This window comes from Mus caroli, unplaced genomic scaffold (assembly GCF_978045245.1).
Source record: "Mus caroli unplaced genomic scaffold, Mus_caroli_1 scaffold_1, whole genome shotgun sequence".
Taxonomy (NCBI): domain Eukaryota; kingdom Metazoa; phylum Chordata; class Mammalia; order Rodentia; family Muridae; genus Mus; species Mus caroli.
In genome coordinates, this window is record NW_028227256.1 from 148,973,808 (window position 1) to 149,225,480 (window position 251,673).

The 251,673-nt window shown below is 43.3% G+C and overlaps 1 protein-coding gene across 1 annotated transcript; it reads left to right on the forward strand.

Annotated features, from left to right (window-relative positions):
- The first annotated feature begins 64,494 nt into the window (after nucleotides 1-64,494).
- Niban1 (niban apoptosis regulator 1) lies at nucleotides 64,495-223,485 on the forward strand. The gene is made up of 14 exons (XM_021168396.3): nucleotides 64,495-64,677; nucleotides 129,723-129,853; nucleotides 134,728-134,859; nucleotides 144,218-144,332; nucleotides 149,118-149,282; nucleotides 191,157-191,272; nucleotides 197,329-197,433; nucleotides 197,768-197,930; nucleotides 201,817-202,004; nucleotides 205,361-205,522; nucleotides 207,735-207,845; nucleotides 210,812-210,919; nucleotides 217,204-217,315; nucleotides 218,769-223,485. The coding sequence occupies exons 1-14, from the start codon at nucleotides 64,623-64,625 to the stop codon at nucleotides 219,899-219,901; spliced, it is 2,796 nt and encodes a 931-aa protein (XP_021024055.1). The 5' UTR covers nucleotides 64,495-64,622; the 3' UTR covers nucleotides 219,902-223,485.
- Nucleotides 223,486-251,673: the final 28,188 nt, after the last annotated feature.

Consider the following 251,673-nt stretch of genomic DNA (forward strand, 5'->3'; position numbering starts at 1 on the left):
GCAACAATGCTCTTTACCTGTCATTGGAAGACAGACAGCAGTGGTCTGGTCCCTGTCTTAGGTTGGTAACAAGTCCAGGGATTCTTACCCGTCATTGACTACTTCTCTAGCATGCCAAGCCACACTTGAGGAGATTGTCACATCTCCACAGCTGCAAAGGCTTGTATCAACAGAGCTTGAGCCCTGCGATGGTGATGTTGCATGTGGCAGATGCACCAAAAGGCCAGGACACTTATGAGCACACAGCACAGTGGCAATCCACCAATACCGGCCCATTCCTTCAGGTGTGACATAGCAGTGGCAATCTAATTTGCAAGTCCTTCAGCCATGGATACCTCCACCCGAGTGGAATTGATATGGACTATCCCAAAATCTCTATTGGGTCTAAACAAGGTCATAACCGAAGGGGCCTGTATGGGCCATGGTAACAATCTAGGCATTCTGATCACAATAGCTAAAGAAAACATAGAAGCATTCCAACCAACACATACTATAAAAACAACTATCCTCCTTACATTCTACAACATCATCAAAATAACTACCATTATAAACTAAAAATACAAAAGGAGGCCAAATACAGACTCAAATTATACAGATCCATTCCAATAAAAGCTAGCATTTCCCCACGCCCCCCCCCATCAACATACATCTGTACAACTCCCAATTTATCCCACACAACAGCCAAACATTAAAGGGATTGCTTGCCCCTCTCTGGGCTGGATTTTGATACATCCAATTAAACCCTAAAAACATTTGACTATGACTGGTACTAATATAAGGGGAAAAGGTAAAATATTTTTTCATGGCACACACAGCTTTCCTAGACTGGCAGCCGGTCCATGGGGGCAGCGAATCTCGAATACCCCTACAAAAGGGGGCCCATCGTAGATCTCCAGTCATCACTGCAGGCAGCATCATCACCCCCAGAAGGAGCTTCATCAGGGAAACTCTGTCCATCTTGAACTACCCTCGTCAATCACTCCAGAACCCACAGCGGCTGGCGATGATCCTGTGGAAACACACAAACAGACCCTCTCACTCAGACCAACACAGGATCGGGCCCACGCCATTGTCGACTCAGAACATCCTTTCACATGACTGTGCCTTTGTAGGATGCCTTGGGATTGGCAAACCGTTCTGCAGCAGTCAAATCATTTTTATCTTTATTCAAAAAATTCAAGGTAAAGAGAGCAATGACTAATTTCTCCCTAGGAGTAGCGCCAGAGGCTACTCCCCCTTTCTGTTTTATTAGACACTCTTTCAGAGTGGGATGGGCTCTTTCAATGATGCCCTGGCCCTGAGGATTGTAGGGTATACCGTGCACCAAGCGGACACCCATCATTTTACAAAGGGAAACAAAAGAAGCTGAAGTATAAGTAGGTCCATTATCAGTCTTAAGCTCTCTGGGCTGACCCCATGCACCCTATGCCTCAAAGCAATGGTCAATGACATGGCATGCCTTATCACCAGTATGCAGGGAGGCAAACAACACCCCAGAGGCTGTATCTACAGAAACATGAACAAATTGCAGTTTACCAAATTCTGAAAAATGAATCACATCCATTTGCCAAATGTGGAGAGGAAGCAGGCCGCAAGGGTTTACTCCCACACTTGCCTGAGGCAATAGGGGGCACAGGCTTTGCAAGCCGTAACAATATCTCTTGCCTCTGCTCTAGTAATATGAAATCAAGAAGAAAGTGTTTTGGAATTCACATGAAACTGTGAATGAAATTCACAAGCCAGTTCTACAGGTGTTTGAATCAAAAAGGCAGAAGCAGCTCTAGCAGCTTTATCAACCAAATCATTGCCCTCTGCTAAAGAGCCAGGCAAACCTGTATGAGCTCGAATGTGTTGGACAAAAATGGAGAACTTCTATTTAAAATTAAGTATTGCAATTTAACAAATCCCCTATAGTGGATCGAAAATTCACCTTCCCCACCACTTCCAGCACTGCTAACGAATTAACCACATACTGACTATCTGAAATTAAATTAAAAGATTCAGAATACAATTCAAAAACTTTTATAACAATCTGCAACTCAATAACTTGGGGAGAAGCAGGGGGAAACTGTAAAATTACTAGCGTGGAGCCATGGACCAAATATGCTCCACAGCCTGTTTTAGATCCATCTGTAAAAATTAAAGGGGCATCAGGCACTGGCACTCGAGAAGTAATTCATGGAAAAACAACTGGATGAGCTGTAATCAGCTGCAAAATGGGATCCTTAGGGAAATGATTATCCATCTTCCCCACAAAGCTACATCCCAAAATTGCCAAATCATCAACTGATAATACTGATAATACTTCTATTTGCTTCATATTATATGGAACAATCAATTCCTGAGGGGGATTGCCAAAATATTGAATATATTGTTGTAGGCCAATCAAGGCCAATTGTGCTACTGAGGCAGGGTAATAAGACAAGATTTTTGTGGGTGAAATCTTGGGATGTATCCATAGCAAAGGGGCGCCCTGCCAGAGGACTCCAGTAGGCTGGGTCTCTGAGGGCAGGATGCACAAAATAATAGGACTGAACAGATCTCTTTTTTTGTTAAATAATTTTCTTTATTATGTATTTTCCTCATTTACATTTCCAATGCTATCCCAAAAGTCCCCCATACCCTCCCCCGACTCCCCTACACCCCCACTCCCACTTCTTGGCCCTGGGGTTCCCCTGTACTGAGGCATATAAAGTTTGCACGACCAATGGGCCTCTCTTTCCACTGATGGCCAGCTAGGCCATCTTCTGATACATATGCAGCTAGAGACACGAGCTCCAGGGGATACTGGTTAGTTCATATTGTTGTTCCACCTATAGGGCTGCAAATCCCTATAGCTCCTTGGATACTTTCTCTAGCTCCTCCATTGGGGGCCCTGTGATCCATCCAATAGCTGACTGTGAGCATCCACTTCTGTGTTTGCTAGGCCCCGGCATAGTCTCACACGAGACAGCTATATCAGGGTCCTTTCAGCAAAATCTTGAAGTGTATGCAATGGTGTCTGCGTTTGGCGGCTGATTATAGGCTGGATCCCCGGATATGGTAGTCTTTAGATGGTCCATCCTTTTGTCTCAGCTCCAAACTTTGTCTCTGTAACTCCCTCCATGGGTGTTCTGTTCCCAATTCTAAGAAAGGGCAAAGTGTCCAGACTTTGGTCTTCAAACTTCTTGAGTTTCATGTGCTTTGTATCTTGTATCTTGGGTATTCTAAGTTTCTGGGCTAATATCCACTTATCAGTGAGTACATATCATGTGAGTTCTTTTGTGATTGGGTTACCTCAACAGGATGATGCCATTCAGGTCCAACCATTTGCCTAGGAATTTCATAAATTCATTCTTTTTAATAGCTGAGTAGTACTCCATTGTGTAAATGTACCACATTTTCTGTATCCACTCCTCTGTTGAGGGACATCTGGGTTGTTTCCAGCTTCTGGCTATTATAAATAAGGCTGCTATGAACATAGTGGAGCATGTGTGCCTTCTTACCGGTTGGGACATCTTCTGGATATATGCCCAGGAGAGGTATTGCAGGAACTTCCTGTAGTACTATGTACAATTTTCTGAGGAACCGCCAGACTGATTTCCAGAGTGGTTGTACAAGCTTGCAATCCCACCAAAAATGGAAGTGTTCCTTTTTCTCCACATCCTCACCAGCATCTGCTGTCAGCTGAATTTTGATCTTAGCCATTCTGACTGGCGTGAGATGGAATCTCAGGGCTGTTTTGATTTGAATTTCCCTGATGATTAAGGATGCTGAACATTTTTTCAGGTGCTTCTCAGCTATTCAGTATTCCTCGGATGAGAATTCTTTGTTTAGTTCTGAGCCCCATTTTTAACGGGGTTATCTGATTTTCTGGAGTCCACCTTCTTCAGTTCTTTATATATATTAGATATTAGTCCCCTATCTGATTTAGGATAGGTAAAAATCCTTTCCCAGTCTGTTGGTGGCCCTTTTGTCTTATTGACGGTGTCCTTTGCCTTACAGAAGCTTTGCAATTTTATGAGGTCCCATTTGTCAATTCTCGATCTTACAGCATAAGCCATTGCTGTTCTATTCAGGAAATTTTTTCCCCTGTGCCCATATCTTCGAGGCTTTTCCCCACTTTCTCCTCTATAAGTTTCACTGTCTCTGGTTTTATGTGGAGTTCCTTGATCCACTTAGATTTAACCTTAGTACAAGGAAATAGGAATGGATCAATTCGCATTCTTCTACATGTTAACCGCCAGTTGTGCCAGCACCATTTGTTGAAAATGCTGTCTTTTTACCACTGGGTGGTTTTAGCTCCCTTGTCAACGATCAAGTGACCATAGGTGTGTGGGATCATTTCTGGGTCTTCAATTCTATTCCATTGATCAACTTGTCTGTCACTATACCAGTACCATGCAGTTTTTATCACAATTGCTCTGTAGTACAGCTTTAGGACAGGCATGGTGATTCCACCAGAGGTTTTTTTATCATTGAGAAGAGTTTTGCTATCCTAGGTTTTTGGTTATTCCAGATGAATTTGCAAATTGCACTTTCTAATTCATTGAAGAATTGAGTTGGAATTTTGATGGGGATTGCATTGAATCTGTAGATTGCTTTTGGCGAGATAGCCATTTTTACTACATTGATCCTGCCAATCCATGAGCATGGGAGATCTTTCCATCTTCTGAGATCTTCTTTAATTTCTTTTTTCAGAGACTTGAAGTTCTTTTCATACAGATCTTTCACTTCCTTAGTTAGTCATGCCAAGGTACTTTATATTATTTGTGACTATTGTGAAGGGTGTTGTTTCCCTAATTTCTTTCTCAGCCTGTTTATTCTTTGTGTAGAGAAAGGTCATTGACTTGTTTGAGTTAATTTTATATCCAGCCACTTCAGCGAAGCTGTTTATCGGGTTTAGGAGTTCTCTGGTGGAATCTTTAGGGTCACACATATATACTATCATATCATCTGCAAAAAGTGATATTTTGACTTCTTCCTTTCCAATTTGTATCCCCTTGATCTCCTTTTGTTGTCGAATTGCTCTGGCTAGGACTTCAAGTACAATGTTGAATAGGTAGGGAGAAAGTGGGAAGCCTTGTCTAGTCCCTGATTTTAGTGGGATTGCTTCCAGCTTCTCACCATTTACTTTGATGTTGGCTACTGGTTTGCTGTAGATTGCTTTTATCATGTTTAGGTATGGGCCTTGAATTCCTGATCTTTCCAAGACTTTTATCATGAATGGGTTTTGGATTTTGTCAAATGCTTTCTCTGAATCTAACGAGATGATCATGTGGTTTTTGTCTTTGAGTTTGTTTATATATTGGATTATGTTGATGGATTTACATATATTAAACCATCCCTGCATCCCTGGAATAAAACCTACTTGGTCAGGATGGATGATTGTTTTGATGTGTTCTTGGATTCGGTTAGCAAGAACTTTATTGAGGATTTTTGCATAGATATTCATAAGGGAAAATGGTCTGAAGTTCTCTATCTTTGTTGGATATTTCTGTGGTTTAGCATTCGGTTAGCAAGAACTTTATTGAGGATTTTTGCATAGATATTCATAAGGGAAATTGGTCTGAAGTTCTCTATCTTTGTTGGATATTTCTGTGGTTTAGGTATCAGAGTAATTGTGACTTCATAGAATAAATTGGGTAGAGTACCTTCTGCTTCTATTTTGTGGAATACTTTGTGCAGAACTGGAATTAGATCTTCTTTGAAGGTCTGATAGAACTCTGCACTAAACCCATCTGGTTCTGGGCTTTTTTTTGGTTGGGAGACTATTAATGACTGCTTCTATTTCTTTAGAGGATATAGGACTGTTTAGATCATTAACTTGATCCTGATTTAACTTTGGTACCTGGTATCTGTCTAGAAATTGGTCCATTTCATCCAGGTTTTCCAGTTTTGTTGAGTATAGGCTTTTGTAGAAGGATCTGATGTTGTTTTGGATTTCTTCAGGATCTGTTGTTATGTCTCCCTTTTCATTTCTGATTTTGTTAATTAGGATGCTGTCCCTGTGCCCTCTAGTGAGTCTGGCTAAGGGTTTATATACCTTGTTGATTTTCTCAAAGAACCAGCTCCTCATTTGGTTGATTCTTTGAATAGTTCTTCTTGTTTCCACTTGGTTGATTTTGCCCCTGAGTTTGATTATTTCCTGCCTTCTACTCCTCTTGGGTGAATTTGCTTCCTTTTGTTCTAGAGAGAGCTTTTTGGTGTGTTGTCAAGCTGCTAGTGTGTGCTCTCTCTAATTTCTTTTTGGAGTCCCTCAGACCTATGAGTTTTCCTCTTAGAAATGCTTTCATAGTGTCCCATAAGTTTGGATATGTTGTGGCTTCATTTTCATTAAACTCTAAAAAGTCTTTAATTTCTTTCTTTATTCCTTCCTTGCCTGAGGTATCATTGAAAAAAGTGTTGTTCAGTTTCCATGTGAATGTTGGCTTTCTATTATCTATGTTGTTATTGAAGATCAGCCTTAGTCCATGGTGATCTGATAGGATGCATGGGATGATTTCAATATTTTTGTATCTGTTGAGGCCTGTTTTGTGACCAATTATATTGTCAGTTTTGGAGAAGGTACCATGAGGTGCTGAGAAGAAGATATATCCTTTTGTTTTAGGATAAAATGTTCTGTAGATATCTCTTAAATCCATTTTTTTTGTTTCATAACTTCTGTTAGTTTCACTGTGACCCTGTTTAGTTTCTGTTTCCACGATTTGTCCATTGATGAAAGTGGTGTGTTGAAATTTCCCACTATTATTGTGTGAGGTGCAATGTGTGCTTTGAGCTTTACTAAAGTTTCATTAATGAATGTGGCTGCCCTTGCATTTGGAGAATAGATATTCATAATTGAGAGCTCCTCTTGGAGGATTTTACCTTTGATGAGTATGAAGTGTCCCTCCTTGTCTTTTTTGATAACTTTGGGTTGGAAGTCGATTTTATTCGATCTTAGAATGGCTACTCCAGCTTGTTTCTTCAGACCATTTGCTTGGAAAATTGTTTTTCAGCCTTTCACTCTGAGGTAGTATCTGTCTTTTTCCCTGAGATGGGTTTCCTGTAAGCAGCAAAATGTTGGGTTCCATTTGTGTAGCCACTCTGTTAGTCTATGTCTTTTTATTGGGGAATTGAGTATATTGATATTAAGAGATATTAAGGAAAAGTGATTGTTGCTTCCTATTATTTGTGTTGTTAGAGTTGGCATTCTGTTCTTGTGGCTGTCTTCTTTTAGGTTTGTTGAAGGATTACTTTCTCTTTTTTTCTAGGACGTGGTTTCTGTCCTTGAATTGTTTTTTTTTTTTCTGTTATTATCCTTTGAAGGGCTGGATTCGTGGAATGATAATGTGTGAATTTGGTTTTGTCGTGGAATACTTTGGTTTCTCCTTCTATAGTAATTGAAAGTTTGGCTGGGTATAGTAGCCTGAGCTGGCATTTGTGTTCTCTTAGTGTCTGTATAACATCTGTCCAGGATCTTTTGGCTTTCATAGTCTCTGGTGAAAAGTCTGGTGTAATTCTGATAGGCCTGCCTTTATATGTTACTTGACCTTTTTCCCTTACTGCTTTTAGTATTCTATCTTTATTTAGTCCATTTGTTTTTCTGCTTATTATGTGTCAGGAGGAATTTCTTTTCTGGTCCAGGCTATTTGGAGTTCTGTAGGCTTCTTGAATGTTCATGGGCATCTCTTTCTTTAGGTTTGGGAAGTTTTCTTCTATTATTTTGTTGAACTTATTTGCTGGCCCTTTAAATTGAAAAATCTTCATTCTCATCTACTCCTATTATCCGTAGGTTTTTTCTTCTCATTGTGTCCTGGCTTTCCTGGATGTTTTGAGTTAGGATCTTTTTGCATTTTGCATTTTCTTTGATTGTTGTGTGGAGTTCTCTATGGAATCTTCTGCCCCTGAGATTCTCTCTTCCATCTCTTGTATTCTGTTGCTGATGCTCGCATCTATGGTTCCAGATTTCTTTCCTAGGTTTTCTATCTCTAGCATTGCCTCATTTTGGGTTTTCTTTATTGTGTCTACTTTGCTTTTTAGGTCTAGTATGGTTTTGTTCATTTTCATCACCTGTTTGGATGTGTTTTCCTGTTTTTCTTTAAGGACTTCTACCTGTTTGGTTGTGTTTTCCTGTTTTTCTTTAAGGACTTATAACTCTTTAGCAGTGTTCTCCTGTATTTCTTTAAGTGAGTTATTAAAGTCCTTCTTCGTGTTCTTTGCCATCATCATGAGATATGTTTTTAAATCCGGGTCTAGCTTTTTGGGTGTGTTGGGGTGCCCAGAACTGGGTGAGGTGGGAGTGCTGCGTTCTGATGATGGTGAGTCGTCTTGGCTTCTGTTAGTAAGATTCTTATGTTTGCCTCTCACCATCTGGTAATCTCTGGAGTCAGTTGTTATAGTTGTCTCTGGTTAGAGCTTGTTCCTCTTGTGATTCTGTTAGTCTCTACCAGCAGACCTGGGAGACTAGCTCTCTGATGAGTTTCAGTGGTCAGAGCACTCTCTGCCTGCAAGCTCTCCTCTTGCAGGGAAGGTACCCAGATATCTGGCGTTCGAACCTGCCTCCTGGCAGAAGTTGTGTTCCACTCACCAGAGGTCCTAAGATCCCGTGGAGTGTGCTCTGGGGACCTTGGGGGTGTCCTCAGACTCCACACCCAAGGTAACCCGGTGGACCGGAAGGGCAGATCTCTTCCCTTTAATGCTGCTGTTTGAATACCCTTTTCGAACAAACTTAATGCTACGTGGGCAGAATCAGTAAGCTGCCAGGAAGAATTTAATTCTATATCTCCCGGTAAAATATCATATAATGTTTGTAATTGTTTGTTGGTTAGGCCTAAATAGGGACGTACCCACTGTATATCCCCCAATAGCTTTTGAAAATCATTCCATGTCAGAATCTGAATTTTCTGGTAAATAATTCACCACTTTTCCTTTCTGAACCTTTTCCGCGGCTACAACCAATTGATTTTCTTTTAATTTTTGGATCACTACACTATATGTGTGCTCCAACATCTCCTCTGTGGGTGCAGCAAGAAGTATATCATCCATATAGTGATAACACTTCAACCTAGGAAATTGATCTCTTACCCCTTTAAGAGCAGAATCTACATAAAGTTGACACATGGTAGGGCTATTAGCCATGCCTTGAGGCAAAACAACCCTTTCAAATCTCTTATCAGGCTCAACATGATTAATAGAGGGCACTGTAAAAGCAAATCTGACTGCATCCTGGGGATGCAATGGAATAGAAAAAATAACAATCCTTAATATCTAAAATAATTAAAGGCCAATTTCTAGGTAAGGCAGAAGGAAGGGGTAATCCCCTCTGTACAGGTCCCATAATTACCATTTGTTTATTAATTTCTCTCAAATCATGTAATAACCTCCATTTTCCCGACCTTTTCTTGATAATAAAAATCAGGGTATTCCAGGGGGAAGTAGAGGGTCTGATATGGCCTAGGTTCAACTGTTCCCTAACCAGCTCTTGTGCTGCTGTTAATTTCTCTGAGGGTAGTGGCCACTGAGGAACCCACACTGGTTCCTCAGTCTTCCAAGTAATGGGTAGAGTTCCCTCAGTGGCCCCTAGGAAAAACCCAAACCGGCTCAGTCATTCTTCCTCTCAACTGGTATCGGGGATAGTCTACTTTGTAAATAGCGACCCAAACCTTTACCAGGCTTATATCCTGAATGCAACATCATTCACTGGGCTTGGGTGCTATATGATCCTTCATTGGTCAGTTTAAAACCCATCCTTTTCATCAAATCATGCCCCCATAATTAAATAGGGATGGGCAGCACATAGGGCTGGAAATGCCCTGAATGCCCTTCCTCGTCACGCCAACTTAGATGGTGAGAACTCATTTCTGGCATCTGAGCATATCCAAGTCCTCTCAAGGTTTGCTCTGATCGCTGACGTGGCCAACCAGAGGGCCAATTGTTGATGCTGATGATGCTGTGATCTGTGCCAGTGTCCAACAGCCCAGAAATAGATTTTCCCTCTATTATAAGCTGCAATAAATGTCTTTCATCTAAATCTAGGGAGCAAAAAATGGCAGAAGTGCCAGTAGAGCCAAATCCCTTGTCCCCTCTTTCTTCCTCCTTATCTGGGAACTGAGAATGACAACTAGGTAATAAAAGCAACTGAGCTATGCGATCTCCGGGGGAGATGGCTACTATGCCCCTAGGTGAAGAGACCATGATCTTGACTTGTCCTGTATAATCTGAATCTATGACTCCAGGATGGACTATCAGGCCCTGCATTGTTACAGAGCTCCTTCCTAAGATCAACCCTACTGTATCTGCTGGTAGAGCGCCTTTGAAATCTGAATCCACCAGCTGGACCCCTATATATGGGGTTAATACGAGTCGGGTGGCACATCTAGGTACCCTTCAAGCAGTATTAATTGGATGTGCTAAATATGAACCAGTAAGATTCCTTAATGCCACAGTGTAGAATAATAGCTGTGCTGCTGGTAGGAACAAATTCTCTGTGTGGTAGCCATACATAAAGCTCAGACTTTGGCTTATAGGAAAAGCCAGGAAGTGTCACCCAACTATTGAACTAGAGAATTTCCACTTGAGAAATATCTGTTATCTTGTTATGAGCCATTAAGGAAAGATACCCCTCTGAATGAAAGAAATAAAATAATCTTATACATTGAAGTGCCTGTACTATCTTGGGTGATGTCAGAGAGTTAGTCTAATGGGGAAGTCGGGACCCAGAAGAGTTCCATAATAGGATGAAATGGCTCACACAAGAATGTGCTCCTTGGGCTGGAGAGATGGCTCAGTGGTTAAGAACACTGGCTCTTCTTCCAGAGGTCCTGAGTTCAATTCCCAGCAACCACATTGTGGCTCATAACCATCTGTAATGGGATCCAGTGCCCTCTTCTTGTGTGTGTAAAGACAGTGACAGTGTACTCACATACATGAAATAAATAAATCTTAAAGCAAACAAACAAAAAAACACCCTGTAAGAAAGTGTTCCTTGAGGAAAGCAAAGAGACCCATAAATATGGAGATTCTTTTCTCCTCATACTGACTTTGGATCTGTATGGGGACCTGAGAGATTCTACAAATAACTCAACTGATGACGCAAAGCCCCTGGGTTTGTGATTGGTGATTATATACAATATGGAGTAACTTAGAATAGGGCATAGCCTGACTCCAACAACTGGGTGTGAGAAATAAGGTGTTCAAATAGTTTACTAGACCTTAATCTTCATTCCTCAAAACATTCTTAGCCCTATTTAATGAGAATTTAGGCTAAATAGGGACCAATGAATAATTATAGATTCTTCAAGTTACAGTCCTTCCAAAAGAGTTATAAGGCTTGTATGATTTTATTTTGGTGGTGGGGGATGGAATCTGACTCCCCTCTTACTAATTTATATCCTATAATCTGGTGGGAAATGTAAGGTTCTGTTTGCTAATTCATCTCCTTAGATTCCCTTCAAAGGATCCCACTGATTAGCACATGACTACAACAGTAGGTGGAATCTAATTTCCCAACGTTCACACTTCCCTTTGATGGAATTTTTATTTAGTAGACGCTGGAGGATTGACTTGACCTCTAATTCAGAATGCAGGAGGAAGGAGGTGGGGGCAAGGGCCACAGCAGAGCAATGACCCTGTTGTTGACCTGTCACAGAACAGGATCATGAAAAATGGAGGGATTGATTGGTGACACACCAATCCCAGGCAAGATGTCCAGGAAAGCAGGGCTCAGTGTGAGTTTAAGGAAGTGTTGCTTGATGATTAAATCAAGGTATCTGAAGCTAGACCCAGCTTTCTGCCCTCCTCCAAGGAAGATGGAGCTTAAGAAGAAGGCTTAGTTTGTCTGGTATGAGCTAAGAATGGCAAAGGGACAGCTTCAATCTAGACTCTGGGTCCTAAAGTTACATAGGCAGAACTGAGATGACTTCACATCCTGGTGGTGGCAGCACATGCCTTTAGTCCCAGAACTTGGGAGGCAGAAATGGGTGGATCTTTGAATTGGAGTACAGCCTGGTCTACAGAGCAAGTTCCAGGACAGCCAGGGTTACACAGAGAAACCCTGTCTTGGAGGGACAAAAAAGATGATTTTCACAAGAATCCAGCTCCACAAAATGTTCAATTTTCCAAAGCACACGAGTTATGTGCAGTTCTGCTTCCAAAAACAAACACAAAGCCTGTCGGTGGTGCCTGTCAGTGGTGCATGCCTTTATAATCAGGAGGCAGAGACAGGTGGATCTCTGAGTTGGAGTCCACCCTGGTCTACAGAGTCCCAAAACAAGCAGAGATTCACAGGAAAATTCTGCTTCAAAAAAACAAAACAAACAAGCAAACAAACCCAAATAGAAACAAAAAAAAACCCCTCAGGTATAAAATAATGTATTCAGTGTGTCTGGATGCAATTTAAGTTATACATTATGCCCTTGCCAAGAAATCTACAAATGTGGGGCTGGAAAGATAGCTCAGAGGTGAGGAGCGCTTGCAGCTTTTCGAGGGGACCTGAGTTTCATTTCTAGTACCCAAGTCAGGTGGCTCACAACTGCCTGTACTGCTAACTCCAAGGGGATCTAGTCTTCTGAATTCTGCAGGTATCCACACAATATGTGAACTTTCTCTCTCTCTCTCTCTCTCTCTCTCTCTCTCTCTCTCTCTCTCTCTCTCTCTCACACACACACACACACACACACACACACACACACACACACACACACACTCACACATGTACACATACACACACATTCACATACATGCACATTCACACACTCACAAGTAAAAAATAAAAGTCTATAAATAGGCTTGGGCTACAGCTCAGTGGGTAAAATACTTGCTGCCTAAGCCTCATGAACTGAGTTCAGTCCTCAGCATCCATATGGTGGAAGCAGAGAAGTGACTCTCATAAGATGTCCTCTGACCTACACACATGCACACATGCACACACACAAACACACTAAATAAATATATAGATAATATCTTATTAAAAATGGTCTATGAATAACTCAGTAACTCAAAAAAAGATTTAAGATAGAAGATAGATGTGATCCTCAAAAATTTCAGCATGTTCACGGGAATCCAGCCCTAGACCAAATGTGATGAGGCTGGTAAGAATGAAGCCGCAGGAATAACTGTCCTTGCATTGTTACTGGCTGCACGCTGTGGGACAGGGTCTCTCACAGAGCTCCAGTCATGCAATAATAGCTATAATCCTGGAAACTAGGGGAGTTGTACGTAAATTCACAACTGTGCTTAGAGCCAACAGCTTTATAAAGTGTGTTCTTATAAAGTGTGTACTTATAGTGTGTACTTATAAAGTGTGTTCTTATAATGTGTGTACTTGCAACTGTGTACTTATGAAGTGTGTAGTTATAAAGTATGTACTTATAAAGTGTGTGTTTTTTTAAAGATTTATTTATTTATTATATGCAAGCATACTGTAGCTGTCTTCAGACACCCCAGAAGAGGGCATCAGATCTCATTATGGATGGTTGTGAGCCACCATGTGGTTGCTGGGATTTGAACTCAGGACCTTCGGAAGAGCAGTCGGTGCTCTTAACCGCTCAGTCATACATATCTCATGCCCATTCTTTTTTTTTTTTTTTAATAGCTATCATAGATGGCAACTTTTAATTTGTGTGTGTGTGTGTGTCGAGACAGGGTTTCTCTGTGTAGCCCTGACTGGCCTGGAACTTACTTTATAGACCAGGCTGGCCTCGAACTCAGAAATCCGCCTGCCTCTGCTTCCCGAGTGCTGGGATTAAAGGTGTGCGCCACCATGCCTGGCTAACTTTTAATTTTTTAAGGTAGACTTGATTGTTTTAAAAAATGTCACTGGTAATTTCCTTTTCCTTTTTTTTTTTTTTTAAGATTTTTGTTTTGTTTTGTTTTGTATGTGAATACATTGTGGTTCTCCTGGGACACACCAGAGGAGAGCGTCAGATCCTAATACAGATGATTGTGAGCCACCATGTGATTGCTGGGAATTGAACTCAGGACCTCTGGAAGAAGAGCCAGTGCTCTTAACTGCTGAACCATCTCTCCAGCCCATTAAGCATGTTTTTTATAAATTGTGTCCTTATAAAGTATGTACTTATAAAGTGTGTTCTTATAAAGTGTGTAGTGGATAATCTGTGTAGTTGCAAACTGTGTACTTATAAAGTGTGTTCTTAGCAGGGCATGGTGGTGCACGCCTTTAATCCCAGCACTCGGGAGGCAGAGGCAGGCGGATTTCTGAGTTCGAGGCCAGCCTGGTCTACAAAGTGAGTTCCAGGACGGCCAGGGCTACACAGAGAAACCCTGTCTCGAAAAACCAAAATAAATAAATAAATAAATAAATAAATAAATAAATAAATAAATAAATAAAGTGTGTTCTTATAAAGTGTGTACATGAAGTGCCATGCTGAGTGTGCGGAGCCATTTCACTTTCTCTCAGAAATAATCCTCTGAGGAAATTACCACCATTATCTCCATCCTATAAAGAGGAAAAGAGAGGCTTGATGCATTTCAGAACTCTCCTGAGTCCTCTCACAACCGCAAGCGGGGAAAATCCACAGCCTTCATTACCACATTTGAGTCGGCGTCTTACAGTTGATACTTGATATCTTGAATATAACATTTGTATTTAAGTAAAAGAGGAAAGGCCGGAGTAAGCCGAATGGTGAACGTGCCCATTGTACTGGGTAAGAATCTTCGGTTACTCAGCATGCTTGGATAAAGGCCTGGTGGTCATCGTGGTGCACTCGGGAGGCAGAGACTGGTGGATCTCTGAGTTTGAGTACAGCCTGGTCTACAGATCGAGTCCTAGGACAGTCGGGGCTAGAGAAGAAACTCTGTCTTGGAGGAATAAAAGTTAACTTCACAAGAATCCAGCCCCACAAAATGTTCAGTTATGCAAAGCTCATATGGACACAAAACAGGATAACAGTGATTGACACTATCGACAGATGCCTGGGGTGCCCAAGACTGGTTTTAATCCCCAACAACACAAAAGCAACCACAAAAAAAGCAAAGCACACTGCGTTTCGGATTGTTTCTTTTGAAAGATTAGTTCCTATTTGTGTACATGTGTGCTTGTGGATTCGGACTGTGCACAGGTATTCTCGCGGAAGCCAGGAAAGGGCATCCGATTATGTGGAGCTCTAGTGACAGGCATTGTGAACTGCCTGCCAGGGGTGCGGGGAACTGAACTCCAGTATTCTACAGGGTCAGCAAGTCCTCCTAACTGCTGAGCCATCTCTCCAGCCTCGTGGACCATCTACTACTGTAACAGTAATAAACACAACCAGAAGACTTCATACTTGCAAAGGCTGAGACTAGAAAACAAACCCTATAGGCATGGACTCTTCCAATTTCACTATGTGCTATGCACTGATTTATCACATATGGCTGAACCTTAAAAAAGATGTGCTCTAGTTTCTTCTGTGGTGGCCAGGGCACAGAAAAGTGTCCTTCGCTTGAAAGTACAGGAGCCTCACCAGCAGGGAAACTCCAGTAGATCCCTTTAAAGCTAAGTTTCTTTAAAGTTTTCCAAACATCTTTTTTTTTTTTTTTTTTTTTTTTTCGAGACAGGGTTTCTCTGTGTAGCCCTGGCTGTCCTGGAACTCACTTTGTAGACCAGGCTGGCTCAAACTCAGAAATCTGCCTGCCTCTGCCTCCAAAGTGCTGGGATTAAAGGTGTGCGCCACCACCACCCGACTAAAGTTTTGTTTATTTATTTATTTATCTATCTATTTATTTATTTATTATATAAGTACACTGTGGCTGTCTTCCGACACACCAGAAGAGGGCATCAGATCTCATTACAGATGATTGTGAGCAACCATGTGGTTGCTGGGATTTGAACTCAGGACCTTCGGAAGAGCCGTCAGTACTCTTAACCGCTGAGCCATCTCTCCAGCCCCTCCAAACATCTTTTAAATTAACTGGAACTCTGCTTCTTAATCTATAAGTTTTTTGTTTTTTGTTTTTTTTTTTTAAATTCCTGGCTTTTGAAATGCAATTCTTTTTTTTTTTTTTCCTGAGTAATTTTTACTTAAGCTAAAGTGAAATATTCCCGGAAACCCAGTTCTGGTATGTAAATATTAACATTTACACAATTCCCATTTGCTCAGTCTCATCTGGAATTCAGAGAGCACACAGAATTCAGCAGCACATTTGGGTCTGCCATCTGCTTCCTCTTATATGAAACTTTAACAACTTACTCTTTCAGGGCTTCACATGCTTAGCATACATGGAGCTTAGCATTCATCCCCAGTGCAACACAAAGCCAGGAGTGGTGGTGCAAGCCTGTGCTGATCAGCTTTTGTCAGCCTGACACAAGCTAGACTCATCTCGAGGGCCTGACTCCATTAGATTGGCTTGTGGGCACATCTGTAGTGTGGGAGGGGATGGGAGTAGGGGGGTCAATTGCTAACTGATGCAGGAGGAGAACTCAGCTCACTATGGACGGTGCCACCCATGCTTAGGTGGTCTTGGGTTGTATAAAAGGACAGGCTGAGCAAACTATGAAGAGCAAGTGAGTAGACAGCATCCATCTATGGTTTCTGCTTCAGTTCCTGCCTCCCTGTTCCTGTGTTGAGTTCCTCCCTTAATTTCCCTCGATGATGGAGCAAGCCAAGCAAAGCCTTTCCCTCCCCCACGTTGCTTTTGGTCAGTTTCTAATCACAGCAAAAGGGGAGCAAACTCGAGCCATCATCTCAGCACTAGAAAAGCAGAAGAAGCAGGGGCCTTCAAGATCATCCAGGGACACAGAATGGGTTTGAGACTGTCTCAAAACAAACAACACAAAACACAACCCATCAAAACCTCAAATTATTCTTTAAATCACATTTAGATATTAAAAGTAATTTCAGTTTAATGATGCACACCTAAGGACAATTTTCCATGTTAGTGTTATATGAACTACACTCATTTTCAACTACATTTATGTATTTAAAAAAAAACTAAAAAAATTATCATCATTAATACTAATCTCTCTCTTGCTCTCTCATCTCTCTTTCTCTCTCACTCTCTCTTGTCTCTCTCATTTCTCTCTCTCACTCTTATCTCTCTCTCACTCTCATCTCTCTCTTGCTCTCTCTCTCTCATCTCTCCCTCTCTTTTTTGTTTTCTCTCTCATCTCCCTCTCTCTCTTGCTCTCTCATCTTTCCCTCTCTTTCTTGCGCTCTCTCTCTCTCTCTCTCTCTCTCTCTCTCTCTCTCTCTCTCTCTCTCTCTCAGAGGACATGAAACCATGGAAGAATGCTCTTCCCGTTTTGCTGTACCCTCCTCCCACCATGCCACAGACTTGCAGGGATGGTGGACTTGAGCCACTGCCCAGGCTTACAGGGATCCTAGGGCTCAACCCCAGGCCATCCTAGAGTGGCAAACATTTTACCTGCTAACCCACTCCTGTCTCTATAAGAAATTATCTGTAGGAAATGATCAAGTGGCACCAAATAATGTGGTTTCCTAAATGCTCTATATGCCTGTAAGGTACTCCAAGAGTTACTTCATCTGTTTAACTTTCTGTGAATACTCTTTGAGAGTTTCACTGCATTCTGAACACTCATCTAGGTGCTGGAGAGAAAACCAGTAAGATGAATACATGAAGTCCTCCTTTGCCAAGGACAGCCTTGGTTTGCAGAGGGTTCCTGAGAAGTCAAACTGAGGGTCCAAGCTGGAGGCCTTTGTTCTGCTGAGATGACTTTCCCAGACTGTGTTCTCTCCTCTCTCCTCTCTTCTCTTCTCTTCTCTTCTCTTCTCTTCTCTTCTCTTCTCTTCTCTTCTCTTCTCTTCTCTTCTCTTCTCTTCTCTTCTCTTCTCTTTTCCCTCCCCTCCCCTCCCCTCCCTCTCCTCCCCTCCCCTCCCCTCCCCTCCCCTCCCCTCCCCTCCCCTCCCCTCCCCTCCCCTCCCCTCCCTCCCCCCTCCCCTCCCCTCCCCCCTCCCCTCCCCTCCCCTCCCCCCTCCCCTCCCCTCCCCTCCCCTCCCCTCCCCTCCCCTCCCCTCCCCTCCCCTCCCCTCCCCTCCCCTCCCCTCCCCTCCCCTCCCCTCCCCTCCCCTCCCCTCCCCTCCCCTCCCCTCCCCTCCCCTCCCCTCCCCTCCCCTCCCCTCCCCTCCCCTCCCCTTCCCTCCCCTCCCCTTCCCTTCCCTTCCCTTCCCTTCCCTTCCCTTCCCTTCTCTCTCTCTCTCTCTCTCTCTCTCTCTCTCTCTCTCTCTCTCTCTGAGTGTGTGTGTGTGTGTGTGTTCTGCTCTGCTCTAGACAGCTTTGCTTGGGACAGTTTTCTCTGCTTGTAAAAATTGTAAAAGCTCACCAGGCAGTGGTGGTGCACGACTTTGATCCCAGCACTTGGGAGGCAGAGGCAGGCAGATTTCTGAGTTCGAGGCCAGCATGGTCTACAGAGTGAGTTCCAGGACAGCCAGGGCTACACATAGAAACCCTGTCTCAAACAAACAAACAAACAAACAGCAGAAAAAAATTTAAAAGCTCTCTGAGTAGCTCATGGGTTTTCTGACCAAAGTCAGAAAAACTACTATAAAAAATTCTTGGATCTTCTGACCAAGTCAAAAATCCTGTTAGAAAAATTCTAAAAGTAATCATTGGGTTTTCCAATCAAAATCAGAAAAAATTCTGAAAGAGCCGTGTTCACTCTTCAGACAGCCTTCTCTGGATAGCTGCTAGAGAACATTCTAGAAGAGCCATGTCAGCTCTCTAAGGAATTCTTGGGAAAAATTCTAAAAGAGCTATGAAAAAAATCTAAAAGAGCTGTCTTCACTCTCCAGAGCTGTTTTTACTCTCCAAATATCTCCAGACAGCTCAGCTCTTGCTAGAGAAAAATTCTATCACTTTCTGCTAGCTCATTTCATGCAGACCAAAAGTCCTGTTTTCTATTTACATATCAATTCCAGGTTCTTTTTTGATTATCCTATGATTCAGCATCCTGTGACACCAGCCCCTTGATCTTAGGAGACAACAAGCACACATTTTCTTTCTCTTCTCTTCTCTTCTCTTCTCTTCTCTTCTCTTCTCTTCTCTTCTCTTCTCTTCTCTTCTCTTCTCTTCTTTTCTTTTTTCTTATTTTTGTTGTTTAGATATATGAGTACACTGTCACTGTCTTCAAACACACCAGAAGAGGGCATCAGAGCCCATTACAGATGGTTGTGAGCCACCATATGGTTGCTGGGAATTGAACTCAGGACCTCTGGAACAACAGTCAGTGCTCTTAGCCACTGAGCCATCTCTCCAGCACTGCTATCTCTCCAGCCCATACATTTTCTTTTAATGTTGCAAAAGAATTTAGAGATCTGTCTACCTCTGGTAAAAATAAAGGTTAAACTAGCTGTCCTGAAATTACTATTTCTACCACACCTGGGCCTAACCTTGCTCTGCCTTAGGCTGAGCTGTCCCAGATCAGGAATCTATCTGCCTTTGTAAGCATAAACAAAAAATTTGGTTGGCTGGGGTCTCCTGTGATCACCACTTCCTTAGTATCTTTCTGCCAAGTTGGCCCACAACACAGCTGCTTTTGATTTGTGAAGAAGCCCCTTATAGAATTCATATTGCATCCTTATTTTTTTTGAAAAAGTATATATTTTTGAACCCATGATTTTAAGAGTTCTTTCCCACAGCCTTAAGGGCTGTCTTGGTCTCAGCATTTACCATTTTGCTGAACATCAGCTACACCTCCAGGACTCCTGCTGTTGTCTCTGATTATCATGGAGTCATTAACATTAGCAGGGAGGACATTCCTCAAAGAAATGTGAAATTATGTACATTATTATACAAACAAGTCTTAGACCCACAGCAGCCATTGACACGCATGGAGGCCCATGCCTGCTGGCCCTGTCCTAGGAACAGGAACTATGCCATTCTGTCTACACCAAAGCCATGCTGGACTCCCCACTCCTTCAGGTTCTCCAGTTGGTGGACCTATTGTGGAACCTTTAAGGGGTGGGACATAACTATAGGAAGCAGGCTCCTAAGGAGGTGGGCTTTGAGAGTTATAGGCTGGCTCCTATTCCAGCCTGGGCTTTCTGATTTGTTGTCTACCAAGATGTAATAAACTTCAGTGAAAGTTCCCATTGTCAGGACCGCAGCCCCAGCCTCCTGCCCTCTTTACTGTGATGTTCTCTACCCTCTCAAACCGACCCAATATACATCTTTCATCTCTTAAATGGCCTCTTAGGCATTTTGTCATAGCAATGAGAAAGGGTAAATCCGTGCTCATAGCTCATATTTCCTTGCTGAAGGGTGTGGTCATGTGGTGGTTTGAATGAAAATGGCCCCCAGAGGCTCATAAGGAGTGGCATTACTTGAAAGGATTATGACCAGTGATGATGGAATAAGCGAGTCACTGAAGGGGGTGAGGTGGGGGGTTGGGGGGATGGGGAGGTGGGGGTGGGGTGGGGTAAGCTTTCACATGCTCACTCTTCCTGCTGCTGTTGATATAGATGTAGAACTCTTGGCTCCTGCTGCACCATGTCTGCCTGCTGTCATGCTTCCCACCATGATGATAATCGACTAAACCTTTGAACTTGTAAGCCAGCTCCAATTAAATGTTTTCTTTATGAGAGTTGCCATGGTCAAGATGTCTCTTCACAACATTCGAAACCCTAAGTTGCCGGGCAGTGGTGGCGCATGCCTTTGATCCCAGCACTTGGGAGGCAGAGGCAGGTGGATTTCTGAGTTTGAGGCCAGCCTGGTCTACAGAGTGAGTTCCAGGACAGCCAGGGCTATATAGAAAAATCCTGTCTCAAATCACCACCACCACCACCACCACCACCCCCCCCCACACACAAAAGAAACCCTAAGTCAAGAGGACAAATGTATAAATAATAAAATACAGATATTATGAATACAATTGGATTTTTAAAACAACTTTACACACCAATGTAAACAACACCCTAATATATGCAAAGGAAATTCCCCAGCCAATGAATACTGAAAAATGTTCATCATCCTTGGCCATTAAGGTAATGCAAATCAAAGCTACACTGAGTGAGGGTCTTGGGAAGACAGCTCGGTGATAAAAAGCCTGCCTGGCATGTACAAAGCCCTGTGTTCGAACCCAGCACCGTTAATTAGCAATTTAAAAACCTACATTGAGATTTCACGCCATTCCAGTCCTAACAGCAATCATTATGAAAACAAACAACATATGTTAGTAAGGGTATGTGGGAGAATGAGCTCTGATAGCAATAGGGTTACTGTACACACTGGTTTTATGTGTCAACTTAACACAAGCAGGAGTCAGAGAAGGGGTCTCCCTTGAGGAAATGCCTCCACAAGATTCAGCTGTAAGGCTTTTTCTCAATTAGTGATCAATAGAGGAGGGTCCAGCCCACTGTGGGTGGTGTCATCCCTGCACTGGTGGTCCTGGGTTCCATAAGAAAGCAGAGTAAGGCCGGGCGTGGTGGCGCACACCTTTAATCACAGCACTTGGGAGGCAGAGGCAGGTGAATTTCTGAGTTCGAGGCCAGCCTGGTCTACAAAGTGAGTTCCAGAGAAACCCTGTCTTGAAAAACCAAAAAAAAAAAAAAAGGAAAGCAGGTAATCAAGCCACAAGAAGCAAGCCAGTAAGCAGCATCCCTCCATGGTCTCTGCATCAGCTTCTGCCTCTAGCTTCCAGCCCTGCCTGGGTTTCTGTCTTGTCTTGTCTTTTTGTTTTGTTTTGTTTTACAAGACAGGGTTTCTCTATTATAGCCCTGGCTGTCCTGGAACTCACTTTGTAGACCAGGCTGGCCTCAAACTCAGAAATCCGCCTGCCTCTGCCTCCCGAGTGCCTGAGTTCCTGTCTTGACTTCCTTCAATGATGGATTATTATCTGGAAGTATAAGCCAAATAAACCCTTTCCTCCCCAACTTGATTTTTGGTTATGGTATTTTGTCACAGCAATAGAAACCCTAACTAAGACACTTGCCATAGGCTCCTGCTATGTCACACCCAAAGGAATAAAAGTTAGCATACAATAGAGATATCTGCACACTAGAGTTTATTACAATGCTAGGCATGATAAACAAGTTATAACGTTAACCTATATGCCCAATGGGTAAATGGATAAAGTAATATGGTATTATTCTTATAATACCAGTGCTTGGGTGGCTAAGGCAGAAGTTTCCATAAGTTTGAGGTCAGTCTGGGTTCCATAGTTCTAGGCTAGTTTGGCTAGAGAGTGAGACTTTGTCTTAAACATACAAGATAAAGCAATAACAATAATCATTTGAGTTATAGTTTTTATTGCTGTGATAATACACCATGACAACAAGCAACTTGGGGAGGAAAGGGTTTATTGCATCTTATGTTTGTAGGCAATCATCCAGGGGAGTCAGGGCAGGAACCTGAAGGCAGGAACTGATTCAGATACTATGGAGTGCCCCTACTCACTTGTTTCTCATAGGTTGTTCTTTCTTTTTCTTTCCTTCTTATTTTTGGTTGGTTGGTTGTTTTTCTTTTTGTTTGATTGTTTGTTTGTTTGTTTTGTTTTTGAGTAAGGGTTTCTCTGTGTAGTCCTGGATGTCCTGAAACTTACTCTGTAGACCAAGCTGGCCTCAAACTCAAAGATCTGCCTGGCTCTGCCTCCCTAGTGCTGGGATTAAAGGAGTGTGCTTCCACCTCTGCCACTACCCCTGCCGCCACCACCATCACCCAGCATCATCCAGCTTTCTTAGACACCCCAGGGTCCCTTGCATGAGATGGCACTGCTTAAAAAAAAAAGAGAGAGAGAGATGGCACTGCTTACAGTGGGCAGAGCTCTCCACATCAATTACTAACCAAGACAATACCCCACAGACTCCCTTCAGGCCAATCCTGTGGAAGCGTTTTCTCAGTTAAGATCCCCTTTTCCCTAAACCGGGCATAGTGGTGCATGCCTTTAATCCCAGCACTAGGGAGACAGTGGCAGGAGGATTTCTGAGTTCAAGGCCAGCCTGCTCTACAGAGTTCCAGAACAGCCAGAGCTACACAAAGAAACCCAGTCTCGAAAAACCAAAAATTCCCTTTTCCCAGATATATCTAGGTTTGTGTCAAGTAGACAAAAACCAAATAGTATAACAACAACGAAAAAGGGGGGATTAGGAGGAGGAGAAAAGAAAAAAAATTTAAGAGAAGAGAAAGAAAGAAGGAAAAATGTGGCATATTTATGCAATGTGATATTATTCAGCCATAAAAAAGAAAAAAATATGTCTCATCATATGGAACAAAAGATGTCAGATTCACAATAGCAGTTACCACATTTTCTTTTATATAAGGAATCTAGGTTTTAAAAACAAATAGGAAAGGGGGGGGTCTACCTGCGTGGAGAAGTCCCAAGAAAGAAGAAGGGTTAAGAAAGGGTGACAAAAGCCAGGCGTGGTGGTGCACACCTTTAGTCCCAGCACTCGGGAGGCAGGGGCAGGCAGATTTCTTAGTTCGAGGCCAGCCTGGTCTACAGAGTGAGTTCCAGGACAGCCAGGGCTATACAGAGAAACCCTGTCTCGAAAAACCAAAAAAAAAAAAAAAAAAAGGGCGACAAGGGTGAGTGTAACCAAAGTGCACTGTACACATAACTATGATGGAAACTTTTGTTTTGCACAAATAATACATGCAAAAAAAAAAAAAAACCCAAAAGAAAGGATCTTTACCTATCCTAAATCAGATAGGGGACTAATATCCAATATATATAAAGAACTCAAGAAGGTAGACTCCAGAAAATCAAATAACCCCATTAAAAAATGGGGCTCAGAACTGAACAAAGAATTCTCACCTGAGGAATACCAAATGGCAGAGAAGCACCTGAAAAAATGTTCAACATCCTTAATCATCAGGGAAATGCAACTCAAAACAACCCTGAGATTCCACCTCACACCAGTCAGAATGGCTAAGATCAAAAATTCAGGTGACAGCAGATGCTGGCAAGGATGTGGAGAAGGAGGAACACTCCTTCATTGTTGGTGGGATTGCAAGCTTGTACAACCACTCTGGAAATCAGTTTGGCAGTTCCTCAGAAAATTGGACATAATACTACCAGAGGATCCAGCAATACCTCTCCTGGGCATATATCCAGAAGTTGTTCCAACCAGTAAGAAGGACACATGCTCCACTATGTTCATAGCAGCCTTGTTTATAATAGCCAGAAGCTGGAAAGAACCCAGATGCCCCTCAACAGAGGAATGGATACAGACAATGTGGTGCATTTACACAATGGAGTACTACTCAGCTATTAAAAGGAATGAATTTATGAAATTCCTAGGCAAATGGATAGACCTGGAGGGCATCATCCTGAGTGAGGTAACACAATCACAAAGGAACTCACACAATATGTACTCACTGAGAAGTGGATATTAGCCCCAAAACTTAGGATACCCAAGATATAAGATACAATTTGTTAAACGCATGAAACTCAAGAAGAGCGAAGACCAAAGTGTGGACACTGTGCCCCTTCTTAGAATTGGGAACAAAACACCCATGGAAAGAGTTACAGAGATAAAGTTTGGAGCAGTGACGAAAGGATGGACCATCTAAAGACTGCCATATCCAGAGATCCATCCCATAATCACCTTCTAAACGCTGATACCATTGCATACACTAGCAAGATTTTGCTGAAAGGACCCAGATATAGCTGTCTCTTGTGAGACAAGGCCGGGGCCTAGCAAACACATAAGTGGATGCTCACAGTCAGCTATTGGATGGATCACAGGACCCCCAATGGAGGAGCTAGAGAAAGTACCCAAGGAGCTAAAGGGATCTGCAACCCTATAGGTGGAACAACATTATGAACTAACCAGTACCCCAGAGCTTTTGTCTCTAGCTGCATATGTATCAAAAGATGGCCTAGTCGGCCATCACTGGAAAGAGAGGCCCATTGGACTTGCAAACTTTATATGCCCCAGTACAGGGGAACGCCAGGGCCAAAAAGTGGGAGTGGGTGGGTAGGGGAGTGGGGGGGGGTGTACTGGGGACTTTTTGGATAGTATTGGAAATGTAAATGAGGAAAATACCTAATTAAATATATATATATATATATATATATATATATATATATATATATACACCCCAAAAAACAAAAAACAAAAAGAAAAAGAAAAACCCAGAGGACATTTTCATCATGCCCCAAAGGTCCTGGGAGGGAGTTTTCATTCCTGTGACAAAAACAAAACTAAACTAAACAGAGAAAACAATGTAGGGATGTGTCTTAGTTAGGTTATCACTGCTGTGATGAACCCCAGGACCAAAGAGTTATATTTCACTCACAGTTCCATTGAACCGTCCAGCATCAAAAGCCATGGGGGCAGGAACTCAAGCAGGACGGGAACCTGGAGGCAGGAGCTGATGCAGAGGCCATGGTGGGGTGCTGTCTACTGGCTTGCTTCTCATGGCTTGCTTGGCCTGCTTTCTTATAGAACCCAGGACCAACCATGCCAGGATAGGCACCACCCATCATGGGCTGGGTCCTCCCCTATTGAGGAGCTTGCCTACATGCATGCTTACAGCCATACCTTATGGAGGCATTTTTCTCAACTGAGACTCCCTCCTCTGATGACTCTTGCTGTCGTCAAGCTGATGTAAAACTAGCCAGTACAGGAGGATAGATTTACTTTGGGTCATAGTTTGAGAGGTTTCAGTGCATGGCTACTTGGCCCAATTATTGTGACCCCGAGATAAAGCAGAGTGTTATAATGAAACGGGGGGGAGGGGAGGAAGAGAGAGAGAGAGAGAGAGAGAGAGAGAGAGAGAGAGAGAGAGAGAGAGAGAGAGAGAGAGAGAGAGAGAGAGGAACGGGCGAAGAAGAAGATGCGTTTCTCTTCCCTAGAACTGCTTTTTCCAGACACTGTATTAGCAACGAAAAGTTTGTATAACGTGAGAATTGGTACCAGAGGCATAAAATAGTTGTGTTGAAGTTCTGAACATGTGGTCCAGAGGAACTGGTTTGGAGACATTTGGAGGTATGAGAGAGAAGCCCTAATATTGTGTTTGTTGAGTTTCGTGGGCAGTTAGTTCCATTGGGGATGCAGATAGGAACACAGAAAGAAAAGTATATTCATGAGATTTCAGGGCTTTGACTAGAAAGGTTCTTGTTGTGTTTCTGCAAAGAGCTTCTCTATACTTTGTCCACACCCTAAGACTTTCCACCAGGCTGTTTGAAAGAGGTGAACTAGACCTTGGCTGTTCAGCATTTAGGCAGTGTGTTGAAAGTTGTAAGCAGGGATTGTGTGGTTGTTAAAGAGATTAGCACCCTTAACTATTTTGCATCGGCACAATTGAAAGGTGGTTTGAGGTCAACCCAGGAATCAGCCAGACCCTGCCCTTCACAGCAGCAAGAGCTAACTCCTTTCAAAGAGACCCCCACCCCCACACTCCACCCCAACTTCACAACCCCAAGAAAAGTGTGCCTCTGGGACAATCTGTTCATTCAGGGCAGGCTCTCCAGTACCAGTCCAGGTACTCAGAGGCTGTGGCCAAGGTCCAAATAAATCCTGGTACTACTCAGGCTGAAGGCAGGTTTTGGTGTTGTCCACGTGATGCTGGCAATGCAAGAGGTAAAAGATCATGGGGGGTGAGAGCCATTTTGGTTCCCGGATCCCTCCGAGACTAGTCTGCACAGGTGAGAGTGTGGACTACAGAAGCTAACAGCTTCTGGGACAGGCCCTGTTTCAGGCCTTCATCTTCTGCCGGGAGGCAGGTCTGAATGCCAGATAGCAGTGCACCTTCCCTGCAAGAGGAGAGCTTGCCTGCAGAGAGTGCTCTGACCACTGAAACTCAGGAGAAAGCTAGTCTCTCAGGACTGCTGATAGAGGCTAACAGAATCATGAGAGAAACAAGCTAAACCAAAGACAACTATAACAACTAACTCCAGAGATTACCAGATGGCAAAAGGCAAATGTAAGAATCTTACTAACAGAAACCAAGACCACTTGCCATCATCAGAACCCAGCACTCCCACCTCAGCCAGTCCTGGGCATCCCAACACACCCAAAAAGCTAGACCCAGATTTAAAAGCATATCTTATGATGATGGTAGAGGACATCAACTTTAATAACTCACTTAAAGAAATACAGGAGAACACTTCTAAAGAGTTACAAGTCCTTAAAGAAAAACACAAAAACACAACCAAACAGGGAGATGTCCTTAAAGAAAAACAGGAAAACACATCCAAACAGGTGATGGAAATGAACAAAACCAATACTAGACCTAAAAAGCAAAGTAGACACAATAAAGAAAACCCAAAGTGAGGCAATGCTAGAGATAGAAAGAAATCTGGAACCATAGATGCAAGCATCAGCAACAGAATACAAGAGATGGAAGAGAGAATCTCAGGGGCAGAAGATTCCATAGAGAACATCGACACAACAATCAAAGAAAATGCAAAATGTAAAAAAAGATCCTAACTCAAAACATCCAGGAAAGCCAGGATACAATGAGAAGACCAAACCTACGGATAATAGGAGTAGATGAGAATGAAGATTTTCAACTTAAAGGGCCAGCAAATATCTTCAACAAAATAATGGAAGAAAACTTCCCAAACCTAAAGAAAGAGATGCCCATGAACATACAAGAAACCTACAGAACTCCAAATAGGCTGGACCAGAAAAGAAATTCCTCCAGACACATAATAATCAGAACCACAAATGCACTAAATAAAGATAGAATATTAAAAGCAGTAAGGGAAAAAGGTCAAGTAACATAAAAGGCAGGCCTATCAGAATTACACCAGACTTTTCACTAGAGACTATGAAAGCCAGAAGTCCCTAGACAGATGTTATACAGACACTAAGAGAACACAAATGCCAGCTCAGGCTACTATACCCAGCCAAACTCTCGATTACTATAGAAGAAGAAACCAAAGTATTCCATGACAAAACCAAATTCACACATTATCATTCCACGAATCCAGCCTTTTGAAGGATAAAAACAGAAAAAAAACAATACAAGGACAGAAACAACGCCCTAGAAAAAGCAAGAAAGTAATCCTCAACAAACCTAAAAGAAGACAGCCACAAGAACAGAATGCCAACTCTAACAACAAACATAATAGGAAGCAACAATTACTTTTCCTTAATATCTCTTAATATCAATGGACTCAATTCCCCAATAAAAAGACATAGACTAACAGACTGGCTACACAAATGGGATCCAACAATTTGCTGCTTACAGGAAACCCATCTCAGGGAAAAAGATAGACACTACCTCAGAATGAAAGGCTGGAAAAAAATTTTCCAAGCAAATGGTCTGAAGAAACAAGCTGGAGTAGCCATTCTAATATCGAATAAAATTGACTTCCAAACCAAAGTTATCAAAAAAGACAAAGAGGGGCACTTCATTCTCATGAAAGGTAAAATCTTCCAAGAGGTACTCTCAATTCTGAATATCTGTGCTACAAATACAAGGGCAGCCACATTCATTAAGGAAACTTTAGTAAAGCGCAAAGCACACATTGCACCTCACACAATAATAGTGGGAGATTTCAACACCCCATTTTCATCAATGGACAGATCGTGGAAACAGAAACTAAACAGGGACACAGTGAAACTAACAGAAGTTATGAAACAAATGGATATAACAGATATCTACAGAACATTTTATCTTAAACAAAAGGATATACCTTCTTCTCAGCACCTCATGGTACCTTCTCCAAAACTGATCATATAATTGGTCACAAAACAGGCCTCAACAGATACAAAAATATTGAAATTGTCCCATGCATCCTCTCAGATCACCATGGACTAAGGCTGATCTTCAATAACAACATAGATAATAGAAAGCCAACATTCACGTGGAAACTGAACAACACTTTTCTGAATGATACCTCGGACAAAGAAGGAATAAAGAAAGAAATTAAAGACTTTTTAGAGTTTAATGAAAATGAAGCCACAACATACACAAACTTATGGGACACTAGGAAAGCATTTCTAAGAGGAAAACTCATAGCTCTGAGTGCCTCAAAAAAAAAAAAAAAAAAAAAAACTAGAGAGAGCACACACTAGCAGCTTGACAACACACCTAAAAGCTCTAGAAAAAAGGAAGCAAATTCATTCAAGAGGAGTAGACGGCAGGAAATAATCAAACTCAGGGGAAAATCAACCAAGTAGAAACAAGAAGAACTATTCAAAGAATCAACCAAACGAGGAGCTGGTTCTTTGAGAAAATCAACCAGATAGATAAACCCCTTAGCCAGACTCACTAGAGGGCACAGGGACAGCATCCTAATTAACAAAATCAGAAATGAAAAGGGAGACATAACAACAGATCCTGAAGAAATCCAAAACAACATCAGATCCTTCTACAAAAGCCTATACTCAACAAAACTGGAAAACCTGGATTAAATGGACAAATTTCTAGACAGATACCAGGTACCAAAGTTAAATCAGGATCAATTTAATGATCTAAACAGTCCTATATCCCCTAAAGAAATAGAAGCAGTCATTAATAGTCTCCCAACCAAAGAAAGCCCAGGACCTGATGGGTTTAGTGCAGAGTTCTATCAGACCTTCAAAGAAGATCTAATTCCAGTTCTTCTCAAACTATTCCACAAAATAGAAACAGAAGGTACTCTACCCAATTCATTCTATGAAGCCACAATTACTCTGATACCTAAACCACAGAAAGACCCAACAAAGATAGAGAACTTCAGACCAATTTCCCTTATGAATATTGATGCAAAAATACTGAATAAAATTCTCGCTAACCAAATCCAAGAACACATCAAAACAATTATCCATCCTGACCAAGTAGGTTTCATTCCAGGGATGCAGGGATGGTTTAATATACAGAAATCCATCAACATAATCCACTATATAAACAAACTCAAAGACAAAAACCACATGATCATCTCATTAGATTCAGAGAAAGCATTTGACAAAATCCAGCACTGAATCATGATAAAAGTCTTGGAAATATCAGGAATTCAAGGCCCATACCTAAACATGATAAAAGCAATCTACAGCAAACCAGTAGTCAACATCAAAGTAAATGGTGAGAAGCTGGAAGCAATCCCACTAAAATCAGGGACTAGACAAGGCTGCCCACTTTCTCCCTACCTATTCAACATAGTACTTGAAGTTCTAGCCAGAGCAATTCGACAACAAAAGGAGATCAAGGGGATACAAATTGGAAAAGATGAAGTCAACATATCACTTTTTGCAGATGATATGATAGTATATATAAGTGACCCTAAAAATTCCACCAGAGAACTCCTAAGCCTGATAAACAGCTTCGGTGAAGTAGCTGGATATAAAATTAACTCAAACAAATCAATGGCCTTTCTCTACACAAAGGATAAACAGGCTGAGAAAGAAATTAGGGAAACAACACCCTTCACAATAGTCACAAATAATATAAAATACCTTGGCGTCACTCTAACTAAAGAAGTGAAAGATCTGTATGATAAGAACTTCAAGTCTCTGAAAAAAGCCATTAAAGAAGATCTCAGAAGATGGAAAGATCTCCCATGCTCATGGATTGGCAGGATGAACAATGTAAAAATGGCTATCTTGCCAAAAGCAATTTACAGATTCAATGCAATCCCCATCAAAATTCCAACTCATTTCTTCAATGAATTAGAAAGGGCGATTTGCAAATTCATCTTGAATAACCAAAAACCTAGGATAGCAAAACTCTTCTCAATGATAAAAGAACCTCTGGTGGAATTACCATGCCTGCCCTAAAGCTGTACTACAGAGCAATTGTGATAAAAACTGCATGGTACTGGTATAGCGACAGACAAGTTGATCAATGGAATAGAATTGAAGACCCAGAATTGAACCCACACACCTATAGTCACTTGATCATTGACAAGGGAGCTAAAACCATCCAGTGGAAAAAAGACAGCATTTTTAACAAATGGTGCTGGCACAACTGGTGGTTAACATGTAGAATAATGCGAATTGATCCATTCCTATATCCTTGTACTAAGGTCAAATCTAAGTGGATCAAGGAACTCCACATAAAACCAGAGACAGTGAAACTTATAGAGGAGAAAGTGGGGAAAAGCCTCGAAGATATGGGCACAGGGGAAAAATTCCTGAATAGAACAGCAATGGCTTGTGCTGTAAGATCGAGAATCGACAAATTGGACCTCAAAAAATTGCAAACCTTCTGTAAGGCAAAGGACACCATCAATAAGACTAAAAGGCCACCAACAGATTGGGAAAAGCTCTTTACCTATCCTAAATCAGATAGGGGACTAATATCCAATATATATAAAGAACTCAAGAAGGTGGACTCCAGAAAATCAAATAACCCCATTAAAAATGGTGATCAGAGCTAAACAAAGAATTCTCTCCTGAGGAATATCGAATGGCTGAGAAGCACCTGAAAAAATGTTCAGCATCCTTAATCATCAGGGAAATGCAAATCAAAACAACCCTGAGATTCTAGCTCACACCAGTCAGAATGGCTAAGATAAAAAATTCAGGTGACAGCAGATGCTGGCAAGGATGTGGAGAAAGAGGAACACTACTCCATTGTTGGTGGGATTGCAAGCTTGTACAACCACTCTGGAAATCAGTCTGGCGGTTCCTCAGAAAATTGGACATAGTACTACTGGAGGATCCAGCAATACCTCTCCTGTGCATATATCCAGAAGATGTTCCAACTGGTAAGAAGGACACATGCTCCACTATGTTCATAGCAGCCTTATTTATAATAGCCAGAAGCTGGAAAGAACCCAGATGCCCCTCAACAGAGGAATGGATACAGACAATGTGGTGCATTTACACAATGGAGTACCACTCAGCTATTAAAAAGAATGAATTTATGAAATTCCTAGGCAAATGGATAGACCTGGAGGGCATCATCCTGGGTGAGGTAACCCAATCACAAAAGAACTCACATGATATGTACTCACTGATAAGTGGATATTAGCCCAGAAACTTAGGATACCCAAGATACAATATACAATTTGTTAAACGCATGAAACTCAAGAAGAACGAAGACCAAAGTGTGGACACTGTGCCCCTTCTTAGAATTGGGAACAAAACACCCATGGAAAGAGTTACAGAGATAAAGTTTGGAGCAGTGACGAAAGGATGGACCATCTAAAGACTGCCATATCCAGAGATCCATCCCATAATCACCTTCTAAACGCTGATACCATTGCATACACTAGCAAGATTTTGCTGAAAGGACCCAGATATAGCTGTCTCTTGTGAGACAAGGCCGGGGCCTAGCAAACACATAAGTGGATGCTCACAGTCAGCTATTGGATGGATTACAGGACCCCCAATGGAGGAGCTAGAGAAAGTACCCAAGGAGCTAAAGGGATCTGCAACCCTATAGGTGGAACAACATTATGAACTAACCTCGGAGCTCGTGTCTCTAGCTGCATATGAATCAGAAAATGGCCTAGTCGGCTATCATTGGAAAGAGAGGCCCATTGGTCTTGCAAACTTTATATGCCTCAGTACAGGGGAACGCCAGGGCCAAGAAGTGGGGGTGGGTGGGTAGGGGTGTGTGTGTGTTGGGGGGTCAGGGTATGGGGGACTTTTGGGATAGCATTGGAAATGAAAATATCACAGTAAAAAAAATAAGATCATGGGGGGAGGGCGGGGGTGGGGTGGGCTTCTATACAAACTAAATGCAAATCTTTGCAGTCCAAGAGGACCTTGGCCTTCCTGGCTCCTGGGATGGAATGCTACAGTTTGATTCCGAAACATGTTCCTAAATGCTCCATGTGGGCTTTGGGGAAGTGAATGGATCTTAAAGGCCTAATCAATAGATTATTGACCCTTTGATAGATGCATAGTTTGATGGCGTTATTGGAAGGTGGGGCCCAGTTGCAGGGAGTAGTTCACTAGTGTGTGGGCATGGGAAGACACACCAGCTCTTTCGGCTCTTTGTATAGCTCTTTTTGCTTCTTGTCAGCTCTTTCGGCTCTTTATATAGCTCTTTTTGCTTCTTGTCTGCCGGGTGGTGGGCAGCTGTGCAGTACCACACCCACCTCTCTGTGTGAGGTTCTTCCTTACCACAAGCCCACAAACAACTCTGACAAACTACCAGTACTAAAAGATACAAATCATCATAATTCTTTCCTCCTTTAAATTACTTCTCTTTGGTATCTGTTGTCCCACAGCTCCTGTACACTGTCCTCTGATCCCTTCCTTCAGAGGCATTCTCAGATTTCAGCCACCACAGAATAAATCATCTAGAAAGTCACAGAAATGGCCTTGAACAATATGTATTCTCAGTTTCTCTTTTGGTTGCAACCAGTATAGAGATTCATGGGATTGCACTATATAATTAATTACATTTTTTTTTACTGTGCAATATTTCTTTGTATAAATATATCACAGTTACTTTTAATGCATAATCCCATTGATGGATATTTGAATTTGCCTCTGGTTGTTAATACTTATTTATTTATTTGTTTGTTTGTTTAAAGACTAATTAATTAATTTATATGTATATGAGTACACTGTAGCTGTACAGATGGTTGTGAGCCTTCATGTGGTTGTTGGGAATTGAATTTTTAGGACCTCTGCTCCCTCAGGTCAACTCTGCTCGCTCAGTCCCTGCTCGCTCCGGCCCAAAGATGTATTTATTACTATACATAAGTACATTGTAGCTGTCTTCAGACATGCCAGAAGAGGGCATCAGATCTCATTATGGGTGGTTGTGAGCCACCATGTGGTAGCTGGAATTTGAACTCAGGACCTTCGGAAGAGTAGTCAGTGCTCTTACCCGCTGAGTCATCTCGGCAGCCCCATGTATTTGTTTTTAAGAAGTATAGCTGTATTGCATACACTACAATAGGGCTTTAGACTGGCTTGCAACTGGGTTCCAATTGCTGTTTCTAGCTGTGATGATCAGAAATAAAGTTGTCATTGACATCTTCTCAAGTCTTTTTGTGGATATGTGTCTTCATTTCTCTGGGTAAATACTTTAGTTAATTAAAAAAAAAACATTGCTTGCTATTATTGTGCGTATATAATGTGTTATCGTGTATATATAATGTGCTGTGTGTGAGTGCAGTATGTCATGGCTCAGCAGACTTGGGTCCCAAGGCTTGGGGGCAAGTGCTTTTACCCACTGAGCCATCTTCCTAGGCTGGGAAAATGGTTAGGAAGAAAACTGCTGGCCATGGGGTGGATTTATAATGTGGTTTCATTACTTTAGATAATACCAACAGCTTGTAAGGATTCCACTCACACCACGCCCTTGTTAGTATTTGTTGTTATTATTTTCTGTTTTAACCATTTTAGTAGGTGTGAAGTGGAACTTCACTGTGGCTTTAATTAGTGTTTCCCTAATGACTCAGAAAGCTGAACAACTTTATATATACTATTGGACATGTCTATCTTCTTTTCCAAAAATGCCTGTTCAAAATGTGCAGTGAGAGACCTTGGAGCCCTCAGCCCAGGATGGAATGAATATAACAAGCCCCTCCCCTCATGGCTCAGGGCTCTGTGTGGGAGAGGAGGGGGAAGGAGATTGGATCAATACACACTGGGAGAGGGAAAAAACTGTTTTCTTCATCAGAGTGGCACTGGGCATATCAACTATAGTTCAGGACAAGCCAGGCTCAGAAGAAGTTAACCAACAGAAAACAGGTTCATTGGGATGTGTGTGTGCGCATGCATGCATGCGTGTGTGTGTGTGTGTGTGTGTGTGTGTGTGTGTGTGTGTGTGGTATGATTTGGTGTTTTTAAAAAATTTTTTAATTTTAATTATTTTTTCTATTTTGTTTTGAGAAAACATGAATTTGAGTGAGGAGGAAGTTGGGGAGAATCTGGAAGGACCTGGGAGAGAGGAAAGATGGTAATTAAAACTTATTGTATGAAAAGTTAAGAATACTAAACTTAAATAAAGCCTTTAAAATATGTTTGAGGTTTTTTTCTGCATACTTTTTATTTATTGTCTCTATATTTCTTCTTTTTTTCTTTCTTTCTTTCTTGTGTGTTTTGTTTTATGATAGTGTTTCTCTGTGCAGCCCTGGCTATCCTGGAACTTGCTCTGTAGACCAGAATGGCCTCAAACTCATAGAGATCCATCTGCCTCTGCCTCCAGAGAGCTGGAATTAAACGTACTATCACTGCCCCTGAAAGAAAATAAAACTTGAGACCTGTGATTCATGTAATTTATGTCAAATAGCCCAAAGAGTTGTTTGTGAGCTTTGAAACCTGGGGTTGAGAACATAGCAGAACAGGCCAGGACATGCCCAGGCAGGCCCGTCATTAAGACATTCCTGAGGCTGCTTGGCCATAAAGATAAAGAGAATGACTAGCCTGTCGCCTCCCTATCTCCTGCCCTTCTGACCTAAGTTAAATGTTATCTGCATGTACAGGCTGCTGAGGTTTAAATGAACCAATCATGTGAAACCGTGCCAATTCCTCCCCCAGCCCCACCCCTTTTCTATAAAAACCCCTAGCTTCCAAGCCTCGTGGTCGAATCCACTGTCTCCTGCATGAGATACGTTTCACCCGGAGCTCCGCCATTAAACTACCTCGTGTTTTTACATCAAGACGGTCTGTTCGTGATTCTTTGGGTGGAGTTGAGTGGGGTTTCCCCACTAGGTTCTTTCACCCCGTGTCCTCATATTTCTTAAGCATTGTTTTCTTAGTTTAAGTTGTGTGCATGCGCCTCTGTGCGTGCACCTGAGTGCTGATGACTTTTCAGAGGCGTCCCCTGGGGCTGCAGTTACAGGTGGAGGGAGCCACCCAGCCACTGTGGGTTCTAGGGATTGAATCAGGGTTCTCTGCAAGGCTAGTACGTGCTCTTAATTGTTGAGAGGTATTTTTGACTTATAAGAGGCACACACACACAAATTCTTGAGCTTTTTTTTTTTTTAATCTTTTCTTTTCCTTTCTGTCTTTTTTTTTTTTTTTTTTTTTTTTTTTTTGAGCCAGAATAGCCCTGGCTGGCCTGGAACTTCCTAAGCCTGTAATCATAAAAAAAAAAAAAAAAAAAAATCCTACCTGCCTCTGCCTACTAAGATGTTGGGATTATATGGGATTATAAGTAGGTACCACCATGCCTGTCTATGAAAAGGTCAGCTCGTGAGACCTTTGCACCTCTGGAAGGGAGAGGCTAATTAACATTTCTCCAACCATAGGGTGGGAACCGACCTGCGGGTTGGGACACATTCCGCAGGACTGACTGCTGCCCACCTTCAAACAAAAGAAGTAAGGAAGTCCTTGTCACCTCATTCCCTAGAGACCGATCAGTTTAAAGGGTGCACTGTTCTGTCAATCATATCGTGCCTAGTTGCTGATGCTCTGTTCTGCCCCTGGAAACCACATAAAAACTCGTCGAATGGGTGCTGGGGGTTGCCACCTCTCCTTTGGGTCTGGGACAATCTCAGTGCACTGGAACAATAAGTTCCTCTTGCTTTTTGCATCGATCCCAGCTCCACATGGTTCACTCAGGGAGTCCCCGGTAAGCTAAGGCTCCCCGGAGTGGAGTCTTATGTCCGTCTAGCCCTTGATTAAAGCAGTCTTTATTTATTTACTTATTTTTTGTTTGTTTATTTGTTTATCTTTTTTTTGTTTTTTTTTCAAGACAGGGTTTCTCTATATAGCTCTGGCTGTCCTGGAACTCACTCTGTAGACCAGGCTGGCCTCGAACTCAGAAATCCGCCTGCCTCTGCCTCCCGAGTGCTAGGATTAAAGGCGTGTGCCACCACGCCCAGCCTTGTTTATCTATTTTTAGGAACAGTTTTAGGTTCACAACAAAATGAAGCTAAGGATGCTGGTCACCAGTACGGGCTCCACCTCATAAAAGCTCAGTCCTCACCACTTTCAACATCAGACACCAGAGAGACACACCCGAGTCTATGCTGCGATCTATAACTGAAAAGCAGAGCTCACTGGGCTTCAGTCTTCCCTTAGCCGGCTATCTGGGCTTAGAGAGAAGCACAATGGCAGTTATATATCTTTCTTGGGCAGGGTTCCCTAGAGGAATAGAACTGGCAGAATGCTAAATAGATGTCTAGGTATTATGGCTATATAATAGAATGGCAGATGTACAGCTATCCTAAAAGGAGATTTACTAGAATAGCTCATAGAACAGACACTCCGTATAACAATGGCTTCCTGTGCATTGGAGAAGCCGAGAACCCATTGACCACACAGTTTAGATGCCTCAGCAGCCCCAAGTTGACACTGAGGGCTTGGAAGATGCTGGAGAGCCATTTTTCTTCCTTCCATCTCTGAAGGTGAGGGACTAGACCAACTCCATCTTGAGCTCAGGCTCCATCTTAGAGAAGCTGACCTAAGGTTGAATCACCAGGCCTACACCTAACACTCGCCTCCAGGTTACTCCCTAACAAGCACCAACCAGGAGGAAAGCAGAAGTTACAGTTGTACCTAAAGATATTTGCCTATGATGGTTAATGTTTTTGCTCCAGCACCAACCAGTCATATTAAAGGGCAGCACACTCCAATCAAATGCGTGCCAAGCTGGATACCCTTGCTTGTTTGCTTGACTCTATAACTGCTTGCTTGAAACTGGGCTTAGGGTTTCACCCTCCCATCCTGATGCGTCAGTGACGAGGGTATGGCCTGAACTCGAGCTTGAGTAAAGGCCCTTGTGCGATTGCATTGGAATTGGCTCCGTGGTGGTCTTTGGGGGCTCTCGAAAGGGGCATGACAAAGGTAGATGCTGGAGTACGATGTTGGCAGAGCATGGCAGCAGAGCTCCAGGAAGAAAGAACGGATGGACTCACCAGCAAGAGGCAGAACCAGGCCAGCGAGCAACAGTGCTACACTTTCCTGGGACTTCTTTATATGTGTGCCACCTGACACCCTCTGAAAGTGCCGCACATTCTATGGGAGTGTCTCCTAGCCTCTGTTAATCCTTCCTGGGAGTGTCTTCACACCCCACCCAAAGGCTTGTCTCTCATTGGTTTTCAGATGCATCAAGTGGACACTCAGGATTAACTGACACAATTCCTTCATGATATCAAAGCGCTTTCATGTCCTAGGCATCCTTCATGCCGTTTCTTAATCTGAGTTTCCTCTTGAATTCCTGGAAGCCAGATTCTTGCAGTCTCCATGCTTTTGCCTTTCCAGAACCATATAGCAAGTAGCCTTTAGAATGGTTTATTCCAGTGGGTACACCTTCTATGTGCACACATGTGAGTATGGGGGAAGCACGTGCATGTGTGTAGGTCAGGGGACAATCTCTTGGCTGTCTGCCCTTCTATCTTCCACCTTCCACCATCCTCCTTGCTTGAGACAAGCTAGGCTTCTGTTCACTTTCTGCTGGATAAGGCAGGCTAGCTGGACCACAGGCTACCAGGAATTCTGTCTCCCTGTCCCATTTCACTGTAAGAGCTCTGGGGTTGTGGATGAGTGCCCTAAAACACACCCAGCTTTACAGGGCTCCTGGGGTTCCTGAGCTATGTCTTCATCCTTGTGTGGCAAACACTTTACCAGCAGAGCCACAGAATGCAACTTTATTTATTTATTTATTTATTATTTATTATTTATTTAATGTGAGTACACTGTCACTATCTTCAGACACACCAGAAGAGGGCATCTGATCCCATTACAGATGGCTGTGAGGCACCATGTGGGTTCTGGGAATTAAACTCAGGACCTCTAGAAGAGCAGTCAGTGCTCTTAACTGCTGAGCCATCTCGCCAACCCAGCTTTTGTTGTTTTTTTTTTTTTAATCAGGGTTCCAGGGATGAAAACAGTTATAAGGTTTGCACTATGGACAGTTTTACCTGCTGAGCCCCTGCATCTTCTTGTGACTTGACAGCTCTTTTTTTTTTTTTTTTTTAGTCTTGAACAATCTTCTATCTGGATATTCTATGGTTGACTCATCCTTTTAACTATTGAAGGTAACTTTGGGTCTTTATTCATTTTGGAAATTGCCCAGTGTGGTGGGTGCATGTCTTTAATCCCAGCACTCTGGAAGGCAGAGGCAGGAGGATCTTTGTGAGTTGGAGACGTCTGGTCTACTTCAGCTATGGACAGCTAGGACTACATAAAGAGACTCTGTCTCAAAACAAGAGTAAGTTGTGGTAATTGCTAACAAAGTTGTTGTAAATGGTTGTGGGCAGGTTTTTCTGTGAATGTATATTTTCTTTTCTGAAGTAGAAATTTAGAGTTTTCTTTCTTTCTTTCTTTCTTTCTTTCTTTCTTTCTTTCTTTCTTTCTTTCTTTCTTCCTTCCTTCCTTCCTTCCTTCCTTCCTTCCTTCCTTCCTTCCTTCCCTTCCTTCCTTCCTTCCTTCCTTCCTTCCTTCCTTCCTTCCTTCCTTCCTTCTTTCTTTCTTTCTTTCTTTCTTTCTTTCTTTCTTTCTTTCTTTTTTAGAAAGTCAGTTGTGTTAAGATTGACTTGTGAAGGAATGTTTTAGTGAAATAGACATAGGTGAACAGCTGTTTTGTTAAAGTAAACATGTGAAAGGACACGTGATGAAGGATTTTTTTTTGTTAATGACATATATGTATTGGTCTGTCTTATATTGTATAGTTGGGTTTTATAAGTCAGAGCTCTATAGAGATAAACGTGTCAAAAAAATTGGTGGTGTGTTTGTGGCTTTTTGTCATTTTGATGGAATTAAGTTGACTGACAGAGTGATGTTAACTGAGACAGACATATGTGTTTAGGCAAGACATGTGTTGAGTCAAGACCTGTGGAGAAGAACATGTGATGTTTGGAGGGACTATAAATAGAACTCTACTGGCAATGGAGGAGACTGAGTTAGGCTTGTTGGTAGGGTAAGTTTATAATGTTTGTTGGTCTTTTGTCTTTGTTAATCTGTACAGTTGAGAACTTTTTCTTGACATTATTGTTGGCCTTGGTCTCTTTTGTTGACCTGAGCTGAGGCTGAGGGCTGGCTGTCTCTGTTAGGTATTGTCACCATTGCTGACTTATGTTTGTTATTTTGACTTTATTGACAAGGTCAGTTCAGAACCTTTGGAAAATTCCACCAGACCCCTCCCCTCCTAGAAAAGAAAGGTCCAGAGAAGGTTGCACTTAGGCAACCCTCCCCTCCAGAAGGGAGAGGCTAATTACATTCCTCAGACCAAGTTGTTACACTTGGTAGCAAGCATGTTTACCCCTAAACTTTCTCACTGGCCCCATTGATGTATTTTTATTGAGGTAGCTTAATAATAATCTTGAAGTTGGATAACATCAGTCCGAGAACGTACTCTCTCTCAATCAATACTCTGTCAGTTGTTTTGTGTTTTGTACCTCTGCATGCATAAGCTTTAGGACTTGTTTTTTATTGACCACAAAGCCAACTATTGGAAGTGCATTAAATCTTTAGACTATGTTAGCAGGTTACCAGCAGAGTGTTTTTCTGTCCGTCATTTTATCCTTGAGCCTTCAGTGCAGTCTTGTTGACTCCTGTCAGAAACTGTGACTGCATCTTTCATCATCCACACGCTGTTATCCTAGCCCCAGAGGACATTAAGAAGTGATGCTTTCATTAGGCAATTACATTATAAGAACTAGAGGCTTATGAATTGGATTAGTGCCCTTAATAAAAGGCACCCCAGAAAGCTTTCTTGTCTACTTTTTGCCATGTAGTGATACAAGAAGTTAGGAGCCTGAAACCAAGTAGAGTCCCTTCCAAACATGAGAAATAAACTTCTGCTATTATCTATCTAGTTGTTGGCATTTAGGGATTTCATTTGTTTATGTGTCCATGTATCAGTATTATTTAAACAGGGTTGCATCATTTGGACTTGGCTGACCTGGTACTATGTAGATCAGGATGGTATTGAACTTGTGGCGACCCTTCCTAGTCTTAAACATTGAGATTATAGCCTGGCAGTGGTGGTGCACGCCTTTAATCCCAGCACTTGGGAGGCAGAGGCAGGCGGATTTCTGAGTTCGAGGAAAGCCTGGTCTACAGAGTGAGTTCCAGGACAGTCAGGGCTATACAGAGAAACCCTGTCTCAAAAAACCAAAAATTAAAAATTAAAAAATTTTAAAAAATTGGGATTACAGGCATGTACCACCACACCCCTTCTCAGGCTATATAGATTTATTTCATCAGCACATATCACTAATCACTAGGAGAAGTACTAGATTTCACTTAATAGCTCTATAAGACTCAAAGAAAATATCTTTATCATCCAGGGTGCTTGGCTATCAGCTGGCTTGGGGTGACCGTGGAAAGCAGTTTTATTGTAAAGAATAAGAGGTGACTCGTGGGCTGATGAGATGGCTCAGTGGGTAAGAGCACCCGACTGCTCTTCCGAAGGTCTGAAGTTCAAATCCCAGCAACCATGTGGTGGCTTACAACCATCCGTAATGAGATCTGACTCCTTCTTCTGGAGTGTCTGAAGACAGCTACAGTGTACTTATATATAATAAAAATAAATAAACCTTTAAAAAAAAAAAAAAAAAGAGGTGACTCGTGCGCTGGTAAGAAGGCTTCGAACACAGCTTTCAGGAAGAAAGGGCCAAACCATGTTTCTCAAGCAGATTTCAAGTGGAAAGTGCTGCGGGGATAATGTACCAAAAGTTAGTCTTATGCCAGGAATGAAGTTGCACTGTAACTATTAATCACTCATCAGCCCCCAGGCAAGATTGAGATCATGATTTCAAACTTGAGTCTTTGAGGACTAGTGTAGCGAACAGAATGCTTTGTTAACAATTAACATAAGAACACTCTGCCGACTTTAAGGCCAAATAGAATGTCTGCAAGAGGAAAAGGAGAATAAAGAATTTTCAGATCTTTAAATGTTTCTTTCCTTAAAAGCAAATCTAGTGTATGTGGTATGTGCCCTCTCAGAGACCACAGTTTTCCGGCAGAGATGAACACACAATGATCACTCCTCTGCACCACGCAAGCAAAATGTTGTGCTTTCTGAGAGGAGGAGACGGTTCAAGTAAGGAGATTCGAGTCTCAGTCCTTGAAGGCAAAGCAGAGAATGGAACATTCCAGGTGGGAGCCAAAGGGGCAAAGGAGCAGAGTCTGACTGCAGCGGGGGTTACTTGGGGAGTTGTCAGTGGTCTGAGATGGCTAATGAACAAGCTGTGATAAAAAAACAAATGAGACAAGAAGGTTGTTCTCACTGTCCCTTGTGTGTCTTATCAGACACAAAGCGGGGGTGGGAGTGGTGGCTTTTACATTGTGAAGCCCATCAGGTTTCGAAGAAAGGATACTCTGTCTCTTTGTTTGCGAAGACTGCTGAGTCTGGGATTGTGCTTCAGAAAGGAAGCCAGCAGTCACATGCACTGTCAACCTCTGTCCAAAAGGCACTATCTTGCTTCCCTAATTAGCTTCAAGTGTATCTCTCCTTTGGCCTCCATACCGGTTTTGGGTGAAAATGATCTCGATCAAGTCATCACACCAGTTCTTGACACTGAATCGGATTTTGCTGTTCAAGGTGACTCGTCAGTTAAACCATAAATTCTTGGTAGACAGAGTAGTGGTGATGTACCAGAGGCTTTCTATTCACCGATGATGTCATAACCCCTTCTTTCCTGAGCCTCCTTTTGGGTGGGGGAAGCCAGTGATCTATAATAGAAGCTATGTGTGCCTGTTAAAGTCCAGGAAGTTAAAAAGCTGGTGTGCCTCTCTCAGCTCCTCTTTCTCCGCCTAAATTCTGGATTGGAAGCCATTATCCCCAACAGGAAGGAAGTCTGTCTGATCTACATCAACATCTACAAGAGTAAGAAATACAATTTCAGCTAGGTAGCAGCAGCAAATGCCTTTATCCCAGCACTTGGGAGGCAGAGACAGGTGGATTTCTGAGTCCAAGGTCAGCCTGGTCTACAAAGTGAGTTCCAGGACAGTCAGGGCTACACAGAGAAGCCCTGTCTCAAAAAAACAAAAGGGGGAAAACAATTTCACAGATTCACTAGGATTTTATAACATTTCTGTTACGTAGGTATAGGTATGGACAGCTACAACCATAGGCATTCAAATCAGTTGGTAGTCTTGAAAAACACCTCACAAACTTATCTAAACTTTAGAACTAAGGAAACTAAAGTTCAGAGTGTAGTAACAGGCCTGCCCAAGAACACACCCCATCGAGAGTAGATCTAGTAGGGTTGTGCCAGACTCAAAACCCCGTTGTCTACAGCAAATTTTGCTTCCTATTTGATGACTAACACCTTCATCACCTCAACAACTAATCAAAAGTCAGACAATAACAGAACTATCTAAACAGCTTGTTTATTTAAATACTGGGTCATGGCTCAATAGCAAGCACTTATCGTCATCTGATGTTTGAACCAATTCTTGCCTCCACATGGGATGACAGGATTCTAGCTGGCCCTTCCTTTTAAAATTTCTTTCCACATCATTCACCAGCAGCCCTGCAACTGTTATTTAAGCTGATACATCCAACTTTATGATGTAACATATATTAAAAAGGCAAGAGAAAATTAAATTAGATGAAGTGCTTGGCTTCCTCTGCTCCTGCTGTTCATTCTTCATTTAAATTCATAAGTCTCTTTTCTCCATGACAGGATAATCATCTCCGCAGCAACTAACTATTATATCACAAAGGACGCTGCCTAGGAGTGAGCACCCGTCAGCAGGAGCTGAGCAACACTTAAGCAACAGAGACCCTATTTTCACACAAATATCTCTAATTATGATAAGCTAAGGAAGAAATACATCATTCCTTCTCCGGTGACCCCACCCCCATCACGCAGGCAAGAACTCTTTCTACACAGTGTTTCACCAAAAAAAAAACCCTGTGCTTTCAGCTGCAAGCCTGTCTAGGAAAAGCATGTTCCTAGGTAGAGACGATGTCACCTGTCGTTCTGAGGCAAATGTGTGTCTAGACTGAAAAGCAGGCACTAAATTAAACTCACACGTGTACTGCAGGATGGAGACTCGAAGGCAAGCAGGATCTGTGGGCTACTGGTTGCTAGTAACCTCTCCCAAAGCAAACAACCAACAGAGACCTCATTGAAAGTGAAAGGAAGGTATAGAAACCATCAATGGACCAAAACAAAAGAACTACCGCCATCCTAACGTCAAAGGGGGAGCTTTGAACTGGGCAGCCAGGAGCTTGCCAGAGCTCCCTGATCTCAAGGGAGGATGTGCTCCATTGGAAATGAGTTTATTGGGTTTCAGCCTTTGCCAGCACACTCTCAAGTTAGCACCAGGCTGGCCTTAAACACATAATCCACCTGCCTTAGCCTTCCAAGTATTGGGATTACAGGCCTGGGATGCAACATCCAGCGCAGGGTAGTTGTTTCCCTAGCCATGGGAATTCTTTCTCTAGAGAATTCACAACAGTGCATGTTAATGACAGAGTCCAACAGAGCAGTGGGTGGCTACCAGAAGTTGCCAAAGAATTGCTGTTTTTACATTGGTTTCATGGAAGTTAAGGTCAAATAACATTTATCATCTACAGCACACGTCTTTCTTTTCAGTGCTGGAGCTTTAGCCCGGGGTCTTGTACTTTCTGGGCAGGCAGAGAGAGAGAGAGACAGAGAGAGAGAGAGAGAGAGAGAGAGAGAGAGAGAGAGAGAGAGAGATTGAGAAAGAATATAAGTCAAAGTCAGTATGATGGTTTGTATATGCTTGGCCCTTATTAGAAGGTGTGGCCTTGTTGGAGTAAGTGTGTCACTGTGGGGATGGGTTTAAGACTCTCATCCAAGCTGCTTGGAAGTCAGTACTCTGCTGGCAGCCTTCAGATGAAAATGTAGAACTCTCAGCAACTCCTGTACCATGCCTACCTAGATGCTACTATGTTCTTGCCTTGATGATAATGGGCTGAACCTCTGATCCTGTAAGCTAGCTCAATTAAATGTCCTTTATAAGACTAGCCTTGGTCATGGTATCTGTTCACAGCAGTAAAACTCTAAGACAGTACTATAACATTATTATTATTCTCAATCTCATGGCAAAACTGTGGAAAGCCCAACAATTGACCGGATCAGTGGTATCCTAGCAGCCTTTGCTTGTCTCACTTGGTGCTAGAGTCTATTTCAATAAGGGATATTATATTAATTCATTGCAATTCATTTACATATTTCATTTTAACCGCAGATTCAAATCTACACTAAAAGTATTAACCAAAGTCAGTGAAGTGACACATATCTATGACCACAATACTCAGGAGGCAGAGACAGGAAGATCACCCGTGAGTTCCAGACGGCCTAGTCTGCATATTGAGATCTCAGCCATCAGTGCTACGTAGCAACACAGGGTCTTGAAAATTAAACATTAATTTAATTAATTAAACAGGCTGTAGTGGCTCACACCTTTGATCCCAGCACTCAGGACCCAGAGGCAGGCAGATCTCTGAGTTCTAGGCCAGCCTGGTCTACAGAGTGAGTTCCAGGACAGCCAAGGCTACACAGAGAAACCCTGTCTCGAAAAATAACAACAACAACAAAGAAAGAAAGAAAGAAAGAAAGAAAGAAAGAAAGAAAGAAAGAGGAGAAAGGAAGGAAGGAAGGAAGGAAGGAAGGAAGGAGGGAGGGAGGGAGGGAGGGAGGGAGGGAGGGAGGGAAGGAAGGAAGGAAGAAAGAAAGAAAGAAAGAAAGAAAGAAAGAAAGAAAGAAAGAAAGAAAGAAAGAAAGAAAGAAAGAAAGAAAGAAAGGGAAGGAAGGAAGGAATCATAGAGGGATGGAGGGAAGGAGGGAGGGAGAAAGGAAAACAATCAACAGCAATAACAACGTTAAGCCAGCTGGGCATGATGGGACAGGATAGGAATGGAACACTCGGACATCTGAGGCCTGCCTGGACCTCACAGGGACTTTGTCTGAAAATCAAAAAGCTATTCAGTCTCTGGGATTTATTTAGTACAGGTTGGTAGCACTACTCTGCTAAAGACTATGGCTGTATCTATTTGGAGATTTTTTTTTTTTTTTAAAGTCAAGCAGTCAAGCATTAACATTTTTTATTGCAGTTGTGTGTGTGTGTGTGTGTGTGTGTGTATACACTTGCACGGGCCATGGCGCACAGCTGGAACTCACAGAACAACTTGGAGAAACCAGAACTTCCCTTCCCTGCGGATTCTGAAGATCAAACTTAGGTCTTAGGCTTGGCCAGCAAGCATCTTTTCCTACTGATCCATTGTACTACCCCTGTTTGGAGATTTTGTTTTTAATTTTTATTTATTTGTTTATTTATTTATTTATTTTGGTTTTTAGAGACAGGGTTTCTCTGTGTAGCCCCGGCTGTCCTGGAACTCACTCTGTAGACCAGGCTGGCCTCGAACTCAGAAATCCACCTGCCCCTGCCTCCCAAGTGCTGGGATTAAAGGTATGCACCACCACTGCCCAGCGAGTTCTGTCATTTCTTATTTATTTATTTATTTATTTATTTATTTATTTTGAGACAAGGTCACATTATGTAACCCAGGCAGACCTTGATCTTTAAGCAGTTTTTTTTTTAAATTAACATTCATTTATTCATTGGTGAGGGACAGATGTTGACATGATGTGGGTTTGGTTGTCAGAGGACAGCTTGTCTGAGTGAGTTGGTTCCCTCCATCTACCATGTGGATCCTAGGGATTGAACACAGGTTATCAGGCCTAGCATAAAGACGACTGAGCCTTCCTGCCAGCCCCCCACCTCTATCTTGTAAGTAGCTCAGGCTAGCCTCCAATCACAATGGTCCTTCCTCAGTATCCCACACGCTGGAGTTACAGGTGAGTACCACTCTGCCTGGCTTTCTAGTGCTTAATTTGGGGTAGAGACCATTATTAACTTCTTTTAGCCTAATGTCCCAAACAGGAAAATAAAGATGTTTAGACTCCCCTTGTGGCCTGGCTGTAAGCGTTAAGGGAGAACACCTGTCTGGAATTATAAGGCATCATGGATGCTAAAGTGTGTTACTTATCTCATTATTAAGTGTATTCTTGACAGACAGGCTGGTGACCCATATCTGCTAATTAGCTAGCTAGCATGGCCTTATCATAAGCTGACCTTCCCATAATTTAATTTGTCGAGTGGTTACAAGCTGTCGTTCTCGTTGGGGGCACCATGAGGTGTGAAATAAACAATCTGAGGCTTGTTATTTCCTGCTAATGCCGATCCAAGCCAGTCTCCAGAAGATACGAAACAAAACAAAACCAAACCAAAGTCAAAAAGGTCAAAAGGCCACTGGAATATGGAGTAACTTTTCGAGGCTTTAGAGAGAATAAATTGTTTCAAGACTGACACCGATTTGAAAGTGAGAAACTGTATTTGATATAACCAGAGAATCTTGTACTGTGAATACACATCATGGGGTTCTCAGGACCTAAAAGCCCATTTGCTGCAACCAGACCTTGGACCCATGAGCCCTTGGGGGATATCTCTGATTCAAATCTCAATAGACCTTTTAATAAGTGTAGCGACAAACAGGTTGATGGTGGCCTGAGGTTAGATAAATACAAGGTTATGGGATGTGGGAAGGTGAAGACATTATCCTTACATGTGGTAGCAGAATTGATTTTAAGGGCAAAATTATCTTTAGGAAAATAGTTTGGAGCACTAATTGAGATTCTCAGTAGAGCTGAAGGGAGACTCAAGAATAACAGATATTGCACAGGGAGGATGCTGGTGTAGAGTGAGTGAGCATTACAGATAAGCTCCAGGAATGCTAGTCACACAGGGGCAGGGTTGTCTCTTCAAGGAAGGAAATGACTACCTGTTTCCTACCCAGGAGGCCAGGAGTGGACGTTGTTAATAACCAGGTGACCTTTGTTATCCTCCCCCCCCCCCACTTCCCTTCTCCCTCCTGCTCTGGCCCCGTCACTCTGGCCCATAGGTTTTTTATTATTTGTTTCCTCACTGAGGATGGTTGTGAGTCACCATATGGTTGCTGGGATTTGAACTCATGACCTCCAGAAGAGCAGTCGGTGCTCTTAACCGCTGAGCCATCTCGATAGCCTGACCTTTGCTATCTTTAGGACCATGCCTTGCTCAAATCCCCTAAAATGGTCATCCCAGATGTCCCCACCCTAGACCTTTATCCTTGGCTTAATTTCTGGTCAATAGAATTTAGCCTTAGGGAGGAGGTCACACGTACTTTATAGCTCTCTATACTACCCACACCAGGTCCTAGGCCCTTAAGCTATGGAACCCATCTTCTTGATGGAGGTCACATGTATTTTGCAAAAGAATTTTGATGTAGTCGAGTTTTAAGCTTTATTCCACAGGACTAGGATAATTGTCACCAGGAAACTCTTTTTCCCAAAACTGTAACGGACTTAAACATGTCTAAAATAGCCTGGTCTGATGTCAGACTCCAGATGTTTGAACCAGCACTGGCTGACTAAGTCATGCTGAATGAGTTTCCTTCTTTCTCACAAGGACCATCCCTCTGCCAATCATAATGCTTGCAAGGATTGCCACCCTCCCCACCCCCACCCCCAATTCTAGGAATATCGCAGAGTAGAGGTGTCAGAAATCTACTACCTAAGTAGACAAAAAGTATACTGGAAAACTCTGTTTCACGTGACTAGATTGGAAACCCAGAATCTGTAGAAGAATTGTGAGTCCTAGGGAAAGGCTTAGATGAAGAACAATGATTCACATCAGGCAGTTTCAGCTCTTAGAACACCAGCACTTGCAAACTGCACATGCCCCTGATGAAGCTCACACGTGACTTCTCAAGACGCCCAAATGGCTCTGATCTCTACTTATCAAATACTTTCCACATTGACCGTTGTTTCTGATCACAGCCTATGAAAAGGTAACAGTTGGTAATTTGCAGGGCCCCTCCCCATCTGACTGAATTGGCTTTCAGAAGATTAAAGGGATAACACCTTCCCCTCAGCCCTTCATTATTTTATTTCTCCCTCTGGTAGCCAGGCCTTGAAGACCATACTGTTCAAAAGCAATAACAAATGAAGGAGAAAGTAGACCAGGGACCAAGCTCAGAAAAGGCCCAAAAAACATTAAGTGTCCACCTCAGGCTGATTCTTGATAGCAGCATAGGCTACAACAATCAAAACAGAAACAACAACAACAACAAAAAATAAACTTTTTAAGGCTGGATTTCACTTTGTACCCTAGCCCAGCTTGGAACTCCCTATCTATGTAGCTCAGGTTGGCTTATTTAGTTATCTTCAGATAGGTTCTCATCATGTAGCCTAGGCTGGCCTCCCAGAACAACCACCTGCTTCAGTCTTCCGAGTCCTGGAGTTACAAGAGTCAACAACATAGATGTTTAGAGAAGAAGACTTTGCTGTTTATGGACGCATGGAGAAGCAGAATGTTAGAGTGCAGAGGCTGCTCGATCACCAGGCATGTGAAGGAATGGAGGGGCGGGGGGTGGGGGGAGAGCTGGAGTTACAAGAGTCAACAACATAGATGTTTAGAGAAGAAGACTTTGCTGTTTATGGACGCATGGAGAAGCAGAATGTTAGAGTGCAGAGGCTGCTCGATCACCAGGCATGTGAAGGAATGGAGGGGCGGGGGGTGGGGGGAGAGAGAGAGAGAGAGAGAGAGAGAGAGAGAGAGAGAGAAGCATCTCACTACTAGCTGGTTTCTTTCTCCCTTTTTTTCTCTCTATCCTTTCTTGACCTGTTTGGATGGTGATACACATATTCAGGGCCACCCTTCCCCAGGAGCTAATTCTCTTTGGGAACACTCTCATATATGTACCTGGAAGCTTGCTTCACTAATCCACTAATGACTTATGCATTCATTGGTCAACCTAAACAAATAGACGAACGGCTGAGATCAACAACCGTAGACAAGTACAGAGCACTCTACCCACATTACAGCTATTCATTATCCTCAGAGCATGAGAGTTTCCAGGAGAGCCCACACATTGGACCTCAAGTTAAGTCTCAATATATTTGTAATATATATTTTATCATGCAAAATTATGTCTATAACTGTGGATCTCAACCTTCCTAACATTGCAACCCTTTAATACAATTTCTCATGTTGTGGTGACCCCAACCATAAAATTATTTTTGTTGCTACTTTATAAATGTAATCTGTAATTTTGCTGTGTTATGAACTACAGTGTAAATACCTGATAAGTAGAATATCTGTAGTGGGTAAGCCTGATGCTGCTTGTATTCTGATGCTAAACTGGTTGCCCCAGAGATGAGAGAGTTTGCAGATAGAAGCTAGCTAAGTGACTCTGTCCCCAGATTTTTTGTGATTGGTAAACAAATATGCCAACAGCCAGTTAGCTGGGCAGAAGAGACATAGGTGAGGTTTAGGTTTCATAGGCTTGAGACCACAAGGAGGAAGACTGTGCAGGAGAGAAGAAAGGAGAAACCACTATGAATTAGCTGAGCCATAAAAACATGGCCCCAAGGGCTGCCCAACTGGAGTTAAGAGCCCAAATGGAACATAGAAAATAGTAAGTTAATGTCTTAGTCGGGGTTTCTATTCCTGCACAAACATCATGACCAAGAAGCAAGTTGGGGAGGAAAGGGTGTATTCAGCTTACACTTCCATACTGCTGTTCATCACTAAAGGAAGTCAGGACTGGAACTCAAGCAGGTCAAAAAGCAGGAGCTGATGCAGAGGCCATGGAGGGATGTTCTTTACTGGTTTGCTTCCCCTGGCTTGCTCAGCCTGCTCTCTTATAGAACCCAAGACTGCCAGCCCAGAGATGGTCCCACCCACAAGGGGCCTTTCCCCCTTGATCACTAATTGAGAAAATGCCTTACAGGTGGATCACATGGAGGCATTTCCTCAACTGAAGCTCCTTTCTCTGTGATAACTACAGCTGTGTCAAGTTGACACCAAACTAGCCAGTACAGTTAATAACTGGGAGTTATCAATAGGAAGTGAGACTCTAACAGCATGGAGGGTAGGCAGCTTCCCAGCTCTTGTGCTGCTTAAGGCTTATTGTAAATATAAAGGTTGTGAGAGTGTCTTTCATCTGGGAACTCAATAACCAAAGGCGGGGTAGAAACCCTGGGGCTGAGATTTTAAATATTTTTTACTAAAGTTATCTGAGATCTCTACCAGATGTGCGGCGGGGGGGGGGGGGGGGGGGCAACCCACAGGTTCAGAAATGCTGTTCTAAGGCTGGGCAGTAGTGGTGCACGCCTTTAATCCCAGCACTCGGGAGGCAGAGGCAGGCAGATTTCTGAGTTCGAGGCCAGCCTGGTCTACAGAGTGAGTTCCAGGACAGCCAGGGCTACATAGAGAAACCCTGTCTTGGGAGGGGGCGGGGGGGGGAAAGAAATGCTGTTCTATAACTTTTTATATTTTTGGCTTTAACAAAAAATTAGATTAGTGGGGTTATGCAATCATGTACACTTAGACGTCAGACAAGAACTTTCAGGAGTCAAGTCTCTCCTTCCACTATGCATCTCAGGAATGAGACAAATGTTTCCATGCTTGGTGGTAAGTGCCTATATCTGCTGAGCCATCTTGCCAGTCCTGGATGTTTTCATCTAAAGAAGTAATCTAGGGGTTTAGGAGCTTAGAAGCTGTGTTTACTACAAGGCCAAATGATTGTAGGCAGATACTGTTTAGTGAGAAGCTTAGCTTCTTGCTTAATAACAATCATTTGGGTGGATAGACAGTGTTCACCTGTAGGAACTGAAAGCATTCAAATTGTCTTGTTTTGTTTTGAGATGGGCTCTTGCTATGTAATACAGGGTAGCCTTGAGCCCATGTCTCCTACCCGAATGCTTTTTTATTTTGAGTGGAGGGTGCACTGATGTCTTTTGAGGTTTCAGAATCACAAACAGCATAGGAGCAGTCGGAAATGTTAGATAAGTGACTCATCTGTCATAAAGCTTTGGGGGCCTTGGTCTTACGTGTACAGTATATTGGTTACTTTAGTTCCAATTGCTTACTTCTCTTGAATTCATCTGTATGGTTCTCTAGTCTCAGCATCTCTAAATGAAGATGCCTTTCTCAACAATGCTTACTGAATCTAGCTTTTGACATAATCTGGGATTTCTCTCCTTCCATCATCTGCATCTTCCTCTGTCATGTAGACTGCTCCTGCCTCTCAGCTTCTCCATCTTCCTTTGCTGGAGGACCTATTCTTGATGTGTTTCTCTAGCCTCTCCTATCCATCCTTCTCTAGACAGTAAAGAAACAAGAGACCATTTACAGAGGTGTTATCTATCTATCTATCTATCTATCTATCTATCAAAAACCTATGTTGGGGTCCAGGAGTCACCTCACAAACCACATGAACACTGATCTCAGTCAGACAAGGATAGTTAATTGAGCATGCTCCCCAGGACTGAGATCAGGGCCACAATTTAGGCTTGGAAGCTGAACCATAACATTGAGTTAAGATCTTAAAGGGATTTAAAGCCTGAAATATACACAAATCTGTGCCAAGTTCTTACACCAATCAGGATTGAGAAATAGGAGATGTCATGTCTTTGTTGTTCCCATTGGTTGGAATAGTCAACTGCGGCAGAGGACTTGCCATGCCTAATGTGCATATTTGAACTTGCCAACCATGATGGGACTGGTAACATTCATGTCTTAACTTGCCAACCAAGATGTCAGTTGTCCACATACATGTCTCTTTCTGCCAAGTAAGATGTCAGTTCCCAAGGAGGTCTTGAGAACTTAAATTTTGCTTGACAACTACTCAAAATGGAACTTTTATCCAAATAGTTCCTTACATTGGTACAGCATCTCTCTTATGTTGGGGTCCATCCCAGGGGCAGCTTATAAAAGCAACAGTCATAAAATCCTATACACAGGTGCAGGAAGAGCTGCTGGGTGGTTGGTGCAGGTCCAAGCTTATTGTGGCTACCTATACAAAGCAGTTCTAAGTCACTTCTGTTGTGATTGGTTTCCAAGAACATCAAAGCTCAGAACATCCTAGTAACAGCACAAAATGGCCAGCTACCCAGGTAATAGTTACCTAGGTCTTAACATTTTACCTAGGTTTTGAAACCCTGCATCTCCCTGAACTGTTCAGGCACAGCTGATGCCCATCAGACCTTCTGAGCAGTGTGAACGAAGCTTTCTGCTTCTCAGATTGATATTTGTCTGGCAATTTCCAACTCCAAGACGCCTGACGGCTCTTTTAAATCTCTGCTCCTGCTCTCAGCTGACAGATGCAACCTCCCAGTTCATTTGTCACCTTCCTTTCCTTCCTTCCTTCCTTCCTTCCTTCCTTCCTTCCTTCCTTCTGTTCTTCCTCCCCCATCAAACCCTGTGGTTGGAACCTTGGATTTAGTCCACACCTGGACAGGTCACGAATGGTACAATGTAGCCCGGATGTAGTTTAGTTGGTAAAGTTCCTTTCTAGTGTGGATGAAGTCCTGGTTTCAGTCCCTAGCACCACATTAAAAAAAAAAATAATCAGAGCCGGGCATGGTGGCACACGCCTTTAATCCCAGCACTTAGGAGGCAGAGGCAGGCAGATTTCTGAGTTCGAGGCCAGCCTGGTCTACAGAGTGAGTTCCAGGACAGCCAGGGCTACACAGAGAAACCCTGCCTCGAAAAACAAAAAACAAAACAAAACAAAACAAAACAAAACAAAATCAGATGTGGGGGAATAGACCTATAAAAAGATAGCACTCAGGAGATGGAGGCAGGAGGATTGTAAGTCCAAAGTCATTCTCATAATGAGTTTGAGGCCAGCCTGGGCTACATGAGACCCTGTCTTAAAGCAAAACAAAATCTCACAATGTATAACAAGGAATGACATTCTGACACATGCTACATAGGACACTTGAAGACATTATGATCCGTGAAATAAAATGATAGAGAAGGTGGCTCAGTGCTTCAGAACATGTCTCGTTCTTGCAGATGATCTGAGTTCTGTTCCCAGCACCCACATCAGGGAGCTTACAACCACTGAGGTTCCAGGGGATCAGACACCCTCCTCTGGCCTTACACAGATCTACACATATACACATAATTAAAAATTGACTAGAGGCCCGGCTTGGTGGCGCACACCTTTAATCCCAGCACTCGGGAGGCAGAGGCAGGCAGATTTTCGAGGCCAGCCTGGTCTACAGAGTGAGTTCCAGGACAGCCAGGACTATACAGAGAAACCCTGTCTTGAAAACAAACAAACAAACAAACAAAACCCAAAAAACAAAAAATAAATTGATTAGAGAAGAAATAAGATTGAAACGAAAAGGAGAAATATTCAAATTGTGCTCTGAGGAGCTCAGACCAGGCATCTTCACAGTGACAGAGAGAGTTGACTCCCGGTCAGCAGTGGTTGTGGAGAGGAGGGTGGATCGGCAGGCCACTGCTTAGAGATTACAAGATTTCTGTGTCAATGAGGAACACAAGAATAGTGCTGATGGGTATACAATGCACACTTGCACACTTAACGATGCTTAAAACAGTTCTGCGTAAGGTCTGCTTTACCTCAGTCGTCCCTCCTCGACCTTTAACCCACTTCCTCGTAGCAGAGCCAAGCAGCATTTAGCCCTCAGCTCCATCTCATCCCATCCTGCCATCCCTCTGTGTGGTGCTCATCAGTTCGATTGCTCTCCCCTAGAAGCCAGAGAGTCCGGTTGTCGGTGATTATCTGGCCTCTGTGCAGGATGCTGAGCTGGTTCAACAGTTGCAGTTTCCTGTCTCTTCCTCCCAAAGCTGTTTTCCCTTCTGTGAGTCTCCTGCAGTTTGTTCTCCACCAACCACATCTCCCCGCCCCCCCCCCGCCCCCCCACCGGAAGATCCCTTCATTCCTGGTCCATTCTCTAGTCCGTAGTCACTATTCAGTAGTCAGAGTGATTTTTCTAAACTGACAAGGAGGTGGTCAGAGGTGTAGCTCAATAGTAAATACATTTGCTTAGCACCTCCGAGGCCTTGGCTTTGCTCTCCATCACAGCAACAACAATAAAATACAATGGAAATCAGATTATATGGTGTATTGGTCTAAGCTTTTCATGGTCACTATGCCTCAAGTTCTCCGTGTCAGGATCCAAGTCAGAAGCCTGTGTCTCAAGATCAGGATCACAGGCAGACACTCTATTTCTGGATTGTAGTTCATTCCAGATGTAGTCAGGTCGACAACCAGGAATTACCATCACGTATAGTTCCTCTTCTCAAAATCGTTTTAATTAACTAATTTATTTTTAGATAGTCTTATATATCCCGGCATGGCCAGGAGCTTTTAATAGCCGAGGATCACCTTGAACTTCCTGTCTTCCTGCCTCCCCGTCCACCTTCCGAGTGCTGGCCTTATAGGCGTGAACTACCATGTGCGTTTATGTGGTTCTGGGGACTGATCAGGTCCAGGGCCGGATACATGCCAAGCCAGCATTCTGCTGGCGGAGCCACATCTCCAACTCAAAGTCTCAAAGTCTCTCAGTACATCCTGTAATAAACGCCAGCTCCTTTTCCAGCTCACAGAGCATAACAGGTTACGGTCTTGTCTGTTTCTCCTCTTCAGTGCAGCGGAAGCACTTTGGCTGTTTTTCTTTTTATTAAACAAGTCAAACTTGTCCCCGTCTCACTCTGCACTTATCATCATCACCACCACCATTATCACCATCATCTTTTTCCTTTTGGTGTGTGTATGTGTGTGATGTGAGTGCATGTTCAAATGTATATTTTGCATATATGTAGATGGAGGTAAGTACAGGTGTGTGCATGCATGCAGAGGCCTGAAGTTGATTTCTGTGTGTGTGTGTACATGTGTGCACACTAAATATCCTTTAGCTGATTTGTTAGCTCTAGCTCTGTTTTGTACAGTTACTTAACTTTTTCTTCATCTTAATTTCTTCAATATTAAGATAACACAGTTTTGGAAAGAAGTGACCTGATATTCCTTCCAGCTTAGAATCTGGAGCAACTGCAGAAAAATAAAGTGTTGTACCAGTCTACTATGGTGTAAAATATTCACTCACCATATTTTATACTCTGTATATTCAATATATTTATCATATATATATTATCTCTCTATTTATATATTCTATATAGTGATGTGTTCTATATCACTATATTCTATACTCGCTCACTATAGTCTAGGGTAAAACATTCACTCACTCCACAAACCTTTGCTGAGTGACAAACACAAGCCTGGTGTGGTTAATAATCACTAGGATAAGGGTGCGTGTGTTTCGACAGAGCGCACAAGCCAACAGAAACACCAGCAGCGGCAGCAGCGAGGGCACACAGGCGCCTGGGAGACAGCTGCTGTTTTGGTTTTTAACAGTGCTTTTACTAGTACTTATGGAACTTCGCATATTTTTTTCCACATAGGCGCCCTCTGAATTGAAGTTATTATAGCTCTTGTAGTAGCAATTTCCAACAATTCCAGGAGTAAGTTCTATAACTTATATTGCTCTACCTTCAGTAATACCAGGAAAAGCACAGCCATGCAGGTCTCAGAGTTTCTGCCAATCTGAGTTAGTTCAAACTCAAAAATTACAATTTTTTTTTTTCGAGACAGGGTTTCTCTGTGTAGCCCTGGCTGTCCTGGAACTCACTTTGTAGACCAGGCTGGCCTCGAACTCAGAAATCCACCTGCCTCTGCCTCTGCCTCGCAAGTGCTGGGATTAAAGGGTGTGCCACCACTACCCAGCCAATTTCTAAATCTAATTTAAAAAGGAGTTAGAAGGCTGGGTGGTGGTGGCGCACGCCTTTAATCCCAGCACTTAGGAGGCAGAGGCAGGTGGATTTCTGAGTTCGAGGCCAGTCTGGTCTACAAAGTGAGTTCCAGGACAGCCAGGGCTACACAGAGAAACCCTGTCTCAAAAAACCAAAAAAAAATTTAAAAAAAAATTTTAAAAAGGAGTTAGAGAGTAAGGTGTGTGTGTGTGTGTGTGTGTGTGTGTGTGCTTGTGCACAGGTCATGATTTGTAGAAGGACTTTCATTCTCTTGCCCAAATTTGAGCCAGCTACCTTTAACTCCAAACTGGTATTGGTGTATAATGTGGTTGATAATCAATCAAATGTCTTGGATGAAGGAAAATCACTTTCCAAGTAGACTATAAAAAATGACAAATCACTAAGAAGAATAAATGGCCATACACCGTGAGAACTGACCCTTGTGACACACTGCCAGTCAGGCATAGAGAATGATGACCACGTTTATCTGTTTTAACTAACCATATATAAGGACATAATATCTTTGTAGAATGATTTTATCTCGCAAATAAACATTACTTAAGTCCCACATTTATCAAAATGCTGGAGGATGGGAGGAAGGACAGAAATCCACTTCCAACTTGCTTAGTCCAAGTAAAGAAACAAAAACAAAAGTAACAAAAACTCGGGCAGATTTATTATTTTGTAGAACTGGATAAGCTGGACTGAAACTAATGAGATGTCACCAGGACAGTCTTTTCTTTCAACCAGGGGCTCTCCCTCTGGTTGACAAATACCCATTTGGCACCTCAAGATTCATCTCCTACCCACTTAGCAACCTCCGGGGTGGGGGTGGGGGGTGGGGAATGCCAGTCTTCCTTAACGTCCATAATCTCAGGCAAGACTGTGATTGGTCTGAGTTAGGAATAAATTACCATAATTATCATATGTAAATACTCGGGGTTCCTCACTCATTCCTCCCCTTCAAATGCTATTCTGGCAAGGGAGCTGATTTTAACTAAATTTTAAGTGCAAAGCAATCTGATTAAACAGAATCCTATTTGATACGATAGTGTTATGTGTAGCCAAGGGAAATAAGTGATATACTATCAAAACAGGGGAAAGAATTTAACGAAGTGTGGACAAAGACAGTTTTGATTAAGTATACTTAGTCATGCCAACCAGGCTGGGTATTTTCTTTTTATGCAGACATTATAAATATCTGGACATTTCTTCCCCACTCCACACACCATTTGTGAGTGCAATTATTCACAAGTCTACTGGGAGAAATGCTGGGTTGATGTGGTCTGCAATGATAAAACCCACTCTGTATTTAAAATCACCATATGGAGAAATTTTATACAGCGCCAGTGCTGCGCGATCCCTCTTCACCTCGATGTACCATTGCTCTGATTTTGAGTGTCCTGGTTCCCCAAACAGTGCTTCTTCCCAGGTCTCCACAATTAGACTCTAAGTCAGACAACTGGCAAGCCACTTTCCAGCAACGACTGACACCTGACTAGAAGAATTAATGGATAGGCGATTTGTACTATAAAGAGCACAGAAATCTGTTCTTTATAAAATGAATTAAAATTAATATTAAAGTGAATGTCACACAGAGTGAGTACAAGTTTGCACTATTAAATAATAGATTGAAACTCCGGGAGACATCCTTCTAAGATAGTAATTAATTTGTGATCTGAGAAAAGGAAACGTTTGTAAGAAGTCCGTGATTTGGTGCCAAATGACTGTTAAACAGCTTTAGCTTGTTGCAGGCTTGGTGAAACCCACAGGACTGGCGCTTTCCTCTCTCGCCTGGCGGTCCCGCCTAGGCACGGAGCACCTTTGGCATCCCGGCAGGTGGCGCTCTCCCCATTCCCCCGGCCCACTCCAAGATGGGTTAGTGCTTGGCCTTCTGCAGAATCTGGCTACCTTGGCAGCTATATGGCTATTGCTTTCTCAGAGGGATCTGTGCTATTCTGGTCTTTGTCTGGCTTGAGAAAGTATTAGGCAACTTTGAATGTCTCTGATTCTAGAGACATTTGCTACGATTCACATTTGAAAAGCACATTGAACAAATAGTTCTTAACTGAAAAAAGAATGTCCTTTCTCTCTCTCTCTCTCTCTCTCTCTCTCTCTCTCTCTTTCTTTCTTTCTTTCTTTCTTTCTTTCTTTCTTTCTTCCTTCTACTTCCTTCCTTCCTCCCTTCCTTCCTTCCTTTTTTCTGTTCTGTTGTTCTTCCTCTCCCTCCTCTCCTCTTCTTCCCCTCCTCTGCCCTGTCCTCCTTCTTTTTCTGAGACAAGATCTCACTCTGTAACCCTAGCTGGCTTGGACCTCACTTTGTAGACCAGGTTGGCTTTGAACTCACAGAAATCCACCTGCCTCTGCCTCCTGAGTGAAGGATTAAAAGTGTATGCCACCACTCACCCACAAAAAAACAAAAACAAAGGAAAAAGGAAAATCCAAATTGATATCTTTCTAAAAATCAGACTTCACTTGTGCTGGGAGCTCCAGCTGAGTCCCATCTGTAGAAGCATCCACGAGAGGTTGGTCCCCTTCTGCCTGTACCCCCTGGAAACTATTTTAGCAAGCTTAGCTTTCTACATTGTATTGTGAAAACAGCTGTTATGTAAATTCTTATATATATTATATACATACATAAAATTTTGAATATAAGATTAAAATATAGGGCTAGGTGAGATGGATTAATGGGTAAAGACCTGATGCAAGCCTGGAGACCTGAGATCAACCCTCGGGGTCCACATGAAGATGGAGGGAGAGAAGATATTACACTAAGTTGTCTCCTGACCTCCAAGTAAGTGCTGTGATCCTAGTGCATGCACACACACATGCACTCTAGTATGCATGCACATACATGTACACACAATGATAATAAGCAATTTAAAAAAACCAGACATATTTTTTTTCCTACTAATTCTACTAATACTCCCTCTAGTCTTAGATGGTGGCCACACAAGTATTGTAATAAACACATGAAGAGAAAGAACTAAGATTGATTTAAAAAAAAAAAAAGCAGCCAGAATACCTTTTCATGAATGTTATCATACTAACTTCAATCAGAGAATATATGCTAACATGATATGTAAAATGCATTATATATGATTTTTAATTTTCAAATACCATCAGCTTAAAGGCTAAAATACAAATCTTAGAAAACTGGAGTAATGTTGGGCATACTTTTTTTAATTGAAAACAATTTTTTATGATATGTTTTGATCGGTTTCCCCTCCCTCATCTCCTCCCAGCTCCTCCCCACCCCATGTTCTTCCAACTCTACAACTTGTTTCTCTCTTTAGAAACAAGCAAGTCAAACAAAGAAAACAGCAATAATAACAAAACAAAGAAAAGCATGAGAAGCACACACACACACACACACACACACACACACACACACTCAGACATAAAACCCATAAAAACACAGAATCAGAACCACAGTTGTCTGGCTCACCTGCTTACAGTGAGCCCAATGTTCAAAGGAGAAATCTCAACCAAACAGCACAGGGAAATATGTTTTGATAAACAAGAATGTGCTTCTTAATTGGAAGTATATGTTACAGCAAGAGGAGTAGCAGCAGCCTCTGCTACTTCCAAATTCCAAAGAAGGCACGGCACATGGGTGGCTAGAAAAGTCACCTCTTCCTCCTGAGTTTCAAATTTGGACAACAGAATATCATCCATGTTCAAATTGACAAAAGTTGAAATATCAGACTAATGCCTGATAGAATAACAATAAATACCATGAAAATCTGTAATGTGATCTCAGGAGAAGGGGAACAGGCATGCATGCATGCATACGTTGCTGGCGACTGAATTAAACTCCACTTATATACAGTGAAGCATCACTCATTTGGAGCTAGGTACTGGTTTCAGTAGAAATATTCAGGGTAAAATTATGACACCTTCCAGAATATATTAAAACACCATTTCACTTGGATAAATAACTATTGTAAATTTATATGTGATTATAAATCATAGCTGTACATGTAATCATAATCCATAAATCTGTAAGAATTTATATCTAGCTGCTAATTGGGTTTATGTAAAATACTGCTACTGGCTGGTGGGTGTGTGATCTCTAACTTTTATTTCAATTTCTCTATGTCATTTAATGACAGTAAGAAGTTTAAGGAGTGTGTCTAAGGATATCTGTGTTCCAGGTTACCTTAAGTCACAGTTCATCTTTTTAACCCCTGCACTGATTCTTTTGCCCAGAATCATGAGTTTGTTTGTTTTATAAGTAGCCTCGTTTACTTTGTATGTATGGTTGTTAGCCTCATCTGCGAAAATAACTAGAGCACTTCCTTCCGGGGCTTTGTGAAGATTAACTTGGATCACGGATGTAACACCTCAGGTACTTAGATCATCATTGTGCAACTAGAATTTCAGCTCCAATTTCGTCCAGCAGAGCAAGGTGCTTAGAGAAACACAAAGGAGCCTATAATTGCCCTTGCTGTGCAAGCATTTAAAAGAGAGAGAGAGAGAGAGAGGAGAGAGAGAGAGAGAGAGAGAGAGAGAGAGAGAGAGAGAGAGAGAGAGAGAGAGAGAGAGAGAGAGAACTCTTTGTGGGAACCCAGAAAAGAAGGAACTCATCCTTCTATGACATGCAAGGAAGGCCCCAAGCACACAAGCTTCAAGAGCATTAAATATAGGCTGGGTGATGGTTGCTCATGCCTTTAATCCCAGCACTTTAATCAGGAGGCAGAGGCAGGAGGATCTGCGAGTTCAAGGCCAACCTGGTCTACAAAGTGAGTTTAAGGTCAGCCAAAACTACAAAGAAAAACACTGTCTCAGAAAATAAAAGAGGGAAAAATAGGTTATTTCAAAGCAAAATATGCTGATGCAGGCAGAAACCAATGTTTCACAGGAGATTTCTAAACTAGCTGGTTTGAGTTGTATGAACTGGGTTCATATAGTTATTGAATTGGAGACTTGGGATTTGCAAATATTAAATAGTGTGGCTGAAATAAAAAAAAAAAAAAAAAGATTTCCGGGGCCAGCTACATGGTTCAGTGGGTAAGGGCACCAAGCCTGAGGGCCTGAGTTCAATTCCTGGGATCACACAGTAGATCAGGAGACAACTAACCCTGGCAAATTGTCCTCAGTGCTCCACATGGTCCTGTGTTGTTTATACACCCACCTGTAATGCGTGTAAAAGAGATTAAAATATGAATTTATCATTCTTTCCTATAAACTATTAAAAGAGAATATATCTTTGTTTTGGGGCAGGATTGGGGAAAACACCTGCTTCTTTATTGATATAGCATGAATGATTTGAAGGGTCAATTCAAATTCTAGAAACTTCCTTCATTTCCAATCTTTCTCCTGCTAATAATAACCCAGTGTCTACCCACTGCCCCCTTATGTGCTCCTTTGTAAGTGCTTCAAGACCTGAGGAAACTTGATTTTGACAACAGTCCATCAAGCACCTATAACTTTCTCCACAAAACCGATGAAGAAACCCTCTTATGGTTTTCCTGCTGTGACCAGACACCATTACTAAGGCAACTCTTATAACGACAACATTTAATTGGAGCTGGCTTACAGGTTCAGGGGTCTGTCCATTATCATCAAGGCAGGAGCATGGCAGCATCCTGGCAGGCATGGTTCAGGAGGACCTGAGAGTTCTGCATCTTCATCTGAAGGCTGCTTGCAAAATACTGGCTTCCAGGCAGCTAGGACTAGGATATTAAAGCCCAAGCCCACAATGACACACCTCCTCCACCAAGGCCACACCTCTTCCAGCAAGGCCACACCTCCTCCGACAAGGCCACACCTCTTAATAGTGTCACTCCCTAGGCCAAGCATATACAAACCATCACAAGCCCACATAGGGATGTCCCCCAAATGTCCGTGTACTGAAACCTTTAGCCCTCAGCCTGTAGAGCTAGAGAAGGGCGGTCGAACCTTTAGGAGTGGAGTCTGGTGAGGGGAAGTTAGGTCGTTGGAAATGAGTTCTTGGAGATACTAGGATTTCTTCCTCCTCCGCCTCCCTACCCCCCCTGATTCCTAGCTGTGAGGTGACCGGTAACCCTACTACATTCTCCTATCATGATGTGTTGAGCAACATGCAACGGGCATGTATAGCACTAGGAAGCAGGGCAGGAGGGTTGTAGGTTCTAGGTTAGCCTGTGTTACATAGCAAAGCCTTGTCTCACAGAACCAAGGCGTGGGGTGGGCTGGGAAAACCCAAATAAGTAAATAAAAGCAAAAACCAAAACCATCTCATGATAGATCGCCAGACACAGGCTGGAAGGCAGTGTGCCCACCAGGCCTTGTCTGAGCCTTTGAACTGTGGGCCAAAGTAACACTAATTCTTGTAAGCAGATTAGCCTCAGTAAGGAAATTGAGGAAAGCCAGCTAACACAAGAGGGCTTGAGTTAGGTAACCTGACCGGGTCACATGACAGCCAGTGATTTGGAGCTGAATTTGTCAGGTAATAAGTGTGTTAATTCTACTCCACACAAATCTTTCCACCTGTGACTGCACAAAAGAGAGAAGAGGGATAAATCAGACTAGTCACGTTTCTAAACTCAAATTTAGATTTGAACACTGAGCGGTTTAAATCATTGAGTGGTTACCCAGAAGCACTCTGTAGTCACTGAGACCCCAGCTTTTACCGAGTGCAGGCCCTTAAACTTTTTGTTTGGTTGGTTTTTTGTTTGTTTGTTTGTATATTTGTTGTTGTTTTGAGACAGGGTTTCTCTGTGTAGCCCTGGCTGTCCTGGAACCTGTTCTGTAGACCAGGCTGGCCTTGAAATCAGAGATTCGCCTGCCTCTGCCTGTCCCTCCTGAGTCCTGGGAGTAAAGGCTCACACCACCATGGCTGGTGTTTAGGGAGGGTTCAGAAGTCTCTCGGTGTTGTTAGCTTTTCTTCTCTTTTCTTTTTTCTTTCCTTTTATTCTCCTTATTTCCTTCCTCCTTTCTTGCTTTTTTTTCTCTCTCTTTTTTTTTTTTTTTTGATACTGCTTTTCACGTAGCTCAAGCTGGCCTCCGACTCTCCATATAGGCCACTCCTCCAGCGTTCGCCTCCCAGAGTGCAGGAATTGCAGATACATACTGACACACCTTGTTTGTGAGATGCCTAGGCGAGGCACAAACCCAGAGCTCCAGGTATGCTCCTAGCAGCACTCTGTTTGTGAGCCTGAAGATGTTAGCCCGTGAGAGTTGAATGAATGAGGCGCCCAGAGAGGAAAACTGAGCAAGAGGTTCTCCTTGTCATAGGGGAGCGAGCACCGCAGGGGCTGTAACCTGGAGAGCAGAGACAGAAAGGCTGGTAACTGAGAGGGGAAACCCCCCACCCCTCAGGCTATAATAGACCCTTGGCTTTTCCTTTGAAGCCAGGATCCCCGTTAGGCTGTTGTGAGGCTCAATGTGAGAAACAAGGGCAGTGGAGACAGTAAGAATTCCCTGGACATTGGACATATTTTGAAATTAGACTCGACAGGATTTTACTGATGATCTAGTGTACAGGGTGCAAGAGACTCAGTGTGTGAGCTGTGAGAAATATTTGTCTTAACGTTCTGGTGAATTTACTTTAGAGGCAGCTGTGGAGAAGCCTTAACGTCCTCTTTAGGCCTGGTTAAGTTGATAGGAATTGTAAAACTCCTGGCCACTAAGAACAGAAAGAAATCAGAATGACCCCTCTGCCCAGGGTGTTCTTGCCTGAGGCGTCCAAGATGAAGAGATAGTGGCCTTGCATACCAGAAACCATGTGGTAAGAAGACTTGAAGGTTAAGGTGTCAGGACACACTCCCTGGAGTCGCAGGTTCAGGGCTTACTTAGAGTGTGTGGGACCGGCCTTGGCTTCTCCCATTTCTCTTCTCTGCTTCCCCTTCAGTTCCCATCTCTCAAATCCAACTTCTTGGTTACAAAGAAGCTTTGACTCTCCAAGGTTCCCATACTTCCATGCAAGGGAATTCCGGAGGTGGGGATGCGGGTGGGAGTGGGGGATCTGTGGACAGGTGGCTGGAGAACAGGAAGGGGAAGGGCTCCTGACTTCCACCTGGTGGGACTGTAAATCTCCATCTGGGAGAAGTTACAGTCACATGGAAGAAGTCCACTCTCTCCTCTCCCTCCACGATGGGTCTGGGCTGTCCCCAAACTGGTGAAAAGTCAGTCTCTGAGAAGGAGGGAAGTCTTTTTACTATGGTTACTCCCTGGAGTTCCTAGGGCAGCCCCCAGGGTTCCAGCGCAGCGAGGGCGGGAAGACAGCCCCCGGGCCAGCCCACACATCTTCTGAGGGCGCGGGCCTGGAGGAGGCGCCCGGGCCGGCAACGCCTCTCAAGGAAGTTGGCCCTTTAATTACAGAGCCAGTTCCCTGTCACATCCACCTTTAGCGGCAAGCAGCAGGCGCAGTTGGTGTCAGTCCTCTGCCTCCGGTGCAGCACCGCGGCCATGGGCGGTTCAGCTTCCAGCCAGCTGGACGAGGGCAAGTGCGCCTACATCCGAGGTACGGCGGCCAGGGCGGCAGGGTGGCGCAGAGCCAGGGCTAGCCTGGTCACCTGCACACTGATCTTCCGAGGGAGCACTGGCTAGCTGGTGCTACCGGCGGGCGTTGGGCTCCTAGACTTGGCGCTCGCCTCCGGGAGCGGAGCCGGTGTCCTGTTTCAAGCACCGGCGTGACTCAGGTGGGGTAGAGAGTAGGGACTGGATGATGCAGGACCCGTCAGGACACACGTGAGAGGCAGTAAGGTACTCCCAGGGTGGCTGGAGAGAACTTTGTTGGTGCCCCCTCGCACTCCACCCCTCCTGCCCCCGCCCTGTGCCCCTCCAGCCTCAGAATCTGTTCCTTCCCTGCTGGGGAGACATCTTTCTTGTTTGTACTTGGCTCTGAGTAATTTCCAAAGGTTAGAGGTTTACTGGGGTTATCCCCTCGAGTTTTAAGATTTCCTTAGTGGTAGTGGTGGGGAGTTCCTGGGCTATCAGAATTTCCCTCCGGGTCATATTGGCCTGGTTTTGTAAAGTGCAGCGCAGGCCACACCTTCTCCTGAACTTCACACCAATTGCAGGGCAATTTCATCAGAAGCAGAAAGGATGAAATCTTTACCTTTTCAGGTTGGATGGTTCCCTTCCTTCCCCTGAGAGGGAGGAAAACAAAAGGGGAAGCTCAGAGTGTTTTTGCAACAGTTGTTAAAGCTATAGATGGGGAGAAACATCTTTTTAGGAGATCTTGACCTACGGAGTGATTCAGTAAAGAGAGACAGGCAGAAGAAACCAAAACTCGGTGGCACAGAAACTGCAGGAAATCCAGAGTTCTTATCTTTCGTTGTGTTTGGTTCTTACCCCACCCACCCTAACCTTGCCCTCAGCCACAGACATTCATCTAGCTATGAATTTAGTGCCCCACTCCTGGCGTCCCAAGTACTTTGAAAAGTATGTATTAAAGGAGGGCTACTGATTTCTTTGAGTTAATTTTGTATGCAGCCACTTTGCAGAATTTATCAGCTGTAGGAGTTCTCTAGTAGATTTTTGGGGTCATTTATGTATACTATCATATCATCCAAAAATAGCGATACTTTGACTTCTTCCTTTCCGATTTGTATCCGCTTGATATTTTTTAGCTGTCTTATTGCTCTGGCTAGAACTTGAAGTACTATACTGAATAGATAGGGAGAGAGAGTCAGCAGCCTTTACTTTGTTATGCTTGCAGATTGGAGTCTAGCATGATTGTCCTCTTAGAGGCTCCAACCAGCAGCTGACTCACACAGATGTAGACACCCACAGCCAAACAGTGGATGTGGCTTGGGGACTCCCTTTAGAAGTATAGGAGGAAGGATTGCTGCCCTGAAGGGGATAGGAACTCCACAGGAAGACCAACAGAGTCAATTGGACTCTTAGGGTTCTCAGAGACTGAACCACCAGCCAAAGAATATACACAGGCTGGACCTAGGCTGCACATATATAGCAGATGTGTAGTTTGGTCTCCACATGGTTCCCAAACTGGAAGGGGGTTATCCCAAAAGCTGCCATGGGATATGTTCTTCTAGCAGGGCTGCCTTCAGTGGGAAAGGATGTGCCTGGCCTCGAAGAGATTTTATGTGCCAGGGTAGGGGTGTACCCAGGGGGCCTCCACCCACTCAGAGGAGAAGGGGAGGGGTGCGGGGGAAAGGATTGTGGGAGAGGGCGACTGGGATGGGGCCAGTGAATAAGATGTAAAGTGAATTAAAAGAAAAAGTATGTATTAAGCTCCAAGTTTTACTTTGACTTTTTAGAAGAAACAGTGAACTTTTTCCTGATGCCCCTTTCTGGCTCTTAAGATTATATCTAAAAGAAATACATTTATTCATTTATTAATTCTGTATTTGTTGTCAGTCATAGTGTTTCAAAACCTTTTTAAAGGATGCCATATGAAGGCAGATTCAAGGCAGGGGCTATAATTGATTTTCCAGATTCTTGCTTCTGCTCACTTCAGGACAGGCAGTCATCAGTGTGAGGGGAAAAGCTCAGTCACTTGTCCCTCAGTGGTGGTCTTGGCCCTCTGCACAGGGAGAAAAGATGGAGATTTTATTTAAGACTAAGCCTGCTAATTTTACTCTTTGCTGTTCACACCCCTCCACCCCCACCCCCACCCCGTGCTGGGCTCAGAGATGACACAGAACACTAACAAGGGGCTTGCATTAGCCCGTGAGCAAAATTGTGTTTGTGGCGTTTATAAGATGTTTCACTGCATAGTGAGAAGCACTTGAAGTTGATGCATAGCCAGTTACAAGTATCAGGATCCCTGGCAAGGTTGGTGATGAGCTGCCTTGCAGGCATGGTTCACATACCTCAAGGTCATGACCTTTGTTGTGATTTGATGCAAGTATTGTACTCAAATAAGGAAAAGTGTTAGCCTCTTTATTCTAAAACAACATTGATAGACACACAAAAATCACTATGTAAGGAAGATGCAATAATCGTATTTAAGTTAGTAAAACTATAGTTATTGCATCCCTTAGTCTTGGATTGTTTTCTCTCTTTCTATATTTAGGAGGGGGCTTGCATGGTATGTAAGCTGGGGAGGGAAGAAAGGAGTTAAAATACCTCCAGAGAAAATGAGCCTCTGCTTCACGTGACTGACAGCCCTGAGCACGCCAGAAGGGAAAAGAGCCTTGGAAAAATGCATGGAGCTTGGAATTATTCCTGCATGAGCAAACAGAGATCACGGGGTTCTGATTTCCCCAGCAGTTTTGAAGCTTCAGGTCCCTAAATAAAACCGTAACCCTGCATTTATCCCTCCGCCCATCGTTCAGCCCATAAATATCCTCAAGCTTTGAGTTAATTGTAAGTAAAACAATTGAAGGTTTGAAGGTCGAGTTTAAATACGGTTTTACGATCTGCTCCCCATAAAGTAGCCACAGTGAAGCATACATTTGAAAGCTGCTGCCGAAGCAATAACTTTCTTTGGTCCTTGATATACTTTGCCAGGATACTAGTCCATAATTTTTTTATTTTATTTTTTTATTTTATTTTTTTTTGGTTTTTTGAGACAGGGTTTCTCTGTATAGCCCTGGCTGTCCTGGAACTCACTCTGTAGACCAGGCTGGCCTCGAACTCAGAAATCTGCCTGCCTCTGCCTCCCAAGTGCTGGGATTAAAGGCAAGCGCCACCACGCCCGGCTAGTCCATACATTTTAAGCCATGCTGACTTTGTATCTGTTTGAAGCGCTGTACTTCTAGAATGGTAACACTCTAACCATGCTTACTTTCAGGCTGATCCTTTAATAAGGACCATTTGATTTGTGTGCCTCAAAACTTGGCATGGATGTTTTGACAGGACTTTTGTTTCTTAGAATTCAGTCAATCTTCAGGTAAAGCAAGGCCAGGTGTGTTATAGAATTGCTTCATTCCGAGTGTGGCAGTTTTAAATATCACCCAATACCCTCATGGCCCCTAAAAGGGATTAATTTTCGGATGGCTTAGAGGGCTTCTAGTAACTTCCCATGATGAGGCATATTTATTAATAAGCAGGGCGGAGGCTGACTTCTCCTCATGATGCCCTCTGGTAGCCTTTAGTCATTACTTCACTATTCTGTGTAAAGGAATTATATTTTCCTTTAATCAGGGATGAAGCTCATTTAGCCAGTGGTCAGCTTAAGATGTTCTTCTCTTTTTATAGCGTTAAAACTTTTTATTATTATTTTGCCTGCGATGTGTGAGGATGGGTGTGTCCTTGCACGCATGCTGAGGTCACAAGGCGTAGAGCTGGCCCTTTCTTTTTACCTTAACATGGGCTGCAGAGGTTGAACTCAGGTCTCCAGGCTTACGTGACAACTGCTTTACCCCTGAGACATCTTTCTGGCCCTTTTTGTGTCATTTATAAAAAAACAAGACTGCCTAAAACTGGCATTGTTAAAACTTTAGATCAGTAGTTCTCAACCCGTGGGTCTCGAACCCTTTGGGGGTTGCACATCAGATGTCCTGCACATCAGATATATTTACCCTGTGACTTATCACGGTAACAAAATTACAGTTATGAAGTTGCAATGAAATAATTGCATCGTTGGGGTCACCACAATGTGAGGAACTGTGTTAAATGGTTGCAGTAGAAGGAAGGCTGAGAACCACTGCCTTAGATGAAGCAGAAAAACAACCATTATCTATAATTTTTTTTTCTTGTTGAAACAATAACTTTATTTCTTTTTAGAATGAAGGGTTGAGGGTTGGTGACACAGCTCACTGGGAAAGGCCCTCCCTGAGGCCCTCATTCCGATTCTTAGAGTCCACCTGATGAAGGAGAGAACTGACTCTCACAAGTTATCCCTGACTTCCACACGGTACAATGCTCCCCCCACAAACCAACCAACCAACCAACCAACCAACCAACCAACCAACCAACCAACGTAATACAAGATTTAAAAGAAGGCCTAGGGAAATGGCCCAGCAGGTAACCATGCTGTTGCTAAGCCTGGTGACATGAGTTCAAGTCCCAGGATTCACATGGTGGAAGAAGAGAGCTAGCTCCCACACACTTCACACTTGTGCCATGACACTACATCCCCACCTCTACAGAAAATAAATAAGTATAGAAAATTAAAACTACTATTGAATTGTTGTTTGTTGTTTTTGTGAGATAGGGTTTCTCTGTGTAGCCCTGGCTGTCCTGGAACTTGCTCTATAAACCAGGCTGGCTTCGAACTCACAGATATTCACCAGCCTCTGCCTCTGGAGTGCTGGGATTAAAAGTGTGCACCACCACGCCTAGTTTAAATTCAGCAAGCAAGAACTGGGGTTACACAGCGCCAGTATGGGTTTGGTGGGCGCATGTGACAGGAAGTAGTTAAGGAAACTGTTCCTGGACTTCCCAGGGCCTACAAGACAGCGCCTAGGAGGCTAGGTGAAGGCAGGAGAGTCATGACATCAACGCCAGTTCAGGCAGTAAGAGGAGAGGGCTGGAAGGAAAAGGCTGGAGGAGGCAGGGGGAAAGAGAACGATCATTCCCTGAACTCACTGTTACAGTCAACGGACAGCCTGAGAAAGGCTCAATGACTTCCTTTGCAATGTTCATCGACGAGCCGATGCCTTTAATGAATTTCAGGTTCATTTTAAAAATTTATGTGTAGGTCTGTATGCCTTTGTGGGTTTCCGTGTATCAGGTATGTGTGGGTGCCCCTGGAGGCCAGAAGAGAGCAGTCAGTCCCATTACAACTGAACTTACAAGAACTGAGAACCACCTGATGTGGGTGCTGGGAACTGAGCTTGGGTCCTCTGCATGGGTAACGTGCTCTTTTTAATTAAATTAATGAATGAATGAATTAAGTGTGACAGTGTGTGTGTCGGGGGTACATGAAACACGGCATGGTGCAGATGTAGAGGTCAAAGGACAATGTTGGATTAATCTTTCCTGCAAGCAGTATTCTCTTAACTACTGAGCTACCTCCCAAACTCTGGGCTTTAATTTAAAACAGTTTTTTTCCTTAGGACAATTGCTCTCATATTTTTGTGATGAGTTAACTTGGGTGACAAAGTCGGAAATTTAAGCTGGAGTGATGTTCCCTTGGGCAGAGGAGAGGTGAGCTGCTCCCATTAGAGGTCTGCCTGAGTTGCGTGTTCAGGATGAGTATTCATTCATTATCAGTTGTTGCCGAGAGATGGGCATCTGAACAGATCCGATTTATCTGGATAATAGGTGGGTGTGGGCTCAGAGTCCAGTTTCCTGATTAGTAATGGTAACATCATCTTCAATGAGACAATTAGGATACAGAACGGGGCAGCCACTGTCAGAAGCCAACCTGACATCCCTCCCCAGAGAGGGAAGTAATGACAGACCAAATATGGATCCCACCAAAGTCCAACTTGATCAATCACAAGTTTTATTGGCATTACTTATAGGAATATAGGTGAGGGGTTGCTTACAGGAGCAGAAAGGACTCAAAGCTACATCACCAAAGCCCACCCCAGCATGGGTGACAGGAGACAGAGCTAGGAGCCTGGAACACACCACACAGCCTACAGGCAGCTCAGCAGGCTGGAAAGTGTCCTTGGCAGGTGACTGAGTTGGTCTGAGTCTGTTCTAGCCAGCTCAGCTCGCTGGTCTTTGTTTCTTCTGGGCAGGGGTGTTTGGTGCTTCTTCCAGACTCGTCTAGCAAAGTCTCCTTTGCAGCTTGTCTTGTCTGAGACAGACTTTCAGCAGTGTTTACTGCTTCTAGACTCTTGGTGAGGGAGGGGCCCAGTGAATCCAGTCAGATTCAGGGATTTCCTGAAGACTTGGGTTGTTTACATCCATAAAGGATGGCGGGTTTTCTCAACCTTTCACAGGAGCCACCAGAAAACACAGATATTTACATTAGGACTCATAACAGTAGCAAAATTACAGTTATGAGGTAGCAATGAAAATAATTTTATGGTTGGGGGTCAGCACAACATGAGGAGCTGTATTAAAGGGTCGCAGCATTGGCAAAGCTGAGGACCACTGCCCTAGATCATCCTGCTAGTTTACTGCCTTGTAAAAATTCAGTCCTAAAATATCCTTTTGTTTCACTCTTCCTTTATATCCCATATCTTAAGAAGTTTCCCTTCAAGATGGAAGGGTTTAGCTTTGAGGAAATTACTGCTCGACTATAAGATCTGGTCTCAAAACACCAACCATAAAGTGAGAAAGATTGGTAGTGACCTCCTAACAGCTTTTCCCTTCTGTCTTCATTAGTGGAGCATGCAGTTTTTAATCTAATAAAGATACTCCCAGGCTCCTTTGCATCAAGATGGGGACATACAAGTGGCTTTTGGTCAATGGGAATGTAAGTAAAAGAAAGATATTGGTCTGCAGGTGTAAGTGGATAGGAATGATGTTTTTTTATCCTGTCCTTGATGCTGGCTGGATGTGAACTTGTCGGGACCGGCCATTTTGGACAATGACATATCTTTTTAAGGAGCTTATACAGAGCAGAGCTGAGGGATGAAAGCATCGTAGGCTCCTGTGGAATTCACATAAGTAGAACCTTCAGATGAAGCCTGGGGCTGCTTTCCTTTGGATCTTAATAAGAGAGAAATCAACTTATGTCTTATATAAGCCATTGTTATTTATAGAATTGCTACTGTACACAGAGAAGCCTATCCTAACTAATATAGTTGTCTTCTGTTATCTGTGGCCCACAGTATCCCAGCCGACCCACAAAATGCTACCATGTTGGGTCTCCTTTAAGAAAAATTGATCCAAAGACAGTAGGAAATGGTAATCAGTGTACTGTTAGTCTTAGCTTTAGGTCTGCCTGCCTCTGCCTCTCAAGTGCTAGGCACACCATTCATAGTTAGCCATGGCAGAGCCCTCTCTGTCCCCAGCCTGAAACAGCCTCTTTCTAAGAAGTGAGAAACTGTTGCTCAGGAAAGAATAGAGAGATGTTAAAGAAAGGAGATGGCACAGTATAAGTTTATTGTGGTCTAATATATACCTTAAATCTGCTGGGCACTGGTGGCGCACACCTTTAATCCCCTCACTTGGGAGGCAGAGGCAGGCAGATCTCTTGAGTTTGAGGTCAGCCTGGTCTACCGAACAAGTTCCAGGACTACACAAAGAGATTCTATTTTGAAAAGAAACAAAACTCAAAACCAAACCAAACCGACTCCCCCCCCCCCCCCAGTCTTAAATCTTCCCGAAGTATTGAATATAGCGAATAGAGATTTGAAGTAAGGAACATTAATTACAGAAGACTGGGAATTTCTATCATCTTTTACCCATCTTTATGAATGAGAACCAAGGCACTGTGAATGAGAAGATAATCTTTAAGAAAACCCAAATCTAATGTTTAGAATTAGAGACAGTTCTGGACTTGAAAGGGTTAATTTTGTTTTATTTATAATTTAATTAAAATACACGTACTGCAGAAGCCTTATAACATAAGCAGTGATAGTTTGGTCTCCTAAACAGAAACTTGGAGAACTTTTTTGTTAGTAAAGAAGTATGGGGCAGATGACAACCATTTGCATGGGAATGGGAAGTAAAGTCAGAGTAGAAGGGAGTGGAGGGGAGGAAAGGAGAGAAGAGTCGAGGGGAGGGGAGGGGAGGGGAAGAGAGGGGAAGGGAGGGGAGGGGAGGGGAAGAGAGGGGAAGGGAGGGGAGGAGAGGGGAGGAGGAGAGGGGAGGGGAGAAGAGGAGAGGGGAGAAGAGGGGAAGGGAAGGGAAGTGAAGGGGAGAAGAGGGGAGGGGCGGGGAGGAGAGTGGAAGGAAGTGGAGGGGAGGAGAGGACAACTGAGTTTTAAAAAGACAAGCGTAAAACACAACTCATCCTTTAAGGGCCATTTAAGGCATTTTTAGAAAATATAGGGCATGCAAGCTAAGATGGTAAGAGTTTTAAACTAAGAAGCAGCACACACACACACACACACACACAATGCAATACAGATTTTGTTCTCAGAAACTGGGAAATGCATTTAGAAGAGAGTAGCAAATTGCTGCCAATAGGAAAAATGCAAGCCAGCAAGCCAGCAAGCCAGCAAGCCAGCAAGCCAGCTTTTAAACGTGTCCTCCTCTTTGGTACTGCATGGTTTTTCTCACAGGAAAAAATAAAAGGTTTAGAGAGATGAAAGTAATTAATTCTGTCTTGCAAATTGCCAGGACTAGGACCCAGAGAAGCTTGTACGTCTGTGCTTGATGTTGTGTGGAACAAGTCTATGAGGTCAGAAATAAAGTGTAGTTTTTGCTATGATCCCAGAAATGGTGTTTAAAAGGCTTGAGGGAATTTTGGAAGAAAGGCCTAATTCTCTTTGCCAAGCCACGTGAACATTTATTTCCCTTTCCTTCTTAAACACTATTTTTATTTTAAAATAAAACACAGATGCAGAAGACCACACGGAGCAGATGCATAGCTCAGCGAGTCACTATAAGTCAACAGCATCCATGCAACCCATCACCCAGTCGGAGGGAAGGCCCTCCCTGGCAGAAGCCTCCACGTGCCCTTGTCTCTCCAAAACAGCCACTGTCTTCAGCTAGCTATTAACAACCAACAAACTACCTTAAAGAGACTGGCACTTTTATTTATTTGCTTCTAATTCTTCTATTTCAACTGGCTCCAGCCGGGTGGTTCTCTCTGTCTCCCCTGGTGGGTATTCTGTGGCTTCATTTAGCTGGCTTGTCAGCTGGAGAGTCAACTCACCCAAGGAATTCTTTCTTTCCAGGTGAGAGAAATCGAGCTCTTTCGATGTGGTCTCTTCAGCGTAGTACAGACTTTTAAAATAGTGAGCCAGGGTTTGCTAGAATGCCATGCATTCCCGCTACTCATAGCTAGAACCTTCTGCTCTGATGTACTTATACCTCCAATTGTGAGGCAAAGAAGACCTTCTCCCCGTCAGTTGATTGTCAGGTATTTTGTTATGACAGCAAGCAAAGTAATTAATGTGGGTGCCTCGGAGATGCAGGGTGCTTTTCTGCTGTATTATGATTAGGGAAAGTCTCCATCATCCTAGATTTGAGGAGGGACTACACACAGAGTATTCAGGACTGCCCAATCATAGTCTACCAGGCCAATAATCTCAGATTTTGCAGTGACTTCTTAATACTTCCTTATAGTATCACTATTGTCTTATATACTTAAACACACATCTTCTTTCAAGTCTCCTCTAAGCTAAAGTGTTTCTCACGCGTCTTTCTTTTGCTTGCCAATTGTCTGGTTAACAGATGGACTTTTCCGTCGTCTGGAGTTTGCCTGTGGTGCAGTTCCACACATTCTTCTGTGTTTTCAACCAGACAGAGAGGAGCAAGCTCTAGATCAGTCTGAGAGTCAGTCCCCTAGTCAGTACAGACAGCACGGGGTTCTTCATCAGAAGTCTAGTGGCCTTCATGCATAGTTACTTGGTTCTTCTTATCTAATGCAGGAGGCCACGGCTGCTCATCACCAGGACTCATAATTCACTGTCTTCCCACTTGTTTTGTAGAAGACGTCTCTGACAGCCTCACTGGTCAGAGGCAAGTCACACCTTCCTTAGTCATCACTGACATCTTAGTTAGGGCTTTCCTGCGGTGAAGAGACACCATGATCACAGCTATTCTTATAAAGGACATTTAATTGGGGCAGGCTTACAGTTTCAGAGGTTTAGTCCATCATCATGGTGGGGAGCATGGCAGCATGCAGGCGTCTAGACATGGTGCTGGAGAAGGAGCTGAGAGTTCTATAACCTCAACTGTAGGAAGCAGAAGGAGACTGTGAGCCACACTGGGCGTGGCTTGGACATAGGAGACCTCAAAGTCTGCCCCCACAGTGACACACCTCCTTCAACAAGGCCACTCTCTATAGTGTCACTCTCTATGGGTTAAGCATAACATCGTGTGTGTGTGTGTGTGTGTGTGTGTTGGGGTGGGGGGTGGGGGGGTCGGCATTCAAACCACCATAACTGGTAAGAGTGTGAAATTAGCATGGCTGGCTAGCCCAGTGAAGATTACTCCTGGGCTGGGTGCCTCACTGAAGAACATGGTGAGGAATACAATCATGGTATTCCTGAACAAAATCAGGTGGAGGGACAAGAAGGACATGGCAGCTGGGGAGGTAAATAACATTGAGGTCACACATTTGCTGTAAGGGCCATGAAGGGAGTAAAAGGGGCTTATGACAGGATCCATGATGGCGCTAAGGCAGGAGATGAAGTGTATGTTAGATGTGGTATTTAAGATCATAGTTGCTGTGTACATGAAAACCAGGGCAAGAGCCTGTTGGGTTCTCATAGGAGCGGAAGAAGGCAAGGAGTTGAAGAGGCTGAGGAAGGGTTGGGTGTGGTGTGTTTGAGAGACTGAGATGTGGGAGAGACTTGGGGGACGGGTTTCCTGGTCCTAGTCTATTTCTCCCTTAGCCCCAGGGTCTTGACTTGGCTTCACTTTGACGTCTGCAGCCAGTTTTGCAGCAGAGAAGTTTTGGATTTTTTTTTAAAACAAGCTTAGGATGAGACCAAGTAACAATGATAATAGAATAAGAAAGAGCTTTTGGGGCAGTGAGGTACAGCTTTGCTGCCTGGCCCAAATTCCATCTGCAGAACCCATGGATAGAGGGAAGGAGAGAGCCAACTCTACAAAGCTGTCCTTGGAACTCTACCCACACATCACCACAGCCAGGCATGTGTGTGACTGTGAGCCCTGGACCCCCCAACATCATGTACATATGAAATAAAAAACTTTTTAAAAAGAAAGAACTCAGGAATTAAAAAAAAAACCTGTGATCAAAAATTAATGTTATTGTTTCTTGGGTAACAAAGTTAAAATATTTCAGAAAACAGCACAGACATCTGAAGATGGAAAAATAAAGAAGACAACGTTAAGAGTCAATAAAAATTTTAGCATCTGACTAGAGAATAAAGAAAATGAAGGACTAAAACTACTAAAGAAATAATAGAAAGCTGTCTTCTATAACAGATCATGTGCCTATGGATTTATAGGGCCAGGCAATTTCAGGACCCCAGGGTGGGTCATGGCTCCCATCTTGCAAAGGGAGAATGCCCTTGCCATGCACAAGACTGAGCAGAGTCCTCGGTGAGCAGAAATGAGCTCTGAACCACAGGCCACTCTGGACCTTAGGACCTGACTCATGCAAAGTCAAAACAAGCGAAAGAATCAAGCTCACCTTGAAGTAATTAGGAACATGTTCCATACAGCAGAGGAACACACGTGCCATGAAACGCGAGAACTAGAAAAAAAAACATACTCTCGGTTGTCAGTATTTTGGGAGACGACATGACTTCTGTGTTTCTGTTCCCTCTTGGAACCTCTGGGGGAAAAGAAGCTGTACCCACCTGCTGGCAATCTCTGTCCCTCTGTGGGTGACATTGGGGGACCTGTAGAGACCCCAGGGCTGGTCTTGGCCTGGCCAGAAGAGCAGGGTAGGTTCAGAGATGAAGGCAAAGCATGGCTTCTCTTTTGGAAGGATCTCATTTGTAGTGGTCAGGTCCCCTCGACTTTGGGGCTCACACAAAGCAAGCAACAGTTTCTGTGTTTTGCTCAAAAGAATCCAGAGCATTTTCCAAATTTGGATTGAATGTGCTTGTTTAAAAATGTATTTCCTATGCAAGTCAGGCTCAAAGTGTGAGATGATACGTCTGAGTAATTGCCCAAGCAAAGAGACACAGGCTCAGCATTAGAATAATGATAGATTTTATTAGCAACAATGGCAAATGTGTAATATCTGGAGTATAAATATTTAAAATGGCTGTGTTGGAGAGAATGATTAAATGGGTAACAAGAGTTGAAATGTCCTGTTTAAATGTAAAGTAAATAAGAATTTTGGAGCATGACTAAGGCCTGTGTAAACCAACTGAGATGTCAGATCTTAATTAAGAATAGCTGAATAGCTCTCTACGTGAGACATGATAATGGCAATAGTAAAAGTTGACATTTATTAAGTGCCCACTGTGTACCCAGCAAGCAAATGACTCAGATGATGAAGTGTGATAGCTAATGTTCTTTTAGATTGCTGAGACTGTCTTCTATAAATTCATTCCTGTAACTTACCCCAGAGTAGAAATTAAAACATTTACTGAGTGTTTTTGTTTTCTATCTCAGATCTAGATGATCTGCTTTTTTATTTAAACAAATTTTAGTTGTATATGTAAATGTGTGTGTATGAGTGTACTGTATGTGTGTATGTGTACATGGTTGGGAGTAAGGCTATGGGAATGTCCTATCTTTGCTTTTTGTTGTTGTAATATCATGAGCAAAAGCAGCTTGGGGAAGAAAGGATATATTTGGCTTGTGTATTTCAATCTATTTCAATCACAGTTTATCACTAAGGGAAGTCAGGGCAGGAAGTCAAGGCAGGAACCTGGAGGTGGGCGCTGAAGCAGAAACCATGGAAGAATGCCGTTTATTGTGTTGCTTTCCAATTGCTTGCTCTGTTTGCTTTCTTACACAACTTAGGACCACTGCCTGGGGATGGCACAGCCCACAATGGGCTGAGTTCTTCTATATCTGTTAACAATTAAGAAGATATCCTACAGACGTGCTGTGCTCCCAAGACAATCTGATGGAATAATTCCTCAATTGAGGACCTCTCTTCTTAGGTGACTCTAGTTTATGTAAAACCTAGCCAGCACAAGGGACATTGGGCGTCTTCCCCCATCACTTCCCACTCCATTCCTTAGTGGCAGACTCCCTCCCTGAACCTGTTAACACGTTTTAGTTAGACTGACAACCAGTGACCCAGTGATCCTCTTGTCTCTGCACCCTGCCCTGCCTCTGCCCTGGGGTTCAGGCATACACGCCCATCGGCCCGTCCTGTCGTGTGTACTTGTATGCTGGGATTCAGACTCAAGTCCTCACTTTAGCTCAGCAAGAATTCTTAAACACCAAGTCATTTCTCCAGCCCCTGATCTGCTATTTTTTTTTTCGAGATGAATTTTTTAATGGATGGGATGGTAGATCATAAATAGCTTAATCTAGAATCTAAAATATATCCAAACGCTACTAAAACATTGTGAGACTTACAAACAGGTTAAAAAATCATTTCAGCACCCCCTCCCCCTTTATTCTTCAAAGAAAATGATGACTTTAGGCAACTTCTTCACTAGAAAGGAAAATATTTATGTTGAGGCGCAAGGTCTAAGTGGCTTACTATGGAGTTGTTGAATGTGAAGACCACGTAAGATGATCTCCTGAGGACTTGCTGACTCTGAAGCTGAGTTAATTCTTTGTAACTTTTTGATCTGTGGATTGAATGCCTTCAGTCTCTCCTATGTAAAAAGGGGACAGGTGAACTAGAAAGATGTGTCAGACGAGTGAGAGGGAAAAGTGGGCTCAAGGACGAAGGGAGGCAGAGAGGCAAGAAGGATAAAGAGAAGCCACTCTTACCATGGCTGTTTCAGTCACAATATGATTTCACGGCTCCCGAGATCGGAAGGGGAAGTCCAAAGCCACTTCTGGCCACCTGGAGTACTCCTGCTGTGACTTGGCAGTTCCTACAAAGGTCTCTTCCTAATGCCCTTCCTGGCTTTAGGGCCTTGGTTGGTGTTCAATCTTGAGAACAGTTACTTAGAAGGAACGGTTTCTGTTTAACTATTGTGTCTGACTCTTTCATAATGAACAAGGAAAGCAGAATACCTTACATGCAGTAATTTGTAAATTCAACAAGCTGTTGAAAAGAATCTAATTAGTGCTAATTACAATGCTAGAGTGTCCCAACACATTATAATGCCATTGCTTCTGTAAAGGCATTGTGTTTAAACACTCAAACATTAATTAGTCTACAGAACAAATGTGCGAGGTAGGTATTATATGGCAAAATGTGAAAACCAATTATTTATTCTGCAAAGGCTCAATGCCATTGCCGATAGGAAAATAAATTGATTAGCATAATGGTAGGGATGGGAGATCTGAGGACCACAGTACATTGATTACATTATATTATTCATTTCTATGCACCTTTTTTTTATACAGAATTTCATGTAGTGCTAAGAGATGACAGACGTGCACTGCATACAATGCTAATTCTCTTCTTTTTAGTGCACATGCACTTGAAGTAAGAACCACTGGGCAGTGGCTTGAAGCTGTATTTCATGTGTACATTAATGAGAATGGGCTCAGAGCTGAAGGAAGTACCCTCAGATCTCAGTGATCCAATGTGACTTGGTGAATGGAAGTTACCATTGTTTGGAGACAAACATTTTTTCATTAGTACAAATGCAACATGAACTCCTTTAGACCTCTTCTTAGAATGACATTTTATTTGTTTATTTATTTACTTGCCTATCACCATGACATTTTTTTAAATAAAAAAGAAACTAACATTATCACAGGATTAAAAAAACAAATTTTGCTATAGTTGTTTTAATCAAAATATTTAAAAATTCCTGTGCTATAGTGAGATACATGCTTCTTTATTCATTTATTCAATGACAAAGGTCTTGTGGTAGGCTAATTAACTCCTGTCACTGTGAACAAGTGCTATTCTAGGATACGTGGGAATTGAACTGTGCTGTGAAAACGTGTGTGAGCTCTGTGGATGACAGGGTCTGGGAATCCTACAATGCGGCGCTGCCTTTATTCACAACTGAGCAGGATGCAGATTTGCAGTTGTGGATTCATAGAAATAAAGATGCTAGTCTTCCCTCTTCAGCTCCTGGTGCTCCTGAACCCTCTCCACAGACTCTGTGCTGCTCCTCAGAGCCACATTTAAGAGCCCCACCCTCCTGGCCCCATTATTCTAAATGCCACAAAAACCTCCAAATTAACCTTGTGTATAGGTTTGCAGCTTAGGGAAGAGGGAGATGTGAGCCAGGCTTGAGCATGCCATATCATTTCTATTTAACCAGAGAGAGAAAGGGAGACAGACAGACAGACAGACAGACAGACAGAGACAGACAGAGAAAGAAGCAGACATAGACAGAGAGAGAGACAGAGAGAGATGGAGAGAGAGAGAGAGAGAGAGAGAGAGAGAGAGAGAGAGAGAGAGAGAGAGAGAGAGAGAGAGAGAGAGAGAGAGAGAGAGAGAGGCAGAGAGGTTGCCACTGGATGTTTTCCTCATTTGACCGTTACCTTACTCTTTTTGAGGCAGAGTTTCTAATTGACCCTGGAGCTCACTCAGTTGTTACACTGGCAAGCCAGCCATCCTCAGGCATCTTCCTCTGCAGCAAAGGGACAGAAGTGTGTGCCACTGTGCCGGGCTTTTATGTGGGTGCTGAGGATCAAGCGCAGGACTTCCTGCTTGTACAGAAAGCACTTTGTCCTCAAGGCACCGCCCCAGCTCTGACAACCACACAGCATCCCTTTGTACCTTCTGTTGGAAATTTTCCCTTCATAGATGGGTTCCACTGAACATGTGGACCCCGACCTTCAATGAAGAGTCTTAGTGCTGCTTTTAAATCAATTCCTACGAGGAAGATAGGCTAAAGGTTTGCTGTGTCTTTTGGCAAGTTAGACTCCTCTAAACCTCTACTGTCTAAGCATATGTACATAGCTTAAATTAAAACACAATGTCAATTTGATAATTTACTGTGAATTTTGGAGATGCAAATTCAAACTATACCAATTTTTTAAGTGATTTGAATTACATCACCAATAGCCATTTTGTACAATGTTGTCACTATTGGATCAAGTTAAAATGAAATAATCAAGTTTAAATGCTTTTAAATGCTGCTATTAGAAATCTTAAAATTACATTTAAGGGGCTGGAGAATTGTCTTACTGGATAAAAGCACTTGTTGCTCTTGCAGAGGATCCAGGTTTGGTTCCCAGCACCCACACAGCGTGGCTCACAACCATCCATAACTCTAGTTCCAGAGATCTGACACCCTCTTCTGACTTATGCAAACACAAGGCACTCACATGGAACACACACATACATATAAGGAAAACCATTCATACATCAAATAAATTAAAATCTAAAAAAAAATTAAATTAAAAAATTAAGCTTGGCTCACACTTATTGTTCACGTGTCATTTCTTTTAAACGGTTGTACTTGACTCAAGATTCACAGCAATTCCACAGTGATGGCAAGAGTCTGGGGGTGGGAGGGAAGGCAAGCATCGGTCCTCGCTGTGAGCCAACGGGATGTATGAACTCACCTGCACTGCTCAGAACGGCAGATGCAGGACCAGAATTCAGGCGGTCATGTTTCTGGTTCTCAGCTGTCTTTCCTAACCTGTGGTGTCCAACCAAATCAATCCAAGCCAAACCAAACCCCAAGTGGAAGCTTCCGGTCCAGATCAGAGTGATACTCTAATTCAGAGCTATAAACAGGAACCTTAAAATGACAAGCCTTTCCTTCTTTCCCCTATCTGACATAGTCATCAGTCCTAGATTATAACTCCTTGCTATCCAAGGCACAGGCACCAGGTAGGCTGGTGAGAACAAGTCTCCTGTCAGCCCTGATAAAAGAGACCTGAGGTCAGTCTCTAAGATTTATTTAACTTTTATTTATATGAATATACTGCAGCTATCTTCAGATACACATTAAAAGAGTCCATCGAATCCCATTATAGATGGTTGTGAGCCACCAAGTGTTTTCTGGGAATCAAACTCAGGACCTCTGACAGAGCAGTCAGTGCGCTTAACCACTGAGCCGTCTCTCCAGTCCCCGAGGTCAGCCTCTAAAGTAGGGGCTGGAGAAATGGTTCAGTGGTTATAAGCACTTGCTGCTCTTCCAGAAGACTTGACTTCAGCTCCTAGCATCCACATTGGTAACTTACAGCCACCTCTAACTCTGGCTCCAGGGAGTTCGACATTCTCTTCTAGTTTCCTTGTACACACACACTCGAACTCACATATGCATGTACAGCCTTGAAACATGTTGATAATTTCAAACTCATAAATTCTTCTTAGAGTTTTAAAAAATTATTTACATTTAAAAATAGAAGGATAAATATATACATGTGCCATATTTTACAAATTTTATTAAGATTTGTACTAAGAATCTTCAAAATAGTATTTACAGCATGAATCTATCTCATTTTCAGGAAAGTACACAAAATGCAACAGTCCTACAGAGTAGGCAAATCCCTATAGAGCATTTATCCTCCTGGTTCACTGTAGAGCTTACTCCACAGACAGACCTCCCATGGTCAGTCCCTGGCTACAGGTGTAGCCTTTTTGCCTTTGCGAAGTGGAGTAATAATGTCTTAGAAGGAGTTTGTAGAGATCCTTGATGCCAGTCCTTGTAAGTTTTGTTTGTTTTAACTGTTTTCTTTTTTTTAAAAATGTCTTTATTTTATATATATATGATGAGTACACTGTAGCTATCTTCAGCCACACCAGAAGAGGGCATCTGATCCCATTACAGATGGTTGTGAGCCACCATGTGGTTGCTAGGAATTGAACTCAGGACCTCTGGAAGAAGAGTCAGTGCTCTTAACCACTGAACCATCTCTCCATCTCTTCGGTATGTTTTGTTTTAAAGGCAGGGTTTCTCTGTGGGTTGTCTGAACTCCTTTTGTAGACCAGGCTGGCCTCAAATTCAGATTGCCAGCCTCAGCCTTGAGTTCTAGGGTTAAAGGCATGTGCCACCACGCCCAAGTCCTTGGGAGGTTCTTAATTGTGAGTGGGCCATAAACTTTTAGTAGTTAGTTGCTATTCTATCATTTGTATTAGCATACCATATCAATTTAGCCACAATCAAAGATTTTATTATTTTATTTCTGTGTGTGTATGCTTGGGTGCCAGCTACCCTTCCTCCTTCCTTCCTTCCCTCCTTTTTTTCTTTTTCTTTTTTTATAGATAGGGTTTCTTGCTATCTGGTGCTCACCATGAGGCTAGGCTGTCTCTGACACACAGGTGTTGGGATGACTAGCCTGCACCACCATGCCCAGCTTTTGACGTTGGTTTTTCAGATCATGTTAATGTTCTCATGCTATGTAGCAAGCATCTTACCCACTGAATTATCTCCCCAACCTCAGGTTCAAAGATTGCAAATAATTTTACACTATATAAAATATCTTCCTTAAAAAATCCTTAACCAGCCATTTGCAAACAGAAATCAATTTTTATTCATTTTTATTCCTTATTTCCCACATTGAGGCATCCACTACCAGTTGTTCACTGTGGTCACAGCTTAGCATATGTTCTCTGATTTATTAAATGTGGTAGACAAAAAGGCTAAATCTTTGCCTTTGAGGGACGCTCATCAGGAAGGCGGTGGTAGGGGAAAATTAAGAAGTAACAAGACGGCCGGGCGTGGTGGCGCACGCCTTTAATCCCAGCACTCGGGAGGCTGAGGCAGGCGGATTTCTGAGTTCAAGGCCAGCCTGGTCTACAAAGTGAGTTCCAGGACAGCCAGGGCTATACAGAGAAACCCTGTCTCGAAAAACCAAAAAAAAAAAAAAAAAAAAAAAAAAGAAGTAACAAGACGGCACGTGATAATAAACATGAAACACAGGCAGTGCGGATACAGAAGGATGAATGAGCATTGAGTGCCAGGACATCTCGAGAGAAGTCAGAGCGCCTTCGGATTCCCAGGCTTCCAGGGGCACTGGGGTCATCGCTCTGCTTGGCGGGACAAATCACAGGGAGTTCGGAATGTCTGTTGCAGAATGATACTGTTGAAACTGTTGAGTGGAGAACAGATTTTGATTGGGATAGTTAGGAGACCGTCTAAGTGCTATCTGGCACTCAGGGGAGGTGGTGGTTTGGTCTGTGTGGGAGCTGTATGCAGTTAAAACAAGTGGTGTCATCGTGTGTGGGGGAGGTAGAGTCTGCAGGATTCACTCAAGAACGATTCAGGATGTTACAGCTTTCAGTCTAGTATTTTCGGGACTTCTGAGTGTGCGCGAGCGGTCTCTAATTCTTGTGCTTTCTTTTGGGCTCTTTTTCTTCTGTTGGCTTGCCTGTCCAACTTTGATGAGATGATTTTTGTTTTATCTTACTGTATTTTGTTATATTGTTATCTCTTAGACGCTTGTCCTTTTCTAACTAGAGACAGAAAAGTGAGTGGATCCAGGTGGGAGGAGCTAAGATGAGTAGCGGGAGGAGAACAGTAGTCAAGATGCACTGTATGAGAAAAGAACCTGATTTCAATAAAAGGGGAAAAAAGGAATAATTCCGACGTTTCTGATCTGAGCAGTTTATTGAAATGGGGACAATGGGGGGGGGGTCACACTGGAGTCTGCAAATGACAAGTTCTTTTTCAAATACACTGTTTAGAGGTTCAAGTAAATGGCAGTCGGATGTCTCATCTGATACATGGCACCCCATTTAAATTCTCTCCACAACCCTCTGAGATAGGTGCTGCTATGGTTATTTTTTTGCAGAGGGCATCCCAAACCCCAGGGAAGCTGTGGTAAAGAGCACATGTCTAATGTGTAATCTGCAAAGGTCCCCTAGAAGACAAAGCCCGAGCTTTTATTTACAGTGCTCTTTGCTTTATCGCTCTGAGATGAAGGAGGCTGGGCCGCAGGGTGCCTGAGCTCAGGCCCCGTTTCCACAGGGAGTTTGTTCCCTTGGTTTTATACCAGTGGCCTCATCTTTCTTTGTGAGCTCTTATGGATCCCTTGAAAGGGATTGCACCTTGGGTCAGAAATACCATTTACTGTTTAAGAGCAGAAAGATTCTGTTGACATAGATTTACAATGTATTTTACGTCCGAGGATTACAAAGAATTTTCAGCACCCGGTAGTATCATTCGTGAGAGCAAACAAGAGCTGTCATCTCTTGGAGTTGTTGTTTCCAAAGGAAATGAGCCTGGGCCCTGATCTACGTCCATCAGTGTCTCCTTTTATAGCTGAATCAGGCGTCTGGGCATGAATTTTCATGTCTAGCATATCCTAATCTGAAACCAGTTTCCTTTTGTGCAGCGCTCCAGTTCTCCCATCTATATTTCATGATAGGCTTCCACGAACAAGTGCACACAGGATGGCGATGCTCTCATTTGCATAAGCATCTCCCTGACAGGTCATCGGATATTTTTATTGTTCTTGAGTACATTTCCTGGACTGCTGGAGGCATGCATAATCATCTCTAGCAATTCATCTTTTTACCTAGCTTAATGGCCCCTGCTATACTGAAGGAGAATGATGGAGAGAAAAGACCGTGTGGTGAGGGCCTGTCTGCCCGAAAATGGAAGTAAATTACTCTGGTGGAAGAAATTATATTAACTCTTTCTCATCATTCAGTTTCCTTTGTAAATTTCATCTTGGTGGGCTAAACAATCCTGGATGCCTGCAGGGAAAGTCACCTTCCCACCAGCCTCCTCTGATCCCTTGTCAGAGCCACGGTAATATATTGGGACCAATTTCACTTCTGTCTGGAGACCTGCCTAGGAGTTAACAAAGACATGGCACGAGTAGACAGGACCAATGCATTCCTTTAGTGTGGGACTGAGAGGGGTTCTTATTCACTATAAGGTGGGGCTCTGGGGGAAAGGAGAGGAGGGGGCAGGTTGGCCTGGATCTCACTATGTATAGTCCAGGCTGGCCTGGAACTTGGAACTCTTCTGTGATAACCTCTTGAGTGTGCTGGAGTTATAGGCATGATAGAGCCATTTTAAATAAGCATTGGATTGAAGTAGATTTTTGACTTTGTTGATCTCGACTTAGCAGTCAATGATGTTGGTGATGATGATGCGTATGTGGACCACCTGGTGACTGTGATCACTGGCCAATAGCTACCCTATGGCACAGCAGAGACCCAGTCTCATTCTGTGTAATTTTCTGTGGATATTGTCATACTCAATTTCCAAATTAAGATCTGACTTAAATTCTAGATTTTTTTTTTCTTTTTTCATTTGAACATGTGTAATACATTGATTGTCCCAGTTCAGTTTTGGTAGATTCAAGAGGGGACTTTGACATAATCTTATCCTAAGAAAGAAGTGAATGTCCCAAGCTATCCCTTGTCTTTGAACTTTGAGTACATTGGACACTCACAAAGGAGATCTGGGTGATCATGTGACTGGTTGGAAAGAAAGTCACAAGGGCTCAAAGCAGCCCATAGTTGGGTTTTATTCAGAAAACCTTGCACAAACTGTCTATTGGGCCTCAAGTCTTCAATATGTAAAATGGAAAGTAACAACCCACTTGGCTTTGGTGTGAGGGTCAGTCCATGCCTGTACCGCGTTCTTCACAGCATAGTTGCTATAAGTCTATTCTTTGAGCAACAATCCAACTTCAATACGAGATGTAAGGCCACTTTCTCATTAAATATCAGGTCTCTAATACACAGAAAACTTTAGAACAAAATTAGGAAAAGGACTAAAAGCCATCACTTTTATTTCAAATCTTTTAAAATAATTCTCAGTATAAATCACCCCATGGAGCAGGAAGAAAAATACAAAAGGAAAAAGTGAATTACCCAAGAGTGATTGCCAGCTGCCATTTGATAATACTGTTCAGTAATTTCTTTTCCTCCTTCCTCTTTATACCTTCCCCTCTCTTCTTCTGTTTCATATGCATTTCCTTATTCCCACACTATAAAATAAAATTTTGGATCATAGTTTATATTCAGATCTATATAGACCATAGTTATATGACATATGAGTTCCTTACTGATGACTCAACTTCTAATGCTTGTCTGAGACCAGGTTTCTCTGTGGAGCCCTGGCTGTCCTGGAACTCTCTGTAGATCAGGCTGGCCTCCAGCTCAGCGATCTGCCTGCCTCTGCCTCCTGAGCGCTGATATTAAAAGGGCTGCACCACCACTGCCTATATATATATATATATATATATATATATATATATATATATATATATATATAAAGGTGGGGTCTCTCTATAGCCATGGCTGTTATTTTAAGTTATGCATATGCGTGTGTGTCTGAGTGTGGGTTTCTGCCTTTAAGTGTACAGTGCTGTAGATGTTAGATCCCCAAGGAACCAGAGCTGCAGGCAGTTGTGAGTGACTTCAACCCAGTGTTTGGACCTGAACTCTGGCTCTCTTCAAGAGCAGTGATAGATAGCTTTTAACTGCTGAAGCACCAATCTCTTCAGCCCCAGAATGCCTAAGCATTACTGGCCAAGGAGAAAGCTAGTGTGCATATATCCTATAATTTGGTTAACCATTGTTCTCTTGCTGGACATTCAGAACATTTTCAATATTGTAAACAGTTTTATTTTAGTTTTGAGAGATAGAGTCTCTCACTCTTGGTTCAAGCTGACCCAGAGCTCACTGTGTAGCCCAGGCTGATCTTGGACTCCCGGCTGTTTTCCCTGACTCGAACTCTGAGTGCCAGAGTTACAGGCCTGGTCATGTACCGTGAGAGGCCAGAGGACTACCTTAAACAGAGTTCCTCAGATTCTGTCCACCATTTTTCTGTGTTTGGCAAGGTTTCTCACTGGTCTGCAGCTGGGGTAGGTGCTTGATGACCAATGAGCCCCAGGGACCTGCCCTCCCCTCCCCCAGGCTGGGATTATGGGATTGTGCCCTATGTTTTGTTGGTTTGTTGTTGTTTTTTTGTCTGTCTATTTTACATGGGATCTGGGGAATCCACCTCAGCTCCTTCTGTTTCCAGAGCAAGCACTTTGCTGACTGAGCCATCTCCCCAGGACATTTGTGAAAATGGCCTATGGTCCTAAGAGATCATGGTAGAGGAGTAAGCATCACCTGCTTGCCCTTTTGGGAAGGAACTTAAAGGTCATTAAAAGTTGCTCCATTCGTGAATGCTCTTAGCAAAGGCATGAGCAGTTTCCCATGTCCCCAGTAGTAGGAACACACATCTCCTAAAGCCAGTCAATCCATATTTAGGAAGTTATTTTGTCAGTGAGTTATGCCAGGGCTGAATTCTTCTTAGTTCCCACTCTTGTCGCTTGTCTCAGACTTGACTCCTGTGCCAAGTCTTCTGAAACCCTGTTTTGCCCAGGCTCGACTGCTCTTGTCATTAGCCCCTAATCAGTACCAAGGGCCTGGTCTATAAGTAAGAAGATAGCCTAAATGGCCACAATCTGTAATTTAAATTTAAGTCTACATGGTTTCTGGTAAAAAGCAGGCCTTTTTGTTTTATTACTGTGATAAAACATACACGACTCAGTATTTTTTATATTAATGATCTGTATGTGTACAATTCAGTGGTATTCATGAATTCATAACATTGTAAAACGATTTATAGTGTCTACACCCACCTTTTCATCAGGCTTGTTTTTGCTCGTTTTCTGTTGCTATAACAAAATACTCGAGGCCACACAGTGTATAAAGAAAAGAGATTTAATGGAGCTCACAGTGTTGGAAAGTCCAAATTTAGGGAGCCACATCTGTTTGGCCTTTGGTAAGGGCCTCAAGCTGGATGGCACCACAGTAGCCAGAGCACATGCAGACCGAGCAACCTATTTAGCTGAATAGGAAGCCAGAGAGCCTGGGAGGGGGGGCAGGGTTCTTCTTTTATAAGAACCCTCTCTACTGGAACTCATTGCAATTCCTTAAATGCCCCATTAATCCTTTCTGAGGCTGGTAACCCTAGTCACCTAATTACCTCATGTTAGACTCCTCCTTCTGAAGGTTTCACTTCCTCTGACACTGCCACAGTGGGGACCAAATTCTTAACCTATGAGCCTTTGGAGACACATTCAAATCATAGCAATCCATAAATCCAAACTCTAGAGTTAGTAAATCATAACTTCCCAGCCTCTAGTAGCCTAGTAGTCTCTCTTACAAATTTCATGGGAGTTTGCCTGTTCGTAGTGGAAGACATTGGTGCTTTTCCTATCGTGTCCAAAGGCAGACCTCTGTATCCTTCAATGAGCTTTGCCCTCTGTCACTATGTGCTTTGTCTATCTAACCCTCCTAAACAAGCTGGGCTCTAAAGGTTGCCACACTTTAACGGAGATTTCAGGGGTTTTGATTGTTTAGTCACGAATCCAGCAGACAGGGCGAGACAATGTATCCATCTTTTCCACTCTCTATTCCTTTTAGGCAATTTCTTCTTCTGTTCCTCCCCCCAGATTCCTTTAAAAGAAGACCGAAGAGTAGAGAATCTGCTCCTCCCCTCCTAGTAGCAGGCACTCTGGTCCCCATGCTGTTTGTAAGCTACATGTCTCTATTATTTCTCTAATAAATTTGATAGCAACTGTTAGCTTAGAAAGAATGATCTATTTCTTTAAATTCTGAAATTTCAAACCACGTATTAGCACCGATTCCTTAATCTTTCCGGGCATTAAAAATAAGCTCAAGGTTTAAGTACATTACGTGTAGCTCTCCATTTGCCCTTTTTCATCTGTTGGGGAATCAGATTTGAACTCGATCATTCGACTTTCCCAGTGTGTCTTTTGGTTAACAGCAGCTTAGCAATCTTACCAGTAAATTTCCTAGCACACTAGCCTGTAATCGTTTTTCCCAGTGTAGTTTTTATTTATTTTTATTATCACATAGTAACTGGATGAGTTCATGGGATTTGGAGTGGTATTCCCACGTGTGCATACAGCGTGCCTTGGCTGTAGCTCCCACCACTCACCCCTGCATCCACACTCTCTGTCCCTTCCACCCACTTCCTAATCACTCGTAACTGCTATTCGCTCTCCTCATTAGGTTTACTGGTTTCAGCTTCCATCAGTGGCAGAATGAGCAGTCCTGTCCTTCCAGCCCCACTGTGTCACCTCCCCGATGGTCCTTCTCTGTGTGTGTTCTCTAAAGATTTATTTACTTTTATTCTGTATGTATAGGTATTCTGCTGCATGTACTTTCTGCACACAGAAAGGCAGCCAGGGGACCGAGTGCGTTACTTGCTTCTGTTTTTACTTAACCTTTTGCAGCCTGCTTTCCGGAAGCCACAGCTTACTGTTGCATTGGCAACTCTGACCTCCCTGGGTATCAAGAATATTAGCATAGAAGCTTTTTATGTTGCTGTTGCTGGAACAGAGTTATAAGTTTTGAAATGTTATCTTCAATCTATATTTTTAATATATTTTAAATTCAATTTTTGGGAATCTTATACCTGCAAACAACATTTTTGATTATATTCAATCCCAGTCCTTTAGCGCCTTATAGATAAAATATTCCTTTTCTCTTCTCTTCTCTTCTCTTCTCTTCTCTTCTCTTCTCTTCTCTTCTCTTCTCTTCTCTTCTCTTCTCTTCTCTTCTCTTCTCTTCTTCTTCTTCTTCTTCTTCTTTTTGCCATTCTTCTTTTCCCCCTTGAAAAATAATCTACTAAGTTCAATTAGTGCTGCCCATACATGAGTGTGTACAGCCACTGGAACATAGTCAACTTTTGATCTACACTTTTTTTTTTTTGAAGTTTGACAAGACTTCATAAAGAAATGAGGCAACAGACCCCACCAGCATCTGTATTCTTTGCAGATTTTAAGTTTTCAAACAACCTAACCAGTTGGATAGGTTGTTTTGCCTACGCACAGTTTAATAGCAGGGTCGTGTCTCCCCCCCCCCCCCCCCCCATGTAGCCATCAGACCGTGAAATGTTTAATTCATAAGGGCTTTTTTTCTCTTTTTGCACTAATATTTACTCAGTTTGAAATATTTAGTGTAAACAATGTATCTGCTGTGTCCAGGACTGGCATAGGTTGGAAGGAAACACTGCTGGGGGTTGATAAACACGTTACCTGGCAAATGGAGTGGAGATCTTGGAGAATAGTGGGTTGAACTGCCCCTCTGGTCTCTGGGCATTAGCGGATGCGGTTTGCAGAGGTAGTGAGCATTGTTGTGGGGAAGCTCTGCCCAGGCTATGCTGTCATGGATTTCATCCAAGGGTCCAGAGCTGGTTTTTTCTTTTTTTTCTCCCAAGTTGCAGTTCCCTTGGTTACTTCCTCTCTGAAGAAACAAAGTTGCCATCCAGCTGAAGCATTAGCTTTGCCAGACTTTCTGTCTTTGGTTTGGAGTTTGCAATCAGATGGAACTGAGGTTTCTCGTCACACCGCTTCCTGCTTCTGTACCAGCACTGTATACTTAGTAACGCATCACCCACTTCTTCCACTTGGCCATAGGTCAGTTCCTATCTATTTCATCAATAGTAAGTTTTCTGGGTTTGCTCACATAATCCTTATCTGAATGCCTGCCTCTTCATCATCCTTCCCACCAAAGTGCATGGGCCTTCGCCAGGTGATTTACTCTCCTGCTTAGGCATGATATTTTGTAATATAACCAAATCCCAGCACTCATTAGGAGGTTGTATTTTTGATCTATCTCTCAAGGTTTTGTGCTTTGTACTGCTTTCATTTAACTGCTAAGACCCCCTGTCATACTTAGGTTCTAGTGCTGTGAAGAGACGCCGTGACCAAGGCAACTCTTATAAAGGCAACCATTTAATTGCAGCTGGCTTACAGGTTCAGAGGTTTAGTCCATTATCAACATGGCAGAAAGCATGGCGGTGTGTAGGCATTCATGAAGTGGGAGGAGCTGAGAGTTCTACATCTTGATCCCCAGCAGAAGGGGTCTATCTTCTGCAGGCAGCCATGAGCAGACTCTGATTCCACCCTGGGCAGAGATTAGGCTTAGGAGACCTCCAAGTCTACCCCACAGTGACACACTTTCTCCAACAAGGCCACACATCCTAATGGTGCCATTCCCTGGGGGCCAAACCTATTTAAACCACTACAACCCCCAACCCCAGAGAATCATTTTGGAATCTTTCCCTTATAGTGATCTCAGGGCTTCACCTATACCATTTTTTCCCCCAAGACATGACTGTAAACTTTTATAGTAACTGGCCTTATGAGTGTATACGATCATTGCTATTTTGAAATTCAACTTAAAAATCAAGCTAATATTCTTGAAGCTCTCTCACTGCCCTTGTGGGACATACTTCCCTGTCTAAAGTTCACCATTGAATTGCCCAATAGAATCAAGCAGGAAATGACATCCTAGTTACCATTTACCTCTTTGCAGCAACCCCTGTGAAAGGGTTGTTCGAACTCCAAAGGGGTGGCGACATGCAGGTTGAGAGCTACTACAGTAGACCATCAGGTGGGGTATCAAGCCTCCAGTGTGAGTTTTTGGGAGTTTGGTGGATATTTGAAATCCAAATTATAACAACAGGCTTCCAGTGAGAGACTCATCCTCATCTAGTTTGTAGCTGAGAACACCAGTCAGTCTTGTTAGCTTTCGAAGGATTCATCATAGTCCTCTAAATCAGAGTGTCTTGGAGATTTGATGGAGCAGGTTTTATGGCTGTAATGCATAACTCCCCCTGCCTGGAATCCAATACTTTCATTGGCTAATAAAGTAGCTCACAAGCGAAAACTCATAACCCATTTTCTTAGATTATGATAAATCACTTTCCAAAATAAGCAAAACACTTGGCTTATATGCTTGGCGATATTCTGTTTTCACGAATAAGATTTTCTTGTTCATGTTGAAGATTTTTTGGAAATAACATTGATTTTTTAAGTCTCATGGAGGGTGCCCTTTTCATACCCAGCGGGACTAAGGATAGACGTGAGTGCACAGAGTTAGGGTCAAGGTGAGGGTTAACTCTCACCAGACATTATCCCTGTGTTGAACGTAAGCTGCCCATCAGGCACATCAACAGACAGCCGATAGAGAAACCAATTTCCTCTGAAAATGGCTATTGGTATATATCTGAGATTCAGGTTTTTCATTAAATATACTTATAAAGATCGTCTGCAAACAGATGATGAAATTCAAGGCTCCTGTTAATTTCACAATAATTCCCTGTTATGATAGAGGTTTGCTCTAAAGCTATTTTTTTTTTGTATTTTATAATTTACCACACACATCTCTTCTTTTAAGATGGAAACATGTGGAAAGGACTTTAAAAATCACTTTTGTGCATCTTAGCCATTTTGACTGGTGTGAGGTGGAATCTCAGGGTTGTTTTGATTTTCATTTCCCTCATGACTAAGGGTGTTGAACATTTCTTTAGGTGCTTCTTGGCCATTGGAGATTCCTCAGTTGAGAATTCTTTGTTTAGCTCTATACCCCATTTTTGAATAGAGTTATTTGGTTTTCTGGAGTCTAACTTCTTGAGTTCTTTGTATTTATTGGCTATTAGCCCTCTATCAGATTTAGGATTGGTAAAGATCTTTTCCCAATCTGTTGGTTGCCTTTTTGTCTTCTTGAGAGTGTCCTTTGCCTTACAGAAGCTTTGCAATTTTGTGAGGTCCCATTTGTTAATTCTTGATCTTACAGTACAAGCCATTGGTGTTCTGTTCAGAAATTTTTCTCCTGTGCCCATATGTTCGAGGCTCTTCTCCACTTTATCTTCTATAAGTTTCAGTATCTCTGGTTTTATGTGGAGCTCCCTGATCCACTTAGACTTGAGCTTTGTACAGGAGATAAGAATGGATCAATTCATATTTTTCTACATGCTAACCGCCAGTTGAGACAGCATCATTTGTTGAAAATGCTGTCTTTTTTTCCTTCCACTGGATGGTTTTAACTCCCTTGTCAAAGATCAAGTGACCATAGGTGTGTGAGTTCATGTCTGGGCCTTCAATTCTATTCTATTGATGTACCTGTCAGTGTACCAGTACCATGCAGTTTTTATCACAATTGCTCTGTAGTACAGCTTGAGGTCAGGGATGGTGATTCCACCAGAGGTTCTTTAATTGTTGAAAATAGTTTTTGCTATCCTAGGTTTTTTGTTAATCCAGATGAATTTGCAAATTGCCCTTTCTAACTCTGTGAAGAATTAAGTTGAAAAAATTTTTAAAGATTTCTTTATTTATTCATTTATTTTATGTATATGAGTACACTGTCGCTGTCTTCAGACACATTGGAAGAGGGCATCGGATCCCATTACAGATGGTTGTGAACCACCATGTGGTTGCTGGGAATTGAACTCAGAACCTCTGGAAGAGCAGTCAGTGATCTTAACCACTGAGCCATTTCTCCAGCCCCCAAAGTTGAAATTTTGATGGGGATTGCATTGAATCTGTAGATTGCTTTTGGCAAGATAGCCATTTTTACTATATTAATCCTGCTAATTTGTGAGCGCTCAACCCACTTGTAGCCATATCCCTGGTTATACTTAAGGAGCATGCGCAACAGGCTCCATCTGTAACATCATTTAGCATAATTTTTAGCAACCAGAGTAAAGCAGCTAGTAGAGAAGGGATGTGTCATATTCCTGTGTAACCCTCCTTCCGGGACCTGAATCCACAAGATCCATGCACTCTATCCCAGATTCTTTAAGTGAAAGTGTTAACATTTCAGATGTGGTTTCCTGATTTAGAACAAGACTTGTTGGAGCTGGGAAGGGAGAAATAGCAAGCACCTTCCAGTGGATTTCGTTTGTTTGTTTTTCTCCTTTTTAAAAGCCCTGCCCTCTCCCTTTCCCTTTCCTCCTTCATTGTACTGAATCCCTGAGTGGTTTGCGTATCATCAAGTGATGTCATGTTGATAAACTCTGTATTGGAGTTTTCCATAACGAGAACCAGAAAACAACTAAGACGGAAGAAAGGCTCGTCTGAAGGGTGTTTGGATGTCTTTTCTGCTGTGTCTGCACTTACATGGCTCTTCAGCCTGCTGAGGGAGGCAGGAAATCCCCTCAGTCCATCTCACTCAGAATGAGCAGCAGAATGGTGGAGATTTCAGTGTTCCCTCTTTATACATGTAGGAAGAGCCTGTCACATTTTTACAAAGATTATTTTGTCCAGTAACTGCACATGTGAGTATACCTGAGTGTTTTTCCTCATAGAATGAGAAACATTCAATTACTCTATAAACTGTGTTTAACTTGTCTATTAACGACCTGCCTTATAAGTGAATAAGAAATTACATTACTGTCACAGAATTTTAAAGACAATAGGGAGTCCTCTCTCTTGGACCCTACTTAATCAAATGAGGCTATGCTAATTTATGCTAACTACAACAGCATAAACTAATCGCTGTGCTTTCAACAGAAAAACATTCTAAAATAACCAATCAAAAATTGCTTTCTTTCCTGCCACGGACCACCCCAGTCGGGTATGGGGTTCCCTGGAATGAGGGTCCTTGAAGATAGGTGGGTAAGTGAGAAACAGAAACAAACACAGAGGCAGTTTGAATCTGAGTGTATTCTGCAGCTCTTAAGCAGGGGATTTTATACATTAAAACATTACAAACATTACATCTCTTAGAAACTATATCCAGTAAAACAATCACAGATACCAACAAAAATCATTTGGCACAGTAAAGCACAAAAATCATCCAAGCATTACAACTCTGAAACTATGTAGTCAGTGAATCACAAACAGAACAGGTAAAATCATTATAAATCGTCAAAATATAAAAATTCTAAAAGGATCTATTCAGTGGGGGCTGTCATCCAAGGCTAGTGGCATATTTCCAGGAGCAGGCTAATAAATTTTTAATGGGCAGTGCTCTTAACCACTGAACTAACTTTCCAGCCCCATGGTCAATTATTATTTAACATCTAGTGCCTGATTTTTTTATATTCTTCAATGTATAAATTTAAACTATTTTAATTCTTTCTAATTAAAGCTTTCTTTACCATATACCAAAATTCACCTCCGATGACACATGTGTAGCCATATAAAATTTTATTGTTGGGAAAGTTTTTATCTACCATAATAGTTTTGTAAATGATTTAGAAAGTAAAGCATTGGTTTCCCTGGGGATAAGGTCATGTTAGTGGCCCCATCTCTAGGGATGATTTCTTACCCATTATTCTTGCTTAAAATCTTGGCCTAGGCTACCAGGAACATGTAAATAAGAAAAGGAATAAGAGAAAACAAAACAGATAGATAGATTGCCATGAGAACTACGGCTCAATATTTTTTCTCCAGCGAAGAGTCCCACAACCGGTTCCAGGAGGCCTCCCCCTTTTGAGGTCAATTGCCTTAGTCTGTGGAACTTGTCACACAGATCCTACTGGAGTTGGTGTGACACTTTCCTATATTTTAAAGCTGTATTGCTGAGTGATGTGAGAGGAGTTTGTGGTTTTACACAATGTGAAGAAATTAAAGAGCTCTGAGTGGTGGCTAAGTCTGCTAAAGTAATTTAAGGAAATTTGTTCTCTAAAATATATCTTTTTATATGATCACTCATTTCTTCAAAAACCAGGCTGTCGATGGGAGACTCTTGGCCAGCCTTGGGGTCCAGCCACACTTCTGGGGTCTTGGCTGCCCAGGGTCTCTTGCTAGCACTGGCCGTAAATAGCCGGTTTCTCATGCTGCCGCATAATGCTAATTAGCATGACTCCTCATCATTTCCTGTCTTCTGCATCTAGAGATCCTGCTGCATCATTTTCTCCTTATGGAAAGGAACTGCATCCCTCACATCTCTGTATGTCTTCATCTCAGTCTCTGCCCCACTGCCAGAGACCCCCCCCCCTCTTGCTCCTCTGAGTCATTGCCTTCTCCAGGGCCACCCAGGACTTCCATAATCCTCCATCGCCAACGTTTATGTTTTCTCCAGATGAGAGTTTTATATTGTTTATTTTCATTGGTCTGCCCACCACCCTGTACCTGGCTCTGTTTTTGGTTATCATATTACTAATGGCTTCTGTTTGTGAAATCTCTTTTCTCCGACTTCTTCCTCGTGGTGCTGGAGAAGACAAGCCATCACCTCACTTACTGTAGCACTTGGTTTTCCTTCATCTTCTCTCCCCAGTTTTCCTTCTCCAGATTGGGAAGTGTGAGGCCATTGTTGGTCCCTTCACTCCCTTCCTGTCTGTCTGTCTGTCTGTCCTTTTAGTGTCACTCCTGAGATCCCACTGTGCACTCAACTCTCACAACATACTCTTGCACAGTTTTCTTCTGAACCTAACTTAAAAAAAAAAAAAAAACCAAACCATTCACCTATTGGACATTTTCTCCTAATATTTCACCTTCTAAAATTGATTCAGCGTCTTCCAAGTGCTATGCCGAGCCTAGAAATAGAAAGATCAGTAACTTTTATCAGTCATTCTGTGTTAAATATATTTTATCTTATATTTCGAGACAGAGATTCATGTAGCCTAAGCTGGCTGTAAACTTCCCATGCTTCCTGAGTGTTGGGATTATGGGAATGCACTAATAAACTTGGATTTATTTTGTGCTAGAGAACTAGCCCATGGCTTTGTGCATACATCACCAGCACAACAGATTTATTTTAAAATATACCCCCAGGGGCTTTGCAAATTCTCCAAAAGGAAACTTTAAATTCTATGTAAAAAGGATGGAGCAAGCTTATGGGCAGTAAGCTTTGAGTGGAAACCCCTCGGGGAGAAGAAGCTAGGAGAACCTGAAAGGAGGTGACATATTTTAGGGATAGGAACCTGGGTGAGAGGCTCACGCTCTTCTGGGAGCAGACAGGAAAGGGAGCAGTCTTGACTCTGCCACCTCTCTGTTTTGTTCCATCAGTTCCATCTGCCTAAGATTTTATTTTTCTCCGTGTTTGCCTTCTGTTACCCCCTGGGACTGCAACTCTCCTCTGAACTCTGAGCCCTTTTTTTTAATAGCACTTACATGGTGTTCAGTTTATTCTGCCCTGGACAAACTTCACCTTTGTACCAAACTCTTCTTTAGAATTCTGTAGCATCTAGTTCTACTGCATATAATGAGAGCTTAACACTTGCCCTGAACGTTGAACGATGTTAGTCTGCAGGAGACAGGCAAACTTCTCATGAAGTCCAAACAATGCATACTCCTTCCTGGGGAAACTGGCAATCGATTTGCTACAGAAGCAGATTAGTCAATGGTTGTTCAGTGGTGTAACGGACCCAAGTCGTGCTATAACAGCTTCAACCGGCTCTTTAAGATGCTGTTTAGCAACTGATCTTGGGATGCTGTTCATGATTACTGGGTAGAACCTAAGGCTCGGTGTATAAAGTTGTGTGTGTATTGACAACTAAGTCCTGTTGATATTCTATAATTTCTTTTTTTTAATATTTTTTATTATGTATTTTCCTCAATTGCATTTCCAATGCTATCCCAAAAGTTCCCCATACCCTGCCGCCCCCCACTCCCCTACCCACCCATTCCCACTTTTTGGCCCTGGCGTTCCCCTGTACTGGGGCATATAAAGTTTGCAAGTCCAATGGGCCTCTCTTTCCAGTGATGGCCGACTAGGCCATCTTTTGATACATATGCAGCTAGAGTCAAGAGCTCCGGGGTACTGATTAGTTCATAATGTTGTTCCACCTATAGGGTTGCAGATCCCTTTAGCTCCTTGGGTATTTTCTCTAGCTCCTCCATTGGGGGCCCTGTGAGCTCCCACTTATGTGTTTGCTTATAATTTCTTATTGACAAGAAGTATGCCTTAACTTGAGAAGTCCATCATAGTTGCTACATTTTTTAATGTAAAAGGCTAGCAGAATTTAAATACAGTGGCTTCGTGATGTCCAAATAACCCCTGGAAAGCTGAAAAATGTGTCCGATGGGCATTGCTATTTGTGTCTCAGCTTGGCCTTCTTTTTACATTTACAAGAAAAAAAAATGGTTTTGATTAGAAAGAAAGAAAAGCCATAAAGACAAATAAGAGAAAGAGAGGGGAGGGGGAGAGGGAGGGGGAGGAGGGGGACTGATTATCTTAGCTGCTTTTGATCAGCTATAACATGAGACATTTTAGGCCATCCTGTCTCCTCCCTCTGCTCCAGACAGCCCACCACTACATATAAATTCTAATGTCAGAAATTCTCTTGAATTATCTTTTATCTGTTTTTATGTCATTGCCCAACTTTGTGCTAAATAATACCCTTTTAGTAGGGTTACTGCACCATTGGCTTCCCTAACACTTGTGTGTGTGTTCCCCAAACTACCCTTGATATGCCTGTAAAATATGAGCTTGTGACTTCCCCACTAGAAATCAACCTTATTCCTGCCTACCTCTGTAGCCTCATCTTTCTACTCTCCTCCTGATTACACCGTTCCAGACTGCTCCCAAGCATGCATATACTTGAAGCATTTGAGTTCCTGCTCTTTTTCTCCATCACGCTGCCTCGGGCCCTCCTGCAGAGTTAGATGCTCCTGGTATTTGCAATGTTCATCTCCATTTACTTAGTATATGCATCCTATTGCTTAGTTCTTGTGGTAGTTGTTTAGAGTGAGCAGTCTTTGGCTCCACTTTACAGATAAGAGAAAAATGAAGCTCAAAGAACTTAAGCAATATTCCAAAGGTCACACAGTAAGAAATGGTAAGCTGGGACTGGGACCACATTCTTCACCATTCACAAGCCGTGCTCACACTTATCACCTTGCTCAGTTGTGTCAACTCCCACAACACCATGTTTCCTTCACCATGGTGCGCCATTGCTTGCCTGTTCTTCATTTACACTATTCTCACAGACCCACCTTTCATCTTGACATCATCATCCATTAGCATGGTGTCTAATCCCCAACCCTAAGAGGGACTTTCTTAAGTAGAAATGAGACAATGAGTGTTGTGTGACCTCCATAGGTCTGAGAACCTTGGTTTCTTTATTTGAGAATATTTTTAATATTCACAGTGGGCATAAGTGTTGTTGTTGTTGTGATCTAAAGGCTGAAGAATATCCCTCAAAATGGTTCCCAGATTTTTCCAGCATTACCTTATTTGGAAAAAAATTCTATTTTCCAGATTCAAGATCTTGAGATCAAAGTTTGGGTGTAATAATTAGCATGGTCACGTATTAAGAAGTAGAAGCAGGAGGATCAGAAGTTTAGGTCATTCTTAGCTACGTAAGGAGTTCCAGGCCAGCCTGGGTTACATGCAATCAAGGCTCCCAAAGCCAAAACAAACTAAGCCAAGCCTTGAGATGAGATGATTTACATAACCACATGAATCCCGAGAAGAGAAAGGTGGAGGAAGGTGGACAGACCCACACCCATGTGCTATGCACACAGAGGTAACATGAAGACTGAGGCAAAACGGAGTAAGACACAAGTCAGAGTGACAGCTGTCACCAAATATGGGAAATGTGAAGGGCAGGTTACCCCTTGCATTAAATATGCCATTGCCTTGATTTTTACCCCAGTGATTCTGGCTTAGATGGCTGACTTCCAGAGCAAAGGAAGAATAGGTTTCTGTCATTTGAAACAGCTAAGTGTGCTTCATCGCATCCGCCACAGGGAACAGGCAGCAAGACGCAATAGTATGGGAGACCAGGCTGAGAGTCACTTACTTTCTCTTGGAAAGTTCTCAGCTTCCACTTTTCAGTGTATCAAAGAAGAAGAGGATCTTCCCCTGGACTGTTGGAATTTATGAGCCCTCGTGTCTTTCTTCCTCAGACGCCAGGCAGAGCATACTTGCATTTCATAAGCATATACACTACACTGCCTTTCACTATCTGGTGATGGAATCTGGGAACGCACTTGTATTTGGATAGGATTGGAGGACAAGTTCATGTGGTTTAATCAATTTATCAGAAGTGCAAACCTTTAAGTAGACTAAGCTTTCCTATTTGTGTGTCAGTCACAGGTGTAGGTGGGAGTCCATGGTAGCTGAGTGTGCTTGTTACTGTCTGTTCTTGTGATGAGACCCCACAACCAAAGCAATTTCAAGAGAGAAAGGTTTTATTTGGCTACAAGTCCAGGTCATAGTTATCATTGCAACAAAGTCAAGGCAGGGACCTGAGGCAGCTAATCACATCCACAGTCAAGAGCAGAGAGAAAATAAACACATGGATGGTTACTTGTGCCCCGCCCCCTCTACATTTGCATAGTCCTGGATACAAGCCTAGGGAATGGCACTGCCCACCTTCAGTGTGGACGTCTCCTCCTGCGTTAATCTAATTAAGAAAAATCCCTCACAGCCATGCCCACAGGCCAACTTATCTAGATGTTGTTCCCTTTTGAGGCTCTTCTCAGGTGATTCTAGATTATGGCAAGTTTACAATCAAAACTAACCATCACACCAGTTTCTCTCAAATCAGAAGCTCTGCCACCTCTGTCCTTGGTTGCTTTCAAAGAGGCATTTGTGGGCTAAGCAGAATTAAGAGGCCATCGAAAGTTTTTCAGGATGCTTTTGTAGGGTACTTCCAAATCCATCCTAAAACTCTGTGTTGATGGATGTTCCCGTTCCCTTGCATCTGAGTAGCAGCCCACACGATCACCATAGCCCCCCACCCTTCCTTCTCTGCTCTCAGGCGTGACTTGGGGAAGCCCTGCTGCTCTGATTCACTTAACCTGGAGTCTTCTGAGGATCACAGCTCAGCAGCAACAGCAGGCTGCAGACTGAGGTCTGCAACAAGGCAGGGGCACCGTCGAGAATGTCAGCAGGCAGCAGAGCAGACCGTCACTAGAGACATTGGGTCTGTGAAGTTGAAGTAATATTTATCCAAAACAGCTGACCTCCTTCTTCTCATAAAAGTTCAAATTATACTTTGGGCTACAAGGAAGTTCTCTCTGAGCTCACTGGTCAGCCACATCCGTGGAAACCCTCACAAGCTCACTGGCCTTGGCCTTTCTCCAGGGCTCCATTATGGCAGGGTGTGACACTCTAGCTGGACTGAACAGGAATGCTCTGAGGCTGGAAAGGACAAGTGGGCTGGGTCCCTGGTTCCCTGGGCTCCTGGGAAAGTAGCTGCTAGGCTCAGTACAGGTGAAGGGCTCCCATCTGCTGCAATGTGAAGTCAAGAGTCACAGTTCTCCTCGTGTGTCCTGCTGCAGAGACTGGATTGAATTTGAGCTTGAGTATGAATGGATTTGAGAAGATGCAAATATTATGTTCAAAAGCCAGAGAGACACAACATTCCAGTGGTCCTAAGGCTGACTTCTTGACAGTGTATGAAGTGACCATGTACAAAACTCTAACTAGAAACCAGGATGAGAGCGAGAACAAGAAGGGCAAAATACTTCACAACGTGGGTGGACTATTATGGGTTAAACAAACAAACAAACAAATAAGCAACTGGTGGGTAAATTCCAAGACCCAAATGTAGGCACACCAATTGAATCATTGAATCTAGGGTCTTCAAAATGTTAACCTAAGATCTAGAGCAAAACATGTCTCCTTCTCCAGGAACTGTTAAGTGTCAACAGCTCAACTTGAGCCTACTGGCACTATGTTTAGTAAAAATTCCATTCCAAGAATGGCTCATAATGATGCATTTGAATGAATTTCTTTCTAAATAAAACCAGTGTTTGGGGGCAGAAACAGGTAGATTGCAGGGGTTCACTGGCCAACAAAGCTGAAAACGAAAGTCCCGGGTTTAGTGAGATCCTCTGTCTTTAAAAATAAGATGGGGAGTGGTTGAGGACAACACCCAAGGTGACCTCTGACCTTCCTATGTGCATGAACATACATGTGCACTCACATGCACATACAACACACACAATAATAATAAAATTATTTTCATTTACATTATATTCATTACCTAAAGTGTTTTGATTTTCTTTCTAGTTTCATAATCTACACAAATACAGATACATATGTATATTTAATTTTAATATAGATTTGGCATATGGGAGAAGAGTTTCAGTGTTTGCCTTTCTCTGTCTGGCTCTTACTTAATAATGATTTCTACTTCTATCTATTTTCCTGAAAATGTCATGGTTGTTTTCGTCACCATGGAATAAAGTTACATGAATATATACTACATTTCCTTTACCAGTTTGTTTGCTAATGTAAGCTGGTTCCATTTCCTGGCTATTTTGAATAGTGCACCAATAAACACAGATGTGTTAAGTATCTCTATTACCGTATGTTGACTTAGAGTCCTTTGGATGTATACCTGAGTGACATATGTGGGCCATATTTAAACCAGACATTTCTGTGTTCAAACTATACATAAAGTAAGATTCAAGTCCTGTCCTGATGTAATAGAGATATAAATAATAATAACATTAAATAGGTGCTGCTGAAATATTGATGGAAATAGCCCCAGATGCAAAAGTCAATAAATCTAGGTCGTGGTCTTGAGCGGACCTCTTGCCACAAATGTGAATTTATGAGCACTAGTTTTTTCATACGCCCAGGGGCCCTATGGAGACTCTTGTTTGAAACTGTGAGCATGAAATTATATAACTATATGGAATGTGACCAACATTACCTCCTACTTATAGTCAGAGAAGGGAATGGAAGGCATGGAGAGGTCAAGAGAGGTCATGTGGGTCCGTCCCAAAGGGCTCGTGGAAGATGCAGCGTTTGGGAGAGGCCTGAACAGTGGATCCTCTGGGCAGCAAAAGGACAGTGATTACCATCTTCTGACTGAATAGACTTTGAAGGATGGGCTGGACTCCCACAGGGGTGCTGCCTGGACCTGGGGACACATGGGTCTTGCTGGCAGAATAGTTTGACGGGGGATTAGGGAATTGCGTGGTACAGGTGAACTGGCTCTCAAGTACTGACTTTCCCTGGTAGACTAGGGAGTTTGTGCTCAATGGGGTCAAGCCACTCTTTCATGTCTCTGTCTCCATTCATGTTTTCTGGACTATTGAGAGTTTATGACTCTACTTTCCACCACCTTTGCTTGGAAAGGGCTTTAGGCAGTCCTGGGCAGAGATAAAGAAGTCTTTTATTATATAGTAGCAGACAATCAGCATCTCTCTCAGCTACTTTCCTGGAAAAAAAAACCCCAGCTATAAGGACTGTGCTGTGCAGTTTTATATGTAGAGGTGCAATTAAGAGACTGCCTTCCTAAGACTGAGCTGCAGGCAAGCCTGTAGGGCATTTTCTTAATTAGTGATTCATGGGGGGAAGCCCAGCCCATTGTGGGTGGGGTCATCCCCTAGGCATGTGGTTCTGGGTTCTCTAAGAAAGCAGCCTGAGCAGGTCAAAAGCAGCACCCTTCCATGGCCTCTGCATCAGCTCTGGCTTGAGTTCCTGTCTTGCTTCCTTTGATGAAGAACTGTGATGTGGAAGCCTCAGCCGAGTAAACCCTTTCCCCTCAGTTGCTTTGATCACAGTGCTTTGTCCTTGCCACAGCACCAGTAACTCTGACTGGGACACTGACCCTGGAAGGAAGAGAAGTAGACTAGCTTTTCCTCCATATCCAAATCCAAAAAGTCAAATATGCAAAAAGGGTAAAAAATCACAAAATTTAGATGAATTGAATTGACACATTGTATCCACCGATGTCCATGTCTTCAACCCATGGCTTTCTGTGCTTTTTATTTTAGATTGTCTCAAGAAATAAGTTAATTAATTAATTAATAATTAATTGTTGTTTTGTTTTTTTGAGACAAGGTTTCTCTGTATAGCTCTGGCTGTCCTGGAACTCACTTTGTAGACCAGGCTGTCCTCAAACTCAGAGATCCACCTGCCTCTGCTTCCCAAATGCTAGGATTAAAGGCATGTGCCACCACTACAGAGGTAGTCAAACTTATTTTTAAAAAAAATGGATAATAAGAAAGAAGATAAAGCTCAGCGGATCAAAGCACTGGCCACTCAGGCGGGCAGCCTGAGTTTGATCTCTGGGACCCACATAGTGGAAGGGGAGAACTGACTTCCACAAGTACCCTGACTTCTACATTCATGTACACTAACACATACTACACACACACACACTTTCACACTCACTCACACACACTCACACACACAGTTAAAAAACACATTCTTATACTTTAAACTAACTTAGTTCATGCCTTATTTTATAACCAGCGGTTCCATTTTAACCATCACACACTCCAGAGAGAGAGAGAGAGAGACAGAGAGAGAGAGCGCCTATTCAGGAATAGCTGGGGTGTTGTCATTTCTGTATGGAGAGGGCACTAAAGAAAGAACTAACCATGGGGTTCCGTGGAACTTACTGTGTGTGACCTCAGTGGCACGTGCTCCAGTGATCCACATGCCCTTATGAAAACAGTCTGCTGGCTGTGCTCCATACTCACCCTGTCTTATATCCGGGTGCTCACCTGACTTCTCTCGGCTTTGACAAGTCTTGATTTTCTTCTGGGATTTGGCACCTTTGAAGGCGTTCCTGTGTTGCTTGGCACGAGACAGGAAACATTCTACTACAGAGACATTTGTTCTCTCTAGTAGATGGCAACTCAACTTCCTTTACCCATTGTTTAGGTAGGTTAAAAACAATTGGGGCATACAAAGTTTGCAATACCAAGGGGCCTCTCTTCCCAATGATGGTTGACTAGGCCATCTTCTGCTACATATGCAGCTAGAGACACAAGCTCTGGGGGGTACTGGTTAGTTCATATTCTTGTTCCACCTATAGGGTTGCAGACCCCTTCAGCTCCTTGGGTGCTTTCTCTAGCTTCTCCATTGGGGGCCCTGTGTTCCATCCTATAAATGACTGTGAGCATCCACTTCTGTATTTGCCAGGCACTGGCATAGGCTCATATGAGACAGCTATATCAAGGTCCTTTCAGCAAGAAGTGGGAGTGGGTGGGTAGGGGAGCAGGGTGAGGGGAGGGTATAGGGAACTTTTGGGATAGCATTTGAAATGTAAATAAAGAAAATAACTAATAAAAAAACAATTGGAGGTGGCTGTAGACAATCAAATCAGGGTTTTGGACACCCTTCCAAGCTTGGTCCACTAATATTGAAGTTATTCAGCAACTCCATCTTCATACCTTTCTACTCATACTATGGTTTTCCACTTCAGTTTGGAAGACTGTGAAGTGTCCATTGAGACTAACCATAAACAAAGCTTAAAGTGACAGAATGAAGAACAGCTATGACTAGGTTTATGTGTGCACGACCACATTCTGATGGCAATTGGGAGATGGATTCATTGTTTACAAGACAGGCTCTGGAACTAGGGGTTGTAGCTCAGCTGGTAGCATGCTTGCCTACACCTGCCTGAAGCCCTGCGTAGGCTTGATCCCCAACACTGCTTAAAACTGGTCATGGTGGCACAAGTGGGAGACAGAGGAAGGAGGCAGAGAGTCAGAAGTCCAAGATTGCCTAGTGTGTTCCAGGCCAGCATGGGGTACAAGAGACCCCTCCTTTTAAAAGCACATTCCAAATTTATAGATGCCCAAATTAGAAGAAAAGTGAATCTAAGAAACAATGGAATATATTAGCTAAAATATGGCCATGGGCCAGCCAAGCTTTTGCTAAAGTACTCCTCTCTCTCTCTCTCTCTCTCTCTCTCTCTCTCTCTCTCTCTCTCTCTCTCTCTCTGTGTGTGTGTGTGTCTCTCCACTGTATTGTATTCACATGTTGCATGCATCCATGTTAAGTGTGTCTCTCTTTGATCACTGTTTACCTTAATTAAAATTTTAAAAGATTAATTTTATGTGTACGTGTGAGTCCTTGCATGTGTATATGTACCACATACATGCTTGTTGCCTGTGAAGGCAGGAAGTGGGTGTCAGACCTCCTGGAACTGCAGTTACAGAGAGGTGTGAGCTGCCACGTAGGTGCTAGAAACCAATGTCAGCTCTTTTGCAAAAGCAGCAAGTGCTCCCTGACTGTTGAGTCATCTCTCCAGCTCCCGCTGTCCCCACCCACTCCGAGTTTTTGAGACAAGGTTTCTCACTAAACCTGGATTTCATTAATTCAGTTAACCTTGACATCCACCTGTCTCTGCATGCCTCCTGCCTCTCCAAACGCTTGAGTTATATAGATGTGTTCTGCTGGACCCAGCTTTTATATGACACCTGTGCTAAAGTCTTCATGCTTGTACTCCAGGTCCTTCACAAACTGAGCCATCTTCCCAGAACCACAGTCCCTCATTTATTAGAGAGAGAGTTTCATGTAGCTCAGGTTGGCCTTAAATTTGCTATATAGCCAAGGATAGCCTGGAACTCTTTTTTTTTTTTTTTCCCCAAAACAGGGTTTCTCTGTGTAGCCCTGGCTGTCCTGGAAATCACTTTGTAGACCAAGCTGGCCTTGAACTCAGAAATTCGCCTGCCTCTGCCTCCCAAGTGCTGGGATTAAAGGCGTGGGCCACCACTGCCCAGCAGCCTGGAACTCTTAATCTTTCTGCTTCATCTCCCAGGTGCTAAGATTTCTTGTATGCGCTATGCCTAGCTCTTTTATTTTTAAAAGACCAAGCTGCTTGAATTGGCATTGCATCCCTTTGTGGCTCTGGTTACTTGATGCCTGTGAGCGTGTGTCTTACCACTACAATGTACATACATTGACCACATTCACCTTAGCAAAGGGCTCTGCCAGGTGGGAGGTAGATAGATATACCGACGGTCTATGCACTTGAACGTTGTTTCTCCAAATTAGTACATGAAGAAGCAAAGACCTGACTATGGACCAGTTAACAGTCTATTTAATGAGTTATTTGTGATGTTTTTGTCTGGTTTGCTTCCCGATGTCCCATGTCTCATAATTAATATACATATATTGTTTTGTATTGAAATTGCTTAACTTATCCTCTGTGAATTAGTTTCATTCATCTCAGTTTGAGCTTGCTCATCTCAGGAATTCCCACACTACAGAGTGTGCCCTACAAATAGAGATGTGGGAAACCAGCCAAAGGAAATTAAACTGTCGTTCTTCTCATCTTCCCGGCTGAAAATGTCTACATTTTATCTATGTTTTGGCAGCCATCACTCCGAACTGAGCAGACTTCATACTGTCTGCTCAGCGGAGTGCCTGAGTCTAATCTCTGCAGACTTTTCTTCATTGTTCATTATTTGTGACATCGGTAGGTGTGAGTTTTACCACGTTCCCTTTATTCCAGTTGCTGACTAGAAAAAAAAAAAAAAAACAGAGTGAAATTGGGAACAAAGGTTAAAAGGAGCTCAGCAAACTCTATGTAGTCCCCAAGAGGCTGTGCAGGACTGTGGCACCAGGGTCACTGGCAGGAGAGGAAGGCAGGTTTCACTCTGGATTGGAGTAGAATAGCTTTTGGTTTTGTTTGCTTGTTTTTGTTTTGGTTTGTTTTGGTTTTTCAAGACAAGGTTTCTCTGTGTAGTCCTGCCTATCCTGGAACTTGATTTGTAGACCAGGTTAGCCTCCAACTCAAAGATGGTAGAATAGCTCTTAATTCCTGTTTTTAATTCCCTCTGATTCCTGTTTCCAGGGCAGAGTTCCAGTCTGCTGGGTGCATTCTTAGGAGCCGGGTAGATGCTAAGATGACAGAAGTTAAAGCCCAAGCACAGTGCTCAGCAGCAGACATCGACCTCGTAGCATTTGGAGAGAACTTACCAATTAGGTTTCATCTTTAACATGATGACTAAGCAGTGACCAAACTAACCCAGTTAGCCGTGGTTAATGTGCTTTGTTGTTAAGGGAAAAATGCAATTCTGATGGATTTAAAAAATAAGACCTACTTTAAATGGAAAGTATCATACAAATAAGTTTCGTTTATTAAAAACAGAGTGCAGAGTGGGGGGGGGGAGAAAGGAAATCAAAGATTTGTTGTTTTCAAAAAACAAGTTTGGCATATACCTACCAGCATTTAGGAAACCAGATTTACTATTTATCATTTGGGAAGTAGAACATTATGAATTTAGGGTACTTAAGTATTCAAGTGAGAAGAGAAGTAATTGTTAGACATTCTAAGTTGCTTCTTGCAAAGTGGGTGTTTGCTATGACAAAAACAGTTTCTGTCACGATCACATGGTTTCAAGCAACCATTTTATTTGAGCAAATATTGTGTGTTTTGTAAGCAGATTATTATATTTTGGTACTATTTTTCGATAAGAACCTTTCTTATTATAAAATGATGTATGTCTATGATGCATACAGTTCTGTCTGAAAATAGGAGGAACAGGCTCCTCTGGGTTCTGGCATAGCTGCTCCCAGGCAAGTTCTCTAATCTGTAGCTTTTTAAAAAAAATTCTCTAGAGTCAGTCTATAAGAGGAAGTTTATGTTCATAATGTTTTTATTTTCATTACCGATACATTTTTTTTAACATATCGATCCTCTTTTATGAGTTCTTTCCCATAAGTTACTCTCAATTTAACAGCACATCTTTTACTACGCATGATTAAATCAAGAGATAAGTGTTTGATATGATAAACTTTTTATTTGCTTCTATTTTTATATGACATCATAGGAGCAGATAAATTACCCAGTTTTATAGCTAAGATATTTAAGATTGGGTGGGTGAGATGAGTCACAGGGTAAAGGTGCCAGATGTCAAATCTTACCACCTAAATGTCACATCATGACCCACATGATTGAAGAAGAAAATAGAAGACTACAAATTGTTCTCTAATCTCTACATGAACACACACACACACACACACACACACACATACACACACACTGTGATGTAAATTTAAAAAAAATTGATGTACTAAATTTTGAGTGGTCTCAGATGGTTGTGTATGCAAAATCATTGCTGTTGTCTTTCCATATTTAAAATGTTTCCCATAGATTATTATCTGACAATTTGCATTCGTTTGATGGTAAATGTAAAGGGATTTTCAATATAATTCTGTTGCTTAAAATTTTCACAAATCCTACTTTTAAATAAGAATTCTTAAATGCTTTAACCTCCCTTTAGCCCACCACCCACGAGAGGTAGTGAGAAAGTAAGGTTGTTAAGATACAGGGGCAGTGGACCTGTTTAGAAATGGTTCTTATGCTTGTCAGGGAATCAGCAGTTCAGTTCACAGGATTTAGCAGCGGCAGCTTGATCCACCCTCAAACACTTCACGAACACACCAGCAGTCCAATTTAGTAGTGCCGGGTAGCAAACACGAATCAGCAGCGATGGCATGACTCAGCAGAAAATTAGGATGAGTCAGCAGAAGCGACCAGTGCTAGCAGGGACACCAGAAGTTCTCTGTGGTGCCTCTCTCAACAATGTGAGGAGACCAAGAAGGTCCAAGAAGCGTTGCAAAGCTAGCCATGCAAGCCCCCAGTCAATGTCCATTGAATTCTATTTATACTCAAACATCATGTATAGTCAAACAATCATGAATCCTCCCATGGGTCTTTCCTCAACAAAACTCCAGGTGAGTCTGTATCATCTGACATCATTCTGCCATTTGGCCGAGTCCTAGGAGCAACACCAGTTTTTTGGTGCATTTCTCTCTATGGAGTCATGACAAATGACCAATAATCAATGGTAAGGCATACCACTACCACCCAGTGTCATCCTCTGTCTATTGGGTCCTTCTTAACACCATGCGTCCTTTCACATGTTTGCCTTAGCAAAACATCCTTTTACCTGTGTCTCCTTCAGTGAAACGTTCTTTGACATAACTGACTTTCCAAAGACACCAGAATTGCCCACTTCATAATTCTTTCTCTTTTCCTGATCTTTCTTGGTCACTTTCTTTTGGACTTTTTATAGGGCCACAAAAGGCTAACTGGGACGCACTTAATGTCGCTGTGATCAGCCACTCACAGGCTCTGAGTTTTGTTTTTAAGACAATACCTTTGGTCCTTCATGTTGCACATTGCAGTGTCCTAGTCCTGATGCCCCATGGGTGAAAACTCAAACCCACTTCCTTTTTATCATTTGCCTCATTCCCTTCCCACTCATTTCCCTTACTTTGGTCAGCATGTCTTACTTAACATTTTTTTCTTTTATTGATTATTAATTATTTTATCTATTTGCATCCCAAATGTTGCTGCCCTTCTTGGTCCTATCTTCCGGAGTTCTTTCCCTCACCCCCCTTCACCCCTGAAAAGTTGCCCCTCCCCCATGCCCCCCTCCTCTGGGGCATCAAGTCTCTATAGGATTAGGCAATTCTATCCCACTGAGGCCAGAAAAGGTAGCCCTCTGTTACACATGTCCTGGGACTTTGGACCATCTCATGTATGCTCCTTGGTTGGTGGCTTAGTTTCTGTTTCTGGAAGCTTCCAGGGGTCCAGGTTAGTTGACTTCCTATGTTGTTGACTTCCAAACTGTTGATCTTCCTATGGGGACGCTGCCAGCCACTACAGTTCCTTCAGTCCTTTCCCTAACTCTTTCATAGGGGTCACCGATCTCTGTCCAATGGTTGGCTGTAAGCATCTGCATCTGTCTCAGGCAGCTGCTGGTAGAGCCTCTCAGAGTATAGCCATGCTAGGCTCCTGTCTGCAAGCACAACATAGCATCAGTAGTAAATAGTGTTAGGGTTTGGTGCCCACCCATGAGATATATCCCAAGGTGAGGTGGTCACTAGTCGACCATTCCTTCAGTCTGCTCCATTTTTGTCCTTGAATTTCCTTTAGACAGGAATAATTTTGGGTAAAAAAATTTGAAGGTGGGTAAAATCTTAGCATCAAAGCTATATATTTTTTCTTTCTGTGCCTAGATGCCTGAATGAGAAAAGGCTTTTTCACCATTTTTTCCTTGTAAGGACATTTCCTTCAATCTACCAGTTGTTTTTGAGTATGTGGGATGAACCTTTATTCGGGTTATTATTCGTGGTTTGTACATTAGTTACTTATATGGAAATGGTTGAAGAACGGGTGACTCAGAAGGAATTACCCAGTTCTGAGGATGTTTACAGAACCTGCTTCCCAGGGAGGTGATGGGCAAACAGCCTTTCTTCACCTGATCCCCTTACCCAGACAAGTACCACAGAGGTCCCCCATGAAAACCAGCCAAGGCCAGTATGTGACAGCCACTCTCTTCTTCTCAAGGGATTCTCTCTCTCTCTCTCTCTCTCTCTCTCTCTCTGTTTCTCTCTGTTTCTGTCTGTCTCTCTCTCTCTCTAAATTATTTCCAAAGTAAATTTGAGTCTTATCTTTCTTTCCAGTAAGTACCTAACTTCTGGTATCCAGACTGCTTACAGTTGCCTTTTTCTGCTTCACACTGAGCTGGATTAAATCAACTCGGTCTTTTTGTGCCGCGTGAGCCTGGTCCTATGGACGATTCCCCTTGAAACCCCACTTTGTAAAAGTGTCCTTTGGATGCTTCCTGTGCTACTCCCAGAGGAAGTGTGAGCTTTAGCAGGGATTGAGCAAAAAGGAAGAGAATTGTTCACCTCACCTCACCTCTCCTTAGCCCCGGGTGCTGCCAGCAGCTTAGCCTGATTCACACACACCTCAGGCCCATCCTTTTTGTCCAGGATTTTAAAACACTCATGTTATGGGTCACCTTTCCCCAGTTTATCTCATGCTATGTGACCGCATAATTAAACACATTTCCTTAGGTCAGGCCTTTTGACAAATTACTATATATTTGAAAACTCTGGCTCCCCAATGAAGGGAGAATAAGTGCCCAGCGCATTAAACTCAGAACAGCTTTCAAATGGGGTCTCCTAGGGAATGTCAGAGGTGTGCGTTCTAAGTTAGTGACAGTTGTGTTCTGTTTGTGTGGAAAATTAGCTCTTTATTTGCTTTCTCTGGAGTCCTTTGGAGGGACTCCAAAGTCTGGGACGGTGTGCAGGGAGAGAGTGTAGGTGACGTACAGCTAATGTCTAACTGGCAAACCAGCAAATATTTATGAAGTCTTATTTATGTGCCCTGTGCTGACCTCTTGTTCCTAGGAACCAACAAGAGGAAGGCATTTTCAGTGAGCTACTGTACTAGAGAGAGAGGGCACCTAAGCATGACATCAGCTGCACTGTAGAAACAGATCCACTGGGGATTTAGGCGAAGGGCTGTGTGAATACAGACGTATAGGACTGGGAGCCTTTTACGTCAATTCAAGTGACGGGTGACGGGGAGTCACTCAGCAGAGCCTTCTAGGCAGATTTCCAATTTGATTTTTAAGATAAACTGAGGGTTGTCTGCATCAGTGAGTTCCAGGAAAGCAGACAGTATCAGCAGTTCAGTCTCATCGTGCTTAAAAGCCATGATCAAGGTGATGTTGCCAGAATATCCAAGGAAGATGACATCACCGGTATTCAGGTGCTCTGTGCATAGAGGAGGAGCTAGAGAGAAGAGCTGAGGCCGAATGAAAGGCCCTGGAAGAGTTCAAGGTGATATTGACCAGAAGAGGGACATGACAATATCCACTGTATGGCATGTCGCCTCTGCTGGTGGATGAAGGTCAGATTTAGTTAGTTCGGTTGTTTGAGTCAGGTATCTCTCTGAAGAGCAGACTGGCCTGGAACTCATATACAACCCAAGATGACCTTAAGTCTATGTGGCAATCCTCTTGCCTCCACCTTTGCAGGAAGCCCTGTGCCCAGCTTGAAGATCAGATTTGAAGGGGCATGCATAGAGGCAGGTGGGGGGCAGGAGCTCACTGATGTAGCTTCTCTTGGAATAGATGAGGGTCTGTTCTGAATACTTGTTACCAAGGCTGCATTTCAGAGACATAGCTGAGGTCACATGCTGAATACAGCCCCTGGAAGGAAGGTGGAGAATAAAGGAAAATAATTTAGGTTCCCACTGCACACACTCAGGCGATGATGAATCTTTTCACTGAGTTGGAGAACAGTTTTTGAAGTTTCTCAAGGACTGGCTTCGTGTGGAATTACTTAGGCAAGAGGCAGACACACACAGGAGGGTTTTAGAGAGCGTGGAGCAGCAGTCAATGTAAGGTCCATTTTGGTTGTGCAACCTGCTCAATGACCCCTGTGTTTCTCAGGGCAAGAGTGGTTGATAGAGAAGTAGGAGTTAGAAGTGGTGGATGTGGGAAGGGTGTTTTGGAAGTACTGTATCAAGAGGTTGACTTAGGAAAGAAGAAAAGGGCCATGACTGACTGGGAGGGAAGACTGAATTTTGTTTTGCTCTATTTTCCTTCAGGACTTGAGGAAAATAGTTTGAGAATGATGATCCAAGACAGAGATGATCAATATAGGGTGCTTCCTTTGTAGTCAAACAAGAAGGAAGAAAGTAGAGCGTGGACTGTGAGATGAACTTGGAGCCGGATAGGAGAGAAACGAAACCTTGATTTCCTTAAAAAATGGGGAAGTTTTCTGAGAGAAGAGAGACTCCTTATGGGGCTGAGGACACTTGTGAAGATGATGTGATGCCTCCCTGAAAAGTGGAAGTGGCACTGGGGACAGAAAAGGTTTCATAGGTAGTGACTGTCCAGCCAAGGCTGAGATCATTCTTTGGCCACAGTTTCCTGCGTAGCTGGGAAGTTCACCAGAAGTTGTGAGGAAAACAGGCAGATAGTTGATGCAGGGCTACCGACTGGGAACGATTGCAACAAATGTAATTAGCTTAGGTAAGAAGGCTGGAGTTAATTTTTGACCAAGATACTAAAAGATAAGCCAGTGGATGTGTGTGGGGTGGGGATGTGAGAGGGATCGTGGCTGTAATCGAACACACTCAGGAGACTGAGGCAGAAGGATCACTGTGTGTGCAAGGCCAGTGTGGACCGTGTAGTAAGAAACTGTTTCAGAAACAAAACCCTAATCGAATCCAGCTAGTAACCAACAAACTCTGAAAGAGAAAGAGCTGCTATCACTTTCTGTGATATCTATAAATATAAAATGCATATTTTCTGTTGGGTTAAATGTCAGCCTTCAACCTTATCCTGATAGTTGCATAGTTTGCTTTTTTTAAAAAAAATAAGACCTTCAATACACACACACACACACACACACACACACACACACACATACACACACACGGAGTTTAATGTGCCATTTTATATTTTGCATGTACTTATCTTGTTCTCCATTTATTATAGAGGCAAGCCAGAATCAAACATTTATAGTTAGACCAATAGTATTGTGTAAATGCTACAATTAAATAAATTAAAATTTTTAAATGCAAAGCTTGAATGATGTTCCTAGCCCACTTTATTTATTTATTTATTTATTTATTTATTTATTTATTTATTTATTTATTTATTATATTTGCATGTAAATAATTTGCTGCAACTTTCTGTTTGGTATCTGCTATAAGCAGGCCCGGAAGTATTGACTTATATTGTCGGATCAGCTCTCCGGATGCGAAGGACCACGGAAACATTCATTAACACGGAACGTTTCTGCAGTGGTTGCTTTTCTTGCCTTGTCTGCATCCTATGCCGGGGAGTTTCATGAACTCCGAGAGAGTCCAATTATAATCCCTTAAGGAAGCCATCTGTGAAGCATGGATGCCCACGGACTTCTGAAGCCTTGGCATTCTCATGCATGGTGTGCAATAGACCCCGAAGCAATAGCAGGCTCAGGAACAGACTAGAATGGAGGCCATGTGTCCCAAACCACCCTTTAACCCTGTTGACGTTTCCCTCTATTTTATAATGCTAACTACCGGCTGTAAAGGGCTTGGCTCTTCTCCCAACAGCTATCTGTCTTTTACATCTCTATGGCATAGCTACACATTTGCAATTTTTCTCTTACCTCCCACCCCTAGTTTAACTCATTTGATTTAAAAAATAATTCGCAGGGCAAAGATAGGTGGCCCAGTGGACGAACATGCTTGCCTCTAGGCCTGACAAACTGAATTCAAAACCCAGGTGATGGAAGGAGAGAACTAACTTCCTTAAGTTGTCCTCTGATCTCCAAAGGTGTGCTATAGCACATGCATGCACACACACAAATCAAAGGTGTGCTATAGCACATGCATGCACACACACAAATCAAAGGTGTGCTATAGCACATGCATGTACACACACAAATCAAAGGTGTGCTATAGCACATGCATGTACACACACAAATCAAAGGTGTGCTATAGCACATGCATGTACACACACAAATCAAAGGTGTGCTATAGCACATGCATGCACACACACAAATCAAAGGTGTGCTATAGCACATGCATGCACACACACAAATCAAAGGTGTGCTATAGCACATGCATGCACACACACAAATCAAAGGTGTGCTATAGCACATGCATGTACACACACAAATCAAAGGTGTGCTATAGCACATGCATGCACACACACAAATCAAAGGTGTGCTATAGCACATGCATGCACACACACACAAATCAAAGGTGTGCTATAGCACATGCATGCACACACACAAATCAAAGGTGTGCTATAGCACATGCATGCACACACACAAATCAAAGGTGTGCTATAGCACATGCATGCACACACACACAAATCAAAGGTGTGCTATAGCACATGCATGCGCACACACAAATCAAAGGTGTGCTATAGCACATGCATGCACACACACAAATCAAAGGGGCCTAGTTGGAGCATGGGACATGACCTCACCCCATGCCAACACACACAGAGACACAGACACACTCCCTGGAGTACCAGAGTGCTTCTCTTTCTTTAAACTTTTGAAGGGGATAGTGGACGTTAGCGAGCTGATGTGTTAGGTCAGAGGCCTGACCTTCTCCCTCCCTCCCTGGTATGTATATATTCAGGCATCTTACTGATGCTTACAAATGTTCATTTCTGTGATTCACTATAGTGCTATTGACGACACCACACTGGCTGTATTTTCAGAGTCTCCCTGGACTCATCTTAAGATGAAAACATGAAGGTTTTTCCAAAGACTGTTAAGATGAAAGTTAATTAAAACTAAGTTAGAGTATCAATCTCAGACAAGTAGCCGATGAGATGAAAGATATGTTAACCTGCTTCACAGACAATAGCGCTATTAGGCAGCACATTTATAACCCGGACAGTTCTTCATCTGTAAGTAATTGCCTTTCTTGTAATGTTTGTGTCCTTTATCTGGAGACCTTCATGTGTTCTGAAAGGATGCCATTATATTCCCTTTAGCAAAGCAGATGAGCAGATGGCTTCCACATCTGCAAAAATGTGTTCTAGAGATAAAATAGCTTGCTTAAGGTCGTATTACCAATCAGTGGTGGAACCAAATTAATGGTGTTTGGACCTGCAGCTTTCTCAAGTAGATTCTGGTGACACTGTAAGCCCAGTTCTGTCAGCAGGAATGGAATCTGCTCCGAGGGAAGGCTGAGGCTCTGCCCTGTGATAAGAAGAAACCAGCCCTTTTCTGTTGCATTTGAAACCTTCAGGAGCCTCTCATTTTGGGTCTCAGAGCCCAAGCTCCGAGGGCTCACAGAGACAGACTTGGTGAAGCATCTAGGGGAACTCAGAGGAAGGCAAACAGATGACAGCCAGAATTCTGGTGCATAGAAAGTCACGTTTCACAAAAAGAATACACCCTTCTTCTGCATCCAACCATAAAGCCTCACCTACTCCCAAAGGTGATTTACTTGTTTGTTTTTGCTTTTTGGGACAGGGTTTCTCTGTGCAGCCCTGGCTGTCCTGGAACTCTCTGTAGACCACTCTGGTCTCGAACTCATATAGATCTGCCTGCCTCTGGCTCTTGGGTGCTGAGATCAAAGTTGTGTGCCACCACCGCCCAGTAAGGGTGACTATTTTTAAATGTTACTCTTTGCCATGTAGAAATAACAATTCCTTTTTCCATATCCAGATAGCCCTTCTTGTACTCCAAACTTTCAATACATACAAGTGTATTTATTTATGTACTAATTTAGTGTGTGTGTCCATACAACCTCGTGCCTTTATGCCTGTGGAGGTCAGAGGACAACTGGTGGCTCTTTTCTGGTCCTGCCATGTGGTTCTCTGAGATACATCTCAAGTAGTCAGTCTTGGAAGCAAGTGCCTTTACCAATGAGCTATCTCATCAGCCCAAGAAACAATATTTCAAGTGATGATCTGAACTGGGTGTAGTGACATGTGCCTAGAAGGAGGATTGTCAATTTGAGGCCAACCTGGGCTATACAATGAACTCTAGGTCAGCCTAGAATACAAAATGAAGCTTGTCTTTAAAAATAAAATTGTCTAGGCTGGCTTGCAAAAATCTGCAATGTGTGAAAGGATTAGTATACTTGAGTGAATAATATGTAATCATGCATACAATACTAGTTATATGTAATAGCCATTTACAGCTCTTCTGTGATTGATTTATAAAAATGCATGCTATAAATACACCTTCCAAGTCACTATGCTGGAAAGATTTTCAGTCTGCCACCATTAATGGCGGGCAGGATCTCAGGTAGTTGCGGTGATAGCTTTGATTTGTCATTAACTCTATAGCTATGCAACAGACATCTCTTGTTGAAAAGTTATGGGCAGGAATTTGAGAACCTGCGAGTGATGCATCTGTAGGCAAATGACAATGTCATATGATTCAGTGGCAGTGAAAGATGGTGTAATTCCTATGAGGTTAATGTGTCCATGTCAATTAAAATGACATGTAATTGCCCCGTAGATTATCATTCCATTCTGCAAATTTATCCGTTGCCTTTTGTATACCTGTGCATAGGAACAAAGGGTCCCTGTAATCTGCATTCCTTATAACAGACAGCAAACTGCAGTCATCAGCAGCAGGTGGCTGATTAAACTTGTATTTCTACCTTATACTGTATCATTGTAGCCTGGAGGACCTGACTGCATTTTCCATTTAGTAGCTCTAGGGCTCAAGGGCAAGCAGAGCTAAAGCTCAGCCCGTGCTGTGTTCTCCACTCACGTGGGGCTGGGCCACTCTTTGCTACCTTGCACTGAATCACAAAACTGTTCGTCTCATAATCATCACAAATTAATTGATGTTCTGATGAAAATGCCTACCATGATTTTCCATTGGGCTTGACATAGTTTGCCATGAAGTCATTGGGGAAAATTTGGAGAACAAAAATATGGGAAGATATCTTTCTCCAGAAATATAAATTAGTCTAATATTATAATACTTGAGATATGTTGTTGATAGTTCCAAAGTCAACATTTGGCAGAAAGCTCCAAGCCAAATGCTCAAGTATGAAAAGTGTGTGTGTGCTAATCAAAGAGCACACATGGGCTGGCCTGTGGCTCCTGCTACATATGTGGCAGAGGACTGACTGCCTTATCTGGCCTCAGTGGGAGGGGATGTGCTTGGCCTTGTGGAGGTTTGAGGCCTCAGAGAAAGGGGATGCTAGAGGGGTGAGGTAGGATAGGTGGGTAGGTAGGGGAGCACCCTCTTAGAGGCAAAGGTTTGGAGGAGGGGGTAGGAGGTTCATGGAGGGGGAACCAGAAAGGGGGCCAACATTTGAAATGTAAATAAATAAAATAATTAATAAAAAAAGAAATAGAAAAGTATGTGTGTGTTTTATAAGAAAACTATGGAGTCCCAAACCATACATAAAATAAGTTTCATGTTGTGAAAGACCTTTATGCCAAAGCACTTTTAAATGAAAACACAGGAGACTAGCCTTGTGAGCAAAAGAGGAAGGAGGGATTTCCTAATGTAGGCATGGCTTAAGTCTTACTTCATCAAACTCTACAACTTTTGCTCAACGGAACACCATAATTGAAAACACAAGCCACAGATTGGGAAATGATACTTTCAGTGTTTGTGTCTGAGAAGGACTCTCTTAAAATTTATAAACAATGCTCATCTGTCAGTCGGAAGACATATGGCGAGAGGATACACATTCACGGAAAAGAAAACGCAGTGGCCAAGGCACATCTGAAGAGATGCTCAACTTCACTAACAAGAATAATCATTTACCAGTTTTAATAGATGCTATTTTCTGAAAATTTGGGATATAAGTTGCTGTCCCCTTGGTGGGAAGCTTGGCCACCTTAAGGGCCAGTGAGAGCCTCACACTTTGCCCTAGTATTCTAGATGAACATTTAGAGGAACTCACATACAAAAAGCACTCGAAGATTCATGCACTAATGTTTACATCAGCATTGATTGTGAGGGCAAAAAAGGAAATAAGTAAGAGGAAAAAGGAACTAAACTAAACTGTTAGAGATTCCAGTTAAAATGAATATGCTAAATCACAGTCTATATGTATATGCGTGTGTAAGTGTGTGTGTGTGTGTGTGTGTGTAGCATGTTCTGATGCATATCTAATTTCCATTTTTGAGTCAGTTGTTTTGAATTTTCTGTTGTATCCTAGTAGTCTGATGCCCACCCTGGCACTAGTAGTATAATGCTACCTCAATGGTGACAATGGTAGAGTAATTTATATTATAATATTATATATAACTGTATGTATATACACATAACACAATGGGTCAGAAATCAGGCATCCTTGACAGGAGTTAAGCCTGTGAATATGCACAACAGTGCTATTGGTTATGTATAGGCACCACATAAGTTGTAGTAGTCTCAAACAGTTTATAGGAATAAACACTAACTCTAACATCACCGTGCCAAGTGAGGCTGCAGAGCATGATGAAACCCACAGATGGAGTCGCAACATTTTGTTTAAAAAGATTATTAGCTTCGCTCTGGTTTAGTATTAGCATTTTATTTATCCAGGCAGACTCAACATATATATTACCCAACATACTATTCTGTATGTCGGAAATATCTCATAATTAAAGAAAACTCAGGAATCCGCACACACTGTGTCAGTGGCCTGTTCAATGTATCTTACATCTTTGCTCGTATAAGGCGGGATGCAGAGAGGCAAAGGAAACTGCTAAAACCTATTTCCGACCTGCAGAAGGCACAGTTGGTCCACGCTAATACCTCTTAACCTTGATTTGTGCAAAACAAGTTTGTAATCACTAGATAAGAAAACTGACTTAATTAGTGCCTTTCCCAGGGGACTTTCTAGTACCAGTCAGCAACTGCAGCTTTAATTGAGATGGTGATGCCACTTAATTGGAACACCTGAATAGGATTAAAGGGTGCTCAGATAAGGGGAGTTGGTTTCCCTGGTACCCAGAACTTTGTTGGCTTTCTGCCCCTTCTATGCCAAACTCTGCCAACTGGGATGAAACGGAGCCAAGTGCTTTAATTATTTCTCACAGATGACTTGATGGAGTGTTTTAAGTATAGATCCCATGTTTTTCAGAGGCTTTTTCCCCCCTGATGATGTTTAGAACTTACTACAGGGAGGCACTTGACATTTACAGTGCTTTTAACTTGTTATTAATCTAAGAACATGATGTCTATTAAATGAAATCAGCGGATGGGTGTGCTGGGATTCAATCATGTGTTTCAATCGGTTGTATCTGATTGAATATATATGTAGTATAAAGAGTTGTCTCATGGCATTGTGGAGGATGACAAGTTTCAAAATCTCTGGTTGGCAAGCTGGAGACCCAGGAGAGCTAATAAGGTACTGTCAGTCCAAATGCTGAAAGGTTGCAGATCCTGGAAGAGTCCAAAGGCTGGAAAGGATTAATGTCCAAGCTCAGAACAGTCAGGCAGGAGAAACTTGACTTAGCACTTGAGAGAACAACTCACCCTTACAGGCACATTCAGGAGAGCAGTGTCCACGTCAGGCTAACGCAACAGTAATCACACCTCTTCACACTGCTCCTTGAGTGCGTTCTTTTTATTACCAAGGACTGTTTACATTCCTTTATAATAAAACAGAAATGTTTGAATTCCTCCATAAACATCAATGTAGTATTAACAGAGGAAAATGCTCTTAACATCTTGGCACTGATTTTTTTTTTTTTTACAAAGTTCACAAATGCTCTATTACCAAGTAGTGTTGTGACCTCAGGACAGGTAAGCTCTTTACTGGAAAAAAAAAAAAAAAAAAAAGAGGGAGGTGGGGTGGGGATTTGAGACTACTGTCATCATCCATTGAGTTCTGGAGTCTGTAAATTTCACCTGTGAGGCCTGGGGTCCACGCAGGGCTGATGGCATGTCTACCATGAGAAAATCATTTTCAATTTCCATAGAAAGGGGAGGGTGATTGTGGATAGTCTTGTGCCGTCTAAATAGCTAACACTCTGGGGATTTGGGTGCTTTAAGCAATCTCTCTGAATTTTTCGGGCATTGCGGGTGATCCTTTGATGTGGGGTTTCAGTTGTGTATGTCTCGGGGAATCTTAAGTTTAGTGATCAGCTCCTGTGCTAAGCTGTGTCCTAAACTCTCATCAGTCAGGTTCCATTTTGGGTGATGTTTAGGTTAGTATCAGGAAAGCTGACTACAGAAATTTGGCACCTGCTAAATTCAAGCAGCTGTGGGCCTGAATCATTTTGGCAGGTCTTAGATTTTATAAATTAAGGCATGTGAAAATAATTTTTTTAAATGAGTGCCCTACCAGCCTCGTGAATAGTTTCCAAGTTTCAGCTCGTTCACAGAAATGTTAGATGTTCTTCCGAGTTTTTCATGAAGTTTGTAACTGGCACCTCCTTGTTGACACCTTACTTCTAGATAAGAAAATATAAGCATACCTGGTCCCCAAACACTTACCAATAAATATTTTTTTACATCAAAGGCATGAATTCTATAAATGAATGAATGAATGGATGAACGAATGACTGGACTTTCTGTGTTGGGGGTTCTGCATCTGCCATGGTGTCAGAGGACAATTTTGTGGACTCAATTCTCTCCTTCCACCTGTACATGGGGTCTGGGGTGTTGAACTCAGGACCCTAGCCTTTCAGGGCAAATGTCTTTTACTAGTAAAGGCATCTTGCCAGCCCAGCATAGACTCTTGAGAGACAAGAGACAGAAACTGCAAAACATATACTTCTATGTGGAGACAAGAAAAGTGAAGCAAGACAAAGACAGACATAGTTAACAAAGAAAAGCAAAGACAAAGTGTGTGAGCCACCTAGGAGAGGTGCAGAGAACTTCCTGCATTAGAAGGGGAATCCAGGAGAACCACGAGGCTCTGTTTCTGGTTTGTTTTGAGCCAGGCCTGACTTCTTTAATACGCATGCTATGTTCAGTTACAAGGAATGTTGGAACGATTTTGGAATACTTTGAAAGCCTCTGATAAATGCCATGCAGAAAAAGACTTAATAATTATGATTAGACCCCCAAACAGCCTAGAAACTCTTGTCCCCCTGTTCCTGACTCAGTAATGTATTGGTTGTCTTAGTCCAGGCGAGGTTGACACACATTCTTCTTGATGTGTCTGGAAAGCCAGCTGTCAGAGCAGCTTAAATTCTTTTTCACTCCTTGGAGGACATTAGGCAACTTAGAGAAATGGCCAAGTAAATAAGACTGCTTCTCATCAGGTGGGTGTGTCGTGCGACAACTGGAAGCATGCCGCCAGGGGTGGCAAAGCAGTCTTGAAAATCTCCAAGCACTTTATCCAAGTGAAGAGGGGGAAACAAGCCAAACAAATACAAAACAGGGGCCACTTTGTCATTTCTACCCAACTGTGGCTAAGGAAAGATGTGTGTGTGTGTGTGTGTGTGTGTGTGTGTGTGTGTGTGTGTGTGTGTACAGGTGTGGATGTGAATGGGTGTGTACAGGTATGCGTGTGTATGTATTGTGTAAGGGTGTGTGTATGTGAGTGTGACTGTGTGTATGGTATGTGTGTGTATATGTGCTTGTGTATGTGAGTGTGTGTGTGTGTACTGGTGCATGCCTGTTTCTAACAATAGTACAAGACAAACAACCACAAAACGAGAACTCAGACCAGACTTCAGGTCTAGTCTTATATGTCTGTCCCAGATTCTCTTTTAACTTGAGAACGTTGGCTAAAGTGTAGGACGTTTTCTTTTCTGTAGAGCGGGGTAGTAATTGAAACTCATTAGATGGTAGGGTTCCTCTCTATTATTGTCTTCTCCTGCTTCATTCATTTGCAGTCACTCATGAACTATTGTTTTGCAGATATATAGTGCAGATGCAACCTTCATTTATCTCAGTGACCATGGTCCTTTGCAGAAAACACTGTTTTTGCCTCTGTCTGTTCACTGTTGTTGGCTCCTGCCCCTTAGTATGGGCATGGCTTTAGAGGACTGAGCTTGGTTGTCCCATTACAAGCTGTTGGGCTTTGCAATGTGGACTGTGATTATGAAACATCAGGGTCTCTAATAGTCTGAGGGCAAGTTCACTGCAGACTCTCCATTTCGGACCTCTGAGCATGATTTTGGAAATCCAAGAAACTGGGTTGTGTTGTTTATTCCTGATAGGCCAGCTTTTTCCAGATGTGTGCCGAGTGACTTTAGTGTAAGCTCCTGGAAGCGTCCGTCTTTGTCTATTTCTCTGTGGATTACCACTGCAAGTGAATCACAGAGAAGGTAAGTTGGTTTATACACCTCTCACCTTTTAACTCGTGCTGGAGGTTTCACAGGGAGCCTGCGGGATCTGCAGAGTCAAGGCTGCCTATGAATCATCCTGCCATTTCCTAGTGGAATCTGTTAAAAGCCTGTCACCCGAGCTCCAGTAATAAATGTGTTCTCATTCTCTCCCAACCCCCCCCTCTCTCTCCCTGCCCCCTACTTCCCTGCCTCCCTCCCTTCCTCTCTCCCTCCCTCCCTCCCACCCTCCCTGTCTTTAGTTCAATTATGGAGAATCCAATTTACTCTCATTCTCTAAGGCATTTACTTGAAGAAAGAGAGTCCTTGGGCATCATTGTATGTAATTAGATTTTTGCACCTCTGTATTGTGAATTGGGATTTCCAATTTTCCACCCTAAGGTGGGAAGTGATGGTGCTTAGCAACCCAAGATCATAGCTGATGCTATAATCACGAGGACTTATAAATCTCTACAACCTCAGACACCCAGGAGAAATACACATTGGCATATATTACACCTTAAAATTATTGAAAATTTTGGAGGCATTTTTCTTGTTTACCAATATTAATCTTCACCTGCACCCTCAGCCGGTTTTAAGAAACTGTACCAAAAGCCAGCTCAGTTTCTTTCAGTATGGAATTCATCTCAGTGCCAGCGAAATAGCCATGTTGTTTTGTTTTTTTTTTTTTGATAATTACCTTTCATAATGGAAATTCAATGTCTTAAAAACAATTTTTGTTTGTTTGTTTTGCATAGGAAAAGCCACAGATCAAGGGCTAATTAAATAACACTGGATAAAAGCTATAACATAATTTTCAAAGGTTAGGAAAGAGCACAATGTTTGAATTGTTTTGTATCTCATGACACAAAGCAGTGTTTCCATTGTTTTCTTATGAACTAATCTCCTAAAAGGTGTTGAAATCGAGGAACCTTCCCCTTTTGAAAAGATTTTAGACTTTAGAGCCGTGGTTCTCAGCCTTCCCAGTGCTGTGACCCTTTAATACTGTTGTGTTGTGGTGACCCCCAACCATAAAGTAATTTTCATTGCTACTTCATACCTGTAATTTTGCTGCTTTCATGAATAGAAATGTGAATATCTGATATTTCTGATGGTCTTAGATGACCCCTGTGAAAGAGTCATTTAGCCCCCGCAGAGGGGTTGAGACCCACAGATCGGGAACAGCTGTTCTAGAGCATTTATAGTCACTGAAGTAACCCTGGGAATCATAGGGAGTGAAGCAGTATGATAGAGGAGAAACCAAATAACTGATAAATAGATTTGAGTGAACCACTGCCGCTGTGGATAGTGTCATTCAAAGAACCTTCTAGAATGAAAAAACCTACAAATTTTACAGACTTTATATACACTCCAGCCAGACTGTCACTTTTCTCACCTTTATAAACTGATCAAATCAAACAAACCAGGATGTGATGTTAGTAATTCCAGACATTTTCATGGGGCAAACTTATTTAAAAGCTTAAGAGGAATTAGCCTGTAAGATTCTGATTTCTGTAAACAAATACGCATTGGGCTTCATGGTGCATACCTTCCTAAGAAGTAGTGAGGCCTTCCTTCCTGGGATGACGTCATGGGTTTCATTATTATTATGCATTGTGATGTCCTTGGGTCTTGAGTATTTACTCAGCTGTTCTCCCAATCACTTGCCAAATATTTGCTGAGTATACAAATTCTGTATACCCTTGGAGGAGAGATAAGCCGTATTTAAACAGTTGTAGCAAAAGTGGAGCACAGTTTGGGAGAATGAGAATGGTGGTGAGATTGTTTCCAGCCGGCCAGATCTGAGAAATGATTCTTTTGGGCTGGCTTTGGCCTCTGGCCTTGAAGAGTGTGAAAATGGCCAACAGAATACTTACAGGAGACAGGAATAGATTAGGTCTGGATATGCGCCAGCTATATTGAGCGGTGTGATATATGACGGGTAGGGTGGGGTTCCTTCAGTGGCAGGCTGAAGAGTTACAGGCAGGGGGATCTACTGAGGGAAAAAAAGTGGCATGGTCTGATGGCTCCACGTCCCTAGAACTTGGCAAGCCAGGACCCAGAGACCTGTGACTTCTGTCACTAATGAGGTCTGCCCCTTACAGCATTCAGAAGAGTGTCCCTATAGTCTCAGTACCAGGGCTCTGCTCTGCAGGGCAGACACTCATTTTAGCATCTGGTCTTTTACAGCTTGTGACAGCTTCATCTTGGATAGGTCCCAGTGGACAAACTGTTTTTTGCCTCTCCTAAGCTGTCCCCTTATCCTAGACTCTGCCCAGCCCTTCTTAGAATCCGTTGCTACTCCATGAAAGAAATGTTGGCTTTGTTTCTACAGTCCTTAGGGATCTGTGTCTCAGTCATAGCATTTCCCTCTTCTGCCCTGCACATTTTTGTTCATGTTTTAGAGCAGAGACTAAGTGATTTTGCCTTGCTGTGCTGCCTACACAGAGAAAACTTAGAGATTCCTACAATGTTGAGAGTTAATCAAGTCTCAGTAGAGGATACAGTGGTTGAGGTGGTAAAGGGGGATGGATTTAAGAAATGGTGTAAAGGGACTGGAGGGATGGCACAGCAGTTAAGAACACTCCCTGCTGTTTGGCAGAAGGACCCGAGCTCAATTTCCAGCACCCATACCATTTAACTGTCTGAACAGTCGCTCTAGGGCATCTGATGCCCTCTACTGGTCTCAGTGGGTACCTGCACACACGTGGCATATACTCACACCAACATAAATAAAAAGTAAAAATAAAACTTGAAATAGTGTAGAAATAAAAGTAACAGTTTAGTTTAGATTTGCTTGAATCTAGGAGAGAAGGGCCGGGGGAGGGGGCTTGAATAGGCAATGAGTTTTTGAGTTCACGTGTGTGTGAAAGCATTTGGTTTTAGAAGGGCCTACAACTACCTTTTCTGTAGAAAGCTAAGCTTCATGTCTCGAGCTGTGGAAGAGGCTTTTGGTTTTCATGAGGATTGCCAAGGGAGTAAATTGTTGCATTATGGTGCCCAGTACAGGCTGGAGCCACCAAGTACGATTCACAGAATTGTACCTGTGTTGACAGTGCTCTGTTCCTAATGGAGAAGAAGCCCTTCCCCCGATGCCAGCCGTTCTGTGAGCCATTGGCCTCCTTGTGCTGGAAGTTCTGGCAATGTGGCTTTCATAGCACGCCAATATAGGGGCTCCTCATCATCTGTATCTTACAGGTATGAGGACCGAGTTCAGTGGAGCACAGAGGCTAACTGTGCCTTTGCCTTCAGTTGGTCAATGCTAAGGTTTTATGTAGTTGAGGTTTTTCAGTTTAGTTTGGCTTTTTGAGACAGGGGTTCACTGTTTAGCCCATACTGGCATTGAACTGCCAAGCACTGGAGTTACAGGCACAAGCCACTCTGTCTGGCATTATGGAGTTGATTTTTAACTCAGGGATACACAGAGGGCAACCTAAGCTAAACACATCTATGGAAATGCAGGTGATATTTGTTTCAGGCCCTCAGTGCATGGGACAGCTAGTAGCTTTCTGTTCTGCAAATCAAGATGAGTCCAACTCAAGAGTACAGTAAACAGGCTGCTTTCTTATTTTTTATTTTCTTAGTTCATTAGTTCAAACTTCTGGTACTTGGCTAGGGGGCTTCCAGTATCCCCAACCTTCTAGCCACTTTCAGTTACTGTGTGCCAGCCACGGCACCAAGAACTTTTAACAAGGTATTTCGTGTGATTGCTACAATAATTCTGTGAAGCTACTCCATATAGCCAGCAAATGGCAGAAATTCTTCCGCCATCTTTCCTGAGTCCAGAGTCCACCTTCCTACCACAGTGGTGTTGTTGACCCAACCCCAGGTTTTGCCTTTATCCTCAAAGTCTTCAAAGTGGGTGTTCCCTTATGTAGGTCCAGGCAGGTTCAATCTAATGTCTAGATGCATTTTAGATCAACTTTGGGTTTTTTCCTTCATCTTTTGATGCTATTAGCTGTTTTATTTTACATTTGAACCAGTCATTAAGTAAATACAAGAAATCTGCCATTTTCTTTGTAAGAGTGACTTGGTGCTGTGTTGAGGGTGTCACATGCAGATATTCAGATCCCAGAAACATTTTTCACATACAGTGGGAGGCTAGCGTTAAGGCACCTTGGTAGAAGCAGGGCATACCAGTAGGAGACTTGGGCAGGTAGTAGAAAATTGGCTTTAATAGCCCCACAGAATTCATCATAATAGGATGGCCCCCTTCTTTCCTTTCATTGTGGTGCTTGTAAGAGAGCAAACATTAGCATCCACAATTAGCATGGTACTCCTCACACAGACCAAACAGTGCTTACCTGGAACTAAAGGGCAAATTTTGCTCATCATTTATACTCTCATTGTGGGAATTCTCAAAGATTTCCCACTCCTGTGTAAGAAAATTATAGACAAGGATATAGGATTACTATTTATGCGTTGTAATAAAAGCTAATAAAATAATAACCAATTAGATGCTTATAAAGCCTGAGTATATTAAAGTATTATGCAAATCCTGATTAATTGTAATACCATAAACTCAGGGAGCAAGCAAAAGCATGCTTGACTCAAATTATAGGGGCTTTTATTTGCATTTCTACAGAATCTATTATTAGTGGGTCTCAAAGGACCTTACAAGTAATAATTACTAAAGCCCATAAATATAACCCATAAATGTCATTTTATTAAGGGAATACAAAAGAGCTCCCCTTCCTCATACACATTATAAGACTGAAAAATGCCCAAGCAGAAGTAGGCGTGTCTGCCTTGTAGAGGGTCTCAGTATGCATGGGTGTTTGGCTGTGACTTCATAGGCACACACAGTCGCTGTGGGAGTTGAGGTCCTCCTACTGAGCGTCTCCAAATACCTGGCTCAGATCCTTCATTTCCTTCTGATTTTTACACGCATAATAGCTCCGTGTAACTCTTTCCAGTAAGGTATATTTTAACATTCCTGTGTCAACTAAAACATCTGATTTGAAAAACAAAAGTTAAGCTAAGCCTCCCACAAAGTATTTATATTTAGAAGTATTTTAGAATGCTATCCCTGCTTTATTTGCCTCAAGTTCCTACCCTACCTATTGCAAGCTGGAAGTGTTTGTCAGAAAGGATGGCGAAGCTGACATTTATCTCTATCCTCGGAAACAAGTATCAAAGTGCCAAGAGCCTTTCCAGTCTGGCTCAGAACTCTCCCATTGCCTGTACTAAGCAGGGCTTGGAAAGGCAACTGGATCTTTCTCCTTCCTCTGACACCAGGTTCTAGGTGACTGAGAGCAAAATTTATCCCTGGGGTCAAGACACCAAAATGTCACTGCTGGTCAGTGTAGGGATATAGTTGTGCCTTTATGATCATGCTTCCGTGTCACCTAGGCTCAGAGAATATGGACCCACGTCTACCTACCCTAATCACAGCTGGGGACAGCAGGCCTGGAGAGCAGAGGTCAAGCTTAGATGGGTGGTTTCTGTCTCACAGTTAGGGTGGGGTCCACCGTCCAGGTCTCTAGACTTTCAAGTCAGCCCCTCTATCTTACGTCGACCATATGACACTTTATATTACAAAAATCTCCTAAACTAGGAGCATAGGAGCACAAGTCTCTCCCTCTCCCTTGTCCCCCAACTGTGTGTGCATGTATGTGTGTACATGTATGTGTGTGTTCACATTACAGTATGTGTTTGTGTATGGAGGCCAAGTGAGTTTCTGAGTCACTCTCCACTGTTTTTGAGACAGGATCTCTCACTGAACCTGAATCTCGCTACTTTAGCTGAACTCCTAGCCTGCAAGTTCCAGAATCCTCCTGTCTTCATCCCCCCCCACCCGGGTGCCAGGATTTTTACATGGATGTTGGGGGGGGGTCTCAAATCAGGTCTTTGTACTTGCCTAACCAATACTTTACCAACTGAGCCATCTTCCCATTGCAGTATTGTATTTACTGAGGGAAATTGAGAGATGTGTACACAGAGAGTGGAAGGGTAGACTCTGAGATTACTGTCGTGTAGGAGATAAAACATAAACTAGAGCATATAGGAGGTAAGGCAGAATACTCTTATGGGCACAGTACTGAGTAAAATGTACGCCGAGAAAGACTCCTCTGACTACTGACTGGTCCTTGGGGACTGTTGAGCTCTTTAGCATGATGTTAGGTGAAGGAGGGTTCGAAGCAGGAGTAGCAGGAGCAGCGCGCCCAGCTAACACAGGCTGCTATCAACCCCTGGTGGTTTTTGGGAGATGGGAAGAATAGTCAAAGTAACCTGATAGCTATTCTGGGAGGCATGCTACATTGCAGAATTCTGATTTTCATATTTTTCCAGGGAAAACTGAGGCTTCTATCAAAAACTTCAGCCCCTACTACAGCCGGCAGTATTCTGTGGCTTTCTGCAATCATGTGCGCAGCGAGGTGGAACAGCAAAGAGATTTAACGTCACAATTTCTGAAGACCAAGGTGACTCACAAGCACTTGGCTTACATCATCCCCTTGCCAGAGAAAGGGTTATAGATGCTAATATTTGTATTATTTGAATGACAGTTCTTCAAACTACACTAAAATCATGTCATGCTTTAAAAAACACCTGAAGTGAGACCATATATGATTTCTGGTTGATTATATGATCTATACAAACAGAAAGCTATACAAACATCCTCATTGGTGGTTTGGTACAGGAAATTTAGCTTGCTGTTGTGAATTTCAATCTAAAAAAAAAAAAATCATGATTACGTTTGTTTTGGTCAATGATCAAACACGATTTCCTGAGTTGCCTTTGATCTAGTATGTGAATTTCAAAACTCCCTACCTTCCTGGAGTTTATGTTCAGATGGAGGAGACAGATGATAAACAGTGGAAGAAACTCACAACAGGCCATGGTAAGACAGCGATCAAAGTTTCAAACACAAATGAATCAAGACTCTTGTCTGGGGGAAGTTGATAGGGAAGGAAGCCCTCTGTAGAGACTGGCATCGCGTATGATGACGGGACAGATCAGGTGGGGAGAGATATCTGGGGAACAAGAGTCCCAAGAGGATGGAGCCAGAAATGGAAAGATCCTCCAGCCCAGAGCCCTCAAGGCTCTACGAGCCTGCCCAGAGCTCTGAGTGAGGAAGAAGAGTGGGCAGTGACCTTGGGGAGACGGGTGGGGACCAGAACTGTAGGACCAATGTAAGGGCTTGGTTTTAAGAGTGATGGGAAGTTCCACGTCAGGGTACTACATATAAGCAGATAAAGACAGACGGAATTTTAAGTGTGTAGTTTGTTGTTATTCTTTTTATTTTTATTTTTTTAGTGGGCTCTCTGTAAAGACTAGACCATGAGGGAAGAAGGGAAGTGATGGCCAGTGTGTGTGTGTGTGTGTGTGTGAGTATGGGGGCCAGAGGTCAATGTTGGGCGTCATTCCTCAGAAGGAGGAAACCTTGGTTTTGGAGACAGGGTCTGACACTGACCTGGGTTTGTGCACTAGCATAGGCAGGCTGGCTAGTGAGCTGCAGGGATCTGCCCTGTCTACCTGCCTGCCTACCGCTGGGATCATACAGCACCAGCTTTTCAAGTGTGGCTTCTGCTTGTGTGATAAGCGCTCCACTGACTGAGCTATCTCCCATCCTGGAAAGGAAGCAATTTTGATGGAGCTGGTGGGATCTGTTGTGAGATAACAGGGAGGAGAAATGTAGCAATGGCAAAGGCGACAATGTGGCTTTCCACGTGAGCAGAAGCAAGGGGCGTGGCTTTTCATATGAGCGAAGCAAGGGAATGGAGCTGCCTTTTACTCAGAGAGGGGCAGGGGTGAGTAGGGGTTAGGGGGTGTGGGAGTCAGTTCATTTTTGCCAAAATAAGTTTGATATATTTTTTTTTGCTTTTAAAAGATCTATTTTATGCTCTCCCCTCATTGTGTGTGTGTGTGTGTGTGTGTGTGCACTCTTGTCCACAGGTGCCAGGGTGTCCAGAGATGGTGTTAGATTCCCTAGAGCTGTAGTTTCAGGTGGTTTTGAGCCATCAGATGTGCTGCTGGGAACTGAATTTGGATCCTAGGCAAGAGTAGCAAGCACTCTTAATCACTAAGCCAGCTCTCTGGTCCTGAGATGATGGTGTTGGCAGTGGTGGTGGTGGTGGTGGTGATGGTGATGGTGTGATGATCATGATGATTTTTACATTCACCTGTGGACAGGTTGGTCAGGTGGATGGTTGTTCTCATCTGGAGCCCAGTAGACAGATGGGGTCTGGGATTGTTAGCTCATCATGGAGAGCAGCAGTGAGGTATGGTGGGAGGAGGACAGAGACAGTAAAAAAGCACCAGCCTCAGCAGCATTTGCAGATCATGATGAGGAGAGAGTCCAGGCAAAAACACTAAGAAGAAACTCCCGGTGGAGTAGGAGAAATGAGTCAGGAAAACCAGGAATGAGTGATGAATGGACCAGCTGCTGTGAGAGTCTGAGTGAGTTAGCCAGAGAACTCAGCAGCATGGGGATCCCACAAAATAGTCTCAGGGTTCAGAGAGCACGTTGGGATGCACGTTCTGGAGCTAGAGAGATGCCGAGAAATTAAAAGCACCCGTTGCTCTTACAGAGGACTTGAACTTGGGTTCTAGGGCCACATGGTGACTCACAAGCACCTAGAACTCCAGATCTCAAGTTCCCAATGGTCTGATGTCCTCTTCTGTTCTTTGGAGACATTACACACACACTTGTGGTGTATATACGTACATACTGGGAAAACATACACATAAAATAAATAAATTTAAAGAAAGGAAAGAAAAGAATGCAAGTCCCAACCATTTACGGTGAGGTGTAGCTGTTGCCTTGGCCCTGGGGACACAGTGGAGGGAAGGTCACTGGGACCCAGAAATTGGAGACCTGCCTGGGCAACAGACTCCTGCTTTAAGCAAAACCAATGCAGATTCTGTTTTTGGAACCCAGAGACTCAGACAGGATAAGTCTATCAGGAGATCACAGTTTTGATTAAGTGGCCTGAGTTTGAGAAACACCGTACATAAGAAATATAAAGTTGTCTTCAGCCTCATTTAAAGAGACCAGGGAGGTCCTTTTTATCTGTTAATGAGGCAAGATAGAGGGTAGACTCATTATCTGTCAGGAGGGTTTTTTCTTTAAAATATTTATTTATTATTTATTTTATATGTAAGTACACTGTAGCTGTCTTCAGACACACCAGGAGAGGGCATCAGATGTCTTTTAGGATGGTTGTAAGCCACCATGTGATTGCTGGGATTTGAACTCAGGACCTTTGGAAGAACAGTCCGTGCCCTTAACCGCTAAGCCATCTCTCCAGCCCCGTCAGGAGGGGTTTTAAGTCCTGGAATTTGGAATGAAATTCATTTCATCCCTTAGATGAGTCTTAAAAGAAATAGGCCTGTCTCTTCCGTATGATTCATATATATATATATATATATATATATATATATATATATATTTATTTTATTTTTTTTTTTTTGCTTTAAAGTAAGGTGATATGTCTTGAAGGCAACACATGCCTGTTTAAAAGGAAGAAGTCAGTGTAGCATCGGTGACATGTCAGACAAGGGCACACTCCTATATTTTACAATAATAAGGAAACTGTGCAGCAGAGCAGGATGCGTGTTCTCCTATACAGAAAACTCAATAGAGACCTAATGAGGAGCCGAATAGAATCCTCTAGCACATATATCAAGGTTAATAAGAGATAATCATGAATATAAGAGATAGAACTGGGTGTTGCTGGAGTGCTGCCTTCTTCAACCCAACACATAACTTTTAAAAATCAGGAAGATGAAGCCTGGAAGTGGTGACACACACCTCAGTGCTCAGGAGGCAGAGGCAGGTGGATCTCTGAGTTTAAGGCCAGTTTGGTCTATAGAGTGAGTTCCAGGACAGCCAGGGCTGCACAAAGAAACCTTGTCTCAAACAAACAAACAAAAAAAGCCTCCAAACCAACAACCAAAACAAAAGAAAAAAGCAGGCAGACAGGCAGAGTGTTTACAGCCTAGGTCCCCACTACTTTTGGAAAAGGTGGGTTGAGTAGGAGGTTGCTTTGAACTGTCAATTGTTATTATTATTTGTTTGAGTCAGGGTCTCTCTATGTACCCCTGGCTAGCCTGGAACTCACAGAGATCCACTTGCCTTCCAAGTGCCCAGTGGAAGGTATGTGCCATTACATCTGGTCCAACTGTCAATTTGATATCTAAAATCACCTGGATAGAGCATCTTAATGATGAATTAACTTGTCCTGTGGACATGTGTCTTTGGTACTTTCCTATTGTTGCAATAAGACACCATCACCAAAACAATTTATAGAAAAAAGAGTTTATTTGGGGCTCACAGTTCCAGAGGGGTAGAGTCCATGACTGTTACAGCAGGAAGCATGGTAGCAGACATGCAGGCAGGCAGGCATGGCACTAGAACAGTAGCTGAGAGCTCATCTTGAGACATAACCACAGGCAGAGAAAGAGAGACTTGGATGGCACAAGCCTTTTGAAACCTCAGTGCTTACCGCTTCCAACCCACCTCCAAGCCATGCACATCCTTCAACAACACCACACCTCCTGATCCTTCCCAAACAGTTCCATCAAACTGGAACAAAGTATTCAAATATATGAGCCTATGGGGTCACTCTCATTCCAACCACCACATTAAGTCGTGGAGCTTGTCTTAGTTGTTGATTGATGTCAGAAGACCCAGTCCTTCACTCTGGGCACCACTGAGCTATGGAAGAGAGATGAAAGCAAGCAAGCAAGCAAGCAAGCAAGCAAGCAAGCAAGCAAGCATCCATGTGCTTGTTGTAACTTTTCTTTGCTCTTGACTAGATTTAATGTGACTAGCTGCTTCAGTTCCCTGAAACAGTGGCCTGGAATTGTAAGCCAAACAACCTCTTTATTCTCAATTGTTTTTGGAAGTCAAACTATTTTTATCACAACAACAGAAATCAAACTGGGACAATAGGAAAGCAGCTGGCTGATTCTAGACAATAACCTTGAGGCATGTCAGTGAGTTGCAGGGGATACCCATAGTGTGAACTCAGTACACTGCCTTGGTCATTCACACAGCTTATCAAGTATTTATTAAGTGCTATCTATATGCATGCAAAGGATATGCCCTCCACCGTATGCTCCCATTCCTAATCTATACAGAGGGAAATGAAAATCAGAACAGTACCATGTAACAAGTGTCTGCATTTTCTCTGAAGGAACCTGAAGGAGAATCCATGGTAGCCAGGAGAGATCAACAGTTTCCCCAGGATCACTGCACACCATAACCTCCTAAATTATTCCGTGTTAATATATGGTTGGCAAGATATATTCTCTTTTGTTGTGACAATTAATCGTGTCCATCTTCTTTAAGCCCCCACTGGAACCAGGAACGGTTTTGTATGAAGCTGAGCTCTCCCAGTTTGCTGAAGACATCAGGAAATGGAAAGACAGATACATTGTGATTAAAAATGATTTTGCTGTGGAAAGCTATGAGAGCAAAGAGGTAAGAGATGCCCACGTTACTACCAGTTCTTGGAGTATTTTTTTTAAAACATTGGCTATGTTACTTGGCATGTTCTAGTCTTGGCGGTTGATTGATCGGGTACTCATCTCAATTAATAGGTATTTGTTGAGTATCTACTGTCTGCCAAATGCCTTACATAGATCTGAATGAATAGTAGTTGATCAGAAACATGCTTGCAGCATAAGGAAAATGTTAGGCTTGGAAAAAAGTGTTGGCAGGGGAGTGTGGGGATAACTTGTGTTAAGTGACCGGTGCTTGATGTAAGAGCTTGCTCAGTGATTATTCATTCATTCAACCTCAAGGCTCTTCTCAGCCCTCAGCTTGCCACTGCTTTCTGCTCTGTCTCATCTTTTCACTCTTAAGCATCACATCTGATACCCAGCTGGGGAGTTATTATTCAGTAAGATAGTGACTGCATTTGTAGGGGTTCCAACAAAGTTAGAGGGCCCTGAAAACTTCAGTCCACTTAGACTTAGGGGCTGTTTTTATTTAGTTAGATTATTTGTCCAGATTATTTGTCTTGGCTTTACCAAGTGAAAACAACAACAACAACATCATCATCATCATGATTAGGTGTGTGAAGCATCTATACCTGGAGGACTTAAGGTTTTAATGCTTCTGCTTTCTTCCCTCCTATGGAGATTGTGTTTAGCTAGATCAGAAATGACACTGAGCAGTGAACTTGGAAATCTAAAGTTTAGTCAAGTGTGTCACTAACTAGAAGTAAACTCTGGACTTAGCCATCCGCTGCACTTACCGTGAGATCAAATGATCCAGCGGGTCCCTGAGAGCTCATGCTATATGCGTTTCTCATGCACGCATATTCTCAAGTACCTGTGCAGTGCTCTAATATAATTAGGACTCCACGCCATCCTTAATCCACACTCCCAACACACTACGAGCAACAGCAACAAACTATCGTAGGCTTTTCATAGACATCCTACTGTGTCCCTTAGATGGCTAGGAGAGGTGGAGTAACATTATGGGCTTTGAATGACAGCTTTTGACAGTTACCAGATGCATGCCTTAGCTATGTTACACATGGCCACTTTTTCTCTTCTGTAGACTGACAAGTGTCGCTCCTTAGAATGATATAAAAGAATGCACTGAAGCACCGAGCATCTGGCTAGCCCATGGTGTAGTCCAGAATAGGCAATTGTTCCTATGCTTGCTACTAATTGAAAAAGCTTGTTATCAGATTTATTGAGGTTTTTGTTTTTGTTTTTGTTTTGCCACATTTGACAGTACATAAAATTTCTTTATGAATTAAGTTTTGGCGACTTTCCTTTTTTCTTTCCACTTTAAAAGATGTTCTTCCACAATTTGAAGTTTACTCTTTCTTTTCTTTTTTTTTTATTTTTAATATTTTTTTATTACGTATTTTCCTCAATTACATTTCCAATGCTATCACAAAAGTCCCCCATCCCCCCCACACTTCCCTACACACCCATTCCCATTCTTTTGGCCCTGGCATTTCCCTGTATTGGGGCATATAAAGTTTGCAAGTCCAATGGGCCTCTCTTTCCAGTGATGGCCAACTAGGCCATCTTTCGATACATATGCAGCTAGAGACAAGAGCTCCGGGGTACTGGTTAGTTCATCATGTTGTTCCCCCTATAGGGTTGCATATCTCTTTAACTCCTAGGGTACTTTCTCTAGCTTCTCCATTGGGAGCCCTGTGATCCATCCAATAGCTGACTGTGAGCATCCACTTCTGTGTTTGCTAGGCCCCGGCATAGTCTCACAAGAGACAGCTATATCTGGGTCCTTTCAGCAAAATCTTGCTAGTGTATGCAATGGTGTCAGCGTTTGGAAGCTGATTATGGGATGGATCCCTGGATATGGCAGTCTCTAGATGGTCCATCCTTTCATCACAGCTCCAAACTTTGTCTGTGTAACTCCTTCCATGGGTGTTTTGTTCCCAATTCTAAGAAGTGGCATAGTGTCCACACTTTGGTCTTCATTCTTCTTGAGTTTCATGCGTTTAGCAAATTGTATCTTGTATCTTGGGTATCCTAAGTTTTGGGCTAATATCCACTTATCAGTGAATACATATTGTGTGAGTTCCTTTGTGATTGTGTTGCCTCACTCAAGATGATGCCCTCCAGGTCCATCCATTTGGCTAGGAATTTCATAAAATCATTCTTTTTAATAGCTGAGTAGTACTCCATTGTGTAAATGTACCATAATTTCTGTATCCATTCCTCTGTTGAGGGGCATCTGGGTTCGTTCCAGGTTCTGGCTATTATAAATAAGGCTGCTATGAACATAGTGGACCATGTGTCCTTCTTACCGGTTGGGACATCTTCTGGATATATGCCCAGGAGAGGTATTGCTGGATCCTCCAGTAGTACTATGTCCAATTTTCTGAGGAACCGCCAGACTGATTTCCAGAGTGGTTGTACAAGCTTGCAATCCCACCAACAATGGAGGAGTGTTCCTCTTTCTCCACATCCTCGCCAGCATCTGCTGTCACCTGAATTTTAGATCTTAGCCATTCTGACTGGTGTGAGGTGGAGTCTCAGGGTTGTTTTGATTTGCATTTCCCTGATGATTAAGGATGTTGAACATTTTTTCAGATGCTTCTCGGCCATTCGGTATTCCTCAGGTGAGAATTCTTTGTTCAGTTCTGAGCCCCATTTTTTAATGGGGTTATTTGATTTTCTGGAGTCCACCTTCTTGAGTTCTTTATATATATTGGATATTAGTCCCTTATCTGATTTAGGATAGGTGAAGATCCTTTCCCAATCTGTTGGTGGTTTTGTTGTCTTATTGATGGTGTCTTTTGCCTTGCAGAAGCTTTGCAGTTTCATGAGGTCCCACTTGTCAATTCTCGATCTTACAGCACAAGCCATTGCTGTTCTATTCAAGAATTTTTCCCCTGTGCCCATATCTTCAAGGCTTTTCCCCACTTTCTCCTCTATAAGTTTCAGTGTCTCTGGGTTTATGTGAAGTTCCTTGATCCACTTAGACTTGACCTTAGTACAAGGAGATAGGAATGGATCGATTCTCATTCTTCTACATGATAACAACCAGTTGTGCCAGCACCATTTGTTGAAAATGCTGTCTTTCTTCCACTGGATGTTTTTAGCTCCCTTGTCGAAGATCAAGTGACCGTAGGTGTGTGGGTTCATTTCTGGGTCTTCAATTCTATTCCATTGGTCTACTTGTCTGTCACTATACCAGTACCACACAGTTTTTATCACAATTGCTCTGTAGTAAAGCTTTAGGTCCGGCATGGTGATTCCACCAGAGGTTCTTTTATCCTTGAGAAGAGTTTTTGCTATCCTAGGTTTTTTGTTATTCCAGATGAATTTGCAGATTGCACTTTCTAATTCGTTGAAGAATTGATTTGGAATTTTGATGGGGATTGCATTGAATCTGTAGATTGCTTTTGGCAAGATAGCCATTTTTACAATGTTGATCCTGCCAATCCATGAGCATGGGAGATCTTTCCATCTTCTGAGATCTTCTATAATTTCTTTCTTCAGAGACTTAAAGTTTTTATTATACAGATCTTTCACTTCCTTAGTTAGAGTCACGCCAAGATATTTTATATTATTTGTGACTATTGAGAAGGGTGTTGTTTCCCTGATTTCTTTCTCAGACTGTTTATTCTTTGTGTAGAGAAAGGCCATTGATTTGTTTGAGTTAATTTTATATCCAGCTACTTCACCGAAGCTGTTTATCAGGTTTAGGAGTTCTCTGGTGGAATTTTTAGGGTCACTTATATATACTATCATATCATCTGCAAAAAGTGATATTTTGACTTCATCTTTTCCAATTTGTATCCCTTTGATCTCCTTTTGTTGTCGAATTGCTCTGGCTAGGACTTCAAGTACGATGTTGAATAGGTATGGAGAAAGTGGACAGCCTTGTCTAGTCCCTGATTTTAGAGGGATTGTTTCAAGCTTCTCACCATTTACTTTGATGTTGGCTACTGGTTTGCTGTAGATTTTTTTTATCATGTTTAGGTATGGGCCTTGAATTCCTGATCTTTCCAAGACTTTTATCATGAATGGGTGTTGGATCTTGTCAAACGCTTTTTCCGCATCTAACGAGATGATCATGTGGTTTTTGTCTTTGAGTTTGTTTATATACTGGATTACGTTGATGGATTTCCGTATATTGAACCATCCCTGCATCCCTGGGATGAAACCTACTTGGTCAGGATGGATGATTGTTTTGATGTGTTCTTGGATTCGGTTAGCAAGAACTTTATTGAGGATTTTTGCATCAATATTCATAAGGGATATTGGTCTGAAGTTTTCTATCTTTGTTGGGTCTTTTTGTGGTTTAGGTATCAGAGTAATTGTGGCTTCATAGAATGAGTTGGGTAGAGTACCTTCTGTTTCTATTTTGTGGAATAGTTTGTGAAGAACTGGGATTAGATCTTCTTTGAAGGTCTGATAGAACTCTGCACTAAACCCATCTGGTCCTGGGCTTTTTTTTGGTTGGGAAACTATTAATGACTGCTTCTATTTCGTTGGGGGATATAGGGCTGTTTAGATCATTAACCTGATCTTGATTCAACTTTGGTACCTGGTATCTGTCTAGAAACTTCTCCATTTCATCCAGGTTCTCCAGTTTTGTTGAGTTTAGCTTTTTGTAGAAGGATATGATGGTGTTTTGGATGTCTTCAGGATCTGTTGTTATGTCTCCTTTTTCATTTCTGATTTTGTTAATTAGAATGCTTTCCCTGTGCCCTCTAGTGAGTCTGGCTAAGGGTTTATCTATCTTGTTGATTTTCTCAAAGAACCAGCTCCTTGATTGGTTGATTCTTTGAATAGTTCTTCTTGTTTCCACTTGGTTGATTTAGCCCCTGAGTTTGATTATTTCCTGCCTTCTACTCCTCTTGGGTGAATTTGCTTCCTTTTGTTCTAGTGCTTTTAGGTGTGTTGTCAAGCTGCTAATGTGTGCTCTCTCTAGTTTCTTTTTGGAGGCACTCAGAGCTATGAGTTTTCCTCTTAGAAATGCTTTCAATGTGTCCCATAAGTTTGGGTATGTTGTGGCTTCATTTTCATTGAACTCTAAAAAGTCCTTAATTTCTTTCTTTATTCCTTCCTTGACCAAGGTATCATTGAGAAGAGTGTTGTTCAGTTTCCACATGAATGTTGGCTTTCTATTATTTATTTTGTTATTGAAGATCAGCCTTAGTCCATGGTGATCTGATAGGATGCATGGGACAATTTCAAAATTTTGTATCTCTTGAGGCCTGTTTTGTGACCAATTATGTGGTCAATTTTGGAGAAGGTACCATGAGGTGCTGAGAAGAAGGTATATCCTTTTGTTTTAGGATAGAATGTTCTGTAGATATCTGCCAGATCCATTTGATTCATAACTTCTGTTAGTTTCACTGTGTCCCTGTTAAGTTTCTGTTTCCATGATCTGTCCATTGGTGAAAGTGGTGTGTTAAAGTCTCCCACTATTATTGTATGAGGTGCAATGTGTGCTTTGAGATTTACTAAAGTTTCTTTAATGAATGTGGCTGCCTTTGTATTTGGAGCATAGATATTCAGAATTGATAGTTCCTCTTGGAGGATTTTACCTTTGATGAGTATGAAGTGCCCCTCCCTGTCTTTTTTGATGACTTTGGGTTGGAAGTCAATCTTATCAGATATTAGAATGGCTACTCCAGCTTGTTTCTTCATACCATTTGCTTGGAAAATGGTTTTCCAGCCTTTCATTCTGAGGTAGTGTCTATCTTTTTCTCTGAGATGAGTTTCCTGTAAGCAGCAAAATGTTGGGTCTTGTTTGTGTATCCAGTTTGTTAGTCTATGTCTTTTTATTGGGGAGTTGAGTCCATTGATATTAAGAGATATTAAGGAAAAGTAATTGTTGCTTCCTGTTATTTTTGTTGTTAAAGTTGGCATTCTGTTCTTGTGGCTGTCTTCTTTTAGGTTTGTTGAGGGATTACCTTCTTGTTTTTTCTAGGGCGTGGTTCCCGTCCTTGTATTGGTTTTTTTCTGTTATTATCCTTTGAAGGGCTGGATTCGTGGAGAGACAATGTGTGAATTTGGTTTTGTCGTGGAATACTTTGGTTTCTCCATCTATGTTAATTGAGAGTTTGACTGGGTATAGTAGCCTGGGCTGGAATTTGTGTTCTTTTAGTGTCTGTATAACATCTGTCCAGGATCTTCTGGCTTTCATAGTCTCTGGTGAAAATCTGGTGTAATTCTGATAGGCTTGCCTTTATATGTTACTTGGCCTTTTTTTTTTTTTTACTGCTTTTAGTATTCTATCTTTATTTAGTGCATTTGTTGTTCTGATTATTATGTGTCGGGAGGTATTTCTTTTCTGGTCCAGTCTATTTGGAGTTCTGTAGGCTTCTTGTATGTTCATGGGCATCTCTTTCTTTAGATTTGGGAAGTTTTCTTCTATAATTTTGTTGAAGATGTTTGCTGGTCCTTTGAGTTGAAAATCTTCATTCTCATCCACTCCTATTATCCGTAGGTTTGGTCTTCTCTTTGTGTCCTGGATTTCCTGGATGTTTTGAGTTAGGAACTTTTTGCATTTTGCATTTTCTTTGATTGTTGTGTCGATGTTCTCTATGGAATGTTCTGCACCTGAGATTCTCTCTTCCATCTCTTGTATTCTGTTGCTGATGCTCGCATCTATGGTTCCAGATTTCTTTCCTATTGTTTCTATCTCCAGTGTTGCCTCATTTTGGGTTTTCTTTATTGTGTCTACTTCCCTTTTTAGGTCTAGTATGGTTTTGTTCATTTCCATCATCTGTTTGGATGTGTTTTCCTGTTTTTCTTTAAGGACTTCTACCTGTTTGATTGTGTTATCCTGTTTTTCTTTAAGGACTTGTAACTCTTTAGCAATGTTCTCCTGTAATTCTTTAAGTGAGTTATTAAAGTCCTTCTTGATGTCCTCTACCATCATCATGAGATATGCTTTTAAATCCAGGTCTAGCTTTTCAGGTGTGTTGGGGTGCCCTGGACTGGGCGAAGTGGGAGTGCTGGGTTCTCATGATGGTGAGTGGTCTTGGTTTCTGTTAGTAAGATTCTTACGTTTACCTTTCGCCATCTGGTAATCTCTGGAGTCGTTATAGTTGTCTCTGTTTAGAGATTGTTCTTCTGGTGATTCTGATTACCGTCTATCAGGAGACCGGGGAGACAGGCTCTCTCCTCTGAGTTTCAGTGGTTAGAGCACTCTCTGCTGACAAGCTCTCCTCTTACAGGGAAGGTGCACAGATATCTGGTGTTTGGACCTCCTCCTGGCCGAAGAAGAAGGCCCAAAACAGGACCTTTCCCAGTTGCTGTGTTGCTTTGGCAGGTCACAGAAGCTGTCAGCTTCTGTGGTGCACACTTTCACCTGTGCAGACTAAGTTCCTAATTTCGGCGGAGTCCCAGATCCAAGATGGCGCTCCCTTCTCCTGAGGCAGAGGGCTCCCGTGCAGGGCGGGACCACTGTCCTCCGGCTGGGAGGGTGCCGGATGTCTGCGGCCCCAAAAGGGTGCTGCCTCAGCGGCTCTGTGGCTCCCGCCTGTCCCAGAAGCTGTCTGCCTCTGTGGTGCACACTCTCACCTGTGCAGACTAAGTTCCTAAATTCGGTGGAGTCCCGGATCCAAGATGGTGCTCCTACTCTTTCTTTTCGTTGCTCACGATTTTCAACTAATTTAAGTTATATTAAATATTTGATCATATTTTTAAAAAGTAAATTTGATCATACTAGATATTTTTAAAAACCACCTAGATATTTAAATGAAAAGTCCACGTAGCTTGTCATCATCATTTGACACTATACCAATAAATATCCTGTTTGTTAATTTATAGACGTAATTTTAAAAGTCACACATAAAGAGTTAGACATTAACTATTTATAAATGTCTTGTTATTTTATTGAGAGTCCAATTTGGTGTGGAGCACAGGGACATCAGAGGATTCTCATTTCATAATCCATCCCAATTTCCCTCACATTTGCTGGGGACTCGACAGATGCAAGGATGTGTCTGGAATCTGTCACTCATGGCTGGGTTCCTGTGCATTATTCAACCTCTGTGAATTTGAGTTTTCTCACTTGTAAAATGGAGATAATATCAGAGTGCTATCTTGAGAATCAAATGATAACGTGTATAGACACTTATTATAACCCCAGACAAAATTCACAGTGGAGTCCTGTCTGAATCAAATCACTTCACACTATCCCCAAACCATTCAAAGATAGATTCTCCTGTTATGCTTTGGGTCGCTAGTGCATTTAAGCAGCTGTTCTGTAGTTCTTCCAAGTAGTAAAACAAGTTTCACAGCGCTCGGGCTTTATTTTGTTTTGTTCTCTCCAGGCACCTCTTAGAGATGGGGCATGTGTTGTTGTTATTTTGGGCAACGATCAATGTTATTTTCGTTATTCTCAAGGGCACACTTTCAATTGTGGGGCTCACAGTTTCTGGTATTTCAATTCTCAACTTGCCCTCAAGTTACTTCTTTCAATAATTTGCCTTGACCATCAGGCTGCCCGTTGGAGGCACACACTTGCATTTCATCTCATTCGTTTGTCCATGGGGCATGTCGGTATAGGCACTTAACAGGGCAATGGATTTCATTCGGGTTTCTCAGATAGCAGAATGTCTTATCTGCCAGCCAGAATGTCTTCTGATGTCATAAAACTGCAGTTCAGTTCCAATGACTTCACTGCAAAACATCCAGTCACGTCTAAGAGCAAATGGTCACATAGTTTATTGTGGCAACAGTTTTGTGTTTTTGCTGAAACTCCATGGTAATCCTAGTAGTTTCATATTCTGCAGTTTCCCTCAGCATCAAATTCCCAAATCAGTTGAATACTTTGTTACTTGTGGAGCATGTGTGTGTGAGGGGGCGGGGGGAGAGTGAAGAGGAAGGAGGAGGGAGAGGGAGAGAGGAGGAGGGAGAGAGAGAGAGAGAGAGAGAGAGAGAGAGAGAGAGAGAGAGAGAGAGAGAGAGAGAGAGATTGCCTACCTTGTGGTTATCAGAATGAGTCAGAGACATCAGTGTCTGAAGTGGTGAACATTATGTAGAAATATAGACATTACAGATACTCCTCTTTTCCATTTAAGAACACACCTCCTGTGAATCTCCCTGAGATTAGGGACCCTGGTTTCTCAAGAGTGACCATCAAACAGATGTGGGGTTTTTTTTGTTGTTGTTGTTCATTTGTTTTTAAAAAACCACCGTATAAACAGCAAGAATGCAAAAACAAACAAACAAACCTAACTACTAGCTAACTATTACTAACATAGTGTGGTGATGTCTCTTGATGGGCATATATGTCTGCATTTGTTTGTTCTTTAAGATTTCTGACATTTTCAAAAATATGCATTCAGGGAAATCACTTATTTAATGCCTTTTCTTCCTAGGCCTATCAGAGAGGAGCTGTTCCTAAAAGCAGGATTCTTCCAGCTGGTGGCAAGGTGTTAACCTCAGAAGAGGAATATAGTGTCTTATCTGATAAGCATTTCCCAGACCCCACTGGTGAGTCCCTTTGTCTTTTCCTGAACTTACTTTGTCTAGGTTGACCAGCAGTCCTCAATGAGAGAGAATTGTATAGATAGACCAGTAGTCTTCAATGAGAGCGAACTGTGTAGGTAGGCCAGCAGTCCTCAATGAGAGAGAATGGTTCTTTTCCAGAGACAATTGGCATTGTCTAGAGACTAGGAAGATGTGTGTTATAGATGATGGTGTTAAACTGTCCACAATACACAGGGTGACCCTGACAGTGACAGATGTGTGGCCTAAGGTACCAGTACTGCCAAGATGAGAAACCCTAAGCTGAATCCTTACACTCCATATTCATGTAGAAAATGGAATTACTTTACTGTAGGTCCACATTATATACCCTTTCTATCACTTCACCTCCACTCGGTCACACAGGCAGTTGCTGTGTTCCTGGCACATGGAAAGTGTTTTCTTGGTCATGTATCTTCGGGGATATTCTGTAGAATTTGATAACAACACCCAAGACAGCAGAAAAGAACAGGTCAAGCATCCTGTGTGACATTTTTCAGTAAGCAAGTCTTGATCTGTTAGGGATTATTATCTAATTTTTCTGTGATATGCAATAAAATAGTCTAAATTCTTTAAGTAACGGTTCCAGGGACTCAGAGCTAATGTGTAAAAGAAAGCATTGCCTTAGTTCACCTGTCTATAAGAAATACTGAGTGCCTGCTGTAGAAAGAACGTCGGCCTGAGAACGGGGGGCTGGGTTTTGATGCACTTCTTATTGTACCACGTGGTGAATGTTTTCAGGGAACCCACTCTGAGTACCTCTGGCTTCTGTTTCTCCCGCTTTAAAACGAAACTGCGAGCTTGAAAAATTTGAAAGAATCTTTCCAAAGCTTTAAAATTCTTTGATTCTCATTCATTTTACTTATTTTTATGTAGAGGAGATGATGGATATTGCATAGGCTAAATAGGGCATTTCATAGAAATTCATGAACTGTGCATAATGTAATAACTCCATCTGCCTTTGTGTAAATCACATTGCGCATTCATTACTTGCTTTCTTGAAGAGAGCCCTGGATCTTATTAATGGGCATGAACATTTCATTAGAATTTATGGAGAACTATATAATCATTTCATCAGTTGTTATTCTGGTGTAGATTGCTTAGTATGGTGTTTTTAATAATACAATTATAGGTAGTGCATGGACCATATACCTAGATTATCAAATTATTACTAAATAATTCAAGCTAACACAATGTTTTATGTGCTCCCTACCTAGTACTATACATGATATTTTCTTCCAACGTCTGCCTATCTGCCATGCTGGCTGTATCTACGTGCCACTGAAAGTGGGAATCCCAGCATGTTGACTCTTGAGAATCTCTCCAGAACTTTCCAGTGTAATGTGCCAGAACAGACGATGCACTTATGGGTTTATTGATGAAATCATATCAGAAGGAATGAAAAACACAAGGCTGTGTGACTCATGGCTAGATGGCCCAGGGCTCCACACAGTGTCTCCATGACTATTTTTATTGTATGGTGTGGCCTACTGAGTTTTAAATATAGAGTACTCCACAGTAGATCGTTTGTGATATTCTTGTAACTCAACTCAGAAGAAAAATGTAGGCGGATGGAATCTGGAGAATTGTTATGGAAGGTTTAGCGAGAGGCAACTAGAGGTTGAGAGGAGGGAGTTTTGTGACTGGTCAATATGGGAGGAATTAACTTCCCTTGAGGAAGGCTCTGGAGGCTGATGGATAAATAGATGTTCCTTGTAGAGTGCTCAGCCGGAAAGATCTGTCACAAGTGTTGTGCTGTGCTTTACCATATAGTGAGTCACTTATTTGACATTTTATTAGTTAGACTCTGGTTTGCTGCACACAATGAAATTCAAGTTAAATATGCAAGGTTTTCTTAGTTTCATACAAGCATTTGAGTGTTGCTCCAGGGTCAGTGTGGTAAATCCACATACCTGTCAAGGACTTGGGCTCTTCTGGCTTTCTCCTCTATTTCTCCTAGGTTTGGGCACTTATTACCACTTGCTGTTCTAACAACAACATGGATACTGGGGCTACGGCTCCTTTCAGATTGCATAAAGGGGAGGGAGAGGAGGATGCAGTTCCTTAAGGATGCCCGCTGACACCATTGCATACACTAGCAAGATTTTGCTGAAAGGACCCAAATATAGCTGTCTCTTGTGAGACGATGCCGGGGCCTAGCAAACACAGGAGTGGATGCTCACAGTCAGCTATTGGATGTATCACAGGGCTCCCAATGGAGAAGCTAGAGAAAGTACCCAAGGAGCTAAAGGGATCTGCAACCCTATTGTTGGAACAACATGATGTACTAACCAGAACCCCGGAGCTCTTGTCTCTAGCTGCATATGTATCGAAAGATGGCCTAGTCGGCCATCATTGGAAAGAGAGGCCCATTGGACTTGCAAACTTTATATGCCCCAATATAGGGGAATGCCAGGGCCAAAAGAATGGGAATGGGTGGGTAGGGAAGTGGGGGGCGCTATGGGGGACTTTTGGGAAAGCATTGGAAATGTAACTGAGGAAAATATGTAATAAAAATATTAAAAATTAAAAAGGATGCCTGCAGGAGGGTTGACATTCTATTCAGGTGATTTCCTGCTGGCCAGCACTTAGGAGCGGTGAGCTACCATGCTACAAGGGAAATGTATGTGACATTGTCATCATCCAGAACTTCTTGCTCAGTTAAAAGACAAATGGCTGCAAGGAAGGAGTCTCTTCAATGTGTAGCTGTTTGTTTGTATGTACATTGACTCTTTACTGTGTTCTGATTGTCTGCCAAGCCCTGGTGGGTTCAGCTTGTGTTCCCAAATAATTCTGTCTGTTGTCTTCAGAATTTTAGGACAATGGAACCAGGTTCCCGTACGTGTCTTAAAGAAATCTTACCCTGTATTATTAATTTTCCGGTAGCTGACTTAGTCCTGAAAGCATCCCTTATGGTTCATATCCATTTCTTGGCATATCCAGCATGCTCTAGCCTCTTAGATGATCTTGCTTTCCTTTCTTTCCTGTGAGACCTGAGCTCACAGAACACACTGTGTTTTCTGTGTGCTCCCTAAGACCCTAGAAAGAAGTTGGATCTTTTCACCAAGGGCAATGTCATGTGATAGGGATGCAAAGTTAAGGCTGGGAAAGGTTCTCTTCTCTTCTCTTCTCTTCTCTTCTCTTCTCTTCTCTTCTCTTCTCTTCTCTTCTCTTCTCTTCTCTTCTCTTCTCTCCTCTCCTCTCCTCTCCTCTCCTCTCCTCTCCTCTCCTCTCCTCTCCTCTCCTCTCCTCTCCTCTCCTCTCCTCTCCTCTCCTCTCCTCTCCTCTCCTCTCCTCTCCTCTCCTCTCCTCTCCTCTTCTCTTCTCTTCTCTCCTCTTTCTTCGAGACAGGGGTTCTCTCTGTAACAGAGCCCTGACTGTCCTGGACTTGCTTTGTAGACCAGGCTGGCTTGCCTGCCTCTCCTTTCAAGTACTGGGATGAAAGGTGTGAGCCACCATCCCAGGCCTGAGGTGTAGGGGTTTTGAAGAGAGACTTGGTTTCCCATGCGTTTCTCAGAATTGATTTTGAAGAAATAGTTAAACATTCCCGTGTGTGCTGTGTACGTGTAGAATTGAGCCCTGCTATTGGGCAGCTACTGTATTATTGAACTAGACCCATAGCCCCCAAGTCCTCTCAGGGCCACTAAAATTTTCTAGACCGACAGAACATATCTTCTCACTCAGCGTGATGAAGTGAATGCCTTCTAGGTTGTAGAACTGTGCTACGGGCCGAGGATACAAGAAGATGCCAGAAGTGGACTCCACCCTCTAGGGGGCACTGTTCAAGGAAGGGTACTCTGAGAAGCAAGTATCAGGGTTCATTTACCCACCCTTCCTCCCTAGGGAGTGCCAGGCATGGAAACTGGCCACTCTCACATTTTAAGAGAACATTAGAGAGCACATAGTACGTCTTGGTGGCAGGTGCCAGTGAGGACTTCCTGGAGGAGGTGACCTTGTGAAGGGCGAAATGATTTTTCTCTAAAAGAGTATGACAGAAAACAAAAAGGTGATAAGGATTGTGGGAATAACTTAAAGTGTGGGGAACCAAACATACAGCTAGACACGTGCCAGCCCTTACAGGGAGCCAGAGAGAGGCAAAGGAGGCCACAACATGCAAATGACAGGGTTTTTGTTGTTGTTGTTGTTTATTTTTTATTTTTTAAGGAGAAGATGACATGATGAGAAGCAGGAGAGAAGCACTCCTGGAAGTCAGTGGGAGGGGATGCTATGCAAAGAATAGCAATGAATAGAATGCCAAGAGCAACCAGTGTTACCACCAGCAACCAATGTTAAAGGACAATTACCAGTAGATAAGCTATATGCTGATGCCCAAGATGGCATTAGTGACCTTTGTCACTGGGTTTCAGGAGCTGGTGGGGCAGGAATAAGACTGCAGCGAGAAAAGCAATAGACTGTGAAGTCAGCAAATACTGCTCAGCTTTGCCACGGAGGAAGAGACTTTGGGGAGTCGGAGCCTGCAAGAGGCACATGACAGGGAGCTCTGTGCGGGTCTTTGGAGATTCTTCCAACAGTAGGGGGCTGAGGAAGATGTGTTGGCTGTCTGTGTCTCTCTGGACGAGTAGACTATACCAGTGGGAAGGAAATGCTGGGCTGGCGATAGGATTGAGAGGAGATGAAACCCATTTCCCTGCCATCTTGTTATCCTGTGGCTGTCCCCAGATACTTTTGCAGAAGTGTTTGAAACACAAGACTCATGCTTTGAAACTACCTGTGTTCCCATTATTTCTCCAGCTTCCAGCGAGAAGAACTCTCAGCCCTTTGTGCTCCTACCTAAGGCATTCCCAGTGTACCTGTGGCAGCCTTACCTCAGGCATGGCTACTTCTGTTTCCATGAGGCCGCCGAACAGCAGAAGTTCACTGCTCTTCTCAATGCCTGCATCAGACACCTGAACCACGGTAGGCTCAGCTGCTCTCTGCCCTAACGGTCACCTTTTCTGAACTGCTTTGGTCAGTCAACTGTGGCCATAATTCTTAAAGCCTAAGAGGACATTGCCATAGGGAAAGAAAGTGGGGCTATGAACAGCAAGCTTTGGGCACAAGGAGCTCAGTGGACAGTTCTGTGGTAGCTGGTGAAGGCCTGTTCTAGAGGACTCCCTGGTTATTCATTATCCTGGCCGCTCCATCATTAGTATAATCCTTCCTACCTCTTTCTCCTGGTGTTTTTATTTTGTTTGTTTATTTGGGGGATTGCTTGATTTTGACTACAGGATCTTGCTAGGAAATACTAGCTGGTCTTATTCTCACTATACAGCAGCTGGTCTAGAACTCATAGTAAACCTCCTGCCTCAGCCTCTTGAGCACTGGGATATTGAGCATGTAGCACCATGCCCACCTTTCCTGGTGCTTTTAATTATTTGCCAGCAAGAATGTGCCAGTGGACCCTTTATGTCACTTTTCATTTATTGCATTGTGTATTTCTGTGTAGCAGATACCCACTAAAGATCAGTGGCATGGTTCAGCTGATGGTAATCTAATACTTGTTATTCAATCAGCAATCCTGTTGGTTAGCTTCCTATCACTGTAGCAAACGACGTTTATGCTAACATTATTTATTTTGGTGATTGTTGTCTGTGGTTGGTTGGCTCTGTTGCTCTGGGCCTGTGATGAGGCTGCGAATCTCAGCAAGAGGGAAATGACAGAAGAGGGAGTGAGGGTTCCATAATCTGCTTCAAGACAGATGCTCAATCATCTTAAAGACCTCTGACCATGCTGCATATGTCGAAGATTCTATTACAAGCACAAAGCTGGGAACCAAGCCTAGAACTCGGAGCCCTTAGGAGGACTTACTCAGACCACAGAGGCAGTTCTTAAAACCTGAAGGGATGTAAGAATCCTGGGGGAAACCTGATCGAAAGCTGGGAAGATAGCTCAGTGATGATGAGTGCTTTCCACTCTCCGAAAGGACTAGAGTTGAGTGAACACCCAGGTTGGGGAAGCACACAACTGCCTGTTACTCAGCTACAGGAAGGTCAGAGACCCTCCTCTGGGACCTCTGTGGACACCTGCATTTATGTGCACAGACCCCCACACAGACACGTGCACATAATGTAAAAGAAAACTTAACTAAAGCACAGGAGCCTGGGTACTGCCCTCAGACAGTCTAGTTCACTGTGATTGGCAGGACGTGGGATTTGCTTCCTAACAAACTTCCAAGTGATGTCACCCGGCACCCTCGAAGTAGCACAGCTTTAGATAGCATTATTTTGCTTTTAGGTGTGGATTTACTTATCTGTCTGTAAATAACATTTTTTAAAGTGTTTTTCATTCCAATGTCTCGCCTTTTGACATTTTTACATGAATGTAGGTTTGTCTGGGCTTGCAGATAACTGAACTGTATCCCTGGGAACGACAGGCAGTCACATGTCACAGAGGGGCTTAGTCTATGCCAACCCTGAATGGGTGTACAAAGCATGCAAAGTTCCTCCCTTGGGGGAGTCTAAATGCAAACGGAATGGAAGATCAAGCTCACCCACACATTCTAACTTGATAGCTAGCAAAGTTAGCGTGTTAAAGGGTAACTAGAAATCTCGGCCAAGTGAAGAAGCGTGTACAGATGATCCCAGCTCTGAAATAGCTTAACTTCAGGATTTCCCAGATCATGATGGTGCAAGAGTAGTACCTGTTGGGGCTGGCTGTGTGCACTGTGATGCCCTGTGTCAGGGCTGGCTGTGTGCACTGTGATGCTCTCTGTCAGGGCTGGCTGTGTGCACTGGGATGCTCTCTGTCAGGGCTGGCTGTGTGCACTGGGATGCCCTGTGTCAGGGCTGGCTGTGTGCACTGTGATGCTCTCTGTCAGGGCTGGCTGTGTGCACTGGGATGCTCTCTGTCAGGGCTGGATGTGTGCACTGTGATGTCCTCTGTCAGGGCTGGCTGTGTGCACTGGGATGCTCTCTGTCAGGGCTGGCTGTGTGCACTGGGATGCTCTCTGTCAGGGCTGGCTGTGTGCACTGGGATGCTCTCTGTCAGGGCTGGCTGTGTGCACCGTGATGCTCTGTGTTAGGGCTGGCTGTGTGCACTGTGATGCTCTCTGTCAGGGCTGGCTGTGTGCACTGTGATGTCCTCTGTCAGGGCTGGCTGTGTGCACTGGGATGCTCTGTGTCAGGGCTGGCTGTGTGCACTGTGATGCTCTCTGTCAGGGCTGGCTGTGTGCACTGTGATGCTCTCTGTCAGGGCTGGCTGTGTGCACTGGGATGCCCTGTGTCAGGGCTGGCTGTGTGCACTGGGATGCCCTGTGTCAGGGCTGGCTGTGTGCACTGTGATGCTCTCTGTCAGGGCTGGCTGTGTGCACTGTGATGCTCTCTGTCAGGGCTGGCTGTGTGCACTGGGATGCCCTGTGTCAGGGCTAGCTGTGTGCACTGGGATGCCCTGTGTCAGGGCTGGCTGTGTGCACTGTGATGCTCTCTGTCAGGGCTGGCTGTGTGCACTGTGATGCTCTCTGTCAGGGCTGGCTGTGTGCACTGGGATGCCCTGTGTCAGGGCTGGCTGTGTGCACTGGGATGCCCTGTGTCAGGGCTGGCTGTGTGCACTGTGATGCTCTCTGTCAGGGCTGGCTGTGTGCACTGTGATGTCCTCTGTCAGGGCTGGCTGTGTGCACTGGGATGTCCTCTGTCAGGGCTGGCTGTGTGCACTGGGATGTCCTCTGTCAGGGCTGGCTGTGTGCACTGTGATGTCCTCTGTCAGGGCTGGCTGTGTGCACTGTGATGCTCTCTGTCAGGGCTAGCTGTGTGCACTGGGATGCTCTGTGTCTCGATGCTGACAAGAGCTCTCTGGGCTGTGTTACCAGAGCATTTTGGATATATTGTTTTGTGGTTTTGCAGCCAACTGGTCTACAAAACACCCACCTGTCACTGTTCAGGAGGAATTTAATAATTTATTGTAACATGGGACTTTGCAGTAGATGATTATGCTCAACTGCAGGGTTAGGTAAGTATTTGAACATGTTTAAGGCAGACGAGGCTAAGCTGTGAAATGGGTGAGGTATATCATATGCGTTTTCTTATCTTTTCTTTCTTGCTTTTTCTTTTTTTTTCTTTTTCTTTCCTTTTCTTTTTTTCTTTCTTTTTTTTTTTTTTTTTTTTTTTTTTTGTGTGTGTGTGTGTATGTTTTGAGACAGTGTAGATCTTGCTGTCTAGAATTTACTCTGTAGACCAGGCTGGCCTTGAACTCACAGAGATCCACCTACTTTTGCCTCCCTAGTGCTAAGTAAGATTAAAGGTGTGTGCCACCTGTATTAAATGCATTTCTAATTTACAATGGAAGTGTTGAGATGGTACCTGACTATAAGACAAAGAACATCTGTGTGTGTGTGTGGTGCCGAGGACATACTAAGTAAGCGCTTTGTCAAGTACTGAGCAATACCACCAGGCTTGTATAGAATTTTAAGTTTTGCAGTGGAGGCCTCTGAACACATGAGTTTTGAGCTGAGTCACATTAAAAAGTATCCCACCACACACACACACTGCAGGTAATTTTATTATACACTTAGTTTCATGTTTGGAGATGTCCCTGAGACTATCAGTGCTAGAGTGACAGTCATTGGTGCTGCAGCTCAGCACTTCTTGGTTGGTATGTGTGCATGTATATATGTATGTATGTTTGCATGTATATGTGTATGTATGCATGCTTGCATGTATATATATGTATGTATGTGTGTGTGTATATGTGGATGCATGTATATATATTTGCACTATGTATATATATATATACTATATGTATGTATGCATGTATATCTTTGTACATGTTTGTGCACGTGTCATGGCATGCATGTGGAGATCAGATGGTAATTTGGGGAGTCTGTTCTTTCCTGTTACCATTCAGGTTTTAGGGATCAAACTCATTTTGCCAGGCTTGGTAGCAAGTGCCCTTACTGGCTGAGGCCCCTGGCCAGATCCGAATTCTTGGTTTTAATGTGTGTGTCAATAGAGGCTAATAATAATAATAATAATAATAATAATAGATATAACTCCATTTTGCTACAGCAAGTCCAAGAAATATTGACTCTTAACTAGAGCCTTATGAAAATGATTCCCTTATTAGTCTCATGCCTGTGTCGTTAATGTTTTAGAGTCAGAGATTTGCTGGGCACTAGCTCAGTTTTCAATACACTTAAAACCTCTGCATCTTGGGGTTTGGTCTAGTAAGGACACACAGCTGGCACAGAACCCAGGAAATACAAAGTTGCACTGAGCAGAGAATGTGTTCTGCCCAGTCAAAAGGGACTTGCTACATTCCCCATTCCTTGTACATAATAGGAGTTTCTCTGGGGAGCTTTGGATGGTGTGGAGTCTGCATTTAGACACCATTTATGGAAGGTCTGAGTCAATTCAGAACCCAGCTCTGCTCTCTAGGATGTTGTCAAGGCAGAGAGACAATGAAGTCCAGTTATATCTCTCTGGTCTGTGGCATATTCTTCAAACCAAAGACCGTTTGTTCCCCCACTGAGTCTCTATGCTGACAACTGGGCACAGGCCATCATAGCAGTACAGAGAGCAGTCCTTAGTTGTTGCAGGCCAATGAGCTCATGGGGCTTTCCCATCTTGCCCCATCCCCTGATTTTTTTTTCCCCTTGTATTTTATGGCACAATGTAACACTGTTTTTACTGAATTACTTTTTCTGTCCCAAGTCCCTACCTATTATTCATTGTGTCATCTTGAATAAGCCATTAAGAGGTTTTCTCAAGCTGCCAGTTCACTGTATTTGTCAGAGTTGCTCCCAAGGGCTAGAAAACACTGCCTGGGACCAGGGCCTGAGCCTCTGAGCAGGACTGTTTGCTGTTGTCATTGCTCCATCGACTCTAAGGCCACCCATAGCTCTGCTGAGAACTGGGTCCTAGATGTTCGAGTGAAGTCAGCCACTGTTGAGCCCACATGGGCTTAAGGCATGTTCCCTAGTGCTCAGGTCGATAACAGCTCAGCACACTTGTCCCAAAAATGTTGGGTCCAACTTGTTCTAGATATTTATATCCATGCATTCCAAATCCAGATGCACTTGTGTTGAATGTAAGAGGTGTGTGTATTTAACTTTGACAAAGGTCCTGTCTACATGTTCTTCTTGTATAGCACGGCTATCTGAAGACAGATGAGGACAATTGGAGGATCTGTGGTCCTTCGCTCTTCAAGGGAGGGAACTACGGCCAGCATTGGTTTCACTAAGGAACTCCAAGTGTGCTGGGTAGATACAAGATCTCCCAAGATTAAATCTTAACAGGACATCACATGCCAACTCAGTTATGGCCTGGCGTTTGTTTGTGTGTGTGTGGTAGCTGCTGTAGGATCCACACTGTAGTCCCTGGCCTCGGCGGGTGTCACAAAGTGGGATTTATGTTTCCAAGATGTGTGGGGGCAGCTTTCTTCCCCAAGGCTCGGTACTGTGCAGATGGAGGTCTTTGTCAGTAAGCGCCTGCTTCTCCAACTGCGGAGATGCGGGAGACGGGGACCATGTTCCTGGCAGGAGGGATAGGATAATTGGGAGCTGAGAAGCAACACAGATTATGGACCACCAGAGGAACTGAAGGAATTCTGTGAGCTGGAGGGCATGGATGAGCACGAGAAGACAAGGGAAGACGGCGAGATGGACTAGATCCAGCTGGCAAGGGGCTTTATATTATATATGAAGAATGTGGGGGCTGGGCGTGGTGGTGCACGCCTTTAATCCCAGCACTCAGGAGGCAGAGGCAGGTGAATTTCTGAATTCAAGGCCAGCCTGGTCTACAGAGTGAGTTCCAGGACAGCCAGGGCTGCACAGAGAAACCCTGTCTCGAAAAAACAAAGCACACACACACACACACACACAAAAATAATAATAATAATAAAAAAAAGAATGTGGACTCTCCCCCACCCCCAGTGGTGCCAGGAAACCACTTAGGAAGTTTGGGCAGGCAACAGCACATGGCCATAGGCTGCACCAGGCAGAGGGTATGAATTAGTGACAAAATTCATCAATAGATAGCCATTGTTCTTGTCCTAAAGGATTTGGGGGGGGGGCGGGGAAACATGGAGTAGACATGGCATCACCATGTGGGTGGTGATTTTCTACAATGGATGTGAATGCTGTCAGCTTCCTTCAGTAGTGCTGTGATAGCCCAAAGGGCACTCCATTAGCCTGGGGGACAGCCAGGAACTCTACTAAGCAAGTGCCTGTGTTTATTCACATCATCGGAAACACTCAAGGAGAGGGACCATAGGATATCTGGGAAATATGAGGGGTATGGGTTGAAAACACCCAGAAGAACCCAGAGGATTTAGGCTAAGAGATCACAGTGATGTAACTCAAGCCATCCTTGTGACCTCCGTGGACTTTGGTGGTGGCCGAGCTGGGTTGAATGTGATGTTATAAAGCGATTACATTTTAGATTGGGTTCCTTTGTCAGTGCTGTGTGCCCCAAGTTCTTATGCAGAACTCCCCTGTGAAATCAAACACTTTTTATTAGATTTGATTTTGACACTTCACAGTTTTAGGTGTTCAATACATGTTGCTGAGTTAAATTGGATTTCTGAACAGAAAAAGACTTTACAATTCAAATGAGATGCAGCCAATCCTTTTAATGTGTTTATTTCGACATGGTGTTTTACATTCTCCTGCACTCGGCAGCAGATCTCAGGTTGATTTTCACCGACTTAATGTCTACACACAGTCTAGTGATACCTACAAAGCAAGTTTATTACTTGAGGGACTGTCTGATGTGGGCACCAATCAATTCTAACTGAAAATAGAGTGAGTTTTATTATGTAATCTATGAGAACACACTTTTGAATTTGTGTCACCCATGTTTATGGACAAACAGATCTAGGAGTTGGAAAATTCTAACTTATGCCTAATCGATTTTGGCTGGTGTACTTCAAATAAACATTATTGGAAGAAACAAAATTAAAAAACAAACAAACAAACAAACAAACAAACACAACTTTTTGGGGGGGAATTGGGAGGTTTGGCACAGGGTGTCTCTGTATAGCCCTAGTTGTCCTGGAACTTACTATGTAGATCAGGCCGGCCTTGAGCTTACAGAGATCCATTTGCCTCTGCCGGCCAAGTGCTGGGATTCAAGGTGTGTGCCGCCACTGCCTGGCTTTTTTTCCATCAATTTTTTTGTGCGCTGGTGTTTTGCCTGCATGTATGTCTGTGTGAGGGCGTCAGATCTTGGTTACAGACAGTTGTGAGCTGCCATGTGGATGCTAGGATTTGAACCCCGGTCCTCTGGAAGAGCAGTCAGTGCTCTTAATTGCTGACCATCTCTCCAATCCCAAACACAATTTTTATCAACAGCACTTTGAATGCTTTCACTTGCAACCACACAGCTGTGACCCTCCAAAACAAACACATACACATTATAAGCGGGGCACAAAGTGTTTGGTAACTATTCTTTCCTATGAGATGTTAGTGTCTTATCTTAGAAGGGGTGACCTTAAAGAAAAGTCCCTTAAACTTGTTCTCTTTGCACAGACCACCTCTCTCTGAGTTTTGCCTGTGCTTTTTGTATGATGTGCTTAATACTCTTTAATAGCAAATATTTCCCTTTGTCCTCCTGTGAGTATGAGATTTTTCTCTGAAGTCCTTATTTCTCCTTTTCTGGACTTTGCTGATCCCAGATTAGGGAAGGAACTTTCGGGTCACCTATTATATACCTTAGAGTTTACTTATGCTAAAGCTTGAGTAGGACTCGGCTTGTCGGTGGCAGAGGGCTGGATACTCTGACGGCCCTTGACATCTATCTCAGATAGACATATCGTCCTGATTCTCAACATTGCTTTACAAAAAACAAAAACAAAAAACCCAAGCAATCTTTTGGACATTTTGACCACATGACTGTCATGATCATTTGCCACAATCCACAGTGACATGGTCTGGAGCAGTCACATAAGGTCCTTGGAGACCTGGAGTATGTGGATTTTTTGGTTAGTGGCATTATCTGAGATGACCTTGCTATTCTATTCACTGGTTAAATATGGCCAGATCACTTAGCTTAAGTAGCCCTGGAATATAAAGTATTTGATAGTGTAGGCTGCATGGTGGTTGAATGCTATAGAGTTAAAATGTAACTGTCTATGATGTTATATAATTTAAATGTAAATGTTTTCCTGTGCCTGAGTACATCCCTGGACCACGTGGGTGTCATTGATCCAAAACATGCCTTTACTTCTGCTTTTGGTACTGGGTAAATTAGTGTTCTCAAAGCAGCAGGGGGGCTAGGAGTGGAAGCGGGGGTTCCCCCAGAAGCCAGGATCCTCGAGCTGTGCCGCTTAGGCATTTGGTTCATTACCCCAACGCAGGCTTAGGTTGGCTTCTAAAGCCTTGGTGCCTAAAGCCACGTTGCCAGGGAGCTACATTTGAATACTTCTTGTCAAGTGATGACATTCCCACGACAGCAACAACTATTCTCTTCCCCACTTCTGCTGAGCTAAACAGTTATCTTGGTGCGAAGGTCTGAAAATGATGTAGTTATAATAGTTAAGGGTTACCAATCAGACCAATAATGCAAACAGCTAACTCAACAACAAATTGAAGAGTTAATTTAATATCTGTATCATGAAGATTAGGTATATTCCAAAAATCAATGGAATGTATGTATGTGTATACATATACATATACATATATATATATATATATATGTATATATATATGATTATTGCCTGTAGGGAAATTTGAATAGCTTTCAATTTTTTAAAGATTTATTTATTTATTTATTTATAATATGTAAGTACACTGTAGCTGTCTTCAGACACTCCAGAAGAGGGAGTCAGATCTCGTTATGGATGGTTGTGAGCTACCATGTGATTGCCGGGATTTGAACTCAGGACCTTTGGAAGAACAGTCAGTGCTCTTAACCACTGATCCATCTCACCAGCCCCTCAATTTTTTGTTTTTTTTTTTTGTTTTTGTTTTTCTGGTTTTTTCCAGACAGGGTTTCTCTGTGTAGCTCTGGCTGTCCTGGAACTCATTTGTAGACCAGGCTGGCCTCAAACTCAGAAATCTGCCTGCCTCTGCCTCTGCCTCTGCCTCCCAAGTGCTGGGATTAAAGGCATGAGCCACCACTGCCCGGCCATTTTTTTTTTAACTCATTGTTAGGATATGTTGAGAGTCACTCAGAGTGAGAGATTGTGTGATGGCTGCTTCAATATGTGACAATGTGGTTAGCATTATGAAGGATTCTATTTGGCGTATGCTTCTTTTAAAAATCAGCACTTAGGAGAATTTGGAGGACATTCTGGCACACTGTAGAATGCTGAGCCCTGGGTTCCATTCTGTGAATAGATTTGGAGGGTGAGAGAGGAAGAGCCCTAGCCAGGCTCATTCATAGCTGTTTGAGGTTTTTGGTTTGTTTTTTTTTTTATGTTAAATATTGAATGTATGTAACAGAATGCTGTGAAATACTCGGCAGGTGTGAGGAGCTCTGCTGCCACCTCTGACGCCTCTCACCTCTTTTCTCCATCCTTTCGTCCTTCCTCTGACTGCACTCCACCCTGGGTGGTTTTGTGCTGTTTTTCTCTGCACCAGCCTTATCTCGTACGCATGATCATCTAGCATACTTTAAACCTTATCCACATGGCGTCTGACCATGTCTTCTCCCCACGATCTCTTTATTAATATTCTGTCCCAGCGCCTCGCTTGTGTGATTGCTTGTAGTTGTCAGCCACTGGAGATCAGTGCTAAAGCGATTCCACTGTATTAATGTGCTGTAATTTCTAAGACTCAGTCCTGTTGATAGGGACCTGGGATGCTTCCAGCATTTGTCACTCAGAACGCCGCGGAGAACTTTCTGTTTGTTCTTGTTTAGAGGAATTTGATTTATATTTTTCCTTAGTATCGTAAGGAATTTTCTCGTCTATGTTAGTGAGCGTGTTTGGTGTGTAAGCTTCCTGTTGGTTAATGAGATTCTAAGGCTGTTGAGGTCATTTATGCTTTACAAGATGGACTGGAGGGCTGGGCACGTAACTTAGTCCTGGAGCATGTGCCTAGCATGTGTGAGGCCCTGACTTAGATCCTGAACTAACCGAACTCCCTAAAGAAAATTAGAAAACACTCTTGCTTCTCTTGCCCCCATTTTTTTTTTAATTTCATAATTAAAAGTAGTTTAGGTAAGGCTGGAGTTGTTCCTGATTAATTTTTGGTAGACCTTTTCACATGAATGTGTCTTAGCTTAAGACTCTTCTTTAAAAATTAATAATTTATATTTCTTTGACAAGTTCATAGACACGTGTACTGTATTTTGATACACGTGTATATCACGTGTATCCGCGACCTCGTCTCCCCCTTCACCTTCTCCAAGGGTCTCCCCAGTGTGTCCCTTCCCCCAACCTCATGTCCTTATTTATTTTAATCTACTGAGTTCCCATATGGGCACGGTGTGAGCTCATCCCCCGCAGCCTGTGCCATCTCTTAGTGGTCATTCTCTGCCCAACCCCAGAAAAGTAGCTGCCCCTTAGCAGGCCATCAGCTAGCTGCTCACAGCTCCTCAGTCGGGGCTGGGCCTTGGTGTGGCTCCTCTTGGGGCTCTTTCTGAGGGGAGATTTAAAACCACTGACTTATATTTATAAGTTGTTTTACAACTATCACATGTTTCTATTTTTTAACTATGTACAGAATTCTGGAGTGGCTGTTGTCTTTCTGTCGCCACAGTGAAACTGTCCTCTGCCATCATCTGGCTTTCCTCCGAGAAGCAGAAACATTTGCTGTCAGCTTAGTGACTCTTTTGGGAATAATTCAATTTATTTCAAAAACATTTTCTCAGCTGGGTGTGGAGACGTAGGTCCCAGCACTTGAGAGAGTAAAGCCAAGAGTTCAAGGCCAGCCTCTGTTACATAACAAGTCGGAGGCCAGCCTGCTTTACAAAGAACAACAAAGTCTCTCTTTGTCCTTAGCATCCTGGGGTTTTGGAAGAATGTATCTGTAGCCGAGAGTTTTCTTAGGTGCTGATAACACTTTCAAATCACTCCAAGGGCTTTGCGTTTCTGTACTAGTTTGCCTGCTGTTGCTGTGACTGGGCGAACTCAGCGTTGCAAAGTTGTATCAACTTTTGGAGGCAACTAAATCCTGGTGCAGGCAGGACGGTTTCCTGAGGAAGATAAGAGGCATCCATTGCAGGCTTTTCTCCTTGGCTCTCAGGCACTTCCCTGAGACCTGCCTTTGTCTTCATGTGCCCTTTCCCTTGTGTCACTGTTTGTGTCTATGTCTGAGCGTCCCCCTCCTGTCACCTTTGACACCTGCATTTTTTTTTTTTTTTTTTTTTTTTTTTTTTTGGTTTTTCGAGACAGGGTTTCTCTGCGTAGCTCTGGCTGTCCTGGAACTCACTTTGTAGACCAGGCTGGCCTCGAACTCAGAAATCCGCCTGCCTCTGCCTCCCAAGCGCTGGGATTAAAGGCGTGTGCCACCACGCCCGGCAACACCTGCATTTATTTATACCTCTATTTATTTACTTACTTGTGTATGGAGCGTGTGGAGGTCAGAAGACAGTAAGTAGTTGGTGCTTTCCTTCCACGTGGATCCTGGGGATGGGACTTGGGTATCTGGCAAGTATCTTTACCTACTGAGTCATCTTGCTGACCCCTTTGAAAACACCAGTCACAGCAGATGGAGGCTAACCTATTTCAGAATGACCTCAGTTTAACTAAGTAGGTCTGCAAGGACTTCCTTTCCAGATGAAGTCACTTTCTGGCCTAGGGCACAGTACTTGGGAAAGCACTGTTGACTGACGCCTTAAGGCTCTGTGAGGCAGGTGCTGCTGTTAATTGCGGCCTTCTCAGAGTGCGGATAAGGTCTCTGAGATAGCAGTTCCAACATCTGGTTCAAGACAGTTTTAAACCCAGGCAGTGTGACGTCAAAACTCATGCTCCTATGAATTGAAGTTTCCAGAGGAAAGCTACCCTAAAGTTTTCCAAGATGGATTAAAATCTTTCCGAGAATTGGAATGTGGCAGGAGCAGGGCCACATACTCTTGAGATATCTTTAGACTCCTTCGAGACCATTTATTATCCACCTTTCGTCTAGGTTAATCAGCTTGTGACTGCCATGAGGAACTTCTTAGAATGTACTAGAACAGAGACTGGCTTCCTCCATCCAAACACTAATAATGTTGTGGGATGGGTCTGAAACCTATTGTAGAAGGCTCTCCGTTTTGCTTTAGCCCACCTATCTGACATTTGGCCATCCGTACATTTAAAGATTCATTGACCTGTTACTTCTTTTGTTCTGTAACCATTGAAAGCCTAAGGAAACTGTTTCCACTTCGGAACACTGAACATGGTTGCTCTTTGGGGGCAATCTGAATCCATCTTCCCAGGCCACAGTTGTTCATATTTCCTCTGAGGTGAGAGCTGTGGTCTGTGTGGACACTCTTCTTGGGGTACTACTTTTTTTTTTTTTTTTTTTTTTTTTTTGGTTTTTCAAGACACGGTTTCTCTGTGTAGCCCTGGCTGTCCTGGAACTCACTTTGTAGACCAGGCTGGCCTCGAACTCAGAAATCTGCCTGCCTCTGCCTCCCAAGTGCTGGGATTAAAGGTGTGCACCACCATGCCTGGCAGGGGGCTACTTATTGAGCACCCACTGTAAGACAGTATTTGACTAGCTGGTTCAAAAAAAAAAAAAAACCAACAACAATCCATTTCCCGCTAAGGGCCTGGTGATTTGAGGTTAGTCATTTCATACTAAGCTCGACACAGATGCTTTCTTAGTATTGGTTTGAGGAGGAAGTGAATCACTGCACATCTACTGAAATTCAGGCAGCAATTGAGGAGGAGAAGTCTTTGCCTCGAAACATGAAGTGGTGCCTTTACCCAAATGGGTGTTTCTCCGGCCAACTGCATATAATAAAATTACTCTCCAATGCTAGAATTTTCTTTGCATATATAAATATGTACTTGTGAATAATGTTGTGGGATATATTATAGGCATGGGTTTGAGAACATATAGTGCTTATATATTTAAACATAAACTATTTATGTTTTAAATAGTTCCCATTCACTTTGTTTTCCATTCACTTTGTTTTCTCATCAGAACATTTTTTTTTTCTGTTAACTGGACTGGTTGATATGTTTTTGTTTAAGACAGGATCACACTTAGCCTCTAAGTCATTACAATGTCCAGGCTAGCCTTGGGTTTCCAATCTGCCTGCCTCAACCTGCTGAGTGCCGAGGTAACTGGCTGGAGCCACCATGCTCAGGTTGTTAAGTAGATTCTTGGCTACTGCTGAGAGGAAGCCTGCCTTGACCTGATTTGCTTCTTAGAGACATCTTCAGAGAAGTCAAAGTCATGCTTGAACCAGCATCTAGTGGTCAAGGAGATGCTCCCATTTTATGGGGCTTAGAAAAGGAATGGAAGAAGAGAGAAGCCATATAGGGAAGTTGGAGAGAAGCCGTATCTTAATGCTGGCTTTCACACCTTACCAGGCCAAGCCACTCCCTGCTAAGTTCCTTTCCTGCTGGAGACTAGGGTGTGGTCTCAGTTGGGACCAGCAGAGAGAAGAACTGAGAATCTCTGAACCAGATGGCCTGTTCTCTGTTCTGGCCATCACCAGGAAAGACACAGTTGGAACAAGAGAACTTGTGTAGAGGGTGTATTGTCCAGACTGTTGTCTTAGATCCTGGGAGCAAGACAGAAACTTGAGGCTGCATTGGTGAGGTTAGCCCGTTCTGTCAACAGTGGAGAATTTGTGGAATTATTTTCTCCTGGTGTGGAAGGAGAGATGGAATAGCAGAAACATGAAGTAGGAATGTCATTTCAGCCCATCCCGTCCCATTCCATGTTACATCTTGGCCAGCCCCAAGAAGTTCTGTTCCAGAGAACATGTTCAGTCCGGCTGAATGTCCTCCTGGGACATTCCTGATCACTGCCTGGTCCTTTTCAGTCCCTGCAAGGAGAATAATTGTTGATGGTACCCTTCTGCTTTCTTTTTCAAGACTCCTCCCCATACTGGGGATTGAGCCTGGGGCCCCATACACATTAAGTGAGTGATCTGTGACCAACCTAAGCTTTCAGGTCCCTTTTCTAAGCATTAAGCTATTAGATTGAACACTTTCAATTTTGAGAAATCAACAGCCTTTCCATGAAGTTGTAGACTCTCTTTGGTGACAACAGTGAATTATTCTTCCCGAGAGCAAGGTCATTTGCATCCGGCCAGCACTCTTGCCTGAAGAATCTTAAATATGAGCTATGCTGCCTGGAACTGTGTGCCCTGATTGCAACCTGCAACGTTTTGCAGCAAGACTATTCATGGAGGACATTCAGAGTGGCTGGAGAGCAGCTTTTTCTATGTGTACTCAGGGTGTGTGTTTGAGTGTGTGCATGAGTGTGAGTGTGTGTGTGTATGTGTGAATGTGAGTGTGTGTGTGTGTGTGTGTGTGTGAATGTGAGTGTGTGTGTATGTGTGTGTGAGTGTACAAACTACCTTCCTGGTTGGCTTTGCCTGATGTCACTTGCATCGATCTAAGTGCCGTGTCTCATAACTGTTAGGCAGATGTCCCATTTTCAGATCCCACCATCCATGTCAGGCAATGCACACCTGCCAGCATCTCCAGCTACAGGGGAACCTTTTTCTGACCCAATCCCCAGCATGGGATTGGAAAAAGAAAAAAAACAGAAACCAACAAAAAAATAAGGCAATAACATTTAGTGTTGGACTCTGAGATGAATCACCGTCCTGACAGTAACAGAGATGAACTGGATGCTGGTTGCAAAACTTCCCTTCTTCCTTCTGCAGATACTTCATGAGCTAAAAGATTCCTAAGGTCGACTGCCAAGGGCAGTCATAAATATCACTGCCTTTCTGATAGCTTGATGGGTTTTTATGGTTGGGCGTGGTCATGATGGAGAATGGGGAAATCCCCAAGAAGATGACTTACTTGGCAGCAGCCATGTCTCGTTTTCTCCTCACTTCTAGTTTCAAATGCCTGTTGGTTTAGAATTAACTTGTGCTGTCCCCTTGCCAGATGATGGACTAATGAAGATGTCTCTGGAAATAGGAATTTTATAGCCAAAAGGAAGGGAGCATATTTGAAATTGAAATAGCATATACTTGGGAGTTAACAGTTGCGTTGGATGGATTGTTGCATGTTATAACCTTGAAAGTGCATTGACTTCCTATCTTCTCACTTTCTGTTGTCACTACTCTTTGCTTGTTTTTCACCCTTTGGAATGAAATCTTAGGCCAGTGACTCACTTTGGGGTTCTCTAATTTTCTGAAGGCCTGGGGAATCAGGAGATGCAGGCAGTTGTGAGCTGTCTGACCTGGGTGCTGGGAACGGAATGTGGGTCTTCAGGAAGAGCAGCACCGAGCTGTTTCTCCAGCCTCTTCAAAAGCCTTTAATCTGTCAGGGGTAAGCATCTATTGACCTGTTTTTCTTTCTTCCCCTTCTGTGACTAGAAGCCCCCAGAGGCTGTTCCTCTGCCTGGTTTCTCTTGAGTCTCAGAGCTAGCACTGAACGCATGCATGGCAAATACACACTCCTTTCCTTTTTAACTGGATAAATGAACAGAGGGAGTAGGTTGCCATTTGAAGTGTCTTGAAATGGCAAGTGTGTGTGTGTGTGTGTGTGTGTGTGTGTGTGCATGTGTATATGTATGTGTATGCTTATGCATGTATGTGCCACTTGGATGTGGGTCCTTACAGAGGACAGAAGACGGCTCTCATGGAGCCAGAGATGCAGGCAGTTGTGAGCCTGACATGGGTGCTGGGAACCAACTGTGGGTCTCCTGGAAGAGCAGTCAGTGCTCTTAAACTGCTGTAACCCCCCAGTTATTGCAGAGAAAGTTCTGCTTTACTTTGTTAAACAGATAAGGTTCTTGGGAAGGCAGCTTTCTGTCTTGACTGTCCATCCGGTGGTTTGTCCACCCTACCTCCGGCTTTCTCAAAGATGATCATCTTGTAAGGCTTCTCATCACCCATTGTCCTTCCAGTGGGGGAAAGGACTGGTCTCAATGTTCAAGGCTTCCATAGAACACAGAACATTGGGCACGTCAGCTAGTACCATCTGCTCAAGCACTGTGGAGAAGAGACACGAGATAAGAGATTGCTTCACTAAGCAGGAAGCTCCCGTCGTTCCTCAGAGGAGGCAGGTGATGTTTAACTGATATAGAACCTGGTGAAAGATGGCTTTTTTAGACAGGTTTCTCTATGCAGCCTTGCCTGTTCTGGAACTCTGTAGACCAGGTTGGCCTCAAACTTAAGAGGTCCACCTGCCTAAGGTGTGTACCACCATTGTCCAGCAGTTGGTTTTTTGTTTTGTTTTCTTTAATATAGAAGCAAAGCAGGATAAAAAGGCAGTAACCCTTAGCGACTCGGGAAGAAAAGGACACTCTCACCTAGAAATCTGGTTGAAGCTTCTGTGATAGACACTCAGGAATTCTGGACCAATTATCTAAAGTCACCTCAGGCACTTCCTTCTTCCCTGCTTTAAACCGCAATTATCCCGGATCTTACCAGAAATCTCCCACTCTAGCTCTCATGTAACCCCAGTGGCTCCTGCTTTTTTTTTTTTTTTTTTTTTTTACTGTAGTTTCCACCCAAGACTCCTCCGGAGCTGCTCTGTAATCTCACGTATCACAAAGAGAGAGAAAAGGTTTCTTAGCCACCCTTTGAGTTGTAACTTGAGCCACCAAGATGGCAACTAGGGCTAAGGTTCAAACACTTCACATAACTCTCCCTTGAGGAGGCCACACCCCATACTCCATTCTTTCCTGAGCGTCTTTCTAGTTTTAACAAACTAACAATGCTTCATACTGGCTTGTCCTGAAATTCTTTTATGAATCAAAGCCAAGGATGTGGTTTCACTGGAACGGAGGGCCTAAAAGATTAAGGGAACTCTTCCGGCTGCTGAGGGGCCAGTGATAGCTTATAGGCCCATCTCCATCTCTAGCCACTGACAGAAGGACATTGGGACACTTCGATTCTAATGGTACCTTAAGAATGTGTAGCCTGGGGCTGGAGAGGTGATTCAGCTGTCAAGAACACTCGCTCTGCTGTTCCAGGGGATCCAATTGTTTTGGCCTGTGCTGGAACCAAGCGTGCACACAGAACTCAGGCAGACACTCAGGCAAAACACAGATACACATGAAATCTCTTTCTGTTTTTGCTGTTTTAAATGAGAATGCACAGCAGTATGTGAAGGGAGCTGTAGAAAGTGATTTCTGATGAACCCTACTGCAGAACACAGAACCAGGTTAAGTATGAGGACTGACCTTCCTGCCTACCCATCCTTCTTTCCACCTCCTTTCTTCTCTCCTTCTCTCCCTCCATTGCCCACAGTCTTCTGCCAACAAGTACTGACTGGACATCTTTTTATCCCACACAATCATTGGGGACCCAGTTTGGATGTTATAAGCTAGTAATAACAAGGAAAATGTAGTCACAAACTGAGGTGTGTTTGTGGGATTTGAGAGGGATTTGATTCACACTGCCCTAGAGAAGGCATGTGTGAAGTAATTTTGGTAATACTAGCCTGAAAATCATGTCATCTAGAGTAAGAGTTGACATCTGTGATCTGTAGGCCGGATCTAAACGTCAACTCTTTTGTGTCAACACCTTCTGCCCAGGTATCCTTCCCTGCTTCTGTCAATGAAGGGCAGAGACAAATAGTCATGGCAGAAACCGTGTGACTGGCAGAGCCTGCAATACTCTAGTATTTTGCCTTTCACAGAAAAATCCTGCTGTCCTTTGGTCCAGAAAACATACAAGAAGAGGATCTATAAGCCGGCTCTGGTGACTTACAACTAGAGTCCTGGAATTTGAGAGGTTGGGGCAGGAGGATTGCCATAAGTTCTGGGCCATCCTGGGCTACAGAGGGAAACCCTACCACAAAAAGAAAGACAGAAAAGAAGAAATATAGTATTTAGTTTGACCCAGGCCTTCCTGCGCAGAGTGAGCCACAGACACTAGTTTCTATGTCTCTCTGTGTCTCTGTGCCTCTCCCCACTCTCTCTCTCTCTCTCTCTCTCTCTCTCTCTGTGTGTGTGTGTGTGTGTGTGTGTGTGTGTGTAAAATACTCAGAAATTAGCAAATGTGTCTTGAACTGGATTTGAAGCAGTTGGAGGCATTTCCTAGAGTGAGTTTATGTACTTCCAAGGGATGTTCTATGTGAGAAGAAAAGTGTGAGCCATGGTGGGTGTAAGCTGTGTGTGTGTGTGTGTGTGTGTGTGTGTGTGTGTGTGTGTGTGTGTGTGTGTGAAATCAGGAGTCAGGCCATTTGGATTCAAATCTTGGCTCTTACACTTAGTAACTGTTTTACTCTCATTGTTCTTTACTGTCCTCAGGGTTAAGACAGAGACACTCAGTGCCCACTGCATGGTTACTGTGCAAATTATAAAAGATTGCAAGTGACTGACAGAGAGTAAATACTTCATATGTCATAGACATTATTACTAAGTACAAAAATAATGTCACAAAATAACACCTTGGTCTATATCATCTCACAAAAAAAGTCATTGTTTCTAACCCAATGTATTTTTTTCATGATGTTTCATCTCAAAAGTGATAGTTTGTAAATTGTTCTAATTTCATTCTATTGCCATAATAAAACAGTGACCAAAAGCAACTCCAGGAGGAAAGGGTTTATTAGGCTCATATTTTTGGGTCATAGGCAGTCACTGAGGGGAGTCAGGGCAGGAACTTGAAGCAGAAACCTTGAAGCAGTATACTGCTTACTGACCCATAGTCATGCTTAGATAGCTTTCTTATACAGCCCAGGACCACCTACCTAGGAATGGTACGACCCACAGTGGGCTGGGCCCTCTTGCATGAATTAATGAAGCATGACAGTCCTCTACACACATGCTCCCAGGCCAATCCTGGTGGTGCCTCAAATGTAGATCTCTTCTCAGACGATGCTCTGCTGTGACAAGTTGGTAATTAAAGCTAACGAGGATGTAAATTATGATTCCAAGGTCTTTTGAAGGTGATTTCATAATATTTTGAAGTTTTTAGTATGTGTACAAAATTATATTTTCTCTGTGAGTGTGAGGTGTTTGTCTCCGTGTCTCTGGCTCCCATCTTCCTCTCACCTCATCTTCCTACAGTCTAGGCATTCTTGGGTGACCTTTTCTGGTCTTCTGTCACTTGGTTTCACAGTCCACACACTGATCGGAGAATTACACCTTCCTCTTCCTGTAGTCCATTCTTTCCTGAAGCTCTGGCTTTGGTTTCTGACTTGTAAAAGAATGTGGCCGCTGGTTGACAGTGATTCTAAACACACAATTGCATTGTGGTATATACCCACTGTTCCCAGCACATGGCTCATGCACTGTGACAATGTCATGAGAATAAAGTGTGGCCAGGCCAAGAAAACAAAAGTCAGAGTGGGTGAGACAGAAAACAGGTAGTGGAATTTGCTCGGTTTCTGTTTGGGACCCCATTGCCTAGTTTCCACAAGCTACAGTGTCGTTAGGGAAACAGAAATCAAACTGGTATCCTCTCACTCAAGTGACTGCAGAAGAGGAGGCACTGAATAAGGGCACCAGAGCTAGAGTTATCTCTCAGATGGCGTGCTTCATGGCTGTCATTTGATAGCAGCAGGAGATGGGGAGCTGAGTGGCTTACCCAGGGCTTGGAGGAAGAGGGACATTGATAAGAGCCACAGGCCAGGGTATGATGTAAGGAGTACGAAGCCAAGTGGTTTCCTCTGAGTTAAGTGTTTTTCTTTTTTATAAAAAAGTCTCATATAGTATATGCATACGCACACCGTTTGTATGAACACATCACTCAGCTCACATCATAAAAGCTAGGTTATTTTTCCTTGTTCCCTCCTTCTGTTCTTCCATGAGCAATGTTAAATAAACTCTGTATCATGTGTGTTTTCCCGTGCACTTCCATGATAAGGTTTGTTGTGTGGTTACTGTCATAAGGTCATCCTGCCTTGGTGTTTCTTACTCAGTGCAGCCTTGTGAAAACCTCGTCTTGTTAACCGCCACGGCTCTAACTCAGTGATCAGCAGATTATCATATTCCGTGGCTTGGATTCTACATCCTTTCCTTATTTATTCTCCTTTAGAAAGATTCACGATTATATTAACATGATTATGTCAATGTTGTTGTACACATGTCCCCATATTCTTATTTCTATGAAGCTGTGCCCAGGAAGTGTGGTTGTTGAGTAAATGAATTTTTAACTTAATGAATGCTATCAGGTTACTTTTCAGCGGGACTGTAAGGTTTCGAGTTTCTGTGGTCTGCGAGAGCACTCTTCAGCAGTAGCTTTGCAGTAGGACTTTCTGTCCTTTGTCTGCATCCATAGGCTGACAGGTTAAAATGGATCTCCTCTTTATTTTGGTGGACCTTGCCTAACTGCTGTGGGATCTTAGCATCTTACCTAGTGGTTGTCAACAGTTCCTTTCTGTGAGTCTTCCATTTCCAGTCTCACCCATTCATTCTCCTGTTCTTTTGTTTTATTATTGTTTTACAATGGTTCTGTGAAGATTTGCATATTAACATTTGTTTACCTCCACTAATGACATTTCATTCAAGTTTACCATTTATGTTACCATTAACTCACTTATGTTAGCTTTTACTTAGAATATACTTTGCCATGTGAAGATATCTAATCTTTTCAAGATTTATTTTATTTATGTAAGTACACTATAGCTGTCTTCAGACACACCAGAACAGGGCAGCAGATCCCATTACAGATGGTTGTGAGCCACCATATGGTTGCTGGGAATAACTCAGGACCTCTGGAAGAGCAACCAGTGCTCTTAACCACTGAGCCATCTTGCCAGCCCAGATGTCTAATTTTTATATAGTCAAATATGTCTATCTTTTCTTTTATGGTTTTTGGATTTTTTGCCTTTGTTGAGATTTTCCTTAACCTTGGATTATATGTGTAATTTTCTTATATTTTTAGAACATTTTTTAATTTATTTTATTTATGTGAATACATTGTAGCTGTCTTCAGACACACCAGAAGAGGGCATCAGATCTTATTACAGATGGTTGTGAGCCACCGTGTGGTTGTTGGGAATTGAACTCAGGACCTCTGGAAGAGCAGACAGTGCTCTTAACCACTGAGCCATCTCTACAGCTCCCTTCTTATTTTTTTTAAAATTTTTTATATTGCTATATTTTAATTATTGTATTTTATGTGCACGAGTGCTTTGTCTACATGTATGTCTGTGTACCCACCTGTGTTCCTGGTGCTTGCTGAGAGCCTAAGAGAGCATCGAATCCCATAGGTGGTTGGGAGAGCATCGTTTGTGGTTGCTGGACCTGGGTCCAGGTTGTGGAACCTGGGTCCTCTGGAAGAACAGCTGGTGCTCTCTGCCATGAGCCATCTCTCCAGTTCCTCATATTGATGTATTGTCACCCTGAAGTCTCTCAGCTCTGTGGAAATCATGCTTACATGTGATGTATACCTGTAGTCTACTGTTTTTCCTTAAGAGGATAAGCAATTGTATCAGCACTATTTATGAACTAATATAACTTTTCCACCGAATATTAAAATATGCATATATCTTAAGGTTATCTGACTATTCTTTTCTCCACTAAGTCACATCCTTATTCCCACATGGTTGCAATTTTGATTTATGGTAGATTATAAGTTTTTGCTATGCAATATTATACCTGATATGAAAATTTTCCCCATATAATTGATTTACATTATACTTTCTTCACTATTTTAGGCATACATTCTAATTTGTGAACTTGTGCTTATTGTAGCTAATTAGCTCCTAATGCCTGCCGAGAGTCTAATTGCAAGCTCATTAAGCTATAAATTATTTTTGAACAACAATTTGAATGATTATATGTCATAGTCTATGGGTGATATTAGAAATTCACTTTAAAGACCAGACACACTCAGAGGCTGGACCGGGTGCTGGAATGGGTGTTTTCCCTGCTTTGGTAGAGTTTGAAGCTGCAGGTCAGCTGTGACTAAAAGAGGAGAAGGAAAAGTGCTTGTGGCTGTAGAGAGCCTACCAAATGCCAGGCTCTGTCTCCAGTCCCTTCCTCATGGTATGTCCCCAAACACACCCCACTGAGATCACAGGTAGTTAGTTTCTAAGCTCAGGAACCCACACCATGGAACTCTGTTGGAGGTCTCTGTGTCTGGACCTAACATAACCCAAAAAGTTTACTCCAGGTGAGGTTGAGCGCTCCAGAGGTTGGGTGTCTAAAGCAGGAAGTACTGTTTGGCAAGCAGAGGGGTGTGCTGTGTGGTTTGCCTTCCTTTGCTGTGGACACTCCCACTTGCCACAATTCGACCTGCACATGTGCAACTTGCCTCGCTGGCCCTCAGCTACATGCACTGTAGAGCAAGCGGCTGTGCATCCTTTTACCAAACACAGTTAAGCCATTGCTTCATGTGGGGAGCCATGGTGAGCATCTGTGGGCTGATTTCCCACACTCCCGTTGCTATTCCTGGTTGCTCTCTTGACAATAGTAATGCTTGTTTTTAATTTAGGCATTAAGTACACTCGCTAATACACTCACTAGTCATCTAGAAATATGGACTTAGATGAAAAGTTTCATATTAATTTGATCTTAATTAGAAACTCAGCATCGGTGTGGATCAGACCAACGTTCATTTAACAGACATTTATTGCATGTAGTATATGCCAAGCACAGTTATGGGCCAATGATTGAAATGAAAATTACCTGTAAATATAAATACAAATGATTAACTTAGATAAATGTAATAAACACTATGAAAAACAATAGATTAAGGGAGTCCTGGCGTGCTGGGCATGGAGAAGTGATGGGCCTGGATGAAATGTAGAGTAAACTGCATTAAATATGCAAACTTAATTAAGGGAGAACTGTGCCTAGCCTAGAACTTGGAAGAAATGTGGATAAGTAGAGAGGCTGTGTTACTAAGTAAAATTTTATTTTATTTTATGTGTATGAGTTTTGCTTTCAGGTTAGTGCATCGTGTGCATGCCTGGTGCCCACAGAGGCCAGAAAAGTATGTCAGATCCCCTGAAACTGGAGTTATAGATGGTTGTGAGCCACCATGTAGGTACCGAGGGATGCACCAGGGTCCTCTGGAAGAGCAGTCAGTGCCCTTAACCATCGTCCCTGACTAATCTTAATAGTCTTCCTGAGACTCCAGTTCAACACTGTAGTCAGATTGGCTTCCCCCTCTGATTTCTTCATAGTGAGGCCTCAAGTCCACGGTGTGAGCCTCGGGGATCTAGTCAAAGAGCATCCAACCCATAGCATTCAGTTTGAGAGAAGAATCCTGGGCAGACGTGATGATTTCCCAAGGACACATCTGTCTGCCTTCAAGACTGTCCACCCATGGAGCCCAAGCCGTGCAGGGTACAGTAAGGGGAACTGCTGTGTATGAGAGTGCCCATCCGCCAGCTTGGGAAATACGGAAGGCGTGAAGCAAGGTCTTCCAGACGGCTTCCATGTGATTAGTTTTGATCTGTAAACCCACACTATTTAATACACAGCGGTTTTTACCATTATCAGTAATGATAATAAGCCTAGAATACTTTATATGCTATCATAGTCATTTAATAAGTAAACACTGCTGTGTTGTAGGGTAATTGAGGAGACATTAAGAGCCCATTCTAGTTCTGTAATTCCACTGTGTCTTTTTTAATCACAAAAATACTGTCAGGAGCAATGCATACACAAGAGGCAGTCACTAGCTCACTCCTATAAAACACCCTCACACAGGAAGCAAGTTACACGGTCTCATCTAGTCAACCTTTGACCCATCCTGCAGGGACAGAGGGTTGTTATGGCGGGGGGGGGGGGCTCTTACTCTGTTTACCACAAGGGGAATCTGATCAGTGGACCAACTCTTTATATAGTTCCATGGGATGTAATTATATCGTGTAACTCGAAGTTTTAGCCATTATTTACAATAGATACCAGAGGCACCTACATTTATCAACGTCTTTGGCTGTTTTTCTTTTCAGCAGAGAATAGGGATCGGGTGAACAAGTTGTTGCTATAAATGAAGCAGGCGGTTGTAAGGCTTGTGTCCTGTTTGGAGATTGCTTTCACCTCCTGTGTCCGTTGGTAGTTAGCAATTTTCCGCCACACTGAGCAGGCCTACTGTAACTCTTTGAGAGAGACCCTCAAAGTTAAAGCTGCACTGAGTCCTCACTGGGCATCAGCAGGGTCAGTGAGAGATGACCTTGTGACTTTGAGAGTCTTAATCCTGAACCAAGCTTAATTTATATATACTTTTTACAAGTCATTTCCTTTCTTTTTTCCTTCCTTTCTCTCTCTTTCTCTTCTTTCTTTCTTTCTTCCTTTTTTCTTTCCTTTTTCTTTTTTCTTTCTTTCTTTCTTTTTTTTTTTTTTTCGAGACAGGGTTTCTCTGTATATCCCTGGCTGTCCTGGAACTCACTCTGTAGACCAGGCTGACCTCAAACTCAGAAATCTGCCTGCCTCTGCCTCCCGAGTGCTGCGATTAAAAGTGTGTGCCACCACCAGCCAGCTCCTTTCTTTTTTTAATTTAATGTTTTTTAGCTTATTCATTTTACATCCCACTCACTGCCCCCCTTCTGATCACCCCTCCCACAATCTTTCTTTCATCCACCTCCCCTTCTCTTCTGAGCAGGTTTGTCACCCACCCCCACCCCCTGCGCGCCATTCCTCCCCCCCCCCCCCCCCGTATCCCCGCAACCTGTCACTTCAAGTCTCTGAGAGGTTAAGTGTTTCCTTTCCTACTGAGGCCACACAAGCCAGCCCAGCTAGAAGAACATGGACAGGCAACAGCTTTTGGGACAGTCTCTGTTCCAGTCTTTTTTTTGGCACCCATATGAAGACCAAGCTACACATCTGCTACATATGTGCAGGAAGGCCTAGGTCCAGCCCATGTATTATGTCCTTTGGTTGGTGGTTCAGACCCTGTAAGCCCCAAGGGTTCCGAATAGTTGACTTTATTGGTCTTCTTGTGGAGTTCCTGTCTCCTTTGAGGCCTATAATCTTCCTCCTATTCCAAAAGAGTCCCCAAGCTCCATCCACTGTTTGGCTGTGGGTGTCTGTATCTGTCTGAGTCAGCTGCTGGGTGGAGCCTCTCAGAGGACAACATGCTCCTGCTGACTGTAAGGTTCAGTATCCACAGGTCTGATGAAGTTTGCGTGACATGTGGCGGGAGAATGGAGGTTCCCCCTGTGTGGTTCAGGAGTCTGATGAAGGTGGAGGAAATTGGAGGTCCCCCGGGATAGCCTCATTTTATTTCTTATTTATGAAGTAAGCTGTGCTCTGTGTGTAGTGATAAATTAGAGCCTTCTTTACTACCATAGAATAGATGCATTTCCCAGATTTTGGGGGGGGGGCAGTCAGGTGTCAAGGCAAAGGATCTCTGTGTAACAACCCTGGCTCTCCTGGAACAGTAGACCAGGCTGGCCTTGAACTCACAGAGATCTACTTACCTCTGCCTCCCAGAGAGTTGGGAACACAGGCATGTATCACCACACCCACCCAAGATCCATTTTTAAAATGATGTTTTAGCTTCACCAGATGTACAGGTCTGTTGTGTGTTCTTTGTGCCTCTGTCCTCACTGGGGCTACTCTTAAACCCTGAGTTCCACTGATCTATAGACAGACATTAACCACCCATGGCTACTGAGCACCTGAAATGTCTAGGCTGAGGTAGTCTGTACGAGTGAAAGTTACATCAGATCCTAGAGGCTTGGCGCGGAAAGAGGCTGGGAGACGTTTCTTCAATAGCACGGGTGCAGTTAGCCTTTGGTGAAATGCTCATGAAACAAGGAAGGGTTTATTTTCTTCATGATTTTGGTGCATCCTGGCAAAGAGGTTGGGCCAGGGCAGCTCACATCCTAACATAGAGGAAGACAGGAGGGAGCAGACCAGGGCACGCCCTCTCTGTCCTTTTCTGTTCTTTTGTTCCAAGTAGGGCCCAGGTATATGGGATGGGTGCTGCTCACAGCTAGGTCTCCCCCTTAGTTAACCCTGTGCGGATATGGGATGGGTGCTGCTCACAGCTAGGTCTCCCCCTTAGTTAACCCTGTGCGGATATGGGATGAGTGCTGCTCACAGTTAGGTCTTCCCCCTTAGTTAACCCTGTGCGGATATGGGATGGGTGCTGCTCACAGTTAGGTCTTCCCCCTTAGTTAACCCTGTGCGGGAAGTATCCTCACAGATACACGGAGTAGTGTACTTCCCTAATGTCCCAGGCTCTTTTCAAGTCAATCAAGGTGACAAGATTCAACATGGTGGGGCTGGAGAGATGGCTCAGAGGTTAAGAGTACTGGCTGCTCTTACAGAGAACCCATCCAGACAATGGCTCACAGACATTCACTAACATTAACTCTAATTCAGGGGATCCGATGCTCTTTTCTGACCTCAACAGGCACCAGGCACGCACATGGTACTCATGCATACATCCTAGCAAAACAACTCCCCACATAAAATTAAATCAATCTAAATTAGTTAATTAAGTTATAGTTTATTTATTGGTTGCATACTTGAGATATTTGTGAGTAAGTGCAATGTGTTATCAAAATGAACTTCTACCTGTTTTATTTTTTGATGTGGCTATAGCTATTAATAAATTTAAAATGGAATATGTAGTTTCAATAATCTATTAACTGATGGAATGCTAGAATCTCTTTGTTTTCCCATTTCCCCTGTTATTCCCTACAGAAAGTCTTTAGAACGATTTATTATTTTTTGCAGCTTGGAGAAGTGCATGTGTATGTATATGTAAGTGTATATGTGTGTGTATGTATGTATACATGTGTGCATGGGCATGCGTACACATGTGTGTATGTTTGTACGTGTGTGTGTGTCTGTGTCTGTGTGTGTGTATACAAGCACGAGAGGTGGGGAAAGCTGCACAGGGAGTGAAAGGATAAAGGAGAAGCAGCTTCTTGTTTGGGCACTGGTCTAAGATGCCACCTAACTGTCACTTTAAGTAAATAACAAAGAATAGCTAAGCACAAATCACCTTCCCATAGGGCAGATTTGCTCTTTGTTCTAAAGTCAGTGGGGTCACTGGGACACAGAATCAGCAGCATTATAATGCAGACACACAACAGACAGAGAGAGACATACACACACACACAGACACATGCACATGCACATTCACACACACACACACACACACACACACACACACAGACACATAGACACATGCACATTCACACACACAGACACACAACAGACCGAGACATACACACACAGACACACACACACAGACACATAGACACACATGCACATAGACACAGACACACACACACACACACACACACGCACATTCACACAGACACACACACACACACACAGTGCTTCAGCATAGACCGAAGCAGGAAATTCTAAGAATTATTGTCATCCCTTTTCTTAGTTAACATGGATGATCAAAGATTGCCCTGTATGCTAGCTGATAGTCTTGATTTGGGCAAATTGCTTATAATATATTTGGTTCTATAGCATTTTATTAATGAGAAAATTCTAGCTGAGAAAGCCCTTGATTATATGTAAACAGATATGATAGGGTTTTTTTTTTCTGGAGAAATGGATGATTTTATAAATTCACTGCATTGGATAGATACTGCATGACTTCTATCAGGTGGTCTATTTTTTTTTTTTTGCAAAGGAAAAAGGGGGGGTCACATTTAAGCACCCAAGCCCGTGTGACTAAGTTAAGGATTAAATGCTCTAATGTGCCAGTTTTATTATAACCTTGTCATAGAGCATAAAATGGCAAACTGCACTATTTTTGCTGTTTTATGAGCTCAGTTAATTAGATTGCCCATTTGATGAGCTCAGAAATAACACGAGCTGATGTTCAGGGTAGGGCAGGGCAGGGCAGGGCAGGGCAGGGGGAACCAGAGGGCAGAGACCATACACACTGTCCTGTGGAAGCATTACAGAAGGCATGCTGTCATTTAATGCATTCTAATGACTACACTGGTGACTTCCTTTAGCCCAGAGACAGATGAGCTTGGGGGGAGGGGGTGGGTGCTAGAAGGCAAGGAAAGAAAAGTGAGATGTGGCCTTGACTCTAGGACTTTCTGTCTGACAGTATGCAAACTGTCATGGAAATGACTAATGCCGCTCCAGCATAGCCCTGGTGGGGATAGAATGACATGGCTCCTGACCCTAGGACTGGGTCAGCAGGCAGGTGTGGACCTCCATGAGTGGTGATGACTGCTGTGGGCATAAGGTGTGTGTGTATAATAATGTACATAATTTACATTCCTCCTTCAAGGAATGTCCTCTCTGTTAATAATAATGACTCCAAAATGATCAGAGACAGCAGGAGTCTGGAGGCGAAGGCCTGGCTAATATCTGATCAAAATGGTAAACACTGGAACCCTCAGGACAGCCCTTAAGGCTGTAGAAAAGAACTCTTAAAAACTTGAGTTCAAAAGTATATAATTAACGATACAAATAAAAAAGGATGCAGTATGAATTATATGAGGGGCTTCATGAATCTAAAGGAACAAAGCCAGCTGCATTAACGAGCCAGCTTGCCAGAAAGATACAAAGACCAGCAGATATAAATGCAGGCAGATTCCTAAGTTTAAGGTCAGCCTAGGACACAGTGAGTCCAGGCCCAGGTGTGCTATCTATCTACTGTGCTTAATAGAATCAGGCAGATCTCTGAATTCTTTTGAAATGTTAAAAGAAAATGTGTGCTTGCTGTTTCCTAATAATTAAGGGGCTTGGGTCACTGGATGCTGATTCTTAGGATATTCAAAAGGAAACCTGAAGTAAATAACTGGATTGATATGTAAAATAAAAGACTGGGCTTATGATCTGCAGGAGATAAGCTATCCAAAGAATTGTTTAGAATAGCAAGAGAGAACTGCTTAGAGAACTGTCTCAAGCAGAGACTAGCAAGAGAAAGCAGTTTGGAGAGAGGACTGTCTATAGGTCTCCAGAGAGAGCAGATCGGAGACTGCCAGCTCCCAAAACCCCCTTCTCTCAGAACCCCCCTCCAAGCTGAGCCTGGTCCTTGGCACACTAACTATATGACGAATAACTATTCTTGAAGAGGCTTAGTCAGCCTCTTATTTGAAATTAGACACATAGAAGCAAACAACACACCTCAAACCCCACAGTAGAAGTGGCCGTCACAACTGCTCTGTAATGAAGGTTACAATACAGTAATGATGGCACACAGGATCATCTGGCCTTACTGCCGATGACTTCTCTACCTTCTCTCACCTTGCTCAGCTTTGACGAAGAAGCTGATGATAGCCATACTTTGACAGGCATTTGTAGGAAGCCCAGAAATACTGCATGATCACTAGGTTTGCTCTCTGTTCAAGAAGAGCTCAGCCCTGGAAGGAGGCGGTGAGGCCTTCTGCGTGAACCCCACTAGCAGTATTTCTAAGGAGATAAGACAAGAAAGGCCTGTTTAGGTAACTGCTGGAAGGGCTAAGAGGAGAGCTGGGCTCAAGGTCTGCCTTCCTCCCAGGGTGAGAAAGCTGGCTTTTCTCTATGCCGTCCCATTTACTAATACTAATTTCTTCCTGGCTCCTGGGCACAGCCCCTACCTGTGGGGACCCTGGAACACCAGGCTGTGAGCTAGCAACTGGTAGTGTTCACAGTTGCTGTCTTAGATCCATGGGGCTACTTTGACTCTAGAGATGTAAAAATAGCTCATGGTCCTGCAGATAAGTAAATGTATGTATGAGTGTACATGTGTATCTCCTCCTCCTCCTCCTCTTCCTCGTGATTTCATTGAGACAGTATCTCAATGACCTAGAACTCACCAGCCTCTTGTTCTCCGCAGTCTTCTGGCCTCAGCCTCCTGTGGGTGCCTAACATACTTTAAGTGCTTTTCGTTTTTTTAAATCCGCATATGTCTTTCAAAGGACAGTTAATACATTTTATAACTGTTAAGTCAGAAATACAAAATTCCCCCATAGCTCTTTTCATATCTGTTTTTCTTCCAGTCACTGTACATGTTACACTGCTAAGTCAGGATGGGTATATAACGTGATCATTTTTGCAATTAAAACTATCCTAGACTACTTTTCCATGACCTTCCTAGCTCGGCTGTCATCACATTCCAGTCAGGAATTCTATCGCTGTAAGCTAGTTACTCAAGAAGACATCTTTGGCCTTTCCTGAAAATAACTTAAAGTGCTTAAAGGTTTTTTTTTTTTTTTTTTTTTTTTTTAACACAAATCACACAGTTGAGCCCAATGTAAGCTGCATTAAGAGACTGCTTTGTGAGACAACACACGTGAATACAGAATCCCAGGCCCTCAAAAACCCCAGCAGTCAAATGTTCGCCAAGTGTCTTTTGGCTTAAAGCAGTTTTGAGAATCACTGTACTGTGTGGGATCGGCTAACCCAGAAATTAAACACTTCTCTGTTGGCAGAAGCACTCCTCGTCATGGGTCAGGAATGTAGACACTGTTTTTATTGGTTTATGATTGCTGGGGTTCCCATTGTTGTAAAATGACCCGGTCCCTAAGAATTTGAGCCCTAAACAGTTTTCTGTTCCTCCAAACCTGAGGAGGACATCATGAAATTAGCCCATGTTCTCACGCTTCTGGTCAGAGCAGGCGATAGGTTTCCAGGCTCTTGGAGCCCCTCTCTCTCTCTCTCTCTCTCTCTCTCTCTCTCTCTCTCTCTCTCAGATTTATTTATTTATTTATTTATTTATTTATTTATTTATTTATTTATTTAATGTATATGAATACTCTGTTGCTGTAGAAAGGTTGTGATTTTGAACTCATCATGTGGTTGTGGGATTTGAACTCAGGACCTTTGAAAGAGCAGTCAGTGCTCTTACCCGCTGAGCCATCTCACCAGCCCTCACATCTCCTTTTCTTAAGGAGAAAGGAGAGAGTATGGTTCAATTGAATTCTTTAGGTCTTTGAAAGAAATTTATAAATAAGGAAAAGTGAAATATATTACTTTAGATAAGCTAGACCATAATTAGAAGTTTCAAGTAAAGTCAGGTCCATTTTGCAGTTGAGCCTTACATCAGACTAGAACTTTGTTGTCTGCCTATTGTTTTTATTCCCACTTGATGTCCTGATAGAATGCGTTATTTATTGCTATGACCCTGAGCAAATATATATATATATATATATATATATATATATATATATGCATGTGTGTGTGTGTGTGTGTGTGTGTATATATATATATGTGTGTGTGTGTGTGTGTGTGTGTGTGTGTGTATAAAATCCTTCCCCCCCCCTTTTTTTAACCTAGAATGATTACATCTGGCTTGCCTGCCTCTTGAGATTGCTATGGGAATCAAATGAGATATTGTAAACTGTAAAACCTGATAAGTTCAAGGTAGGTGCAGCTGTTAATCATTGGTGATGACGATGTTGGAATGCTGCCAGAGAGTGTCATCGTGACCTGTGCTGGACCCTGCGGCAGTGCCAGGCTAGGATTTGATGAAGTGATGCCAGTTCATGCCAGCGATTCGTTCTCTGAGATTGACCTGGTCTGGTCACCATCCTGCCAGCTTCTGGATGTGGAAAGTGTGCTTTCACAGATGAGGGCACGACTATGATGTCCTGGGTTCACAGTTCTGAACTTATGGCCTTGGGACACAAACCTGCTCTTGCAGTCATCTTTGTCTGCAAGTTATTGAGTCTGCCATTACCCTCTTGGCCTTCCTCTGTCCAAGTCATCAAGTCCCAAAGTGTGATAAAGAGCTCCATAGCCATGGACAGTCTTTCAATGCCTCTCATCTTCAGACCACAGAGGATTTTGTGGTACTCACAAAGAGGGTGCTAATGATGACATCCACAGTTTTGGATGAGGCTGGATGTGGGTCATTTTTATTTTTTAAGGCTTTGAAAGAAAAAGTTAAAGCAAAGGAAACTGAGATTATTTGTCCCAGAGAAGAGAAGGCTGTTGCCTAGAGAGGCTAATGATCTCATAACCACCGCACACGCAAACATGGAAATTAATCCAGCGTCTATCAGAGGATTTATATCCAGTCAGTGGCTGCTTCTGAAAAGAATGGGGAGGGGTGCTCGTGGGTTTAGAACGGTGCCTTTTGACTGATCTCAAGTGGCTACCATCTTTTCCATATATTCTCAGATCCATCTCATCCTTGTACCATTTTTTAAAAACTTGTTATTACTTCTTTGTGAATTTCACATCAGTACCCCAATCCCACTTGTCTCCCCCTCCCCTCATGCCCAGCCCCCACTCTTGCAATCCCCCCTCCAAGAGAAAAAAATATCTTATTGTGAAAACTTCAGCATGCCACAATGTGTCCCACAGTATACCCTTTTGTCCACACTTCTTTGCTTGCAAATTTTTATTGTAGTGAGTCATTGGTCTGGCTCAAGGCCTCTGGTTTCTGCTATTCTATCCACACTGAAACCTCACTGGGTCTCCTCTCAGATATCCTATTGTTGCCCTGTGTCATGGAAATCTTACAGTTTTGGATCTGTAGGACCAGCCCCTTCATGCACTCTAACAGTTCATCAATGGGTTGGATGCTGGGGTGAGTCAATTCAAAGGATCTGGGCCTGAGAGGTATCTGAGCTTGTCAGCCCACCAGCTCTTCTGTACCCACACACTACAGGGATGAGCTCTGCTGCCTTGCTCTGACTGGCCCATCTAATGCTGTAGCCAGTAAATGGCTAGGCCAGCTCTCTTGCTCTCCTGTCCTCTGGCTAGCTTGCCCAGGTGAGGTACTGGGTTCTCTCCCCCAAGTGCTACAGCGGGTGAGGGGCAGGGAGAGCTCTCCTGCTCTCATGATGGGAGGGGATAACTCCCTTGTCCACACCACTGCACTGCAGACAAGAGGCAGGGCCATTTTTCCATGTGCATGTCCTCCATCAATGGGTTGGATGCTGGGGTGAGTCAATTCAAAGGCCTGGATCTGGACTTGAGAGGTATCCGAGCACCTACAACTCCTCAACCAGGGCAGCTGCACTGTGCTGCCTGGGTGATATGTGGGGCCCACTTTCCAGAGTATTGCAGCTGGCTAGGGGCAATGTCCATAGCCTCCAGTAACAGCACAGGTCAGGACTTCACCATGGCCCCAGGTGGCATCACTGGCTACTCACACCAGGCTGATCCTCACTGCCCTCAATTTCCAATTCTGCCCATATCCTTCTGCTTCTCTTTCCTTTCTCCACCGCTAACTTGCTCCTCTTAGTGGTGTTTGGAGCCTCTGGGTGTGTGGAAGTGTCTCAAGAGTGCCATGCCTTACCTGTACAGTATGGCACTAGGCAGGGGTCATTTCAGACTGGTGGTCATCTCAGGCTAACTCCCTGTCTGGACCCTCTGGTGCCAGGTTGGTGGTCACCCTGGGTTTTCTCCTAGCCTGGGTCTCATGGCTTCAGCTGGTGATCATCTTGGGCTTCTTCCATGCCTGGGCCATGTGGCCCCATGTGGGGTTGTCTGTCTTCGGTTCATTCCTACCTGGGTCCTGCAATCTCAGATGAGCTGTGTCTCATCTAGAGCTTCCTCCCTGCCCCGGGAGCCAGTACCTGTACCATTTTTAAATATTGTTTTGGTAACTACAAGTTTTCACTGTATTAAGTGAATGAGCAGCTGACAAAAAGGACAGTTCTTAATCCGCTGATGGGGAACTAGGTCACCAAGACCCTAAATATTCAACCCTCACATTTTTCTATGTCTGATTCTTCTGTGCATCTCCCCACCCCATGTGTGTCTATAATCCACTGGAACAGATCACCCTGGCTCCAATCCCAGACACGCTGGACTACAACTGGGAATTACTAACCATTGGTGCTTCTGATGTCTAAGAATCACAGCCCCACTGCTGCAGCAGAATTCTTCTCTAAGTGTGTCCTGAGCCTGCAGCACGAGCATCACCCAGAAGCATAGCAGAGATGCAAACTCTTAGCCCCATCTCAGGTCCACCAAGGCAGGCCTGTGGGAGTAGAATACTTGGCAATCTATTGACTAAGTCATCTAGGGTACCCTGATGCTTATTAACATCCGTGGGCCCCTGGCATAGAGCTATATCTCTTCTGTAGCTCTTTTAAACAGTAAGGGAGGGACTCATTAAGATAGTCTCGTAATTTGCATCTCTTGGGTTATGTCTCTAACTATGGAATTTCAGATTAGAAGGAATCGTATGAGATTTAATCTAATACTCTCTCAACCATTTTAATCCCTGCCTCTCTTCCCTCATTCCTCGTTCTTTGATCATTTGATAAGTCCTGCACCATTGAGGAAGCCATGGTTAATATAAGGATCAGCCCTTATCCTCTTAAAGCTTACTGGAGACAGGAGAGGCATATGTCTGACATGCTCATACTATCTATAAATGGTGACTGCTATGCTGGGGAGACTGCGAAGCTGCAAGGATTTTCTAAAGGGATCTGAGTGAGTCCTCTACACAGGAACTAAGCCATAACAGGACGTTGACTCTAGGAGCCGAATCTACATGGAGTGAGGCCAAAGCTCTTCTTATTGCAAATCTTCACAGCCACGAGAATCCCCTTCCTCTAGATTTCTGTCTCCAAGGCCGTGAGATATTTGAATTGGTTTAGTCCAATTCAGAAATACTCTGCCCTTTCCCCTTCATTTAAAAATATTTGCAACCTCTTCGGGCGCTCCGCAAAGAGAGATCATATAGAAAGATAAGCTCAGGGGAGCAAATTTCAGAATCCACCCCTGACTTTGCTATAACCCACACATCTGAAACCCAACCTCACTCGCTTTGTGGATGACATGTTAGACCCCTGACTCTCACTGACCTCACAGGTACAGAGAAACCCAGGCTTAGGGGCAGTCTTCAAGTTTAGTAGAATAATGTGCACCTGAAGAAAAGATTCCATCTTCTTGTAGAATGTTCAAACGTGCACATATATACAACATGCCGCAAAAATAAAGGAAGTTAAAGATTAGAATTTCACAAAAAAGAATTTACTTATCAGTCTATTGTGTAGGGTATGTGCCACATAGTTTTGTGGTCATGTTGTTGGACCAAGTTCTAAATTCATTTATCCATACTATATTATATTTTAGATTCAGAGTCTGTAATCTAGTAGAGTGTGGAGACCTGGGAGTTAAAAACTTTCTCCTTTTTGTCTTTTAATTCCTCAGGGCTTACTGCAGTTTGTGGTATGTTAGTTAATAGATAAATAAGATTTGATATTTGATGTATTGTGAAGATGTGTATGTTTTCCAGGGAATGGGCAATGCATTAAGGTACTCTACAGATTTCCCTCTATGATGTCAGTAACCTCAGCCCTCTAACAAGCACCCATCATTTTTTTTTAATGTTTTTTCTGGGTCCATTTGCAGTATCAGCCAACCTGAACTTCATCAGTGTGCCTGTCAAAATCTCGAAAACCGTTGATCAGTGCCAAACCTAGACACAGGATGTCTTCAACAGCCTTCTAATCAGCCAATCTAATATGTTTATCTGAAAGAAATGAGGCCAGTCTGCCTCCACTTCTTCTGAAGACCGCCGTTTCCTTTTCTCTGTTGACAGTCTTTTAGTTTTTATTGACAAGTCACGAGGCATGGCTCATCTATGTGGTTTTCTTCTGTGTGGTTACAACTTCTTACAAAACAATTTTTTCCCCAATAGACTATTTTTTTTTTAATTTTTAGAAGTAGTCTGTCTCTTCTGAGGAAGTTGTTATGTTTTGTGTTCTCGCCTAGAGCAACCAACCCTGGACTTCTGAAATGTGTACATCTATCTCTGACATGTTCATCTTTTCTGCCTGATAGGTCTGTGTCCACCAGCAAGGACACAGATGATGAGAGTAATCGATTTATATTTTAGTCTCATGGTTTTCTAAGATGTGTTTTGGGGGTGTCTAGTAATGTTGCAGTTTCTTCTCATTACCTCAAGGTAGCCCCTATAATGTAGTAATAGATCTCTATTTAGGTCATATATAGTTTTTAAAGCAAAAGATACTCACTGCCACTTTAGTAGTGTGGACACCAGCCATTATTAAATCTAGTGGGTAAATTTACATTATTTGGCTTTAATTTTAGTAATGTAAGTTCATGGTCTCTTTAGACCTTGACTGGACAGTTCTAAAATAAAGAGTTTAGGCTCAGCAGTACCTGCCATATGACCAAAGTCCTGAATTCCATGATTCTAAACTTTGCAACGAAACACCCCTTGCAGATAACTTCAAACATTAATCTGTAAAACACACGTGTTCACGTGCACACACACACATGCATATATAAATATAATATCTTTTGAATATAATATTTTTAAATTTGATTTTAGTGTTTTATTTATTCCTTTTGCATCCTGCTCACAGCCTACCTCCTGGTCACCCCTTCCCACAATCCTTCCCTCATCTCCCCTCCCCTTCTCCTCTGAGCCTGTGGGAGGGCCCCCTGGGTTTTCCCCTACCCCCACCCTGGTACTTCAAGTCTGTGCGAGGCTTCCTCTCCCACTGAGGCCAGACAAGGCAGCCCAGCTAGTAGAATATATCCTACATACAGGCAATGGCTTTTGGGATAGCCCCTGTTCTAGTTGATTAGTTTTTATAAAGTAGTTTTGAAACATTAAACCATAAAGTGTTAGAAAAGGGTCCGGAGGTAACTGAGTCTTGCTTGACCATAATCTACCCCTGAAGCTCTGTCCCTAGTCTTTTGCAATATGGAGATTTTATGAGATGGTTTCTAATCCACAGTAGTGACTCAATTGATCTCGGTCATCTTCACCGCACGCCTTCTCTTCCTTGTTCTAGATTAAACCCTAGGACAAGCATCCTCACTGGCTTCCCCGGGAGGGTGCTGTGAACTGGAACTGGGGAAGGGTTAGGAGAGTCTGTGGTAAGAAACCACAGAAGCCCGGGGAGGAGAGGAATGCTGTTATATAACTTGCCCAAATCGCTCTGCAGATCAGCTGACAGGGCTTGGTAGAGGTTATCCATAAAACAGAATTACAAGGCGCTTCCAAACCTAGATCTGGCAGAGCAGCCAGAGTCACAGTATATACTGTACCGACTCCACAGGCCTGGGAGCTTTGGGGCTTCGGTTAGCTCAGGCATGTTATAAATCTGCACAAGTGGAAAAAAACAAAAAACGATGTCTCTCTGGCTGGCCCCCCGAATAACTGTCCCCGAGAGGCCTAGGAAAGCAAGCTTCCCTTGCAAAATCCTTAATCATCTCCCTCAAATATGAGTTTTCCATGCAGCTGCAGAGATGAGGACCTGGGAGAGACCAAGGACAACAGAGCTTTCCTAGACGTTTGCTGGCCCTGGGGATACAGTGTTGAATGAATAGCTACAATGTGTCTCCCACATGCCTGCTAAAATGCTTATAGTTTCCCAGGGTTTGTCTGTGCTCTGGACTTTATGAACGTTTTCCCAGCGAATTGAATAGAAACAAAGAAGGCAAATCTAGCAGTTTTCCTGGTTCTTGGGTGAAAGAGGGTATGGGGCAGAATTCCAGTTTTGAAATGGTTTGTCAGGTGGGGCTGGTCTCAGCGAGTTGCCACTTAATACGGATAAGCTTTAAAGGCTGGCCTGATATCAAAAGTAGAAGTGCAAGTCAGGAGATGCTTAGGTTGGCAAGCATCTCATATGAAAAGAAGTTTATGGATTTGACTGGATTAAAAGAAATGCGTGAGTCACCCGGATGCTGTGGCCACATTAAAGAAGAAACCAGAAAGGGGCAGAGAGTATCACGTGTTTTGTGGTGGGTGCTAGGACAAAGAGTGTGATACCTTAGAGCCCATCACGGGGGAGAAAAGAAGGGTAAAAGTAGAAAGATCCAAAGGTAAACAAATTGTTTAAAGAGGAGTTGAGAGAAAGTTAGTCCACTCTGTGGGTACCTGGGAATTAGCCCAGCTATGGAAGAGGAGTAATGAGAACTAATTTACTCTAAGAGACAAAGTGGATGGTGTGTGTGTGTGTGTGTGTGTGTGTGTGTGTGTAAACATAGTGGCTCGAAAGAAGGATAAACATTTAAATTTTCAAATAATTAGAGTAGTTCTGGAATGGAAAAGAACCATTTCATTAAATTCTGAACTTTCTGTCACTAGATCTATTTGAGCCAAGGCCGGCCTTCTGAAGGTTCTCAACACTGAAAACCTCACGGTCAGTGAGCATTAAGATCACTCCTGATTCTCATAGTCTATGATTTAAATAGCCGTGAATGCCAAGGCCACGCAGGACACACCCCTTGGCTCTGACTCTGGCCAGCTGTGTGACCTTCAGCTAAGACATGAACTCCCCCCCCCCATTTTCTCCATCTGGCTTTAACAGATGCCTCAGTTGCTCCCCTGTACACCCAGCCCCCTGTAGAGTCTTTAAGTTAGACCATGTGGGAAAAGGAAATTCTGGCCCGCTTGCTACCTGCCGTAAGTCTTCCTGCAGAGGGAAAGCTTTGCGGAAGAGCAGGAAGTTCCTGAAGGCCACCGAACTAAAAACCCTCAGATTGCTTATTGGCAGGAGAGAGGGTAGCTGCGAAGGTGCAGTGTGTTCCCCTGAGAACTCCTAACAGGATGCTGATGAAGTAACGGGCAATCTGCTTTCTCTCAAGCACCTGTAATGAGTTCAGCTCTGCCTCTCTCTGCAAACAACCAAGGAGGAACAACGGAGGTCGGGTGACCTCGGCACAGCACTGCTCTGTCCTTGGCAGACTTCATTCTCTGTTTGCTTACTGAGCTGGCAATGGGCTTCTGAGTTTTGCTCATCATCACCAGAGCAGACACTCACAGAGAAACTTACCCTGTGGCACATCTCTTCTCCAAGTTTTTTCTTTGTTTTTTTTTTTTTCTCCATAAATCAATTTGTTTAATTAGCTTATAAGCTGAAAAATCTAACAACAGATTGGCAAATTAGGTCTGTCTCCCACTATCCAAGAGGGGAATTTAAGATTTTATTTGTCCTAATGGTGAGAGCTCTCTGTCTCCGGATTCCATTGCTGACTGACTGTGACCTCTTCTGTGGGCGCCTAGTTCCTTATCCCTTTCTTCTCTGCCTGAGGCGAGGCTCTTCATTCCTGCACCATCGCATGCTCACTTCCTGACACCCCTTCTTTGACTTTTGTCAAGCTAATATCATTGTCTCCAAATCCTATTTTCTTACCCCCTCCCACCCCATATCTTTAGTGCTACACTTGTCCATACACAGGTCAGCTTGTTTGGACATAGACATAGCCGGCTGTGGACAGGATATAAACTCTCTCCTCCAGTTCCTGAGGTCAGCTGGGGAAGAAGGAAGGGAGAGAAGCTGAACTGCTCATAAAGCACCAAGGAACTGAAACCCTCGCTCCTTGGCTGGCAGCTCTGGCCATACCCACCCCCTCCGCATCCACAGTCACATTTTTTCCCCTCTCTGTTTCCGTAGATTGGAAATAAAAACAGCTGTTAAAAATAAGAGTGCATGAGTCATCTGGAATCTCCACGTGGTAATTACAGTTTCCATCTCACCCTGTCCAGTCCTTCCCAGTGTGCCGAGCCCTGTATCACAGTCCCGCTGTGGGGAGAACACACTGTGGGGAAAGCAAAAATTTTAAGGACCACCTTAATTTTCGTTTTCTAATCCTCTGAGGTTAAACACTGAGTGGGTCGCCAAGCCAAGAAAAATAACACGAAAGAAGATACATCAATTAGAAAACTCGATTTGTGGGACAGGCCATTTTCCCAGGTTTTTCCATTTTGAGCAAGTCTCTGTGTCGATGTTGATGAGAAGCCAGTTCTTCTGTAATGTGGAAGGTGTCCTAGGATTGCTTCGTGGTACTCTCACTATGAAGAGTGTTTAGCTCTTGTAGATGCTATGCCCTAAGCTGTGTTTTCTCTTTTAAGCACCTGCTGCTTTATAATCTAGAAAACCTCAAAGGAGGTAATCCATAACCTGCTAGCTGACCGTCACCTACCAAGGCCGACTGATTCTCTTAAGTTACGCCCAGTCAACCATTTAACGTTGACTGAGTAATTCTGATGGTCTAAAGCTATGATGCCGCCTCTCCCTGCAGTGACCCTGCTGCCTGCATTCTAATAGAGTCCACACACAGAGATTATAAATTATCTGTAGATTATAGTTATCTGTAGATTATAGTTTCTAGCAAGAGAGCTGTGTGCCCTATCGCAGTGGAGGCTTGCTGTTTGCCCCTTCATTTTCCCTTTCTAGTTATGGATTTCTTTACAATTTGATTAGGGGTGTGTGTGTGTGTGTGTGTGTGTGTGTGTGTGTGTATACTGGGCATGAAACTTAACCAAATTTAGGACCAATGCATGCTAAGTGCACACTCTACCACAGTGAGCTGTACTCCCAAAAGTGCCTGGTTAGATTTTTTTTTTAAATTTTAATTACATTTATTTGCCAATTTATTGAATGTATATATGTGAATTTGTATGTGCCATGGCATAGGTCAGAGGACAGCTTGCAGGAGTTGGTTCTTTCTTTCAACTGTGCAAGTCCCAGGGATTGAACTCAGGTCATCAAGGTTACCAGTGAACACCTTTATTAATGTTCTCCACTGCGGCTCGAGACCCGCTCTGCAAACCTCTGTCTCCAAAAATAACTACCTTACAGTTCATAGCAGTGGCAAAATCACAGTTATGAAGTAGCAACAAAAATAAATCTAAGGTTGGGGGTCAGCACACCATGAGGGACTGCATTAAAGGGTCGCAGCATTAGGAAGGTTGAGAGCCACCTCTTTCTAAACCATCTTGCTGGTCCAAGATTATTTTTGAGTTCATTTTCCACATCGAAACCTCTATCATTCTGTTATCATTTCCTTCTCTGAGAGCTAGCTTTAGCTGGAGCGATGGCTCATCCACTCAGGAGCCTGGGACAGGATTGTGAGTTCTAGTTCAGCCTGCACTAGGTAGTCAGGATGCTGGGCTACAGAAGGAGTCCCTCAGCAAACCTGAAGCTAAAGAAAGAAGGCCACAAGCTAGTTTTAAGAAGGAAGACACATAATGTTCTGGGGGTTTTGTGTTTTGGCTTGGTTTGGTTTTGGTTTTTTGGTTTTTTGTTTTTTTGGGGTTTTTTTGCAGGGTAGGAGGGGTTCGAGACAGGATCTCTCTGTGTAACAGCCCTGGCTGTCCTAGAACTTGCTTTGTAGGTCAGGCTAGCCTGGAACTCACAGAGATCTGCCTGCCTCTACCTCCTAAGTGATGGTATTAAAGGTGTGTACCACTACCATCTGGCAGGAAGATTGCACAATGTGGCTTTCGGATTTCCAGGCAGGTTACTCAGCCCCAGCTGCCATCTCGAAAACTTAAATCCCACCACTGTACAGACAGTCACTCCTTTCTGGTAATGTGTTACTTCTCAGATGCAGGAACAAACTCATCAAGGTGGGATGCAGAGTCAGACACCTACCCAGTTCTCAGCAGGACCCTCGACTGACTACCTGTGTGACCATAGGCAGTTAATTCTGCTTTCTCTACCTTGTCAGACTCATCTGTCAGATGAGGTGATAACAATACTTCCCTCTGGAATTTTTGTCAGTTCTCAATGAAATGGGTGATGTCCTTAAATAAACGGTATCTTGCTATGTGCCAGCTATTGCCATTTTCATACACATAAATTAGCAGACTATGTAGACACTAGCTACTTTTGACAGAGAGGGCTGACATCAGCTCACAAAGAAACTGGTCTTTAGTTTGGGGTCAGCTGCATCACAACAGATGACTCAAAGGAGATGTTTCTTATTGGTGGCATGCAGTCCTTGGATGCCCAGGGACAGCGTTTGAGACGAGGCAAGGAGGGAGAAGAAACAGGGAGGTGGGGGGCGGGGAGGGGGAAGTAATGATGGTCCCCACCACTTCGTTCAGTAAGTGATGGGATTCTTGGAGGGAGAGTAAGCATTGTGGTAGACACTTACAAATGAGCTCCTACCGGACTGCCTGCTTACTGTCCTGTGTTCTCGTGCCTTATAATAGAGAATTGGCCTGTCATACTTGAAGAACCACAGAAGAATGCAAAATAACATGTCTTATGAAATGCCCCTTTTCTTTCTTTTAGATTACATGAAGCAGACAACATTTGAAGCCCAAGCCTTTTTAGAAGCTGTGCAGTTCTTCCGGCAGGAGAAGGGTCACTATGGCTCATGGGAAATGACTACCGGGGATGAAGTCCAGGTACTATGGGGCTTGGAGCTGTGGATCCTCTCTCATCTGTGTGACAGGGGTCAAGACCATATAATGAAAGTTGCACACATAGAGGATGTGGTTTTCAAGGCGTTTCCCTGAGCTGCCTAAAAGCGTTGAGTCAATGAGCTATGGTTCACATGAAGACCACCAGCCCTGGCCTTCAGGAGGGCAGCCCACAGTGCTTAGTTAGGTCGCAAAGTCTGTGAGAGCAGTTTGTTCACACAGCTAGGAGTGTCTTTTGTTGTTTTGGTTATGAGCCAAAGGGTTCTGTGTCGAGTGTGTTCTTACACGTCCACACATGTACTTGTATATTTCCAACCCGAGAACACTTTAGAATTTCAAACAATTCTTAGTGTCCAATAGTTTGCAGAAGTGGATCCATTTAAGACTTTGAGAAGTTGAAATATTTACAATACTTTATGCACCAAAGAAAACCCAAAGCATAAGAAACAGAAACAAACTGCCTGGCCTAGCGAGTAGACAACATACTTAATATTTAACAGATATTTAATACAGACACCTGTATTAAAATGTTCCTGTGTGACATTTTGTAATGTTCAAACCCTAAGTGTGTCTTGGCAGTCTTGCAGAGTGGAAAGGACAGTTTGCATGAGGGAACTGGGAGGCACAGAACAGCTAAGTGACTTATGCATTCAGCAACTTTATTTCATCTCCTGCCTAGGCCACTTGCTTCATATTTTCCTTCACTTAAAATCTTTAATTTATTTTTATTTTATATGTATTAGTGTTTTGCCTGCATGTGTGTCTGTGTGAGAGTGTTGGATTCCCTGGAGCGGGAGTTACTGACAATTGTGTGCTGTCCTGTAGGTGCTGGGAATTGAACTCTGGTCCCCTTGAGGATCAGCCAGTGCTCTTAACCACTGAGCCATCTCTCCAGTCCCTCACTTAAAGTCTTAATCATATGTCAGTTCACATTTCTTTCCACTGAAAACAAGAATTTAGTAGAACTTTTGTGGGGTTGAGTGTTTCAGTGTGTGTGTGTGTGTGTGTGTGTGTGTGTGTATGTATGTGTGTGTGTGCGCGCGCGCTTTCTGTCTACTTTATCCTTTAGGCTAACATGCACTAAGTGCTACAGAAAGTGCAAAAGAGCTAAGTGACTCCTTTTATATTGCTCTCTTAGTAGTAATGACTCACACGAGTGTGGCAAGCCTTCGTGGTGATGGTTGTTATAGGCAGAGGTCCAGGCAGAGCAGTGTCTCAGAATAACTTTCCTGGCAGGCTGTTTAGGTGAAAATGTTTGTATGCTTGGTAAAAGCATCAACACATTTTCTACTTGTCAATATGAGCTACGAGCACTATCAGATGAACGCATGAGAAAGAAAAATGGGCAAAAATGTCAAGTAGCTGCAGGTATAAGGTATTTATTTGCCTTTAAATTAACCAGGTGGGTGGGAACATCGCGTCCTTCCCAGGCTGCTTGGTTCTAAGACCAGAAAACTTCCCTTGGTCTTGTCTATTCCTTCTAGACTGGTCTTCATTCAAGATATCTTGAATGGGGCCCTCTAAGTAGACACACTCACCTACAGTGCTTCAGTAACACAGGGCCTAGGGCCCAAGGGTCCAGTCAGACATGGGGCCTGCCTTTGGGAGGGGCATCCTTCCTCAGTCTTTTTTTTTTTGTTTTGTTTTGTTTGTTTTTTGAGACAGGATTTCTCTGTGTAGCCCTGGCTGTCCTGGAACTCACTCTGTAGACCAGGCTGGCCTCAAACTCAGAAATCCACCTGCCTCTGCCTCCCAAGTGCTGAGATTAAAGGCATGCACCACCACCACCCGGCTTAAAATGTGTAGCCCAGGCTGGCCTCGAACTCGTGATCCTCCTGCTTCTGCCTCCTTCAGCAAATCCTACCGGCATGTGCCACCACTACAGGCCCTTCCTCAGTCTTACCCCTTCTTACAGCTTCTAGTTTGAGAAGAAGCACAGTGCTTTGCTCTTAGGGCATAGTGTGACTTCAGTGAGTGTGCTCTGTTGGTTTGGGTTTTTTTGTTGTTTTGAGGGACAGGGTCTCAGCGTGTAGCTCAGGCTAGCCCTAAGGTATTGGCTTGTAGCTCAGGCTAGCCCTAAGGTATTATTGGCTTGTAGCTCAGGCTAGCTTCAAGCTCTTGCCTTACCTCCCTCGGTTTCCTTTGTCATATATGAGGTATACAGCACCAAACCCTGCTTGGTTTGTTCATTTTGATCAATCTGATGACATCTTTGGTTTCTTATATGTGTGAGGAAATCCTTCACTCCACAGCCCAGCAGTTAAAATTTCTCACCATTTCTTCTCACCTTTTTAAAATACAAAATTATAAAAATTATGTTTGAGGTTCCTTATGGTATAACTCAGTAAATTCTGTTTGATGGGGAGTTAATAGAACCTTCATATTTATTTATTTATTTGATTAGCTATTTTCCCTCAAAAAGCCCACAGGCTTCTCTCTTGCTTATGGAGAGCTGGCCATGGTGGGTCACCCAGAGTAAGCAGGCGAGGGACAAAGCAGTGTCAGGATGGGAGGAAGCAAGCCGGGCGGTGGTGGCGCACGCCTTTAATCCCAGCACTTGGGAGGCAGAGGCAGGCGGATTTCTGAGTTCGAGGCCAGCCTGGTCTACAAAGTGAGTTCCAGGACAGCCAGGGCTACACAGAGAAACCCTGTCTCGAAAAACCAAAAAAAAAAAAAGAAAAAAGGATGGGAGGAAGCTGAATTTAGAGGATGAGGAAGGTGGTGTTGGCATGAGATGGCATGGTACCCCAGGCTCTGCCAGCCTCGGGCCTCTTCCCAACCCCTACCCACCCCCCTCGGAGCCTCTCTTCCCCCTCTTTCTTTCTTTCCCAGACATATTTTCTTTTCAAGTTCCCAAGCTGTAAAATAGAAGCAAATTTCTTGGAACATCATGTGGGAAAGAGCAGAGGCAAACTGCAAGCCCACCCAGATGGAATGTTGGTTTTCTTTGGCCTTTGTGTGTAACATTTGGGTCTTCTCACATCCATTCACACTCAAGCTCAAAATCAATCCAGTCTCTGCAGAAGGACAAACGAGCAGAACTGTGACTCTTGACTTCAAGACTTTTCAACCAGGACAGCATTTCCCATTGTGCTTTGCTTTAGTCTCCATCCATCTTAGCTCTCTCTCCTCACACCATACTTGATAGGTCTTGGGCATAGGTTCCAGCAAGAACTCACTCACCTGGGCAGGAGTGACCTGGGGACGATTAATTACTCACTGAATCAAATGGCTGAACCTGCTGATTTTCAATATGTTTGCCTACATCAAGTTTCTTATGAGATCCCCAGAAAACAGTGATCTTATAAGATCATCTCTTAATGCTCCACAGAGAGTGACTCAGAAAGGAAACACAAGTCCATCTGTGAGTTTTCAAGGCCTGTGAACGTCTTGCCTCTGTTATCTTCATCACTTGAGGTAGATCCACATTGTAGCAGATGGGAGCCCTTCAGCTGTACTGAGCCTAACAGCTCCTTTCCCAGGAGCCCAGGGAACCAGGGACCCAGCCCACTTGTCCTTTCCAGCCTCAGAGCATTCCTATTCAGTCCAGCGAGAGCGTCACACCCTGCCATAATGGAGCCCTGGAGAAGGGCCAAGGCCAGTGAGCTTGTGAGGGTTTCCATGGATGTGGCTGACCAGTGAGCTCAGAGAGAACTTCCTTGTAGCCCAAAGTATAATTTGAACTTTTACGAGACGGAGGTCAGCTGTTTTGGATAAATATTACTTCAGCTTCACAGACCAAATGTCTCTAGTGACGGTCTGCTCTGCTGCCTGCTGACATTCTCGACGGTGCCCCTGCCTTGTTGCAGACCTCAGTCTGCAGCCTGCTGTTGCTGTTGAGCTGTGATCCTCAGAAGACTCCAGGTTAAGTGAATCAGAGCAGCAGGGCTTCCCCAAGTCACACCTGAGAGCAGAGAAGGAAGGGTGGGGGGCTATGGTGAACGTGTGGACTGCTACTCAGATGCAAGGGAACACGAGCATCATCGATCAGCACAGAGTTTTAGGATGGATTTGGGACACTCCTACAGAGCACTCAGAAAACTTTCCATGTCCCTTTACGTCTGCTTAGCCCACAGGTGTCACTTTGTTTTATAGTATTTGCTGCTAATTTATCTTTCAATTGTTTGCCTAAGGAGGGTCCAGGTTTCTTAATGATACTTTTCATAGACAGGATATTCCAGCCAGTACATGGGTCATTATCAACCTTCTAGCTGCCTTCTTCAGTGCATGGCTGCAGGAGAAGGCTGCTGTAAAACACAATATTGTCTTCATTCTATCCACGGGGAGTGTTTGGGGTAAAGGTTGGCACTTCATCGTTGGCATGCTACTGAAGACACTTTCACCAGCCGACTTTGGCTTTCAGACGCAGCGTGGCAAAGGCAGAATTATCCATCGGATGATGTGTAGCTGAGAAAAGGGGCCGCTTGCTCTCTTAAGAGACTCTGTCCTTATGGCACTGCTGGAACATTGGCATACCAGTAGTCAGCTTTTGGGCCTGGCGCTCGGGGGGTGGGGTGTCAGGTTCTAACAGATCTCTGGGCTTAATGACATTAAATACAGAAAACAGAGTGAGAGAGTGGCTTTTTAAAAACAGTGCCATAGGCATTAGCCCAGGTGGCTGCGTGTCCCTGAAAGGAAACCCTTCTCCTGGGAGCCACGAGATAGTCCTCTTAAAGTATAAGGCAAAAATAGCTCTCCCACAGCAATCCAGCCTAGGAGATGTTGATTAATGGCACATGTCCCTCCCCTTTAAAACACAGTGAAACAATGAAATCTTCTGTTGCTTAACAATGTGAGTTCGTAAGTGTTAAAAACATGTAACACAATTCTGCAGCTTTGTCTTGGTTGTGTTTTGTTTTTGAGACAGGATCTCACCATGTAGCTCACACTGACCCAGGGATGCTCCATCCCCCACCCCACCCCCCATTCAACCTCTTAGTATTTGGGATTATAGGCAGGTACAACCTCATCCAGCAAAATTGTGCATTTTTAAAAAACTTGTTTAAAGAATAATATTTCAAAGTAGGCAGTTATATTCTCTCTCTCTCTCTCTCTCTCTCTCTCTCTCTCTCTCCCTCCGTCCCTCCCTCCCTCCCTCCCTCCCTCCCTCCCTCCATCCCTCCCTCTCTCCCTCTCTCCCGGAAGCATCAACAATACCTTCATATTAAAAAAAAAAGCTACTTCTGTAAATATAATGGAAAAAAAAAAAACACAATACCTTCAGTTTTCTGTGCCTGGTTTGTTTTGGAATCTCTGTTTCCTGCCCTTGCCAGCATCTCCTTGGCCCTTTGGTACCTTCTTTTCCTTCTTTACAGGGACCCTCTTAGACTTGGTATCTTTGGAGGAGGTTTGGCTAACCACCCTGTTCTTTCCCTTGGTTTTACCTCCCACAACACACCCTCCAGCCTTTTTCTTAGGCACAGAAGCAATGATAGAAGACACAGTGCTGGGTGGGGCAGTACACTGAGGGCTTGGAGTGGTCTGATAGTTTCTCTTACCTCCTTACTTTGTTGCTCCATCCTTTTTGTAACCATCAGAGGATGAAAGGCATGTTCGGGAATACTTGGAGTAAGGAGATTGAGGCATGCAGAGGCTTGAGAAAGAATGGCAGTCTTAGGACCACAGACCAGGCTCAAGCCATCATGTCCAAACTTGATGCTCCTGTTTAAGGATACCTTATCTGCCACTGAAAGTCACCCTCTCATTCTACTAAACACAAGGAATCTTGTTAGTGTGAACACAAAGAGCTTGGATTTAGGAAATAGTTCCTGCCATTGAGATACCAGTAGTAGAACATATCGGCAGACACATCTATTCCCTGTGAATATGAAGAATATTTACCTTTGAGTTTGTGAGCAAAGATTTTATACGGTTATCATATGCACAGCCGTGAGTTCCATCAGCATCAAGGTCTCTCCTCCTCATCCCCCCACCTCTGCCTACTTCAGAGCCCATGGAGCCCAGGACAGGGACGCTGTCGTGAGACCTCGAGCTGGCCATCCTCCGCTGATGCCCTGCCCCGTTTCTCCTTTACTCTGCAGGTCCTGAGTAAGCTGGTGATGGAGGAGCTCCTGCCGACCCTCCAGACTGACCTGCTGCCTAAACTGAAGGGGAAGAAGAATGACAGAAAGAGGGCCTGGTTTGGAGTAAGTTACAATGTTACTTTGTAACTGTGTATCAAAATGAATGTTCTCATCTCTTTACTTTTTTTTTTTCTTTTTCTTTATTTCTTTTCTTGGTGGTGGTGATGGTGGTGGGGGAATTTGGTGTTGTTTTAAAATAATTCCTTTCCTTCCTAGGTAAAAAAGTGTCAGCTTTGAACCTGCTCAATCTCCCTGGCCTAAGAACTAATCTAAACAGAGTCGTTCTTACAATTTGAGCATGTGCTCAGCTCTGTTTATGTGAGAGTCTGTGGTGGGCTGGCCTCCCTCCCTTCCGGAACTCCTTCAGTCATAGATGATCCACTGTTCTGTGTTTCAGCTCCTGGAGGAAGCCTACAATCTGGTTCAGCACCAAGTTTCAGAAGGATTAAATGCCTTGAAGGAGGAGTGCAGAGCGCTGACAAAGGACCTGGAAGGGACCATCCGCTCAGACATGGATCAGATTGTGACCTCAACGAACTTTCTAACTGGGAAGATCCGAGGTTGGTGGAATGACCCCTTACTGTTCCCAACAAATAAGCTGTCCACTGAGAGACCCATACATAGAGAGGATGTGCTGAGCCTCTGTCTCCGTGGGTCTCATATCTGTGGATTCCACCAACCACAGATCAAAATGCACAAGGAGGGGGAAAAAAAAAAACGTTTGCAATGATCAAGTGCAGGCTTCTCTGTTATTCCCTAAGCAATACAGTATGGCTATTATGTCCCATCTATATTGTATTCAGTATAATAAGTAATCTATCTAATATCTTAAGTAATAGGGGGTATATAGTTGGGTGTGCACTGGTTCCATGAAAAAGCAGTAATTTTAGTGTCTCAGGATTTTGGCCTCCTCTGGGGTGGGGTTTTGGGGACTCTCAGAACCAATTGCTCTCAGATAGTATATCCAGTTTCCGAAGAAAATTAAGCTGAGGGAATTGAGGGGAGAAAGTAGTGGTTGTAGAAGGAGAATGCTGTAGCATTATTAAGGCCTTCGTTTTACCCTGGATGCGTTGTAGACTCAAGGTAGCAGGAACCTTGCTTCCTGCGTTGTGGTGTGTCTGTGTATTGTGATGAAGAATGAGGTTTTCTTTGATAGAAAGCCTGCAGCTTTGGCTTAGGGTCAGTAAATCTGAATAAGTTAATCAGTCATAAGTTAGTGTTGCTATTAACCAGTCAGGTGTATTTGAGGTGGTTACTGGCTTCTATTTGCCTTAGTCTCCTAATCTGTTGGAAGTGCTGACAGGAGTGCGGTTGGTAAACTACGGTCCTCAAACTGGATCTGGCCCCGCTAGATTTTGTAGATGATGTCGTTTTGAACCCAGCCATGCTCATTCATGAGTTCATAGTCTAAGCTGCTCTGTGCTCCTGCGTTCAGAACTGAGCTGTTGGAACCCTAAGGACGACATAGCCACAGATATTACTGTCTGGCCCTTGACTGCACATGGCTGACCCACCCCCACACAGCAGCCTTAGGTGGCCTGGAGGGGTCTTTGGGATACTTTCTGTGACTCCCTGTTCTTTCTCAGTCCTGTACCCAATGCATGGAGCACTCCTAGTGTTGCTGCGGAGGAAGGGCATGTGAGTTCTTCAGTGATTAGTTCTCAGAAGTATTTCTGGATAGCTCAGGTGAATACTCACACATTGAACGTTTGCTAAGTGCCCTCTGAGCAAGTGGTGGAGATTGGGACCCTGTGCTCCTGAGGCTGCCTGTCTAACGGGGGCTGTCTGCCTGGCAGATTATCGTCTGCAATTCACACCTTCTTCATACTACAGCCCAACATGCTTCAGAGCTCTTAGGATGGGTCCCACTGAGAGGAGATTAGAAGAGGCATGTCTATGCACACGTGTGCTGAGACATGCACATGCGTGGTGATCGTGGGCCTGCCTGTTTCTGCAATGCTTCCAAAGTCAGATACAGATCAGCCTCAGTGTGATTTCTGTTTGATATGGTCCAGCCTCACAACCCATCTAGGGTGAGTGTCGTCATTCCGTGTCTATCTAAGACTGCCAATGTGCTGTCCTCTCAGACCCATGTAGGCCTAACTACCCAGGCTGAAAGCAGACCAGTCTCTTTTACCTAATGTGCCATGTACCTGCCTGTTAATTTGCCCATTACTTCACTCAAGAGTGAGGCCATTAATCATCAGCTCTGTTCCACACTTATCTGTTCAGGAAGAACTTATTCTGCTCATGCTCAGTGTAAGGACTGAAAGGTTTCAGGTCAACGCACTTTTATACACAGAAGACATGACATATTCTGTAGATACCAAAACAGAAGGAAAATATGATGAATGTTCTCAGAGAAACCAGAGCAAAGAGGTCAGGTTCAGAAAACTGCCGGGGCAGGGCTCGTAAGGAGCATAGTTAGAATTAGGTGGTTAGAAAGCATGAGAAAGCCTGCAGTTCTGGGTTTTTGTGTGTCACAGCCATCCTTGGAAAATGGTGGACTTGTTTCTTCTTCATCAGAACCCCTGGAATAATTACTTCTCTGATCTCCATTTTACAGACAACAAAACTGAGGCCATGGTTAAGGGGCATCCCTGACACCCCGAGGCTAGCATGCAGCAGGCTCTGACCCAGCCCCACCAGCTTCAGCCTTCTAGGCTTCTCAAAAGCTGCCAGCTGTCACGGAGGCTCTTTAATTAGTGTCACACCTCCCGAGTCATCATAGCCTCATCCGTGTATCCTTGAAATAGGGCACAGGGCATGAATGTGGGCCTCCAATCTTACTCAGCCTGGAAGGAAACGCCTGTGGGACACAGTTCAGGAACTCTGGTGGTGGGGTTCATTGGGTTGGCCCAAAAATGTGACATTGGAACTGGATCCTGAAGGCACTATGAAAAGGGTGTTTGCAAGTGGACGTGGAGGAAGGCAGGCCCAGGTGAAAGGACACTGGATAGATGATGGGGTTGGGGGAGGGGCAGAGAGCTCCACCATGAGTAGCAGGCAGGGAAAGCTGAGGAGAGGAGCATGGGCCCATCTCTCCCCATCTTGCAAATGCCCAGCACTGCCAGATCATTGCTGCGCATTGCCAGTGCTCAGAATTACTGAAACTCCAGTTAGATGCTTTTCAAACAGTGCCTCTCACAAAGTTAATGAACTGACAGCTTATTTTCTTGGCAAGCAGTTTTGCAATTTGGTTTCAGACAAATCCTCTTTTTAAAATTTTACAAAGCTCAAAATGTTTCCTTTTTGAGTCTGTCATCAAAGAGGTCTTTTATTTATTCTTTGACTATTTTCATACATGTACATGATATATTTTAACTATATCCACTCTCAACTCTCCCCTTTCACTCACCCACTTCATCCCCCTCCTACCTTCATCTTCATTCTCTCCCTCCCACTCTCTTCCCCCTCCCTTCCTCCCTCCCTCCTCCACCCCCTCCCCCCATTTCCCTCCTTCTCAGTAAACCACTGGGTCTAATTAGTGCTACCTGCTAGAATGTAGAGATCTTATGTGGGTCTTTTATTTAAAAACCACCATTTATTTGTGAGTGTGCATGCGTGTGTGTGTTTGCACACGAGCGTACACATTTCACATAGGTGGAGGTCAAAGAGCATCTTTTCGGAGTCAGGAGTCAGCTCACTCTTTCTGGCATGTGAGTGCAAGGGTTCAAACTCCTGTCATCCTCTTGGTTTGGCAGGAAATGCCTTCACTCACTGAACTATCATGCTGGCCCCTGTACAGGCCACCATAGCACTGTGAGTTCCTGATTACCATGCCAAATCCAGAATAAGTTAAGCCCAGTTCTGGACCACACTCCTGCATTTGCACATTAGCCTTGACCTTGGTACAGTTATCTAATGTGGCTAGTTTCTCTTTTTCTGGGGCAGAGCAGTGTGTGACACACTGAACTTCAGCCAATGGGTCCGTGCAGTATGCTCTGCTCTGCCACCATATCACGGCTAGACTGAAAGTGAGTGGCAAGCTGAACGGAGCTCGGCGCCTGAGATTGCATTTGAGTCTTTGAAGGGTCTCTGGTGGTAGGTGGGTGGAGTTACACTGACTTAGTGCTTAGAGAAATGAATTATAACTGACACATCTGTTTCAGAATACAAAGTGCACATCTTTGATGATGGTGGTGAAGGCTCAGTGAAGGCTCAGTTGGTCCGGCCATTGTATACTCGTAGAGATCAAACAGAGAACTACATTCTTCCCAGGGCAGGATAAAACTTGGGGAAGGGACTTCTGGGGATGCTTTAGGTCTCAAAGCATCCAGCCAGTTGCCAGCCTGGTAAATGCTGGCAAAGGATCTATTATGCTAGTCTGTTCTGCCCATAGGAATTGCCCGAGGGGCCATTTAGCTACCATGTGGTCTCTGAATCCAAATTTGCCCTAAGCCATGCCTTTTTTTTTTTCTTTTTTTTGTCTGTTTCCTTCCTTAGCAATGGTGGCTCAGCCAGCCGAGCAGTGCTGTGGGGAGAGTGTGCAGCCCTTCCTGGCGTCCATTCTGGAGGAGCTAATGGGGCCAGTGAGCTCCGGCTTCAGTGAAGTCCGTGCACTTTTCGAAAAAGAAGTAGATGAACTCAGCCAGAGCTTCCGTGCCACCCAGGACAGTGCCCAGCTGAAGGAGGTAGGAGAGAGAGTGCACACCGAGGGGCAGGGAGCCCGGGGCTGCTGGGCTGCCTTCCTTGCTCTCCTCTTGTTTCTCCTTGACCCTTCCCAGCCTCTCCTCTCCCCTCCCTTCCCCTCCCTTTCCCATGTCCCATCCTCTCTTTCAGTCCCCTCTGGCCTCTCCTTCTTTTTCTTTCCCTCTTTCCTTTCCCTTCCATCCATTTATCTGGTATTTTTGCCACCTATTCAACAAACTCATTGATCCATCCATTCATAACTTAAATCCACCTAATTTTCCTTATTAATGGCTCGTAAGTCGCAAATATATTTGTGCAAGGCAAACAACCAACTCAAATATATAATTCTATGTCCATAAAGAGGCAAAATTAGAAACCAGCCTTGACATCAACTGTTCCTCGTCCCTCTGGCTTCATACCCAAGCCCCTGCATTGACTGCTATAGTCTGGTGTATGTTTACCTGCATACTATTGGTTCATGTATCAGCATATCTCTTTATTTTAAGTCGCGTTTGCTGCTTTGTTTCCACAGGTATAGGCTCCTAATATAAATGCATGCTTGTAGGGCAGCAGTGGCCCCTCAGTGCACTGAATCAGGAAGTGGGGGAGGGTGTAATCTGCTTAGCTATGGAGACCAGGGGAGTTGATATACCCTCATGTTCAAAACTTGCTGACACACACACTGGGCCGCTGGCCTGCCTTACACTTAACATATCATTAAGAACAGGGCTTGTTGGGGTGACTCTTTCCTCCCTTCCTGATAATCACTTCAAAGCATTTGTCTTTTTAATTGGCACATTGTAATTGTGCCACACTTATGGGCGACAGTGTGGCAATGTTACCCAGAGCTTTGAAGACAGAAGCCTGGTCCCACAGCCCCAATAAACTTTTCTCAGCCACATGCCAATCATGAGATGAGTGGCGGTGACCAGCAGAGGAAAGAGGTCTATTTAATGTGCCCACCTCGGGAAGAGGAACAGAGAGTCCAAAGAGACCCAAGTCTGGCTTTGAAGTGCTGACCAACCAGAGCTTTAGGTCAGCTCTCCTGTCTGCCTTGGCCACTGTCCTAGCTTGACCCATCTGGTTTCTATGGGCTGAGCTCTTCTACTCTGGTGTAGCCTGGCCTGCAATGGTGACTGCCCCCCTACATGTGGATATATCCTGGGAGGTTCTGCTCCTCCTAGGACAACAAAGTGACTGCAGGGTTGGGACAGCAACTTACCTCTGTGCCTTCAGCCACAGTAAAGGAGGCAAACATATACTAAAGGAAGGTAGACATGCCAGCTTCCATCCTACGTTAGGTACCTGTGGACCTACCTGAGGGGTCAATGCCTTTTCAGCAAAAGCAGCTTCTACACGCCTGTTTCAGCAGTTTATACATGCAGATGGTGCAGAATGATCGCACCGCTTCTATTCCCTTAAACATTTTTCATTTCTGTGTGTTATGAGCTCTTCGGGCTCATTATAAAACATGTGATAGATTGCGGTAAGCCATAGTTTCTCTCCGGTGCTGGGCTCTCATTTCTTTATGTGCATATTCACATGTATAATTGTACAAAACCAAGATCATTTAATAAATGCTTTGATGCTTCTTATTACATCCCTGTGTTCATGTGTGTGTGCACATGTTTATATGGGGGTGTGTGTGCATGTGTGGTTTGTGTATGTGTGGGGTTGGGGCATGTATGTGTATGTATGTGTGGGGTTTAGGGCATGTATGTGTTTATGTGTATGCATATGCAGACACTTGTGTATGTGTGTATGTATGTATGTATGTACGTATGTATACACATGTGTCTTTTACCTTGCCTTTCTTCCTCTTTGTTTTCTGGCAACACTCTCTTCTCCGCAAATAACCATTATCACCAATTTGGCTTGTGCTATGCTGCGCTTTCCCTCTCTTAGGAGATATATAAAACCCACACATTTCATAGCTGTTGTCTTCCATTGCTTGCTTTTAGAAAAATATAGTTATTTTATATACCATGCTGTTTATCGGATTTCTTCCTCACAATGATTTCATGAAACTGTCTCCGAGGTAACTGTCCTAGTTCTAAATCACTTTGTGTAATGACAGCATAATATTTCATGTTTAGAAATGCCGTGATTCATTCAGCCATCCTAACATTGCTGACAGCATGAGCAGAGTCATAATAAATAACCTTGAACCTACATTTTACCGTATTATTAATACATGTATATGTGTATACACGCACAGTCCTTACATCTTGATGCTTTTATTTCAGTGGGATAGAGTCCTAGGTTGAAAGATATATTTCTATGTTAACATATGTTTCTATTAAATTTTAGAGGAATTTTAAATTTTGCATTGTACTGATTTGTTTGTGGCAGGGAGCCTTCTCCCCATGTTACCCTCTGTGATGGTGGCTGTCACTTATTTAAACCTCGACAATCTGATGGAGGTGAAGCAAGCTTTCCTCTCTTGCCTATTCAATGAATTATTTTTAAGTAATACATTCCTGGCTCAGCAGTTAAGTCTACTTGCTGCTCTTCCACAGGACACAAATTTGATTCCCAGCTCCAGGTCAGGGGCCTCAGGACCAACTGTAACAACTCCCCCTCAGGGGGATCCAACGCCCTCTTCTGGCCCTCATGTGTACTACATTCACATGCTGTACTCTTAACACAGAGAGATACTCAGTATTAAAAAGAAACCTTTGAAAAAGGAAGTGATACTATGTACAATTGTAGGATGAAAGCAATTGTAACAATGTTTCCTTTCTCCCTGTTTAGTCTTTAGTTCCTCCTCAGTAGACCTCTCCATTGTTTACTTCTTAAAGTGAACACTTTCCCCCTTTCAAGCACAATGGGATGGGCCCTTGGAAAATTCATGTCAGATACATGTCAGACACAGATTCATGTCAGATACAGATATGTCCTGGGTCACTCACACCTGCCTGCCTTGTGCCCAGCTTCTCTTGAGAGCTTTCATTATCAGCAATTTTTTTCCCTGTCTTTACCCATTCTCCTGTCTAAGCTTACAGTGTGTGAAACCATTTGCAACTAAGCTTAGAATATGAAACAAGTTTCCACCCCTTGGAGAACCTTTTGCAGGTTCACGGACTCAGCAGCAGTTCTCACAGCCTGTCTAGCTGGTCCTTGACCTCAGGAAGCAGGGACTTGCAGGCTACTGAGGACTTAAGGAGCTGGGAGCCCCGGCTTGAGCTGTCCCAGAGAACCACAGAAAGAAGACATTGAAGATGCCTCGGATAAAGTGGTCCAAGCAGTAATTAATACTCATAGCGTACACTTGATTGTTTCACAACACTAGTATGTAATATGGAGGAAAGATTCCTACATCTAAGGCAGTTTGCTTTTCTTCTTTACCAAAATGCAGGGCCTACAGCAGCTAATGAAGCTTCCTCTGGACTCTGTGAAGATGGAGCCTTGCTATACTAAAGTCACCCTGCTTCCAGAGCGCCTGCTGGACCTCCAGAGCCGCTTCAGGTTCCCTCACATTGACCTGGTGGTCCAGAGGACTCAGAACTACATGCAAGAGGTGGGAGCAGAGGGGAGTCCAGGGAGGGCGAGGCTGAGGCTGAGGAAGAGGCTGAGGAAGAGGAAAAGGATGAGGCGAGAAAGGAGGGAAGAGAGAGGGAGAGAAGGATAAATGCATGCTGGTGGGTGTGTCCAGGGTGCTCTGCAGCTCAGGAAAGTGAGGCTGGAGTCAGGTTGACAGAGGACACACACTGTACTTCTAGCTGGCTTTATCTCGCCTTAGAAAATAAGAGTCTGGGAAGATAAAGTAGCGTTAGCCAGTAATTATCTGATGGCCGAGTCAGGGCTGCAAACTTTGGCTACAGATGAGAAACACATGGGGAAAATTTAAAAACTACTAATGTGCTACCCCACTCCAGGTGATTTCAAATGTGTGTGTGTGTGTGTGTGTGTGTGTGTGTGTATGTGTGTGTGTGTGTGTGTGTGTGTGTAATATATTTGAAATTCTCAGCATCCTCTAGCCCTATCCAGTGTTTCTAATATGCAACCAGGATCTAGAAACAATGGTTGAATTCTCCACCTCATTATAAGAGAAACCGTCACAGTTTCATATTGGATTTTTATTTTTTTAATTTATTCTATTACGTGTACGTGTGCACACCTGCTTGTCTGTGTATGTACCGTGCACATGCAGGTTCCTGAGGAGGCCAGAAGAGGGTGTCAGACACCTATGACTGGAGCTATCCATGGTTGGTTGTGAGCTTCTCTGTGGGTGCTGGGAAGAGAACTGGAATCTTCCGGAAGAGCAGAGTGTTAACTGCTAAACCATGTCTCTAGCTCTGATATACAACTTTCTTGAGTCTACCCCATAGATTCTCTTCCCCCTCATGAGGAGGTCCTCCTCCTCCCGAGACAAAACTAAGTGAATACTATAGGCTCTTTCATATTACAGTGTTCCCTAAATGAAAGAAACATCTAATTCCACATGTTTAGCTTGCTGCAACTAAACACTACACGGAATCCCACTTCAGGGAGCCAGGGTTATGACGAATTCTACCTAAGACTTGGTTTTAGGTAAATGTAGTGGCGTTGAAAGTGCCTGGATAAAATATTTTACCTAAAAATTACAGGCAGGATTAGTTTTGTGTGTTATCATCTAGTCTTGCTAGTGATGATTGGAGTTGTGGATGTGGTGGTGCCCATCTGTAATTCCAGGACCGGGGAGGTAGAGACAGGAGGATCTGATCAGGAGTTTAAGGTCTTTGTCTTCATTACAAGTTCAAGGCTATCCTAGGCTAAATGAAACCCTCTCTAAAAGGTATAAAGGATAAATGGTGGAATTAGGTAACAGTATAACAATATAACAGTGCCCTGGATAATTCTGGATCCTGGAGAGACAGACACAGGCACGACTATAGACTAAGACATCTGAGCTGCATCAGTTTCCTGAGCAATAAATTTCTGTCCCCAGTGTGATAGCCACTGCTGCCATGGAGTCCTGACCCTGCCTCTTCTCTGCAGCTCTATCAATGCCTTTTTTTTTTGCTACGACAGAATAACGGACAGGAGCCACTTAAGGGAGAAAGGCTTCCTTTTGGCTTATGGGTTGAGAGGGAACAGCCCAACAAGGCAAGAGGTCATGGTGGAGGTCATAGAAGTGGGAGCATGTGGCTGGGGCTGCTCTTAATGCTGATGCTAGGAAGCAGAGAGGGTTCAAGCTAGACGTGGAATGAAGCTAGCTGTACTCCTTAAGCCCCCCACCTCCTCCAGCAGGGAACCACAGCCTAAAGATTCAATAACCTCCTGGAACAGTGCAGCCCAACAAAGACCAGTGTTCAAAAATAGGAATAAGACTACAAGGGTCATTTCACATTCAATCTGGAACACTAGCCTGGCAGAGGAAGGAGGGCGCTGTCATTCTAGGTGTGGAGTTGTTATCTGAGTCTGCATCACCAGGGAATAGAGGAGAATGTCCACTGGAGACTGTGGCTCTGAGTTCCTCTGTATTGGGAATGAACGGATGCCATTATGCAGGCAGGCAGACAGACAGACAGATGTATATGTATAGAGAGGGATGTTTCCTACCCTCCCCCTATTTCACAGTGGCTACTAGGTATCTTGTTTTACACTCTAGGGAGTAGGGGGAGTGTTGGGTCAGTCCACAGTTGTTCCTGGAGAACTCTGTCCATCGCCTCCTTTCGGAGCTCAGGTGGGCGGGCGGGACCCCATGTTCCCAGCCTCTGACTGTGGTCATTTTCTATCTTGATGGACAGCTCATGGAGAATGCTGTGTTCACGTTTGAGCAGTTGCTCTCCCCATATCTCCAAGGAGAGGCTTCCAGAATACCAGTGGCCATCGAGAAGGTTAAGCTCCGTGTCTTAAAGGTAAGAGTTTGGTCTTCATCTGTCTGGGAGCATCTGACAAGATTGTGACCCCTGTTCCTTTACTCAGTGGGAAAAACCCTGACCTCTCTTGTATCCCTTTAGACCGGTTTTCCCGGAGCAGATAACCATTGTTAACACAGCAGTTTCCCCAGCATGACTCTCATGCCTCTTCTGCCATCTAGTGGCTTTTTCTGGAACTACATGTCCTCAGCATGCGCTCCCAGTCAGAGCGCAACCTGTGAGTGTTGACTGACTGCTTCAAGCACTGTCACAGGTATTGCATAGTATATACAATATAACCACAGGCCAGCTGCATCTGAGCTCTCCAAGTACAGTAAAACCCACTAAATTTAACCAACATTTTAAAATTAAAAAACAAATCTTAGAGCCAGAGGAATTATCCCAAGGGAAAACATGAGATAGGTTTTAATGAGCTCTTTGTATAAGCGCTTAATAAAAAGCTGTTGCGATAACAGGAGCTCGCACACATTTGGTACTTACTTAAAGCCTTTTTAAAATTCATGCTCCTAAGATTTGTTGTTCCTAAGTTTTCATTCCAAGGGTTTATATGTTTCGTTTCTGTTATTTATATGCATTAGTGTGTGTCTGTGGGACTGTATGCCACCTGTGTGTGGATTCCCATGGAGACCAGAGGAGGATGTCAGGTCCTTTGGAGCCAGAGGTACAGGCTAGCTGGAGTCATCCATCATAGGTGCTGGGGACAGAATTCAGGTCCTCTGAAAGAGCAGAGCCATCTCCTCAGGCCTCTTTAAAGTCTTTTAAGGAAAAGACCCCAAAGCTACCATTCCCTTTGACTTTCACTGAGCTTAGATGATGGTTAGACTCTGCCCCACAGCAGATGAGGAAGCCAAATTTTTGGAAGCAGGTCTTCCTCCCTCAAAGTCAGCAGTGCATGAGCTCGGAGCTGCAATGATATTTACACCTGGCCCACTTAACTTCTGCTTCCTCCTGCTTCCCCCAAGCAATGCTTTAGAACAGAACTTTAAAGTTCCACTGGGTCTGAGGGATGTCTCAGAGTTTCAGACCTCATCCTGATGCCACAGGGCAGGAGAAAACTCTGGCAGCCAAACTGTCGAGACGAGAAGCGATGTTGCTCCTAGCAACACAAATAATAACACACTCACAATTGACATGAGGGGAAAGGGCGAACCTCAGTCATCGCTTGAGCAGACAGGAGAGGAAGGAAGTAGAAAGGTGTACCAATCTTCGGTTTGGGGTTCAAAGGAACTTAGAATACCTCAAGTTCAACCCTCTAGCCAGCGTTAAAAACGTTCCTGCCCAGTGAACAGGACCCGCCAGAGTTCTGGGTGAGGAACTTCCAGTGCTGTTTGGGGTTGCAGGAATACACAACCTTGGGTGTCTCACATCCACTTTAGATTTGGGGTTTCCTGGAACCCTTGCAACCATCCTAAATGTTGAGTGATCTGTAGAACAGACCTGTGTGACAGGGGTCTAGCCATTGACAGTTTCACGTTCCTGAACTCAAACATCCTGAAACTATTGGCTATATTTGACCATGTCCACTTTAGCCTCCCTTTTATTTAGAGAAATGCCATTGTAATTGCAAAAAAGTCCGAGTCAAGTATTTGTAGAAGAGCAATCCGTTTGGAAGAAGACAAAAATCCTGACCACTAGTCCACTGGGTATCTTTAAAAGCTGTAGTTACGATTGAATAGAAGGTGGTAACTTACAGAAATCTATAGGTACCACGTACTACAGACCTACATCGTATGGACTAGTAAGAGGAGAGATTTTCTTCCAGATTTGGCTTCTCAGTGGTTTTAGATTTTTGTGTGACTTCCCACATGGCCATAGATTTTCTGATGATTAGCAAACATTTATTTTTTTGTCTTTATTATTATCTCCTATTCAAAGGAAATTTTTACTGCAGTTAAACTATTTGCTACTCCAATAAATAGATAATAGACAGACAGACGGATGGATGGACAGACAGACAGACAAAAATAAAAAGTGTGGTAGTGTCTCGAATACTCAGACACCTCCAAAATCACAACAAATTCCACCTCCAAAGACAGCCAGTTGGACTTTTCACAGGTGTGTGTGCAAGCCCACACCTTCCTTCATAGCCTTCTCCACCTGGCTGCCTTTGGTAGCTTGAGTAGAGATGTCATTTTGCTCCCATTTATGATCTGCAGTGTGAGTGCTCTCCTTTCCTCTTTTGGCTTGATCATTGTGTTTACACGCCTACAGTAGTTCTCCATTGCGCCTGTGCAGAAGGCACTGGCGTTCACGTGCAAACCAGTAAGGAAATGGGCAGCTCCCAAGAGCCTGCTCTTATTGCCTCTTAAATTCAAAATTGTTCTTTTGTGTGCCTGTCCTGGAAAATACTACACTGAACCAGAGGGGGCTGAGTGAACTCTCTTGAAAGCGTCAGGTGGTAGATGTTTTAGTCTTCATTTTCTGTTGCAACCACCCAGTGTGGCTACTAGGTACCTCCAGTTTGGGATGTTCAGGGTGGAACAGAGAAACCCTCTCTTGTTCAAGAGACTTCTTTGGTTAGCTGTTACCCACTGTATTGATGGAGCTTTGAGCCATGACCTCTCTCCCTCTGTAGATATCATTACAAGGCACGAACAGTGCTTGCAGGACGGCAGATAAGTGATATCTGTGGCTCCCCTGTGTCTGCTCAGCCAGGAATAATGAAGCACAAACTCACTCTCTAGTTTGAGGCCCATCTTTTTGAACAGGATCTCACTTCTTCGTTTTGATCTTGCCTGTTTGTAAAAGAGGTGCATGGACTAGGTGATGATGTCATAGTCTATACCCAGTTTGTGTAGACGTTCCAGAAATAGATCTCTGAGACCTGAGAGTCCTTAGAAATTCGAGGGGGCTGAGGAGAGGAAGTGACATGGGTGGCTGTGTTGTTTTGTTGTTTTAGATCAGTTTGAAACGCTGTTCCTTAGCACGTGTCTCTGTGTCCACAGCAATATGATTACGACAGCAGCACCATCCGGAAGAAGATCTTCCAGGAGGCATTGATTCAAATCACACTGCCCACTGTGCAGAAGGCGCTGGCATCCACATGCAAACCAGTAAGGCGACTCCCACAAGCATGCTCTTGTTGACTTTTGAGTTCAGATGTTTTACTTCGCACTTCCGCACTGACAGAGTGCAGAACTAGAGTACACCAGAGGGCTGGGGCATTCTTTATAAGTGGTCAGGTAGTGGATGTTTTAGGTTTCATGGACCTGTTTCTGTCACAGCCGCTCAGTGCTGTTGTTTAATATACAACAGCAGCCAGAGATGATGCATAAATATATAATCAAAGTCTGTATTAAAGTAAACATGTACACAAAACACACACACACAGTGAGAGAGAGAGAGAGAGAGCGATCCCAAGATTTGTGACTTCTGGACTACAGGAAATCAAAGTTGGACTGGAGCCAATTGCCAACTTCTGAGGGCTGTCTGCCATGGACTGCCAGAGGAAACGAGACATCCCCCGTTTTATTGCCAGTCCTTGCTGAGAGAGCGTGTACCCTGAAAGTTGACTACTATACCCAGAAAGGATCTAATATGTGATGGCAGAGGGCTGTTTGTACTCCTGTGTTCTGTAACTTTAGTTTACTGGAATCTCTGACATAAGCTGGTGCGAGCAAGGGGTTGCAGGACAGCCATGGTTATGGTGTGGGTAGAGCAACAGGCAGGAAGCATCTGCAGGCTCCTTCAAGTTTTCTGTTTAAGTCCTGGCTCCCCTCTGCTCTGCTCTGGGCCCCTGAGCAAGCATGCCCCTGTGATTCTGTTTTGATCAACTTTCATCATTTATGACATTCATCTACTAATGTATCTTACTTTTTATTTTTCTGTTACCACCAAACCTCCCCCCTGTCTCCTCTCCCCAACCCCCCACACTTTTGTCAGGATCTTGCTGTGTAGCCCAGGTTGGGTATTAAACTTTTGATCCATCTGGCCTGCTAAAACTGCATCTCCACACAGATTTGCATTATCTGTCTCAAGAATGAAGCATGAGCGGGAGAGATGGCTCAAAATAAATAAATCTTTTTTAAAAAATGAAACATTAGAAAAAAGCATTTGCCATCTGATTAAGTTACTATCATACACTAGGCATAGCATTAAACATTTCTTATGGATCATCAAGATGAATTTCACAGTGGCCCTTGGAGGAAGAGACTATTCACAGCCTCGTGGTGCTAACGAGGGAAGTAAGTGGTTGAGTGGTAGCAGGCCCAACATTACAAGGCCGGTTACCACCAGCTGAATCCAGTTTATTTACCTAGGACACAGCTGGCACTCAGCAAATGGCAATGCCTGCCTACAGCTGTTACTCTTGCTGTTCCTGTGTTCCAAAAAATGACTTAGGAACTTGGCCATTTGCAAGGCCTGTTCCCCCCTCGGAGTCAATAAGAAAGAGCATCATAGAATTTTCAGATGGCTTTTTGACAGTTTGGAGACTCTCCAAGCACGGAACATTAAAATCCTTTGTGTGGGTTATTGTACTGTGGAATTTTCACTGGTTTGTTTTCATATTCTATAAATGCTGTTTTTCTTCAGATAGTCATTGGCACATCCAGTCTTGCTTTAATTCCTGGAGTTTTTTTGTTTTGTTTTGTTTTGTTTTGTTTTGTGGAAAGGTTCTGACAAAACCAAAGGAGGAAGGAACAGGCCTGTGTGCCTGACTCTTGGCCATGTGTGAAGGATGACTCCGTAGCCTGGGGATGACTGATCCTCCTCAGGAGGCGTTTGTGTTTCCCTCCCAAGGGAAGTACGGATGCCTGAGTGCTCCCTTCTCCATGTGAGGAGAGGAAGGAGAGCTCTGGCTCCCCCTCGTTTCTATGTCCTCTGTTCCTAATATCAAAAGAGTGAATTGTGCCCAGTCTATATAGGTCATTGCAGATGTTTTGTTTTGTCCTGTGAACATGCCATTGGCACATGTGTAGGTGTGTGCGTTTTCGGACCTGTTTGTGTGTGTGTGGAGGTCAGGGGTTGACACAGTTTCCTTCTCCATCATACTGAACATGGAGCTTGTCAATCGACTTGTCCACCTGGCTAGCTTGGCTTAGGGATCCTGCCTCTGTGTCCTAAGCACTGGGCTTACAGGTGTCTAATCGTCCATCCCATCCCCAGCTTACCCACCTCTGTGTGGCTGCCTGACCCAGTGAACCTTTGGACTCAGTCGTGGCTCCTGCCATTTTTCGTTGAAAGAGGTTGCTTTTAAAAGAGCCTGTGACCCTGACTTTTCCATGATAATGGGCATTATGTGTCAGTGTCCAGAGCCTTATGAACTCTGGGTTTATATGCAGATATATTAAGAGATTATCTGCTCCATTTCCCTAAAGTGAGTTTTTTTTTTCTTAGTTCTTTTAGTAGCAACTTCCTAGGGCTGTGACATTTGACTCTAACCTAGCTGTGTAGCAGAATTGCCTGTGGTGCATTTTCTTAACCACCATCCAGGTCTTCAGCATCAGGGTTCCATCTTAGCTGATCGAGAAACTTAAGCAGATGACCCAGTTCAGCTGTCTCAACATGCAGGATGTACCTTGTGAGGGAACAATACGCGTGTTCCTCTGTTCTCTCCCCACAGAATTACTGAAATAGTTGAAGACATGTTTTCTATTCATTCAGCAAACGTACTTCATAAATGTATCAAACGTGATCCAGGTACTGTGGTTGGTGCATATAAACGCGATCCAGGTTACTGCCCTGGCTGGAGTTCCCAGCTAGTGGCAGATGCCGGGCACACAGGATGCCATGTGGGCAATGCAACAGTGGCCGCCCTTCTAGGGAAGGTATTAACTTTCCTAGCTGAGCTCTAGCAGTTCAGGGGACTTCCCAGGGTCAGGCCTTCACTTCGTACCAGTGGATGTAATGGCAGGGGAGTAAGGACCAGCATGGGAAGATGAAGGGGTGTTGAGGCTTGATCTAGCACCTCTCATATAACAGAAGTAAAGACTCAGAGTGGTTCCTTGGCTTACCCAGGCTCCTATGGGCAGTCAGTGCCCCTTCCGAAGCTTCATGGTTCTTGTGAGTTAAACCTTCTAGAGCTCACCGAAGCTCCTGTCTCTTTAGTCTTTCGCCTTTCTTCTCAGGTGGACATAAAGAGACCCATGTTATCCACTGGGGGATTCCATAAAATCCAGGGCCACAGCACCCACATGTCTTAGTACTGAAAGCTGTCTAAATGTGATAATGTCATAGACCTTATTTAATCCCTGTCTGGGTTTCTACCCTACCTTTGATTATTCAGTTCCTGTGTAAAAGACACACAACGTTTATTATTTACAATAAGTCTTAAACAGCACAAGAGCTGAGCAGATACCTACCCTCTATGCTATTAGAATCTGCTTTCCTATTGATAACCCTGTGTTATTACTTACCATGTTTCATCTGGGCTGCTCTTAACTCTAACTGGGCAGCCCTCAGGGCCACATTTTCACAAACCCACCTAACCCATGGTGGCTACTCCTCCTCCTTGTGGTTCTCTTCCAACCCGAAGCCCAGGAATCCTAAACCCCACCTATGCCTCTTCTGCTCACCTATTGGCTGTCGGCATCGTTATTTACCAATCAGAAATAACTGGGGGGCAAGATCACATAGTGTAGTCACTTGTCTCTGGGGCACCCAGCTCTTGAGGAACCAATATTAGCATCACAATACAAGCAGTATCAGGCCAACCCACTACATAGTAGTTTCCTGCTACCTGCCTCGAATACTGGCCATCAGGCCCCAAAGCATCAAGTTTCACTGTTAAGTTCCTGGGTCTCTAAAAACTGTATACAGGGAGCATCCCCTGCCCAAGCATTTATTAATGTGCCTGAATAACCAAATTCATCCTGGCATATAATTAGTAACATTTTTATCCATGTCTGGTCTTCATGCTGATAAGAAGGCATTCGAAGGCTTTAGGAGGTTGGGCAGGTCAAGGGACTTTGTATCATGTCTGAGTGGTCTTGGACTTGGAGGCTGTCAGTGCCAATTGAAGAGGAAGACTCCCTGATTCTCCAACTGGAAATGGACTCCTGTGCTGCTAATGTTATATCCATACCCGATCCAGAAATCTCCATTCTAGTTATCTACCTAAGATAAATGAGTTCTTGAGTCAATCCATACAGAACAGAATGTTCATCAGTCAAAAAGTCAGTGTTTTAGTCACTGTCCTATTGCTGTGAAGAGACACCAACTCTTAAAAGAGAAAGTATTTAATTGGGGGCTAGCTTATAGTTTCAGAGGGTTGGTCCATTTTCATTATGGCAGCGTGCAGGCAGGCATGGCACTGAGGAAGTATTTGAGAGCTGCATCCTGACCTTCATTCAGACAGAGAGAGAGAAACACAGAGAGAGAGAGACATACATACATGCATACATACATACATACATAAAGACAGACACAGAGGGAGAGGGAGAAGGAGAGGGACAGGGACAGGGAGGGGAGGGAGAGAGGGGGTGAGAGGGGGAGAGGAGGAGAGGGGGAGAGAGGAGAGGGAGAGATAGAGAGGGAGAGAGACTGGGCCTGGTGTGGGCTTTTGAAACTTCAGCCTACTCACAGTGGCACACTTCCTCCAATAAGGCCACACCTACTCCTACAAGGCCACACCTCCTAATCCTTATCAAATGGTGCCTCTCCCTGGTTCTTAGGCACTTAAAAATATGACCCTATGGGGGCTATTCTTATGCAAATCACCTTAGTCAATATCAAATGAATATGGATGAACAATTCTAACTCATTCATATAGTAAATGTTGTTTATCAATAAGGAGGAATGAGCTGCTGACCTGTGTCATAGTGTGGAAAAATCTAAAGAGCAAACACAAAACAACATGTGGTTTCATTTACATGCAAAACCCAACCTAGTGTGACAGATGTCCATCAGGCCTTATCTCTTGGAGGGGTGTGGTCTGGTGAGGACTAGGTTATGGTCACAGGAACAAATTTATATTCATATTTTACATTTATATTTAACATCAAGATGTATTTTTACAATCTGCATTTCACCACATTTAACTTTAACTTTGGCAAAGCACTCTTTGTATCAGATAAAAAAATGAAGAAGGAAGGCTGGAGAGGTGGCTTAGCAGTTAAGGGCACTGGCTGCCCTTTCAGAGGTCCTGAGTTCAATTCCCAGCAACCACACAGTGGCACACAACCATCTATAAGGGAATCTGATGTCCTCTTCTGTTATGAAGGCACATATGCAAATAGGACATTCATATGCATAAATAATAAATCTTTTTTAAAATGAAGGAAATATTGGTTAGTATTGAGAAAAAGAGGACACGGTACCCCTCACAGACCTTGAGATGTCTAGAAAAAACACAGGATGAGCTCCCAGAAGACACTGGCTGCCTGCCTCCTTATCCTAGGCAGTACTAGGTTAGTACATAGGCTTGAGGCAAAGGGAACACAGGGACACATTGTTGGCTGCATTGTTACCTAAGCATCTTTAACCTGTAGGACCAGCTGCCATCCTCCCATGTTCCCCAAGGAGGAGGCAATAAACGGGAGTCACCATTTCCCCATCTCTTTTGAAAATAGGCATCTTACCTTTCCCCCTTGCTTTTATTATTATACATTAATTACAAAAACCAATGGGTCTCTTTCTATTTTCATGTTCGAACACAGTGCCCTCTGATCGCTTGCCCTCATGACTCGTCCCTCTTGTCCCTCTTGCCAATCTGCTTTCCAAATTGTCTTCCTTCTACGTTCCTGTCTTCTTAAATGTTTTCTAAATCTAGATTCTGCATGTGAGAGGAAGTGGGTGACCTGCGTCTTTCTGGGTTATTCACTTACGCTGACGGTCTCCATCTGATCCATTTTCCTGAAGATGACATAATTTCACTTAGTGTGTATACACCACGATCTCCTTACCCATTTGTCTGTGGTTGGGCATGAGGGTTGCTTCCATATCTTGGCTAGTATGAAGTTTCCTCAGGCACACATGTAAGAGTGGTAGCTGGATCATATGTAGTTCTAATTTTAGTTTTCTGAAAAAGGTCCATAGTAATTTGTTTGTTTGTTTGTTTTTTGTGACAGGGTTTCTCTGTGCAGCTCTGGCTGTCCTGGAACTCACTTTGTAGACCAGGCTGGCCTCGAACTCAGAAATCCGCCTGCCTCTGCCTCCCGAGTGCTGGGATTAAAGGCGTGCGCCACCACACCCGGCTCATAGTGATTTTTATAATGCCTCAACTAACTCCCATCCCTACCAGCTGTGTACAAAGGCTCCCTCTTTTCTGCGTCCTCACCAGTATTTGCTGTCTTCTTGCCTTTAAGATAGTGTGAGATGGAATTTCAACGTGGCTTTGAGTTGCATTTCTCCGACGTTATGCCTTTTCCTCTTCATCCTTTTCTCTCTCGCTCTCCAGGAGCTTCAGAACTATGAGCAGTTCATCTTTGCAGATCACACCGACATGATCCACGTTGAAAACGTCTACGAAGAGATTTTGTATCAGGTCCTCCTCGCTGAGACCCTGAAAGGTGAGGAGGGAGCACTTTGTAATGGGGAGCACTCTAGAAATCGGACTCGGGAAGGCTGTAAGGTCAAAACGAGGGAGAGTTGAAACTGATATTGGTCTATAGGGGAGACAACAAGGAGAAGGTGGAAAGGAAGGAAGGAAGGACCAAGCTCAACTCATTCACAAGGTGACTGCACCCTGAGCCATGACAGTCCTCTTTCAACACAAGCATGATTTCTGTAGGATAAGGGTATAAGTTTTATCATTGAAGAGAAAAGAAACCAAGGCTTAGTGGGGCTGAACTGAGGGTCTGTCATGTAGATCTGTCTTTGCTACTCTGTGTTAGAACACCAAAGGGCTTTCAGGGCTGGGCAGCAGTAGAGCCTAACCATTGCTCTCTTAGCACATTCCTCCCCTCCAGTCAGCTGGACAGAGACACAGGGCAAGGCATAGACTCTGAGAGCCTCTTTAGGACTCTGGCATTCGCTGCAATGCTGAGTGGAGCCTGGTCTACGATTACAGTGTGACTAGTTACACAGTGGAAATACTCTGCAGGAGGCTGCCAGCTGTCTGCAGGGGGTCAGACTTATTTAGTAGCCATTACTAAAACACCTCCAATGAGAAAACTGGTCCAGTCCAAGCCTCGGGTCACTGTAGCTGACCAGGAATCCCAGGCGATGAGGAGGGCAAAGGCGTTGACATGGCGTGTGTGCATAGCCCACGGACAGCCTATCTCGGACATGTCTAAGTTAAGCTGGATGAAGATCCTTCTGCATATCTTCCCCTCTGCCTGAAACTTGCTCTGTTAGAGCAGGATACTAGTGCTGACTGTCTCTGCTGTAACACCCCCTTCTAGTTGGCATTGCTGGTTACTACAGCCCTGCACAGAGGTCTGTGGCTGAATTGTCAGGCCCTGTTGTCTGTGCTGTGACTGTCTTTGTTCTTCCCCATGCCTTTGAGACTGAGGTAGGCGCAGATAAATGCTCACCTTGAACAAACAAGCTCTCAGCTGGATGCCTAGCAGTGAATACCCACTACACCATCTGGACCACACTGCCAGACAGTGCAAGGAAGGCCTGCACCTGTCCTATTGGGGTTCCAGACTAGCCACTCGTCTTATCGGCTGGTGACACTCATGAATATGATACCCTTGGAGATTTTGAGCTCTTTAAAAGCAGGGGCTTTATTTTATTCTCTGCATCAGGGCTGGTCTCAGATTAGATGCCTAGCAAGTGTTTCTTGATTGAAGAAATTGTCGAATGAACTCTACCAAGATTCGGAGTCTGGAAAGTTTGCAGGTTTTGATCATCAGGAAAGGCTACCTGCAAGAGGGTGGGCATAAGTTGGTTCTTGAAACTGGGAATTTGGGGAACCAGAGGAGCCAATGGGAATGGTTGGCTTCTGGGTACCATCGGAAAATCCAGGCTTACTGGGCAGAGTGCTAATATGGTGTTTTGTTTTCTGGTCTCTCTCAGTGATAACGGAGGCAGCCATATTGAAGAAACACAACTTATTTGAAGACAACATGGCCTTGCCCAGTGAAAGTGTGTCCAGCCTGACAGACCTCAAAACCACCATGGGGTCAAACCAGGCCAGCCCAGCCAGAAGAGTATCTGCCATTCTCCCAGGAGCTCCAGATAATGAGCCCCCAAGTAATGAAGTGTTCCAGGAGCCAGAGGAAAAGAAGGAGCAGCCTGGGGTGCCTGGCTCACTGGCCATCTCTGAGTCCAGCTGTCCTTTAGGTGGGGATGGGCAGGTGTCTGTGCCCAGTGTGGATCACTCTGCTGGGGGCCCTCTCACTGTAGAGAATACAGCAGGACCCCTCAGCTCACACTTGTCAGAGGTGGAAGCTGGGGAGACCCTTAAAGATGAGGAACCAACCTGCCAAAGTCCAGAGTCTAGCGCTGTGCCAGGGTCCCTGAAGGAACTGAAAGAGTTGTTGACTGTGACGGTGTCTGTAGAGTCTGCCCAGGTGGTTGAAAATGATATCCACAACGGGACACCTGTTCCCCAAGAAAATATGAAAGAAGAAGAAAGCAAGATCCACCCAGAAGCCGGCCACCCAGCTGCCACCCAGCAGGACAGCTGTGAAGAAAGGGAAGTCAGAAAGAAGGAGGCCCAGCTTATGCCTTTGGAAGCTGAGGCTCCTGGGGTGGACTTGGGGATACTGCCAGAGGGTAGAGGCTCTACCTCTCAGTCCACCAGTGGGGGGCTCACTGAGAACACCAGCTGTCCAGGCCCCATAGAGGAGCCATTTGAGGCTCAAGAGCCAGCAGAGAAGATGCTCCCAGCCATAGTTTCTACACAGGACAGCCCCCAGGCAGGAGGTGAGGCTGAGCATTCGGTGACAGTCACACCTCAGGAAGATGCCACGTTAAGTTCTAACCCCATCTGTCCCATAGAGAGCAATGAGGTGCCCCAGGCTTCCGGGGATCAAGAAGTGCTGGGAGGGGAGGATAGCTCAGCCCTTGGTATGGATACAGAGCAAGTCAATGATACGCACGCGCATGCTTGTCAGTGGCTGGTGGAGGATACCCCGAGCACTGACATCCTAGCCGTGCATGATTGTGATGTGAGCTCCCCAGAGCAGCCCTCAGAGGAGTGGTAGGAACAGTTCGCTAGTCGTTTTTCTTTTAAAACTGTCAGCAAGGGGGTCTTAGTTATGGGGTATCCTTAGGGGGGTTGCATGTGACGTGCTATAAAAGTTATGAAATATTTCTTTGATTTGAATGGTGAAGCCAGAGGAAATGTCTAGAGGGTGTGAGCACTGAGCTGTCTTTGAGGAGCTGAAGCACTCCCTATGAGTGATTGCTTTAGCATTTTAGTAGAAATGGGGTAGGAGAACTGGAGCCTTGGGGGTGAAAGGCAGTTCAAGGGGCTCCAGAGAGGGGGCAGTGAGTGGGGGAGCAGGAAATGACACCTTAATATTCTCTTCACCAAAACATGGTACACATTTTGAACTGCACTTGAAGGCATTCTAATCAAACACGTGAAGGACCCCAGCCATACCACCCACTCAGTCGGCTTCACTGTCTCTTGTCCACAGTCAGGCCACACGAAAGAGGAAGTTGGGAACCAGGCATCCCTGTCCTGTAAAGTACCCAGAGCCAGCCACAGCTCGTAGATCTCAGGTGATGCAGAGATCAAGGTGAAATCCAAGGTGAAAGGTCTGTGCAGCAACTATCTAGACCTGTTCCTAATCCTGCTATCAATTCCTTGTTGGTTAATTTTGTTGGTTTATATTAATTAATCACCTTTTAAGGAAACTCAGATGGGGCAAGAGATTTCATTGGCACAAATTAGCCTTGGGCTGTACAAAGTGCTTGGCTAAATGTTCTAGCTCAAAACCTGCCAATTACACAGACATTATTTGAACAGCTACCGTATGCTCTGTTCGTCACAGTAATAAATAAGAGATCAGGTGCTTTGCTTCATATAAATTAAAAGGCTCATGAAAATTTAATCTAGAAGAAAAGAGTATTTATTCCAATTTTTAAGTTTTAAACCACACTGACTTTCACTCTTCCCACTCACAAGGTTCTGGTTTATTTTCTGAGGGAGGGAAGGAATTAATGAATGAAAAAAGGAATGAATAAAGCTATATAAAGTTTACCAAAGACTTTACCAATGTAGAAATTGTTTGATCATTCAACAAATTGTTTTCTTAGGTTCCCTATCAGGCCCCAAGCCTGGGGATACCATGATGAAAACACCAGTGTTCCTTCTTTCTGAAGGAAACAGAAAGAAATTCACCTCTAAAATAGATTGCAACCCATCACTGTCAGCATAAGAGATAAATGCGCTCAGTTGCAGTAAGACATCACACATTGGCTTCAGGGGTGGTTTTACCCAGCACCATCGAGCACCTCCTTGAGAGATGTTACCCACACTTAGCCGTTTAAGCAGGAATTGAGCTATCACCCTCCCCACCTCTCCCACAAAGACTTCCTGGGGCTTCTAAGTCATAGAGGATGAGTAACGATCCTACCAGCATGGTCTCATACTGAATCACTTCACCTTTTCTTAGAAAGGCTGCATCCTTGTGTCCATGAGATATCCCACGATTAAGTGAGGAAGGACTAACCAGTCTTCTCACCAGTATGTGAGGAAGGGATAGCCCATCTCCTATGCTCCCTGCTGGCCTTTTACCCGACTTTTAGCACGGTGCACCCAAATTATGTTTACTTCCACCACCTCCTCCTTCCTTCAAGGACTGACACTGGGGATTAGTCATCTCTTGTTCTTTCTGCTGGAAACCTGTGTCCTTGAATAATGGCTTCCTGCTTGCCAAGTAACTTCAACATCCCAGGGCCTAGGATAAGGACTGACAACTTTCATGCTACTCAGGAAATGTGGGAGCCAAACACCTGGCACACTGCTGTGCAGGGCTATTCGGGGCTTGCTTTTAGGCAGGGAGATGTTTCTAATAGAGCTTTCTGACCGTGTTGAAGCTTCCAATAAATAAAGTCCAAAGCTGAAGAGGCAGATAGCCAAATGGCCAGCAGAATGTGCAGTAAGGCAGAGTGCCAAGAGATCAGCATCTAGCCCCACAGATACTACTACCCTTCTCAGAGAGCCACAGCGATTGTGGAGCCCCAGCTCATGCCAACCCCACTCCAGAACCTCTCATCTCCCCTGCCTTTGCTCACCTCCTGTACCCCATGAGAAGCTAAGAATAACCAAGAGTTCATGTCACTGAGTTGGCTGGGTGAGTGTTAGTGCCAATCCAGAAGGCCAGAGAAGAGTAGGCACTAAGTAGCACAATGTTCTAGAAAACACCAAGAACACTTCCCTCCATGTTCCACACAGTCAAGGTCTCCAAAACAGGCAAGACAGCGGTGACACGGCAAGATGGACAAGGACCCTGCAGTGCACTAAAGATAGTCTCTGTGTGTGGTAACATGTCTAACACTTGTCTTGCTTTTCATAGGTTTGTGTGTGTTCTAGTGTTTCCATGGGGGACCAAGGCGCTTGTGATCTGAATGTGCCGTCTCTGCCTTGGGCAAAGCTCTTGCAAACTCCTGGTTCATGGCCAAATCTCCAGGACTTTAAACTAGTTATGTTACTTACTGACCTTTTACAAAGAGATTTTCCTTGAAAAAAAAAAAAAAAGACTTGTTCTGGTAACCTTGGCACAGTGTATGAAATTATGCAGTTACCCCACCACACACACACACACAAACACACACCACATTTTAAAAAGCATCTTGGAGACTACAAGGCCAGATTCCAGTGTCTTTTTCCAGAGAGTTCCAGTGTGAAGAATTATTCTACGGACCCTCATGTTTGCCTTTGTAATTCCTTAGATTAAAGCCTGTGACTTCTGAGGATTTTATCATTTTCCCAGACAAAAGTGTTTTTAATTTGTTATTTTTGTGAAGTGTTACATGAGTTGAGGGCATGGTTTCAGGTCCAGTACTTGCCTAGCAGGCTGGAGGTCCTAGTTCAACCCCCAGGTGGTGGTTGGGGGGAGGGGAAGCTACATGATGTATGTGAGATATGCTAAATAGTCATTCATGATTTCAATATGGCGGGAGGTTTGACAGCATTGACATACACCATAACATAGTTTCAGGATGAGAGAATGCCTTCTCTGCCATAAACACACATGACCAGGGATTTACTTTCTGAAGTCTGGGACTTTGGGAAAAAGAATTCCACACTGTGGTTCATTTTTGCATTTACCATACAAAGCAAGTAAACTAAGAACATGATGTAACCGTGTATTTACGTTTCATTTTTGCATTCACCATACAAAGCAAGTAAACTAAGCACATGTTGTAACCACGTATATATTCTGCCAAGTGCCCATATGCCAAGAAAACACTCCGCCCTGGAGGGCTGTCCAGATACCTTTAGTTAGAATGGGGCTGGCTCCATCTTTTAAGTAAATGTCACAGCGGAGCTGCAGGAACAGTCCTTGGAAGTGACAAGGTGAGTCACTCCTGCTGGCTCCGGAGACTAACTTCTTTTGTTGGGGAGAAATCCACCGGGCCACCACTTAATGTCCAGTGAAATTCTGCTTTGATAACACACACACACATGCTTATTTTTCAAGGAATTGGATCGCATCCATAATCCAGCAACGGGCAATTACTCTTGATATAATTGAATGGCTGTTCAAACTGAAGTCTATTTTCAGCTGGTGAGACTGAGTAAAAATTCCTTCCTTCTGTAATTATAAATAAAAGTGTTTACTTACTAACATTCACAGTTGCTCATTTATCCGTGAATTCGCTTGTCAAAAAAAAAAAAGTGTTGCTGTGTGTCTCCTTGATGCTGTGAATGGTATAGAAATACAAGAGACTGCAGTAGGCAGGACCCTTGATGCTGTCAAATGCAAATTCTCAGGGGGATGTAGCCAGGGAGAACCTAGAACACACATTTGTTTCCTCAAATGACATAAACTTCATCTATGGTGTCAGTCCTAGCTCTGTACCAACAACTTAATTCAGGAGAAAAAAAAAAATACAGAGGAGGAATCAAGGACATCAGGGATGGGATGGGAGACGACATCCCTAATGCTTTGTATGGTGATTTGTAGGATGGGTGATAGGTCATCGCTCCCTGATCTTTGCGGATCAAGCTTCATGTGTGAAGGTCATTATAGTGGCCTCTCCAGGATTTCTGCGTAGCCACACTAACAAATGGGAGTTGACTTAAAACTCTGCTTGCACCTCCTTCTTAGATGAGGTGGTCATTGAGTGAGAGTGACTTACGCAGGATAGGTGGAGTTCTTGGAGGGGTCACTTGGATCTGCCTCTGCTTGAACAGCTCAGTCTTTGTCACATTCTTCACCTATTGGAAGCATCCGACTGTCCTCCAACTGGCCAGTTCCTCCCTCCTCCTCCCCCTCCTCCTCCTCTTCCTCCTCCCTCTCCTCCCTCCTCCCTCCTCCTCCTCCTCCCCCTCCTCCTCCTCTTCCTCCTCCCTCTCCTCCCTCCTCCTCCTCCTCCCTCCTCCTCCCTCTTCCTCCTCCCTCCTCCTCCTCCCTCCTCCTCCTCCCTCCTCCTCCTCCCTCCTCCTCCTCTTCCTCCTCCTTCTCCTCCTCCTCCTCCCCCTCTCCTCCCTCCTCCTCCTCTTCCTCCTCCTTCTCCCTCCTCCTCCCCCTCTCCTCCCTCCTCCTCTTCCTCCTCCTTCTCCCTCCTCCTCCTCCCCCTCCTCCCTCCTCCTCCTCTTCTTCCTCCTCCTCCCCCTCATCTTCCTTCTCCCCTCCTCCTCTTCCTCCCCCTCCTCCTTCCCCTCCCCCCTCCTCCTCTTCTTCCTCCTCCTCCTCTCCCCTCCTCCCCCTCCCCTCCTCCTCCTTCTTTTACTTGAAAGAGTCCGGATACCACATCAGAACATACCCTCTACTGTGTTCCCATACCACTCAGCATTATTTTCTGAACTTTGTTCCTGCTTTACTCACCTACCTCTGGCCATCCTCTCTCACTCCACTGCAGCCATCTGATTTCCCTATGCTTTGGGGAAGGGATACTTCAATTTGAGTTCAGAGCAGCACGCTTGCACACCAAAAATGCTTAACACACATTGGAAGAATGAATTGATAAAGACCCTCCACCCCGGATGGAGACAAGGGGAGACAGGGCAGATGATGTCCTTTCCTCACGGGGCTTGGGATGCCTGCTTTTTACTCACACATCTTTGACCTATATTCTTATTCTCCTTATCCTTCCGGTGTATTAACAAAACTGAACCGTGTGTGTGCACACTCAAATCTCAAGGGGAAGGCTTAAGAGCCATGCCATTTAAAAAAAAAAAAAAAAGTTCACGCTAACCACGCTAACTAGTTTCCATGGTAGCAGGCAGCCACTGCTGGATTTTCCTAAGGTCTCTTGGATGTAAACTATGCAAACAGGCTAAGAAGTTCCCCGTGCAGTACAATTAGGTCTGAGAAATATAAGCAAATGGCCAGGGACAGCAATGCCATTAGCAGGCCAGTTCTCCTCTTGGATCTGGGCAGGCAAGAAGTTGCAGTTCCTGCTTTGCAGAGACTTAGAGGGAGTGTCCCAGAATTCCCTAGGGCAACCCCTTACCTAAGCTCTTCCTAGTAGCTGCGACTCCCATGCCTGCTGCTCTGGACCTTCTGCGGATGCAGCTGGGTTCCTGCTTTGTGTGAAGGCAGTGTGTTATTCCTGTTTTGTGAAATCTTGTGAGAAAGATTGAAATGAGACTTTTGAGCCAGGCCTGGTGGTGCCCCACATACTGGGGAGTCAGGCCTGGTTGTGCCCCACATATTGGGAGGCAGAGACAGGAAGATCCCTTGAATGTAGGAGACAGAGAGCAGAATGAGCAACATAGTGAGACCTCCCATCTTCAAAGAGAAAATTAAATACAAAACCAACTGGTCATGGTGGCTCGTGCCGGGTAGATGGAAATAGGGTAACTAAAGTTCAAGGGCGTCCTCAGCTACACACTGAAGTCCAGGCCAGCTTGAAGCCCATGAAACCCTGTCTGTCCAAAAATGATTTAAAAAAAATAATAATAAAAATGAAAAGGTATTTGCTTGGTTAAGGTTTAAGATATTTTAAAGATGTATTTATTTTTATTTTATAATGTGCATGAGTATTTTGCTTGTATGTATATATGTGTACTATTTTTTTCCTAGTGCAGGTGGAGGCTCTGGGTCCCCTGCTCTGGAGTTAAGGACAGCTGTCAGCTGCTATGTGGGGTGCTGGGCACTACACCTGGGTCTTCTAGAAGAAAAGAAGCTGCTCTTAACCACTGAACCATTTCTTTAGCTACCAAAACTATTTTCAGAATAAGAGGCTTCCCTCTGTAACTATGCAACAAAATTCATGTTGCTTCTATACTGTGAGGTTAATTAGAAGACAATCAGGAGGGGCTGGAGAGATGGTTCAGCGGTTAAGAGCACTGACTGCTCTTCCGAAGGTCCTGAGTTCAAATCCCAGCAACCACATGGTGGCTCACAACCATCCATATGAGATCTGACGCCCTCTTCTGATGTGTCTGAAGACAGCGACAGTATGCGTAGATATAATAATAAATAAATCTTTAAAAAAAAAAAAGAAGACAATCAGGAGTTATTGCTAACACGTGATGAATGACAAAACACCTGTGACAGATGCACCTTATAATTTCAGACACCGACATGTTTGCCTGTAGCAACTAGTCATGGTTTTTAGAAAAGGCAGTCAGTCGCCTGTGGGGGGATAACTTTAAATATATGCCTGATTTTTTTAGAGGAAGCTCTTTTCCTCTCTCTAAATCAGTGGTTCTCAACCTTCCTAATGCTGTGGCCTTTCACTACAGTTGTTTTATTATTACGTTGATACTTCATAAGTGTAATTCAGCTACTGTTATGGATCATAATGTAAATATCTGATATGCCACCCATGTCCACAGGCTGAGAACCACTGCTGTAAATTAAAGCAACCTCTGTTATACCCGAGTCCTGTGGGAAACTCAGGAGAGCCCAGGAAGTATGCATGAAAGTCTTTTTATTGAAAACGAGTGAGCCAGCCGGGAGTGGTGGTGCATGCCTTTAATCCCAGCACTCAGGAGGCAGAGACAGGCGAATTTCTGAGTTTGAGGCCAGCCTGGTCTACAAAGTGAGTTCCAGGACAGCCAGAGCTAAACAGAGAAACCCTGTCTCGAACGCCCCCCCCCAAAAAAAAGAAAAGAAAAAAGAAAAAAAAGAAAAGAAAACGAATGAGCCCCAGTTCTTCAAAGCACTCAGGCCCCATGCTGCTCTTCCTTACTGTTTAAAACCTGGTTTTGAGACCTATACAATTCTACTTATTTGTGTGGTGCACGGACCTCGTGTGTGCTAGGCCAGCACTCTACCATGGAGGGACATGCCCAGTCCTAATGCCACATGTTGAACATGCCATGGAACCAGCAATGTTCTTCTCTTTCCATGGGGATGTTCGAGGAACTCATGCTGTTCCCAGTACCTCCAAGTTTCCCGTCTGTGCATTTACTCAGTGGTACTGCTGGAAACACTGACTTTGGTACTTCAGTATGTGCTACCAAAACATTTTAATGATTTCCTGTGTTTTGACTAATGGACAGCTGGAGCTGCCTTTGGCTACTTTGTGGATTCTTCTTTCTTCCACCCTTCTTCACCCCTTTTCTTCCACCCTTTCAACCCCCTAACACTAGATAAGAGAGGAAGGAAAAATAGAGGGGTGTGAGGAAAAAGATCCCTGAATAAACTTCGTGGTCTAACATTATCGTTAGACCACTTCCTGCTGAGTGGGGTACAGGAGTTCCTTTGGGCAAGTTTGATCTTTTCTATCAGGTTATCTCATTTCTTCTTGTTTCTTCTTTGTGCAAGACTACTTAACAAACCACAACCAACAACCCATCCCACCTCTGTTGGCCCTGGCATTTATATACCCTCTGAAAAGTCCCCACAATTCCAAACAACACACGCTCGCACAAACTATCTGCAGCTGGCAAAGTCGTGCCCCTGCTCGAGCACGATGCAAATCATAGCTGCTGTGTACAATCTGAAGCAGCCCCAAATCCCACACACAGGATTAAAATAAAGACATAATAGTTCTGTGGGTTTTTTAATTAGATATTTTCTTTATTTACATTTCAAATGCTATCCCCTTTCCTAGTTTCCTCTTGAAAATCCCCTATACCTTCCCTGCTCCCCAATCCACCCATTCCTGCTTCCTGGCCCTGGCATTACCCTAAACTGGGGCATAGAGCCTTCACAGGACCAAGGGTCTCACCTCCATTGATGACCGACTAGGCCATCCTCTGCTACATATGTGGCTAGAGCCATGAGCTCTGGGGGTACTGGTTAGTTCATATTGTTGTTCCTCCTATAGGGTTGCAGACCCCTTCCTCTCTTTGGGTACTTTCTCTAGCTTGTGTTTTTTAAAGAAACCAAAATTCCAGAATTGTCACTACAGACAGCTTTTAGAGGAAAGAGCTTTGTATAAATGCCTAGCAACATTCAGCGGATCATACGCTCCCAGGGGTGGGTTCATCCAGTCGAGAGCCATCCATTGCGCCTGCATTTCCTATCTAAAGCTTTTCTGACCGAGGACAAGGATTTCACTGTCTCCCCAAGGAGTGCATTCCATCTCCAGGCAGCTATAGTTAGAGCACAAAGCTATTCTTTCCTTTCCTCTCAAACCACCCACAACCATAATTTCTACCCATGCGCTCCATTCTGTCCATCCTTTGAAGGGTGCGCTCACCCTTCAGACCTTTCCTAAGGGCAACTTTCAAACATCTCCAAATGGCTGAATACCCTAACTCTCCCCTCCCTCCCTCCCTCCCTCCCTCCCCTCTGTTCCCCTCAGCTCCCCAACCCTCCCTGTCTCTCTCTTTTTCTCCATGGCTTTGAATTCCTGCCTTGAATCAATCTTCCTTCCTTCCTTCCTTCCTTCCTTCCTTCCTTCCTTTTAGATAAACTAATTCTTTGTGTTTTGTGAAGTTCCTCACAATACTCTGAGCCCATCAGTGGTTCTGCATCCTAGTCTCAGTCCTTGGCTCCTGCCTGCCACCCCACAAACCTGGATTCATCCACTTCACAGGAATACAGGGACAGACAATCCCCCTCCTCTCTCTCCTCTCCCTCCTCCTCCTCCTCTTTTATTTGCCTTCCTCCCCCTTCTTGCTACAGCTTCTGTTTACAAACACTATGGGAAGATAGCCCAGATAAAAATGATAAAAACTCTAAAATTACAATAAACATTTATATTTATGTTTCCAGGGTTATCATTTCTGACTCCTGAGAAAGTAAAGTTTGTTGCTTGTCAGCCCACTATTTATTTCTGAACAAGTAGAACTCAGCAAACATCTGCTTTCCATTTCTTTATTATCACTGCTGCCGCTACCACTACTATTATTTGTGTGTGTGTTTACATGTATAGGTACATGCGCACATGTCTGCACATGAGTGTGGAGACCAGAAGACAACCTTGATCAACTCTTGTTCCTCAGAAATATGTTTTTGAGATGTGGTCTCTCATTGGCCTGGCACTTGCCCATTAGGCTAGGCAGTAGGCCCCAGGGATCTGTCTTTGACTTCAAGGGTTGAGATGACAAGCGTGTGCCCACACACCTGGCTTTTTTATATAGGTTCTGGGAATGAATCGAACTCAGGTCTACATGCTCACTGGCTGAGCTTTGAACTTTCTTTTTAGCCCCACTGCTTTGATCTCTGACCTCAGATTAGATAAATCTACTCTTTCACAAAAATAATTCTTCCCAGAATACAATTCAGGAAAATCAAGGGCTTTTGTAGTGTTATCTACAAAGGCTTCCAGAGTGCACTAAATCTCTACCAGGTTTGTCTTGTCAATCTCCTTTTGACATTTCCCTATTCCCTTTTGAGGATTCTAATGGATGTTTATTGACCAAATACTTTACATTCCATAGATTACATAGCACAAGAGTTCAAGAGTTCACAAAAGGTTAGTCTAGAAATAAGAATTTGGCGATTGAAGCTCTTGGGGAGTAGATAGGAAAATCTATAGACATGTGATCTAGGGTAACATCGTTTGTAGAACAAGGAGAAAAACAAGACAAGTTTCTTTTGATTTGTGTTGAAGTATAAGGATGAAAAACCAGAAGACACAACTTGAAGGGGGAAGTGATCGATGTTTCAAGCGGCACAGACAGCTTGGGTTTGATAAGGGGGAATGTGTCTGTTGTTTATTTTAAAAAGCCATCAGTACCTTGGAAGGACAGCATCCAGATTGTACGAGGATGTGGGGGCAGACATATTAACTTCTCTTTATCTGCCTTGGGGTGCGTTATACCCCAACTGACATTTTCTAAGTGCTATCTGTGATCTGACTGGTATGGTAAGCTGGGGTCATATCGCTTAGTGATCTACTTTGTGTCTATGAACAGAACATCACACCATATTAAAGTTGAGGGGGAAGATTATTTTAATTATTATGTCTTTTGGGGGGACAGTACTATGTACTACACCTTTCAACAGGCTCATATGCAATATAATCTGCTTGTCTGTCACCTACATGACACTTTTGTCCTTAGCAGAAGAAATTCCTGACTTCCCATGCTGTGCTCCCATAGTAGAGATCTAAGCTGAGAACTTACATTGGTTAGTTTCATTTCTTTGTTCTAGCTTGTGGAAATTGTTGGCATAATTCTGTCACCTGGTATATTAGCTGTTCTCCTGATTTTATGTCTTCCATAGACTTATCGATTCACTTATTGTTGTTCCTATCCACGTTAGCAGTAATGTTAGTTCCCTTACCTTCAGGCAAAAGCTGGGAGGTAGAAAGTGGAAGAGACTGCCTGGGTCTGAAGTCAGTAATGGGTGTTAAAGGCTGACAGCAGGAGGGAAGCTAGGGGAATTACCTTGATACCAGAAGTTGTTTGAGGAGGGGAAGAGCAGCGACTAAGAAACAGCAGTGTGAGACCCAGGAACAGAGCCAAATCACAACCCTGACGAAGAGATTTACTACAAAGGACAGGTCAAGAATCTAGAGAGAGTAAAGGATCAGCCAAAGACGCAGTGGGTTCAGTGGAGGGAATGAATGAGCTGGCGCTAACCTCTGGAGCTTTTGCTGGCTTCTATTTCCCCTTTCCCATATGCAAAGGCATGCATCCTTCACAATTCCAAGGGCTCTTGGATAAAGAAAAGTATGATACAAGACAAGCCTCCTAGCTCCATTCTAAGGGCGTTAGGACCTTTGTGTGGATGCTCAGGTAACCAACTCCGAATTCACCTCATTACTTGTCTCTGCTTCATTCACAGTCCCTGCCTGTTTCCAAGGAGATGATGTGTCACAGGAAGGCAAGGGAAGAAAGAAAGAGTATGGCTTCCCTGGGTTCTGGTGTTATGTTCCAGTCTTCTTTTCTCTCCTGGAATTGCATCCAGGATTAGCACTGCGGTGCTGGGGACTGAGGCTGGGGCCTTGCATGTGCTAGCTGAGCACCCTTCCTCTAAGCTACATCTACCACCCTTGGTTTTTTAAAACAGGTTTTCCTTTGGTGGCTCCCTGACCCTCATTATCTACCTACCTCTGCTTCCCGAGTGTTAGGACTATGGTGGTACACTGTGGTATTTGCTGTGTAGTTAATATTATTTTTAACATGTATTAGAGCTAAAACTGAAAAAAAAACTGAGAAATGATAAGATGCAGCCACAACTCCCATCTTCACTGGTGATAAGGCAGAATGCTGTAACCGTTTGGGAGAGCAGTTCAGCATTATCAGATTCAATCATCCTGTTGCCATCGGATTCCATAATACCTAGATATTTATAGAGCAAGAAAACTTTTGTTCATACAAACACTTATTCCCACATACCTACTATTGTTGTCTTTGTACCTTTCAAGAGCTAGAGATACCCTAAGTGTCCATCAGCTGGAGAATGGACAAGGGAGCTGAGGTACATTTGTGTCATGGAACACTACTCAGCAATTAAAAAGAAACGCTCTACTGATAATCCCAGGAGCAAGAGTGAGTCTCAGAGTAACTAGGAAGGGCGAGAAACACCAGACGACATAAAAGCCTCCAAACTGCGTGTTTGTTTTTACATGGTGTGGGGGCATCTGATGGTTAATCTGATTCGCAGTTCCCTTGAATTGAGACTTACGTAGGAGATTAGTAAATTGCACCTTTGGGTGTGTCCACAAGGACATGTCTAGAGACAATTGATTGGATTGTGAATCGATATATTGTGGATATATAAATGCTTCACACTCCTTTTTTTTTTTTTTTTTTTTTTTTTTGCCTTTTAAGTAACCCCAGTTGTCCTGGAACTCACTCTGTAGACCAGGCTGGCCTCAAACTCAAGAGATCTGCCTGAGTCTTTCTCCCAAATTCTGGGATTAAAGGTGTGGACCACCACCACCATCTGATATTTAATAAATATCTTAACACTTAAATGGATTAAGACTTTGAATAGATCACAGGGAGGTGGAATGTGGAAGGTGGGGGCAAAGTTGCGGGGTCAAGGCCACTGGAAGCCTGTCATTGGGGCACAGACCTTGACACACTCCCTTCCTGTTATGGTTTTGCTCTGGTTCCTGTCTGCCAGGAGATATATGAGCATGCCCCATCAGTCCATGAGCTCAAAGGAATCTTTCTTCTTTGTCTTCCAACTATTTTAGCAACAGCTGTGCAAAAGCACTGATACCATGTAGTAGGTACTTTTCTGTTGCTGTGATAAAACACAGTGACCAAGGTCAACTTAAGCAAGAGTTTATTTTGACTTATGTTTCCAGAGATTTAGATGTCCGTAAAGATGAGGAAGGCAAAGCTATAGGAGCAAAAAGCAGAGAGGTCACATCTCACCTGCACACAGGAGGCAGGGGGCGCTGGAAGTGAGTTGAGGTTATAAACTCTCAAAATCCACCCTCAGTGACGTACTTCCTCTAGCAAGGATGCACCTCCTAAAGGTTTCATAAGCATCCCAAGCAACACTACTGTAATGGCTATTCCTGGTGGTCAACTTGACTATATCTGGAATGAACTACAAACCAGAATTGGAGGGCACATCTATGACCCAGATCTTGAGGCTGGAAGACACAAGTTTCTGACGTGGATATTGGCACGGAGATCTTGAAGCATAGTGGCCATGAAAAGCTTAGTGGCCCAGGCAAGGTAGTACAGGCCTTTCATCCCAGGAGACCGAGGAAAGAGGATCTCTGCACTCAAGGTCAACCTAGGACAAAGCAAATCCCAGACCCAGGCGTGGTATTACACATCTTTAATCTGGGCCACACCTTCTGCTGGAGGTCTACATAAGGACATTGGAGGAAGGAAGACCCACTCTTCTTCACCCGCTTGCACTTGCTTGCCAGCACTTCTGTTGGAACCGACTTCTACGGAAGATCAGCTGAAACAACTAGCCTCAGGGGACTGAGCAACTACTAGATTCTTGGACTTCCCATCCATAGCTGTCCATTGTTGAGTTAGCTGGAATGTAGACTCAATAGAGACACTCCATAAGTTCTGTGACTTGAGAGCCCTGACTATTACAACTACCAACAGTTCAAATACATGAATCTGTGGGGAACATTTCTCATTCAAATCATCACATTTAGCAAGAAAAAGTAGATCATTGGTTGCCAGCAGTTGGGACTACTATGGTGTCTAGCTATGAAGTGGCAGATGAGGAAGTTTCAGGAGATGATTGGATTGTTCTACAAATTGATTATAGTGCCTGCACTATGACTGTGCAGTTATTAATACTCATTAAACTATGTATTAAGAAGGTTAAAGGGTATAAAAGCATCCAATTTTCTCATATGTAAATTTACCTCAATAAATCTATTTTTTTTTCCCCAGGACAAGGTTTCTCACGTAACAGCCCTGTCTGTCCTAAAACTCACTTTATAGACCAGGATGATGTGAACTCACAGAGATCTATCTGCTTCTGTCTCCTGAGTGTTGGGATTAAAAGCATGCTAAAATGTTTTAAGGAAAATATTTTAAAATATTTTACACAATATATTCTACGTGTATTGTGTAAATCTACATTGAAGATTTCTACATGCATACAATGTATTTTGATCATATCTACCACCTGTTCTCCACAAATCCTCCTGGGCCTACCACATTCTTTAAAAAACAAAAACAAAAACAAAAAAACAGCCAACTGATCTTAATCAGTGCTGTGCATATACCGTAGAGAGAATCTCTTGTGCATTGTATGGAAGCATGACCTGTCAATAAAATGCTGCTGGCCTATTAGCTCAGGCAGGAAACAGGAGCTAGGAGTTGCAGCAGAGAGACTGAGATTGTGGTATAGAGTCTGGGTCAGGAAGGCTCAGCTTGAACTCTGAGGAAGACAGTTATATGAACCTGAGGAGAGGTAGCTAATAACATGATGGGACTTAAACTACAATACCTGAGGTAATTGAGTTATGAGCTAATGGGAACAAGCTAGTCTCAGTCATTGATTTGGGACCTTGGGTGTGGGTGGAAAAGTCCACAGTTACAAAGTAGAGACAGAGCATGGCCAACCTATAGTGGCCACAACACCAGAGAAAACGACTCTCCCTTCTGCAAGTCATCCGCTGTCAATGACTCCTTAACAAATGTGTCATTATGAGTCTTTCCCCCTAGAAACAGTTTAAAATGCTCCAACAATTGTCAACAAGTAATTGTTAAATATATTATGAAATATTTATGTCACCTAGCATTGTATAGCAGCATTGGACATTGTTCTACCTAGTAATAGTTTTTTTCTATTGGGAAGAATCTACCTTAAAATCAACCTTCTCTTTGTTCTTCTGTTTTGTTGAGGAAGAGTCTTACTATGTTGTGTTAGCTGGCTCTGAAGTTTTCATCCCTCTAGCTAATCCCCCGGAGTTCTAGGATCCTAGATATGTGCTTCCATGCCCAATGAATCTACCTGTTCTTGAGTTAGAAGCCACCAGCTTTATTTTGTACTCTCCCTTACACCTAAGAGCATGCTTACACTCTTATCCGTAAAACACACTCATGAAACTCCAGTTCCAAAGACTTCGGGATCAGGAGTTGGTTACCTATGGCAAATCTATTCTGAGTGTGGTGGCTCAGTAGAGTGATAGACAGCCCTCATAATGTCAGTGACAGATATCCAGGAGCAGAGTTCCTCCTTTAGAGTTGACAGCTTCTTTAAGTCAGGATCTTGGGCTTCCCAAGATCACATTTACATTCATTTAAATTTGAAATTAATTTCTTAAACTGTCCAGCTATCTAAGAATAAAGGCTGATAGAATACACATTACAAATTAAGTTTCCTCCAGACCCTGGCCATGTGGACAATGACTCAGCCATGAATATACTGACTTGGACCATTGTTGAGATAAGTGGTTTTGTCAGGTAATGTTGGTCCCCTCACTACTACACAGAGGAGTGTCATTATTCACAGCCTAACTTACTCATCTGTAGGAAGAGGATCTGAGTCCCCACACAGACTGCAGAGACGAGAGGAGGACAGATGACTGTCTTCTTCTGCTGCACTCTTCAATCTCACAGTTGTCATAAACTTCAAAACACCAAGAAAACCCATTTGAATCTCTCCTGTGCTATTTTGTTTTCAATATGTAGCAATTTTGGATGTAGCAACTTTAGAGAGATGTGTTAACAAATTTTAATAATGTGAGAAAACCACAGCTGCTATGTTTTAAGAAACATCACAAGATGATTAAATATATATACATGCAAAAGGAAAAAAAAAAGCAAGCCTGAAGTTGAAAGAACAGATTGGACTGGAGGGATTTGGTAGATATTGCTTTCTATATCTGCCACCCTATTCCCCGTGTCTCGCAATGAAGATGTGTTACTCTCTTTCTAGACAATAATTTATTTACAGGTATACTTTGGATTTTGAATGAGTGAGTGTGGTGGTTTGAATATGCTTGGCCTGGGAGTGGCACTATTAGAAGGCAAGACCTTGTAGGTGCAGCCTTGTTGGAGTAGGTTTGTCACTGTGGGTGTGGGCCTGAAAGCCAGTCTTCTAGTAGCCTTCAGAAGAAGATCCAGAACTCTCAGCTCCTCCTGCACCATTCCTGCCTGGATGCTGCCATGCTCCTGCCTTGATGATACTGGACTGAGCCTCTGAACCTATAAGCCAGCTCCAATCAAAATGTTGTTCTTATAAGAGTTGTCTTGGTCACAGTGTCAGTTCACAGCAGTAAAACCCTAAGACAGTGAATTTATTAGATGAATAGTAAGCCAATAAAATAATTGGTGCTCATTTAATAAAAATTTTAAAAAGTGATGACAGATATCTAGATTGATAGATATCAAAACATCATTTGATTAAATGCTCAAAACAATCAGCAGAAATCACCTAGGGAAAACTGGTAAGGCAATTAACTGGTGTCCCATTGGGTAAAGCTTTCAAGTCAAAGAACAAACAGCAGCAGAGGGGCAAGGGCTAGCAAAATGGACTAGTGGTTAAGCGCAGTTGCTGCTCTTGCAGACGACCTGGTTCAGTTCCTAGCACTCACTTGGTGGCTTACAACCTCCAATAACTTCAGTTCCCAGGATTTAATGCTATGTTCTGGCTTCTATAGGCATCAGGCACATGAATAGTCCACAAACATACATGTAGGTTTGTATACACACACACACACACACACACACACACACACACACACACACACACACACACAGAGAGAGAGAGAGAGAGAGAGAGAGAAAGAAATCTTTTTAAATAACATCAGGAAGTTTATCATCAAATCAGGGGCTTATAAACATCCAGCAGAAACCTACTGATGTAGCCCCTTTAAAGCAGCCAGCTGGAGTTTCCCATGAGCCCTTGGCAACAGTGTCCCTTGATGTGAGATTTCTAAGCAAAAGAACACATAAGAACAGGTAGAGATAATATTCATCATGTTGGGTCCTCACAACAACCAGCAGTAGTGGACAGGAGAAGGTGAGGCAGTCATTTGGACTGAGATTTCTTCCCAGGTGATATGGTGGTTTGAATATGCTTGGCCCATGGGAAGTGACACTATTAGGAGGTGTGGCCTTGTTGGAATAGGTGTGGCCTTGGTGAAGGAAGTGCTTCACTGTGTAGGCCAGTTTTTAAAAAATATTATTTATTATTATTATTCCTATGAGTACACGTAGCTGTCTTCAGACACACACCAGAAGAGTGCATTACAGATGGTTGTGAGCCACCATGTGGTTGCTGGGAATTGATCAAGATGTAGAACTCTTAGCTTCTCCAGCACCATGTCTGCCTGCATGCTGTCATGCTTCCCACCATGATGATAATGGACTGAACCTCTGAAACTGTAAGCCAGCCCCAATGAAATGTTTTCTTTTATAAGAGTTGCCTTGGTCATGGTGTCTCATCACAGCAATAAAATCCTAATTAAGATGGGTAAACTCTCTTTTTCCCTGTAAGTACCTTTGAATCACGAGATAAACAAAAGTAACAGTTGGAATGGCTTACTTTCTAGCTATTTTTCAGCATATAGTATTTTTTACTCCTGGGATTTTCCCTCCCTGACACAGAGTTTAGCAGGGCTAGTCCCCATATACCCAGATGAAGAACTCAAGTGCACTCTGAGGCAAAGATGCTTGAGGCTGTAAAGTATAAATCTTGTCTTGTTTTTCCCAGAATCACACAGGTTAAGGTATTCTTTAACAATGGTACATAACTAAGAGTGACCCATAAGGAAGGGGATGAAGTCATAGAAGGCTTTGACAATTTAAAATTGGCTCCCTGGGGTGAGTGATACTTGAGAGGTAGAACACTTGCCTAGAGATGCATGAGGCCACATGTTAGATCCTCAGCACCACAGAAACAGGTAAATGACAAATGGACCTGTGGCTTCATGAAGAATTACTTGGCAAACTATTCTGAAAGGACTCCACTGCTCTGCTTTGGAGGTCTTTGGATCAAACTTGGGTTTTCTGGCTTTGTGGCAAGATCTCTACAGCCCACGAGGTGGAAAGAGAGAACTAAGTTCTGCACATCGTCCTCTGACTTCCAGATGTGCATAGCCCTGGCACATCCACACTCACTGACCCTCTCGCATCCACAAATGCAGAAAATAATAAATCCCAATTCCAAAGCCCTGGGAGAATGTGTGATGTTTAATTTGGAGCAGGCATCTGTCTATGCCCAGTTAGCTATAGTTAGGAAAAGGTGGCATAGAAGGTGACATAAAGGCGACGGTGTTTCCAAACTTATCTGAACCGAGAACAGCAGTCATCCCAGACCAACATTCAGACTTCCTGGCTTTTTAGAAGTTGCAGGTGTCGGTCCTTTATGTCCCTCAAATCAGAACTTTTCAGGATATTAGCATGGGACGCTCTGGTCTAATGTATGGACACCCCCTACTTCCCTTTATTTCCCCCACACACACACATAATATTCCTACATAGTATTTGGGAATTTCATACCATGCACCCCTTCACACTAGCTAATTCCTCCCAGGTCCACCCTCCCACTCTTGTACCAACCCCAAAAGAGAAAAAAATACACTGAGTCCAATTTGTGTTGCCCATATACTCCTTGGAGCATGGTCAATCTCCGTGGCCAGCCCCTCAAAGATAACCGAGTCCTCCCTGCACCCCCAGCAGAGGCCATCAGTTGTGAAGAGTTACACTTCACATATTCGCCACAATTTTAAAGGGCTCTCCAGTAGCTTCCTGTCCGGACTATTTCTTTAGAGGGGAGAGAGGGGCTGTTACAGCCCTTCCAAGTCTCTCATGCTCAGGTATGAGTCTGCAGTCATCGTTACCACTGCAGAAGAAACGTCCTTGCCTGTAACAGCCGGCAAGCAGCAGAATGGCTCACGGAGTCCCATAAGCATGGACTATGGACATCCACACAGCCACATGGGCCACGGACCTCAAATCAACATGGTCCTCAGTGGCAGCACAAGTCTTTCACCTTTTGCTAATGTACTACTTGTTTGGTTTTTTGTTTGTTTTTTGTTTTCCGTTGTTGTTTTTGATTTTGTGAGTCAGGGTTTTGCTGTAGCTCTGGCTGTCCTGGAGCTAGCTCTAGACCAGGCTGGCCTGGAACTCATAGAGTTCTGTTTGCTTTTGCCTCCTGAGTGCATGCACCAGTACTGCCCGGCGAGTGTGATGCGTCTTTTTTTTTTTAAGGCTTATTTTATGTATGAGAGTACACTGTCACTCTTCAGACACACAAAAGAGAGCTTCAGAGCTCATTACAGATGGTTGTGAGCTACCATGTGGTTGTCGGGAATTGAACTCAGGACTTCTGGAAGAGCAGTCAGTGCTGGTAACCGCTGAGCTATCTCTCCAGCCCTAATTTGCTACTTTTAAAGACTAGCCAAATTTGTTTGGAAAAAGAATCTTTGCATACATAACTAAATTGAAGACTTCAAAGTGAGATCCCTCCAGATTATCCAGATGGGCCTTAAAACACAGAGGAGGAAAGGAGAGTTGTGCAGCCATGAACGTGGGGGGCTGGCACTTTTGATTTCAGACTTTCTTTTGGTCAAGGTAGCCATTATATTTTCCTTGGTGTCAGGCTAGATTGAAACTCCAATGTCACCTGTCTCAGGTATAAATCATGCTCTTTACTAGCCATTATCTTGGCAATTTAAACAAGTTATTATGCCTCTTTGGGCCCAAGTTTAGCTATTCTTAAAAAGTAGGGGTGGTGCACATCTGTATACACAGCAGTCCCGCAGCAAGATTGGGGGTGGAAACAGGAGGGTGGGCTGGAAGCTCATGGGCCATCTGTCCTGAAGTATGAAGACTAGTGACAGAAACAAGAGAGACCCCCCCCACACACACACATACAAGTTACCCACCCACCTCCATGTATGCACCATGGGACGCATGTGTCCAATGCCTCCAACACATGAAATAAATGAATAATTATAAAACTTTACATAGAGGTCACCTCTTCTATAGAGCTCATCAGTTGAAGGAAGTCCCCAAGGCTTGTCACCTTGCCACCAGCCTAAAAGCAACAGAGCCAGGGACCACTGCCTGAAAGTTCCAGAAGCAGGAGCTGAAACGAATCTTCATTTCTTTACATTGCGTCTCTCTGGTACTTGCCACTGCAACAAAGAGTCAAAACAATGCAAGGATGAGGCTTAATTATGATCAAGAGAAAAGTCTCAGACACTGACAGTACAGAGAGCAAATTTCTTCTCAGAGTGAGGAACGGTAATTGGAAGAGTTGGACATGGGATGTACTAAGCAGAATAGCTAAACATTCGCCATTGGAGAAAGCTTTGCCCAACGATAATAATCCTGGAAGTGCTAGCAATGGCCTTCCGTTGGTCTGGAGTTTAAAGGATCTTTCGGTGGCAAAGCATAAATCTTTATAGTCTTTGGGATAAGTGTAGATGTTGGTATGGTTCTACCTCCCAGGCCCGTGTTCCCAGAAATAAAACTCAGACTCAAAATATATTTACTCTCACCAGATCATAACTTAAAATAACCCATTTATGTCAATCTACATTCTGCTATGTGGCTTGTTACCTATGCTCAGGTACCTAAATCCGTCTCCTCACATCTTCCTGCATGAATCTTCCCACACCTAACTCTATCCCAGAATCCTTTCTGTCTCCCAGATGTCCCACCTCCCATTTCCTGCCTAAGCCATGGGCCATAGGCTTTTTAATTGGCAGGTGATGCATCCATACAATACACAAGGTATTCTCTCTACAAGAAGACAAAGCACTGTAAAACAGGCCCATTCACACCTGTAAATGTGGCCATCTATCTATTGGCTTTCTTATATACTTTTAAAATCAGCATTGCTCAACAGAACTGAGTCTTGCATAATCTAAATTTAATTTCACATTAAAAGTAAAAAAAAATTTCACATTAAAAGTAAAAAAAATTTCACATTAAAAGTAAAAAAAAAAAAGGTAAAAGTTAGTGGTGATAGTTTATTTAATCCAATCTATCTAAAGTTTTCATTTAAATATTTAGTCAATGTTTAAAATCATTATTTTATTTCTTTTCAAACTTACATTTTAATCTGTTCATTTCGTGAGGTGTGTGAACGTATACAGGCACACATACAGGCATGCATTCGCCACAAGCACGCATATGTGTGTACAGCACACATATGCCACAGCACGAGTGGAGGGCAGAGGACAATCTTCATGAGCTAGTGTCTGCCATGTGTGCTCTTGGACTCGAACGTAGGTCATAAGGCTTGGAAGCAGGCGACTTTGCCTGCTGAGCTATTTCACTGGCCTCATCTGACATTTTTAAACAAGTCTTTAAAACCTAGTATCTTGGAAGAAAATCCAAAAGTATATTTGTGCTTACAAATTAACCATATTTCAATTGCTTGATGGTTACATGTCGTTAGCGACCACTTTGCTGGACTGCAGAGTTCTAGCGTGTATCATTAATGAAACCATTAATCAGCTTCATAGGAGTGGGAGGAAAAAAGAAAAAAAAACTTTAAAAATCCATATAAAGGATTTCTAAACTCCAGGTCCCCTGGCATCCTGTGGGAATGATTATGAAGGAGAGACACACGTCCTTGCTTCCGTGGATGACAGCACTAGTAATTGCCATGCTCTCTTGCAAAACCTATGATTGGATATATCAAACAATTTTGCAAGCTGCTAAGCTTTCTTATCAAGTTCTAACAGACCTCCCCTTCCCAGAGGTGGAGCGGGGAATAACTGTCCTGCAGGTTGTTTACGCTACTGCACCGCTGCGCCGGTCTAGGAGTCCCTGAGATTATCAATATTACAGCTTTTGCTGTTTACTCCCTGCCTCTCTCACCGCCACGGGAATTGGATACTCACAAGGGAAGCTGCCTGCAGCTCTTCCAGTAACACATTATCTCTGCACATCTCATGCAGAGGAGAAAAGAAAGGGAAGTCGTGATGATAAAAGTGGCTCCTTCTGCAACTCCTAGGCTTCCCCAGTAAAAATAATGAGTGCTATATGTCCTAATAGTCCTGCAAGAACCCAGTATTTATCTGCTGTGCTAGGAGTTTCAATGAACAAAGTACATATCATAATATTTTAATGGGATTGATTTTCACAATTAATCTATTTTTTGAAAAAGTCTATGAGTGCACCACAAATTCCTACCTGCACCTTACTAAGCAAGCATGACCGAAGGATAGCAAACTTGGCGTGACAATCAAGTGACTCCCAGTGACTACCGTTCTCCTTTCAAGTTACAGAATCCCTTGAGCTTAAGGTTGGGCACATTTATGCTCACTGAGAATCAAATACCAAGTGTTGTCATTAGGTGTGACCAATTCATAACTCCATAATACTCATTCATAAAGGGTATGAAGAAAGCAACAGGTGCAGCTTCCCCGTTCATATCCCTCTCAAAGGACTCTCCTCTCTTCCTTTCGTATCTTCAGGCAGCCTGGGTGTTTTGTGGCACTGGCAAAGTCGGTCATCACGGGAGCCTTTCAGTTGACAATGACCTGAGTTCCTAGACGATCGTGGAACAGATTTGTTCACTGACCCTGGATTGCCCACTCCATTCAGAACACTGCACTGATTTGGACTCTAAAGAAGTTTAGGGTGGAAAAGCTTATTATGTCTTTATAGCCTTTGGGACAAGACAAAGTGCTGCAGTTTAGGCCAATGTAAGCTTGTAAATGTGGCCATCCTAAATCAGCACTGGCCAACAGAGATGAGACTAGTGTCATTTAAAATGTATTTTCACACACACACACACACACGCACACGCACACGCACACGCACATGCACACAAAACAGCTAAAATGCTAAATCTTTCTGTGATGGTCAATAATAATTGCCTCTGGGCACTCTTGTGAGGAGCTGTCTAGATTAAGTCTCTGAGAATGTCTGTTGGGATTATCTTGGTTACATGGATTTCTGTGGGCAGATCCACATGAACTATGGAGTCGCTTGACTCTGTTTCCATGGCCAAGAGCCTGAGACTAGAAAGGCCAGGGACTTAGAGGAAAACGAAATACAACTGTTCTGCTAAAGGAATGTAGTACTAAAAGGACTCCTCATGGCTTTCTGCTATACTCAAGGATCAGTCATCATCAGAGAAGCTTCCTCCTGAAGCAGATGGGAACAGCATCAAAGACTCACCATGTAACAGTGTACAGAGACCTCAGACAATGTGCCGAGAGTGACAGACCTTGGGATGTTCAGTCCTAGATGGGATGTGTCTATTAAATCCCTCCCCTCAGGGATCAGGGAGCTATGCAGAAAAGAAGGCAGAAGAGTCAGTGGGGCTGGAGAACACGGAGCAAACAAAACCTTCTAAACACAGCAGGACTGGTTTACATATGAATTCACAGAGACTGCGGCAGCCATGCCCAGATCTGTTTCAGATAGGATCCCAGTGCTGAGAGGGGAAGTGGACAGAAGCCCCCATCCCTAACCCAGAAGCTACAACCGCCCCCAAATGAAAAAATAGTTTTCTCCAATGGAGTCTCACTAGGAATACAAACCACTCTTAATGGCAGACCCATGTCTGGTTGTAGATGCTAACTCAAAACAAACTCAGTGGCATTTTTGAGCTTCTTTGTCTGGGCATCACTTAATTTCTTGTCTCTTTTTTCTTTCTTTTCTATTCCCTTTGCCCTTACAGGTATTTTGCATATATAGTATAGTTTCTGAAGTTTTATTTTTACGAGATTTCTGTGTCAAATTCATTATGCCCCAGCTGAACTCACTTGTCTTCCCCCGACCCCCCCCCCCCCGGCTATCCCCTGTCCCTTCTTTTCTCCCCTGGGTCATCCACCCTACGGTAGTGAGTGTAGTGAGTGTATTGAGTGGTAGTGAGTGGCACAATCATTTAATCACTTGCCTAAGTAATAAAGGTGTAAGGGACTCATCCCAAATGGCTACTTCTAACAAATGTTTGTTGAATACCTGAAGTAATGAACAAATGGAAAAACTGACCAAATATGACGAAGACAATAGGCGATGTAAGGGAGCCTGTTTTTAACTCGGCACACTGACAAGTAGTTATTATTTGCTAACTTAAGGGACAGCGCTAGGTACAGAATTCATTAAAGATTGAACTTTGACAGTCTTTTCAGGAAATTAAGGAGCAGAGTTGGTCAGAATAGTGTGTTTCCATGACATAATTTATCAAAGTTTATTAATCTCACTACACGAAGAAGACATGCTCAATTGTCAGTGGCTCCTCCAGGATCTTGTTCCTTACTGTCGCCCTCAGAGATCTCAGCACAGCTTATACACAGTACTATTGAAGGATATTTAGGAAGGCGGGACACTCTTTTGAGTTTAAGGTCATTACATTTGGCAATGTCACCTCCCCCACACTCTTCATTTTTTATCTGCATTTATGCTGGTGGCAGACATTGGTGGCTTTATGATTTCTGTGTATCTCATACAGAGAGATCTTATCCCTTATCAGAGAGATCTCTCCCTGACCCATCTCCGGACTCTGAGCCTTATAACTGGAAGGAGAGTAAACGGTTCATAACTGAGTTAATACAAGTTCATCATTAAAAAACCATTTAGAGACAGTGTAAACATATTGTAAGTCAGATAAATATTATGAGTGGCATAAAGTTTGTATTAATCTCGACATTTTGCGTGGTGGCCACACATATTTTGCCCACTACATGTGTACAGTGTCCCTAGAGGACACTAAAGGATGTTGGATCCCCTGGGACTAGAATTACAGATGGTTGTGACGTACCACACTGGTGCTGGAAATTAAACCGCAGTCCTCTGCAAGAATAAGACGTGCTTTGTTTTGTTTTGTTGTTTTGTTTTGTTTGTTTGTTTTGAGAGCAACAAGCCCAGTCTTTAAACTTTAGACTTTTGCTTCTGCCCACAGGCAGATGAGACTAGGTTAACTCATAGGAAGTAGTGGCGAGGCCAGGTTCTGGGTGGTTGAATGCTGCCTCAAAGCTGGATTGCATGGATTTGAGACCTAGTTCCTCTAATGGGAGGTGAGAGTCTCTCAGGATCTTACTTTTTCTTCTGGAAATGAGATGCACAATAGCATTTACAGAGTTACTGTTAGCGGATAAAAACAAAGTATGCCACGCAGAACTATTTTATTTTCTACTTATTCTATGGAAAGAGAACACAAGAGTAGGGGGTGCCCATGGCTACCAACCACTGCTTATTGTATTAGTATTTGCTTATTTATGGTTTTCTGAGACAGGATCTACTATGTCTTCCAGGCTGGCTTAGAACTCACTTCTGTGTAGACCAGGCTGGCCTCTAGCTTGTGGTGATCCTCCTGTCTCTGCCTTCTGAGTGCTGAGATTATGGGCGTAAGGTATCACTCCTGGCTTAGTAAATATTTATCAAATGATTTATGTAAACTGAATCTTGTTTTCGCAAATAACAAAAAGGTGGTTTTCCACAAACATTTACATGGTAGAGTCTGTAATAAAATAACCTTTTTGCATATATTTTTGTTTTTAATGGTTATTTCCAATCCTTTGAAATGAACAGTAAACTTGTTATTATTTATTGTAGAAAGCAATTTTATTAGAAAAATTTTTTTAATTTCTTGGCGCTTGGGAAGGATTTTATTCTGGAGGCTTGTGATTTAGAGTCAGACTGGCACACATGTCACACAATGTCGTACTCTATATTTTTAACATTTTTGCTCAAGAAAGTTCTTTTCCCCTGCAGACCATGTTAACTAACTGTGACTAGTGAGTCTCACCTACTCTCTTCTCCATGCTTCACCTCTCACTGCCTAAAACTTTCCTGTAGTTTAAGGAAAGAGAATGGGTCTAACTAAAGCTGAGGTTCACCATTATATATATATATATATGCCCAGAGAGTTCCTGGTTGCCCAGTTCAGCTCGCTGACCTTTTCTAGTGTCCCCTCTTTTTAACGACTTACATTTAATGATGTGTATATGTGGCTATGTACATGTGAGCACAGGTGCCTGAAGATGTCAGGAGACTGTGTTGGTGGAGGCTTGAAGCCGAAATTATAGGCTTTTGTGTATTTTATCTGCCTTGAGTAACTGTTTTATAGTTGTGACTTCATGGTGTGTTTCATGGTTGTTTCAGGTCATGGATGTCATTCTAAAAGTACAGAACCTGGGGTCTAATCAAACTCGCATAGGTTGTATGTGATCCCTTGTCATTGCCTGCCAAGAGAAATTAGACTGAGACTTGTCTTGTTAACTGGTTATGAAGTGGTCAGGCAATAGTTAATTTTCTCCCTACTCCTGTAATTTGGTGACTATAATTGCTATATTTGCTGAAAGCAAGCTAGTCATTTTGTATGATTAAACTGTGTCCTAGTTAGGATTTCTACTGCTGTAGAACAAACTATTACAAAACAAACAAACAAACAAACAAACAAACAAACAATACCATGACCAAAAGCAATTTGGGGAGGAAAAGGTTTATTGCATTTTACAGTTTATAATCCTTCATCTAGGGAAGTCAGGGAAGAAATTAAAGGCAGGAACCTGGAGGGAGGAGCTGATGCAAAGGCCATGGAGGGGTGCTGTTTACTGGCTTGCTCAACCTGATTTCTTAAGCTCTCCAGGACCACTGGCCTATGGGTGGCACTACCTTCAATGCGCTGGATGCTTGCCCATCCATCATTAATCAAGAAAATGCAGCAGCGAGGTGGTGGCCTTTAGTCCCAGCACTTGGAAGTCAGAGGCAAGCAGATCTTTGTGAGTTTGAGGCCAGCCTGGTCTACAGAACAAGTTCCAGGACAGTCAGGGCTACAGAGAGAAACCCTGTCTTGGAAAAACAAAACCAACCAACCAACCAAACAAAAATGCTCCACATGCTTGACCTATGATAGGAGCATTTTCTCAATTGAGGTTCCCTCTTCTCAAATGCCTCTACCTTGTGTCAAATTCATAGAAAACTAGCCAGCGTACACTGTGTGTAACAGTTATTCGATACTTTCAAACCGATCAGATCCATATCTAAATCCTCTGCTCACTCCTGTAATTTACATTGGGAAAAATACAACCTAACACTGAATCTTTGAGCAACTTTGAGAAATATACAATTTCAGTGTTATAGCTAGGTCTCAGATGGATACGATATTTTATTCACATTCTATTCAAAGGTCACCAGTCAGGAGTAGGCACAAGTCTTTGAACAGGCATGCCATATACATGGGAAATGATCGCAAGTGGCAGGTGACACACAGAATCCTGGGAGCCCTATCCCCTCAAATTAGCTGTAAGCCCCCTGCAAAAGGGATAGGAAAGCTCAGAAGGTAACATTTTCTTATCAATTTCTTGTACAGATGCTCAATAGGATCCACCAGTCTTTAGCGGTACTGCTGTGCAAAGCTCATGTTATAGTTTGGATATGCTCGGCCCAGGGAGCTGGCTGTGGCTCTACTGGAGTAGGTGTGACCTTGTTGGAGGAGATGTGTCACTGTGAGTGTGGGCTTTCTCATCCTAGCTTCCTGGAAGCCAGTATTCTGCTAGCAGCCTTCAAATGAAGATGTAGAACTTTCAGCTCTGCCTGCACCATGCCCACCTGGATGCTGCCATGTTCTCGCATTGATGATGACGAATCTGTAAGCCAGCCCCAATTAAATGTTATCAGAGTTGCCTTGGTCATGGTGTCTATTCAGAGCATTAAAACCCTAACTAAGATAGCGCATTATCTGATGCACATTAAAAGATGATGAACTTTAAAAGGGAGGTGGATCTAAAACCATATCTCTCAAAGTTTGAAGTTCAAATCTTTTATCTGGAAGTGGTAAGCTGATTTTACAAGGAGATTAATCACCTGTGCAGATACATGTACACACATAAACACACACATAAGCATGCAACATATACATGTAAGACTGGGGAAAACCCTCTCTAGGGGCTAGAGATATGGCTCAGCAGTTAAAAGCACTAACTGTTCTTCCAGACGACCTGAGTTTGGTTCCCAGCACCCACATGGTGGCTCACAACCATCTATGTATGACTCCAGTTCCAAGAGATCCCATGCCCTCTTCTGATGTTCATGGAAACAGACATGTATGCAGACAAATGCTCATTCACACAAATTTAAAAAAAAATCACACAGAATTTTAAGAAAATTATATAGACCAAAAGCTCACAAGACTTTCTAACTATACAGTCTCCAACCCCTCTTACAACTCAAAATGCCTTACAGGTGAGGTCACATTTTCTGAGGAAGGAAAGGTACCAGACATTTGTACATACGCACATTCACTCCAAAACATGGATGAGGCTTACACAGGTATCCATGGCAGAATCTGTGGTCCTCTGAGTAGCACGGAGGCCCAGGATGGTTAGTATCTAGTATAGGGAGACTGCTGTCAGTAGAACAAGGTCGTGGGTAAGATTTGTGGTAGAGATTAGGCTCAGGGCTGTGGGCACCTCCACCCACCCAGGGTCCCTACTTTCATAATGGCAGCTTTCCCGTTCTAGTCCGTAGTAATGATAAATATCAATAACTACTATTTAGTGAGCTGTTCTCAATTTTTCTACATATTGTGAACACACATTATTTTGTTATCTTCACAGCAGCCCTAGAAAGTACAGATGCCAAGTCCGAGCACTTCCCAAAGTGCTGTGAATTCAGCCTTATTTTACAAGCAGAAATGCCGAGACACAAAGAATTTTAATAGTTGGCTTATGTGAACAAGACTAGAAGTAGTAGAGCAATGGCTCAGAACTATTGTTCTTGGCCTCTATGATGCAGGAGCCTGAAGCTATTGACCAGTTCTGACTTAAGACCTGTGGCTACTCTAAACCGGTGAGAACCATGTGGGTGGTGTAAAATGAGTCTGTAAGCCCTAAGGAAGAGCAATGAAAACTGGGCCTTACCTCTGATAAAGAGAGGGCATGGAAAACGGCTACTAAAAGAACAAATGTTTCCATTTTGTGTCATTGCAAATGAGACTAAAAGAGCAAATGATACATTTTGTATCATTACAAATGATACAGGAGCCCTACTTGGTGTCAACTAAGTGGTGAGAGCCATGTGGAGTGTTCTGAAGGTCTCAGATCATTGGTGACAGTGACTCATCTGAATTCCTCATTCCTTTCTGGAGTATGGATGAGACAGTCAGCCACTCCAGGAGACAACCCATAATATTTACTCAGTACTTTTCCTAAAATATACCTTCTGGAATCTTAAAGTCCCAGAATGTAAATGCAGAATAAACATTGCCTTGATTTAATACACAGACTTGAGTTCACAAGAAGAAAAGTGTCCTGTAAATTCCACATTATCAACTGATGGGAATATTGAAAGGAGAAGGATGGGAAGTCATTTGAGGAATGCTACAATAGCCACTTCCAAATCCTATTTTAGGAATACAAGACCCGTAGAATTAAAGACGATAGGGGCAACTGCTGTTCTGTGATCAGTCTCATTCAGCTGCTCTCAGTCTCCCGGGACTCTCCTTGAGTCTAAGAGAATTGACGTGGAGCCTCTCCCTTGTGTCCATATGGTTTCTACCTACAATCCTTCCTAGCCTCTGACACATCCAGGCAGGAAAGGGAACGTATATATTTGCGTAAGATACAAGGCTGTGTAAACAAACTCTTAGCCGGTTAAAGGGCACCACTTTATAAACTGCCTTTATTATTTTTAATGGGCTCTACACAGCTAAACAACTGTCTTACATTCTTTAAAAAGCCCTTCTCTTATTCCCCTTGGGTGCTTTCCACTAATATTGTTTTTTTTTTTTTTTCTGTTTTAACTCCAAGCTTTCCAAATTAACTTCCATATCATTTAAAAAGATTACTCATGTATAAGTTTTAAAACTAACAAATGAAAAATTTCCCAGGAGTCCATAAATTGGCAATTAGCTAATAATTCCTATTCCCATTCATGGGTTAAACTGGGATCTACTTTGAAATGTACTTTTGTGAATGTGTTTCCATCCTGAATAGGAATCTCCAGCTTAGAAATGTTAACTCCCAATTCCTTTTAGGTCACACCAGATTTTCCTATTTCGGATTTTGCAGAGGTTAGAGAAAATGGACCCAACTATTGGCTAGAAGTTGAATCACAGTGGGGAGAAAACGATGCTTATTATTCAGCGAGTCAACAAGGAAGGTGTCCTGGCTACTCATTACACCCTTTAAAAATTCAGTGTTAGCTGGGAGACAAGCAAAAATGCAGAAAGACAAACACGGAGGCCAGGACTTCCTTTTCAGTACGTGGTTTCTTTAACAAGATCACTACTGTCTTATTGAGAGCCAAAGACTCAGAAGTCTTTATGATTAGAACGCCAAGAAGACTAATAATAGTAATTAATAGTAATAATGATAACGATAATAATATTAAAATCAACTGAGTTATTGCCAATAAGTTCCTTCAAATAACTGACTTGAAAATACATCTGAAAGTCATTAGGTATTTTTCTACAATCTTTGTTCTCCGTTTCAAATTGGTGTTGACCTTTGGCTTGTCCTGTTCTCGATGCCACATCCACACCAACTCAAAGGTATTTATTTACTTAGCTAACTTCGTCATGAAGGCGGCCAACAAGGATCTGGGATGGCAGCAATGCAGGATTGCAGGTTTGTAAAAGAGATAAACATCATTCAGAAATGAGCTCATGTGTACAGTATTCATAGGATTACAGGGAAAGGTCATACTATTTTCACTTTATAGTGAGGAAACTGAAGGAATAAGAAATCAATACTTCTTGAACATGTCTAGTGGGGGAGACACAGCACTAGGCCTTTTAGAATAATCTGGTTATTTAGAAACAAGCTGGTTAATACCCCTCAAACGATCATAATCTAGTGCATGTAAAATTGCACTAAGAGAGACACAGGGTACTGTGGAAGAACAGGAAGGAGAGTGGTTTGAGCGCTCTCTGCAAAGTTTAGAACTGTTTTGTGGTGATGGAATCTAAGCCAAGTCTTAATGGTTTGTGGGCGTGGGGCAAAGATTACAGAATAACAGAGGAGATAGAAGAGCAAAGATAAAGAAAGGACAGAGTATGAGAATTTACTTCGTAGTTGCATAGAACTTGAGGGCAGGGGCAGATCGAAGGCAGAGGGGAGGAGGAATTCAGAGGGTTTGCAAATCTAAGCTTACTCTGTGGCAGTGTAGAGGAGACTAGGACTTTGCAACTGTTCAGCAAAGAGATAATGAGAGCTGGAACTAGGAAAAAGTGGAATAGAAAGGCAATGGTCTGAAAGATAGTAGCGATAAGGATCTGGGTGATTTAGTCACTGGTTGGACACTAGGAAAGAAGAGGGTGAGTAAACAGGTCTGAAGCATTAAATAATTTTACACTTGAGTTTCTCTTGGACCAGACAGAAAGGAAATTGAATGTAAGGCCAATGATCAGGACAGATATAAATCTAGAAATCAATCCGAGCAACAAGGTGACTGAATCCGTGTCAGAAATCACTAAAGCATAACCCAGAGAGTACAAAGAAACAAAGGAGTCGAAACAAAACCTTCAGGAAACACCTGCGTTTTTGAAAGAGGAGAGAAGGAAGAAAGGTTATTTTGTAACCCGGATGGTCAGAGAGATAAGACTTAAGTGGTGAGGCATTAAAAGCAAGAGGTTTCAGACAGCTCGATATTGCTAAACGAACAAATACGAAATTTACTGTGGCCACAGAGGTCACATCCAAGCTCCTCAACTCTGCTGCCACCTGCTGAAGTGGCACAAAAGAAAGACATGTGCTTTTGCAAGAGAAACCCACCTGTCATTTTACCCACAGTTAGCCTGCCAATCAGCCATTGCAACTCATTACAACATCTAGTCTTCACTAAATTAAAAAAAAAATCACCTTTGCATTGTACACGTCTTTCCTTCGTGGGCTTTTAAGATAACTATTATTAATCATGTTCTTAGCTTTGCTTGGCCTCCTTCAGTTTGAGTATCCTGCTTAGTTGCTGGGGTACTGAATTAGAGGAGTAATCCAGGAGTTAGATTAGTGTTTGCTAACTTCTTCAAGCCTTTGTGCAAAAGTTCAAGCTACGTGTGCAAAAGTAGAAGGACGACATATACATATTAGAGTTGAGTATATGCGCTAATGAAAGTAAAACTCTCACATGGTCGTCAAAGGTTCGAGT

Bases quoted from the DNA above. Each gene is read 5' to 3' on its own strand.
- Niban1 (XM_021168396.3), top strand. From the start codon at position 64,623: ATGGGCGGTTCAGCTTCCAGCCAGCTGGACGAGGGCAAGTGCGCCTAC. The intron at 205,523-207,734 runs GTGGGAGCAGAG...CTTGATGGACAG, and splicing joins CTCAGAACTACATGCAAGAG to CTCATGGAGAATGCTGTGTT. The intron at 217,316-218,768 runs GTGAGGAGGGAG...GGTCTCTCTCAG, and splicing joins CCTCGCTGAGACCCTGAAAG to TGATAACGGAGGCAGCCATA.